Below are 280231 nucleotides of genomic sequence, written 5' to 3'. Positions count from 1 at the left end.
TCTATCTATCCATCGGTCCTCCATCCACCCACCCACCCACCAGGATCCATCCATCCATCCCCATCCAACCCCTCACTCACATCAACCATCACTCTACGCACGCCAGCCAGCCAGCCCACGACCCCGCGAAGCAGCCACCCAGCCAACCCACCCACCAACCCACCAGCCAGCCCCCAGCCAACCAACGCACCACCACCCCACCAACAGCCAGCCCCCAGCCAACACAGCACCCAGCCACAGCCCACGACCCGCGCAGCCACCCAGCCACCCACGCACCCACCAGCCAGCCAACCCACCGAGCAGCCAGCCCACGAGCCCGCGACGCAGCCACCCAGCGAGCCAGCCGCCAGGGAGCAAGCCAGCCAGCCAACGACCCACCGAGCCAGCCAACGACGGCGCGAGCACAGCACGCAGCCAGCAGCCAGCCAACCCACCCAGCGAGCCAAGGCCGGCGAGCCAGCACGGAGCAGCCGAGCCAGCCACACCACCCGCCCAGCCAGCCCACGACCCCGCGACGAAAGCCACCCAGGATCGAGCCAGCGGGCCTGCCACACGCACCCACCCACCACCCAGCCAGCCAGCAGCCCCAGCCAACCAGCAACACCAAGCCAAGCACACCCACGCCCAGCCAGCCCACGACCCGCGACGCAGACACGCGAGAGCCAGCGGCCGGCCAGCCACGCACCACCCACCCACCCAGCATGCCAGCAGCCCCAGCCAACCACGCAACCACCCATCCAGCCACCCACCGACGCAGCAGCCCAAGCCGCGACGCAGCCACCCAGCGATCGATCCAGCCAAGCCAGCCAACGACCGGCCGAGCCATCAAAGACGGCGCGAGCCAGCAGCCAGCCATCCAGCCAGCCACCCACCAGCTAGCCAATACTCGCTGAGCCATCACGGATCCACCGATCCAGCCAGCCACCACCCGCCCATCCAGCCAAGAACCCGCTAAGAGCACATATCATCGATCAATCGGTCCTGCCATCCACTCACCCACCCACCAACCATCCATCCATCATCCCCATCCAACCACTACCCACACATCCAGCCACCCACCATACTCATCCACCACTAGCCCGACTCATCCACCCATCTATCTATCCATCGGTCCTTCCAGCCACTCACCAACCCCACCCACCCATCCATCCATCAGCCCATCCAACCACTCACCCACCATCCATCCACCCCCTACATCCATCCCACTAGCCCTCTACTCATCCACCCATCTATCTAGATCCATCCATCCAACTACCTGCCTATCCATCCAACTACTTCTCTATCCATCACTCATCCATCCATCCATCCATCCACCCACCCATCTATCCAACAACCCCTCTACCCACCACTCATCCATCCATGATCCACCCACTCACCTATCCATCCAACTACCACTCTACCCACCCACTCATCCATCTATCCATCCATCCATCCATCCGTCTATCCACCCACCCATCCAACTACCTCTCTACCAATCCATTTATCCATCTATCCATCCAACATCCATCCGTCCGTCCATTTTTTATCCATCCATTTCTTTCGCCCATCACTTCAGTGTCTACACATGCTGCGTCCTATGCTCTGCTCAACCTCCAGGTCTGTCCTGCTCCCTCCCCTGCCCCCTCTTGTTCTCCTGAGATCCTCAAAGGAATGCTAAGGTTTGCCTCCATGCTTCCCTCCCCCATTGCTTTGCCCACCATCATCACCCTGAGTTTGTTGAATGGATCAGAGCCAGACAAGCTGTTCCCTCCTGTCCCCTGGCTGTGGGCTGTGCTCGGGGTTGGGCGGAGCTCCCTCCAACTGAGCCCTTCTCTGAAGGACCGGTTCTGGGGTTCAGTTTTGGGGCCCACAGCATTCACATCAGCTGAAAAAAATCCCTTCAGGGGGCGGGGGACAGGATTGGATACGTCGGGGAAGTGGGTACCTCGCAGAGGCGCCTTGTCCCAGCTCTGTCCTGCCATGCTGTGTGACCTTAAGCCAGATCCCTCTCTCTGAGCCTCGGTTTCTTTGTCTGTACAATGGGGTCACCATCACACCCCACCTCCAGACTAGATGAGTTCAGCATCTAAAGCACGTAGCACGTAGTAGCTGCTTAATAAGCATTATTATTAAGTTGTTATTTAATAAGTAAATTACAAGTGTTATTTAAGTTATTATATAATAACGATGATAAAAACATTCGTAATACTTACTGTTTATATTGAAGCTCACAGACATAACCACTGCGGACATCGTGGCGTGTGTTCTTCAGACATGTTTCTATGCATAGAAATAGTTCGGGGATCACAGATGGGGTCATATTTAAAACCACTTTCTCCCGGGGCGCCTGGGTGGCGCAGTCGGTTAAGCGTCCGACTTCAGCCAGGTCACGATCTCGCGGTCTATGAGTTCGAGCCCCGCGTCGGGCTCTGGGCTGATGGCTCAGAGCCTGGAGCCTGTTTCCGATTCTGTGTCTCCCTCTCTCTCTGCCCCTCCCCTGTTCATGCTCTGTCTCTCTCTGTCCCAAAAATAAATAAACGTTGAAAAAAAAAATTTTAAAACCACTTTCTCCCAATGAAATAATAACCACAACAATACTCCAAAAGCCCTAGAAAGGAGACGTTTTTATTAGTCCTAATTCACAGAGGAGGGGCCCACGGCGAGAAGAAAGTCTGGAGGAGAACCCAGATGAAGCTGAGCCCAGAGGCTGAGTGGGCAGGCCAGGCGGGGCCGCTGGTGCCAGGGCGAATGGGGTTCCTCCCGGGGCGCCCTGGGCCGGGCTGCACCCCAGGCCGCAGCAACCAGCTCCTTCAAGATGCTAATGAAGGCAAGTGGGAGCTGATTCCCACCTTCAACCCTCCCCTGAGAACAAAATGCGAGGAGAGCCCTCCCTCTCCCCTGCAACACCCCATGCAGGCAAGGTGTCGCAGGAGCGCCTGTGGCCAGAGGGACTCCGTTTCCCCAAGTTGCGTCACTTGCTCTGAGGCTGGGTCCCTGGGGGCTGAGGGTAGGAGCAGGGAGGAGAAGGGGTGAGCTCACCAGGTCGGAGATGGCAGATGCCGACCGTGGGCTGGGTGCCAGACGCTCTCCACGCGCCATTCATTCAATGCTCAAAAAATTTAGTCTTAGATATTTCTTTGTTTGGATTGGTAAAGATGGAACAGGGGTGTACAGGTCAAGAGCAATGCTTGGGTGGCACCTGCCGTGTGCCAGGCTCTATATTCAGCCCCTGCCTGGTGTTAATTCATTCTATCCTCACCTGAACAGCCCTCACCACTCCTGTTTTGTAGGTGGGGACACCGAGGCACAGAGAGGTAAGTGACTTGCCCAAAGTCACACAGCTGGTCAAAGGTAGAGCTGGGCTTTTTACCGTCATGCTTTTCTGCCTCTCGGACTCCGAAAGCAACGCACAGGGTGAACCAAAACAATCCTCCTCCCCTCCCCACCCTGGCCCCAGCCACCCAGCGCCCATCCCCGGAGGCAGCCATTGTTACGGATCCTCTATGTTCCCTTCAAGACCGCGTGTGCACGCACAAGGGCCTGTGTATTTTCCTTCCCTACCTGCTTTCTTCAAGCACGTGTGTGTGTGTGTGCGCGTGTGCGTGCACGCGCGCAGGGGAGGGGCAGAGAGAGGGAGAGAGAGAATCCCAAGCAGCCTCCACGCTGTCCGAGCAGAGCCCGACGCGGGGGCTCGATCCCACGAACCGTGAGATCGTGACCTGAGACGAAACCAAGAGTCGGAGGCTTAACCAAGGAGCCGCCCAGGCGCCCCGAGAGAATCTCTTGTTGGTAAGTGGATTCTTCCTTTTTGGCAACTGCCCGCTGCCCCTCCGAGAGAATCAAGCAGGCTTTTTTTCCTTTATTGGGCTAAAACACACACCGTATAAAAGTCACCACCTTAACCATTTTTAAGGGTGCAGCTCAGTTAAGCACAAGCACACTGTCGTGCAGCCCCACCCCCCCCCCACCCGCCTCCAGAACTTTCCATCTCCCAGAACCGAGACTCTGTCCCCATGAAACGCGGACTCCCCGCCCCCTGCCCCACCCCTGGCTCCCACCGTCCACTCTGTCTCTGTGGACGGGACTCCTCTGGGGACCCCCTGGGCGTCTGGCTTACTTTACTTACAATATTTTTGGGGTTCATCCCCCGCGGTGGCCGGTGGCAGAATTCCCTTCCTTTTTAAGGATGGATAATATTCCAGGCACGGGTGGACCGCGTCGTGTTTGTCCAGTCATCTGTCGATGGACATTTAATGGGCCGTCTCCACCTTCCGGCGACCGGAGATCCCGCCGCTCGGAACAGGCGCGCACAAGTTTTTGTTGGGACGCCTGTCGGCAACGCTTTGGGGGGTACGAAAGCCAGACTGTTGGAGCCGGTCCCCGGGGACGGACAGTTACGTCGTCGGCATTTTCCCTCCTGCTTTCTGCAGACGACACTGTTCCACGCGTCCTTTCCAGCCCCGCGCCTCCGGAAGGCATTCCTTCTCTGAGCGCGTCAGTTTTTCCCGCCCGGAACGTGGGGTTCGTGTTCCTTCTCACCCGGACGACGGTGGGAGAAGTAAATGTGGAGACTGATCAAGGGCTTGGAACGGGGCCAGGTACACAGTAAGTGCTTAATTAGTGTTCGTCCTCCTGGGAAGTTCGGAAGTGCCTAGCCCTTCTGCCCTGCTCCAGAGGGTCCGCTGGCTGGCTGAATGGGGGGGTGGGTTGGTGGCGGGGAGGGGAAATCTAGCGGGGGAAGAGGCTGGCAGTTTGCAGGGGTGGGGGGGGGTGTTTCTCCACGGATCCTTTTACGTCCCGGGCACCTACTGTGCGCCGAGCGCTGTTCTAGGTGCTGGGACACAGCACAGAACAAGATGGCCAGTTGGGGGCTCACTGTCTCGTGGCTCATACCCCACCCCTTTTGACAAACCAACAAACTAAGGCGCAGAGGAAGGCAGGGACTTGCCGAGGTGACACGGGAGAGACGGGTATTAAACAGCAAGATGATCGCTGACTAACGCGGGGATTTTTAGCGACCGGGGGGTTGGAGCTAAGAAGGAAATGAATACGGGCGGGAAACAACCGCGCGTGTTCCCAGGGCGATCAAGGAAGGCTTCTCCGTGGAGGTGACATGTAGGCTGAGGGCTCAGTGATAAGAAGCTGGGAGTCCAGCCAAGACTCTTGGAAACTGTGTCAGGCTGACACAGCACGTGCAAAGGTCCTGGGGCAGGACCATGCCTGGCGTGTTGCAGGAGCAGTGAGGAGGCGTGGGTAGCCGGATCAGAATGAGCAAGGCGGTGGGGGCGGGGGGGGGAGAGGGAAGAGGTGAGGGCAGGGAAGGGAAGGAGTGACTTGACCTTCTGAGTCAAGTTCTGAGGAAACCCTGGCTGCCGTGTGTCGAACAGGCTGACGGGTACAAGTCACTCACTCATTCATCCGTTCATTCGTTCCGCAGTTGTTCACTGAACAAGCCCTTCCTGCAGGTGAGGAAACAATCCGCGAGAGCTGGAACGGCAGATGCGAAGTCACACGGCACGTGGGCGCCACAAGCGGGACCTGAACCCACGCCTGGCAGGCGGACCCAGGTTCAGTTGCCACAAAGCATCGGCTTCCCTCGGCCGCAGGTCTGCGTCTGAGTCGGGGGACCCTCGGGGAAGCGACTCCAAGGCGAATGTCACTGAGACGGCACGTGTGAGCAGGGGACACGAGGGACAATCAGAGCTCCGACGGCAGACCCACGGGCAGCTGTTGGGAGCCCGGGCAAGGACATCCGGCCCACCCCGGGGGGGAACAGCATCGAGGGCGCTTCCGTGGGGGGGCGGCATCGGAGCTGAGGCCTGAAGGTCGAAGAGCCGGCCGGGTACGGAGGGGAAGGAAGAGCGTTTGGGGAGAAGGAACGGCGTATGCAGACGTCTAGAGGTGAGACCAGAGATGGCCCACGTGAGGACACAGAGCGAGTTTGGGGAGTCAGAGCTTAGCACGGAAAGAGGACCAGACAGGGTAGGCGAGCGGAACAGAGAGGAAGAGGCTGTCTCAGGGGCTGGGGGAGCCTCCTAGGCAGTGAAGTCTCGGAGACGATGGCAGCCATAGATGGATCCAGGCAGAGCAGGGCAGCGTAGGCTTTGAGCTCTGAGATGTTCTCTCTGGCTGCTGAGTGGAGACAGTCCAGGCGGCAGGTGGGAGCGGGAGTCAAGGGGCCCGGCTGGGGGGTGGGGGTGGGGGCGGGGAGCTGGAGGAGGCCGCCTCCGCCTTCTGGTCCCCCGGTTGTCCCAACTCTCCCCCGAGCTCCACACGCACTGCTTTCCCAAGTCACCCTGGGTCAGGCTCCCGCGAGGTGCTTCTGAGGGGTCCCCCTCTTCACAGTCCCCCCAAGATCCCTCCAGTCCGTGCCAAGCAGCAGAGGCGGCAAAGTGGTCCCGGCCACCTGCACACATAAACACTGATGATGGGACGGCAGGCCAGGAGCTGGGAGGCGGTCAGGCGTAGACAGGGACAGTCCCCACTCAGGTTGGCAGGGAGCACCCTCCCTGGCTGGCCCAGGGTGGGGGGTGGGAAGCGAGCGGAGGCCAGGTGTGAGCCCCCCCCCCCCACACCCACACACACAGCGGAGTCCAAGGCCCATCTGTCCCTGGGCCCCCCTTTGTTTCATGTGCGCCTGCCACCAGGTGGGGGGCATGACATCGGATGGTGGCCGCCGAGGCTCTGGCAGGTCTGGAGACAGAACCCAGGTGCAAGGTGCAGCCGAGGGTTGTCTGCCAGGCCTGGAGGGCAGAGTTGGAACCAGCCCCGAGCTGGGTCTGGAGATGAAACTGATTTGGTCTCAGACCCTGGGCTGCGGCGAGGGGGGTCTGGGGAGGCCGACGTCAGCCGCAGCCGAGCCCCGTGGTGGGCTGGGCGGGCCGCACGGACCGCTTCGTGCAGTTCCGCACAACAACTCCACGAGGGCCAGACCTCTGTTCTTTCTCTGCAGAGGAGGGAATGCGATCCGGTGACAGGGAAGCAACTTGCCTCAAGTCGGCTCAAGGGAGAAGCCGTCCGGCCAACCCTTGAACCCTGATCTGTCTGAGTCCAGAATCTATCCCGTTGCCCTTTCCAGGAAGGTGTGAAGGCCTTTCGGTGGGCAGAAGTACCCCTTCGCTCCTAGCACGCACACCCCGGTAGGCAATGCAGGTGCCATGACAGGCATCACCAATCAACGACAGACCTCTTTCCCCAGGAGACAGAATCCAGGCATCACTAATGGACTGCCGCATCTCTTTCCACTGCAGAACCGGGACGCAGGCTCAGAACCTTGACGCAGGCTCAGAACCTCTCTCAACACAGCCCCCGAGCAGCAACTTCCCATCAGTGAGCAGGTGTGCAGTTGGAGTTGTGGGGTAAACACAGGCTGACTCCTCTTTCCAGGAAACATTGCTCCTTCGTCTTCCAGACTGACAAATTTTTAGGTCACAAATGCATTCCTTTCCCTGTTTAAAAAAAAAAAAAAATCCCTTCAGTTTTCTTTTCATTACCCCGAGGATGAAATCCAAACTCCCGGTCCTACTTTTGTCCTTACTGTCCTCTGTGCCCACCATGGCATCTCTTAGCTCTTGAGAGAGCTCTCCCGCCCCCAGCCACCCTGGCTAGAGTCTCCCCGACACCTCCAATTCCATCGTGTCGCCGAGCTTTTCATTCCTTGGTAACAATTGTCGTCTTTGTGCTTCGCTTTGCTTGTCCCTCCCGCAAGGCAGGGTGTGGTCGGCAGTGTCTGGGAGGCTCTCTCTAAACTCCCGGAGCAAATAATCCCATTGGCTCAGCCTGGGCCCCTGGTCCAATCTGTTGAGACAGGAGGGTGGGGGTCACACGGTGGACAAGGCTGGGGCAGTGTGTTCCCGGGGCAGCAGGTCAGGGGCAGTCGACGGGTCAGGGGCTGGGCAGACACCCCAGAAAAGGTATTAGAAAAGCAACTGTAGGGGCTCCTGGGTGGCTCAGTCGGTTAAGCGGCCACTTCAGCTCAATTCATGATCTCACAGTTCGTGGGTTCGAGCCCCGCATCGGGCTCTGAGCTGTCAGCACAGAGCCTGGAGCCCGCTTTGGATTCTGTGTCTCCTTCTCTCTCTCTCCTCCTCCCCTGTTCACGCTCTCCTCTCTCTCTCTCTCTCAAAAATAAATAAACACTAAAAAAAATTTTTTTTAATTTTTTTTTTCAACGTTTATTTATTTTTGGGACAGAGAGAGACAGAGCATGAACGGGGGAGGGGCAGAGAGAGAGAGGGAGACACAGAATCGGAAACAGGCTCCAGGCTCTGAGCCATCAGCCCAGAGCCCGAGCGGGGCTCGAACTCACGGACCGCGAGATCGTGACCTGGCTGAAGTCGGACGCTTAACCGACTGCGCCACCCAGGCGCCCCTAAAAAAATTTTTTTTTAATTTCAAAGCAACAATAAGACCATAAGTAGAGCTAATAATAACACCAAGGAATCATAGCGAATATTAAAATTTCAACAGTAAACATCATCCATATGTGGCATATGGGGAAACTGAGGCACAGGGAGGGCGTGGGGACTGCCCAAGCTCACACAGCTAAGCACCCAAGGTTTTCACCAGACGATACACATCCATGCAAGACCGTGGATGGAGACAAGACCCCGTGCATAACTGACGACGGGACGTGAGGGCCCCTTCCGACTGTGGGGGGTCTGTGCCCCTGCCCTTCCGACCTCCTGGAGGGCACCAAGGACAACTCCCTTCCCACAACGTCCCACATCCTCTGCGACCTTCACTCGGTCTCGGCATGGCTCCGCGAACACGTAGGGCTTTGACTCCGCAGCAATTACATTTTCTTTGCGGCCACCTTTCCCCAGCGTCCCTCGGGGGCCTGGCGCCCACAGCTGCGGGTGAAGTTTGCGTGTCGAGGACAGGAAGTGTCTATCTTTATATTCCGGCGTGAACGAGCCTCAGTCTCATGGAAACGGCATTTTTCTTTCTCCTCCTAATAAACAAGAATTTTTTTTTTTTTTCTCCTCTGCCATCACTTGATTCTCGGGTCTGAATTGTCTAAAGGCTTCAAACACTTCCGACTACGTCAACACATTTTAACGTTTTCGTCTCCTGAACGAGGAAAAGCAGGAAACGGGGCAGGGTGGGGTGGGGGGAGGAGTGAGAACAGTTTGATTGCATTAACAGGAGTATGGAGTGTAAAATAGGGAGGTGACTGTGCCACGTTCTCTGCTGGGACCTCACCGGGAGGGGAGGGTGTTCAATTCAGAAAACTCGGATAAACCGGAGGGCGGGTAAGAAGCCGGAGGAACTGGCATAACACGTGTCTTTCAGTTTTTTTCATTCCCAAGTATTTATTGAGGACTCGATGTGTGTCAGGCGGAAGCCCTAGGGGCTGGGGACACAAGTGTGAACAAGCCGATAAAAGCCCCGCCCTCAGACAGATTTACGCAGCTAATTCCACAATTAGCTCTCACACTTGATGATCTAAACACGAACTGTTCCAGGAGGCAGGAAGCCAGGAGGGCCACGTCCGAATTCTCAGCTACCGGGCAAAGGAGGGACAGCCGAGCGCTCGGGAGGAGCATTCCTGGCAGAGGGAACGGCATGTGCGAAGGCCGTGAGTCAGGAAGGAGCTCATGGTGGAGAAGAAGACAGGGCAGAGAGAGGTTGGCTGGGCCTTGTGGGTCCTGGGGACGGGGAGTCGCTCTGTGGAGCCCTAGGATGCTCTTGAGAAGGGTCAGGTTTGGGGCACGGGAGGAATCATCGATTGAAGGGGGAAACATTCATTTGACCAACATTTATTGAGCGCCTGCTGTTTGCCGGGCCCCGAGTTGGCTGCTGGGGCCGCGGGAGCAACCAAGACAGGGAATATCGGCCTGTCTCTAATAGCGAGGAAACTGAGGCTCAGAGAGACGACGTGCTTGTCCGGGGCCACAGAGCTGCCCGGTGGCAAGCGTTGTGACTCCAAAACCTGGGATTCATCTGGTCTCCCATCCTGGTCCTTAGAAGAAAATCAGAAGGGCTGCCTGGAGGAGGAGAGAAAGGGGGGAAGGGGAGGGAGGAGGGGGGGAAGGAAGGAAGGGCGGGGGAAGGAGGGGGACTTTCGGAGCACCCTCCAGGCAGCAAGACAAGGGCCAGGGACAAGGTGTAGACCGGCCAGATTAAAGGAAAATGACTCTTAGCAATGCCCCAAACGAAGGTGGCTTCTCCCATGTAGGGAGTGAGGGTCCCATCGCTAGAGGTGTGTAAGGCCAGCTATGTCAGAGAGGGATTTCCGCTCTGGAAAATCCACTGTCCTCCTCGCACCCCTCGACTTTCCGGGGGCCTGTGGTGCGGGGCGCAGAGGGGGGCCCCACCCGTGACCCCGGGGCCGCCTGGGCTCAGTTCCACTCAGTGTCACCAAGACCCGGTTTCCAAGTCCAGGTCTGCCTGTGGGGACCTGCGCCGGCCCTCAAACCTGTCTGTGTCTCGCCTGTAAAATGGGGTCATACCAGCACAGCCCTCCCGGGGCTGCGAGGGGGCCCCGGGAAGCATCAGGACAGCATCTGGAACAGGTAGTGCTCAGAAAAATGCTATTTTCTGGTGACATCTCTAACTCGGGTCCATCAGCGGGGGGCCGTGGTTGTCACTGGGGCCTTGGCGGGGGTCTGGGACACACTGGGAGTGGCTGGCAGCGTCTGACAGGCCTCTAGGGGCGATGCCACCAGGGTCCCCAGCTCCGCCCTCTGGGACTCCTGCTCAAGTGCTCCGGGATGGAGTAGGCGCCCCTTCACTCAGTCATGGGGGCTCGAACGCCTCAACCTGGGGCATCAGCGGCGGGAGCCAGAGATCGGGGGGCTGTGGGCGCCACCCCCCCCCGGCGGGTACACCCCAGGCCGGGTCCTGGGCAGGCGGCAGCACCTGGGCCCGCGCAGTCCCCTCCACGCTGGTCCCCGGCTCCCGCTCTCCCTCCCCGGCCCCGTCGTCCTCCCCTCAGCAGCCAGAGGGCGCCCGTGAGCAGCTCAGTCAGGGGCCGCCCCCTCTACCCTCAGCCCTCAGGGACGCCCTCCTCTCTGAGGTGAAAGCAAGAGTGAAAGCCCCAAAGCCCTGCGCGGCCTTCCCTGGCCCTCCCTGCCCTCTGTCACTCTGCTACAGCCGCAAGGGCCTCCTCCTCCAGCATGCTTGGCCCTGTCCTACCCCAGGACCTTTGCGTGGCTGTGCCCACAGCCCGGGACGTTCTTCACCCACTGCCTTCAGGCCTCCGTTCACCCATCATAACGAGACCTTTCCCTAACCCCCCTGTTTAAAACCCTTCCCCTTTCCTGCCCCACCCTCCGCCCTAGAACTTCCCACCGTACATTTATCTGCCCGATTTCACGTCTGTCTCTCCTAGTAACACGTCGGCCAGGGGGTGTTGCCTGTTTTGTCCCCTGCTGCGTCCCCAGGGCCTGGCCCACAGTAGGTGCCCCCCAGGAAGCATCTGTCAGATGCACGGACGAATCAGGGAATGAGCTCCGGGGGCCGCGGGGCCCAAAGCCCAGCCCTGCGTCTCCCAAGCGATGCGAGCCTCCGGGCACCGCCGGCCCCTCCGAGCCTCGGTTTGCTCTGCTGTAAAAAGGGCAGAAAACATCAGTTTTACCCCATGAAGACGATTCCTGCTGCTCGGCTGCACGGGAAGCCCACAGCCTCTCCCCCCCCCCTCCCCCAGCCAGGTGCCCGTCAGATGAAACGTCCCTGAGGTCTTGCGTCTGTCACCTGCCCCCCTCCCCTGGGCCACCCGCCCCGGCTCCGGAACGTCCCAATCTTTCAGTTGTGTGTGTGTGTGTGTGTGTGTGTGTGTTCCGAGAAAGTCATGACAAATTGGGGGACAAAGACGGTGGCCATAGGCTGGGGGGGGGGGCAGGCGCCGCACCTGCGACGCTGCAGCGTCTTCGAGTCCCTCGGGTACAGGAAAAGCGCCCCCCTCAAGGGCCCCCCAAGTGCCAGGCACCGGGAGAGGAGCTGCACGGGTAACTGGGACGCAGGCGAGCGGATTTATTTAGCACTTCCCGTTTTATCCTGCGCGACATCGCCGCTGCCAGGACGATCCCACTCGCCGCGTGGTCGGGTGGGAGCTGGGGGGGGCGGGGGGAGGGCCAAGCGCAGCCCCCCCGCGAGACTGCCCACCGCGCGTCACGCCCCCCACTCCCGCCTGGAGCCCGGTTTCCGCTGGGAGGTGAGCCGACGACATCATCACGTCCACCAAGAACCTACTGGGTACCAAGGACCTACTGGGCGCGGGGCACCGCCCCAGGAAGGTCAGCCAAAGGCCAGCCCAGCGACAGGGCCAGCGGCCCTCGCAGGTGGGGCTGACTTGCCCCGGCTGCCCCTCGCTCGCCTTTTGGCAGGAGGCGCCCCTGGGCCCAAGCACAGGCTGAGGACGGACTCACAACCTTCCGGGGCGAAGCCGTCCCCCGAGTGCCCACCCCCCGCTCCGAGAGGCTCGTCTCGTGGGTAGGAGGATGTCACTCTGGCCCATCCCACAGCGGTAAGGGTGACCGGTGCCTCATCCCGTCCACATGCGCCAGCCCGGAGCCTCCCGTCTGTGCCCGGAAGAAAGCCCTCCCCCTTCAAGTGCCTGTCCGGGTGCCCCAGGACTAGCCCCCACCCCACCGCAGCGGCGCCGCAGTCTATTCCCAAGATGCACCTGGGCATGGTATGCAAATGAAGGGAGTTAACCCTTTTCCTACAGAGGGGAGGTCCCACGCAGCAGGTGTTCAGCAAGCCCCGCCTCGTGCTTGGCTCTGTGGGGTGGACGGGTTGATGGGCCCCCTGCCATCCCAGGGCCCCAGCCCGGCTTTCGAAGCGACTTCAGTAAGTGAGTCGTAAGTAAGGCCGAGGGCTGAGGGCTGGAAGGGTCGGGAGGGCGGGAATAGGGGCAGAAAGGGACATAGAGGGCAAGGCTGGCAGGAGGCACAGGCCGGGGTGGGGGGAAAAGCCCGGAGGGAACACCGTCCGGGAAGCAAAGGTCACGGCTTCTGCAGTCAGGCTGGTCTTTGCCCCAGTCCTGTCCCTGAGCCCGTGATGTCCCGGAGCCTCAGTCTCCTTGTCTGCAAAATGGGTCTCAGGAAGGCCCGTACTACCTGGGGCATCGCCAACTTTCAACAAGATAATTCAGCCCGTATTGGCCTTCGGTGTTCCTCAAACAGCAGTCTCTCGGGAGCGCTTGACCACCGGTTACTTCATAATTTCTTTCGACCCACTCGCCTGCTTCTGGGGCCAGGGCTGCGCGCGAGTCCAAACGGAAGGAGCCCACAAAGGCGAGCACGACTAGCAAGTTAAAGGCGCGTAAGGCTGAAGGTGACGGAGACGAGGAAGGAAAAGCCAGCGGCGAAATCAACACACGTCGGAGAAGCCTGGGAGCCCCGGCCTGTGTTCTCCCGCCTTCTCTGCACGGACTCCCAGCCAGCCCAGCGCTCTCCTTCCTGGGAACGGCGGGCAGCAAACGGGAGCAGGCAGGCTTTCGGGGCCACCCGGCACCCACCTAAGACTTTCCCCTGGAAGGAAAATAGAAGCGAACGGCTTCGGAAGTCAGCGATTCTGTGCATTTTGCTGCTCGATGTGAACGCCAAAATCACCCCGTGTGCCCCCCCCTCCCCCGCCCCCGGACATCCAGGTGGCCAAGCTTGGGGCCTGTGGCAAAAGTGGGGGTGGGGGACTCTGGCTTGGCGAGGCTCGCGTCTGGGTCTGGACAGCGAGGCCGGGCGTGTCCCTTGGACCCTGGATACAACGTCCAGCACAGCCCCCCACCGCACCCCCAGTGGAAAACCCAGGAGTGTGTCCCCGAGAACGGGTAAGACAAGAGGCCTGTCTGCACCAGCCGGTAGGACTGTCATCGGGTCCCCAGGGAGGCAGTGTTGACAGGCACAAACGTCGGAAGCCACACCCACGCCCAGCCACGGGACACCCCCCCACCCGGGACACACACACCGCGAGGTGCTGCTCAGCCTTTCAGTACGCTCCTTTACAAACGTTTTCTTCGGAAATGATCATAGCTTCACAAAGAGTTGCGAGAGTAGTACGGAGGCCCCTCACCCAGCTTCTCCCAAGGGTCACATCTCGCAAAATCATGGAACACGGTCACCGTCAGGAAACTGACGTTCTGCAGCCCACCGACCTCGTTCAGATTTCTGAAGTTTCCATGCACTCACACGTAGGCGTGCCTGCGGGCCTCGTTCTTGTGTGTGTGTTTAAAGTTTATTAATTTTGAGAGAGAGGAGTGGGCATTCGACTGAGCAGGGGAGGGGCAGAGAGAGAGAGAGAGAGAGAGAGAGAGAGATCTCAAGCAGGCTCCCAATGTCAGTGCAGAGCCTGAGGCAGGGCTCGACCTCACCAACCGTGAGATCAGGACCCCAGGTGTCCCTGTGTGCGTTATTCTTTACCATTTTATCATACATTCAGCTTTATGCGACCCCAACCCAACTGAGATGCACAACTCTCTGTCACCACAAAGAAACATGCCGCTTTAAGAAACAATTCCGAAGGACCCATCAGTCCTCCTTGTCTAATGTGGATGGTGGTACTGACCTGGGCTTATAACATGCAAATATGCACTCCATATTAAAATAATGGAAAAATAAGCTAAAAGCTTCGATAAAAAGTAGAACATGATAATCAAAGCTCTCCACTTGCATTCGTCACTAGCAAATTATCCTGGAGATGCTTCCCCATGGCTCCGTGCTACCTACCAAATCCTTTTTCGTAGCTGTATACTACTCCCCAGCGGGGTTGGACCTGGTTAAGTCAACCTTGTTCCCTCCTTATGGGTATTTGGATTAAATTATTTCTTTACACTTCTCCAAGTAACTCCCTCTGTCATGGCTCCGTTAACCCCTGCAAAAAGACCAAGTCAGGGTGCTTGTTATACCTGATTTCAAGGCAAAGAAAGTGAGGTTGAAAAAGGAGACACAGGTGGTTTGTTCAAGGTCACACAACGCAGCGGTGGCACAGCCAAGATTTTTTTATGACAATTTATTGAGATATAATTTACCCACCATGCAATTCTCCCATATGAAGTGTATTCATTCAATGAGATCACAAAGATCTCATGGCTAGGGGCGCCTGGGTGGCTCAGTCAGTTAAGCATCTGACTCTTGATTTCGGCTCAGGTCTTGGGCTCATGGTTCATGAGTTTGAGCCCCGAGTCGGGCTCTGTGCTGACAGTGCAGAGCCTGCTTGGGATTCTCTCTGTCACCCTCTCTCTCTCCCTCCCTCAAAAAAAAAAAAAATTAAAAAAAAAAAAAGATCTGTGCCTATGTTTTCACCCAAGAGTTTTAGCTCTCATTTTTAGGTCTACGATCCATTCTGAGTGAATATTTATATATGGTGTGAGGTAGAGGTCCAAATTCACACTTTTGCGTATGGATATGCAGCTTTCCCGGGACCACTTGTTGAAAAGACCATTCTTCCCCTCACTGAATTGACACCCTTGTTGAAAATCAGTTGACCCTAGATGTTTATTCTGAGCTCCCAACTCTTTTTTAAAAAATTTTTTTAATGTTTATTTTTGAGACAGACAGCTAGCACCAGCAGGGGAGGGGCAGAGAGAGGAGACACAGAATCCGAAGCAGGCTCCAGGCTCTGAGCTGTCCGCACAGAGCCGGACGTGGGCTCGAACCATGAACAGTGAGGACCATGACCTGAGCCAAAGTTAGACGCTTAACCGACTGAGCCCCCCAGGCGCCCCACCGAACTCCCAATTCTATTCCGTGGATCTACATGTCTGTTCCTATGCCAGGACCACAGGGTCTCAGTGACTAGCTTTGTAATACCACTGGGAAATTGACAAGCGTGGGCCCCCCACCTGCGTCCTTTCTCAAGATCGGTTATTCTGGGTCCCTTGAATTCCCATGTGAATTTTAGGATCAGATTGTCAAATCCTGCAAAGAATCCAATCGGGATTCTGAAAGGGATGAGATCAAATCTGTAGTTCAATTTGGGGAACGTTGCCATTTCAACAACATTAAGTCTTCCAGCCCAGCCACAAACGAGCCACTTTTCCACGTATTTATCTTTTCTTTAATCCACCCCCGCCCCCCGCCCCCCCAGCGAAACTTTGTTGTTTTTGTAGCGTAAGTTTCTCATCTCTTTTGGTAAATGCGTGCCTTATTCTTTCTGATCAGTTGTAAATGGGATTGGTTTCTTCACCTTGTCTTGTTAGCCCGTGGCCGCTGCGCAGGAAGCACGATGCCTTTTGTATGTACTGATCCTAGATCCCGCAGCCCCAAGGACCTGGTTTACTGGCTCTAATACTCTCTCAGTGGGCTCCTTAAGATTTTCTCTATACAAATGATGTCACGAGCGAACAGAGGTAGGTTTAAGTCTTCCTTTCCAGGCTGGGTGTCTCTGATTTCATTTTCTTGCCTAAGTGCCCACTTACAACTTCCAGGACAAGGCTCAGTAGGAATGGGGAGCACAGACATCCTTGTCTTGTTCTTGATCTTTAGGGAAGAGGTCCAGTCTTGCACCATTAGTATGTTAACGAGAGATGCACTTTGTCCGGTTGACGAAGTGCCCTCCCGCGCCTTGAGCGGTTCCTCAGGAAGAGATGGTGAGTTTTGTCAAATGCCACAGCCAGGATCCGAACCCATGTTCCTCTGGTTCCAGAGCCCTCATGCTTACCTGATGTTCTAAACAAGCGGACCCCCCCCCCAAAGGAGCCCCACGTGGAGCCCAGTAAGGAGCAGGGGAGCAGCAAATGGGGTGTCCCCATAGGCCCCTTTTCTCTTTGGCATTTGAGGTGAATTTGCAAAGGGAGAGCCGCACCATGTTTAATCGGAAGGAATGTCTCATGGTGGTGAAATCGCCACCATTGGGGCAAATCCTGCAGGGGTTTAAGGCCGGGTTCTGCGCAGACAATCCTGAAGTTGGCGTGAGGGGTCCTGTTTATATACAGCAATGGACGGCTGACGGTCCCGTGGTTCCCTTGCCATGGCCTCCATCAAAGCACAGCGGAGCTAATTACCAGGTTCTGGAAGACGCTGGGGCGGAGGCTGGGCTGGCAAGGGAGGAGGCCTTCCCCACCCTCCAGCAGAAGACGCAAATGTGCACTTCCCGAACTTTTCCCCCCGACAAACAATGAGCCACACCCACAGCTGGCCAGGCAAGCCGACCCAAAAGGGACCCAGAACCCTCCAGGCGCCACCTCCCAATCCGTGTTTTCCACTTTGAGGCTTTGAGGCTTAAGCCACGCCCCCGAGGAGAACATTCCCTCTGGGTTCTCTTCCGCTTACGGGAAGGCTTGGTTTGGTGAATCCTTAACAACCTTTCTGACACTCGTCAAACTCCTGGGGCTGCGACGATATCAGACTAGACTGTTCTGTTCTCCTTGTATTAAATTTTTATGGTCACCCGGCTAGCTGTCCTGTTTTTCCCATTTACAAGGGACACGTTTGTCAAGAACCTCTTCTGGGTTAGGCGTGGGGGTGTTTGACATGCTGTAACTCATTGAAGCCTCCCCAAAACCCTAGGAGATGGAGACGATTACTATGCCCCATTTACAGATGGGCAAATGGAGGCACAGCCAACATGCGGACACAGACAAAAACAAGCAAACTGACCAAAAGATAAAATCATTCCAAACTGTAATAATAGGCCGGCACTGCGGTGGAAATGAACTTCAGCAGGACGGTCAGGGAGGGTCTCTCGGAGATTTGAAGGATGAGGGGGATCTGACCCTGGGAAGAGCAAGAGGAAAGGCATCCGAGGCAGAGGGAACAGCCAGTGCAAAGGCCTTTGATGTTTGCAAGGAACAAGGAAGAGAAGCTGTGGGCGGAGTGGAGTGAGCAAGGAGGTGAGGGCAGGGAGGGGACAGGGGCCTGGTCATTCGGTCATTCGGGAGCACGTGTAGGACTGGGGATTGGACCCTGAGTGAGATATTATCTATCTCCTTCCCTGCGCTGTTAACTCTTGGAAGGTCGGAATTTTTTAGCTCGTTTTTTGTTTGCTCCTGTGTCCTCAATGCTTAAGGTGGCATGGCACACAGATCGATGGCCTGAATGGGTGGGTTTCCGGGGCATATGCTGCATCGCATTTTACCCCTTTGCTGTTGACAAAGGAACTCTCAGAGGTAGAGGTGTTGCCCCATTTTACAGATGGGAACAGCGAGGTTGCCCCATTTTGCAGATGGGAACAGCGAGGCTCAGAGGGACTGTTCGAGGTCCCTCCCTCAGAGGTGATAAGGCTGGGACTCGTGCCATATCCAGCTGTCCAGAGCCAGCAGTCTCCTCTCTGTTGCCTTAATGGGGCATGCAAGGCTTGAGCACCTGCTGTGTATAAGGAACCATGCTAAGCGTTTGTGCCACAGACTATCATGTTTGATCCATCAAGATGGGGTTGGGTCTCCATTGCTTGGATGAGGAAACCAAGGCAGATTGTCATGGTTAGGTCAGGGTCATGCAGCTTAGGAAGGAGAACCAACATAGGCGCTGCAAACCTGGCCGCTGCACTGGCCGCCGGGAAACTCCGAGCTTAATTTAGGTTCCTTGTTTAATATTCATTCTCTCCTCTCTCTTCTCCTATTTATGACTTCCGCCTTCTCATTTTGTTCCCGGGGTTAATGCCTTTTGTTTATATCTGCATCTTTGGCCTGGAATGAATGAATCAACGATTTTGGAGGAAGAAAAAAAACCCCAATTCTAAACTTGTGTCCTTTTGTGGGCACAACGCCCTGTCCAAAGACATACGTTGGAGAAATAAAAACGCTTTCAGGGTGTTCAAAAACTTGTCTCTCGTTTGGTGTGTCTTTTTTTTTTTTTTCCCCCTCATCCCATTTTCTAGCACCAACTACAGGCTAGGCAGCACATTATCCACTGTTCATCCTTCCACTGTCTTATGAGCAGGGGCTACTTTGTCCCAGTTCACAGACAGGACACTGAGACCCAAAGGGGCAAACCCATTTCGCAAGTGGGAAAACGGAGGCTCCGGGACTTACACGCAAGTCACGGTCTGAGCTGGGGTTCCTATGGCGCTTCGTTCTGACTCCAGGGCAGCAGGGAATGGCAATTAGGTGGGATGTTTGTAACGCGCTCACCCTGTAGGAAATGCCCCCGCATCCATCCAGCCAATACACAGGGCTCCCTCGGCCCTTTGGAGTCACGTCCTAGTGTGACCAGAATTAAACCACAATGATGGATTAGGGAACGGAGCGTGGGGCGGCTGGTGGCGGCGATCTGGGAGGGCTTTTCCCGGGAGCTGGCGTTTGAGCAGAAATCCTAAGGAGAAGGAAAAGATCTCGGGGGAACGCTCTTCCAGGTGAAGGAACAGCAGGGGCAAGGGCCCCGGTTCAGGAGGGCGCAGGGGGAGGAACCGTAGGGAGCTGGCCGGGGGCTGGAGCACGGACATTCCCGGGCAGGTAGTGGGTGCGAACGTGGATGTGTTCGAACGGTGCCGGGGGAGCCGCAGCGGCATTTAAAGCAGGGCCTGGCAGGCGCCACGCCCTAGATGCCAAGCGTCCAGGGTCTCGGACGCGAGACCGGGCCGGAGGAGTCCCTCGCGCTGACGCCACCGCCCACGCGTCCCGCGTAACCCAGCGCCCCGCGCCCCACGTGCTCTCGCGGACCTTTAAACGCCCCGGGGGCACGTGACCAACCCACGCCGTGTCATTGGCCGGGGGCGTGGCCGCCGCGCGGCTGCGCAGTGACGCGCGCGGGCCGGCCCCGCCCCGCCCCGCCCCCGGCGGCGGCGGCGGCGGCGGCGGCGGCGCGGCGTGGCGGAAGGGATGACGTCACCGGCTGGGGGGCGCGCGATCCGGCGCGAGGGGAGCGCGAGCCGCAGTGAGTGTCCTCGCGCCGCCCGCCCGGCAGCCCGGCCGGCGCGCGCACGCCGGGAGCCGCTGGCGCTCGGGCTCCGCTCGAATCCCATGCAACAGCCAGGATGTGAAGCGGGGCAGAGCCGGGGGAGCCCAGCCCAGCCAGCCTCCAGGTAAAGGGGGAAAGAAACGTGAATTCGAGCGCAGAAAAACCTGCAGCCGCTCCAGTGGGGGGTCTCGGAGGCGGCGGAGTGGGCAGCGCGCCGGCTTTGTGCCGGGAAAGCCTGCACGGCCATTGTGCTCGGAGGATGCTCCGCTGCAGCCGGCTGCACGCCCAGCCGCTGCGCCTGGCTAGCGGCGTCCGAACAATGCCCCCAGGGGCTGGGCCGGGGCGGGTAGGGGCCGCGGGGAGGGCTCTGCGGGCGGGGCTGGGGGGCTTCGCCGCGGCGGGGGAGGGGGCTGGGCTGGAATCGCCCGGACGCGGCGTTGGAAGCTGCCCAGCGCCGCCGGCTGCACCACCCCGGGCTGCGGGCGGGGCAGAGGCGCGGAGGGGGGGACGCGCGTGTGTGCGGAGGGGGAGCTGGCCCCGGCGGCTCCCGGCCAGGCTCCCCGGGGGTCCTGGAGGCAGGGGGCGCTGTGCCGGGGGTGGGGTGGGGGCTCGCGGGCGCCCCGAGTGGAGACCAGCCCGGGACGGGTGGCTCCAGCTGGGAGCGAGGGCGGACCGGCCGGTGCGCCCAGGGCGGCTGCTCTGCCCGGCGCCCTCGCTCTCCAGTCCCCCTCCCCTGGAGACCTCCGACTCAACACCGTCTCACCCTAGCGCCCTCCGGGCCTCGTCGATCCCTGGGGAGGGGGGCCGCCCCTCCGACACCCTGGCCTTGCCCCACCCTTCTGCGGCCCCGCCCCCCTCCCACCCCCAGGCGGGGCGAGGCTCAGCCCCCAGCCCCAGGGACTCTGGCGGACAGACGGACGGGCGCGCGCGCACCGGTCCCCGACTTCTCCGCGGCGCTAGGGGCCCCTTGGGGATCCCGGGAGAGGGGAAGCCGCCCCTGGAGCCAGCAGCCCGGGGGTTTTGCGCGCCCCGGGAGCCCCCTTAGGGGCGGTGGGGGGGGGGAGGGGAGGTGACGTCATCCGGGGGGGCGGAGCCGTCGGAAACCGGGTTAGGGGGGGCTGGGGGGGCGTGCCCCTCAGGAGAGCCCCCCGGAGTTAGGGTGCCGGAGTCCTGGGCGCAGGGGTTTCGGCCAGGTTGCGGCCAAGTTCATGCTACCTTATGGAAATCTCTCCGAAATTTAGGATCCCCCTTAGCACCCCCTAATCGTGGACACTTTCCTCCATGAAAACCCCCTAAATCGGAGAACTCCCCTTCAGCTGTTTTTTTTTTTTTTTTTTCCAGAATTCTCAAATCAGCGAACCCTTCGCAAACTGGGATTTTTTTTTTTTCAGCCACAGTTCCTATCCCCCCTCCCCCCCAAATCTGGAACCTCCTTTTTAGTCACCCTTCCCCTTATTTCAAATTCTTCTGTGGTACCGTACCTGTGCCGCTTTTGAGAATGCCCCTTCATCAAATTTCGTCACCCACTGGGGACCTCATTTCCCAAATTAACAAACCTCCCCAGCGCCTCCAACTGGGGGACACCTCCCCTCCCCTCCTAGACTCAACTGGGATTCCCCATTTCCCCCACCTCAATCCGAGGGAGTCCCCATTCGGAGCATGGGGTCCTTCTATCACTGACCAATCCCCCACCCCCCTGAAAAATTAGCCTGGCCACCCTAGCTAGTGAAGGGGGGTGTCTGAGGTGTCCAGGTTGTGTGTTAACAGTCTAAGCAGCGGGGACAAAGCTGGAGGGTCCCCGAGAGTCCCAAGGACAGGTACCAGCCTGCTCTGGGCCCCAGCGGCCTCGGCCCAGACTTTGGCCGCCTGTGTTCTAGCTTTCCCTCCGTGTCCCCCATCGCTGCTGTTCCTGGGGTGCCGGGGGCAAGGGCCCCTTTTGTTTGGGGCGCCCTGCTTCTCCCTCCGTGCCGCCTTCCGCCGTGAGAAGAGAGAGCCCGTCCGCCGGCCTCTACTCTTGTGCGATACCAGCCGCTGCTGCTGGAGCTTTTATTAATGGCCGAGGGATTCGGTCGATTCTGCCATTTGCATAGCTCCCCTCCCCCTCCCAGGGTCCCTTCCTTTGTGCCCCCCTCCTCCTGCCAATCTCGCCCGCCTTCTGTCCCTCAGCTCTCTTCTTCCTCTGCCAGCTGATACTTTGGGCTGCTGAAGGCAGGCAGCTGGGGCTGGGGGCGGCTGCTCACCGCCCCCGCCCCCCAGAGCCCACCAACTTGGTCCTGGGTCTCCGGGCCGGAGCCCCCTGCCCCCTGCCCCCTGCAGTGCCCTCCGCCCAGCACCTCTGGCTGCCTTGCTGTCTGTGTGTGTCTCCGTTCTTCTCCAGAAAGCATCCTCCTGCCCAATCCCCTGGGCCTGGGGGGGGCACCTTCACCATGACGGTGCACTTCTGCCTGGGGCCTGGGCCCCCCCCCAGCCCCCTGGGGGATGCCACCCGCCATCCTCGATTGCCTTGAGAGTTGGTATAATTGGGCTCAGGCAAACAAATCGTCGCGGGAGACCCGGCCTGCCTGGTGAGCTCATGTGCTTTTCTATTCCTGCCACCCCAGCCGATGACATCGGCCCCCCAGGGGGTGAGCGGGGCTGGTGCTGTCACGCCAGTGGCCTGGCCCACCCGCCACCCCCTGCAGGAGACAGGAGACGGGGACGGACATGCTGGCGTGGCCGGGTATGGCCTTGGAGGACGCTGCCGGGGTGGTGGCTGGGCCCCTGGGGATCCCTCCTCTTCCTGGGTCCCTTCCGGGGGGGGGGGGCGGTGCAGGAGAGGGTCCCTGAGAGCCAGGCACCTGCCTGCTGCCCGCACAAGTCATTGCGCATTGACGTGCTTCTGTCACTGTCCCCTCCAGCGGAGATTCTGAGCGCCTTTCTTGTTTCTCTGCTTCCCAGGGGATTCCGGGCGTCTTCACGAAATGTCCGTGGGTCACAGGTGGAGACTTAAGGCATTTCTCTCCCAACACCGGGACCGTAGCGCTGGACCGGGGGTGTTGGGGAGCAGGTGCAAGGGAGGAGCTCCCTGGACCTCGGGGATATAGCGGTAGCATCTGGGTGGGCATTTCTGGAGCCATCGCTGTCCATCTATTTTCTCCCTGGGTCACCCCGTGAGGAGCTTGGGGGCTGTGCCTGGGGTTCCCAGGCGTGACTCGGGGCATGACTCGGTTTCCCCGCCTGCCTTCTGGGTCAGCACTGGGGAGCGTGTCACAGGTGTTGGGAGCACTGCCCTCACCTCCAGCGGCTGCTTCCTGGAGGCCGGTGCCGGGAGACCTGTGGCTTTGCTGATTACTCCAGCAGCCGTGTGGCCCCACCGATGGTCAGTTAGGTGGCCCGGGAGGGACGAGGGGCAAGGGATGCGTGGGGGACGATGCAGCTCCAAGGCACAGTGTGGCTTTTTCACAGAAGCCCTGCATTCACCTGCTTTCCCGTGACTTTAGTACAGTCACCGCGTGCTTGGTGGGGGGGGGGGGGAGACAGGGGGACATTTAGAGGGTTCGGGATTGGGAGGAAAACCCTAAAAATAAAGGTGGATATTTATAAACCCGGCGGGTTTGGGGGATAATTGACAAAGCTTAATGTTTTCAACTGAGAGCGATCCCCCCCCCCCCCCCCCCGCCGCGGCCCTCCACTGCATTAGTTCCATTTGCGAAGTCATTCGGAGCCCGCGGAAGGTTCTTGAAGTGGAGTGGACTCCGTGGGCGAGTGGCGGTCCGTGGTCCCTCTCCAGAGGTCTCGTGCTTCTGGAGGGAGACTCTCGTGCTGAGATGCCAGGGTCCCCAGCTCTCCCGTGCAGCCAGGCCAGCCTCCCGGCACCCCCTCCACGGGCGGGGCACCCCCTCTCCCAGGATTTGCAAGGAGGAGGCCACCCCTCTCCAGCGAAGGTGGCTCAGACCGCCCTTGCTCCGTCCTTCCCCTCAGCAAACGATTCCCCGGGTCGGGTAATGGGAGACCACCCCAGCTGCCAGCCGGGCAGGGTGGGCCCAGCCTCTGGTGGGGACAAGCAGGGGACGAGAGAGGGCATCGCGGGTCCTGCCTGCACAGGATTCCCGTGCCGATCAGGGCCGTGGGACAGGTGTCGCACCTTTGCCGGCCCCGGGGGAGGATGAGGGTTTCCAGGGCTTTTCACACGTTTGGAAATTTTTTCTTGTCCTCCCCTGGCTTTGGTCGGGCACCAGAGAAACTGCCTGCTCGGCTCGCAGGGTGGGGAGCACGGGGTGCTGGCAGAGGGTTAAGGGTCAAGTGCACGCTACCCGTCACGGGCAGGAGGGACGGCCCCAGAGACAGGGACGCCTAGCTCTGAGCTACACAGGAAGCCCAGACGCCTGGGTCTCATGCCCTGGGGTCCAGGTTGTTACCCCCACCCCCACCCCCACCCGCAAACCCAGCCTCCTCGAAGCCCCACGCCGTCAAGTGTAGTATATGGGTTTTTTGTTGTTTTTTTTTTTTTTAAGGAAAGAAAAGACACTCAAGAAAAAAAAAAAAGGAAAAAAAAAAAAAAGAACCCCGACTGTACCATTATTTCTGTCTCGTCTCTGGCTGATATTTCAGAAGCTGTGGGGGGGGGGGGGTTGTGCGTGGGGAATATGAAAATCAATTGGCTTACAACTTCTGCAAAGGCGAAAATTAACGAGCGGGCGGGCGTGACTCATGGACAGGGCCTCGACTTTCGCACTGCACAATTTTTGTCTCTCCTTTCCCGTACCCTCCTCCGACGAGACGCTGGTCCCCCGCCCCTTCCGGGGGGGGGAGGGCCTGGGCCGGGCCAGAGGTGGGCTTGGGGGTTGGTGGTGCTGTTCCGGGCTCCCACGAATCCCCTTTTCTGTCCCCGGAATCCAGGCCAGAGGGGTTCCGTACCTGAAAATACACCGGGTTTTTGTCTGGCATTGTGTTGCCTTTCACACCCTGGTGTCCTCGGGTGTGTGTGTGTGTGTGTTTGTGTGTGGGTGGGCGGGGGGGGGGGTGGTGTCTCGGAGCTTGGGTTCCTGGATTGTGCCTCCTTCTCCGTTGCCTTCACTGGGGTTGAATCCCCAATGTCGTTTTTTTCAAGGGGCCCATTTTGTCCCCAGCTCCCTGGGTGGTGTTTGCGGCTTTTGAGTTTTATGTGTGTTTGTTTAAATCTTTGCTCTTAGCCTCTCTTAGGAAGGCCGGGAGTCTCCTGTCCCACCGGGGGAACCGAAAATCCCAGCTTTTCCTGCCGGGTTCCCTCCTTCCTCTCTCCCCCCTGCGTGTGGCCTCGCCTCTGCCCCTTCACCTCTCTCCGTACGGGAGCCTCCTCGCTTGCAAAATGAGGTTCTGCCTCTGGCTTCGGGGTCCTGACTTGTGCCCCCGCCCCTGTCCTGCTGGATCTGTGCAGACTTGCAGGTTGGTTGACCTCTCTCTGTTTCTTCCGTCTCTAAAATCGGGACGATCGTAGCCCGCTTCGCGGCGAGCCGGGGACATGAGATGCTTCGGGTAAAGTACCTCCCTCGGGTCTCGGAGGGGACCCTTACTGGCTGTGTGGGTCCTACACCAGGACCCCGTGTGGCACCACGGCCTCGGCCCCAGAGGCCCAGGACCCTTGGACGGAGGCAGGCTGCGTGGAGAGGGGCTGGGAAGATGCTCTATTGTCGTGCTGTCGCATGGGTAGTAATTCAGGGGTTCTGGGGAAGCGAGGTCGACGCGTCTGTGTGTGTATAATTTAATGCCGCTTATAATTAACCCCGTGATCAGCAAATGAGGGGATGTCGGGGGGATGATAATAGCCGCCCCGCCTGATTTGGAGCGGATTCCCGCGCCAGGCCCTTTGCTGAGCAAGCATTATCAGGAGCGTCCTCGTCGCCTTTAACCTCCCCACCGCCCCCCGCCCCCGTTAGTGCAGGTTTCGCGCTCAGAGCCCCGTTTTGCAGAGGGAGGAAACTGAGGCACAGGAACGTCTTTCGCTGGCCTGAGGTCGCACGAGGAGCGACACAGCAAGGAATCTTTGCCGGGGCCAACGGATGCTGGAACCCGAAACCTCAACTCCCGGGGACAGGCGGCTGGCTCTGCCCGGTTGTCAGAGAAGCGATGCGGGTCCACCTGCTGGGGCACCTGGGAGACGTTAGGGCTCCTTCCTCGGAGGGTGAGAGCGCAGACGCGGGACTGGGGCTCCCTGGGGCCCGCATCCCGCTCTGGCTGCGTGACGGGGGCCAGCTACTCGATTCCCGTCTTGCCGTTGTCTCCTCTCTACAGCGGAGGATAATTGGTGCCCGTCGTGCGATGTCGTTGGGGGAACTGGGTGGGTTAATACGGGTAAAGCGACGCGTTGTCACGTGGCCAGACCTGCCCGGCAGGGGCTCCCCAGCAGCCCCTCGATGGGGTCCAGCATGGGAGACATGTCAGGATGACTCAGTCCCTGCAAACTGGGGCGTTCCCCGTCACTGGCTGCCTAATCAAGGCCACCCCACCTCTGCGGCAGGACCGAGGCGCGGGAGGCCCGGCCAGGCAGGCGGGGAGGGCAGGCGGCTGCCTGGGGAGGCTTCATTCATTCTTCATTCATTCATTCACGAGTTCATGCATTTGGCGAGTGGTGGTTCAATGCTGGCCGCCGGAGAGCTCCCGAGCCAGACTCTGGGTTCGAATTCCAGCCCTGAGATCTCCGCGAGGGACGTCGGAACTAAAATCTGCCCCGCAGACCGAAAGCCCTGTGTACCTTCTTTGCCCTTTTTGTTTGGTGTTTAAAGAAAGCAAATTAAATTTAAATTCTGGGGATGCAGCAGTAAACGAGGCAGTCTCGAGGTTCCGTGTTCCTTGGACCCTGCAGTTTACTGGGGGAGACTGAGTACGTAAATAAGCAAGAAAAAGACCTTTAAACGAGCGTGGCCAGAGGTTGCTGGACGTCCCCGAGAGCTTGGGCGTGAATGCCACTCCCGACAGAGACCTGGGAGCTGGGGAACACCGTGTGAAACAGCTGTCCGGCCGAGGCCCAGAGAGGGAGAGGAGCTGGCCCCGGACACACAGCCAGCCACACCTGACTGCAGGGACATCTGACTGTCAGACTCACACCAGTCCGGGGCAGGAAACTGAGGCAGGAAGGCGCGTCAGGCATGTCCTTCTCAAACCCCAGTGCCCATCAGGGCTGGGCAGGTGATGCCTCTGGGTGACGTGCACCCGGCAGGCCCCCCTCCCCCCCCCGCCCCGCTGGCCCCAAACCTCTCCACGGCCTGATCTCCTGGTTCTTCTGAGAAAAACCAGAAATCCCGATTTTACGTGACATTTTGCATCCTTGGACCATTTCTTTCCTTAAAACACCTCCACTTGCCGGTTGTGACCTCGACCCTCGTTTGCTATGCCTCAGCCTCGGTTTCCTGGGAGGCAGTGCGGGGGTCAGAGTCACCGCCACCTGGCTGGGTTGAGAGGCCCGGGCGAGATAACTCGCGGGGGAGGGCTGAGGACCGCCCTCGGGCCAGCGTTCACGCTCGATACACGTTGGCTCTGATTATTTAATATCGTCATGATGATAAACTTGACTTAGATGAAAATGCCGTGCAGAGAGGGAGCCGGCTTGTCCCGTGGGGCAGAGCTGTGAATTATCTTCTGGCCACAGGACCCGGGGCTCACGCTCCTCTATCTTTTCCGGAACATACCTGTCTGGTCTGGGGCCGGGCCATTGGTCACCAGCGTCATTTGCAGGGTTTATCGTTCGTAACCCACGGATCCCGGGCCGTGTCTGGGGACATCTGTGATCGTCAGCAACTGGGGGTGGGGGGCTCCTGGCACCGAGTGCGTGGGGCCAGGGATGCCGCTCAGCCCCCCCCCCCCCCCACAGGGCCCAGACGCCCCCCTGACTGATCTGGCCCTAGCTGTCAATAGCGTTGAGGGTTCAGAAACCGCGATTCATGCCCAAGACCTGTGGCGGCGGGAGAAATGAGGCAGGACAGCCGTTGGCGTGCCCGGACCGCCAGCCTCCTACGCTCACACCCTCGTGCTGGGACTTGATGATGGGGTCCCGCGCACACCTGTCCGGCCCCACTTGCCCAATGATTTTCAGAAGCGGGTAATTGCCCCTGACGTATGGATTCTGGAAAGCGTGGCTGGCTGGGGTTCTGGCTCCGGAACACGGAGGGGCGGCCCCGTCAGGCTCTTTTCTGCCCTGGGAGCCTGGACTCTGCCCTCACCGGAACGGCTCTGGAGGCCTGAACACTCTTGAGTTGGAATCCTCACGCAGTCCCTCCCAGCTGGCTGAGGCGACCCGTGACTCCCTGCACCCTGAGCCTTGACTTCCTCATCCATAAATGGGGGGTGCGTCTTGCCCTGCTGTATCACGGGGATTAAATGGTGTCGTGTTAACATCGCAGCTGGGGACCCGGTTGCACCAATAGGGGCTGTGTGGCTGTGCCCTCCCGCCCCGCGGACCTTCACGAGGATCAGGGCAGGTGCGCACAGAGCCCCCAACCTACGATTTCCCAGGAAAACCACAAGCAGAGGGGAAACTGCCCCAACAGGCGTTGAATCCCTCGTGCAGCCCGCACCCGCACCTGCCTCTCTCCGGCTTTGCTATTGCTCCTTGCATCCTTAGAGTGGCCCTAGAAGGTAGCAGCTGTCGCCCCATCTTGCAGATGGGGAAACTGAGGCATGGGGTGGGATGAGACACTGGAAGGAGTGGAGCCTCTTCTGGGTGGGGGCTGCCTGTCGGGCCGCAGGCAAACAGGGGCGTCACTCCTGTGCAGACCAGGAAGGTCTGCCCTCGGTTTAAGTCTCCTGCCGGTGTCCCCAGCGCCCTCACGTTTGCTTTCCTCGGTTGTCGTTTTATGCTGTCTGTCTGCCCCTTCCGGAACGGGAGCTCTACCAGGGCTCTCCTCGGACCAGCCCGCCTGGCTTTCGGGAGCCACTGCCGTCTCCCACTCATGTCGGCGTGTCCCGTTGCCCAGATTGCGCAGGTCGTGGTGGGGGAGGGCCCTGCGTCAGCAGCTCCCCGGGCAGGGAGGCCAGGAGAGCAGGTCCCCAGGGCGGTGCTGTGTGACTTCCTCCAGTGCTGCCCTCTCTGAGTGTCTGCGTGTCTGAGATGTCTGGCCGCGGAGCAGCCATGGGCGGCTGTTGAGATCCAGGGGTCCTGAGGATCGGTGTCAGGGGCCAGGGAGCCCCGAAACAGTCTGTGAGGTTCTTTATCTTACCTTCCTGGGGAGAAGGTAAGAATCCCAAAGGCCAGGGATCCCCCAAAGTGCCCAGTAGTGGGGCCAGGTGATTTTAAGACTCAGCCAGCCCTGATGTGTGTGCATTTGAGACTCCGCGTGTGTGGCCAGACGGGCAGAGAAGTTGCCACGGAGCCCCCTGGAACAGGCCGGGCTTTCGTTGGGGGACCGTGTTTGGCGTTTTAGAACCCGCGTTCGGGTCTTGGCTGGCCCCGTGAGCAGCGTGTCCCTGGGCTGGGCTTTCTGTTCCTCGTCCATAAGATGGGAGCGAGACGGTCTCTTGGGAGGTGGAAGGGTCCCTGCTGAGCGTGTCCTGGAACGTGCTGGTGCGTGGAGGGTCCCCCGGGGAAGCGGCTCCCGGCATCGTCCGGCACCACGTGGCGATGATTAATGGCTTGTGGGAGCAAATCGGGGGACCTGCACACAGAACTTTGGGGAACAAAAGCCTCGGGGCTGCTGGCAAGCGCTTGGGTCCGCGTCTGGCTTCTCCCAAGGGTGTCAAGTCGTGTCTGGAGCCTCCCCGCCGCACGGCCCAGAGCCGGTGGCCAGCCTGGGGCGGACGAAAGCACCTGTCATGCTGACCCTGTGACTGATGGGGGCACGAGGCTACCCCAGGACCCCCCTGAGCCGCAGTGGGGAAACCCATCGCGCCAGCGTGGCGCGGGCCTCGGAGGCCTTGGGGGGGTCAGTCCTGACCTTGCACGAGGCCCCTGGACTCCCTGGCCAGTGCTCTGCCCGGCACCCCCCAAATTTCAGCCACCCGCCGTCGTAATATGTACCTTTCGCTGCAGCTGCCTGGTCCTCCTGACGACCTGATAGTTTTTTTTAGACCTCTCTCTCTTTAAAGCTTAAAAGAGAAAACTGTGTCTTACTCTCGTGAACGGGAACCTGAAACGTCCTTGACATAAGTAGGTGAAACCTTAAAAATAAATGTGAGAGTAAAACAAAACAAACAAAACAAACAAAACAAAACAAAAAAGCCAAAAAACAAAGCAAGAAAAAAACCCCGACGTTAAATTATCTTGCTGCCGCTGCAGACTTAGAGCAGAGGCCAAGGGTCACTGAGGCGTTAAAGCCGCGTCAGCACCCACCGGAGACTTCACCCCTCGGCGGGCTGGAGGGAGCCCGGGACGGAGCGGCCCCCTTGCTGGTCGTGTCAGTGTTCCCGAATGCGGTGGACCTGTGTGTGTGTGTGGGGGGGTCCCCCCCGGCCGTGCGGGGCGCTTGGGTCCCCTCCCACCTTCCTTCCGACCAAGATGCTTGGACTTCCCCGTGGCATCCAGGGTTTTCTTTCCCAGCGGCCTGGGGAGAAGGTTCCTTCTCCCTGAGTTCAATTAATGAGCCTATTACAAACTATTTATTTTCCCTGACAGTTGTTTACTGGGGAGAAGGAGATGGGTTGGCCCGGCGGCCTCCCCGGGCAGGCAGGAGCCACGATGGCGGACGGCAGGTGCCTCGGGCCCTGGCGTTCAGGGAGCACAGACCGTGGGTTGGGGTCCTGCCTTTGGGGGGCTGTGAAGTGAAGCATCTGAACTTGGGCTCTGGCCGCTGTTGCCCACCTTGGAGTCTTTGGGGAGGCAGACCCAGGGGTGAGTGAAAATCATCCCGGCTTGGAGGCCGTGGAGGCAGCCGGCTGGCCCTGGGACCCCCTCTTCTTCCCCCGGGCTGAATTCTGATGCACCGGTTGGAAACCTGAGAGCTGACCCCCTCGGGCCACACACGTTCGTCCGTCGTCGTGGGGTCTCTCCATATCCCTTCTCCTCCCCTCCTTGGCAGTTGAACTCCTCTATGACTTATCTGGGCACATGGCCACCTGGTGGGAAAAAACCAAACAAATCTCTTCCCAGTACACCTTGCAGCTGGTCTGCGCTACGTGATTCGGATCTGTCCAGTGGGATAAATGAATGGAATTTCCTGGAAATGCCATCAAAGGGCGTAGCACATGCTCCCTTCTTCCCCCCCAACCCCCCACCAGCTGGAATATAGAGGTAGGCATGCAGGCAGCTGTTTTGGCCCAGGAGGCAGGTATGATGGATAAGAATGGAGAAACAAACCGATGAAGGATCCTGGGTCCCAAACATTGTGAGGTGGGCCCCCTGGCCTTTAAAGGCCACCCTGGGAGCTTCCTTTTTTATATAGGAGAGAAATCATGCCTCTCCCGCAGCCCAGCTTGGTCCTAATAGGGGTAGTATGTGAGCCTCCAGACACAGTGCTCTTTTCTCTATCCTTCAGGTCTCCGCTCCCTGTTAAGTGAGGCTTCCGTGCCCTCCCCGTTATTATCTGCACGGCGATCGGTAAAATCATTTGCAAAGCGTGGCCTGTCCTCTGCCGCCCATCTCCCCCCCGTGACCCCCTCTGCTTTGACGGGAGCTCCTTGCCGTATGTATCTTATCATCTGCCTCCCGCTCTGGCCGGGGCTCCTCGGGGGGAGGCGGTTTTTTTGCCCGTCTCCTCCCTGGTGGCCACAGCAGCCGGTGAGCGCACAGTAGGGCTCAGCGCACGGGTGTTGCGTAAACAGGTCTCTGTTCCGGGGGGGGGGGGGCGCGAGAGAGGCAGGCCTGAGGCTTCCCCAGGAGGCCGATGGCCGTGGCCCGAGCTCTCCCCTGTCATCTCCGCCCCCCAGAGTCGGCGGGTTCACTGGCAAGTTGGTCCCAGCAGAGCTCCTGATCTTCCTCCCGCCCCCGCCCCCGCGTTCTCACCTCGCCTCCAGAAATAGCCCCTTTAAAATAGCCGCGTCCTCGGTTCCTCTGCCTGCCCACGGTGGTGACGCCGTGCTGACGGGCCGGCCTCCTTATTGCTGTGGGATTTTAAAAATATGTTGGTGCTCGGTGTTTTTCCTCCCTTTTATGCCTAAGGATGCCCAGCCATCCACAGGGCCGGTGTCCCATCCCTGACACCCGCCCTTTGGGCTGTGTGCTGCGTGGCCCTGGGGACACTCCCTTGAAGCGTATGTGTATGTGTGTGTGTGTGTGTGTGTGTGTGTGTGTGTGTGTGTGTTTTGGAAAGGGGACCTATCGGGGTTTGGTCACAGGGTGGGACCTTTCGGGGCCTTGGTTTTACCTGCCTGTGGAATGGGGGCGTCGGGACTTAGGCAGATGGCCGAATCTCTCTGTGCCTCAGTCTGTCCACCTGGAAACAAGATGCCTGAGGGCGTCCCCTCAGGGCCCGGCCCACAGTGGGTGTTCTGGAGATGTGAGCCAACCTCGCGGTATTCAGTCCCTCTGAAATGACGCCCGCCCGCCACCCCGCGGAGGGGAGGGTGTGGTGTCAATGTGACACCAGCTCTGTACCTGCCACTCCCGGGAACCTTGAGGAAATCACTTCCCCCCTCAGGGACTCAGTTGTCCTCATCCTTTAAATGGGCCCATCCCGCTGGCTCGGCTGTCAGGAGGCAGCTGGGAGGCGCCTCCCCCGCGGTTTCCCTCATCTCCCGGCCGAGTACACAGCCAATGCTCCGGAGACGTCACGGACCTCTTCCTGCCATGTTTATTCTCGTCATTGACTGAGACCGCGTAGACCGTGGTTAGGAACCGGACTCGAGGACCAGATGGCCTGGCTTTGAGGCCCAGCTGCTGCTTTCTTGCTGTGACTTCGCTTCTCCCAGCCTCAGTGTCCTCCTATGTAAAATAGGGGTAGTGGAGACCCCCCTCCTGGGTCCTTGGCGGGGGCGGGGGGGGGGTCCGGTGAGTTAGCAAAGGAGAAACCCTAGGGCAGGGCCGGGCTCAGAGTGAGGGCCATCTCGCGCTTGTAGATAGTACGTTTTTCCACTGAATGTCAGGCGCCTTCCAAGTGCTGGCTGTGCCTGGGAACGGGATGAGGGAGGTAGACGCTCCTCAGTCTGTCTGTCGGTGTGTTTGGCTTCCAGGCCCTGGCTCAGCCTCCGGGCCCTGCCTCCCACCGGGCAGGGATTATGACGCCCGGAGGGACGTGCCCGGCCTGGGCCGCAGGCACCGTGGGGGCCGCCTCTGCATCCTGCCCTGTTCAGCAGGTGTCGGGCTGCCGGCTCAGGAAAGGGCAGGGGGCAGAGTCCGGGGATGGCTCCCGCACGGGGACAGGAAGGGCCCCCCCGCGAGGAGGCGTGGAAGCTTCCGCTGGAGGCTCGGCGGCTGGCTCGGGGCGGCCGCTGCCTCCCTCACACTCTGTCCTCCGGTCACCTGGCCGAGTTTCTGGGACACCTACCGGCCGCTGGGGTCTCTTCGGGACCCAGCAGGGGAGGAAGCACCCCTGGGTGGGACTCACGGTCCGATCAGGAAGACGCTAGGAGCCAAATAAAACTCGTCGTGTTAGGTGGTGATGAGAGAAAGCAAGGAGAAAAGGGGATTTGGGAGTGAGGGATGAGGGTTGTCATTTTAAACGGGGTTGTAGGGACAGCTTCACTGGAGAGGGGACAGTGTGAAAAAGCCCTGATGGAGGTGAGGGGGGAACCAAGTTGATCTGTGGGGGGGAGAATGGTCTGGCAGAGGGCACAGTCTGTGCAAAGGCCCTGGGGCAGGCAGGACCAGGCCTGGGTATTGGAGGAACAGCCAGGGGGCCTGTGCGGCTGGAGCAGAGTGAGCTCTGGGGAGAGCAGGGAGGGGACAGGGCCTTGGGGACCTCAGGGAACACTAGGGCTTTTCCCCCCAGAGAGATGGGAGTCCTGGAGGGCTGTGGGCAGAGGACGGGGGAAACCTGACTCCGCTTCTCACGGGCGCCCTCTGGAGGCGGCCGCCGGGAGGGTGGGCTGGGAGGGGTGACATCTGAGGTGGCTCAGGTGGGAGGGTCCGGCTGCTGGACCAGGTGGAGACGGAGGAGCGGGGACAAGTAGGCAGATTTGGGGCAGAGTCTGAAGGCAGGCTTCGTGGGTTTCATTCTTACGACAGCTCTGTGAGCGACGCTTCTAGCCGTTCGACGGGTGGGAACGCTGAGACCCAGAGAGGTCGGGGCATCTGCCCGGCGTCACACAGCTACGTGTCGCCCGGTGCCGGCTGGCCTTCCCGGCCGACCCTGCCGGGCCCGGCTGGGGTGCAGCTGGTTCCGGAGCCCTTGGCAGCCATCGCCTTTTGCTAATTTATAGATCGGCCACACGCATTTAAAGGCTTGTGTGCGTCTGAGTTCTCTTACCTGAGACGCCGGCCGGGGTCCCTGCCCCGTCCGGTTGTGGGAAAATACTCGGTAAGTGCTGTCAGCTGCGTGAACGCCCTCTGTCAGGCCTGGACTCAAAGTCTGCCCTCACCCCTTACTCAGCTGTGACCTTGCGGCTGTCGCCTGCCCTCTGAATTCTCCTTTCCCGTGGAATCGGACTCTGCCGTTTGTTTTTTCCCACCAGGGATATTTGTTGCGCGCCTGCTCCGTGTGCCGGGCAGTTTCAGGCCGAGGGGCTCTTCCTGCCTTGACCCCCGCAGCCCCCCGAGCGTCGGTTGACGGAGCCCAGGGTTCGGGCCCCGCGAGGGTGGGTAGGAGCCCGCCAAGGGACGGGTGTCGGCCACCCCGGGGCGGTCACCCCGTGGAAGACGCGAGGCCGTGGGGCTTGGAAGCAGAGACCGGCGCTGTGTGCGAACCCCCAGCTGGACAAGTCCAGGGGGGAAGGCGATTCAGAAGAGCCGGGCTCGGGGCCTGAGTCTTGCGTTTCACTGACGCTTCCCCCTCACGTAACAGTGTCCCCCCGTGCCTGGCGCTGGGCCTGGCCGCAGCAGGCGCTCACTCAAGAGGTCACGGGAGGTGTCAGGTTCATGGGTCCATGCTAGGCATTCGAGCCAGCGGGCACGTGATAGGTGCTCAGTAAACAGGCGCCGCCCTCCGTCCCTGATCTCGATGATGCCATGTGGGCGTCACTTCAGGGTGACTGCATTCTGAAAGGCCGGAGGCCCAGAGGTCTGGGTCTTTCTGAAGTCCGACAACAAGTTCTGCTGAGTGGGGATAACCTTCAGGGTTTCTCTCTTCGCCTCGGCTCAGCCTCACAACTGATGAGGCTCCGTTATCAGGTGGACAAGGAGAAAGTCAAATCGAACATGTTATTAAGAAAGCCAGTGAACCGATCGGCTGTTGTAACCGAGAAGGCTGATGTTAGAATAGCCGAGTGCAGGCATGGCTTGATCCAGGTGCTCAAACGAGGGGACTTCTTCTTAGGTGAAAAAAAGCGGAGCCAAGTTGCTCAAGCCACTTGCCTGAGGCCACACAGCCGGGAGGAGACTGAGCCACAGGTCAGACTCCCCTCGCTCTGAACCTAAAGCGCGTGGCTTGGGAAGGTTGTCCCAGCCACTCCGTGTCGCAGATGGGAAACCTGAGGCTCACAGAAGGGAAATGACTTGCAAGGAACAGAGCCTGGGGTTTGAATTCACATTAAAACCCAGGGTCTCAGACCTCCCGTCACGTGGTTCCCCCTAAACCACAGGTTCAGTGGTGGATCGGTCCAGCCGAGGCGGGGAGAGAGAACAGGCTATCCAGGGGCCACGCTGACCTTGGGCCAGCTCTCCCCTCCCCGCCCGCGAGGCGCCCACTCACGTCCCTCCTGCCGGCCACCGCGGATGGTTATGACGCTGTCCTCGCTCTTGATGAACACATCATGGGTGACAGGTGGGGGGTCCCTGCCGACCCTGGCCCCGTGCCAGCCGTGGGCCCCGGCCAGGCCTGCCCAGCTCTGCCACCGGAGGAAATGAGATTGGCAGCCAATTGTTCCCCTCCAAGCCAGGCGCCTCGCTCCCCGATGCCCAGTTTCCCACTCTGCACGGATTGCTCAGGCCTGGTCCCCTCCCCACGGTTGTCCCACTGACTCCTTGGTGCCCCTGCTGTCTCCACCGGGGCACAGCCCTGCCTCGGTCTGCTTCGTCCTCGGGCGTCTTCGTGGCACTTATGGGGCACCTACTGTGTACCGGGTGTTAGGCTTGGCCGCTGGCGGCCTTTGTCACCCCAGACCCCCCTCCGCCACCTCCAGCCTGTGACCTTGAGCGGGTGGCCTGACGCCTCCGTGACTCCGTTTCCTCCTCTGCCCAACGGAGAGAATTAGGCCCGACGTTAACGTGCGAACCATTTCGAGCGACGCCTGGCACACGGCGTGGGGTCTCAAACGTTAGCGAGTACTGTTGCTTGTCTTTAAGTTTGTTTGTTTTGAGAGAGAGCGAGAACGAGCAGGGGAGAGGCGGAGAGAGAGAGAATCCCGGGCAGGCTCCGTGCCGATGCAGCCAGCCCGACGCGGGCTCGAACTCGCGAGCCGTGCGATCATGACCCGAGCTGACGTCGGACCTTAGCCGACCGAGCCGCCAGGCGCCCCCGCCCGCCACTTGCTGTCCCCACTTGTCTGGCGATGAAACGGGCCCCCGTTTCCTCCACTCCCCTCTTTTCCGCACCCCGCCCCGCGGACCCCCTCCTTCACGGCCCCTCCCGCCCTTCGCCACCGATGACCGGTGGGTGCCTCCTCCTTCCGGCCGCGTGCTTCGCCACCGGCGCGGCAGAGACCCGTCCCCGCTGCCCCCGTTGCCACGCCCAGCCTGGTCCCACGCGGGCGTCGGGCGCGACTCTGAGGTTCCGTGCGGACCGCAGCCTGTAGCCTCGGCTGGCCCCTCCCGGTCGGCCGCACGATCCGCCGTGCCTCCCCCTGCACAGCCTGGCGGGACGGAACGGGTGTCCGTCTTCCCTTGCTGCCCCCGCGGAGACACTTGTGCCTCGGGGACGGCGTGGGGCTTGCGACTTTTCTCCCGCGCCCCGAGAAGGGCTTTGGAGTGTTGAGAGCAACAGGAGTGTCTCTCGGGGAATTCACCGGTGGGCGTTGTTGAACACGGTCTGCGTGCTGGGCCCCGATCCACGCGCTGGGAACGGAGGGCAGCAGACGAGAGTTAAAAGCCGGGGTTGAGCGTCTCACTCTTGGCTTCCCGCTCGGGTCACGCACGAGCTCGCCACTTCGGAGTTCGAGCCCCGCCTCGGGCTCTGTGCTGCCTGCGCAGGGCCTGCTGGGACTCTCCGTCTCCCTCTCTCTCTGTCTCTCTTAGAAATAAGTAAATATTAAAAAAAGAAAAAAAATTCTGCTCTCGTGGAGAGTCGCGGGAGAAGGACGAGAACAAAGTTTTTAACTAGGTTCCTGCTGAATGCCTTGCTTGTAAGACAATAAAGCCGCGGGAGGGCAGGCAGATGATGAGTAGGTTATTTTAACTGTGGAATCAAGGCAGGCCTCCCTGAAAGGGTGACGTTTCAGTAAAACCAGCGGGAGATGAGGGAGTGAGCAGTGTGGGGTTCTGGGGGACAATGTTCTGGTTAGGGGGAACAGCCTTTGCAAAGGCCCTGGGACGGGACCAGGCCTGTTCATGGGAGGGAGCAGGTCTTGTGTGGCTGGAGCAGAATGAGCTCAGGGGAGAGAGGGAGGTGGGAGGGCAGGGGGAGACGGGGCAGGGGGCAGGTCGTACAGGGCCTTGTGGACCACCTGGCACATTTGGCCTTTTACCCTGGAAACGCTGCGGGCAGAGGAGGGCAGACGGGACTCAGGGGCTCACGGGCGCCCTCTGGTGGCCGCGGTGGGGGGGGACGGGGTGGGGGTGAAGGTCAGAGAGGGGCAAGGAGGAGTGAGACTGCCTTTGTCCAGGTGAGCGGTGACGGGGGCGAGACCAGATGAGAGGAGGTGTAGGGAAGCAGGGTCTGCAGGGTGGGGTTGAGCGGGATCAAGCTGATTCCTCAGGACAGCGGGGGCAGGCGTGGGGGCCCCTGGCTACCCCCGCCAAAGTTCCCAGAAGGCCGAGGGGCCGCTGCTTCCCGGAGGCGTGGAGCGGGCTTCCTGGAGGAGGCGATAAGGGCTGAGGTTGGAGTGCTGTCAGCACCAAGCTCCAGGGGGCTCGCGGGTCAAAAGTGTTGGAATTTGCTGGAGGCCTCCCGTTGCAGACGACGAAGGGGGCCGAAGGGGGCCGGGTTTGCGGCCCAGAGAGGTTTAGGCGCTTTGCCCACGGGCACGGACCCCACTTGCGGGCCCACGCGCCCTCCTGTCTTGCTCCTCTCCCTTCTCCCTCTCGTTTCCCACCCCCAGGGCTGCCTCTTCAAGTTCTTGGTGGTTTCCAGGCTCCCCCGGGCTCCAGCTTGGCACTCACCTCCCGCCTCCGCGCACCCGGGGCCTGGTGCCAGGCGGCTCGAGGGACGGGGGTCTCGGTGAAGCGCCCTCCTCCCTTTTACACCCAGGGTTTCCTCTGCCCCTGCCCCCGCCCCTCCCCCCCCCCACGCTCCCGCTAATGATGGGCGAGGATTGGGAGGGAGCAAGCGAAATTATATACACACGAACATATAAAAATTAGTTTAGGATCTGGGCCAGAACCACTTGCGCTTGGCCGGGCATTGTGGGTAATTCATCGCCGATTACCATAAAGCCAGAGCTGGCTGACAGGCGGCCGCGGGGCTTTTGTTTTAAGATTCTGATGAATATATCATCCCTCTCCATGCCTGGAGCCCACGGTTTTCCCCCCCCCCCGTGGCTGTGGGACCCCCCCCCCGCCCCGCCCAGACTCCCCACCGTTGAGCGCAGGCCCCCAGGAAGGCTGTCGGGCTGGCCCTTCTCAGGCGCCAGACCATCGTGGCACTGCCTCGGTGATGCTTGGCTTGGCATTTCAATGCCCACCGTCATCGCCTTGTGATGCAGCAGCGTGGCCCTGGGCCCGTTTCCCTTAGTCCTTCCTCCGCTCAACACACATTTATTGGGCTCCGTCTGTTTGCATGGCCCCACGTGGGATGCTTGGGTGACCCAGACGGCTGCTACCGTTTTTGAGAGTCTGGGGCTCCCGGCCGATGAGCAGCAAGCGTTTATCCGCTTAAAGATTCCCCATCTCTTGCCCAGGAGACCAAATTAAAACCACAAGATCCCATTCCTTGTCCATTCGCTTGGCAAAAATGTCTGGGCTGTTGTGATATCCAGAGAGGCGACGGCGGGGTGGGGTGGGGGGGGACCAGACCCTCTGGGCGCCACCAGCAGGAAGACCCATGAAGCACGGCCGCTTTGAAACGTCTCTCATTTTTCATTTATTTTTCTGGACAGAGAACCCGTGCACGTGGGACACACAGTTGAGGGCATACGGAAGAATGCACGGTGGAGACAGTGTCTCCCCCACCTCGCTCCTTCCCTGCAAGCGGCCACCGCGCTCCTTCCGGGACAGGGGTCAGTAGACTCCCTGTAAAGGTCCGGAGGGTAAGCTTTTGAGCTCTGTAGGTTGCAGGTCTCTGCGAAGGCCGCGGGATTCAATAGGGGAGTGAATGGGTGTGGCTGTGTGCCAGTAAAGCTTTATTTATACAAACAGCCCGAGGGCCACGTTTGGCCTGTGGGTTGAAGTTTGCCCCGCCCCCCCCCCCCCCCCCCCCCCCCCGCGCTCCCTGGATCTGTCCAGCGTCAGCCGCGCGCTGATAGAAACGCTCTGTACCTGCGTCCCTAATAAGGCTGCCCCTGGCTGCCAGTGCCCTTGAAAGGGGAGCGTTTGAAACGTGGCTAGCCTACCTGAGGCCTTGAATTTCCCCTTGTATTCCGTTCTCCGCCTGATCTTAGCCAAAAGGCTGAGAAGCGATACATTGTATCCCATTTTAACGTCAACAGCCACCCGCTGCTGGGCATGGATGGCTACCATTTTGGACGGTTATCTAGAGAGATCTGTGAGCACTTAGTGGGCGGGTAGATGTGTATCCCTGTGTTTAACCACATGGTAGCATCTTTTACGGGCCGTTCTGTACCTTGGTGGTGTCTTTCCCCCCCTCCCCCCCACTTAAAAATATAGCATCTTACAAGTAATTTCATAATTGTACATCTGGCTTCCCCATTTCTTTTCACAGCTGTGATACTAATCTCATGATGCGAAGAGATGCTAAACTTGTACATCACTCTTTGCTTCCTTGCCCTGTTACGTATTGAGCCAGTCCCCCGTTGGCGGACTCGGGTTGCTGTTAAGTCTTTTGTTGTGATGTGTCCATCAGATAAGTTCCCAGAGGCGGTGGGCGCAGGCCCAAAGGGAGCGCGCAGCCCCCTTCCACCCCGACCCCCTGGGCGCCAAGAAGGGACGGTGGTCCCTGCGGGGCCTGGGGGCATTGACAACTGATTGATTCGTGAATCGCATTGACCACGGCATTGGGTGAGGTCGAGAGAAAAATGGAGCCAGCCTAAGGGTCCATCAGCAGGGATACAGGGGCGCAGCCCTGTGAGGGGGGGATTCAGCAGGGGACGAGGAAACGGGCGCAGCCCTGTGAGGGGGGATTGCACAGCAGGTGAGCAGAGGGTCTGGGGATGCGTGGGCTCCATAGATACCATGTCACTTGAAAGAGCGCCTGGCAGGGAAATGATACAAACAGGATACAAACAGGATACATAATACAGTTTCACTCGGTTCTCGAGTTACCTCTGCTCCGTGACCTCGTGGCAAAGATACGCAGAGATCGGCACCGAGCAGCAGCAGAGGTGGCTTCTGGGGGCAGAGAAGAGGGACTCTCCCTTCCTCCCTTCCACAAATGTGTCTGCAGTGTGCCAGCTGCTCTGTGTTCCAGGCAGGAAGAATTTTTTAAAAAAAAGCAAATTTCCTGCCCTCTTGCGAGCTAGCCCTCCAGTTGGGGAGGGAGAATAACAAAGCACAGAAGAAGGAAAAAAAAAAAAAAAAAAACCCGCGTCAGATGTCAGGGGCTGGTGTATTGCTCTAGGAAAGAGAAAATTCAGGGAAAGGGGATGGGGAGTGCCAGAATGAGGCAGAATTTTAAGTAAAGGGTCTGGGAATGCCTTGCTTGAACAGAGGTGCTGAGGGAGAGGGAGTCAGAGAGGGTTCAGGAGGAGAGCGTTCCTGGCGGATGGACAGAGGGTGCGAAAGGCCTGGCGGTGAGACCTCCCCAGACCCTCGCTGAGCCCAAGCCGGTGACCTTCTGCGCGCCTGTGCGCCCTCCCATCCCTGCTCCCAGGGAGCACCGCCTGCCCGAGGCAGCCGCTGGGCGATGATTAACGACTAATAATAAAGATACCACGTTGGGAGCCAGTGGTCTGTCCTTACGCCTCCACGTGGCAGCCAGGCCCCTGCCCAAGTGTTAGACGGCTTCCTAGCCCAAGATGGGCTCCGTTGGAGAGGCTGTGAATTCCGGGGCCCTGTGACTGGAGAGGTGCGGCAGGAGAGCAAGGGCTGGGGAGGGGAAACTGAGGCCCGGAGAAGTCGTGGAGAAGTTGGGGAAGCAGCTGGGGTTCAAGTCCCAGCTCCGCCAGTCATCAGTGGGCCCCAGTCCCGTGCCTCAGTTTCCCCACCTGGAGAGTGGGAGGGTCACAGTAGCAGGCTCTGAGGGGGTTCAGCGAGCTGCTTCTTGCACACCCAGCCCAGGAGTGACAGCCAGCGCGCTCGGCGACAATCTGCTGTGTGCCCGGCTCGGTTTCCGAGCGCTCGGCACATCCTAAGTGCTCAGCGAGCATTTCCCCTCCTCCTGGAAGCCTGCCTCCTCCATAGGTGAACTCCCTGAGGTCGGGCAGGGGCCGCCTGGGTCATCCTGTTGCTCAGCCTGGCACATGGGTATCAGGAGGTGCTCTATAAATGCAGGGTGCGTGTGCAAAAGGAGAGTTGTTACGGGAGTGTGCTGATGGTGCATCCCTCAGATGTGTTCATTCTTCAAAGGACATGCCCACCCCGTATCCCGATCATCCCGTCTCTCCGCTGTACCAGTCCCTTCAGTCCCTAGAGCTCCGTGTACCGGCTTCCACCTCAGGGCCTTTGCACATGTCCATAACCTCCCTCTTCCGGAACTTCCTCTTCACTCCCGTCTTTGCATGGCTGCCTTTTGTCCCTGTCCCATCCCTGGAAGAGAACCCCGCAGGTCGTCTGCCGTGACCCCGGACTCAGGATAGCACCTGGTGTAGCAGTGACCGAGACTGGGTCCCACCTTCCCAAGGGAGGTCATTCGAGGGCTGCACCCACCTTGGCCCCAGACACCTCTCTGGCCTGTGCCTCATTTCTGTGATCTTTAAAGGCCCCCGAACCCACAAAAATCAGCCCCAGGCATCAGAACAGCCAGTCCTCTGCACGGGTGGGAAAGCTGAGGCCCAGAGGCCGGTGAGGACTTGTTCAAGACCACAGAGCACTGTGGGGACAGGGCAAGGCGGGGGGGGGGGGGGACCCAGCCACAGGATGGGGCCGTTTGGGGGTGGTCTGTGATGGAGGAGACATCCGGCCTCGCGGAGCTGCACGGACCAGCAGTGACATCCCCTTTCATTTTGCAACAGTTCAAGGAGAAAAGCTCAGTCGGGTGCAGAGTGATCTTTACACCACACACCTGCCAGTCTCTTTATAACCGTGCCGGCTGCTGGCTTTAGCAACAGTATCCAGGGAAAATGGGGAGAACTGGGTACATATTTTCATTGTAACAATTTTTTTCTGGCGACTTTCAAGGCTTGGCAGTTAGCGCCCGGCATTACCGAGTTCCTAAAGTAAATTAGTTTAAGGGAGAGGCATGAGCCAGTTGAGTGAGAGATTTAATGAGGGATTTGGGGATGTGGCAGAAGGAGGGGAGGATTTGGGGGGGGGGGGACACCAGGCACGTCCTCACTGGGGACCTGGCGAGTGCAGAGAGGACACAGCCAGATCAAGAAGCCAACCGCGGCTGGTTTCAGGTGGGAGATGGGGTGCCAGGCAGGACCGGGCCTGGCCTGGGGAGTACTCCTTCTGCCGCCTTCTAGAGCTGAGTCAGCTGCAGAGTGGAGGCTGGCTATGGCTCGCGCAGCGGTGGGCACATTTCTGCCCTCGGGGCTGGAGCGCTCCTTTATGTGGCGGCTGGTTTTGCAAGCAGGCAGAGACCCAGGGTCAGACCGCAGCTTATGGCCCCGGATGGTGGCTTCCGGCCTCTGCCCCGTCGCAAAGCAGCCCCTCCGGGCTTCCCGAGTCGCTTTAAGCCATTCGTGTGTTCAGTCGGTCACTTAGAAGCATTTACGGAGCACCTGCTGTGTGCCAGGCCCTGGGACGCAGCCGTGAGCAGAACCGACACAGCCCCACCCCCCCCTTCCCGCCTCCCCGACTTCAGTCTCCTGCGGGGGCCCCCAGAACTTTCTGTGACTCTAGAAATGTGCTGTATCTGACCCCCCCCCAGCCATGCTGGCAACGTGGCCAGTGTGAACTGAATTTTAAATTTTGCTCAGTTTTATCCGCTTTTAACGTAACGAGCCACGTGGGACAGCGGAGATCTCGATAGTAAACAGGTGATTCTTTCGGATGACGATAAGTTGTCGAAAGAAGAAAAAAAGAATTAGAAGGATGTATGATAACGGTGACAGGGTGGCTGCCTGCGCTGCAGCGATTAGTCAGGGCGTCTCTGAGGAGGTGACGTTTGAGGGAGACCCGAACGGTGAGGAAGAAACGGCCGTGAAAATCCGGGGAAGATGTTCCAGGTGGCATAGACAACATGTGCAAAGGCCCTGGGGCAGGGCGGGCCCGGTGGGTTGGAGGAGCAACCAGGGGGCTGGTGCACCAGGAGGCCGGACCTGACTCGGGTGCTCACGGGCGCCCTGTGGTAGCTGCTTCGGGCAATGAGGGCGGGAGCTGGGGGATCCGGGTGACCGCACCGGTCCAGCCGGGCAGGGCGGGAAGGCTGCATGGAGAAAGATGGACGAAGTCCCAAGACATGTGGGAGGGAAACTTGAAAGGATGGGGCTGCCGTCGGCTGAGAAAGGGAGCAGAGTTGCTGGATCCAGCCACACCTGAAGGCGCGCCTGTTGGATGTGTCCAAAGGGAAAGGAAGCGGGGGGGCCCGGGGGAACCAGCAGGTGACAAAGGCAGCCGGGGAGCCAGGGCGCGCCTGTAGCCGGCAGGCAGACACGGCGCCAGGAGCCTGATGTGAGCGGTGGGCGAGGTGGGCTTCTGGCCTGTCACACTCAGGGCCCCGGGTCATGAGTGGCCATGCCGGTGTGGGAGGGGCCGTGGGGCAAGCTGGTGGAGAGGAGAACAGCGAAAGCTGCCCGACCAGTGTCTCTTCTCACTCAGGAGGCAAAGGACGTGGAGTTTTGGTGACTGCCCCTCAACGAAACTTTGCAGGGACTTTGGCCGCAAATGTGAGGACGTTGGGGCGGCTTGGGGCGGGGCGGGGGAGGGCTGGGGCTGGGGTTCCTGCCCACACGTGCCCAGGGTGCACTTTGCCCACAGCCCTATCAGGACGCGTTTCAAAGGCTTGGGGCCTCCCGGCGGAGTCCTCCTTTGCCGGGGGGAAGTCATCCGCGGGAAATGATGAGGCGCAGCCTCATCTGTGGATGTCCCTGTCTCTTAATGTCGCTTCTAATGGAGATCAGGCGGGGACCAATTCAACTCTGGGGCAACTGGCCGCGTAATACTGATCCCCGCTCGGAAAGGAAGAGTGCCATTTGCACCCGGAGGAGACCTGGAGGCGGCAGTCAACCTCAGGACCTTTGCACTTGCTGTTCCTCCTGCCGGAAACTCCGTTCCCATAGGTGTTTGTACGTCTGATTGGCTTACTTCGTCCCGGCCGCCCGCCCCAGAGGCCCCTGCAGACCTCTCCCGGCTTTCAGGGCCACGCGGTGAATCCTGTTCTCTTTTTGGCCTCTTGCGTAACCGCCCGGCATGATGTTATGGACGGTGTTGGTGGCTCTGTGGGTGTCCCGTCCCCGCCCCCCGGGTCTTCAGCCCAGCACACAGTAGGTGCCCAATAACTGGTTTGTGGACAGAATGAATGAACACGACCACGTGCTGGCGGTGTCTCTACTCCGGGCGAGGGGGTGGTTGTGAGCCAGTCTTATTTTCTTCTTTATGCTGATTTTCCCTAATTTTCTGCTGCACGCGCCTATTTTATAATTAGAAGGAAAGTTATTTTCGAAAAAATTACCCCAAATGTCCCAGCCTGCGGGAGCTGACGTGATCGAGCCCCGCGCTCCTCCCCAAGGACAGCTGCCTCTGGGCGGACTCAGAGGACACGGCAACAACTGCGTGTTCAGGGGGCTCCCAGGGTCGGCCCTCAAGGGCACCGGCCGGGCCACGCGGCCGGGAGGGTCTGCCCGGAGCTGGCTGTCCTAGCCTTCCAGGGGCTTGAATCAGCCCTTGGGAAAAACCGGCCGGCCCTACCTTCACGGTCTGTCCAGAATGTTCCCCCCCCCCCCCCGCCCCCCGACTCTCTGTTTCCACCTGGTTCAGCCCCCTTATCGCTGGTCTGAGCCCCGGCGTCCCCTCGGCCCTGGCCCCCGCCTCCAGTCTGTCCTCCCCGCAGCAGCCACCAGAGGGCGCCTGTGAGCACCTCAGTCCGCCCCTGCCCTCTGCCTACATCCCTCCAGGGCTCACGCCTCCCCTGGGGCAAAAACCCAAGTCCTTCCTGTCTCCCCCCAGGCCCTGCATGACCTTCCCCGTCCTCTCTCAGCCCTCCCCTCCTCTCCCCCTCGCTCACTCTGCTTCAGCTACACGGACCTCCTCACTCCCCTCCCCCATGCCAGCCACGTCCTGCCTCAGGGCCTTTGCACCGGCTGTGCCCCAGCCTGGAGCGCTCCTCCCCAACATCCACGTCTCCTTCATATTCTCTCAGCTCTTTCAGGTCTTAGCTCAGATGTCACCACCTTACCCCCCACGCCCCCTCTTTAATACTACACCCCACCGCCGTGAGTATCCCCACACACTTTTTTTTTTTTTTTTTTTAATCTTTGTAGGACTTACCACCAGCTGACCCACAGCGGTTGTTACCTCTTCTGTTTCCCATCTGTTGCCTGCCCTGGAGTGTCAGCTCCCTAAGGGCAGGGATCTTTGTCAGTCTTCGCCACTGCCGTGTCCCCAGGGCCTCACCTGGGCCTGGTGTTCAGAAATGTTTGTGTCAAAAAAGAACGTGGGGGAAAACGGATCCATCATGAGGACACCATAGAGTGTGGCCTCTGGCGGGGAGAGTAAGGTTGGAGAGGCCTCTCCTGGGCGAGGAGGGTCCTGACTGTTTACGCAAATGTTTGCTGAGTACCTACTGTGTGCCATCAGGCCCCGTGCTGGGCATGTGCTCTGATCAAGGCAGAGGCAGCCCCAGCGCTGCCCTCTGAGGCCCCAGTCTGGCGGGAGAGGTGGACCCGTACCAGGCAGTTGACAGGGGGTGATCAGAGCCACGATGAGGGGTGAATAGGGCACCGTGCAGACATGGGCCCCTCCGCTGGGAGAGGCCAGATACAGGCCTCACTCCTGCCCCAGATCCCCCCACCCTGACCAGGGGGGTGGCTGTGTTCCCAGCCCGCTGCGGTCACCACCATCGCAGGGAAGCAAGAGGTCATCTCCGGGGGGACGTGGGCAGGAGGCCCAGGCGGGGCAGGGCCAGTTGGGGAGGAGGGTGGCAGGTCCTCCGGCATGTTTGTCCCGGGTCACACAGCCTTGGGCGTGCTGACAGCTGGCTTATGTTACAGATGGGGAAACCGAGGCCCGGAGAGGTACGGGTTCTTACTGGAGATCGCGTGGGGAGTCCCTGGATTCAAACCGAGGTCTGCATGAGCCCTGTGCCTGGACAGAGCACCTACTGTGCTCCCGGTTGCATTTCCTGAGGGCCCACTGTGTGCCCAGCTGAACTGGGGGGACTCCACACCCGTGTTCACACAGAGCGCCTCCTGGATGCCCCGCGTGATGCTGGGGTGCCAGATGGCCCACCTCCTAAAGCACCTACTGTGTGCCTCCCAGAGTCCGGGCTCTGGGGGAGAGAAGATGTCAAAGAGTCAGCTTAGTAGGACCTAAGGGGGCAGGTGAACAGTCTGCGGCCGCACACTTCGCAGAGCGCCTACTGTGTGCTCGGTACTTTGGGGACTCCATTTCGGGCCTCCCCAGTGCCAGAGGAGGTGGGGTTAATGTTCCATTTCGCAGAGCGAGGAACTGAGGCACGGAGCGCCAAACGGGCAGATCACCCAGCAGCAATGCCGGGGAGCCGTGGGGGGTGGACCCCTGGCCAAGGCAGCCATAGCTGGGCGTGGAAAGGCCACCAGGGGAGGGGGTTGTCCCTGAACTTGATCGGGGTCTCCCCTGGGCTGCCGGCCTCCTTCTCGCCACTGGGCAGTGAGCTTCTAGAGGGGCTTAACATTTTAGCGATTTGTTCTTTTTGGGCTCCAGGCCTCCTGCAGCATTGTGGGTAAGGGCTCAGCCTCTGGACCCTAACCTTGGTTCGACTCCCTGTTCCTCCCGACCGCGAGCAAGTAACTTTTCTCCCTCTTCTCCGTTTGCAAAGCGGGGTGATGGTGGGGTAACGGGAGCGCGTACGTGTGCGCACGGTATACACTAAGAGCCCAATCAATACACGTTCCTAAAGGAACGGGAAGCATTTTCGCCAGGGATCGGAGCAGATGGGGAAGCCGGCCCCCTGCGGTGGCTCCTGGGTCTCCGCCAGGGTCCCCGGCCCTCCTTGACCGCTTCCCCGAGCGCCCTGGGCCCGCAGGACCTCTGTATGCCCTGCCCCTCGGATGGAGTTTTCAAACCCGCACCGGGCGGCAGCGCAGGCCCGGATTGGCTGCCCGCGTGGGGCTGCCCCTCCTCCCCCCGCCCCCCCTCACCCCCCCCGCCCCCCCGGGGTGTCTGGGACCTGGCTCGGTGGCCCCATCTGTTTCCAATCTGGCCCTGTGCGCACTCTCCGCCCCCCTCCTCAGGGCTGTGGCTGGCGTGGGGGCCTCTGCCTCGGTGTCCCCCGCTCATCCTAGCGGACCCCAGCAGGGGAGGGCGGGGGGAGCTGCTTTCTGCCCGCGCCCCTCCCCCACCCTCGGTGGGGGGGGGGCTCGGAGTGCAGGGGGCGTGGGCCTCTGTCTTCCAGCCCAGACTGGAGGGCATCTTTCTGCCCCTTCCCCGACCTCCTGTGTTTGGCTGTGTTTGGGGAGCCCTCTGCCGCCGCGTCCCGCATCCAGCCCCTTCATCCGTTGCCATGGCCACGATCAGCGCCTGCCAGAGAAGGGGGGGCGGGGTGGGGGCTCCCTCTGGGATCAGGCTTACGAAGCGGGGGGTATCTCGGGCTGTGCCCCTTGGGGCACCGCTTCGTGCGTGTGCACGTTGGGGGAGCGCGGTTACCCCCTCGGAGGCCTCCTCCTGCTGCCCCCCCCCCCCCCCCCCTGATGGTGCTCCCCACTAGTCCCCCCGCCCCACTTCCGGCCGGGGCCCCGCCCTGCTCCGGAGCCCCCTCCCTGGGCCCGCCCCCTGGCCGCCCCGCCTGCAGTCCCCGCCCCCGGGCCGAGCTCGCGGGGCCTTGGCCTCTCCCGAGTCCTCGCTGCGCGCCGCGCTCCGGGCGGACCGAGGGACGGGCGGCAGCGGGCCCAGCCGAGGGGGCCCGGGCCCCGATCTCCGCGCCGAGATCCGCGGGGTGAGTGCGCCCGGATCCCCTTCCGCCTCGAGGCCCGGGCTGCGCTGGGCTTTGTCCCCCTCCTCGCCTCCCCTCCAGGCTCCCGGGAGTGGGGGGGGGGGACCCCCGCGTTCTCCCCCACCTCCGCTCTGCTCGGGCCGGTCCAGCCACCCTCCAGGGACAGCTCAGCCCCCTGCTGCCTGGCGCCCCTCCCCCCGCCCCCAATTCAGGCCAGTCGCTGGGACTTAGGAAAACTCCGGACCGTTATGCTCCGCGGGGTCCCCTCCCCCTCCTGGCCCCCAGCCCGACCTCCTCCCCCACCCTCCTGGGGGCGGAGCCAGGGTCCGGGCGGCCTTCTGCCAGCCCAGGGGCGCCCTGATCCGGGTTCTGCATCCCTCCGCTGGGAACCGGACTGGGGTCCCCCCCAAAAAACTCACAAAGTTTTCCTCTCTTGTCCCTGTACCCTCTCGGGTCTGTAGATCTCAGGTTAATGCTGTACCTTGTTGGGGGCTTTAATGAACTGGGGGGGGTCAGCTCCCACTTTTCCACTTCCTGCCCCTGTCCCTAAGCTCCACGCCTCTGTCCCCCGTCATTGCCCACCAGCCCCATATCTCAGCACCCCCTTTTGTTGCCTCCAGCGTCCTGCTTCCCAGGATTCCTTCTCAGAGCCGTGGGCCACCCAGAGGGTCTTGCTGTGTGACTTTGGGGCTAGGGGTCCCAGCCACCCAAGTCCTGCCCGCCCTGTCCTGAACCTCCTCTCCACCCCTAAGTGTGCAGCAAAACCTTAGAGCAGACGCGAGTAAGTTACAGCTGGAGGCCGTGTCCTTGTCAGCCTCTTCTTCCTGTGATGTCTCCCTCTGGCCTCGGTTTTCCCCTCTGAAATGGACGTGATCACAGGGATGGTGTGGGTAAAGTGCCAAGTGGCCGGGCACGTTCCCAGGGTGCAGACGGGGCTGCCATCTTGGAGGATGACAGACCTGTGATGGGGGACACACATGGTGTGGGGGTAGCCCCGAGGGGGCCCTTGATCCAGGCTGGGACACCCAGGAGGGCTTCCTGGAGGGGGCGGCAGCTCAGTTGAGACCTGAGGATGGGTGTGAACGCTGGAGTTTGATGGGGATTCGGAAGGGTGTGTTGGGTAGTAGGATTGGGAGGTACTCCTACCCCTGTGTGAGCCAGAGGGCAGTGGCTAGGGGCACCAGCCTGGCCCAGCAAGGCGCTGGGCGTGCAACATGATGGGGTCAGCAGTTCTGAAGGCTGAGGATAGGAGTCTGGATTTTAATGGACATCGATGGGAGCCATGGAATGTTTGAGAGCAGAGGAGGGACAGAGTCAGACACAGCCACTCCCAGCCCCAGGACGGTGGGTCAGGGCTGGGCTAAGGAAGGGTCCTGGGATAGGGGGAGGAGTCCGGAGGGGTCAAGATTCAGTCTGGGGTGGGGACATCCGTGGCTGTGCCCTGGAGGGTGAGTCCACGGGTGGGCCAGCTTGGGGAGGGTGTACCGGGTCAGGGTGCCCGTGTTGCAAAAGGCCCAGAGGCCTGAGGCGGACCAGTGCCTCTTGGGGGCTGTGGTAGTCTGTGGGAAGGGGCAGCAGGGTGGGCCCAGCATCACACCTTTAAGGGTGGAGTTGGCAGCCGGGGCACCTCGGAGGTCGACTGAGAGCTGGCCTCTGGCCTGCGATCTTCGCCCAGCCGGGCGGCCTCCGTGCTGTGTGCCCCTCACCTTACAGCCGCCCCTCTCTGAGCTCACTTCCTCATCTGTCAAACAGAAGGACGCACAGGTAGCACGTCAGAGGGCTCAGCACACAGTGGGGACACCCAGCTGGCATTACCCACTCCTCCCTGTGGGGCTGGGCTTGGCTCCCTATCCGCCCCTCCTGTCCACTCCTGGCTGCGGGGGACCCCTGGGGACACAGCACCCAGTGCGTTTTGATGGTTAATCAAAGGCGGCTCCCTTGGCTGGTCTCTCAGCCCATTCTCGGAAGGTGGCAGGGCGGGCCCTCCTCGGCCCCACCCTGAGCCCTCTTCCTGGGTGAGGTGGGGGACACTGAGGCCCCAAGGGGGAGAGGGGCTTGGCTGGACCCGCTTTGAGGCCACCAGTGACTACGGAGGTGTTTGGACCCTCCTTAACGCTTTGGTGACACAGGGATCCAGGAAGCCTGGAACCCCAGGTCCTACCCTCGAGGGTCTCTGAGGCCTCAGAAGAGGGATTCTGGGCGGTCGCAGGAGGGAGGGGGTAGGGGGGCGGGGCAGGTTGTGCGGAGCTGGGGGCTCTTCCCTGGTTTCCAGCCTTACCTGCTGCCCCTGGCCGTGGGCCATGGGCCGTGGAAATCCCCTGGCGGGTGGCTTGTGCCCGTGAGCCCCTCCCAGGCCAGGGTGGACCCTAAGGTGGGGGCAGGGAGAGGCACTGGGGTGTCCTCAAGCCTCAGGGGACAGCCTCGTGCATGTGGCACGGAGCCTGTTTGCTGCCCAGGCCTGGGTCATAATTGCCCCTTTATGCTCCCTGCTCCGCGTGGGTACACGAGGCCGGCTCCGGGATCTCGTGACCCGCACCCTGGTGACCGGCCAGAATGGGTATCTACCCACGCCCTGTTATCTAGGCCTCGGAGCCCCCAGAGGCAGCCCGGAAGCCTGTGCTGGGCCCAGAGAGGATCATCTGCTTTCCTCAGATCACACAGCGGCCAGGGAAGGACACGGTCATGTGTTTAAACGTGGGCTCTGGACCCAAGGTCCCACCCAGGGGCCTGGGGCGAGTCCCCGCGCCTCCGTGAGCCTCAGTTTTCTCATCTGTGAAGGGGGGGGGGGCACCTGCCTCCGACAGGCAGCCCCTGCCACGGAGGCCGCTCTCGCTGATGGCCCGGCGCGGTGGGCGGGGCCCCTCCCAGGGTTCTCCTCCCTCCCTCCCCCCCCCCCCAGAGCCCAGCCTCGTTTGCCATCTGAGTTATTTTCTGCGACTCCCACGGGTGGCTGCTTCCTTGTTAACGGCCACGCCATCTCCAGGAGCTTGGGGTTGCCGCCTTATTCAGCCCCAGTGCACCTGCTTCAGTTTCTTTTTCTCGACAGGGGCAGGATTGGCGGCCCAGGGTGCTTTACCGCAAGAGGGGCAGGGAGGAGGCTCGGTCAGGTGTCAACCCGGCCAGGTCCCTCCCAGCTCAGAGCTGCCAAGGGCTCCTCCGTGCCCTGTGGGTCCAGTCCATACCTACCTCTCTGCCCAAATCTCTCCCCTCCCTCTCCTAGGATCTCCGGGTTCTGTTTCTTGCCCTTCCTCGTGCTGTTCCTTGTGCCGAGACACCCTCCCTGTTCCCATTCGCCCTTTAATTTCCAGCCGAGTGATATTAAATGTGGGCAGCGGGCACAGCACATGCAAAGGCCCTGGGGCAGGACCATGCCCGGCATGTTGGAGGAACAGTAAGGAGGCCCGCATGGCCGGAGCAGAATGAGGGAGGAGGGAAGGACAGGGAGAGGATGGGGCAGGTGGTGCAGGGCCTGGGGAGTCAGGGGAGGCCTGGGGCTTTGGCCCCGGGGGGAGGTGGGAGCCCTGGAAGGGCGTGGGCAGAGGAGAGCAGCATCTGATTCAGGCGCCCTGTGGCTTCGGGGGGAGGAGAGACTGTGGGGGCGTGGGCGGGAGCTGGGTGCATTGGCCCCGGTGGGAGATGATGGGGCTGGACCGGGTGGAGGTGGAGGAAGGGGTGAGACGCGAGCAGAGACCGGCTCGCGTTGGAAGGCAGAACTGATGGGACCTGGTGGTGTTTTTCCTCGACCCCTTGCAGGAGACCCCACCGCCAGCGCCAGGGGCCCGCCTCGTGGCAAGTTCCCCGGGGGGAGGGGGAGAGGGGCACGGGGGCCCGAGGGAGCCTGGAACCTTGTCCCTTCCGTGGGGCGTGTGACGCTCCCCTCCCCGCCTCCCGGCCCCCCTTCCCGCTGTGCCGTCCGGGGGGGGCCCTGGACGCCCCCAGGGCTGCGCCCTTCCTCCACGGGCTGGCGTGGCAGATTCGGAGGCGCCCGTGCCTGGATTAGCCCCGTCCTGCCCAGACGCTGAGAAGGCGTGGGCCCTGCGAGGCCGCGGCTCTGGGAGCCAGGGGGTAATTAGGGGCCGCCCTGTTTTGAAGGCGGCTGCTCCTGGAGCCCCTCCCGGGCACGGGGCCCGTCTGGGACCTCTGCGCCACGCCTGCATTCTGGGGGCGGGCAGGCAGAGGGGGAGAAGGAGGTCGCCCTCCCGGGGGTCCGTGGTGGGCCCAGCAGCCCCGAGTTTGAGCCCCCGCCCCTCCCCCGGGCAGGCTCTCTGTGCGGCCTCAGTTTCCCCAGAGGCTCTCCGAGGGCCCGCCCAGCTGACCCGTGTTGTCTGGGCCGGAGCCCCCCCCCCCCCCCACTCAGGCGTGACCAGCGGTGGGCAGCTGGCTGTGGGCCCTTTTCCCCGCCTGGGCCCCCCCCTTCCTGTTCGGCCCCTCTTGCCCACGGCGGGGGGCACAGGGGACGGGGCTGTGCCCTGGGCTTCTCTTTACCCACCTGCCGTGTGTGTCTGTGGTGAGGCCGCGTGCCTGTCTGCGCGTCCGTCTGGTTGACCGCGGGCACGCGTCTGGGTCCGGGGTGTGCGGGTGCCGCTGGCCCGGATCTGACCCCGCTTTTCACGCGGTTCGTCGGCCCGCCCGCGCCCCTGTGCGTGTGTGTCGTCTGGCTCTGTGCGTCTGAGGTCTGATTCTGTGCCCGTTGCGTGGCCCGCGTGCGGGTGTTGTTTGGCCGACTCCACGCGCGGACCCGTCTCTGTCGCCTGACTGTGCGAACGCACGTGCGTGTCTGGGGTCCGTCTGTGGCCCGTGTGCAGGCGTCCTTCGCCCTGTCTGGTCTGACTGTGTGCAGGGCGGGCCCCCCTGACCCTCCCCCTCCTATCCTGGCTTCCCCACCCCCGACCCCGAGCCACGATCAGGCCACCACCAGCCCGGCCTCCTCCTGGGGCCCCTCTGGGGCCGGGCGAGGCGACCGCAGCTGGGTATTTTGGGAGCCAGAATCACAGGGACTTGCCCCATCATTATGTGGCACCTATCCCTGTGGTCATGGCCCGGACCCGCCCGGGGCACGGCCCGGGGCGGGCGTGGGGCCGACCCGGCCACGGGGGCCTCATCCTTGGGCCCCTCCCTGCCTCTCCCCGGCCCTCTGCCCCGGCTCTGGCCAAAGCGGAGAAGACTGGGGAGGGGGCTTCGTGACCAGGGGCCCTTCCACCCTGGAAGAGCTCAGATCCTCGGAGGAACCGATTCTGAGCGATGCGCGTTCGCGTGTGATTTGCACCCTGGGGTGAAGGTGCGGAGGGCGGCCTTACTCACGTCGGAGGCTGTGGGATGTGAACCGGGCGGCGGGGGTGGGGAGGGGAGCTTCTGGAGGAAGTGACAGCTGAGCTGAGACCCGTCACGCAGCCGTGGGGGGACAGCAGAGGGCACAGCAGGGCCAGGGCTCGCCGGCGGGACCGAGCTCCGTGTGGCTGCGCCGCCGGGAGAGGAAGTCCTAGCAGAAGCAGCTTCCTCTGGGGGCAGCGGGAGCCGCGGAGGCGTTAGAACAGGGCAGGGGGCAGGGGCCGGCAGGTGGGCGGGGGGACGATCTGTCTGGGGGCTGAACGGGGCCGAGGTGGGGCGCCCAGTCGGCCAGCAGCACCAGCTGGGGCCTCGTCTTTCCGGAGGCCCAGCCTGGGCGGGCAGGAGCCGGTGCTCGGAGCGCGCCTGGAAACTGGTGTTCCGTCCTGCCTGGGGGCTCGGCGAGGCTCAGAGGTCCGGGCTCCGTCGGGGCGGGGGGCTCACCTGGGATCAGGACTCAGCCAGTGGCCGGGGGGGGGGGGGCCGTCTCAGGCCGCTGGGACGGCCACGCAAAATCCCACAGGCCCCGTGGCTTACGAACAAGCAGCCCGTGTGTCTCACGGTTCTGGAGGCTGGGAGTTCAAGATCAAGGGTCCTCTGGCCCTGTGCTCACGAGGCAGAGGGGCTGAGGGGGCCCTCTGGGGTCTCTTCTAGGCGCTAGTCCCGTTCCCGAGGGCCCCACCCTTGTGACCGAAGGCCCTGCTTCCTAACACCGTCACACGGAGGGTGGGTTTCAGGGCGGGGATGTGGGGGGACACGCACCATCCTTCTGCCTCCCCAGCGACCCCCGCCCCATTGTCCCGTAACCCTGTCCCCCACCCCCATGACCCTCCTCTCCTCCCTCCGCCACGAAGGCCCCCCGGATTGCCCCTCTCCCCTCTCACGGCGCCTCCGTTGTCTCTGCAGACGCTGTCCCGTCTGACGCTGAGGCCTCTTCGTGAGGGACCGGGGGGGCCGTCGCCCTCCAGGGCGGAGGTCGGAGGTCGCAGGTAGCTGCCCAGCATGGTGCCTGCCTGGGGCCCCGGAGTGGCCTCTGTGGTCGGTCCCGTGGGCCTCCTCGTGGTCCTGCTGGTCGGAGGCTGCACGGCAGAAGGTAAGCGCCTCCTGCGGGGTGTGCGGGCGTCTGAGTGTACACGTTTGCGAGTGGACGCGTGTCCCCGCCTCCTCCCCGGGGCCTCTGTGCTCCACGAAGGAGGCTGCCTGAAGCGCCTACCGGACCCCGGTCCTGGGAGGTTCGGAGGCCAGGGATAACGATGGCATAAACAGCAATACCGGTAACGACGATGCCTCAGCTCTGTGCCGAGCCCGGTGCTAAATACAGACTTGGCCTGCTTAGAGCTGAGCGTGCTGGTTCCATGACCTTCCACAGGTGGAGCCAGGGGAGGCTTCTTGGGAGAGGGGGCATTGGAGCTGGGGCTTTGTGGGTGTGTAGGAGTTCGCTGGCGGAAAGAGCGTTACTGGTGAAGGCGCGAGCACGGAGAAAGGCCTGGAGGTGAAGAAAGGGGCTGGTGTCGCTGGGGGCGGGCGAGGCTTCGGTACTGGCAGTAACGTGGAAAGAATGAGGGTCAGCCCTGGGCCCGACGCTGAGACCTGACCTACCGTCAGGGGCCTAGAGGTATCCGTCAGGGCAGCAAGAAGGAAGCAGGGATCTGAGGTTCGTCTGGGTGCGAATCCTGGCTTTGCCATCACCTGCTGTGTGACCTCGGGCTGGTGACTCAACCTCCCTCAGCCTCCGTTTCCACCTGAATGAGACTCAGACACGTCCGCGTCCCAGCATTCTTGTGGCAAGGACGCACAATAAGGCCCCGTGTGCTGCTTGGCACGTAGTAGGCCCACGGTCCCACGTTACCACGGGCGCGGTAATTATTGCCGCCGGGTGAGCACAGAGACGCGCACGCTTGCCGCGTCTGTTTGTGCTTTTCCTTGTTTTCGTGTTGTTTTTTTAGCAAATGCCGAACGCATTCAGATCAGCCACCGCAGCCTGACGGAATGAACGCTGTTGTCACTGTTCCCGTCGTACAGATGGGGGAACTGAGCCACAGTGACGTTCCGCGACGGCCAGGAGGTGGCCAGGCTGTGTTTTGTGAGAGCCCCGGTTTCCTGACTGTCAACACCACACTCCCCCCCCCCCCCCCCCCCGGACCAGTAGCTTCCAGCCGCGGCCGGGCTGTCATCCATCTGGTCACTTCCCAGGACCTGTGCCTCGCTGGGCTCTGTTCCCGGTGGTGGAACAGCAAGCCGAAGGCGCTAGGTGTTTTAGTATTTCATTCGTTCGTTCGTTCGTTTACTTATTTTTGAGAGAGAGCGAGAAAGATCACGAACGTGGGGGAGGGGCGGAGAAAGAGGGAGACAGAATCCCACGCAGGCTCCCTGCTGTCAGCACGGAGCCCAACGCGGGGCTCGATCCCATGAACCGTTAGGTCACGATCTGAGCTGTAACCAGAGTCGGATGCCCAGTGACCGAGCCACCCAGGGGCCCTCATTCATTTATTTAATGCAGGGTCAGCTGGTTCCCCGGGGCGGGTGTCCCGGGCACTGTCCCGGGGAGGGGGGGGAGGGTATGCAGCATCCCTGGCCCCACCCACTCTCCGCCAGGAGCCCCCCACCCCCAGTTGTGCCCACCACAGGTGACCCCAGGCAAGAATGCCTCGCCCCCAGCTGAGAACTCCGAGTTTTACTTACGCGAGTTGAGTAAATAACGTGGTTACTGCTTTGACATCTTGCCGCGGTGGTTTTTGCCAGCCTTGGGGAAACTGAGGCTGCCAGAGCCAGAGACCCGTTGTGATTGAGGGGGCCACAGAATTTGGGGACTACCCTGGCCTGGGTTCTGTCGTGTGCCCACGGCAGTTCTGTGCTCTCTCTCCTTCGGTGTGTTTCTCATAAGCACCTACTGCGTGCCGAGCACTGGTTTAGACGCGGGACAAAAACGTCCCACCCCTTTCCGGAGCTCATCATCTAGCGAGGGAGAAGCACTGCGTGTGTTGGATGGTGGACATCTGGGGATGTGGGTGTAGAGAGGAAGGGTGGGGGCTGCATTTTAAAGGGATGGGGGAACATCAGGGAAGGAGGTGGCATCTGAGCAGAGACCTAAGGGAGCTGAGAAGCACACCCTGTGGGCATCTGGGGGGGGGGGGAAGTGTCCGAAGCAGAGGGAACAGTACACGCAAAGGCCCTGGGGCAGGACCCAGGAATGTTGGAGGAAGCCCGCGTGGCTGGAGTAGAGTGAGCGAGGGGGAGACAGGGAAGAGGGGAGGGCCTTGGGGCTTCTCCTCCGGGAGAGTGGGAGTCCTGGAGGGCTGCGGGCAGAGGAAGGCGGCACCTGGCTCGGGTGCTCACGGGCGCCCTCTGGTGGCCGCCGCAGGGAGCACAGACGGGGTGAGGGCAGGGCCCAGGTGACTGCGTTGCTCCCAGTGAGCAGGTGGAGAGTGTCACCCAGGTGGGCAGCTGGGGCTGGCTCAGGGGGCGCTCCGTTGGTGGGCCCTGGGTCGTTATTGCCCTGTCACTTGCGGTGTCGCTCCTGCCCGACCCTCAGACCCAGCTCTTCCTCCCGGAGGCGGGTCTGCTTCACAGGCGCTCTGTCCTCTGGGACCCCGCGGGGGGTAGGGGGGGCTACAGGCACCGTGATCTGCGCCGCCAGCTCCAGGGAATGGCCCCGGTCCTCGCGGAGCCACTGAGGGGGGGGGCTCTCAGGCCACAGAGGGCCCACGTGGGCAGCGGGAGCCCCCAGCCGGCTCCGAGAGGAGCGAGTTGTGCCCCAGCAAGGGCTTCTGGTCCTGCGGGGCCTTCCCAGGATGCAGGTTGGAGGGGCCCGGCGGGTGGGGTTTCTGGTACCGGCTTCTGCTCTGCAGAACCCGAGCTGGAAACACAGAACTCGGGCCGGGGCGTTCCACGCAGCCTCCGTGCTGTTCGTATCACCCCCGACCCTCAGGTCTCCTCGTGGGTGACACGGAGACGCCGAGGCGCTCTCGGTCCCGAGGACCCACCTCCCCGTTCGTCGACGGTGCTGTTTCCAGGGGCCCCGGGTGGGGTCCCAGGAGCTCCTCGTCCATCACAAGCTGGGTGACCCCCAGCAGGTCTCCCCCTTTCTGAGCCTTGGTTTTGCCTCTCTGGGTCCCCGGCGAAAGCATCACGCTGGGTGTCCCCTGGCCCGGGACGGACGGCCGCACCCCAGAGTGCCTTTCTTGTGTCGGGGGGGGCCCCTTTGCCAAGAGGAGGAGGGGAGGGTTTGTCCAGACGGGAGACTCCAGGCGTCCACACGAAATGTTGGCGTGGGGGCGCGGCGAGCAGACAGGTCTCTTCCAGGCTGTGTGTCACCCCAGAGCCGCCTGGGGGTAGCCTGGGAGGGCGTCTGCCCTGCAGAGAGGGGGGGGGGGGCTCAGGTCAAGAGCCCCATTTTCTCAAGGGTCACCGGGGAGTGGGGGCGGCCCCGTGCCCACCCTGCCGAGTGGCACGGGACCAGGTATCTTGGCCCAGCGTGGTCAAGGCTGGGAGGGGGGACGCCCAGGCGGCCGTGTGCACAGAGGAGCTCCTGACCCAGCCCGTGGTAATCTGAGAAGGCTCCCCAGGGGAGGTGCTGGCCTAGGGGAGCGTGTCCGGGCTCATCAACGGCTAGCTGGATGCCTCCTGCAGCCCACTTCCGCCCCTCCTTCCAGGGGCTCCCGAGGGAGGATTTCCCCAGAAGTAAGATTCCTGCCCCGGCCACAGTGACTTTCCTCCGTGACGCTGGCTGGGGACACATATGGCCCCAGTCACCGTTCCCGAGGCTTGGAGGAGGGGCGGCCGAGGCCGTCAGAGCCAGGGAGGGGCCGGCCCAGCCCCCGGCTCAGCAAGGAGCAAAACATCTGAATCCGGCCCAGGGCCTGGAGGCGATAGGAGCGTAAGACGCGCGCCTGAGGACAGAAAGACCCCGGGTTCGAACCCGGGTGGTGTCGTCTGGGCCGTGTGACCTCACGGAAGCTTCTTAACCCTGAATCTGCACGAGGTGACGAACAGTCACGGCTTCGTGGGGCTGCACACGGCGGCCAGTTTTCAAGAGATGGCCCCTAAAGTCACACACGGTCACATCAGGGGGAGCAGAGCTTTGAACAAGGGAGGCGAGGCCGCTCGGGCCACTGGGATGGGCACCCCTTGTTCAAAGCCTCGCCTGAGCCGTGGGTGGGAGAAGCCGGGGCCTGTGGGCACCAAGACTGGGCTCCCGAGCCCTCCTTGAGCTGCTTCAGGCTTCCAGGCATCCAGAATTTTCCAGGCGAACCCACGTGGGCCTCTGCTGTTGCCTTTGATCTCGGAGGCTTAGGGACCCAGGATTGCTGTACGTAGCTCGAGGCGGCCTCTTGTCTGCTCCTCCTCGGACCCCAGCCTTTTGCTTCCCTAATATTTTCCTTTTATCAGCTCACCTTTTTATCCAAATCTTGCGTTTTTTTAGAATATACATGTTTTGGGGGAGAGTACAAGCAGGGGAGGGGCAGAGAGAGGGGGACAGAGGATCTGAAGGGGGTTCTGTGCGGACGGCACAGAGCCTGACACGGGGCTCGAACTCACGAACGGTGAGATCGTGACCTGAGCCAAAGTCGGATGCCCAACCGACCGAGCCACCCAGGGGCCCCTCAAAATCTTGTTTCTTAAGAAATCCTTTCTGGGGCGCCTGGGTGGCTCGGTCAGTGAAACGTCCAACTCTTGGTTTCCGTTCAAGTCCTGATCTCACAGTTCATGAGTTCGAGCCCCACATCAGGCTCGGGAGTCTCTGTCCTTCTCTCTGCCCCTCCCGTGTGTATGCACTCTCTCTCTTTCTCTCTCTCTCAGAATAAATAAGTAAACTTAAAAAATCATTTCTATTTGGGGTGTCTGGGTGGCTCAGTGGGTTAAGCATCCAACTTCGGCTCAGGTCATGATCTCACAGTTCGTGGGTTCGAGCCCCACGTCGGGCTCTGTGCAGACAGCTCAGGGCCTGGAACCTGCTTCGGATTCTGTGTCTCCCTCTCTGTCCCTCCCCCACTCATGCCCCGTCCCCCGTTTAAATAGTTGTAAATCTCAAAAAGGTAGCAGGTCGGAAGGGCTTCTCCCACTGTGTCCAGCCGCCTGGTTTCTCTCCTGGGGCGGCCCTCATCTCCACACACGCGCGTGCTCCCTTTCCCCCCGCCCCATTTCTCTTTGGCCCTTTTTATGTTTCTTTTCACGCAAACGGGAACATCCGCTGTCCTTTTTCCCACGCGACAACATCTGTCCCTTGCTGTTCCTTCCCTAGTAGTGAGAGACGCACCCTGGTCCCAGGATACGTTCAGCCGGTCCCCTTTTGCTGGATACGGACGTTGTTTCCCGAGGGACCTTGCCAGCCCGTCCAGCCCCGGAAGCTGTTGGGAAAAGTCTCGGGCGTAACTGAATTCGTTGAACGAGATACATTGTAGCATCACTAGGAGAGGAAATCCATTGTCCCTTTGGGCCACTTGGAGGTTACTGTGAAAAGTCAGTAAGAAAGAAAGTAATGGTGATGTACCTCCACGGACACTGTCACGTGTCCAAGGGGCGGAGCTGAGGCTGTGGGCGGGGTTAAAGACGCAGCAGGGCCCCCCCCCCCCCCCCCCCCCCCCCCGCCTGAGACCTTCTGGAGAGACTGAGTCCGTCAGATCAGTTGTGAGCCAGCCCGTTTCCCGACTCGGCTCGGCCGCCGGCTGGCCGTGCGTCGAAGCAAAGGCCTTGCTTCTCTGTGCCTGAAGTTTTATCGTGTGGGGACCGTGGCGGCCCCGGCACTCAGCGCTGTCCGAGGGTGAAATGTTGCGGAGCTAGCCCCCTGCATACACTAGGCGCCCAGTAAGTGGTCAGCATCTTGGGCCTCAGGAAACCAGACCGCCCTTTCTGAACTTCTGCTCCCAGCGCTGACCCACCTCTTGTTGGGACGGACGCCTCCCAGGGATTGAGAGGCTGGAGCCCCGGGTTGAAGATGCGGGCTCTGACCTCACATCCCTTGGTCACCCGCTGCTACTCTGCTTGGTGCCACACTTTCCCCACCTGTCCCAGGAGGGATCAGACCAGTCACCTCCTTCCAAGTCTTTAGGGCCAAGGACCCTCCAGGGTTTGGCCGGGCGCCACTGGGGGCCTCCAGGTGCCAAGTCTGAGGACCCCAGAGTCTTGGGGGAGGGCTCCCCATCTGCCGTGTCTCGGGCACACGTGGGAGCGTGTGCGGCTGTGGTCTCGGGGGTGGGCGTGGGGAGGGCGTTCGGACTCAGCGTTTCTCTGCCTTCCTCCTTTCCCTCCCCTTCCCCGGGGCCCACGTGGTACTTTGTGGCTGGGTCGGGGATAGAGGGCACGTCTGCGTGGCCCCGTGGGGTCCTGGCCTCCTGCCTGGGCCCGCCACACCCCTCCTCTTCCTGCTCTATCTCCAGAGCCCCCCAGGTTCATCAAAGAACCCAAGGACCAGATCGGCGTGTCGGGGGGCGTGGCCTCCTTCGTGTGTCAGGCCACGGGCGACCCCAAGCCACGGGTGACCTGGAACAAGAAAGGCAAGAAGGTCAATTCACAACGCTTTGAGGTGAGTCTGGGGTGAGGGGAGACAGTCGGGCGGCAGAGCCCCCTCCGCACGCGGGGCGGCCGTAGCTCGGCCACAGACGTCGCAGAAATGTCTCCCAGGGGTCACACGGGCCGCCACCCTCCGTGGCCAGAGCAGCTGTCCCCCCTCCCCGGCCGTGTGTCCCCGCCTGCGGCTCAGGGGTCCTCCCGGCCCCGCGGGCTGTGTGCTGTGTGGCCTCAGGCAAGGCCCCGCCCTCTCTGTCTCGTCTCACGCACAGAATCAGCCGCACTTGTACAAGCGGCACGATTCACGCACCTGTCACACGGACTCCCCTGTGCCGCTCACGCACCCACATGCCCGCACGCCCTCCTGCACGTCCCCGGGCCCAGTCTCTGCCCGTGGCGCATTTGTGCACAGGGTGCCCGTGGAGGACGCAGGCCCAGCCCCCGTCCCGGTCGCCGGCCTCACCTTTCTCCCCTCGCCCGCGGCAGACGATCGAGTTTGACCAGAGTGCGGGGGCCGTGCTGAGGATCCAGCCGCTGCGGACGCCCCGGGATGAGAACGTGTACGAGTGCGTGGCACAGAACTCGGTCGGGGAGGTCACGGTCCACGCGAAGCTCACTGTCCTCCGAGGTACTGGGCTCCCAGGGCGGGGGGGAGGGACAAACCTGAGAGGAAGCATCGAAAGTCTTGCTTTGGATTTGTCTCTTTGGGGCACCGTGATGTCCCTTCCCCAGCCTGTCACACCACCGGGGTCCAGAGCCTGGAGGGAGGGATTTACTGAGCCTTTGCAGGAGAGCCGCGTTAAGGGACTAGCGCTGTCACCGTTCGTCATCTCGATCTTGCCCCTCTGATTACAAGAGCCTGGTCCACCTCGAACTGGTTCACGTCGCAAAGGGAATTCGTCGATCCGTGTCATTAAAATGGCCACGCTGTGGCCGGCTTCAGGTTCAGCTAGATCCAGGAGCTCGTACGGTGTTCTTAGCCCTCACCCTCCCTCTGCCTCTGGGTTTGTCTTCTTCCATATTGACTGTATCCTCGGGAATCCCCCCCATCCGCTCCAGGCTCCGGGGCCACCACCCCAAAGAGAGGACGGGGTGGCCCAGGATGACTGCTCACTGGCCCAGCTTGGGTCGGATGACCGTCCCCGAGGAGCAGATAGCCTGCTTGGCAGAGTTCTCCCTGGAGTCCGGGGTGTGTCTGCCCACACAGGCAGGGTCAGTAAGGGGCGGTTCCCCCAAAGGAATGGACGGGCACAAACAGGTACCCCCCCCCTTCCCATACATTCACACAGATCCTTCGGGAACCCTGCTTTGCTGGGCTGTTTTCTTTTTTTTTTTTTTTTTTTTTTTAATTTTTTTTTTTCAACGTTTATTTATTTTTGGGACAGAGAGAGACAGAGCATGAACGGGGGAGGGGCAGAGAGAGAGGGAGACACAGAATCCGAAACAGGCTCCAGGCTCTGAGCCGTCAGCCCAGAGCCCGACGCGGGGCTCGAACCCACGGACCGCGAGATCGTGACCTGGCTGAAGTCGGACGCTTAACCGACTGCGCCACCCAGGCGCCCCTGCTGGGCTGTTTTCTAAGCCTCGTTTGGGGGGGGCTGAGGGCACCAGAAAATCTCTGTCTCCTTACAAAAAGCCTCCTCCTTCAGACAGCCTCGCCACAGATCCCCCCACCCCCCACCCCAGCCTCTCTCTTCTGCCCGCTCTGTTGCAAGGTGGTTTTAGCCTCTAGCGCTGTGTGGCCCCGGGCAAGTTAATAAACCCCTCTGAGCTGCACTTCCTCACCCCCCAAGTAGGGAAATGACGCTGGCCACAAGGGGTAGCTACGTGAACCAGGAAGGAGCGCTTGGCTGACCAGTTACCGGGCATCCTTCTTCTCACTCTGGTGCTCAGCAGGCGGCTGCCACCAGCCCCTCTGTGCCCCTCGGGTGGGTGGGTCCTGCCTGTCGCCTACAGGGACACCCTGGCCCTCTCCTAGCTTTAAGCGTGAGCCCCAGGCAGCCCTTTGGTGGGAGGTGGCTACCCGGGGTGGCATTCTCTGGCATCACCCAGGGCAGCGGACCCCGGGGGTCAGGGCCACTTTGCGTCAGACCCTGGGGGTCATCTGCACGGAGCCCCTCCCTCAGAAGGCTCTGCCCCCACCGTCTGTTTAACAGGACGCCCCGTACTTTCTTTCGCGTGGGTCCCGAGACCCTGCAGGGGGAGGCCTGGTGGGGGGGGTGGAGGGGGGCGGGGAGTCTGCCCGGCCCGCCCCGCCTCGCCTCTGCCCAATAGATATTCTTGCCCTGACCTTTCCCGGGCACAGACGGAACAGCCTGCCTCCCGCTGTCCCGTGCCAGCCTCCATTGTAAGCGCTCGGAGAGTTAAAAGGACACGCTGTGAATCTATTAACCGCCCAGTCGCTGGGAGTCTGGGAAAGACCCGTCTGCTCTCCCCGCCCCCCATCGAGGCCTCCTTGGCTGCGCTCCGCTCTCCGGCCGCCCGGAGGACGCGGGGCCCGGGCCGGGTGCCCAGCCCCGGGGCCTCTGACCCAGGAGCGCCCGTCCTCCGGGCGTCCCCCACCCGGGCCCCGAGCCGCAGGGTCCCCCGGCTGAGCGGGGAAGGTCTGGGCTCTTGGGCCCGGCTCTCCCCGCCTCCCTCCCCCCACCATCTGATTGTGGACCCCGCTCACGCCTCCCGTGCTGTTGTTTTAATTAAACTCCGAGGAATCGGGCGCAATGTGGTACGCGACGAACATTTTTGTTTAATTAGGAGCTCCTGGTGCCGTCAGACGGCCCAGCCTCCCCCGGCGCCCGCTCGCCTGCCCCCCACCCTGCTGGCTGCCGCCCACACGCACTCACGGGGACCCCCGAGGGCTGCACGCTCGCGGGAAGGGCTCACGTGTGAGCACGCGTGGGGTGTGGATGCTTCCCGGGTGGGCGCACGCCGGCTTTGAGCTCCAGGAATTGAGGCCCGGTGGTCTGGGCCTAAACTTCCCGTGACGCCACCGGGAGGCAGTCAGAACCACCTTTGGGGTTCAGGCCTCAGGCCCAGGAAGAGCAACCCGGGCCTGACCCACCTTGGACAGGGTCCAGCCACCTTCTCAGACTCGAACGGGTCCAGTCTGGGGGGCTGGGACTTCTGCAGCCGGCCCCTCCCAGTTTTCTCGGGGCTTAGCCGGGCCCCAGCCTTGCTGCGTCCTGGCCGTAGGACCCGGGGCGGGTATGTTTCTGGCCGAGCCTCAGTTTCCCCCGCTGTGAAATAGCTCCCATCTCTGAGGAGGGCACAGGAAAATACCTGCACGGCGCCTGGTTACGCAGTGGACGGGACTTGGGACTGGGGCCGTCGGGCCTCCACGCGCGGCTGGACGCGGGCCACCGCTTTCCTTTCCCCCTGGAGAAACGGGACAGTGCTACGCCTGCCTGCCTCTCCCTGGCCCCATCTTGGCTTTCTGTCCCCTGACCGTATGCGCGGGGCTCAGACCTCTCCCCCACGGGGGCGTTTTTCCAACCTGTTCCCCAGCCCCCCAGTCCCGTCCCCCAGAGCACTCACCAGGCCTCTGCTCCTTCTGGGCATTCGTAAGCAAATGCGTGCACATCGTTTCTCTTTCACAAATAGCAGCGACATCCAGGTGGCAGGAAGCGTTCTCTGTAAAACGCCAGAGAGCAAATATCGTTGACTCTGCAGGCCAGACGCTCTCTGTCGCGACGTCTCAGCTCCGCTGCCCCAGCTGGAAAGCCACCGTAGGTGATGGGGACGCAGATGGGCGTGGCCGTGTGCCAATAAAACTTTATTCACAAAAAAACGAGCAAGGGGCCGGATTTGGCCCCCGGGGGCTGTAGTTTTTGATCCTTGGCCTGTACGTCTTTCCCGTTGATCCCTGCGCTCTGAGCAACGCGTCTGAGGCTCCGTAAGGTGACGTCTGCGTATTTCAGCATCGCGTCCCGCGGGGGGCCCAGCCTGTACGGAATGAGTTGACGGATGTTTAGGTTGTCTCCGGCCTTTTGCCGTTGCGAGTAGCTGCATTCCATCTCCGGTGCACGTGCCCCGTGGAAACCGTAGATGCTGAGCTGAGGGTTGGGGGTCTCTGGCGGGTGGCACCAAAGCTCCCCTCCTAGTACGGGCCGTAGCGCCCCCTCTGGGCAGCTTAACGTATTCTCTCCCGGTCCTGGAGGTGGGAGGTCTGAGATCAGGACGGGGCCGCTTCCTCGTGGGGCTGCTCTCCGAGGCGTGCAGACGGCGTCTTCTCCCCGTGTCCCCACGGGGTCGTCCCTCTGCACACCTGTGTCATCACGTCTCCTTGTAAGGATACCATATTGGATTAGGACCCACCCCACTGGCCTCAGTCTAATTTAATCACCCCCGTAGAGACCTGATCTCCAAATAATCACATTCTGGGGTCCCGGGGGTTCGGGGTCCGACGTACAAATTGTGGGTGGCGGGAGGGCTCGTTTCGGCCACAACGGGGCTAATGGCTGTTTCGATTTGCACTGAGGAGCCTGGTCCCTGGGCCTGGGGAGTCCTGTGTCCGTTGTGGATGGCAGGCCAGACCGGAGCTGGAGGTGTTAGAGGTCAGAGCAAAAGGGGCCTGCCTAGAGCCCAGGTGCTGGAGAGGGAGAACCGAGGTGGGACAGCAGGTGGAGGCGGGGGGAGGTCCCCGAGCCACCTCCCTTCCGTGGCGGGACCCCAGCTCGATCAGGCCACAGAGTCCGCTCTGATTTTCAAGCTCGCAGACGAAGGCCGCCTGGCACTCAGCCGGCCCGCCTCATCGCCTCAGCCCACGGCCATGTGCCTGCTGGTCCCTGGACGTTGGGGGCTGAGGGTCTCCAGGGAGAGGGGCATTTTCTCCTGGTGTCCCTCCTGCCCCCTTTAGCGTGGAGAGAAACTAGACCTTGGCCAGGGAACGGGGACATTGACACCTGGAGGCGTGGTGACTTTCCTAGGCTAACGGCAGCTGGGACTGAGCCGTTCACTCATTGATTGGGCGCCTACTGTGTGCCAGGCCCTGCGCTGGGCAGTGGGGACACAGCGGTGACACAGATTCGTCACGATAAATAGAGTCGGTCACTAAGATATTCTGGAGTGAGGGAGGCTCAAAATGGGACAGCCGAGACCAGTGGGGCAGTGGGAGGCGAGGGTCCTGGGTCTCTCCGGAGGGTGGTGAGGACCACAGTGGACGTGTGGCAGGGGAGGGGTGGGGTTTGGTTGATGTTTTTACGTATTTTTAAATGTTTATTTATTTTTGAGAGAGAGGGGGACAGAGCGTGAGCAGGGGAGGGGCAGAGAGAGGGAGACACAGAACCCGAGGCAGGCTCCAGGCTCCGAGCTGTCAGCCCAGAGCCCGACGCGGGGCTCGAACCCACAACCGCGAGATCATGACCTGAGCTGAAACCAAGAGTCAGACACTTAACAAACTGAGTCACCCAGATGCCCGCCGTTTACGTTTTTAAAACTCCCTCTGGATGCTGTAAAGTACCCCCAGGGTCAGCGGTGCTGACATCGGGGCTGGATCATTCTGGGGGGGGGGGGCAGCAGGGGCATCATGCGGTGTCGAGAAACATCCCCGGTCCCCGCCCCAGCTGTGGCGATCAGAATATGCCCAGACGTCCCCAGACTCGCCCCGGGTGAGAAGCTCTGGTCTGGCCTGGTGCCCCCCCCCCCCCCCCCCCCCGCCGTCGTGTGGCACTGATTCACGTCGCACAGGAGGAAACGGGCCACAGGAGCTCCCCCGGCCAGGCAGGGGCCGGACCGAGATCCTGCCGGCGCCCGAGCCCGCCCTGGAGGGCTGGCCGTGCGGCAACTGGGCCCCCGCCCTGTTCTTCCCCTGTCCCCACCCCCAGAGGACCAGCTGCCCCCCGGTTTCCCCAACATCGACATGGGCCCCCAGCTGAAGGTGGTGGAACGGACGCGGACGGCTACGATGCTCTGTGCTGCTAGCGGCAACCCCGACCCCGAGATCACCTGGTTCAAGGACTTCTTGCCCGTGGACCCCAGCGCCAGCAACGGGCGCATAAAGCAGCTGCGGTCAGGTGAGCACAGGCGGCCGGGAGGACGCGGGAGCCACAGAGGGCAGTAGGGGGAGGGCAGCGTCTCCGGGGCCTGAGCCCTGGGGACTGACGGGAGACGGAAAGGCAGCGGTGTGGGGAGCCACGGGGAATGGTGAGGGTGGCCGTCTTCCGTGCCTAGCCACTGGGTACGTCCCGGGGCACGGACCGTCAAGATAATGGCGAGGCACGGGAGGCGGTAGGGGGAGAGCGCCTTCTCTGCCGAAGGCGTAGGCGTGTCCAGTGAGGATAGAACGGGGTCCGGCCGGGCCAGAGTAGAGAGGGGAGATGTCTAAGGCAAGGGCCAGTGAGCAGTTCCAGCGCTGAGGCCGTGAGCCTCTCCGGAGGACGTTGGAGGCCTCAGACAGGTAAGGCAGTGGGGAGCCACAGAGAGCTACAGGCAGAGAGCATCTCCAAGACTGAAGCAGTAAGGAGGGGACGAGACACAGACGGGCGGCCCAGCCTGTGTGTCCCCGCCCCGGCTGGGCCGGAGCCCAGGGCCTCGGCCACCTTGGGATGGCTGGTCCACGGTTGTGCCTCGGCGTGGCACCCGCGTGCCCCATCTGTGAGTCTGTCTGTCTCGGGGGGCGGGGGAGGGGGGGCCGTGTGTGTGTGTCCTGTCCCTCGTCCCCCTGCTTCGTGACGCGTCCACGTGTGCGTGTCTGGGCTCCCCGGCGCAGGCCTGACCGGCTTCTGCCCCCCGCCCCCACCCCCCCACCCCCCCACCCCGAGTGCGGGCCAACACTGAGCACAGGTCCCGCCAGCCGCGCGTGGGCTCGCCCGCGCCCTCCCAGAGCAAGGCTTGCCCCCTGCTTCTTGGCTGCTCGTGCACCCACGTTACCGCCCCTCCCGGGCACGCGCGCGCTGGGTGAGTCCCCGCCTGCACACGTCGAGGCCCCACCCCTAGGCCGCCTGCGTGCAGACGCGAGGTAGGGACGTGCCCGCGGGCGTGCGCTCGCGTGTGTTGCGGTCCACCGTGCTGACACTCGCTGGGGCACACCTCTTTGCTTTCTCTCCCCCTTTCCCCTGAGGAGCCCGCCCTGAGCCACCCTTGCCTGAAGGCCTCCTGGCTGTTCCTACCGCCCCCACTCGCTGCCCGGTGGCCTCCTCCTCCGAGGGGTCCATCTGTTGCTGGCACGTACTAGGTGCTCGGCGAACAGAAGCTGCTTTATTGATCGGAATCAATCTGATTATCAGTCCCCCCTCCCCTCCCGGGCCCGCCCCCACCCCCGCCCCCGGAGAGGATTCAGGCGTCCGCCGAGCGCCCATTAATGTTCCTGTTCTCTTTTCTTGTCCCTCTGTTGTAAACGTTCAGAAACCTTTGGTAAGTCCTATCTCTTCACCGCGTCAACGACTAACGCGCCCTCGTCGTCCCCACCCCTCCCCCGCCCCCTCTCCTCCCCCAGACTAACAGCCACTGTGACAGTAACTGTGACCCGCTCCACGTGGCATGTTTACTAACGACCCTCCCCCCCCTCCCGTCCATCTGTCCGTCCCCCACCGGCCGCCCAGCCCTCCGCAATCAGGCACCAGGGGGTTGCAGAGAGAGGAGCCCAAAAGGAAAAGAGGAAAAACAAAAAAAACCCACAAGGCCACAAGGGGCCGTTCAGACCCCAGATCGGAGGCTAAGGGGAAGATTAAGGGAATCCTAGGGTCAGGGGACTTTTGCACCGCACAGCCCCCCAGCCTTGACACGGCTGGAAAATGATAAAATGACAGAAGTTTTGGGAGCTGGGACACGGGCAGGGGACGGAGGAGGAGTTTTCTAGCCGGGCTGGCACCAGGCACTTCCTTTCCCAACATCCAGCCTGAATCCCCTGAACCAACCATGGGAGTGACTGATGTTGGCCCGGGAAAGTTCCTTCTCCTCTTCCTCAGGGGCAGAAGCAGAGCCACCTTTTCATACTTGCGAGGTCTGTCCTTTCCTTCCGATACAGCGGCCGTGGGCTGCTTGGCCGCCCCGGGAGGTCTCGCTGTTTGGCCTCTGGACCCCCATCAACCCGAGGCTGATTCCCATTTGCTCCCAGGTAGCGAGGAGAAAGGGGCCTCGTCGGGTTGAGGATCTTGTAAGAGATCATCCAGAGGCCTAGGAGGCTGGGGCGCTGGGTTCAAAGCACCCAGCCCACCCTCTGGGCTTCGGTTGGCCCGTCTGTCCATCCGCCCGTGTGCCCGTGCCACGTGGGAGGGGCCGGCGTTCTGTCCCGCGAGCCTCTCTGCCCCGGCCTGGGGTCCCCTTGTTCCTGGGGTTATCAGCTATCCACCAGCAGGAAGGCGGCTGGATCTCTCCCGGGAAGATTTGGCCCAGAATGTAACTCTAGCCCAGGACCGCCGTGTGTGTGTGTGTGTGTGTGTGTGTGTGTGTGTGTGTGTGTGTGTGTCCCGAGTCATGCCTGCCCCCGGCGCCCGGGTGAACAAGCCGATGGCCCTTTCCTCTTTTCCTTTTGGAAGTTGAGGAGGCCGTAGGGCCCTCCCTCTGCCCTCTGTCCCCTTTCGCTGCCCTTCCCTGTCCCCATTACTCAGCCTGTCTGAAATGCCTTCCCTTTGCTCTATTAACGCCCAGCCCTGGGGCACTAACCCCTCTCCCCCTGTCGCTAACAAGATTCCCAAGTCCCCCCTCGCTCCCTGTTCCTCTTGAGAAGGAAAGAAGGAAGGGAGGTCCGTGACCTCCCTGCCTGAGCCCAGAAGGAAGGCAGCCGGCGGGCCGAGGCCGGGCCGTAGACCTCCCTGGGCCGTAGGGACTCCAGCCCTAATACCAGTCTAGAGGGGTTTCTAGACTCAGGAGATTTCCACCTCCTACAGGAAGTCTTCCTGACTGACAAGCCCTCAGATCTAGCTCTGCTCCTAGGAGCCTGGCCTCCACTTCTTGGCAAGGCCTGCAGGGTCCAGAGGCTCAGGGCTGGCTCAGTCCCCCACGCCCCTGGGGGCAGAGTGGACAGGCCTGGCTTGTGGCCCCGCCTGGCCTCCCTGGGGCCCCCCGGCCCCCGAGGACCACCTTCTGAAATTCACCTGACTCTCTCTGCTTCCCTTACAGAAAGCACTCCGATCCGAGGTAAGAGGCTCTTTCCTTACCCCCTCCACCCACTCACGCGCTCTCTCGCTGCCCACCCAGCCCCTCAGGCTCCGCGGGGGGCTGCACCCAGGCCCCTCCCACGTATCTACCCCTCGCCGCCCCGCCCAGTGTCTGTCCAGTCTCTGTGTCTGTGTCGCTGTGTGTGGCTGAGTGTGGCCAACGGAGGCCCCTCCGGCCTCCTGGCTGCAGGGAAGGGCCTGTCTCCTCAGGAAGGGGCCGTGCCTCCCGTGTCCTCCCCCAGAGCTCTGGGGGCCAGTTTCTTATCGCTGCTCTGTACACAGACCTCGTCTGTCTTCAGCCTCAGTCTTCCCTTCTCTAAAACGAGCACGCAGAGGGGGCCTTCTGGCTCCACAGCTCCTTCTGAGCGGAGGGTCCAGCCCGAGGGAGCAGAGAGACCGTCAGGCTCAAAGGCTAAGCCCCCCACCCCACCCCCAAGTGCTGACTAGAACGGACTAGAATGGGCCTGGGTCGGAGCCCTAGGGAAGCGTCAGTGTCTGGTCCTCGCTTTGCCACGAAATGCTGTGTGACCTAGAGTAGGCTCCCTGCCCTCTCTGGGCCTGCACAGTAACCTTCCTGCCTGCCTCCCCAGAGGCTTGAGGTTGGGGGAAAATAGGAAGTGTGAAATGGGAGAAGATTCTGTGTCCACAGCCCCCAAAGAAACTGATCTGGGGTCCTGATTTGTGGGCACACATCATTTCCGTGAGACAACCGCGAACGCAGTTGGGCGGAGGGGTCTTCTGGGGGAGCTTGGACTGGATTGTTGGACTCTTGGTGCCAAGAACGCTGATGCCTGTGATTCAGACACACCCGGAGATAACTCTTTTCACCTTTCACTCATTCTCTCGTGGCCAAGAAGCATTTGGGTCCAGGCCTGTGATTCAGACACACGTAGAGATGTTCACTCAGTTTTGTTTAGTTATGAAAACGGAAACTTTGATCCAGGCCTTTGATTTCAAACATACTTGTGGAAACCTTTGCCTCGTTTTTATTTACTCCTAGGCGTTCAGGTATTTTACTGAGGTCTGCGATTTTAAACGTAAAGATGTTAGGGCAGCTTCATTTACTTGTGACAATGAGCATTTGTTCCAGACTTGGGTTTTCAGATATCCTTGGGGGAAACGTTAGCCTCATTCTCATTTACTCATGGGCACTGTAGTGTTTGATCGAGGCCCGGGCTTTCGTATGTTCCTGGGCAGTTGGCGTTCATTTTTATATATTGACGGGGAGCTAGGTGTTTGATCTGGGCCTGTGGTTTCAAACATAGGGGAAATCAGCCGCATTTTCGTACCCTCATAGGCATCAAGACCTTTAGTTTGGGCCTGTGATGTTCAATATGTTTGAGAATTGGCTGCTTCTTTAAACTTTTATTCACTCACAACCAACAGATTCTTTGATCCTGGCTGGTGGTTTTCGAACACACGTGTGGCGTTGCAGCCTCAGTTGGTGGGCATTAGGTTTTTCATTCAGACCTCTGATTTCAGACACTTGAAAAGTTTCCCGTTTTAGCCCACGCGTACGACGGCCGTGGCCCGGGGACCGTACATGCAAACACACTTGAGGAAGTTCGCTTCATTACCCATCAGCACCAGGGTCCTGAATCCAGGCCTGTGGTTCTGAGATTTATTTGGGGGAATCCAACCGCGGGGAAGATTCAAGCTCCTTTTTAATCAGTTTCAGGGACGGGAGGCTTTTGAGCGAGGCTTTTTGATTTCAAACATACTTGATGTGTGTCAGTCTCAACCTCCTTTCCCTTAGCTGATGCGAGAGGCAACCCAGTCCTAAGCGTCCAGTGCAGCCTTGTCTCTGTTTATGGGCGCCGCAGGCTTTGGGACCTGTCGTTTCAGACACACCGGAGGAACCCAGACCCATGTTCGTTTACTCATGGGCACTGCCTGAACCAGCAGAGCAAGCAGCAGCTTCCCGAATGTGCACGTATCCTGTGGCCGCCCCTTCGGCCCCAGGGTCTTTCTGACGACTGCTGTGGGTTGTGAACGCCAGCTCAGTCTCCCCCACCCTCTGCCTGGAGCGCCTCACGCCGCGCTTTTGCAAACACACCTCCGTGACCCGGACCTCCCCGGCGTCGTAGTTCGAGGCGGCGGTCGCTGCCCCGCGTCCGCCTGCTTTCACAGAAGGGGAGGTTTGCAGGAGAGCGCAGTGTGTTCAGGCTGGTGTTGGGCTAGGCTCGGGGTGGGGGGAGATGAGCCAGGTGAGGCCCCCCCCCTCCGCACCCCCACCCCCCCAGGGTTTCTAGGCTAACTCCTGTCTTTTGTCTGCCTCTCTGACCCAGACAGACCAAGAGACGGGCCGGACGGGGCTCTGGGACGGCCCGCCCAGCCCAGGCCCGGGCCTGCCCTGACTGGCCGGGCTTTCTCCCCTCTCCCCGCAGGGGCCCTGCAGATCGAGAGCAGTGAGGAGACGGACCAAGGCAAATACGAGTGCGTGGCCACCAACAGCGCTGGCGTGCGCTACTCCTCACCCGCCAACCTCTACGTGCGAGGTAGGGAACGCCGTATCCAGGTCGAAGGCAGGGACCCGTCCTGTCCTGTTCCCCTTCCCTCCTTGGGCTCACAGCCTCCGGGCTCCCCTGTTCCCTGCAGACCCGAGCAGGAGGGCCCCCGCCCCCACCGCCACCGCTGTACCCCCTGGTCACGGCAGGACCTCGGGTGAGGGGGGCATCCCTCTCTGGGCCTCAGTTTCCTTACCTGTCAGACGCGGGGGGTGGGGTGGGCAGCGAAACCCCCCCACCCCCGTGCCGGTGACGCACACCCCGTGGGCGGCAGGACCTGGTGGGGAGGCAGGAGGGACCGGGGCAGGGCCGGGGGGTCGGTCTCGGGCCCACGGGGCCAGGGGAGCCTGGAGGCCTCTGCCCCGCCCCGCCCGCCTGCCCGCCCACCCGAGTCGGCTTCTGTGGTGTATCGTGCCTGCCCTCTGCTGTGTGCTTGCTTTGCTTCTCCAGACTCCGTGGCCTCTCGTAGCCCCCCCCCTGCCCCCCCCGCCCCCCCCGCGCCCCCCCCCCCCCCCAGCGCCCTCCATCCGAGAGCCGGGGAGGGGTCTCTGAGGCCCCGCCCCCTCGCCGGTCCCTGCACCTGCGGCCGTCCCAGAGCCTGGTGCCCTTCGTCCCCTAGTTGCCCCGGGGAAGGACGCGTTTCTGCCTGAGCGAGGCCAGGGCCACGGCAGGCACGGCACGCCCCGCCCCCCCCAGCGCCCCGCCCCGCCCCCACCCAAGGAGGCCGCGGGGGGCGTCTGCGCGGACTTCCTCCTGGGCCCCTTGGGGTGCCCTCAGAGGCGCCGGGGTGGGGGGGGGGTGCTCCCCTTGTCCCCGGGGGCCTCTGTCGTCCGCCCCTCCTCTTATCCCCGCGCTGGTTCTCTTCCGTTCTTCCAGAAATTTTAATCCGCTTCCTCCTCCACCGTTTGCCGTCCTCCCTTTCCCGCCTCCCGGTGGCTGTTTCTGATCCGATCCGTGGTTTCTAGAAACAGCCGCTTCTGCCGGCAAACAGGGCCCCCCCCGTTCAAACCCCGGGGGCGGCCCCGATTGGCTCTGCAGGCGTGGCCGCGCCCACACCTCTCCGGGCCTCGGTTTCCCCCGATTGAGGCACCAAGCACCCGGCGTTCTCCAGCCGGGAGGCTGGGTGCTCCCCCCTCCCCTCCCCCCCCCCTTGGTCCCCATTGGGCACAGCCCCCCACTGGCCCCGAAGCAGCTCCTTGGTTATGCACCTGGGGGGTTGCGTCTTGTCCCCGAGGAGGAGGCCGCGCGGGGGGCGGGAGCGGGGGCCGTGGGCGCGAGGGTGGGCAGGGTGACCCACCGACCCACTCTGCCACGGCACCTCTGGTGAGTTGTATGGCGCGTCCACGACTCCAACTGACTGGTCTTCGTCTAACCTGCTTATTTCTCTGCAAACACCTGGGATGGGGGTTTGTAAGTCTGGCAGCGTTTAAGGACAGCGTGGACAACAGGCATGGGGCGGGGTGGGGGGGGGTGGGGGGGGCGGCCTCTAGAGAGGGTGCGACGAGGGAGGGGGACCCCCGCGTCCTCAGCCCCCTGGAGGTGGGGTCCCCAGCATGAGCCTCCGATCTTTTGGGGGTCCAGCCTCCCAATCTCTGCCTGGGTCTCAGACGCTCCCAAATTGAATTAAGAAAAAAAAAAAAAAAGGAAAAAAAGGAAAAGAGAATCGTGGAGGACAAATGTAGATCTTATATGTGGAGCAAAGGAAAAAAGGTCTCATTGCTGTTCGTTTTTATTTTTTAATTTTAATTTTTCTTTTTGGTTTAAAGAAAAAACAACAAACGTGCAGCTTTTAGCCTTGAGAAGTCCTCTTTTTACTCTCTGTATCTCCCCTATTTTTTCTCTCCTCCCCATGTCATTGTGTTCTGCATCAAACCCCCTTTACATCCCTCAGAGCTTCGAGAAGGTTGGTGTGTTTTTTTCTTTTTTACTTTCTTTACCCACATTTTTACATTCCGAACGTGACACGCACACACACGAAACGCACACAGACACGCACCCGCGCGCGCGCACACACAGACACGCACACGGACACACACAGACAAAACGAAAAAGACGGAATAACGAATCGTAAGCGCAAAGCGGACAAAACAAAACAAAACAAAACAAAAAAACCGCCAAGCGAGAGCAAAAACCCAGAAAGACACGAAAATCTCAGCCGCGCCCAGCCCGGCCTAGGGCCGGCCGCACACATGCGATGCTTGCATTGTGGTCGCCTCTATGCATCCGTTGGTAATGTTGTTGCTAAGTTTTTTGCACCCCTCGTCGTCATGGTAACTTGGGCCTGATGCATGCTGGGAGAATGTAAAAATTTCTCTGCATGCCACTCTTGTCGGTTTGGTGAATTCCCAGCGCCTTCTGTTGGAGTGTTTCTCGTCTCCCGTTCTGTTTTCTTTCTCCTTTGGTTTTCTTCGTATTTTCTTTCTTTCCTTTTATTTAAGTATTATTACTATGATTTGGGTTTTGTTTTGTTCTTGGGGGGGAAAAAACCGATCCGTTCGTTTTTTTTTTCCCCCTCCCATCCCCGTTCGCCCCGTCCCCTTCTTCCCCCGAAGCGTTTCGTCTTTGGTTCTGTCTCGTGTTTCCGTGCTATTTGGTTTCGGTTTCTTGGGCTGAGCTGTTCTGTGGTTGTTCCCCAAACGCATTGTGATTTAAAAGCCAGTGTTCCTGTCCCAGCTACCATCCAGGAGGGCGGGTCGGGGTCCCACAGCTGGGATGCTGGGGCAGAAAGTGACCGCCCGGGCTCAAGGGGCACAAGGGAGGTGGCATGATAGACAGATGCTGGGGGTGTGTGAGGAGAGCAGCCCAGCTTGCCTGCCCTCGCTGGACAGCCCCCTTTTACCCAGAGCTGGCGCCCTCAGCCCCACACCGCAGCCATGTTGGAAGGGGGCTTAAGCAGGCACGTTCCCGTCTTTCTGCCTCGGCGTGAGACCACCTCCCCGCTCTCCCAGACAACCCAGAAGGCAGGCCTTTGAAGCACAGCTAAATGGGCAGCCAGCATTTTGAGATCCACGTGGCGGCAGTCCAAATGTGAGGAGTGGCTACCTTAAACTGGAGCGTTCTCCCAAAGCGATGCGCGCTTGGCACGTAGGCAGCGCTCAGAATGGCAGCTGTGTGATGACGTTCCCATCCTGGCTGGGCACGAGTACAAAACTGCCTGTCAGCAAGTGTAGCGTGACCGACTTTGGAAGAAATACTTGGCCGCTTATCCTCCCCCGCCCCTTCAGTGCTATGCCTCCGCCTCCCAGGCGGTGTTGGCCGCTTCCTCCACACCTCCCCCCCCCCCCCCCCAGCTCTGGGCCCAGTCACAGACGTCTTGTCCAGCAACACAGCACGGTCACTTTCTGAGTACCTGAGCATCAGAACTGTGGAATTCTGGAGAACCCCAGGGGAACTTTGGACATAGCCTCTCCCCCTCCCCCTCTGCCTCCCCTGCTCTCCCACTGCCTGCATCTCCCTCTCTCTCTTTCTCTCTCTCTCTTTCTCTCTCTCTCTGTCTCTGCCTCCCCCAGTCTCTCTCACTCCTGCAAACCTGCAGAGATGCACACTCCTGTCTGCTCCCTCCCTAAAGAAAGGCAAGCCCTTGAGAACACTACCCCAGCCCCAAATAAAAACTCGATTTAGATTTCTAGCCCCTGCCCCCCCACCCCCAGCTGCCTACCCAACAACATAAGTGGAGGTTGAGAGAAGAGGCCAGCCTGTTGGGGTCACCGGTTTTTCCCCTCTTGTCCCTCCCCTTCCTTCCCTAAACTCTCACTTACTGTGAAGTCCATGGCCAAGTTGGCCAGAGGACCTCAGATGCAGTGAGAGGAGATTCGTTTCTCCTGTCTCCTTTTTAACCCAGTGCGAGAGCTACCCGGCCGACCCTCAGAGGAGCGGGTCTCCCAGCGCCTCCACCAAAGCTGGGTCCCAGTGAATTCAAACCGAGGGGCGGCAGAGGGTCTTGGGCTCCGGCCAACCTGGATTCAAAGCCTGCCTCTGCCCCTCCCTGACTGTGTAACCTCGGGCCAGTCACCTGATCGCTTGGGGTCCCATTGATCTGAACCAGAAGGATCCTTCCTGCACCGGCTCGCACGGTAGTTGGCAGAAGAGTCCGTTGAGCTAATTAAATGCTCGAGTACGATCTGAGCAAGTCCCTTTCCTTCCTTGGGGACCCCACTTGCCCCACCAGGTACTTACTTCACAGATCCGCTGTTTGGGTAAGACGGCCGTGGTAAACCGCTTTGAAACGACTTGTAGGGCAGAAGTCAGTTCATGTGCTCAGATGTCATTTTTCACTGGTGCTTTTCCTTTTACATTGTTGCCAGTGCAGAGCTAGCTGCAAGGATTCTCTCCCCCCAGGCCTAACTCCCATTCATAGTTAGCCCGCTTCTGCTGACCCTCGGTGGTTCTGGGGGCGGGATGTTCAGACCACGTCCTTCTCCTCTTGAAATGGATCTCTGAAATACAAAGGCCCAAATCCAAACCAAGCCCCCGTCTTTTCTTTTTTTAATACAGCCAGCGTGCCCCTTCCAGAACCCCCCTAGGGAGAGCTGCAGCTTAGGTTTTTGACAAGGCGGCGAGGTGATCAGATGACATTCTCTCTGGCTGTGAATTTTCTTGCTTGTCTCTTTAACATCAGGCTTCAAGGGATCGCTCAGTGGCTAAAGGTGGTGTCTTTAGCACTTGGTTCGTCGAACCCACGGTGCACGGGACCCAGTTAAATGGTGTGCCACCCTCCTGGTGTTGTGAGAGTTTGCGGGGAGAGCCCTCTTGGGGAAGGTCGGCTCACCTTCCGGGCACTCAGGATATCTTTAGGGTTTGGGAGGAAGTCAGATGGGGCTGGGATAATTTAATGACAGGTCTCGAATGCTGAGCTGAGAAACTAGGACTCGATGCCCAGTGCCCGTGGGGGGTCTGGATTGCCCCGATTTCTCCTGTTCTTCAGAACTCTGTGACCCGTCCCCAGGCCTTTGCAGATCAAACCATAGCATGGGATTTTATGGGACAGGTTGTTCTTCAGGTTAAATTTCTGGCACCCAAGCCGTGTCATTGGTGGATATGACGCCTAGGTGTTGTCCTTACCTCCTGGATCTCCCCCCCCCCGGCCCCCCTGAAACAGGAGTAGATACAGATACTGGGTCTGGAAGCCCCCTGAAATCCCCGTATCTCCAGAAAGATTCCCGTTGGGGCGTGTTGTTGAGTTTCCTGGTCCCTGCTGATCACGCCTGGCCGTGCCTCCCCCTACCCTGCCCCCGAGGCCCCTGACCTGACCCCGACAGGACCAGCCCTTCTCATCCCACCCTCATCCCCAGGGGAGAGGAGGCGCCAGGGTGGGGAGGCAGGCTTCCTCTGTTTGGGCTTGGCGGGCGGCAGGGAGGGGGCGTTCCGCAGGAACACTGAGCTCTCGAACCTCTCGCCTGCTGCCTGCCTCACACCCTTTGCATCGCTGTTTCCTCTGTTTTGGCGGTTGGGGGGCGGGGGGGGGGGGAGTGAGGGGAATATTAGATTACACCTTGTCGTCTGGAAAGCCCTGCGTCTCTGGCGGTCGCAGCGAGGGGTGGCAAGGAAGTCATTCAATTGGCAAGATGTCAACCCATTTTCTGCTAGAACCAAACAAAAAAATTAAAAAAAAAAAAAAAAAAAAAGTGGGGACAGAGAGAGAGAGAGAAGGGCACCAAAAAAAGGAAAATCAATGTCTGCAGTACAGCAAAACATCCAGCTAAAAATGCTTAACAACTTGCCGAGGCCGCTGGTCAGCCCGTGGGCCGGGGTCCAGCCAGGTCCCTCCGGGCCTTGCACGCTATCTCGATGGCGGAGGGAGCTGGTGGTGGGAGGGAGGAGGCAGGACTGTGCAAAGGGGGCAGGAGCAGAAAGACGCCCAAGGCAGGCCACGGGGCAGCACCCCCGCTCCCCGGGCCACAGGCTGGGGCTCCACGGAGAGGCTGAGAAACGGCTTTGGACTCGATGAGACTCGGACCCCCCTCCCTTCCCCGGACAGGTGTAATCTAAGCTTCAGTAAACCCGTGGAGGCTGCAAAACTTCTTGGCATCTCTCCCCCCACCCTCCCCACCCGCGCCCTCATTTTGGAGTCTGGAGGAGTAACCCGGTGGCTTCTCTGACCCCAAAATGCCAGGCAGAGCTCTCCCCCCCCCACCCCCCCACCCCCCCTTGGAGCTGCGGCTTGCCGAATCGTTGAGATGTCTGACACTGTTGAGTTCCCTACCTAGTGCTGCAACCAGATCACCTCACTTTTGAGTTTTCCCTCACCCCTCCCCACCCTTTCTCCCCTGAACCCCCCCCACCCCCTTTTGGTTTTTGAGTTTCTGCCTCTTCCTGCCTGGGGGAGGGGTCGTCTCCCGGTTGCTTTGACGGTTTTTGAGTTGTTTTTCCATGTGAATCGGGGTTTGAAGCGCCCCCCCCCCCCCCCAACCCGCCACCCCCCCACCGCCCACCCTCCTGACCCCCTCACCCATGCGGGTCCCCCCCGCTGGGACCCCCGGCTACTCGGTGACGAGAAGAGCTGGAAACGAGAGCCAGCTGGAGCATGCCGAGGACCAAGGCTGGTGTGGTCCCCTTATAACCTGCCTGGACCCTCCATTCAGGTCGGTAATTGGGGGCGGGGGCCCCGCGGGGCCACTCCGTCCTGTGGGCTCTGCACCCACGTTACTTTCTAACCCGCACCTCAAGCTTGCAGCCGGGGGTGGAAAGATGTCGTGGGTGGGTGTCCGCACCAAACTGGGCAGAACACAGTGTCAGCCACCCCGCCCTGGCTGGCTGGGACCCCCCCCCCCCGGGGGGTTCTGAGCCACCTAGTGCCGGTGGGCATGATCCTCCCCAAACTCGTGGCAAACCAGCCCTCTTCCTCCACAGCACACCCTTAGAAGCAGATGAGGTAGATGAGAAAGCACGTGGGCAAAGGTTCTCAGCCGTCAGCCTTCATAGCATCTTGGCAGATCCATTTAACTGATGGCTGCTGGCCATGTTCGGGATCGTGAGCACTGACACGGCTACTGCTGACCAGTGCCCTTCCGCACGGACTGACTTATCACGAACGACGCGTACAGCAGGTCTTTTACATATTGGAGATAGCATGCTTTGTCCGTGCTTTTGAAACAAGTCAGAGGTACCTTCCAAGGCTCCCCACGGGGAGATATTTTAAGATAAGTTCAGATGTGTATGGGGTCTTTGGGGCAAGATATTGAGCCTTACACGGGGATAAATTTGGCTCATATTTAACCTTTAAATCATAAAGCTGGCTCTTCCTCCCTTTGACGTTCTCATAATCCCTTTCAACATGGGCGTCTTACTAATGGCTTCTGGATGTTTATTATGATGGCTGCTGGGTAGCATTCAGCTGGTGGCCACTGGTTACTATTCACGTGATTGGAATATATAGGTGATGAGGTACTTTTGCCCTCTTTGCTGCCCCCCGGAAGGTAAAGACATGAGTTGAAAGAGCCAGGTGCCAAGAAGAGACACCTACCTGGCTGCAAGTCTCACCACTTAGCCATGGTGAGACAAGACCCGCTTTACCTGAGAGGCAGGGTCCAGGCATACCTGGCTTGGAGCTCTGGTCCCACCAGTTCCTTTGCGCCCTCCAGCTAGCCCTGTCACTTCTCTGAGCCTCCAGTCCCTCGTCTCATCTGCCACACAAAGTTGGAAGGGATAAAACGAGATGGGCATTCGATAGAAATTCTGTTTCCTCTTTAACTAATCCATCCCAAACCCTGTTGAGGTGGAGAATCTAGTTGACCTCCCTGCCCCACCCCCCACCCTGGAAGGCCGGAAGGGATCTTCACAGGCCCCTCGCCCAGGCTGAGTACCTTCTGTGTGCTGGGGTACGTCAGTCAACTTCATGGCCTTCTCAGCGTGTCCCCAGTTGCACCCATTTCATGGGTGGAGAAACCGAGGCTCTGGGAGGATGAGGGGCCTTCCCAAGACCACAGGGCTTTTTCACCCACGTCACCGTCTCTCACCTCTGCCCGGAGAGGTTTTCTGGGAGGTTCTGAGGTCGTGAGGGATTGCCTTGCTGTGTGGTCAGCGAGTCTGTGATCAGGGCTGTTCGTTGAGCCCTGACCAGGGCCAGGGTGTCCCCGAGAAGTGGGGCTGGGTTGGTTTGCCCCGAAGGTTCTTTCTCTGCGAGGATCTCACCTCCGTGGCCACCTCGAACCCTCAGCCGGGGCTCCTGGGTGCTGGGCGGGCAGGCCAGACCCTGTGTTCTGCTGGGGGTGGGGGGGCACCTCCCTGGGAAAGCCACAGCCCTCCTCCCTTTCAGACCCCGATTTTCAGCCCCACACTCATTCCATGTGTTTTTGTTTTGTTCTTTTTTTTTTTCTTTTTTCCTTCTTGCTTTCGGGGGTTGTGTTTCCGAGGGGATTTTTTTGTTGTTGTTCGGTTGGGGTTTTTTTTGTTTGTTTTTTTTGAGGGTTTTTTTTTTTTTTTTTCCTTTTTTTCCGCTTTGTTCTTTCATTTGTTTCTCCTGGTTTTGCTTTGGACGTCGATGCCGTTTTCTGTCCTTGATTAATTAGCTCCCCACACTCATCCCCCATCATGTTCTGTTTCCATGACAACGCAGCGTCGGGCATCCCGCTCGTGCCTCGCTGTGGATGCCGGCGGCTGGCCTGGACCGCGTCCGCTGGCTGGCCAGACCCCGTTCTCCCCTGACTCCCCCCCCCCCCCCCCCCCCCAGCCCTGCCAGAAAGCCACCCCCCCATCTCAGCGCCCCGCCCCTCACCCCCAGTCCGTCTGCATGGCCCCTCTGTCTCCCCCCACCCGTCCCCCCCACTCCCCCCCCCCCCAGCGATACCTTCTACGGCCTCCATCCTGTCTCCCACGTGACACTGGACTTTTCGTGGGGCTTCCTTTTCCGAAGGGCTGCCGCTGCTTTGCTCTGCCTCCCACCCCCACGGAGCTCCCGCCTCCTCTTTGCCTCCATCCGGATTCAGGGAGCAAGGGTTGGGACTTCCAGCTCGGAACCCCGGGCTGGAAGAGCGGGAACCGCTTCCCCCCGGAGCCCCCTCCTCTGTTAGGGCAAGTCAGGCCCCTGCCAGCCACCCCCCTGCCGCCGGCAGGTGACATCAGGCGGGGCAGGGTGCCAGACGTCACTTCGTGGCCCCGCGTGGCCTTGTCGAGCCTCCAGTCTGTCATCTCTCTAGTGCGAGACAAGACCCCTTGACCCACCCGAAGCTGGGGACCCACCCGCGTGGCTTGAGGTCCCGAGATTCTTAGCCAGGGACGGCCTCTTCCTGGCTCGAACGATCTGCTGGGGTCAGCCCAAGTCCTTCGGGCTGCAGTTAGTGACACGGCTCCTGGGGAGCAGCCACGCCTTTCTGGAAGTTCAGGCGTCCCGTTAGCATCCGCGCCCTGCCCCCGCCCCCACCCCGAAACCCGTCCAACTTCCGAAAACGGAGCCCCCGAAATGCTTCCTGCCGCCTTCACCGTCCGCGAGGTTGGGACAGAAGGCTGCACCCGCCTCCCCGCTGAGAAAACGCGCAGGAACATGTCCCTGTTTTCTCAACGTTCAAGCTCATTCCCTCGTTTTATTATTATTATTATTATTATTATTATTATTATTAATATCCTATTCTGCCAGGGCTCTGATGTGACAATGTGACATGTCACATTGGGTCACATCCGCTAGAATTAATATGCAGATTGCAGTGGGCCCCCTCCTCCCTCCTCCTCTGTCTCCGCCCCCCTCTCTCTGGGCCTCTCTTCCTGTTCTGTCTCTCCCGTGGCTCCTGTCTCTTGTCTCTGGCACCCACGAATGTGCACCGAAGGCCCCCGAAACCAGGCTTCTTCCTTGCATCACCTCTCTGTCCCTCCTTCTGCCTCTCTCTTTCTCTCCCTCTCTCCCTCTCTCTCTCTCTCTCTCTCTTCCTCTCTCTCTCTGTCCTTCTCTCAACCAACCTATTTTGCATGCTGTTTGTGATTCTGAGAGCTGCATCTATCAATGGAAACTTGTCAGATCCGACAGAAGCTTTTAGAAGGGTTTCTATACCCCAAAACCACAAAAATTTCATTAGAGTTTCTCATCTTTTCCTTGAGGGCCCCCCCCCGGGAAGTGGGCAGGGCCCCCGAGTCACCGGAGGGGACGAGGGTGGGGGGCCGAGGTCCCGGCCCCCTCTGCCTTCCAGCACCGCTGGTTTCCGTGACCTCCCTGCTCCCCGACGTCCTCAGAGCCCCCGCCACCTGCCCCCAGAATCTTCCGAAGCTCCCCGCTTGGGAGAGCGGGTGGAGGGGCTGCTCCCCGAAGCCACGTCTGTCAGCAAAGATGAGAAACAGCTGATAAATTTTTGTGTTCGTAACTGTGCTGTGACCAGCCACTCTGGTCTCTGAAACCCTGTTGCTATGGAATAATGCTTTGTGTCTCTTTTATTATATATCGATATATCTCTCTATATATTGTTTGTGGAGTACCTTCCTTTGAAGTTTTTGGTTTCTTTGTGTTGGAATTTGCTTTTTTAATTTGGTTTTTTTCTTTTCTTTTCATTTGGAAGAAAAAAAAAAACAACTTCAGCTGGGGGGAAGGGAACAGCCTTGTTTATATTTAAATTGTTTTCCGCTTTTTTTTTCCTTTTTTTCTTTCTTTCTTTCTTTCCTTCCTTCTTCCTTTCTTTCTTCCTGCTTTTCTTTCTGTTCCCCTCTGCATCCCGTCTCCCCACCCCCCACCCTGTGCATCTCGCTCCCACCCGCCCGCCGCCCACCCCCAGTCCGCCGCGTGGCCCCGCGATTCTCCATTTTGCCCATGAGCCACGAGATCATGCCAGGCGGCAACGTGAACATCACCTGCGTGGCCGTGGGCTCGCCCATGCCGTACGTCAAGTGGATGCAGGGGGCCGAGGACCTGACGCCCGAAGACGACATGCCCGTGGGGCGGAATGTGCTGGAACTCACAGACGTCAAGGACTCGGCCAACTACACGTGCGTGGCCATGTCCAGCCTGGGCGTCATCGAGGCTGTGGCCCAGATCACAGTGAAATGTAAGTGTGGCCCATGGGGCACAGGGAGGCCGAGGTCATCCCTGGGCCCCGGGCACAGGTCAGGGGTCCAGGTAGAGAGCCTTTGAGTTACCATTCCGGCTTTGGTCATTCGCGGCTGGGAAGGGGACGCTTGTTTTGTGAACAGACGTCTATCGGTTTTCCATTATCCTGGGCCCGGCCCCGCGGACTGAGGCACGGTCTTGTGCCGAGCAGAGAGCCCGACGTGTGACACGCCCAGGTAGCCAGACAGCCACGATACAAGCTGATCAGGACTGTGATGGGGACCGTGTGGCCCTGTTCAGACCCCCCCGAGTCGAGGGTCTCACCACCCCCCCTCCCCCGCCCCCCAGAAAAGTTAGGTCAGAGAAAGATTAAAAGTTGAACAGGAATGAGCCAAAGAAGATGAAGAGTGTTTCTAAGAAAAGCAAACAGCCTGTGCAGACTCAGAGAGCTGGAGCTGGGACGGGGGACCGCGGGGGTCGCCTGATGGCTCAAGTTTGTGATGAGATTCAGAGGAAGGTGCCCCCAAATCGTTTTCTAGCTCTAGAACAGGAGCCAGCAGACTACAGCCTCCGGGCTGAATCTGGCCCTCCCCTTGTTTTTTATAAATAAAGTTTTATTGGCACATGACCATACCCAGTCATCCATGCCTTGTCTGTGGCAGCTCTCCCGCTCCAGCAGCAGAGCTGAGTCGTCTCAACCCGGCCTGCAAAGCTCAAATAGTTACTGTGTGGCCCTTTGGAGGCGGAGTTTGCCAAGCCCTGTCCTAGAGCCATGGAAAACACGAGCATCGGCTAGTTTGTTGGTCATCTTGCTGAGCGAGTGAGCCTCTCCTGGGGCCGGTGTGGTGTAAGAATTTGGGACGAGTGGGAGAGAAAGTCACGATCATCTAGGTGCTAGGAGCGTAGAATCGTGAGCAAAACTCCGGCCTCTGCTAAGCACCGGGCGAGGGTGCCTGTGGCCTGGGTGGTGCGGGAAGCTTTAAGGAACGAGAAACAGCTGGCCGTGTGGCCCCTCTGGGGTTGGAGCATTTCAGGTACAGGGAACAGCAAGTGTGCTGTGGGAACAGACAGCGTGGCTGAGCAGAGTAAACCACGGAGACAGGGCACCAGCAATTTCAAAAGTCAATGTTTTTCTTCAAGGGTAAATTTTTTTTTTTTAAGTCAGCATTTTCAGCTTTACGGGCCACGTGGTCTCTGCTGCAGCCCCCCCCCCCCCCCCAGCCCTGCCCCTGTCGCGCGAAAGGAGCCATCTTGTGATGCGTAGGCGCGGCTGTATTCTAATAAAACTTTATTTATAAGAGCAGCTGCTGGTCCTCGGGCCATGGTTTGCGGAACCCTCCTACAGATGGTGGGAACGGGGGTCACCGGGCCCGGGGGTCGTTGGCGAGGAAGTCAAGGCGCAGCGAGGGCCTTCGGGCTCCGCAGCCAGGGTGCCTGATGTGTGACCGTGCCTGCCACCCACAGCTCTCCCCAAAGCCCCGGGGACGCCTGTGGTGACTGAGAACACAGCCACCAGCATCACCATCACGTGGGACTCCGGCAATCCAGACCCCGTGTCCTACTATGTCATCGAATATAAATCCAAGAGCCAAGACGGGCCGTACCAGATCAAGGAGGACATCACCACGACGCGCTACAGCATCGGGGGCCTGAGCCCCAACTCGGAGTACGAGATCTGGGTGTCGGCCGTCAACTCCATCGGCCAGGGGCCCCCCAGTGAGTCGGTGGTCACCCGCACGGGCGAACAGGCCCCGGCCAGCGCCCCGCGGAACGTGCAGGCCCGCATGCTGAGCGCCACCACCATGATCATCCAATGGGAAGAGCCCGTGGAGCCCAACGGCCTGATCCGGGGCTACCGGATCTATTACACCATGGAGCCTGAGCACCCCGTGGGCAACTGGCAGAAACACAACGTGGATGACAGTCTGCTGACCACCGTGGGCAGCCTGCTGGAGGACGAGACCTACACTGTGCGTGTGCTGGCCTTCACCTCCGTGGGCGACGGGCCCCTCTCGGACCCCATCCAGGTCAAGACGCAGCAGGGAGGTGAGGGGCCTGGGGGAGGCGTGGCCTCCGCGGGGGCGGGGGTGGGGCGGGGACAGCGGGATTAGGGGCCGGGGTCCTGTGTCCCCGCAGCACGCGGCTGGCTGGCTGATGTTGCCCGGAGGCCCGCAGCTGGTGTATCACCGCGCGGGGTGCTTTCGGATATTTTCGCGCTGGCGTCTCAAAGCGGGACGTCGTCCCAGAAAGCCCCCGTTTCTCTCTCCTCTCGGGAAATTGGATTTGGCGAGGCCCCGGGGCTGTGATCGGCCATCCAGACAGGTCCCGGCGGCCGTGTCTGAGTTGGAGAACTGCCGTTCTCCGTTCTCCTCGCAGAGATTGAAACTGTAAAGGGGAATCGCATGAGCTCAAAGGCAGCGGCTGGCGGCCTGCCCGCCCAGGCCACCGGGCAGGGTGGGGGTGGGCCATCCAGGTGTCTGGGGCCCTAGCTGTCCGCGGGTTTCTGGTCCTTTCCTTACGGGCTCAGGTTTCAGGACCTCAAGTCCAGAAAGACCCAACGGCTGTCCAAGTGCAGGGACGGGAGCGTTGGAACTGCCGTTACAGAGCGGACCCAGGACGAGGGGCCGTGTTTCGAAACGTCCCCACGGTTTCTCTGCCATTTAATGTAGGGGAAGCAAAGAGAGCACCGGCGTGATTTGAAAAGGAGGGTTTTTTTGGTTCGGTTTTGTTTTTGTGTTTGAGGTTTTTTCCCCCCACTGGTAGCAGAGAGGGTGGGGAAATTGAAATCGTCAGTTAGGGAGCTCCTGGGAAAATAAGAGAAATAACAGTGGAGAACATTTCAGAAGCATCCAGAACACGATCGAGAGCAGCCTTTCCTTCGGGGCGGTGCTGAGCATCACGGGGCCCTTTTTGGGAGCCTGGGGACACCTGGCGGGTTGGGCACCCTATGGAGTGGACCCTTCCCCAGTCACCCCCACCCCCCCGTTTCCCTCCTCCCCTCTCCCCTCCCTGCAGTGCCCGGCCAGCCCATGAACTTCAGGGCGGAGGCCAAGTCGGAGACGAGCATCGGGCTGTCATGGAGCCCCCCACGGCAGGAGAGCATCATCAAATACGAGCTCCTGTTCCGGGAAGGCGACCACGGCAGAGAGGTACTGGGCACCGGCGGGAGGGGGCCGGGCGGGACGCCCTCGGGTCTCACTGACTCGATGTCTCTCTTCCTCCGCTCTCGCCCCGCCCCCCGCCTCCGTGGATGCCGCTGCGTCCCTCTTCCTCCTCCTTCCCTCTGCCCTACTTTCTGCTCTGCGCTGCTCTCTGATTCATCGATGTCTCTGTTCCTCGGTCTCTGCTCGCCTTGTGTCTCTTTCACAATCTCCGTGTCTCTGTCTCTTTGTCTCCACCCGCCACCGCCCCAGGTGGGGAGGACCTTCGACCCGGCCACAGCGTTCGTGGTGGATGACCTCAAGCCCAACACGGAGTACGCCTTCCGCCTGGCAGCGCGGTCTCCGCAGGGTCTGGGCGCCTTCACCTCCGTGGTGCGACAGCGCACACTCCAGTCCAGTAGGTGTCTCGCGGACCCCGCCCTTCTCTGCGGGGCCCCGCCCCCACCCGCACACGCTGACCTTGGCCGGGACGCCGCAGCGGGTGGGGGGGGCGCCTGGCCTCGCGCGTGCGCCCCCACGCGGCGCCCGCGGTTGCCGCAGGCCCCGCTGTGTCCGTCGCCCTGGGGGACGAGGTTCACCCCTAGGTCGGGGGCCGCTGCCCACTGCACCTCTCTCTCCTCCTCCCGCCCTGCGCTTGGGGCCCCCGGAACGGCCGCACTGTGCTCTGGAGGGCCGTGTGAGGCTGTCCCCGCCCACACCCCGTCGTTCCCGGGGAGCCCGGCGCACAGAGACCAGACGCCTCCCCAGATGGCCCTGCCCCCCAGACCAGGCCCCCCATTGCCAGGGGCAGGAGCAGGAGGGCAGGGGGTGCGGGCTCCAGGAGCTCTTGAGTCCCTGGAGCTCTTTGCCGTGGTCGCCTTTTGGCCAGAACCCTGCAGCCGGCAGCTGGCTCTGGGCCCCGCTGGGGTCCCTGCCTCCGCCCTCCTGGCCTGCTCGGAGCTCAGGGCCTGGACAGGCCCCACATCCCGCTGTCCGTCTGCCTCCCCTTCTCCCTCTGCCCCTCCTCGCGCATCACCCTCGCCCGCCGTGGCCTCCGCCGCCGTGGCCCTCCTCCCCTCCCCTCCCCCTTCTCAGTCAGTCGCAGAGCACCACCCCAGGCCTTGTTCCGGAAGCAGCCTCGGTGTCCAGACCTTCCAGAACCCCCCCCCCTCCCCCGGGTGTGTGCACACAGGGGGTCACGGGTCAGTCGCGGGTGACAGCAGCTTGGGCCTGGGGGTCCGAGCCGCTGCGGACCAGGGGCCTCGGAGACGCGGCACCCCTGCCCCCCCCCCCTCCCCGGCCCCCTTCCCTCCTCCCCCCTCCCGCGTGCCGAGCCGAGAGCTCCGCAGCTCACAGGCGTCTGGGCGTGTTTGTGCGTGAGGCGATCAGTGAGGGTGTCCTGTGGCTTGGGCGGCCACGTGAGAGACCGGCACAGGTGCCACGAAGGTGAGTACGCGCTGGTCTCAAGCAGGTTCACAAAAACGGCCCACCCTGCGTGCCCCCCGGCCTGTGCCCCGCATACCCCAGCAGCTCTGGGCTGCAGAGGGTCCACGGTCCCCCCCACATTTTCCGCCACGCCTGCCCCGGAAATGGGGGCCCGGGAACTACCTCCCACCGGAGCCTGTCTGTGGGTCCGTCACCCCCGCCCCCCCCCAAGACGTCACGCAGGTTGGGCCGGATTGTGAAGGAGGCGGCCTCCGTGGTCGTCAGGAAAGCGGCTTTGGCCCAGCCACGCGAAACTCTGGGGCGGCCCAGGACAGGGAGCGGGGGAGAAGGGGCTCCCCACTTCTCCCCCCGAGGCGGGTGGGGCCCGAGAGAGCTGACAGCAAGACTCAGGGCCAGGCATGTCCCCCCCGGGGACTGCGGGCTTCTTAGGCTGAACTCAAGGGTAGGTGGAGGCCAGACCGCTCAGCCGTGGGTCTCCCCACACCGTCTCACCTTCCCGCCTCGTCGGCGCCAGTCCGGAACCACAGCGTGCCCACACTGGGGGCCTGCTTGCGTCCGGAGACCCACCCAGAGCTCGGTCTGGCCTTGTAGCTCGGCACTCCGCCACTCCCTCCCTCGTAAGAAAGTCTTATAAGTTAGCAGTTGAAGAGCGGAAGGTAGGTAACCAGACTGGGAGTTTTTTCTGGAAGGCGTCTTTCTTTCTTTTATTATGGTTTTTCTCATCATCATCACCATCACCGTTGTTTCTTATTTTGTTATGGTTTTGGTTTTATTTTTCCTCCCCCCCTTTCTCAGCGAATCCATTCCTTCCGGCACATCCCTTGGTTGGTTTTTCCACTCCTGCCTGATTCCCCCAGGCACTTTTGGTTGGGGTGGCTGGTCAAGAAATGGGGGAGAGGGCCCCAAGTATCTGATATCAGAGGAAGGAACCCCGGTATTTCACTTTAAGTGGGCCCGGAGGGTCATTTTAGTTGAAGTAAGCCACTGCAGTGGCATCTGAGACGTCTCGTAGCCTGATGTCTTTGAGGACGTCTCTCATCACTGGGTAGCCCCGCCACAGGGTGTGCACGTCACGAGTACCCTGTAAACACGTGCTCAGTGAACAAATAGGGTTGCCATGATGGTAGGGTTCTATATGCCTTGCCGTGAAGCAAAGCCAGTGACCTCTCTGGGCCTCTCTAGGCAAGGAGAATTCTGGAGTCATGGGCAGTTGAGGTAGGGTGACTCCAGCCGTCCTCAACTGACCTGAGTGGATAAGGACACAGGCTGAGGTCCGAATCCCCGTCCTCAAGTCAAGACAGCCCCCGGGCAACAGCCGAGCCCGGGTTCAAATACCGGCTCTCGCCACATGCCCTTGGGAAGGCAGCCTGCTGGTTTGGGGCGTCAGTTTCCTTATCTGTAAAGCGGGAGGTGATCTGTGAAAGGCACCCCGGGTAGGTGGGGTCTGGCAGCCAGGAGATAAAAAAGTGATTATAGAAAAGCAGGCCGATGGGCTTTGACACCCGTTTCCCCACCTGGAGCATGGCCTGAGACTGGAGGGGTGATCGCTCCAGCCACTTACAGTGTCTTGAGAATTGAATGGCTAATCAGGGGGGCACATTTTGAGCATAAAGGGCTTAGGGTGTGCGGTGTCCAGAAGACGCAAGGACCGTGGGGTCTAACGTCAGTAACAGCCTTAAGCCCAGTCTCGTAGCAGATACGCCACAGGTGGGGACTTAGTGTTATTCCAGAAAGCCTGTAACACACACAGTAGGTGCTTAATATGTGGGAACTATCACTGTTACTTAGCAAAGCCCTTAGCACACTGCCTGGCACACAATAGGTGCTTCATAAGTGCTCTCTTAAACCTAAACACGGATCGGCGTGGCGCGAGGCCCCTAATTGGCAGTCACCAGATGGAAGCTGCTTGTCATTTGCAACAAGCTTACCCTGGTGTCCCCTGCACAGTAGGAACCCCAGACACGGGGCCTGTGATCGTTGTTCCGTGAAGCCCCTGGAGAATGCCTGGCATACAGTAAGTGCTCGATAAGTGGCACTTTCTTCAAAGAGGCTGGCCTTGCTCTGGGCGCATATGCTCAGATAGGAACCGTTGTCAGTCTGACAGGACCTAGCATGGGGTTTGGGGTCCGCAGGTTCTGCTCAAAACGTGAAGTCGTTACCTGCAGAACCTTTGACACTGTGTGCACACAGGAGGTGCTCCAGAAGGAAAAACTGCTCCGATTTATGTATAAGGCCCTTAGCACAGCACTTGGCACACAGTAGGTGCTTAAGAAGTGAGAACTATTCATGTTCTACAAGGCCCGGAATACAGTGCCTTATACATCGTAGGTGTTTAGTAGCTAGGAACTCTTGCTGTGCTTTTCAGTGAAGCCTCCAGCCCAGTGCTTGGCACGTAGTAGGTGCTCATTACGTGGGGACTAGTACTGTTATCCGATGAAGCTCCCAACCCAGTGCCTGGCATGTAGTAGGTGCTCATTATGTGGGGACTAGTACTGTTATCCGATGAAGCCCCCAGCCCGGTGCCTGGCACGTAGTAGGTGCTCATTATGTGGGGACTAGTACTGTTATCTGATGGAGCCCTGAGCCTGGTGCCTGGCGCATAGTAGGTACTCATTACGTGGGGACTAGTACTGTTATCTGATGAAGCTCCCAGCCCGGTGCCTGGCACGTAGTAGGTGCTCATTATGTGGGGACTAATACTGTTATCTGATAAAGTCCCCAGCCCAGTGCCTGGCACATAGTAGGTGCTCATTATGTGGGGACTAGTACTGTTTTCTGATAAAGTCCCCAGCCCGGTGCCTGGCACGTAGTAGGTGCTCATTATGTGGGGACTAATACTGTTATCTGATAAAGCCCCCAGCCCGGTGCCTGGCACGTAGTAGGTGCTCATTATGTGGGGACTAATACTGTTATCTGATAAAGTCCCCAGCCCGGTGCCTGGCACATAGTAGGTGCTCATTATGTGGGGACTAGTACTATTATCTGATGAAGTCCCCAGCCCGGTGCCTGGCACGTAGTAGGTGCTCAGTATGTGGGGACTAGAACTGTTACCTGATAAAGTCCCCAACCCAGTGCCTGGCATGTAGTAGGTACTCATTATGTGGGGACTAGTACTGTTATCTGATGGAGCCCTGAGCCTGGTGCCTGGCACGTAGTAGGTGCTTATTATGTGGGGACTAGTACTGTTATCCGATGAAGCTCCCAGCCTGGTGCCTGGCACGTAGTAGGTGCTCATTATGTGGGGACTAATACTATTATCCAATGAAGCCCCCAGCCCGGTGCCTGGCATGTAATAGGTACTCAGTATGTGGGGACTAGTACTGTTATCTTGATGAAGCCCCCAGCCCGGTGCCTAGCACGTAGTAGGTGCTCATTATGTGGGGACTACTACTGTTTTTCTGATAAAGTCCCCAGCCCGGTGCCTGGCATGTAGTAGGTACTTATTATGTGGGGACTAGTACTGTTACCCGATGAAGCCCCTAGCCCGGTGCCTGGCACATAGTAGGTACTTGTTATGTGGGGACTAGTACTGTTACCTGGTGAAGCCCCCAGCCTGGTGCCTGGCACGTAGTAGGTGCTCAGTATGTGGGGACTAGTACTGTTTTCTGATAAAGTTCCCAGCCCAGTGCCTGGCACGTAGTAGGTGTTCATTATGTGGGAACTAGAACTGTTACCTGATGAAGCCCCCAGCCCGGTGCCTGGCACGTAGTAGGTGCTTAGTATGGGGGACTAGTACTGTTATCTGATGAAGCCCCAGCCCGGTGCCTGGCACGTAGTAGGTGCTCGTTATGTGGGGACTAGTACTGTTTCTGATAAAGTCCCCAGCCCAGTGCCTGGCACGTAGTAGGTGCTCATTATGTGGGGACTAGTACTATTATCTGATGAAGCCCCCAGCCCGATGCCTGGCACGTAGTAGGTGCTCAGTATGTGGGGACTAGAACTGTTACCTGATGAAGCCCCCAGCCCGGTGCCTGGCATGTAGTAGGTGCTCGTTATGTGGGGACTAGTACTGTTTTCTGATAAAGTCCCCAGCCCGGTGCCTGGCACGTAGTAGGTACTCATTATGTGGGGACTAGTACTGTTATCCGATGTAGCCCCCAGCCCGGTGCCTGGCACGTAGTAGGTGCTCAGTATGTGGGGACTAGTACTGTTACCCGATGAAGCCCCCAGCCCGGTGCCTGGCACGTAGTAGGTGCTTAGTATGGGGAACTAGTACTGTTATCTGATGAAGCCCCAGTCCGGTGCCTGGCACGTAGTAGGTGCTCATTATGTGGGGACTAGTACTATTATCTGATGAAGTCCCCAGCCCGGTGCCTGGCACATAGTAGGTGCCCAGTATGTGGGGACTAGAACTGTTACCTGATAAAGTCCCCAACCCAGTGCCTGGCATGTAGTAGGTACTCATTATGTGGGGACTAGTACTGTTATCTGATGGAGCCCTGAGCCTGGTGCCTGGCACGTAGTAGGTGCTTATTATGTGGGGACTAGTACTGTTATCTGATGACTCCCCCAGCCTGGTGCCTGGCACGTAGTAGGTGCTCATTGTGTGGGGGCTAGTACTGTTATCCGATGAAGCCCCCAGCCCGGTGCCTGGCACGTAGTAGGTGCTCATTACGTGGGGACTAGGACTGTTATCTGATGAAGCCCCCAGCCCGGTGCCTGGCACGTAGTAGGTACTCAGTATGTGGGGACTAGTACTGTTTTCTGATAAAGTCCCCAGCCCAGTGCCTGGCATGTAGTAGGTACTCATTATGTGGGGACTAGTACTGTTATCTGATGGAGCCCTGAGCCCAGTGCCTGGCACGTAGTAGGTGCTCAGTATGTGGGGACTAGTACTGTTATCCGATGAAGCCCCCAGCCCGGTGCCTGGCACGTAGTAGGTGCTCATTGTGTGGGGGCTAGTACTGTTATCCGATGAAGCCCCCAGCCCGGTGCCTGGCACGTAGTAGGTGCTCATTACGTGGGGACTAGGACTGTTATCCGATGAAGCCCCCAGCCCGGTGCCTGGCACGTAGTAGGTGCTTATTACGTGGGGACTAGGACTGTTTTCTGATAAAGTCCCCAGCCCAGTGCCTGGCACGTAGTAGGTGCTCAGTATGTGGGGACTAGCACTGTTATCTGATAAAGTCCCCAGCCCGGTGCCTGGCGCATAGTAGGTACTCATTTTGTGGGCAGTAGTACTGTTATAAAGTCCCCAGCCCGGTGCCTGGCACGTAGTAGGTGCTTATTATGTGGGGACTAGTACTGTTATCTGATGACTCCCCCAGCCCGGTGCCTGGCACGTAGTAGGTGCTCATTATGTGGGGACTAGTACTGTTATCTGATGAAGCCCCAGCCCGGTGCCTGGCACGTAGTAGGTGCTCAGTATGTGGGGACTAGTACTGTTTTCTGATAAAGTCCCCAGCCCAGTGCCTGGCACGTAGTAGGTACTCGGTATGTGGGGACTAGTACTGTTATCTGATGAAGCCCCAGCCCGGTGCCTGGCACGTAGTAGGTGCCACATAATGGTCTGTTTTTATGTTTAGAGGGTGGTTAGGATCCCCAGCCCATAGTAGGTGTCGAGTAAATAAGATCTGCCGTTGATCTGTGAAGGACTTCGTGTGGTGCCAGGTACACAGTAGGGGCTCCACGCAGAAGAGTTGTCCTCCGTCACGACCTTGGCATGCAGTAGTTGCCTAATTTGGGCTGTGCTCCCTGTGAGGCCCTGAGCCTGGTGGCAGCACGAGAGGTGTCCAGTTAGCAGGCACTCGTGCTATTACTCTCGAGAGCCCTCGGCATGCTCACTGGCACACAGTAGGTGCTCGAGACGTGGGCGCTGTTTTGTCTGCAGTGAGGCCGAGAGGGCGGTCCTAGTGGAAGCCAGCCCTTGGGTGGCCTCCGGAGCCCCCGACTCAGACCGGTGTCCACCACGTAGGTGTTTTTGCCGTTAACCTACGACGCTCTTTAAAAAAAAAACAAAACCAGCTTTTTTTTAAAAGTTTACTTATTTTGAGAGCTAGAAGCAGGGGGCAGAGAGACACAGAGAATCCCAAGCGGCCTCCGCACGGTCAGCGCAGAGCCTGCCGCGAGGCTCAGACCCACGAACTGTGAGACTGTGACCTGAGCCCAAGTCGAGAATCGGATGCTTAAGCGACTGAGCTACCCAGGTGCCCCAAACCTATGAAGCCCTTCACACTGCCTAGCACACAGTAGGTGCCCAACAGAGGGGACTCGTCCTGCTTTTACACTGACAGTGCTATTCCCCTGGCACGCAGTAGGTGTTCGCTAAGTACATCTACCGTTATCCTGTGACGCCCTTGGCCCGGTGCTTGGCGCAGAGCAGGTGCCCAATAAATAGGTGCTTCTACCGCCATCCCGTGCCGCCCTGGCACCTGCCCCGTGTGTGACGGGTGCTTCGCGACCGGGGCTTTTCTTGCGGGTCTGCGCACACCTAGCCACACACGCGTCCCCCGGGGACTGTGGCCGCCCCCTCCCCAGGGCCGCCTGCGTGCCGGGCGGGTGCAGTGCTGAGCGCAGCGTTCTTGGCCAGCCCTCCCGGCCCCCCCCCTCCCCCCACCCGTCCATCTCACCTTTGGTTGACACCCGCTTCTTTTGGGTTCGACTTCTCTTTGGTTTAGTTCTGTTTTGTTTGTTATCATCTTCTGTTTTATTTTCTCTTTCCCATCTTTTGTTTCCCCGCCCCCCTCCCCCCGCCCATCCCGCCTCCCCTCCCCGCCCCCACGTTCTCCCCCCTCCAATAGAACCGTCAGCCCCCCCTCAAGACGTTAAATGCGTCAGCACGCGCTCCACGGCCATTTTGGTAAGTTGGCGCCCACCGCCGCCGGAAACGCACAACGGGGCCCTGGTGAGCTATAGCGTCCGCTACCGACCGCTGGGCTCAGAGGATCCGCAACCCAAGGAGGTGAACGGCATTCCCCCGACCGCCACTCAGATCCTGCTGGAGGCGCTGGACAAGTGGACGGAGTATCGCATCACGACGGTCGCTCACACAGAGGTGGGACCAGGGCCCGAGAGCTCGCCCGTGGTCATCCGCACCGACGAGGACGGTGAGCACCCACCCCGGCCCACCCCCCTCCGCCTCGGCGCCTTCCGCCTCTGCAGAACCGGGGCTGGCTGGCGGTCGGAAGGTAGAAGCCACAGTGTTGAGGGGGAGACGGGAGAGCGGGAGCCGTCCCAAGGAATGCCGGGCTCCTTGCTCCTGGGCGCGTCCGTCCCAGGCCCTTCCGGGCAGTGTTTTCTCCCCGAGCCCCGTGCCTGGGAAGTGGAGTGTGGCAGCCCTGCGTTTTGGTCCGGTGCTGGAAAAGCCTGGAAGCGGTGCTTGCTCACGGCAAGCTCATGATGCCCCCTGGCCCCGGAAACCTAGCTTTTAGGCTCCGGGGATGAGCCGATAAGATCGGCAGTTCCCTCCCTCGGGCTGAGCCGGCCCCGCGGGCAAGTGGGTCGGCTGTGGCGTGCCGGTGATGCGGCCGGCTCCTGGGGCACGGCCACCGATCTGTAGCCACGGCCGACCCCCGTGGTGCAAACAAACGTTCCTGCCGTGGCCGACCTCTAGCTAGAAAGTTCGGAGCTGCGGGCTGGGGTGAGGCTCCGGGCTGGGGTCCGCCGGTAGAAGCCGGGGCGCGGGGAGACCTGAAGCAAACAGCCAGTCCAGAAAGACGGCAGCTCCTGGGCGTCGGGAGTGCGGCTTGCCTTCCCGGCCCTGGCCTGCCTGAAAGGTGGGGCCCGCAGCCCGCCCACCCACCCCCCCCATCAGGTGGGGAGGGCTCTCGTGTGGGGCTAGCCGCATACTGGTTCGCACGGGAACGGGCAGCCGGACTGCCTGGGTTCGGGCCCCGGCTTGGCCTCTTCCTCACCCTGCGATCGAGGCCCCAGTTCCCATCTGTAAAATGGGAGTAAGAGCCCCTGCCTCGAAGGGTGCTGTTAGGATGGACGAGGCAGTGTGGGTAAAGCCCGGGGAACGGAGCGTGCGGGGCGCGCTCGAGTCGTGTGGCCCTGGGCAGGGGGCTTAGGCTCTGGGGGGGGCCCTCGGCTGCCCACCTGTAAGTGGGGCACTCGCCCTCCCCCGTTGGTGGTGAGCGCTCAGACCATCCCAGCTAACCGGCAGCCACTTGGCTCCCTGGCACGGGGCAGCGGTGCTGCCCGGGGCAGGGCCGGGCGCCCCAGTAACGGCCCTGCCCGCCCCTCCCCTGCCCCCGCCAGTGCCCAGCGCGCCGCCGCGGAAGGTGGAGGCGGAGGCGCTCAACGCCACGGCCATCCGCGTGCTGTGGCGCTCGCCCGCGCCCGGCCGGCAGCACGGCCAGATCCGCGGCTACCAGGTCCACTACGTTCGCATGGAGGGCGCCGAGGCCCGCGGGCCGCCGCGCATCAAGGACGTCATGCTGGCCGATGCCCAGGTGGGCGGGGCGCCGGGGCGGGGCCGGGGCGGGCGGGGCGCCGGGTGGGCGGGGCGGCCCCCAGACCCTGCGTTCCTGCCTTCTCGCTGCTGCTTCTCTCTCTGTCTCTGGCCACCTGCTCACCTACTCCTCTCTCCCCTGCCGCCGCCTCCCACGCTCAGTGGGAGACAGATGACACAGCCGAATATGTAAGTAGCACCCCTGCTCGGCCATTGCAGTGTTCTCCCGCGGGCCGTGCAGTGACGTGACCCCGTCCCCACCTCCCCTCCCCTGCACTTCCCTGGTAAGAGGGTCTTCCTCCCCCTGGGCCCCAGATGCCTACTGGTTACGTCTTGGAGCTGGCAGCCTCGGTTTTGAAGTCAGGCAAATGGGCACAGGAACCCCGCAGGGGTCCCGGACGCAGGGCACAGGACGTGACCCACAGGTTATATATGTCAGCCCTCTTACCTGGAGGGCCCCTAGGACCGGGCTCACACTGTTCCTTCCCCTGCCCGTCCAGCCCGCAGCGCTGCTCCCCGTGGCTCGAGCTGTTCCTGCAGCCCCGACCCACCCCTGCACCCCACAGCCTCCCCGGTTGGACCCAGGCCTGGCAGTTCCGGACTGGGCCTCTCTCCAACCCAGCCTGACCCTTTTATCACCCTTCCCGGCCTTCTCTGACCTCGAAGTTTCTCTCTGTGGCCAAAGTGTCCACACTTGATCGGGGCCCTTGAGTGGCCAGAGGGGCAGTGGGCCCAGGGCAGGAAAGGAGGCCTGCAGTACCCTTTCCACCCCTCCGGGCTTTCTCAGGAGGCCCTGGGCCGGTTGGCATTGCTATGCCTCCTCTCCTCCGTCTGTCTTTCTAGAAGCCCTGACACAGAGGCGCGGGCTCTCAGGAGAGCCCCGAGCCTGATGTTCAATTGATACCCGTCCCACCCCCTAGGGAAGGGAGGGGCGGGGAGTTCCCACCAGGGTTTTGGCCCACCCCCTCCCACGCACCAAGACCCCGGGAGGGGCTGAACGTGCGGCCCAGGGGCAGGAGACCCTCTCTCTGTGCATCCCTGTCCCCCTCCTCGTGCCTCTGACCCGGGGCCACCCCACAGCTCCCTGGCATGCCGGACCGTGTCTGTGGGTGTGCATGCGTGGGGACGTGGGCACGCGTGCAGCTGCCTGAGGGTGGACGCAGATACGTGTGCGGGTCGGAGGGCTCCGACGTTTGCCAGAGAAGCATTTACCGAGCACCTACTGTATGTAGGTCCTGTGTAGCTAGGAGCTGCTGCAGGTGTGGAGGTGACCGAGACCGACCTGAGCCCGCCCCCCTGGGGGTCACAGTCCAGTGCAGGAGAGGGCCGTGAATACACTTGACCCTTGAACAACGCGGGTTTGGACTGTGGAGGCTCACTTTTATGCAGAATTTGGGTTTTTTGTTTTGTTTTTGGGTTACTTTTTTTTCTTTATGAACACACTGCAGCACCATAAATGTATTTTCTTTCCCTCAGATCTCCTGTCTCTTCTTTGACTGCTTTACTCTAAGAATACAGTGTAGAACGGGGCACCTGAGTGGCTCAGTCGGTTAAGCATCCGACTTCAGCTCAGGTCACGATCTCACAGTTTGTGGGTTCGAGCCCCGCGTCGGGCTCTGTGCTCTCAGTGCAGAGCCTGCTTGGGATTCTCTCTCTCTCTCTCTCTCTCTCTCTCTCTCTCCCCCTCTCTCCCTGGCCCTCCCCCGCTTGTACACACTCGCTCTCGCTCAAAATAGATAAACTTTAAAAGAAAAAAACATAACAAGACGCGTGAAATCGAGTATGTTACCTGTAAGCCTTCTACTAGTCAACAGGGGGCTAATCGTAGTCAAGTTTTGGGGGAGTCAGGAGTTGTGTGCAGATTTTTGGCTGTATGGGGCGGGGGGGGGGGGGCTGGTGAGCGCCCCTCCCCCCATGTTGTCCAAGGGTCAACGGTATGCGTCTAGTTACAAGTCTGGCTGGGGCGGGGTATTGGCGGTGATACAGAGGTTTACTCATCAGCTCTCGGGGGCGGGGTGGGGGGGGGGGCAGGCCTGATTTGTAGCTTGTCCCCACTTCTGTGACGTAAATACGGCCCCACCGTGTCACTTTCAGGCTCCCTATGAGACGCGGGTGCCTCATCAACCTGTAGCCCCTCTGCCCCAGGGAGGTGGGAGGAGGGTGGGTGCTCGCAGGCGCCCTCTGGTGGCCGCTGCGGGGCCGGGGGGCCGGGACGTGGGGGCGGCAAGGGTGGGAGCCCCGGGTGACCGCGCCGTCCAGGTGGAAGACGACGGGGTGTCAGGCTGCGTGTGCCCGTTTGAGCACGGACGTGTGACGTGTTGGGGGGTGTGCATGCGCTCGGATGCACGCCTCTGCCCGTGGACCGGGCCCCCCGCCTGCCTTGCTTGACCCCGGCCTGGGGGGGGGGGGGGTGGGCAGGGCTGCTCTCCGCCCCGACTGTGTCGCTGACCCCTCCCCGTCCCTGCCCGCAGGAGATGGTCATCACAAACCTGCAGCCCGAGACCGCCTACTCCATCACGGTAGCCGCCTACACCATGAAAGGCGACGGTGCTCGCAGCAAACCCAAGGTGGTGGTGACCAAGGGAGCAGGTACGAGACCCCTGCACGGGCCCCCCGCCCCCAGACCGTGCCGCGGAGTCCTTGAGCTCGTGCGCTGGGCAGCGGGGACAGAGAGCCAAGGTGCGGGGGCTCCTCGGGAGGGCGTCCGGCCCTGCCACGTCCTCATCCCTGGCTTCCCTGCCCGCTTAGCTCCGGAAAGGTGGGAGCCGTTACCAGGCCTCTGTCCCGTCCGGGCTTCTCCGGGGCTGTTCCTTCTGCCTGGATACCCTTCTCCGGGCCAGCTGCTTGCTCCCCGTCCTTAGGTCTTTGATTCGCCCGCCCCTCCTCGGGAAGCCTTCCCCACCCCGCCCCCCGTGCCACAGCCTCGGTCCAGGGTTCCCTCCGGGCACCCCCAGCACCCCCGTGCTGCCCCCGTCACAGCGGTGATGGCCCCGAGTGGGTTGTGGTTGAAAGTTACCGTGCCCATCGTCCCCGCTGCCCGCGACGCCTCTTCTCCGTGCAGCCCTGCCTCAGTTTCCCCCTCCGGCCCCTCCAGGCCCCTACCACCTGTCCCCGAGGGACTGTTTTTACCCCAGCCAAAGCTGAGGAGGGAGAGGCAGCCGTGTAAGGGGAGAGGGTTCTGGGCGGATGGCACAGCCTGGGCAAAGGTGTGGGGTGGAGAACAAGTTGCTTGTGTCTCGGGAGTGACGGGTCCTGAGGCCTCCCCCACGCGTCCCGCACCCACCCCTTCCCCAGCGACCCTCCCTCTGCCCACATAGCCTGATGTTCCAGGCCCGCGGGACACAACCCCTCCCCACGCTCCTGCCAATCCTTGCCCATGCGGTTCCCTCCGTCTGCCTAGTCTCCGTATCCTTCTGTGTCCAGCACCCTCGTTACCCTTTCCAAGCAGCCTCCCCTGATCGTTTCCTCTTCTCTCAGGGACGTTGCATCACAGAACCCACTACACATGCTGTGGCTGCTCAGAGCACAGTTCCCAAAAGGTCCTGATAAGTCCTGCAGGGAAGAAGCCTGGTTTTATTGAAGATTTTTAAAGTTTATTTGTTTATTTGGAGAGAGACAGAGACAGCGCAAGCGGGAGAGGGACAGAGGGAGGGGGAGAGAGAGAATCCCAAGCGGGGTCCCCGCTGCCAGCTGCGGGAGCCCGACGCGGGGCTCCGACCCACAAACCGTGAGATCATGACCTGAGCTGAAAGCAAGAGTCAGATGCTTAACCTCCTGAGCCAGCCAGGCACCTCAGGGTTGCTTATCTTTGTAGAGCATCTCTACTGCAGGGTTCAGCAGGACCTTGGCACGTTGCTTGCGAGAACCATGGGGCAAGGGCAGGGTCGTGGACGTTGCTTTGTCCCATGGGTGTTAATCCTGTGTCAGCTAGAGGCAAGGGGCAGGTCAGTGAGGCACAAGATGACTGACTTCCTAACGAAAAGATAAGCGTCCGAGGGCCTCTTCTGACACCTGTAGATGTTTTCCCGCATCAGGTCCCCCGAGTGCCCTGCCTCCTCGCCCGCCCTCCCACTCGCCCGGCACAGTGCCGCCGCAGGGCCTTTGCACAGGCTGCTTCCCTTGCCCGGAACACCGTTTCCGCCGCCACCCTCGGCTCCCTCACGTCTTGGCTCCCGAGCGAGGCCCTCCCGAGACCCTCTTCAAAAGCCGGCGGCCCTCTGCCCTTGCTCCCAGGCCGGGATGGCCCTGTGGCCCTGACGCTCGCCCTGTCTCCCCGCAGTGCTGGGCCGCCCCACCCTGTCGGTGCAGCAGACCCCCGAGGGCAGCCTGCTGGCACACTGGGAGCCCCCGGCCGGCACCGCTGAGGACCAGGTGCTGGGCTACCGCCTGCAATTCGGCCGAGAGGACGCCCCCCTGGCCACGCTGGAGTTCCCACCCACTGAGGACCACTACACGGCGCCGGGTGTGCATAAGGGGGCCACCGTACGTGTTCCGGCTGGCGGCCCGCAGCCGAGGAGGCCTGGGCGAGGAGGCGGCCGAGGCCCTGAGCATCCCCGAGGACGCGCCCCGCGGCCACGCCGCAGATTCCTCGTGCGGCCGGCAACGCCTCGGCCGGCACCGTCTGCTCCGATGGCTGCCGCCCGTGCCCGCCGAGCGCAACGGGGCCATCGTCAAAGTACACGTGGCCGTGCGGAGAGCCGGGGCCTTGGGCCCACGCCTAGAGACCGAGCTGCCGGCAGTGGCCGAGCCGGGCGCCGAGAACTTGCTCACGCTGGCAGGGCCTCAAGCCCGACAACGGCTTATGACCTCCAAGTTCGGGCCACACGCGCCAGGGGCCCCGGCCCCTACAGCCCCCCGTCCGTACCGGACGTTCCTTGCGTGACCAGGTAGGCGCGCGGCGATCCCCGCACAGAGCCGGACACGGCCTCGTGCCCCGACCCCCCCAGCCCCCCTCCCTCTCCCCCCGCCCAGGTAAGTGGTCACTTTTCTGCTTCCTCGTGGACGCTCAAGGCGAGTCCGGACCCCGAGGCTCCGGCGTTGGCAAAGGTGGGACCAGCGCCCCCCCCCCCCCCCCCCCCCCCCGCTCCCCCCCTCCCCTCCCCCCTCCGCCCCTCCTTCTCTCTGCAGCCGCGCCGTCTTCCCCGGCAGGGACTTGGGACAGGGCCAGGCAGGGCCAGGCAGGAAGGCCACGGGCACAGGCACAGCGGATGGCAGGGAGCGCCTGGGCCGCCCCACCCCGCCCCGCCCCACCGCCCCGCCCCACCCCACCCCCGCACTCACGGGGCCTCTCCTCTGCTCTCTCCCACTTGGCTGCTGCCCCGCACAGTCTCGCCCAAGAACTTCAAGGTGAAGATGATCATGAAGACGTCGGTCCTGCTCAGCTGGGAGTTTCCTGACAACTATAACTCACCCACACCTTACAAGGTGCTCACCGCCGCCCCCCCCCCCCAGCCCCCACCGGCAACAGGCGGCCCAGGCTAGGGGCTGGGGCTTGGCCAGGGTTGGCCGTCGGTCTTGAGTCGCGGCTTGGACCAGGCTGGGGTTTCAGCTGGACTCGGGGCTGAGTAGTGAGATCAGGCGAGCGCGAGGATTGGGGCTCAGGAGCTGGGCTCGTCTTGGGATCAGGGCTCAGCTGGCATTGAGGGATTGAGGCTCAGTCTGCGATTAGGCTCAGTCTGAGGTTAGGGGTTAACGAGGGTTGGGACTCTGCTAGGATCGAGGCTCAGTCTGGGGTCAGGGCTCAGCTGGGATTGACGATCTGTCTAGCATTGAGTTTTAGCCTGGGGTCGGGGTTCGGTCAGGATTGGGATCAGGGCTCGGTCAGGGCTGGGACTCCGTTGGGATTGAGGGTCTGTCTAGGGTCAGGGTTCGGTCCGGGGTTGAGGCTTCTTCTGGGATCGGTGCTCAGAGTTGGGGTTCAGCTGGGATTATGGCTCAGTCTGGGATCAAGGCTCAGCCAGGGTCAGGGGCTCACCCCAGGCCCCCGCTGAGCTAGCCTTGGCCCACAGATCCAATACAACGGGCTCACACTGGACGTGGATGGCCGTACCACCAAAAAGCTCATCACGCACCTCAAGCCCAACACCTTCTACAACTTTGTGTTGACCAACCGAGGCAGCAGCCTGGGTGGCCTTCAGCAGACAGTCACTGCCTGGACCGCCTTCAACCTGCTCAGTGCCAAGCCCAGCGTGGCCCCCAAGCCCGACTCTGACGGCTTCATCATGGTGTATCTGCCCGACGGCCAGAGCCCCGTGCCTGTCCAGTATGATCCAAACCACCCCAGTGGCCTGAAAGATTCCTCCCACCCCCATTAGCCAGCTTTGTGACCGGGGCCAGGCGCTCGGCCTCTCTGTGCTTTGGTTTCCTCGCGTGTCTATAAAACGCGAGTCGCAGCAGCCCCCATCTCGCCTGGTTGCCCTGGTACCTCTCACGGGCACCGTCGCTAAAGGCGGCCTTGTGTTTTCTCCTCTGCCGTTCCGGATACCAGGAATGAGATCCAACCAGGGTTGAGGGTTCCCAACGGGGAGAGGAGGGCTCTGCTTGGGAAGCAGAGGAGAATTAAGGACTACGGGGACGTTGTGGGCGTGGAAGCTGGGGCTTTGAAGGATGTGTAGGAGTTCGAGAAATAGGACCGGAGTAGGCTTTCGAGGCAGAAGGAACCACCCCTTCTAAAGCCTGGAGGCTTGAGTCAGGACCTAGTCCTGTATGGCTGGGGCTACAGGGGAGTAGCAGGAGGGAAGACGCAGGGAGCAGGGGCCCCCCCATCTGCCTCCAACCAAGGCATCCCTTGGACGCACCCCCGATCCTCCTTCTCCCGACAGGAATTACTTCATTGTGATGGTGCCGTTGCGTAAGTCTCGCGGTGGCCAGTTCCTGGCCCCTCTGGGTAGCCCGGAAGACATGGACCTGGAGGAGGTGAGGGCCCGGGGCCCAGGCCCGTCCTGCCTCTTGTGTGCCCAGGCGCTGCCGGCCGGGCTCTGAGCCACCCGGGCTCTGAGCCACCCGCACCTCTGTTCCCGCAGCTCATCCAGGACATCTCACGGCTGCAGAGGCGCAGCCTGCGGCACTCACGCCAGCTGGAGGCGCCCCGCCCCTACATCGCGGCCCGCTTCTCGGTGCTGCCACCCACCTTCCACCCGGGCGACCAGAAGCAGTACGGCGGCTTTGACAACAGGGGCCTGGAGCCCGGTCACCGATACGTCCTCTTCGTGCTTGCGGTGCTACAGAAGAGCGAGCCGGTGAGTCCCGAGTGGCGCCTGCCTGCGTCCAGCCTCGCCCTCTGAGCGGGCAGGCCCCGAAGTGACCTCAGCCCCCAGGGCGCTGGCCTCCGAGCCGGACCCCCATCCTCCCGGCCTTCTGCGATCCGGGCTGAAGCAGGGCAGGGGGGAAGGGGAGAGAGCAAAGATTGGCAAGGGCCAGGCCGTGGCGGGGGGCGGGGGGGGTCCCCGGGAGCCATCAGAGGCTTTAGAGTAGGGGAGGGAGACAGGTTTGTGTTTGAGGACGACCCACCTGGCCACGAGGCGCGGGACGGGCACTGACGGAGGCCCCTCGCACCCTGTTCCTGCAGACATTTGCGGCCAGCCCCTTCTCAGATCCCTTCCAGCTGGACAACCCGGACCCCCAGCCCATCGTGGACGGCGAGGAGGGCCTCATCTGGGTGATCGGGCCCGTGTTGGCTGTGGTCTTCATCATCTGCATTGTTATCGCCATCTTGCTCTACAAGAAGTGAGCCCCTCGCACTCCCCGCTTGATAGGAGGGAGGGCTTCCTGGAAGAGGAAGGAGGATCCGGAAGGTCCAGGGAAGGGTTCTCTCGTAGGAGAAACAGAAACGAGAAAACTCCGGCCCAGAGAGGTTAAGCCACCTGGTCAAAGTCACACAGGCTGGGGAAGGGCCGGGTTTCACAGCGGGCTCGTGATTCGGTTCCCCTTAAGGTCCACGCTCCGCTCAGCGGGACGATTTGGGGTGGAGGCCGCCTCTGCCTAGTCTCACAAGGACAGTGAGCGCGGTGGCCGCACAGGACACGTCTCAGCTTGGGAAGGGAAGGCTGGGACGTTCCTTTTTGTGGCGGGGACCCGAGCAGGAAGCATTAGCCCCGTTTTCCAGAGGAGACCAAGGCTCTGAGGGGTTAAGCCAGCCACCCAGTGTCCCCGAACCAGCCCTTTTTGGCCAGCATGGCCTCACCTGTCTTCTTTTCCCTCCTCCTCACCCGCGTGTGCTTTTGGGAGCAGCAAACCTGACAGGTAAGGGTTGGCCCCATCCTTAGGAGACGTAGGGCAAGAGCTGAGGAGGAGGAACGGGGTGGCACCGTGCCCGCGGGGCGAGGGGACCCTCGGCTGTGCCGGCAGGCTGCGCGCGGTCCCGGGAACCCCAGTCCCACGTGTGCACCGTCCCTTTCCTCCCGGCTGCGTCGCTCGTTTGCGGCGCCTGTGCTCACACGCGTACGTGTGCGTCTCTGGGCACGCTGGGCACACGCTGGCACGCTCACGGGCTCCTCTGCTTGCCCCCTCGAAGTAAACGCAAGGACTCAGAGCCCCGCACCAAATGCCTACTGAACAACGCTGACCTCGCCCCCCACCACCCCAAGGACCCCGTGGAAATGAGACGCATTAACTTCCAGACCCCAGGTACGTGCCTCCCGCAGGCGCCAGGGTCCTCACCGCCGGGGGCCGTAGCCGAGCAGAGGAGGAAGCAGCCGCCTTGGCGCTCGGCGGCCCCTCCTCTGCCCCTGCTGCGCCCTCCGGCGCAGTTAAGCGCCCGCCGCCCACCTTCCCGCGTGGACCTCAGCTTGGAGATTCCACACACCGGTTCCCGTCACAGCCGAGTGAGGCTTTTCAAAACAAAACGCTGCCTTCAGTTGGTGGTCGGGGTCGTCCCCGGGAGCAGAAAGGACACCTAAAACTCAAACCGACCAAAACCCCCTCGTTTCTTCTCGCAGAAAGGGCCATGCTTCCGTCCCCACTTCCGGTCTCCGGGCCCCTCGGTGGTGGGTGTTCGGGTTTTTCCGTGGCCTTTTCCCATCCTCCCGTGGGATGTCCCCGTGGCGAGATACAGCGATGGTGCCTCCCCCCCCTCCCCCCTGCCCTGCCTGGCTCCTGTGTGCGGCCCCGCCTCCTGCCGGTTCCCTGTAGAGCCACGGGAGCGAGCTAAAGTCGCCTGCCGTGCCTCGGGGAGACTGAACGAACCAGGGTCTTGTCCTCGATCGTCTTTACGTGCAGTGACCCACATACTTTCTCATCTTTTCCCTCTTACTGGGCTCATGCCGGCTGCTTGTCACCACATAAGGGGTTTTTAATTTAACCGATGGCCGCTGTTCTCCTTCTGGGCTCACGGCACGATTACATCCACCATCTACGCGCACCCGGTCTCTGCTTCCTGTCGGCCTCCCGTCTCGTATTAACTGTGCCCGACCAAAAGGAGATTTTAAACATCTGTATTTAACTGATGGCTGCAGTCACTGCTCAGCCTTTTGGCTAAGACAAAGCGTAACTGATGGCTGCAGTCCTCCATAAGGGATCGTGAAGGGTCTCCTGCGGCACCTCTCACGTACCACTTTTCTTCTGTGTCTGGACTGGGTTACATCGGTTTTCCCGTTTCCCTCCAGATGTTAATTTTTAACACACATAATTTAACTGACGGTTGCTGTTCTTAAAGCTCACGGCATGGGCCCATATGTCCTTCCCCTGCCCCCAAGCTCCTCCCTCACCATCCTGCCACTCATCTAAAGTCTCTGCTGACCCTAACGGGCGCCAAGGCCAGGTTGGTCTGGGGGGATGCGTTAAAAGAGCCTAGGGCCTCAGAATCTTCCCGAGGTCACGGCTAAGAGCCAGGACCGGCTGAAGTCCAGTCAGAGGGGGTACACGGCAGCTGCTGCAGGTTCTCGGGTCGGGGCCCGGGCAGCGTGCGTCCCTCGTCGTTTCAGTTTGCTCTGCCCTCTGCGTCTGTTGGCTGGCCATTGTGCGTGCGTCCAGCGGGGGATGGGGGGAGGCGGGGCCCCTGCGTGTTTTCATTTATTTATTGTTTGCTGTTTCTGCAGATTCAGGCCTCAGCAGCCCCCTCAGGGAGCCGGGGTTTCACTTTGAAAGTTAGTTCCTGTGTCTCTCTGTTCTCAGCTTCCTTTCGCGCACCCCCACACCCCCGTTTGTTTTCATCTCTGTCCACCTGTCCTGTGCTGGCTTCTCAAGGGAGTCGGGGGTCTGGTCCGTTGGGCCCGTAGGTTGCTGGTTGTGACTGTGTGTCTGTGGGGGTGGGGGGGTGGGGGTCCTCCGGCGTGACAGGCAGGGGGACCCACTGGGCAAACGGCCCTCGCTCCTTAGATAAGGGCTCTTGGGGAGCGCCCAGGGCAGCAGCTGTACGTAAGCCCGCCTGGCAGTCTTTTACGTCTGTCCCGGCCCGTAGCTCGGCCTGCCGGGCCCCAGGCGGGGAGAGGGGTCGTGCAGACGCAGACACTGGGGAGAAAGAGCCAGGCCCCCGCCCCGTTCCCTCCAGCAACCCCTCCCGCCGAAGGGTCACCATTCCGTGTGCCAGATGAGGAAACGAGCCCCCGGAGGTCAGGGGCTCACCGCACCTGCTCCAAGCAGCTGCGCAGACAGACGGGGACCCCCGAGCGCACACACACACACACACACACACACTGCCCCCTGCTCCCCAGTTCCCCAGCTCTGCCCGGCAGAAGACGTTGTAGCCCAGAAAGGGGTGGCGTCTCCGGCCCCTGCCCTGGGGAACAGTGTCTCCAAAGGCCTGGCCAGCCCCGTCTGTTTCTTCCATTTCTGTGTCACTTGCCCGTTTCTTGCCGTGAGGCTCCGGGAGCTTGAGGTCCTCCAGGGCGACCCTTCCCCAGCCCCTGCGTCCCCAGCTGGGTTGGGAGCACTGAGATGGGTGGACGTCGTCAGCCGGGGTCGTCAGACTCGGCTGGAGCTGCTCCTCGAACACTCCACCTGCAGACGGACCCACGGGCCGGGGGTCCTGGCCCCAGCGCGGGCCGACCTGAGCCCTCCCCTCCCCTCCCCTCCCCTCCCCCGCCACTCCCTCTAACCGCGGCTCGTCCGTCGCAGACTCACACTGTAGAGCCCCCCGCCCCCCGTCCCCCAGGCTGGCTCCCAAGTGACCGGCCCGCACCACGGGGTCTGCTCTCCCCCCAGGCATGCTTAGCCACCCCCCGATCCCCATCGCAGACATGGCGGAGCACACGGACCGCCTCAAGGCCAACGACAGCCTCAAGCTCTCCCAGGAGTATGAGGGGAGCTACCCCCGCCTCCTTCCCCCCCCGCCCCCCACCCCCCCCCGCCCCCCCCACCCCCCCCAGCGCCCATCCTGACGCCCCCCACCTCCCCTTCCCCTGCAGTCCATTGATCCAGGCCAGCAGTTCACATGGGAACATTCCAACCTGGAGGTGAACAAGCCCAAGAACCGCTACGCCAACGTCATCGCATACGACCACTCCCGCGTCATCCTCCAGCCCATCGAAGGTAGCGGCCTGGGCCCCGTCCCGCCCTTGCCCGTTCTGAAGTGTGGACGAGCCAGGACACGGAGGGGGAAACTGAAGCCTGATTCTGGTCATGGCTCCAGCCAGAAGCCACTGGGGTATCTTAGATACGTACTTAACTGATGGCTGCTGTCCGTAATCTGTTTCCACGCGTCCCTCTGTGTCAGTTGTTCTCAATGCCCAGGAAGCATTCACGTGCTGGGGGAGAGGGAGCTAGGAGCGTTTCGAGGGTGGACCAGAGACGCCGCTCAGACCCTGCGATGCACGGAACAGCCCCGCCACAGAGAAAGCTGGCCCCCAGAGGTTGTAGTGCTCAGGTGGAGAAACCACAAAATTCATGCTCCGTGGTTTCTTTGGGGAGAGCTTGGGGCAGTCTAGGAGGACTTCCAGGAAGCGGTAGGCCAGAGAGAACCAGCGTAGGAGACGACAGCACCCCTGTTGATCTCTGGCTTCTCCCCGGGCTGTAGGCATTGTGGGTAGCGATTACATCAATGCCAACTATGTGGACGGCTACCGGAGGCAGAACGCGTACATTGCCACACAGGGGCCGCTGCCCGAGACCTTCGGCGACTTCTGGCGCATGGTGTGGGAACAGCGCTCAGCCACCATCGTCATGATGACGCGGCTAGAGGAGAAATCACGGGTGAGGCTGGACCCTGCGGCCCCCGAGCCCCCGGCCAACCCCCGCCCGTGCTCACCTCCGTTCTCTTGCCTTCCACAGATCAAGTGTGATCAGTACTGGCCCAACCGGGGCACGGAGACATATGGCTTCATCCAGGTCACGCTGCTCGACACCATCGAGCTGGCCACGTTCTGTGTTCGGACCTTCTCTTTGCACAAGGTAGGACCCGGGCTGGGGCTGGGGCTGTGGGAGGGGGTGATCGGGGCGGAAGAGGAAGACTGGAGGCCCCAGCTTCTGCCCTGGGAGCTCCCCGAGAGACACAGAAAACCAGGCATGTCGGCCCAGGCTGACCACGTGGTCTTGTAGCCTGCTTTGTACATGGGGAAACTGTGGCTCAGAGGAGGGCACCTCTCATCTCCAGCCACACCAGAAGGACAAAACCAGCAGAACCCAACTTAGCAATGAACCTGTTGTCTCCTTGCCGTCATTTACGTCCCAGGCCTTCCCTCCCCCCTTGCCCTCTGGCCTCGCGCAGTCTAGGCCTGTGATGGGTGGAAAACAAAGCTAGAAAGTCCCTGCCAGCCGGGGTAGTCAGGACTGGGACAGAGGGAATGTTTAGACATGTATTTAACTGATGGCTGCTGTCAGTTACACGGTTCCGTGTGTCTCTCTATATCATTTGTTCTCAATTGGGACAGTTTGCCATCTGGAGGGCATTTTTTAATTGTTATTATGGGGAGCGGAGGCGCTACTGGTACCCCAACGCTCCCCAGACTCCAGCCAGGTCTTCTGTCAAACCTAAGCACACGTGGTATGTCAGGGCTTGATTTGGGTGCTGAGACACTGCAAGGACCAAGACAGACCAACTCTCTTGCTCTTTCAGAGCTTAAGTCTAGTTGACAAGGCACCGACAATAAATATGTCAAGTAAGAAATCTTAACACGTAGAAGGAGAAAAATAAAGTATCTGTCGGGAGACCTGGAGATGGTGAGGAAGGGAGCCATGAGATCTGGGAAAACCGCATTCCTGGCAGAGGCTCAGCCTGTGCAAAGGTCCTGGGGCAGGATCATGCCTGGCATGATGAACCACCAGTGAGAAGGCCTTATATCATGGCTGTGGCAGAGTGACCGAGGAGGGGAGGGCCGGGAGGGGACCCGGCAGAGAATACAGAGCCTTGGGGAGGACTTGGTCTCTTACCCCAAGGTGGGTGGGAGCCCTGGAGGGTGGTGGGCAGAGGAGGGCCAACCTGATTCAGGTGCTCACAAGTGCTCTCTGGGGGCTATTACGGGGAGGACAGACTAGGGCGGTGAGGATTGGAGCGGCTGGACCAGGGAGTATAGACGGAGGCAGAGGCACCAGTCTGGGCTCATGTGTTGGATCCGGGGCGGGGGGGGGGGGGGGGGGGGCTGGGCCGCTGGGTCAAGGGCCACTCCTCCTCTGAGTTCTGGCCAGAACACCTGGGAGGAGGGAGCTGCCCCCGGCCGAGATCCAGGGGTGGTTTGGGGAGAGAGGCGGGGCGCGAAGCTGGCCGCCTCTGCACGTGCCTCGTGGGCCGCGGTGACAGGCAGTGTCCCCGTGGCCCCCAGAACGGCTCCAGCGAGAAGCGCGAGGTGCGGCAGTTCCAGTTCACGGCGTGGCCGGACCACGGGGTGCCCGAGTACCCGACGCCATTCCTGGCTTTCCTGCGGAGGGTGAAGGCCTGCAACCCGCCAGACGCGGGCCCCGTGGTCGTGCACTGCAGGTACCCCTGCCCGCCCCCCGCCCCCGCCCCCGCCCCCGGCCCTCCCTCGGGGGGCCCCTGACTGCGACGCGTGTCCCCGCAGCGCCGGCGTGGGTCGCACGGGCTGTTTCATCGTCATCGACGCCATGCTGGAGCGGATCAAGCCGGAGAAGACGGTGGACGTGTACGGCCACGTGACCCTCATGCGGTCCCAGCGCAACTATATGGTGCAGACCGAGGACCAGTACAGCTTCATCCACGAGGCCCTGCTGGAGGCTGTGGGCTGCGGCAACACGGAGGTGCCCGCCCGCAGCCTCTACGCCTACATCCAGAAGCTGGCGCAGGTGGAGCCCGGCGAGCACGTCACCGGCATGGAGCTCGAGTTCAAGGTTGGGAGGCGTCCCCGGCGGGGGCGCCAAGATCGGGATCGGGGCTGCCGTTCGCGCTCCGGCTGGGCAAACACACGGCCCTGCCCGGCCCCGGGGGCCGGAGGCCGCCCCGCCGGTGACCCCGGGCCTCCCGGTCTCCGCAGCGGCTGGCCAACTCCAAAGCCCACACGTCCCGCTTCATCAGTGCCAATCTGCCTTGTAACAAGTTCAAGAACCGCCTGGTGAACATCATGCCCTATGAGAGCACGCGGGTCTGCCTGCAGCCTATCCGTGGTGTGGAGGGCTCCGACTACATCAACGCCAGCTTCATCGACGGCTACAGGTACCTCGCCTTCGCCCCGCCCCCAAGGGGCCTCCAGCCTCCCAGGGGAAACGGAGCTGGACACAGGCAGGCGCAGCCGAGGGGGAGGGGCTCTTTAGCTGGGTATTTAACTGATGGCTGCTGTCTGTAACAGGGTTCTTCTCCCTCTGTCCTCTTCCGTCGCTGGTTTTCAACCTGGGCAGGGAAAACCGAGCAGCGCCTGGGGACGTGCTGGTCCTAATGGGAGTGGGTGGAGGCCAGGGATGCTGCTGGACGCCTCGCACTGCCCAGCCCGGGGAGCGACCCAGCCCCAAATGTCAGTGCTGAGGTTGGGACACCCTGGCAACAGGGGTGGGGTGTGGCAGCAGAAGTCCCCGCCTGTTCAGAGGCTGGAGGGTGACAGGAAACAACCTGTGCAGACACCCGGAAGGAGTTTACGGGCACCTGAGGAGGTGGGGGAGGTCGGGGGAGGCCCGGCAGCCTCTGGGAGGTGATGCAACTTCCGAGGCTGACGGTTTCCCCGGGTGCACAACGGGCTCATGGAGGGGACCGAACAACAAGACAGACGGGGAGACGGCCCAGTGACCGGTGGGTCCTGAGTCGCAGGGGCGTGGCAGGGGCGGGCACTGCATCTCACGTGCCCCCCACCCCCACACCGCAGGCAGCAGAAGGCCTACATCGCGACGCAGGGGCCGCTGGCGGAGACCACGGAGGATTTCTGGCGTGCGCTGTGGGAGAACAACTCCACCATCGTGGTGATGCTGACCAAGCTGCGGGAGATGGGCAGGGTGAGCCGGGGGGCGGGGCGGGGCCACGTGGTGGGGCGGGGCCGCTGGCGGGGCGGGGCCACGGGAGCCAGGGCGCGGCGGGGGCGGGGCCGGGGGCGGGGCGAGGGTGGGGCCAGGGAGCAGAGGCGAGGGTGGGGCCCGAGCTGACCACCGCCGCCTTGTCAACAGGAAAAATGTCACCAGTACTGGCCTGCCGAGCGCTCCGCCCGCTACCAGTACTTTGTAGTGGATCCGATGGCGGAATACAACATGCCTCAGTATATCCTGCGGGAGTTCAAGGTCACAGACGCCCGGGTGAGTATGGGGAGGGGTGGCTGGGAGGGCCTGGAACCCCGGGCCGGACTCTGCTCAGCGCCACCTCGTGAGGCGGAGAAGGCTTCCCTAGTTGGGGGTAGAAGCAAAGGCCCGGGGGTAGGAGTAAGCATTGGGGGTTGGGAGGAGGAAGAGCGGGTCGTCGAGCTGAACGATCACTGCTACCACCACAAGGGGGAAGAGAGGGCCGTGTCCCGTGCGGGTCCCACAGTGGAGCGTGTGCCGCGCTGCTGCCTAGGGAACAAGGCCCAAGGGGCCGTGCGAGAGGGAGCGAGCGGGGTGTCCCCTGGAAGCAGCAAGTCTGTGGAGCTCTGTGTCGCAGCGCTGAAAGCAGGGTCGGGGGGACGTGACAGAGGGTGCGGGGACGGGGTGGTCCCACCGCAGTGGGGAGGGGCGACGGAGCGTCACGCAGGTAGGGGTGGGAGGGGGCGGGGATTGGCTGGGACGAAGGGGCGGGTCAGTCGAGACGTTGCCAGCCGGTGGCGAAGCCTGAGGAACGAACAGCGCAGTTGGTCACGGCGCTCGGGGCGGGGCGGGCCCACGGGATTGGCGGGACGCGGGACTGGAGAGTCAGTGGATGGTATTGCTGGATGCGGCGAGGGTGGCAGCCGTGGGTGGTGAAGGATGAAAGCGAAAGGCGACGGCGTGGCGTGGGGCTCCCGCTGGACGGGAGGGGGACAGAGGAGCTCTGGGTGGGGGCTCGTGAGAGGGCAGCACCGGACGAGGGGGCTGCTGGAGGGTGGCGTTGGCCGGTGACGGAAGGCGGGGCCGGAGGCCGGCGCGGGCGGGAAGCCAGCCGTGACCGCTGCCGACCTGAGCGGCGCGGCCGGACCCCCTCCGTTGCAGGACGGCCAGTCCCGGACCGTGCGGCAGTTCCAGTTCACGGACTGGCCGGAACAGGGCGTCCCGAAGTCGGGGGAGGGCTTCATCGACTTCATCGGCCAAGTGCACAAGACCAAGGAACAGTTCGGCCAGGACGGCCCCATCTCTGTCCACTGCAGGTGAGCCGCGGTCCCTCAGGCCCCAGCGCGCCCGTTGCCCGGCTGGGGAAACTGAGGCCTAGCGAGCGCAGCCTCGAGCCCCACCCGGGCGCTCCCGTTGGGGCTGTTTGCGTCCCTGAGGCATCGGGCGGTCACACGGGGTTCGCTTGCGAACAGACCCTGACCGGCTGTGCCCGGCCCCCCCCCCCCCCAACAGCGCCGGCGTGGGCAGGACGGGTGTGTTCATCACGCTCAGCATCGTGCTAGAGCGCATGCGGTACGAGGGCGTGGTGGACATTTTCCAGACGGTGAAGATGCTGCGAACCCAGAGGCCAGCCATGGTGCAGACGGAGGTGAGGGCGGCGGGCGAGGCGACGGGCGGGCCTCAGGTTCCTGTGCTGGGAGATGGGGGCAGTCACCTTCCATCCTGGGTCGTCTGGGAAGGTCCTCGGCACCTGTTTGGGGCCGGAAGGGGATTAGTCGGACCTTTTGACACGAGAGTAGACCGAAGTCCAGAGCCAGGGAGCGGCCCAGGGCGTGGGGCAGCTCCCAAAGTCACAGCACGTTCGTGGCTCAGCCAGGCCCCGACACAGGCCACGGAGCCCGAAGTCCCCCTGCTCCCCAGATGGGGAAAGCGAGGCCCAGAGCTAGAAGGGACTTCCCTGCGACCGCGTCCCTCAGGACCGTCCCGTCGCTCCGGAGACAGGGCTGCAGCGGGACTCCCAGCCCCGAGGGCACTGTTGCAGGGGGGGAGGGCGTGCGGGGACAGCGCCCAGCCTCTGCCACCGTGCAGAGGTGCGACTTGCCCCTGCTGCAGGAGCCGGGCGCCCGCCTTGCTCCCGAGGGCAGCGGGGAGCCCTGGCAGGCTAAGGAGGTGCAGAGGCGCCAACCTGAGCCGCGGTTCCCTCCCTCCCGCAGGACGAGTATCAGTTCTGTTACCAGGCCGCGCTGGAGTACCTCGGAAGCTTTGACCACTATGCAACCTAACGCCATGGTCGCCGCTGGCCCCGTGCCACCGGCCTGGATGCCTCTGCCCCTGCCGGGTGGGCCCCCGGAGACCTGGACCCCCGGCCGCCAGGGCAGGAGCGGGCAGCAGCCACGTTTCCGCTCGGCCTCCAGGAACGATGCGGCCCCCCGCAGCCTCGCCGGCCCGGCCACCGCCTCCGGCTACTGCCACATTCCTCATTTCCTTCCGATTCTGAACCGAGAGATTCCGGGGTGGGGGGGGGTGGGGGGGGGCGGTGAGCAAACAGGGGTTCTCCCCGGAACCGGAGGCGGGCAGGGCGGCGAGCTCGAGCCCTGGTCCTACCCCGCCCCCCCCCCCACCCCCGGAGAGCCCTCCTGCCCTGCAGCCAGGTGTGGGGGGTGGGGGGGTCCCACTGGGCAAGGGGTGCAGGATTCAGCTTTCCTTTCCAACTCAGTGTAACTGTATCCAGTGACATTTCTTTTTTTAAATAGTGTATTTTTTTTTCATTTTTTTTTTTAAAGAAGAAACAAACAGAAAAAAAAAAAAAAAGACTTACCAGTCAACAAATTTAAAAAGAAGAACTTTGCGTATTCCTGTTCCGTTCACAGACAGTCTATTTTTTCACCGTCGAGAACGTTCTCGAGCGACGGCTGTGTTCCCAGGCCTGCGCGTGCGGGGTCGGTCAGCCAGCCCCAGGGCCGCCTGGCTTCCTTCTCCTGCCGTCGGAAGGTGGGCCCCACTTAAGAACAGAAGGCCCTTTTGCTCCTGGTTTCTTCCCTTTTTTTGCATTTTTCTTTTTTGTTCTTTTCTGTCTTCTTTTAATTCTGAAACATATCAAGGACCGTTCTGAGGGTGGGGCAGCGGGGGGGACTCCGGCCCACCAGCGTCAGGTTCAAACCCACCGGGGTGGGTGCTGCCTCCGAGGAGAGGGCAGCGACCCCCCCCACCCCGCCGCCTGAGCCCCAGCTGTCTCCTGCCCTTGTGGAGGGGGGACTGGACAAAACGGGGGGGGGGGGGTCCCACTTCTTCCGGGAGAGAGAGAGACCATGTTCTGCGCGGATCAGGGACCCTTTCCCTCTGGGACTACGGGGTAGAAGACTGGGATTCCCCCCCCACCCCCGAGAAAGTGAGTTTTTCTCTTTGTATAAGAGTGGGTCTGCCGTCGCTTTCAACACTGTTTATTCAAACGGAAGCAGCTGGGTGGTTTTCCCACCTCTGCGTATGTAGATATATCGACTTTGTATTAAAGGAAGATCGTCTGACCCCGGCCGGTGGTGGAGTCTTTGTCCTAACCCCGCCCATCCCGTCCCGTCCCGTCCCTGGGGCAGGCGGGTGCCCGGAGAGCTGGTCTGTACTCCTTCCATCGCGTAAACAGCCTGCTAAAGAATGTGGCCCAGAGAGGTCATGTTGCTCGTCCAAGGTCACACGGTGTCTAAAGGGCCGTACTGGGATCTGAGAACCCAGAACCAGAGGGGCCGGGCCAGCTCTGACAGGGCAGTCATCAGCCCGGTTTACAGATGGGGAAACAGAGGCTCAGAGAGGGACAGGTGCCGCCTACAAGTCACACAGTGGGTTTAAAGCAGAGCTGGGATTCGTGCCCCGCCAAAGGCCACGCCATGCTGCCCTCCCCTGACGGAGCGGAGTCCGTGGAGGGAAGCACGGGGTCGGAGCCACTGTTCTCCCCACGCCATGGGCCACCCAGTGACTGGATCCATACACTGAGCTGGTCAGACGCTGGGGGCTGGAGGGTGTGCCCGAGCCTTCGTCCTCTGGCAGAGGTGCCAGGGGGTGGGTTGAACGATCCCTCCCGTGGTCACAGAGGAGCTCCAGGGACAAGAAAGGGTGGCCTTGGGGCAGGGGCCCAGCCTGGGAAAGGGTAGGGTCACCCGTTTGAGAAACCATCAGATCCAAGAGTCAGAAAGTCTATAAAGTAGCTGGAAATAACGCCATTCACAAGCTCAAACAGATTTATCAGACCCTATATCCCCCACCCCAGGATTCTCAGACACACGCAGAACGTTTCTACAGATCAGCAGTGGAGATCTTCACAAATCCCAAGAAGCAAGTAGTAGATAACCAAATGTTGGCCTCAAGGGGTGTTAGCCTCCCTTGAGAAGGGCTTACGATAAAAAAAACTGTAAAGTAAAAAAACATAAAGCACATTTCTAAGCAAGGCACAGGTTAAGGAAGGAATCGACATGAAACTCACAAAGCTTTTGAAACAGCAATTCGGATAGTAGGTGACATCATGTAACCTGTCAGACGCAGACAGAGGGAGACCCAGAGCAACGTGTACAGCCTGGAACATGTTGAAAACGAGAAAGACCTGAGCCAAGCTTTCGATTCAAATAACTAAAAAAGAAGAAATCTCGGTAAAAAAGAAAGCAAGCTAAAAAGATTTAACTTCTGGACGGTTTCGAGGTTGTTGTTGTTTTTTTTAATGTTTATTTTTTGAGAGAGAGCATGAGCAGGGGAGGAGCAGAGGGCGGGGTGGGGGGGGGGCACGGACAGTGAAGGGAGAAAGATTAGGAAGAAGCAGGACCACGTCAGAGTTCCCGAGCCCTGATGACAAGTAGGGGGGAAGGGATCTTAGTAACAGACTGTGGGACAAGGACGGACGGAACCGTCAGATTCTGACCCAAGCCTGGTCATGCCTGAATCGTTCAGGACTTGACCAAGACTGCTCTGCCCAGAGAATCCTGCCCTCAAAACCCACCCCTCTAAGGAAGCAGCTGTTTTCCTTCTTTGGTCTCCCGAGCCCTCTAAACAGGGTCTACCTTTCCCTCCGAACCGGAAACAGGACAAGGAGGGTCTCCAGGGAAAGATAACCCGTGTGACCCTCAGCGCTGGGGCTCAATCCCTGAGATGCTCATGCTTATTGGTGCTGGTAGCACTGTTCCAAAGGCTCCATGGAAACTGAGGACACGTAAGGAATTGCCTCAAACCCACAGACGTGACCAGAGACAGCATCTCCAGGCGCCTTGGCCCTACAGCAGGACAGCATGACCTCAGCCCCATTCATTGAGCGCTCACTGTATGCTTCGGCTCGTGCCGCATCGTTTAAGCCTTCCAACGATGCGCCGGTGGACAGATGAGGGAACTGAGGCGCAAACAGGTCGGGTCTCTTACCCAAGATCACACTGATAATACGCGGTGGAGCCCGGACGTGAGTTTGCCCGTGTCCCAGAGCCCTCGTGAGGGCGTTCGAGGCATCTGCGTTCCACCTGCCCACGGCCGACCTCACCCCCAGGCAGGAAGGGGCGGAGCCTAGAACAGAGCCCATCACCAAGGACTTGGGGACCAAAGCGCTCCGGGGAGTTCAAAGACCCTAAGTACACCCTTTGTCCTGAACAACGTCACGTTACAACGTTGAAAGCAAAAACACCCATGAGGGGAAATGGATCAAACCACGGCCGTGCAGGAGACTGAACCTAACTCGAAAGGAAAAGACCGAGCTGGCACAACAGGAAGGATCTTGAGGTCAGGAGCGCAGTGGCAAACGCGATCAACTCCACACGTACGACGGGACTTTGTGCCCAACAGACAGAAAAGGCACATTCTGTGCGAACACGGAGAGCCATCACGCAACCGGACCGTGTGTCAGGATAAAGGCGAGCTCCGCATTCAGACCTCACTCGCTACCCACGACGCAACAGAATTAGAAATCCGCGTGGATACGTGGTTCCTCAAGTCCGCACAGATGGAAACGTTGAACAGGAGTTAAGTCGCACGTATACTACAAGATGTTCAGCGCTGGATGACGAGACCATTGCAAATAAAAACCAAAAACGTACTCGGCGATCAATTTTAAGTCTTAAGTGCATTTGTGGGGTGGAGGGAGGTCACTGAATATAAATGAAATAAGCAAGGACGTATTCAGAGGGAAATAGGTAGCCTTGCTATAAATGGGTGAGGAAAATAACAAAATCAACTCGTTAAGATTTCACCTTGATCATCTACAAAAAAAGAGAACAAAAGTCTAGGGAAAATACTAAGAAAATCAGAAATTAATGAGTGGGGAACTACAGGGACGCCTGGGTGGCTCAGTCGGTTGAGCGTCTGACTTCGGCTCAGGTCATGATCTCACAGCTCGTGAGTTCGAGCCCCAGGTCGGGCTCTTTGCTGACAGCTCGGAGCCTGGAGGTGGCTTCGGATTCTGTGTCTCCGTCTCTGCCCATCCCCCCACTCGTGCTCTCTCTCTCTCTCTCTCTCTCTCTCTCAAAAATAAATATTAAAAAGTTAAAGAATCACTCTGAGCAAAACAGGTAGGCTGCAAGAATTTCATTACATTATCAATATGGAACCTTTAAAAAATTTGTTTTAATGTTTATTTATTTTTGAAAGAGAATGTGTGCGAGTGGGAGAGGGGCAGAGAGAGGGGGAGACAGAGGATCCGAAACAGGCTCCCGATGTAGGGTTTGAACTCTTGAACCACAAGATCGTGACCTGAGTCGAAGTCAGATGTTTAACTCCCTAAGCCACCCAGGCCACCCCAACATGGAACATTTTAATTTTCTTAAACCTGGTACATTTTAACACACATAAAGCAAATACGTATTAGGGATAAACACATGCCAGCAAATATATAAAAACTCATCTCTATGGCAACACTACCCAAAGCAATCTACCGATGCAATGCAATCCCTATAAAAATCCCAAAGATGTTTTTTGCAGAAATGACAAACTCAATTCTCAATCTCTTTTGGAATTGCAAAGGATACACCAAAAAATCTTGGCATACAGCAGAATAAAACAGAATAGACAAAACAATCTTGAAATAGAACAATAAAGTTGGAGGACTCACATTTCCTGATTTCAAAACTTACACTAAGCAAAATACTGTGACGCTGGCATAGGGATAGACCTATAAATCAATGGAATGCAGTCGAGAACCCAGAAAACCCATACATCTATGACCAATTGATTTTTAATTTTTTTTTTTTTAGTGTTTATTTATTCTTGAGAGACAGAGAGAGACAGCATGAGCAGGAGAGGGCAGAGAGAGAGAGAGGGAGACCCAGAATATGAAGCAGGCTCCAGGCTCTGAACTGTCAGCCCAGAGCCCAACACGGGGCCTGAACTCACAGACCGCGAGATCATGACCTGAGCCGAAGTCAGATGCTCAACCGACTGAGCCACCCAGGCGCCCCTATGACCAATTGATTTTTGACAAAGGTGTCCAGACCATTCAGTGAACGAACAGTCTTTGACAAATGGTGCTGGGACGATGGGAAATCTACATGCAAAAGAACGATTGGACCCCTACCTCACACCATATCCAAAACTTAACTTAAGATGGCTCAGAGACCTAAATGTAAGAGCTACAACTATGAAGCTCTTAGAAAAACTCATCTATAAACAAATTCAGGGTAGGCATGCCTGGGTGGCTCAGTCAGTTGAGCATCCAATTCTTGATTTGGGCTTAGGTCATGATCCCAGGGTCATGGGATCAAGCCGCGCATTGGGCTCAGGACTGAGTGTGGAGCCTACTTAAGATTCTCTCTCTTTCTCCCTCTGCCCCTCTCCCCTGCTCTCACTCTGTCTTCAAAAAATAAAAATAAATAAATTTTAAACAAATTCAGGGTAAGTGCTCCCTTTGGGCAAGATGAAGGGGAATGCATTCAGCAAAGGGTACGTAGGTACATTCAACTATGTGTAGTGTTTTGCTTTTTAAGTTGGGTATAAAGAACACGCTATTAAATCACTTCTGTGTATGAGGAATTATAAAATAAAAAATATACTATATCCATAGGAAGAGGGAGAAATATTACCCAAAGCATTAGATTTTTACAGATAAACTTCTCTAACTTGATAAATTAATTCGATCACGTTGAAATTTCAGAAGCGAAGTTGGCAAACTTTTTTCTTTGAAGAACCACATATAAATATTTTAGACTTTACAGACTAGAAGTACTCTGTTACAACTAGTCAGCTGGGCTTCCAAGGCACTCAAGCTGTCACAGACAAACCGAATGGCCATGGCTGTGTTCCAATAAAATGTTATTTACAAAAACAGGTGGTGGGCTGGTTTTGGCCCACAGGTCACAATTTGTCAATCCCTAATTTAGAAGCGTGCCCATTGTATTCAGAAACGAGACAACGAATATCCATTATCAGAACAATTATTTCATGCAATACTGGTGACACCAGCCAATGCAATAAGACAAGAACAAGAAATGAGGTACAAGTTTGAAAAAGAAAAAGACAAACTTTTTAATATTGCCAAAGATAGGATTGCCTACCTAGACAACTCAGAAGAATCACCTTAAACTGCGTTAGAGGCAATAAGGAAATCCAATAAAATACCGATTATGAAGCCATCATAAAAAGTCATTGGCGGGGTACCTGGGTGGCTCATTCAGTTGAGCATCCAACTCTTGATTTTGGCTCAGGTGGTGATGTCACAGTTCGTGGGTTCGAGCCCTGCTGTCAGCACAGAGCCTGCTTGGGATTCTCTCCTCTCTCTCTCTGTCCCTCCCCTACTCGTGTTCTCGCTCAAAATACACAAATAAACGTTAAAACGAAAGTCATTGGCTTATTTCTGAAGTCGGGGCAGCTCAACTAAGAACACTTCCAGCCACAGAGAGCTCTGATCCAATTTCTTATCAGCTGCTCGGCACAGTCATTTTTAGACCTTTATGACCACATGCTCACAGCCCAGAAGAAAAGTAATTTTCCACATAAAAGGTCTGCCACACTCCCACACTTGGCATTTGAATCCGACTCTTACTCTCTATGCAAAGTCAGGCAGAATTCACTGGCTCTTCTCTAACCTGTGTGTGTAACCAGTTAGGCTCCTCCCTTTAGTTTGCAAGTACTTGCTTGAAAGACGGGATTTTTTTAAGTCATTGTTTTGTAGCACTAGGATGTGTACGAGTACTACCTTGTATAAGTCAGCTATGGGATAGATGCTTCAGAAAAGAAGAGAGGATTTTAATAATGAAAATAATAATAAAGTTAGTAGGTAAAAAAAAAAAGATGGATGTAAAACAGCTTATTTGCATAGTCTCAAAGTATCTTCACACAAGATGCTTTTTAATTACAAAGGGAAAAGAACTTAACATCGGGGAAGCCTGTCGACCAAGACCTTAACCAAGTGATCAAAGTCAACGCCCCCTAGTGACCAGAACTATCGACACCACACACTGCATGATTCACTGCACTGAGACGGAAGGACCCGGGATCACTTCCATGATATTCTTGTCCCCAAAGGCACCACCTCAGTCGAATCATGAGTGAACACCAGGCAGACTCGAGGTGATGGAGTTGCTACAAAATAACCAACCAGTAGCCTTGACGGTGTCGTGACTGTAAAACATCAAGAAATGAGAACCTATCACAGACCAGAGGAAACTGCGGAAGTGTGACGGCAAAATGCATCTTGTAGTTCTAGGTTGGACTCTGGACCAGAAAAAAGGACACGAGAGGCAAACTGCTTCAATTTGAATAAAGTCGGGGGGCGCCTGGGTGGCTCAGTCAGCTAAGCGTTCAACTTCGGCTCAGGTCATGATCTCGCGGTCCGTGAGTTCGAGCCCCGCGTCGGGCTCTGTGCTGTTGGCACAGAGCCTACTTCGGATCCTCTGTCTCCTCTCTCCCCGCCCCTCCCCTGCTCACTCTCACTGTCAAAAATAAGTGAACATTTTTTAAAAGTTAAAAAAAAATTGAATAAAGTCTGTAGCTTAGTTACTGGCATTGTATCAATGTTAATTTCCTGATTTCACCAATGCACTGGGCCATGAAGAGGCTGAGTGAAGAATACACAAGAACTCTCTATTTTTTTAATTTTTTAAAATGTTTATTTATTTTTGAGAGAGAGAGACAGAGCGTGAGCAGGCAAGGGGCAGAGAGAGAGAGGGAGACCCAGAATCCCAAGCAGGCTCCAGGCTCCGAGCTGTCAGCACAGACCCCGACGTGGGGCTCGAACCCACGACCCGGGAGATCATGACCTCAACCGAAGTCAGACATTTAACCTACTGAGCCACCCAGGCGCCCCGTGGAACTCTCTACTATTTTAGCAATTTACTTGGGAGTGTAAAACTATTCCAAAATAAATAGTTATAATTTTTATTGAATTATAATTGATTTACAATATTAAATTAGCTTCAGATGTACATGATAATGATTCTTTTATACCTTATGAAATAATCACCATGATAGGTCTAATCACCATCTACCACCATGTAAAGTTATTATAGTACTACTGACTCCATTCCTTATCCTGTATGTTATACCCCTGTGACTTATTTATTGTATAACTGGAAGTCTGTACCCCTTGATTATCCTCACGTACTTCACCCATCGCCCCCACCCCTCTCCCCTCTGAGGGACAGAGAGGGCCCCTTTTATTTTTTTTTAGAGTCCCCATATGAGCGACATCACATAGTATTTGTCTCTCTGACCCATTTCACTTAGGATAATACCCCCTTGCTCCATCCATGTTGTCACAAATGTCAAGACTTCATACCCTTTAAAGGCTGAGTCATATTCTGTATAGACACACACCACACCTTCCTTATCCATTCCTTATCACTGGACGCTTAGGCTGCTTCCCTATCTTGGCTGTTGTAAATAATGCTGCAATGACTATAGGGGTGAATGTATCTTTTTGAATTAGTGTTTTTGTTGTCCTCAGATAAACACTGAGAAATGGGATTCCTGGATCATAGGGTAGTTCTTTTTTTTTAATGTTTATTTATTTTTGAGAGAGAGAGCGTGAGCAGGGGGGAGGCAGAGAGAGAGGGAGACACAGAATCCGAAGCAGGCTCCAAGCTCGGAGCCATCAGCACAGAGCCTGATGCGGGGCTTGAACCCATGAACCGTGAGATCGTGACCTGAACCGAAGTCAGATGCTCAACGAACTGAGCCACCCAGGCGCCCCCGCCCACCCCGATCATAGGGTAGTTCTATTTTTAATTTTTTAGGAGCCCCCATACTGCTTTCTATGGAGGCTGCACCAGTTTGCATTCCCACCGACAATGCAAGAGGTTCCCATTTCTCCACATCCACGCCAACACCTGTTGTTTCTTGTGTTGCTGATTTTAGCCACTCTGACAGGTGTGAGGTGGTTTTGTGGTTTGGGTTTGTATTTCCCTGATGATGAGTGATGTTGACCATCTCTCATGTGTCTGTTAGTCCATCTGGGTGTTTTCTTTGGAAAAGTGCCGATTCACGTCTTTTGCCCATTTTTTAATAGGGTCGTTTAGTTTTGTTATTGTTGTTAAGTTGTAGGAGTACTTTATATATTTTGCATATCAAACCCTTATCAGATATATTATTTACAAGTATCTCTCTCCCATGCACTTGGTTGCCTTTTCATTTTGTCAGTGGTTTCTTTTGCTGTGCAGAAGCTTTTTAGTTTAATCGAGTCTTCTCTGTTTTTGCTTTTGTTTCCCTTACCCAAGGAGAAAGATTCAGAAAAATATCGTGAAGACCCATGTCAGAGAGCTTAATGACTCTATTTTCTTCAAGGAGTTTGATGGTTTCAGGTATTACATTCAAGTCTTTAACCCACTTTTGAGTTTATTTTTGCATATGGGGTAAGAACGTGGTCTGGTTTTCCCCGCTCCATTTGTTGAAGAGACTGTCTTTTTCCCCACTGTAGGCTTGTGTCTCCTTTGTTGTAGATTAACTGACCATTTGAGTGCCCACTTAAAAGTCTGAGGTGCCTGGGTGACTCCATCGGTTAAGCGTCCCACTCTTGGTTTCAGCTCAGGTCGTGATCTTGAGGTTTCATGAGTTCAAGCCCCACGTCGGGTTCTGTGCTGACAGTGCACAGACTACTTGGGATTCTCTCTCTCTCCTTCTCTCCCTGCCCCTCCCCCACTCATGCTGTCTCTGCCTCTCTCAAAATAAACTTTAAAAAATTTTGCTTTAAGTTAGGGTAATTCTTTTACGGTCATCGGCTAGTTGTAACAACAGCAGTAGCCGATGAGAAGTTGGAAATAAAAAAGATCCCGGATCATCATGGTGGGTGCCGGGGCCTGGGAGGAGGGGAGACTGGGGTGTCAGTGTTGAGCAGGTTCAGGGTTTCAGATCTGCAAGAACAGAGTTCTGGACGTCTGCAGCGGGGCCGGCTACACAGCAAGGTGAACACACTTGCTGCCCTGAGCTGTGTGCTTAGAAGCGGTTATGATGGTACATTTTACGTTACGTGTATTTTGACACAACAAGAAAAAAGAAAATAATAAGGATCATAAATATATCCACGTCCGGGGCCCTGGGTGGCTCAGTTCGGTTGAGTGTCTGACTCTTGATTTGGGGTCAGGTCCTGATCTCACAGGATCAAGCCCCTGGTCGGCTCCCTGATGAGTGTGGGATTCTCTCTCTGCCCCTTCCCCGCTCGTGTGTGCTTCTGTGTGTGTGTGTGTGTGTGTGTGTGTGTGTGTGTGTGCGCACAGTCTCTCTCAACATAAATAGACATTAAAAAATGTATCCACATCGAAAAGAAAACGCTAGATCTTTTCTCGAGGATACATACGTGATTTTAGATCCCCAGGAAAAGTGAGATCGGGCAGCGACACGGTCGCACTGGGAGGACACCTGTGCTGCGGTATGGCCGTTTCCACGAGGACCACACGCTGTTTGCCGTGGCTCCAGCGGGGAGGTGGAGTCCCTGTCGCCTCCCCCTCAGATCTGGGTGGGCTCGTGACTGTCTGTACCTGCAGGATTCGGGGCGAGTGGTGCCGAGGGATCCCCCAGGTGAGGTCGTGACATGCCATTAGCTTTCGCCTAGTTTACGAGACATTCGCCTGTTGGAAGCTGCTCCTCAGGACACCGTCCCCTGGGTCCCCGCCGTGCCACCAGCAAGCCCCACCCGCACTGAGAGGCCCCACGTGGGTCGTGAGCCAGCCCCACCCGCGCCCAGAGGCCCCGCATATCACACCGTGGAAGGAGCCCGGGCCCACGGGGTCCAGGTGGCCCGCCCGCAGCATCAGGACCCACAATGTGACAAGGTCGTTGGTGCTGACCACGGAAAGGCTGCCGCAACCCAGCCCCGCGCAGAGGGCAAGGAGGAGGCCAGGGCGAATGCTGGGTGCACCCGGACTTTGGTTTTTGCAGTAAGATCTCTGACTTCGTGATGGAAAATGCATTTGCAGGGTGATCATGTGACTACAAATGAATAAAAAAAAAAAAAAGGAAGGAAGGAAAGCCTTTGCCAGCCACGACTGCCTCCTAGAGACTTAGCAGCAGCCCAGAAGAATAAAGATGCCGCGAAATCTTGCCAAGTCCCCCGGGGGCCCCGGCCCTGTCCCCAAAGACGACTCCCGCTTATTGCGTGGTATTGTACTATTTCGCACCGCTCTGATACGCTACTGTAATCACCCATTTTGCAGATGCGAAAACAGAGGCACAGAGGGGTTAAGCAACTCACCAAAGACCACCCAGCCAGAAGAGGGCAGGGCCAGGATTCGAACCCGGGCCTCCTGGCCCCACGGCGCTCAAATATCAAACAAGCCTTGTGTCCGGGGACCGAGGAGAGGGTCAAGAGTGGACAAGACGTGCCAACACCACCACCGCCCCTGGCCTTCATGGGGCGTGTTGCTGAGCGGGGGAAACACCCAGAAATGGAATTTCTATTCTGTTTTGCCAGGTAGAACACAGGGGCCACGGCACACAGACGGGAGGGTGTTCAAGAGGCCTCCCAGAGGGGCGCCCGGGTGGCTCAGACGGCTAAGCGTCTCACCTCGGCTCAGGTCACGACCTCGCGGTTCATGGGTTCGAGCCCCGCGTCGGGCTCTGTGCCGACAGCACGGAACCTGCTTGGGATTTCCTCTCTCTCTTGCCCAACTCACTCTTGCTCTCTCAAAATAAGTAAATCACCTTAAAAAAAAAAAAAAAGATATCAGGCCCGAGGCTCAAGTCCCTAGGTAGGCAAACTTTTATTAATATAATTATTCTCTCTATATATTTTAAATGATCGAACTTTTATTTTTACAGCTGTTTTAGGTTCACCGCAAAGGTGAGCAGGAAGTCCAGATTTCCCACAAGCCCCCGGGGTTCGAACCCACGACCCGGGAGATCATGACCTTGAGTCGCTATCAAGGGTCGGACGCTCAACCGACTGAGCCCCGCCAGCGCCCCCTGGTGAAATCTTAGCAAATTTCAACTCGCCAACAGCATCTAGGGCGTTGACCTGGCTGTATGCTAGATCTCCAGAATATACTCATGCGGGTAACCAAAGGTTTGTATTCTTTCACCAGCGTTTCAGGGGCTCCTCCCTGTCACCCCTGCTCCCCCCCCCCCAAATCCCTGGCAAGCACCATTCTACTCTCTGCTTTTAGGAGTTTGACTTTTTTTAGATTCCACATATAAGTGAGTACCATGCAGTTTTGGTCTTTCTGTGTCTGGCTTATTTCCTGCAACATAATGTCTTCCAGGTCCCTCCATGTGACCCCCAATGACGGGATTTCCCTCTTTCTCGAGGCTGAATAACATTCCGTTGCAGATATATAGATAGCTTCATCCATCCATCCTTCAGTGACACCTAGGTTGTGTCCATAGCTTGGCTGTTGTGAATAACACTGCGATGAACACGGGGACACGGATATTTCTTTGAGATCAATTTCAGGGGCACCTGCGTGGCTCAGTCGGTTAAGGGGCCGACTTCGGCTCGGGTCATGGTCTCGCGGTTTGTGGGTTCGAGCCCCGTGACGGGCTCTGTGCCGACAGCTCGGAGCCTGGAGCCTGCTTCGGATTCTGTGTCTCCCTCTCTCTGCCCCTCCCGCCTCGCGCTCTCTCTGAAAAATGAATAAAGCTTAAATTTTAAAAAATAAGGAAATAAAATTGGGTTATTTGTTTTTTGTTGCTACTGGGTTGTAGGAGTCCCTTATATATTTTGGAGATGACCCCCTTATCAGATGTGTTCTTTGCAAATATTTTCTCTCATTCCGTGTGTTATGACTTCACTCTGTGGCTGGCTTCCTTTGCTGCTCACGATCCTTTTAGTTTGACGTGATCGCTTCTGCCTCTTTTTCCTTTTGTTGTCTGTGTTCTTGGCGTCGTGTTGGGAAAAAAAAAAAAAAAATTGCCCGGCCAATGTCACGAAACTTTTTCCCTGTTCTCTTCTAGTATTTTACGATTTCAGGCATTCACACTTACATCTTTAATCTATTTTGAGTTGATTTTTGTGTGGGGGGTAAGATAAGGATCGGATTCCACTGTTTTGCTCAGGGCTGTCCGGTTTTCCCAAAACCATTTATGGAAGAGACCCTCATTTCCCCACTGTGTGGGCTTAGCACTCCTGTCAAAGCTCCGCTGATCGTAGAAGCGCGGGCCAGTTTCTGGGCTCTCTGGTCTGTTCCACTGACGCGCGTTCCTGTTTTTATGCAACTACCATACTGTTCTGATCACCGTAGCTCTGAGGTATACTTTGAAATCAGCAAGTTTGATGACTATGGCTTTGTTCTCGTTCAACATTCCTGTGGTTATTCAGGGTCTCGTGTGGTTCCATACAGAGTTAAGGATTTGGTTTTTTCTACTTCTGCAAAAGACAAAAAAAAATGCCACCGGCATTTGTATAGAGATCACACTGAGTCTAGAGATCGCTTTGGGTGATGGGGACATTTTGACGATATTCTGTCTTCCAGTCCACAAGCACAGAATGTCTTTCCATTTATCTGTGGCTTTGGCGTCTTTTCCCAGTGCTTTATACTTTTCAGGGGACGGATTTTTCACCCCCTTGGCTACGTTTATTCCTATATTTTATTCTTTCTTTTTTTTTAATGTTTATTTATTTTTGAGAGGGAGCGACAGAGACAGAGTATCAGCAGGGAGAGGGGCAGAGAGAGGGGGAGACACAGAATCCCAAGCAGGCTCCGGGCTCGGAGCTGTCGGCCCAGAGTCCGACGCGGGGCTCGAACCCACGAACTGTGAGATCACCACCTGAGCTGAAGTCGGACGTGTAACCAACTGAGCCACCCAGGCGCCCCTCCTATATTTTATTCTTTCTGATGCCATTGTAAATGGGGCGGTTCCTTAATTTCCTTTTTTGAGTAGTTCACCGTTAGCGTATAGAAATACGACCGCTCTCCGCATACGCGGACAATTTTTCTTCTTTCTTTCCCATCCAGACGCCTTTTCTCTCTTTCTCTTGCCGAACTGCTCCGGCTATGGCTTCCAGGATGATGTCGAGCGGAGACAGCAGGAGTGGCCATTCTTGACCTTGGCGGGAAAGCTTCTAGCTTTTGCACGTTGAGCCTCATGTGAGCTTAAGGTTAAGAGCTACCTGCACACGTGCGGTAACAGCCCTTTACCAGACGGGTCTTTTGCACACACATCCTCCCACACGCCGATTTCCGTGATGATCTGTCACGGACACAGGTGACACTGTGTGTGGCTCTATAAAGTCTCCTTGTGAATCGAAATAAGTGAGTTGCGGCAGACCGGCCGGGAGCTTCCCAGACCACTGAGCGCTGGGGGAACGTCCTGCTGAATGATGATGAACAGCGAGGACCAGCCTTGAAACGAACATTGTCCTTTTTTTAAAAAAAAAAAAAAACACCTCAAAAGCCTTTTTTCTTTTTTTTCCCCCCTGCTCAGCCTGTAACTGCTGAATTCATTAAAATCCAGAAGAAAGGGGAAAGGAAGCGGGTGAATTCTAATTTTCTCTTTGCATTTCAATGAGGACAAAACAATGAGCTGCTGCAGCCCGAGCTGCCCCCCACCCTCCGCAGCCCCCCAGACGGAGAGCCCGCTGGACCCGGGAAGGCGGGAGGCCGCTGCTTTCGGGGCTTTGCTCCCCAGCGCGGCACGGCCTCCCCTCTGCCCGGTCCTTTTAGCAACGGGCTCCGGCTGAATGAGCGTCCTGAATGGCCAACCCTGCTGTCCTGGGACGATTGCATTGGCTTAGCCCCCTCCCTTCCGCCCCGGGAGCCCCCACCGGGGACGCTGCAGTGGCTCTGTGTGGTCACAGGTGACGAGAGCGCGTGGGGGAGCCCGAGCGCTCCAGCACCGCTGGGGAGGGCACCGAACGGGCCGCTTGGGGACCCGGGGCTGTCACGGGACCCCGCGGCTCCGGGCCCGGGTGTCCGCCCAAAGGTTCTGGCAGCCAAAGTGCGGGACCGAAAAGTCCATCTACGCCGAATGCATAAAACACGTGGCCCGTCCACACGCTGGGACACGATTCGGCCGCCAGCAGGAGCGAGGCGCCCACACCCGCTGCCCTGTAGATGGATCCCAAACACACGACGCTCAGGGAGGGAACCAGACAGGAGAGGCCACACCCGTGTGAGTCCGCGTGCGTGAAACGTCCGGAACAGGCTCATCCACGGACGGGAAGGGGGCTTGAGGAAGATTCTTTTCCAGCGGAGCCATCAGATGAGGCCTCGGCCCCGAGCCACAACCTCATGAGTGCCCCTGAGACCCTCCAGCAGGGGACCCACCCAAGCTGCACCGGGAGCCCGGGGCCTAGAGAAACAGTACGATAAATGTGGTTTTCTCCGGCTGGCGAGTTTGGGTATCATTTGTTACACAGCAATAACCGACTGATACAGTGGTCGACCCCGGCGTCAGGTGCATTAAAAAGGGCCCGTCAAATATTTGTGGTTTCGATTACTCCGATCATTGTGGCGGCATGGACGGCCGAGCGCCGTGCACCCGGCTCCAGGGCAGGAGACGTCCCGGCTGGGGGCCCAGACCCCCCCTACACCCCTTCGTCTTCAAACAGCCGGCCGTAACCCCTGCAGCCATCATCGGGGGCCCAACCCCCCCATGCACGACCTCACCTAGCGCTGTTCCACAGAGGCTCTCCCTGCCTGTGCTTTTGGGGTGTCATGATGCCCTCTTTCCGTGAAGGGACTGGTCCTCCCCACCACCCCGTGCCAAGGTGCAGTGATGGGTTTAGGCTGGGTCACCCCCTCTCCACGCACTTTGAAACTAAAGCAAGTAACATGCCGTGGGGGCGGGGGGGGGGGGGAGATAACAGGAAACCATATGACGAACCTCACTGTCCTGTCACTTCCATTTGCCCCTTCGTATCCTGCCGCCAAATTCCATCCCCTGCAAGACAGCTAGAGGCTGTCCTGTCACCTGCGACCGAATTACCCCAGGAGATACAAACCCATGGTGATCACAGAGCTCAGGGACCAGGAGGCAGACCCCAAACAGCCCGACATGTGTGACTGTATTTCATATATATATATATTTTTTTCATATATATATATATATATATATATATATATATATATAAAATCTAAATGTTTAGGATTTTTTAAGAGGGAAGAAAAACTAATTACATCAATGAGGGGAGAGAATCATAAATCACAGCGTTAGGCCAAGAACACAGAGGACTTGGGCCAGGCCCACAAGCCGGCGACAATTTCTTATCTCATTACGGTTTAATTAAGAATTATGTTTGAGCATCTTCTGTTTCATTATCACCGGGCCCAGCTGACTTCTAATCTTTTTTTTTTTTTTACCCGGCGTACAGGAGGGTCTGGTCCAAGATGCACGCTAATGAATTTACAATTCTCTCTTTGGGGAACTTTAATAAAATTAGCCCACGCAGAAGATGAACACAGATATGGTAAACTTCTGGAGGGAACATTTGCTTTCAATTATGGGAGTTCTGGAGTAAAGGGCCAAAGGGCCCCCAGGGGGCCCGTGGTGGCGGCAGGAGAGGGTGCCAGGAGTGCCAAATCCGAACCACACTTCCTTCCCCTGGCAGACAGGAGTTGCCTTGTAAATACTGAGCACCTACTGTATGCCCTGTCCCGGGCGGAGGACCCCAGGTACGGCGCGGCACCTTTTGGGGGAGCGGGCACGGGAGACAAACCCTAAATCATCTACAAGTAACTGTGTAATATGGCCGTGAGAATTTCCCCAAAGGCAAGCACGAGAAGGTGTGGAAATCTGGAACAGGGAGCTCAAGCTGGATGGGGGCATCAGGGGGGCCTTCCTGGAGGAGGTGTCATGCAAGAGACCCAACAGAGGAGTAGAAGTTGGGGGGGGGGTGCGGGGAGAGGGAGTGTAGTGCGGAGCAAGGCCCAAGAGGTGGGAGAAAGGGATGTGGGACTTGGGGACTCACACTAAGGAGACTGTCCCCGGAGCAGGGGGCAGCCCTGGAAGTCGGTGGATACAGTTCACACCCCAGCCACACCCTCCCGCTCATCTGAACGCCCCAAAGGCTAACTGGAAGTCCCCAGCTCTGCTCACGAGATTGGCTCTGGCTGCAGGGGCAAGGTCAGCCCTGTGCGGGGTGAGCCAGGGGTGCTGGAGATATACGGGCCCCCCCAAAGTTCACCTCTCACTCACAAAGATGCCCTTTGGGTGGGACGACTCAGGTTGTGCGCTACGTGGTCGGGGGGGGGGGGGGGGACTTGAGCCCCATTTACCCGCAGGCGGCACCTGCCCTTAAGCGCACTATGCATTGGCCTCCCTTCCTTTCCTGTCTCAATTGTCCACCCCTTCCCAGGGCTTCCTGGGATCACCTCCCACATTAACTACTTGCCCCAAAATCCTTGTTTCAAGGTCTCCTTCTGGGGACCTCAAAGCAGGATACACAGCAAAAGTAACAGTGGCTCAAACAAGATAAGCAAGGCATCCGAAGGTGAGCAATTCTGGCCTGGTTAGCACATTCATAGCCATCAGTGTCCCAGGCTGCTGCTTCTCTCTCTACCTGTCTCAGAGTCACTGCAGAATCCAAAGTGGCTGCCAGAGCCCCAGCCATCTTGCCTGCATTCCAGGAGCAGAGCAGGGGAGGGACAAAATGATGCAGTTTCCATCTGAATCAGCTTCTTTAACAAAACAAAACACCTCCCTAGAAATCCCACAGGAAACCTCTGCTAGGATCTCACTGGCCAGAAGGTAATCATAAGATCTAGTTGCAAAGGAAGCTGGGAAATGTAGTCTTTAAGCTACATGTAATTAAAAGATGCAATGTACCCCGCATGAAACCAGGATTCTGTGACAAGAGAGGGAGAATGGCTTTTGGGCGGGCCTGCCGTAATCTCTGCTGTAACAGCGGGAAGCCATTTGGTCACTCATTCGACAATCATCTATGGAGCACCTACTGTATACCTGGCACTCAACATTCAACAGTGATTAAATCTGAGCAAGTTCCTTACCCTCCTGAAGCTGACAGACTAGCAACTGAGACTTGTGATCAGATTTATGTCTTAAAAGATCCATTCGGGGCGCCTGGGTGGCTCCGTCGGTTAAGCGTCCGACTTCGGCTCAGGTCGTGATCTCACGGTTCGTGGGTTCGAGCCCCGAGTCGGCTCTGTGCTGACAGCTCGGAGCCTGGAGCCTGCTTCGGATTCTGTGTCTCCCTCTCTCTCTCTGCCCCTCCCCTGCTCGTGCTCTGTCTCTCTCAAAACAATAAAAACATTAAAACAATTTTTTTAAGGAAAAAAGGGGATTTACAAGACAATACTGAAAAATGAAAATTAAAGCCATAAGCATAAAGTCCTGTCTGATGGAACTTTCTGCGACGGCGGATGGAAATGCTCTCTGCCCGTGACTTGTGACGCAGTGGCCAGAAGCCGCCATGCAGCGTGGGGCACGTGGGGCGTGACTGGCACGAGGGCCTGGATTTTGAGTTTTACTTCACTTGAATTAATTTGAACTCGAATCGCCACGCGTGGCCAGAGGCTGCTGCGGCTTTAGAACATCTAAACGTTAAAAAGCCCGATATCAGGTGTTTCGGGAGGATGCGGGGCAACAGACATGCACAGATCATCCTGACGGGGACGCGAGAGGCGGTAAAGCCGCTGTGGAAAGCGGTGTGTTTGTTTGTTTGTTAATTTTTAAACATATTTTTGTTTATTTTTGAGAGAGCCAGTGTGCGCAGGGGAGGGGCAGAGAGAGAGGGAGGCACAGAATCCCAAGCAGGCTCCGGGCTCCGAGCCATCAGCACAGATCCCGAGGCGGGGCTCGAACTCACAGACTGTGAGATCCTGACCTGAGCTGAAGTCAGATGCTCAACCGATGGAGCCACCAGGCGTCCCTTGATAAAAATGTTTTTTTTGAGGGTTTTTATGAAACTGACGATGTGCTTATTCACTCCTCCTACATCCTGCGCATAGGAATTCACCCAACGGAAATCAACACGTATGACCACACAGGAAACCGTGTACCAGGACTTACAATGGCCTTATTTCTCACGGCCCCAAAGTGGAAACGACCCAGTTGTCCAGCCACTAGCGACAGAATATACGAACCAAAGCGGTCCATCCGTCAAATGGACACCATCAATTAAACGGAATGAATTACTCACAGAGCAGGGATGTCATCCTTGTCACACGGCTCTCACGGGCGACGATCCAGGTGTCTCGGGCACTTGCTTGCTCCTCCTGGAGAATCCACCCTTACCCCCTCCAGGTTCTAGAAGCTCCTTAGCCTGTGGCCCCTTTCTGCATCTCAAATCACATCTCTCTCTCTCTCTCTCTCTCTCTGCCCACTTTTTCTACCTTTAAGAATCCTGGTGATGACCTCGCACCTACCTGAAGAATCCATGGTAATCAGTCTACTCTAATATCAGCTGACCGGTTGCTGCCAGAAGGGGAAAAGGAGGGGGGGACACAAGAGAAGCTTCTGGGGGCCGGCCTTGCCTGTGTGGTGGTCACAATGCCCTGTGCGCATGTAAATATATATGGGCGTTGCTGGAGATCTATGCTCATTGCCGTATGGGAAGCCTCAGTGTATTGACTTGTGTGTGTGTGTGTGTGTGTTTGGGCTCCACACCCAACGTGGGGCTCGAACTCAGGTCCCCAAGGCCAAGAGCTGCACGACTCAGCCAGCCAGCCGGGCGCCCCACGCCTCGATCATTTTTCCGCAAGATTATGATCTCATGTCAAATAACCACTGAAGGGATGTTCAGCGCCATCAGCCGCCACGGAAACACAAACGACGCCCACGGCGACGCACCGCTTTGCACTCTTAGAAGAGCAAGACCAAAGAGGCGTCACCACCCCAAAGGCTGGGGCAGAGGCGGAAAGACTGGTTCCTGGCGGGGACATCAATGGTACAGCCGCTCAGGAAGCCGGGTCAGCAGTTTCTCCCGACATCAGCCGCGTAGCTGCCGTATGTGGCCCCTGACGGATACGCTTCTGGGCATTTATCCCCCAGACATGAAAACATATGTTCGTGCAAAAAAGCCTGCACCGACACTCGTAACGGCCAAATGCTGCGGCCAAGAGCAAAATGTCCTTTGATGGCTGAATGGTTGGATATGCTGGCAAAGCAAAACCGGGAATATCAGTTGGCCACCACGAGGAGAAAACTCCCCGATACACGCAGCAGCCGGCGGGGTGGCGACAGGGGATCTCGGGGGGGGGGGGGGGGGCGTCGCACGCGGTCTGCCTTCCCGGACACGACATCCACAAAATGACAAAACCCTGGAGGCCAAGAGAAGATTTGGTTTGCCGAGGACAGGGGAGGGGAGGTGGGGTTACTGTTCTGGAGGCTGGAATTTCGAGATCAGGGTCCCGGCACGGTCGGTGGGGGGGGGGGCGGTGAGAGCCCTCCTCCAGCTTTGCAGAGGCCGCCTTCTTGCTGTGCGCTCACATGAGTGCTCCCCGGTCCCCTCACCTCCTTACAAGGGCACTAATCCCATCCTGGGGGCTCCACCCCGTGACCTCATCCAAACCCAACAATCTCCCAAAGGCCTCACCGCCAAATACCATTCTACTGGGCACAGGCCTTGGATACAGGAATGGGGGCGGGGGGGGGGCATGCAAATATCCAGTGCATTGCACACTCCAGGGAGAAAGAAGTCTAAGGCAATCTCCTGACACCGAATCACCAGCCCACGTCTTCTCCTCTTCCAAGGAGGCCCAGGAAAACCCTCCCCCAAGAGTCAAGGATGTGGGGTTTCCAGGACCATCCTGAAGGGAGTTCAAAGATGCTCTGAATACAGAGAAACCCCGCGTCACGCTTTGCTGGTGGGAACGTAAAATGCTACAGCCCCTCTGGGAACCAGCTTGGCAGTTTCTTAAAACACTGAACGCTGACCCTACAACCCGCCAATTTGTTCTCCTGGGCATTTATCCCAGGGAAAGGAAAGCTTGTGTCCGTCACAGCTTGATTCACAACAGGCAAAAGCCAACGGTGGCGAATAGTTACACTGTGGGCCCTGGAGTACTACTCAGCAAGGAAAACAAGCGAACCACCGAGAGGCACAAGCCTCAGATGAATCTGCAAGGGCGTGACTTTGAGCAGAAGAAGCCAATCGCGAAGTGCAGCCTAGCGTACGACTCCCATCACACAGCCGTCTTGAAAGGAGCAAACGACAGAGGCGGACAAGAGGTCAGGGGCTGCAGTGACTATAAAAGAAACGGCAGCAGTTCTGATTCTCCGCATCCAGACTCTGCGCCTGTGATGAATTGCACGGAATCGGACACATTGTAGCCACGTCAATTTTGGACACATTGTAGCCATGTCAATTTCCCCGTGGATTCCCTGCTGACCCTTGGGTGGGAGCTAAGCCGTGGGAAGCAGACGAGGGTCGCCCAGAGTTGCTCTCCGTACGGTCTTTGACTTCCCAGAATTCTAGAATCGGCTCAAATTTAAAAAAAAAAAAAAAAAAAAAAAAAAAAAAAAAAAGAGAGAGAGAGAGAGGCTGAAGTCCACTGAGCCTGACGCTGACCAGTCCTGCCTGCGGGACTTGGCGTGGGCCGGTCCTCCCGAGCCCTTTCTGGATGTCGCCCCCCGTCCACAAGGACATCTCCCTCCCCTTGGGAATGCTCGAAGATGCTCAGCCGACCCGGGCGCCCTCCAACACCGACCGATGGGGAGCTGGGCACCAGACACGGATGTCCCTGGCAGGAAGCTCACCAGCGCAATCAGGGAGTAGGAAGTCTTCCTAGAGCAGGCAACATTCAAACTGAGAGCCCAGGGCCCTGGTGTCCGTGGGCAGAGAGAGAAGAAACACCCAGGCCTGGAGGAGGTAGGGGTGGGCACCCCCAGGCCGGTGGGCCTGGAGGATAAAAGCGGGGAATCAGGGGCACCTGGCTGCTTGGTGGGTTAAGTGGCGGTGTGGGCTCGGGTCGTGATCTCACAGTTCGTGGGCTCGAGCCCCGTGTCAGGCTCTGTGTTGACAGCTCAGCGTCTGCTTGGGATTCTCTCTCCCTCTCTGCCCCTCCCCCGCTCACGCTGTTTCTCTCAAAGTAAATAAATAAACTTAAAAAAAACAAACAAACCGAAAAGCGGAGAATCAGGAAGCAAAGCCACTGAGACGGCCACATAGGCCATAGCTGACTTGGCTCCCTCAGGAGAACAGCAACTAACGATTTGGGGGACCAGACAGCAGCGAGAAAATTCTAGAACGCAGGGGTGAGGCCAAGCAGAGGGACGGAGGGAGCCGGCGCAGCCCCGCTCCAGGGGTCTCTCCTGAAGCCGCCTCTGCTCGGGTGGGCTGGGGGGGGGGGGCGGGCAGCGAGGGGGTGCCAGGAAGTCCAGGGCGGGCACCGGGCTCCCCCAGCGTTGGGGGGCGCTCCTTGGGAACTCCCGCTCTGGTCTCGCACCGCGGGGTGTGCAGGGGAGTGTCTGGGGCTTGACCCCTGGCAACAAGCTTGTGCCCGGGGAGGGACGGGGTCGGGGGGGGGGGGGGGGAGGGGTGTGTCGCGCCAGCCGGGGCCCGCGTGGTGCCACCGAGTTGCTACCTGCTCCCGCGTGCCAGACCAGCAGGAGTCCCCACCAGCAGCTTGCTCCCCTCCGAGGCGGCCGCCAGGTAGCAATCTGAGCCGGGCCTTCCGTGGGGGAGGACCCCACGGCCCCGGAGCCTGGCCCGAGCCCAGGCGCGCACACTTGAGCCCACCTGCCACCGGGCCAGGGAGCCTGACCGGGAGCACCTGGGAGGCTGCTCGCGCAGACCGCCCCTCCCCCCACGGGAGCCGCTGCAAAGCCCCCAGTCCCACCCGAAGGGGGAGCCCGACCGCGGCGGTGCCCGTCCCGCCGCCGGAAGCCAGCCGGCGGTCCCCTCCGGCCGGCAGCACCCCCTCCGACCCCGCGGCTCAGGCCGGGGCTCCCCCCCCCCGCCCCAAGAGAGCCCCCATCAGACCACAGGTGGATGTCTCAGCAGCAAACCCTCAGGCCGGGAGGGCACCGGGCGGCCCCGTTCAAAGTATCGCGAGAAAGGGGCACCTGGCGGGCTCGGTCGATTAAGCGGCGGCTCAGGTCACGATCTCGCGCTCCGAGAGTTCGAGCCCCGCGTCGGGCTCTGTGCCGACGGCTCGGAGCCTGGAGCCTGTTTCGGATTCTGCGTCTCCCCCTCTCTCTGCCCCTCCCCTGCTCATGTTCTCTTTCTCTCTCTCTGTCTCTCTCTCAAAAAATGGGGTGTTATGATTTTAGGGTACTTTATGGATGCTTCATGGTAACCACAAAGGAAAAACCGATAGTAATTTTGCAAAAGAACAGGACGAAGCCGTCTAAGACACACCGATACCCAACACATCAAAACGCGCCAAGCAGCAAAGGAGATCAGATCTACAAAACAGCCAGGAAGCAGTGGACAAAGGGACAGCGGTGCGTCCTTACCTATCAATAGTTACCGTAAGTGTAGACGCACCAAAGGCAGAAAATCAAGGGGCGAAGGTCTCAGGGACCAGATGCCCACCGCCTTTGTAAGCGGTGCCCATAATGGTTTGAACTTTATCCTGGGGGCAATGGGGAGCCACGGAAGGTGATTGAGCAGCCGAGGGGCTCTGCCAGCTCTGCGATTTAGACGGCCCCCTGTGGCTCTCCGCTGAGGGCATCCTCTTAACCCCCAGTTCAAGGTCCCGCTGAACCCCTGCTGCCTTCCAGCTCTGGGCTCCCCACCCCGCCTTGCAACACGGTGCCTTCCTACCTGTCGCCATTTCTCCCCAGACAACTTGTTCTCGTCCTCCAAAGCCCGGCTCCGGCAGCGGCTTCCTCCAAGCAGCGTTCTGGGGGCCCCACTCCAGTCCCCTTGGCACCCCCGGCCCCATAGGGCGAGGGAGGTGAGGTTCCGACTGTATCTCCTCCCGGGCTGGGGGCTCCCTAAAAGCCAAGCCTGAAGCCCCGGTTTCCACCAGCACAGGAAGGGCAGAGGGGACACCATTAAATACCTATCGTATGGTTAAATGGCCCAAAGTTTGAACCTTATCAGCACCGGGGGAAGAAATTAAAAGAAAATTGTATATATGTGGATTTAAAAAGTGTTGAGAAAGGCTCCCTGGTGAAGTCGCGAGAGGCTCGTGCCCGAGTGACTGTGTTTGTGCGGATTTCCTGGTTTCCGTGAGGCACGACGTCTGTAAAATACAATTACTGGGGGTTCTCTGTACGAGTGATTTGCAATTTCTTGGGAGTCCTCAGCGAGGTCAAGGCCAAAGGTAACAATAATTATTAATAGCAGTGGAAGCCGGTCGGGGGCCTGGCTGGGCCGTCTGGTGTCTGGGCAGCTCTGGGCAGCCTGACTCGGGGACACCCGGGCCCCACCGGCCAAGGACGGGCAGGTGCCCCCAGACGCCCACCTCGCCCTCGCCCAGCTCCCAGGCTCCCCAGTGCAGGATCCGAGGGCACAGGACTCCAGATGAAGGAGCTCAGACACCTTTTAATTCACGGCCCAAACGGCATGAGGACATTATTAGTTTTCTTAAGATTTGATTCAATTAATTAGTTCCCAAATATCAGCCTATCCAGGCACGCAAAGGCAAACAGAGATAAATCCCAGCCCAGCCTTGCTTCATCTTTTAAAGGCAATTAACTCTTAGTTATTAGCTTTTAATTAGGGAGTAATAATGGCCTCATTAATACGCTTTATTATACTTGTCACCAGGCAGCTGTTCCGAACAGATTCCATTATCAGATGGTCACGGCACTGACTCCGGCCGAGGCAAGAGTTCGAGAGCGGCCCGCGGTCCGTTCTTCTGTCCCATCGCGATGGCCCTTCAGGAGATAACACAGGGGTCTCCTGACCTGTCCCTGCAACGCACCCTGGGCCAATCCTACCTTTCCTGGCTCAGCATCCCCCTAGTGCTCCCTAGCGATCTTCCAGAAAACACCAACCCCTCCGTGAGCCGTTGCTTACCTGCCTCCGGCCACCCTGGTGGCCATTAGCGCCCCTGCCGCACCCCCGACCCCATGCATCGTTCCTTCTCTGCTCTACGATCCGGTGCGAGGACGGTCACCGCAACATTCTTTAGCATTCCAGCACCCCACGCTGGAAACTGCCCTGAGTGTCCCCAGGCGGGAGAAGTTTCCGTGAGAGCGAACCCCAAGGGCAAAGTCTCATAAAACGTCCACAAATACGCGCAGGTGTGAGGGAGTTCGCAGACACTTCACGCGTGATTGCCAGATGTCGCCAACCGGTGAGCGTTCCACGTGGACCGTGGCCCAGCCACGGGGCGGGATGCTACGTAGCGATGCAAAAGGAATGCGCGTGGGCAACTCGCCACAGCCTCGGTGAATCTCAAATGCATGGAGCTGAGGGAGGGAGAGCAGACACAAATGCCTGTGTTCTGCCCGGTTCCGTTTACAGAAAGTTCTAGAAGAGGCAACCCCAGTCTACGGGGACAGAGAACAGATCAGTGGTTGCCTCTGAGCATGGAGGGCTGCCGGGGGAATATTCTGGAAGGAGGGAAATATTTTTTTTTTTCAGTTCATTTATTTGGGGAGGGACAGGGCGAGTGGGGGAGGGGCAGAGAGAGAGGGAGGGAGAGAGAATCCCAAGCAGGCTCCCGGCCATCAGCACAGAGCCCGACGTGGGGCTCGAACCCACAGACCTCGAGATCACGACCTGAGCCGAAACCAAAAGTAGGACTTTGAACCCCCCCCCAGGCGCCCCGAATTCAGGTGGTAGTTATTTATTTCAGGGGGCAGGGGTATGTTATTTGCCAACCCTATGGAGCTTTATAACTTCGTGTACGTTAATGGAATATCAATTACGGCTAAATAAAAACATTTATAATATTAGATGGATACTAACATGTGGGGCATGAATATTTAATGATATGGAAAACGTCCACGCCGTCAGGTTAAGTGAAAAAGGAGGTTCACGAAAACAGCTACGAGCAAATGACTTCCCGGGCGCACGAACCACAGATCTCCGCCGTGGACTGCCTTGCGTGTCCTCCCTCCCCAAGTTCATACCTTCAATCCTGCCGCAGGGGTGATGGGGTGGGAAGGAGGGACCTTCGGGGGCAACTAGGTCATAAGCGTGCGGCCCCCGTGAAGGGGGTCAATGCTTTTATAAAAGAGACCCCGGGGGGCTCCCGCAGTCCTGCTGCTTGGTAAGGACACAGCGAGAGACAGGGGACTATGGACCAGGAAGCAGCTCTCGCCAGACGCAGAACCTCGATCTTGGACTTAGAGCCTCCAGAACTGTGAGAGACACACGGGCACTGTTTGTAAGCCGCCCGGTCTGTGGTAGTCGGTCCCTGGAGCCCTAACGGAATGAGGTAGACCCCCAGTCCCCACCTCCTGCAATTGTCATCAGGTTACAACTTGCATCGCAGCCGAAGGGGCCGAAAATGTGGGCTCCGGGCCCAGGTATCCGGGATGCAAACCCCAGCCCTGCCCCTTGCTTGCTGTGTGACCTTGGGCGAGTCACTTCACCTCTCTGTGCTTCCACATCCTCGTCTGTATAAAATGAGAATGTGCTCGTAAGGTTGTCGCAAAGATCACGGAAGAAAAGCCACACAAAGGACCTTGCTGAATGGTAAGTCTTCCAAGAGTGATTGTCGACTGCTAACCTAGTCAGCCTGTAATACTGGCCACAGGCCAGGCCCCGAGCTGCCCTCTGCGATGTCTCACCATGGGGGTGAAGACACGACGACCATCTATCCAAAGCTGGAATGGGAACACAGAGAGGAAGGGCTTCCTTCTGGCCCAGGGTCAGGAGAACCGTCCTTGGAGAAGGAACATTCAGGTCGGGCCTGATGCACCTGAGTGGCCGAGGTGGGCTGAGGAGTTAGGACGCAGAAGCCACGTTATTCCGAGTGCGGGCTCCGGGTTGGTGGGTTGCTTCCGAGGGAGACGTGACAAGACGACTTTGCAAAATTGAACCGGGGGGTCTAGCTCACATTTCCCAAGAATCTCGTGAGATTTTCCCTGAAAGACTATGCCTGCGCCTCAACGGCATCATTGGCCAGTACATGCGGGCAAGTACCTTTCATTGCTTTTTTGGCTCTTTGTCCCTCACGGTCCTTGGAGTAGCCTTTCTCACGGGTAGTTCCGTGTCATGCTACTCGTAAAAATGTGCAAAGGGTATGCCTCAGCTGTCCCCTTCCTGGGTCTGCACCCAGCAGAAATGCTTGCACCTGTTGGAGAAGGTTCTCAGCACTATTCATGACGCCCTAAATAGAAACAACCCAGATGCCCAGCAACTGTAGAATTGGATAGATGCATCATGGTTTATTCATACGCTAGAACATGCAAAACCCGCAGATTTTCATGCAAAATTAACAAGGAAACACTGCATCCCGATAGACACAATACGAATGAATCTCACAGATACGGTTTTGGGTAGAAGAGGCCAGCCACAAAGAGAATGATATCCTGCGAGATTCCAGATCTATATAAAATCCAAAACGGGCAAAGCGCATCTGGGGCGATGAATAGGGATGGGACGCGGGCACCCTCTTGGGGCGCAGTGACCCGGAGGGCCTCGTGGGGGAGCTTCCTGGGGGCAGTGGGCGTGTTCCGCTTCTAGATCTGGGGGCTGATCACACAGCTGTCCCAACTGTCGAAATTCACCAGGTCATTATTCACTTACATGTACGTATCTGTATGTTACGTAAAAGCTTAAAAAAAAACAACAACGAATCAGTGGCTCGAAAGTGGTTCATCGAGGTGTAAAAAGATGCGCTAACAATCCTAAGGTAAATACCGCGACCTGGAAATACGCCGCGAGCGTGAGCAGTGCCCTCCGGTGACAGCCAGGAGGCGCCACTGGCTACACAAAGACAGGGTGGGGGAGGGGGACACTCGTCAGCGACAAGTTCCGCGCGGTCAACGGCCTGTGCGGGCGACTTTCCTCCTCGTGGGGACACAGTGAGGAAGGAAATGATGAGCGCGATGGCCGTGGCCCCGTCTTCCGCTGAGCGACAAAGACCCCGCGCTTTGCCCGCTGGAGGATTTGCGCTCCTCCGCGTGTCTGGAAGACGACTTGGGAGAGAACGTTTCCTTGTGGCGGCGGGTGCGCCAGCCACTTCCACGGCTGCCGACATTCAGAGGCGGGGCGTGGGGCGGGTTGGGCCCCTCGGGTGTCCCGGGGGCCATCCCTTTGGGGCCGACAACCCCACCCCCGGGAACAAGTCGGGGCTCTTTGGGAGACTGAGCTGTTGGAAAATCGGCTCCCTCACCAGCCATCTGACCCTCAGTGATACCCGAGGGTTTTCTTTTCTGGTTGGGGGCACAGACGGGTGATCTATCAGGGCGTATGTTTTATTTTATTTTTATTTAAAATTTTGTTAACATTTATTTATTTTTGAGAGACAGAAACAGAGCGTGAGCGGGGGAGGGGCAGAGAGAGGGGGAGACAGAATCCGAAGCAGGCCCCGGGCTCCCAGCTGTCAGCACAGAGCCTGATGAGGGGCTCGAACCCACAAACCCTGAGATCATGACCTGAGCCGGAGTTGGACATTTAACCGAATGAGCCACTCTGGTGCCCCAGGGCGTGGGTTTTCAAACCGTGTCTGGTGTCCTTTGGCTCAGGTCACGATCTGACGGTTCCTGAGTTCGAGCCCCACATTGGGCTCCGTGGAGCTCTCTCTCTCCTCTCTCTGTCTCTGTCTCTCTCTGCCCCTCCCTGGCTCGGGCTCACTCTCAAAAACAAATAAACATTAAAAAAATAAAAAATAAAGTGAGATGGTGTCCAAATGCTCAGCAGACCCAAATGGGGGATTCTCTGCAAGTCAGCGGGACCAAAGTCGGGGTGCGGGGTGCATGGCTGCCCCCCCCTCGTGGGAAGGTTCACCGGCCCAGCCTGCGGGGGGAGAGCAAGAAAGGTGTTGGACGGGCCGTCCCTGCATTTTCCGGGTCCTGGTTGGAGCCGGTGCCCAGTACCAGTCACTTGCCACCACGGTCACCGCACACTAATTATGGGCTTGGGTTTTGTAATTTCACGGAATCAAATGAGAAGAGAGTCGCCCTGGGTGTGGCCCCCGACCCAGGGCTCGGCGAGTGACGCTGAGCTGGACGGATACAGCGTGGAGAGGGATTGCACATCAAATCAACCCTCTCGGTGATGGGAACGGTCACTGGGGACTTTTTGAAATAATACGTTTCAAGACAGGTCTGACAAAAAGCTTTTTAATCGTGTGAAAGGATGCTCGGCCTGACTCATCGGGAGGGGAAGGGACGTGGAGGCATGGTCAGATGCCACTTTCCACCTATCCCGTCGACAAAGACCACGGCCGGGGCACAGCTTCCGTCCGGAGGGCTGGGAGGTGGCATCCTCCCACATCACACGGCGGGGCGCATGGGGATGAGGGGGTCACCTGGCTGAAGGAATTAAAAGTAATTTCACAGATGCTTCCAGCCAGCGATCCCCACCCCGCTCTTTTTTTTTTTTTTTTATAATGTTTATTATTTTTGAGAGAGAGAGAGAGAGAGACAGAGACAAGCAGGGAAGGGGCAGAGAGAGAGGGAGACACAGAATCCGAAGCAGGCTCTGGGCTCTGAGCCATCAGCACAGAGCCTGATGCAGGGCTGGAACTCACGGACCGCAAGATCATGACCTGAGCTGAAGTCGGACACCCAACTGGCTGAGCCACCCAGGCACCCCCAAATGTTTACTTAATTTTGAAAGAGAGAGAGAGAGACAGAGAGAGTATGAGTGGGGGAGGGGCAGAGAGAGAGAGAGAGAGAGACGCAGAATCGGAAGTAGGCTCCGGGTTCTGAGCCGTCAGCACAGAGCCCGACGCGGGGCTCGAACTCACGGACCGCGAGATCATGACCTGAGCCATGACCTGACCCGAAGTCAGACGCCCAACCGACTGAGCCACCCAGGCGCCCCCCCCCACCCCCCACCCCCCACTCTTTTTAAAGGAATGCATTCAAGAGAGGAGACACGCAAACGTGGCCTGGCTGTAGCATGGTCCCTAACTGGGAAAAACTGGAAACAATCGTAGTGTCCAACCACAGGGGACTGATTTATTGAAATCACAGTCCACCCCTGTAAGGGAGTATTGCTTTTCACCAACGAACAGGGGAATTCTGTGTCTGAGACTGGGGACCGCCCCCCACCCCCCGCCCCCGAGCCAGGCATTCGCTCCCCTGCTCCACCCGCACGGCCCCTTTTCGGGGTCAGCGGGGACCTCCAAGGTGCCAACCCCCAACAACTCTTCTCTGCTTCCGCCTGGTCCTCGCCGTCATCCCCAGCCGGGAACAGCGCAGTCCCCGCCTCCCTGGTCCCAGGCTCCCGCCCCCGCCCCCACAGTCCGTCCTCCCCGCAGCGGCCACCAGAGGGTGCCCGTGAGCACCTGAGTCAGGTCCCGCCCACAGCCCTCCAGGGCTCCCACCTCCCTGGGGTAGAAGCCTAAAGCCTGGGGCGCCTGGGTGGCTCCGTCAGTTGGGCATCCAACTCCTGATTTTGGCTCAGGTCATGATCTCACGGTTCGTGAGTTCGAGCCTTGCGTTGGGGTCTGTGCTGATGGCGCGGGGCCTGCTTGGGATTCCCTCTCTCCTCCTCTCTGCCCCTCCCCTGCTTGTGCTCGCCCTCTTTCTCTCTCTCTCTCTCTCAAAAACAAACAAAATTTTTTTTTTAAATTTACGCATGTGTTCAACCCTCCGTATTTACACAAAATAGCTCCAGGATGGCTAGGCCGTGGGGACATGGCTTTTTCTAACTAGAGTGTCCTAGTGTCACGAGGTAATTTTGGTTTGGGCCTCGCCGTATCCAGTCAAAACACTAGTTTCAAAGCCCCATTTGTAGCCCAGCTGGCTTCCTGTGGTTTTTCCATTTGGGGATTCCCACCACATCCTGCGTGATCCTTTTCATCAGCTACCACCTGTGTGACATCGGACGGTGACAGGAGAGTCACAGCTCTTCTGAAGGGCGTGCCCCGAGAGGTCGCCCCTCACCCGGCTAGTCTCTCCCTTCCCTCATCTCTTGAGACCCTTTCCCGATGGCCCCTGTAGGGAACCAGCCCCCGAGGCTGTCTGGAGCCCATCCACCCACACCGGGACTCAAAGATACGGCCGCCAGGCCCTGGGGCCAGCATGGTGGCTGCAAAGGGGACCAAGACCCTGTCCTTACACGCATGGGGCCCACAGTCAAGTAGGGGACAGTCATGAGACCAGGCAGGGGTCACTCGGTCTGTGGGGGGGAAAGGACACCGGAACGGCTTGACCGGGGCCCCCCAGATGCATGCCCACGCCCCACTTTCCGGTGCCTCTGACCTCGTTTGGAAAAAGTGTCCTCGCAGATGTGGTTAAGGGTCTTGAGACGAGGACAGCATCGTGGGTTATGCAGGTGGGCCCTGAAGCCCAGGCTGACGGTCACAGGCCGATGCGATTTGGGGACAACAGAGCCGAAGTGTCCAGGGGCCAGTAGGGGCCACTGAGACGGGCCGGTGCCACAGAAATTACTTTCAAATACACTACATCCCATGCACACCTTGGGTGCTGTGTTTCTTTATTATTATTTTTTATTTTTTAAAGATTATTTAGAGAGAGAGTGCGCATGCGCGCGCGCGGGGTCAAGGGCAGGATGAGAGGGAGAGGGAGACTTCCCGAGCAGGTTCCGCGTCGTCAGCACAGAAGCCTGGCGCGGGGCTTGAACCCACAAACCGCGAGATCATGGCCGGAGCGGAAGTCAAGGGCCAGACGCCTGACTGACGCACTGAGCGGATGGGCCTTCGGTCAAAGTCTCTCTTTCCACTTCCGGAGGGGGTGGGGTGCGAACGGTGCAGGCGGCCTAACTGGGAGCCTTTGAGAGACAAGACGGGCCTGGGGCCCGAGGGCTGGCCCCGCGGGAGAACCAGGGGACATGCAGGCACAGCGGGGGCGTGGGGACCGCGGCCTCCCGCTCACCCGAGGTTTGGGGTGAGCGCGTTGCTCTGCGTAAGGGGCCGATACCGATACCGAGCGTCTGTCTTTGCAGGCAGGGTGGGCTCGGCCTCTGGAGGACAAAAGCCACCGGAGGTAACAACTAACCGAATGGGCGTGGCCGTGTGCCAATAAAACTTTATTTACAAAAGACAAAAACGAGCGGAAGGCCAGACTGGGCTCGAGGGCCATGGGTGTCCCAGGACTATATACTCACACGCCGGGCACCTGTCCCCAGTCTTTCTGATAGGCTGTCCCTTGAGGGCTCAGATCGTTTTTTTTTTTTTTAACATTTTTATTTTTTGAGAGACAGACCCGGAGCGGGGGGAGGGCACAGAGAGAGGGAGACGAAGAATTGGAAGCAGGCTGTCGGCACAGAGCCCTATGCAGGGCTTGAACCCACAGACGTGAGATCACGACCTGAGCGGAAGTCGGACGCTCAACCAACCGAGCCACCCAGGCGCCCCAAGAGGGCTCAGATCCCTGAAACGTCACCTCCCAGACATCTGCTCGGAGAGGTCTCTGTGGCCACCAGCCGACCCTCTGTATTGGTGCCCACCCCCCCTCCCCCATTCCTGAGCCCTAAACTCCAGAGAACCAGCAACTGTCTTTCTCTTCTCCTCGGGCTTCTCTCCAGGGCCCGGCCCAGCACCCGGGGCCCGGGCACCAGGCACCCCCACCGGCTGGGCACGGCCGCTCACCTGAGGGGTGCAAACGGCGGGCCCTCTGCAGCCAGACCGCCTGGGTCCGCGGCCCCCTCCTCGGGGGTGAGGACAGACAGTGGCCGCCAGGCCCTGGGGAGGCTCAGAGGCCCCTGGAACAGGTGGGGAAACGGAGTCCTGGTTGGGGGCAGGGGCTCCCCGAAAAGGAGGATCCGAGAAGTGGGGTGAAGGTGGCGGTGGCAGGTGATTTTATCAAAGGAACTCGCTGTCCAGGACGCCACCACCTCGCGAGGACGCCCTTTGCCGGGGAGGAAAAACCGAGCACCCCGTTTGGGGTCCCCCACGTCGCTGGCGGTTCGTCCCCAGTCCTGCACCAGCTCCTGGGGGGGGGGGGGGGTCTAGTCCCAGGTCCCCGTCTCGAGTGTCCCGTAAACATGTCACCTGCACGCCGGTCTCTCCCAAGGGCCCCCCTCCCCGCTCCCAGGCCCGTGTGTCCAGCTTCCCGTAAGTCCAAGCTGCTCTCCCTGCCCCTGGCCTGCCTCACCCCAGCCTGTGGCCAAACCACCTTCCAGATGCTCAGCGAGTCCCGTCAGCCCCGGTCCCCAGGCTCCTGGCCTCATCCACCCCCGCAGCCCGGCCTCCACAGAGCGGCCACCAGAGGGCGCCCATGAGCACCAGAGTCAGGTCCCGCCTCCTCTGCCCGCAGCCCTCTAGGGTCCCACCTCCCTGGGGTCAAAGCCCAGGTCCTCCCGAGGCCCACAAGGCTGTGCACGACCTGCCCCGTCCCCTCCCTGTCCTCCCGCCCCGCCCCACCCCACCTCGCTCACTCTGCCCCAGCCACCCAGGCCCCCTCACCGCTCCTCCGATATGCCAGGCCAGGTCCTGCCCCGGGGCCTTTGCACGGACCATGCCCTCTGGCTCTCTATCCTCCTTCAAGACTCCCCGGGCGAACGTAACACCCTTTCCCCTGCTCTTTCTACCTCACCGGATGAGCCATACTTACCGGCTGCCTCGCCCAGTCCTGTTGGCTCCACCAAGGCGGGGGTCCGACCTGCTGCCTTGGTGCCCCCCCCCCCCCCAGGACCTGTTGGATTCGTGGCACATTCACAAAGCCTGGGGGCCCAGCCTCATGCCAGGCCTGGGAGACCCCACAGTGTGGCACCCTCCTCGGCTCAGACGTCACTGGAACCGGGTCGTGGTCACGAGGGCAGTGGGAGAAGGTGGCCACTGGCCCCAGACAAACAAGGGGTCAAAGACAGAATCTTTTTGTTTTTTTAAACCTTTCTTTAAGTTTATTTTTGAGAGAGAGCGTGAGTGGGACAAGGGCAGAGAGAGAGGGAGACAGAATCCGAAGCAGGCTCCAGAGCCCAGTGCGGGGCTCGGTCTCATGAACTGTGAGATCATGACCTGAGCTGAGCCACCCAGGCGCCCCCAGAGTTGTCCTTCGGGCGGGGGGGTGGGGGGGGACCTGCTGCCTCAGCCACCGCTGCCACCAGCCTGACTGTGAGTGGAGCCCGACAGACTCTAGGAAGGGGTGTGGGGGGACGCAAGCCGCGGCCAGACGTCGGCGCGGAAGAACCACCCTCCATCAGGAAGCCCGGAGCGGGAGCGAGGGGCCAGGCCGCCCCCCCACCCTCCTGGGGGCCCGCCCCCCACCCCGAAATGAAGACACCGCCACGCCAGGGAGCTCTGTTTCGCAGTGCTCACGAGCCTTTAATTCATTACGAACCTAGAGGCAGGGGAAATTAGGCAAAAATACAGCGCATCCTTAATCTTGGGTGGGAGCAAAATCAGGGCGGGTGGCTTTGTTTTTCGTTTTTGTACACAGACACGGGTATACGTTGGTGGGGAAATGTGCGTTTCCCCTTCGCCGAGCCGCGGCCTGTCTGCACGTCGCCCCAGACCCAGACCCAGACCCAGACCCAGACCCAGACCCAGACCCAGACCCAGACCCAGACCCAGAGAGACCCTGCCTGGGTCTGGCCCACCCCTCCGCCCGAGGGCCAGCCCCCTTCCTCCTGTTCCCTTTACAATATAAATAGCATTTTCAAACTACATATGAACACAGTGCCGGCGCCCCGCGGGGCTGCCGCATGCAGAGGGGGACCCCCACATCCGGCGGGCTCCCCGCGGCACCTCCCGCCCCCGCTCCCTCCAGGGCACCTGCCCCCCGCCCCCACCAACGAAACGCAAGGTTCTCGGCTCATTTACATCTTTTCTGTTCTCCTTATATAGCTCTTTCTGGCTGGGCAACCAGCAGAACTCTTTTTAATTTTTTTTTTTTTTTTTTACACGAGCAGATTCTGCCGGCAATCCCTGGGCAGGATGGCAGGGGCCGCCGCGGTGGGCGAGGCTGCCCGGGGGCAGGTGGGCGGGGGCCCAAAGCCCCTCACAAGCACGCCTCCGAAATCCCGGTTCCTCCGTGCTGACATCAGCGTCCCCCAGACGCACAGACCCACGTCTCCCAAGCAAGACGCGGATGCCATTGGCCCCTCGGGGTCCAAGGCAGGCACCCCTGCGCCGGTGGGGCAGCGGCCAGGGCCTGGGGCCACGGGGAACCGCTGGACTTGGGCCACAGGGTGGGGGGGGGGGGGGCGGGGGGGAGAGCTGGCTGGTTTCACATCCTCCCTCCCCGGACAGCCACGGATGTCACCCACGCTTGTCGGTGAACAGACGCCCGGCCACGCACACGGCCGGGAGGGGGACGCTCTGGGGACACAGAGCCTTTTGCAAACAGCGGAGGCCCCCGGCCGGCCGGCAGTGCAGTCACGAGGGGAAGAAGCAGGAGAGGGAACAAACCAGGAGAGAGCGTGTTTATTTCGTGAAGGCGCGCGTGGACCGGAAAGGGGCTCTGCGACCCCCGCAGCTGGTGGTCGCCCCCAGAGGGAGCAGGCAGGGCCGGCCGCCCAGACCTTCGCCAAGTCCCGGAGAGAGGAGGGACGGGCCGACGCCTGTCACCCTGTCACCGGCACCCTGCCTGGCCTCCCGGGTGCCACCGGGCCCCCCCGCATGCAGGGCACCTCCCTGCCGCTGGTGCGCAGACAAGCGAGGTTTTAAAACAATGACCAACAAACCAACAAGCCAACAAAAAACCCGAGATGCTTTTATCTCCCTCAGCGTATCTTGGTTCTGGAAAAAAAAGAACGTTTGTGTTTTGTTTTGTTTCGTGTTTAAAGCCACAAATCTAGAAAACAACTTCGGGGATTTTTTTTCCTTTTCTTTTCCTTTTTTTCCTCGTGTTTTTTTAAACAACAGGTATTTCTAGAAAGAGCCTCACAAAGGTCACGTATGTACAGAAGTCACAACCTCCAAGGCTGCTCAGGAGGCAGGCAAAGCAGTAGCACCTTTTCGAGAAGAGCTTACATGGTTTACGAATCTGAGTCGTGGGGGTGGCGCGAGTCCCCGGCCGGCCCCCCCAGAGCCCGCGTGGCCCTGCTCCCTGAGTCCGGGGGCCGCATGCCGGCGTCCTGCTGGCTCCTGTCGCCGCAGAGCGGGGGCGGCCGCGCAGAGGTAGCCTCTCGGGGGCCGGGGAGGCGAGGACAGGAATTCACAGCAAGCAAACGCCAGGGCCGGCCGCCGCCTGCCTTGCTGGGCCGAGGGGTCGCCGGGCGGCCGGCTGTCCTAGAAGGGGGCCCCGGGCCGGCACTGCGCCCGCAAGAGGCTCTCCATGAACGCTAGGTAGTCCGGGTTCCGTCCTGAGTCCTCGGGGGCGCGTGGGGTGCCCACTCGCGGGCGCTTGGCGGCCTTCACCTCCTCTCCCGAGAAGGTGTTCTCCTGAGGTGCCCCCGTGCTGAGCGACTGCGGGAGACCAGACGGCACGGGGGTTAGCGTGGCAGCGGGGCGCCCCCAAATCCGTCTGTGGGAGCCTGACCCCTACGGTGACGGTATCGGGAGGAGGCCGTGTGAATGGGATCGGGGCCCTTAAACAAAGAGGCCCACGGGAGCTCTCCCTCTCCCTCCTGCCACCAGAAGGGAGGCGTCTGTGACCCAGAGGCCGCTGTCCCCAGCCACCAAATCTGAGCCCACAAGTTGGCCTCAGGACCGTGACAGACGACGTCTGTGGTTGAAAATCCCAAGATGCCTCGTCACAGCAGCCCCCCGGGGGGCTCCGCGCGGGCACCCGGCTGAAGCACATGCCCGCGGCCTCCAGGCACGGTCCCTCAACCAGTGACCTTCTGGGAGTGACACCGGCCTCCAGGGACGGCTGCCCAGCGTTCCTGCCTCTGCGTGAGCCCCTGATCCCGTGTGCGAGCCATCCAGGCCCCCCTAGTCACGGGCCCCGGGGAGCGGGCGCCCAGAGCCTGGGCTGTCCTCCCAGAGGGTGCCTGGGTGGCCGGGCTCCGTCTGGGCCCCCTGCGCTTCCCGGAGGGATCCTGGGGTCAGGTCGGCCTTGCGACCCAAACCAGCTCTTACTTTGAGCTCATTCACCGATGGCCACAGGCCCCTGCCCGTCAAAACCTTGCCTTTGCATTCAAGACAGGAGAAACACAAATGCCAAGGGCCCAGGAGAAAAAGCCCTGTCACCATCCCTCGCCTCTGGGACTCATTGTTCCCTTTGAAAAGGGATGAGCTTTGGAGAAGCTCTGAGCTCAGGTTTTGTGTTCAGGCGGCCTGCGGCCTGCGCACCGAGCACAATGCCTCCCCCCCCCCCCCCCATTCGCCTCCTCCTGGCTGGGCTGTTCCAGCCCTGCGACTAAGGACGAGGGGGAGGTCAAGGCCATTTAGACAGGCTGCTTCCACAAGGACCACTAACGGCTTCCAGGGGGCCGCGTCCCCACCCTGTTCTGCCACTTACCAGCCGCGACCGGACCCTCTTGGGGAGCTCCTCGTCCAGGGTGAAGATGTCCCCGCGCTTCACCATCAGCTGGGACCCATCCTCGAACTCCACCTGCAAAGGGAGCCGGTTCTCAGCGGCGGCCCCGCTGGCCAGCCCTGCCCTGGCGGCCCCCCCGCCCCCACTCATCAAGTAGGAGCACCCAGAGAGGGAGGGGTGAGGGGTGTGCCACGGAGAGATCCAGGTGCTGGCGGAACATGGCACATGGGTGATTTTCTTCTAAGATTTCAAGCCGCTGAATAACTTCCCTTCCACAATCACGGAAAGAAACTCACAACCACCGCGATTAAAAAAAAGTGCGGGGCGTGGAACTGTATGCTAAAAAGTGCTTAAAACAGTAAATTTTATGTCTGTATGGCGTACCACACACGCGGAGTCAGAAAGACAACTTGGGGGGAAAATACCGGACAAGTGGAGACCCCTCCCCACTTAAAGGCCTAAGAAGCCCTGAGCGTTTATGTCCCCAGCGGGAGCTGGCCACGGCCCATCCGTGGCTCCGTCCCTGCCCCGGCGAAGCAGGGGCCGGCTCACCTGATAGACGTGGCTGGTCACGGAGGAAATGAACCTGGCCTTGTACATGTTGCCATCCGCCCACCGAAGCTCAACAAACTCGCCCTCGGGTGGGGGTCCCAGCCGGACACAGTCCCTACTCTGCAAGGGAGGAAGGGGGCGGCAAGTGGGGCTTCAGCGCCTCCCACGCCGCCCACTGTCATCTGCCCTGGCCCTCGAGTGTGTGCACAGGAGGGGAGTGGCGTTCCGGGCCTGAACTCTCCCAGCGAGTGCGTGAGCACAGGCGACTCTAGAACTGACTGCTTCCCGCTCAGCGTCTGCACAACCCGGGTGTGGGGGGCCGGGCCCCGGTGCCAGGCTGAGACCGGGTCGAGCAATGTTCCCCGTTGACTCAAGCCAACCCGGTGGTTCCCCCTCCCATTCATGTGGGAGGCCGGGCCCCGGCGCCAGGCTGAGACCGGGTCGAGCAACGTTCCCCGTTGACTCACGCCAACCCGGTGGTTCCCCCTCCCATTCCCCCACTTTCAAGGGCATACGAAAGCCTTGTCAAGGCTGAGAGAGTTAATTCCTGAAGACTGTGGTCTGCAGGTGTTGGCAGTAATGCTACCTCCCTTTTTCTACCCCGAGTCAGATAGACACAAACATGGGAACTGTGTTTTGCTAGCAATCTATCAACAAGGTCTTGTGACCCGTTCAGAAAGTTCACAAGGTATACAGAACTAAATGTTTTGGCTGGCAGTGATCATGTGAAACCTGTTTATTCTTAGAATGACCTGATCCATAAGAGTCTTATATTATAAAAGATTGTGTACAGCAACAATAAAGCCATCACTTGGGCCATCAGCCCAGGGGACCCTCCTGTTCCCAAACTTTTTCTTCTTTCTTTTTTCTTACATTCCCCTACCCTCAGGACCCTGACCTCGGTGATTGTCGCGCACGGGTCGCGACACCCGGGGAGCCCTCCTGCGGTGGTGGGGCCAGGGGAGCACCGCAGGGGCCGAGCCGACTTCCCGAGGACAGCCCCGCCCCCCCCACGCCCTCCCCCCTCCCCGGGCTTCCCGAGGACAGCCCCGCTCACGGTAATGCTCTCCGGGTACAGGTTGTCGCTGTAGGACCCATCGTCAAAGTTGACTTCGTAGAAGGTCTGCGTGCTGGTGCCGATGACCCGGCAGCGGTAATAGAGCCCGTTGCGGTTCTTGGTGATGACCATCTGGCCCAAGGACACGGCCCTCAGGAACTGGACCTGGGGGCGGCGGGGACAGGGCCGCGTCAGCGCGCAGGCGGCCGGCCGGGGGGGCGGGAGGGGGCGGGCGGGGCACTCACGGTGTGGCCCCCTGACTTGTGCTTGAAGCAGGTGATGGACACAACGTAGGGCCAGTCGTCAGGCTCCATGAGGACCCCGGCGGCGTGGGCGCAGGTCACGTGGAAGGAGGTGGAACAGTGCTCACAGGAGCACTGGATGCAGGCTCCTGACACCTTCTTCATCCGCTTCCGGCAGTACACGCATTTCTGGGGGGACACAGGCCGAGGACATGGGGCTAGGAGGCCCTTTCCGGGACCCCCGGGGCTGTCTCCCGGGAGCGACCCCCCCCAGCCCCAGGGCAGGAACTCAGCAGCCCCCGGGGGCTGGCGTTTGTTGGGGGAAGCACTGTGGGAAAAGCCCGCAGAACTCTGCATGGCCAGGGGTCTTGACCGTGGTGGAGAGCCCCCCAGACCCAGCCAGTGGCTTCCTCCAGAAGCACTTGTAGATTCTCCTCCACCCACCGTCTCTGCACAGCTGCCTGGGACAGGCACTGAACAGCCACGCACGGGCACGTCCCTCGGCCGGAGCAGGAGCGAGGCGCCCACCCCCACCGCCCCGCGGACGGACCCTGAACACATGACGCGCAGGGAGGGAAGCAGACACGAGAGGCCACGCGGGATATGAGGCCACGCGAGCGGAACGTCCACAACAGGCTCATCCACGGACGGGAAGGGGGCTCGTGGGGGCCGGGGGCTGGGTGGGTTGACAGCTGATGGGGACGGGTTTCTTTCTGGGGAGGTGGAATGTTCTGGAACCACATCATGGTGATGATTGCCTCAATCCACGAACGCACTAAAAGTCACTCAACTGTACTTTAAAAAGGGGAATTTTACCTTAATTTTGAATATAAGGCACTGTGGAGCCGCCCCCTCCTCCACCCGGAGGCTCTTCCCCAGGAGGGTCCGCCCCGCAGGCCGGCCCTGCCCCCTCCCCGCCCCGAGGGCGGCCACTGTGAGCATTTCCTACACTTACTAAGTGGGCCTTTATCGCTCTGTAAACCGTGTTCAAAGGCCAGATAAGCCGCGCAGCACAGGGCACAGCAGGAGCACGCCCACCGCCGATCGATGGCAATGAGATCTCATTATTAAACTGTCAATACCTAATCCCGCCAGCCCGCGGGGCCGGGCGCACAACCACAGGCGGGGGCGCGTTAACCCTCCAGGACTGGGCCTCCTCTGCAGGGGTGGAAGGCGCAGGGAGCCAGGCCCCCACCCGCCGGCGGAGGCCCAGGAGGACCCAACAGCTGGGCTGGCACAGCACAACCCATTTCAGCCCGCGGGTGGCGGGGCCCTCATCCTGAGCTCCCGCGTCGCAGACAATGCAGGCCAGGCCCCCACCGCACTATTTGTCGGAGCCTCCGGTGCTGGGCGTCTGGGTCTCCCTGGGTGGAGGCTGTACGGAGGGGGTGCAGGGAGGGCGGACATCGTGCAGAGCGGTGGTCTGGGGCAGCCGGGGTCACCGATGGGCGTGACGCTGGCCGTGGAGGCTGCTCTTGCCTGCAGACGCCCCCCATCGCCCCGTACCAAGTCCTCTGTGCTCAACCTGCCCCTCACGCCCACCCGTCAACCTGCTCTGGCAAAGGCCCACCCTCCCTCCAGCACCGCCAGACGTCAGCGCCTCCCCTCAAAGCAGGGGTGACGAGAGGGCAGAGCCGGCTCAAACCGCCTGCCCCCCACCAGCCACGCCTGTACCACCCCCATAGCTGATCACAAGCTGACTCGCTTGGAGTCTCCACCGGACCGCGAAGTCCCTCCAGGTCCCATCCCAGCCTGGTGACGGGGGTGAGCATGGGCGCAAACCTGGCTAGCCCGGGAGGTGGTCTGGGCTCAGGGCCCCGTAGGCATGGGGCCCGCCCCCACGAGCCAGGGCAGCCCCAGTGCCCGGGGCCAGAGGCCAGGTAGTCATAGGGACAGCCAGATGGACAGATGACCAGGAGTGACCATCCCCGAGCCCGCGGCCAGCACGTGGCCCTGGGAAGGCGGGCGGGTGGCTGGACAAGCAGGAGTTAACTTCCGGCTTCCTCACGAGGCTCCATTAGGCAGTACAAGTGAGCCTCATGTAGAAGGATTTTTAATTCATCGTTACAAGTACTGGTAATGAAGAGGCTGCAAGCTGGAAATGTCAGATGATCCATAAAGCGTCTGGGAGGGAGGATCTATCACGGGCGCCAAGCACGGCACCGTCACGTCCCTGAATAATGAAGCCTTTTACGCCCGCCGTCCCAGAGGAGCCCCCTGCGGCCACCCGGCCCTTTCCTGATCACCTGTCGGGACTCGGGTGGGGGCAGTGCTGGCTCCGTGACCAAGGCCCCCGCCCTCCCACACGGGCTCCCTCCTGCTGCCCCGTCAACCCGGCCGGGTGGCCCCACAGGACCCCCCGACAGGCCCAGAGCCCGCTTCCTCTGCCTTCTGCCCCCCTGCAGCCCGGGGGTGGGCAACACGGGTCCCCGGCGAAGCCGCCCGCGAACTCACGGCCACGACGAGCCTGACGGCGGGAGCTTACGCACAGTCAGGCCCCGTGAACGCTCACCACACAGAAGGCCACGGGCGGCCCAGCCGACGGAGGGGAAAGCTGAGGTACAGAGAGGTCAGCGACCTGTCTAGTCACAGGGCTGGCCGGTGGCCTGCTCATCGTCCCGCTCCGTCCGCTGCCCCACAGGCTCCCCCAGGGGCGACCGTCCTCATCGGTGCGCAGAGGAGGTGTGAGCCCCTCGAGGCCACAGTCCCCTGGAGGACAGCGGAGGATGGCGATGGCGTGCTCCTTGCAGGGAAAGCGCGATCCGCGTCAAGAGGGGCCTAGTTACGGGATTCCTGCAACTCGGTAGCGAAAAAGCAATCCGATTCAAAAATGAGCAAAGGACCCGAATAGGTATTTTTCCAAAGCGGACGTCCGGCTGGCCAACAGGTACGTGCAAAGGCGCTCCACATCACTCGTCGTCAGGGAGACAAATCAAAACCACGAGATCCCAGCTCACGCCTGTTACAACGGCTCCTACCGAACGGGTAAGTGTAGGCGCGCAGGCGAAGGGAGCCCTCGTGCGCTGCTGGTGGGAACGCAAACTGGGGCAGCTGCCGTGGAAAACAGTATGGAGGCTCCTCAAAAAATTAAAAGTAGGGGATGCTGGGCGGCTCAGTGTCTTAAGCGTCCGACTTCGGCTCAGGTCAGGATCTCACGGTTCGTGAGTTCAAGTCCCGCCTCGGGCTCTGTGCCAACAGCTCAGAGCGTGGAACCCGCTTCAGAGTCTGTCTCCCTCTTTCTCTGCCCCTCCCGCACACTCTCTCAAAAATAAGTAAACATTAAAAAAATATAACTAAGAAAAATTTTTTTTTCATTAAAAATAGAACCGCCAGGGGTGCCTGGCCGGCTCAGTCAGTAGAGCATCTGACTCCCTGTGTGGGGTTGTTGTGTTTGAGCCCCACGCTGGGTGTAGAGATTACTTACAACATTAAAAAAAAAAAAAAAAATAGAGCCACCATACGATCCTGTAAATTCCACTACAGGGGTATTTACCCAAAGGCAACGAACACATGATTTCAGAGGGGTATCTGCACCCCCGTGTTCAGGGCCATGGCCGTGACCCAGAAACAGCCCAGGTGCCCATTAATGGACGATGGACTGCGGGGATGTGACGTAGCCACAGAGAGAGGCAAATCCTGCCACGTGCAGCCACACAGACAGACCCGGAGAACACTGTGCTCAGTGACAGAAAGCGGACACAGGACACGTCCTGCGTGACCCCACTCGCAAACTCTGACAGGCAGACAGCAGAGCGGTGGTGGCGGGGGTAGGGGAGGGGGCGTGTACGTTCGGTGCGTGAAGCTCAGTCCTGCAGGACGAGGGAGCCGTCCGCACCGCCGGACCGTGCACTGGACAGTCTGTCAGGAGCGCAGACCCCGAGGGAAGGAATCGGAGGAGACGGGGGGCAGGCTGTGCGGCGCCCCCTTGTGCAGGACGGCAAGCACAGGGCAGCAAGATTGTGCAGAGACCGCGTCTCTGCACACAGACCGCAAGCCAGGGGCCTGCTGCGCCTTTAAGAGCAGACAGGTTTGGCCAAGCTGCAATGGGGCGTCTGCGCCCACAGGGCCAGGACCCCAGGGGACGTACCAGCTTCCACCGCTGCTCGGGGATGGCGCTGATGTCCACAGGGTGGCGCTCCATCACGTTCAGGAAGCGCACTTCGGGGACCGCGATGGCACAGATCACGTGGATCCACCTGGTTGCGGGGAGACTGGGGTCAGGGCGCACAGGCGATCCGCCCCTGCTGGCACGACCAACGCCCACCCCTGCGCCCCGCGTGGCCGCCGGCCGGTTGGGGCTTACAGGATCTTCAGGGGCAGTCTGGGCGCGCTCGGTCCTCCTGGCCCCCCACCCCCAGGGGGAGCCCCTCGCCACCCACCTGCGGTCGGTGGTCATCTGCAGGGCTCCGCCCCGGAGGTTACAAAGGCAGCACTCCTGCGGGAACCAGACAGCCCGGTGGTGAGGTGGTGAGGGGGCAGGGCCACCACCTCCCCGCCCTGGGGCCGGTCCCACCCCTGCCCGAAGTCCTGACGTTTCCAACTGGCTAGGCCGCCCAAGGTCACCCTGGGGATCGGCCGGGGCCGGGTCCCACAGGCCTGGCGGCTTTCAGAGCACCACCCAGCCGCGGGGGTGAGTTACCGCAGTCCAGGCGTGGGCCGTGCACCGGGAACACGTCCAGCCCTCGTTGACCAGCTCGGGGCGGATGCCGTAGCAACCTGCAAACAAGCGAGGGTGGGGGGACCGCTGAGCCGGGTGGCATCTGTCGCCAGGACGCACGCCGCAGCTGATGGGGCCTTCTGGAATTCGGCAGCGGCATTTAGGGCAATTGCTCTCCCCACCCTCCCTCCTGAATCCAGGCCACTGCGCACAGCGGGACGGTCTAGAAATGGCTTGTTTGAAACAAGTAGGGGGAAGGAGAGCGGGGCCCCCTGCTGGGGCTGCTCAGCCGAGAGAGCAGCCCTCGCTGTCTCCAGTCGCATCTAAAAGGCCCAGGCTCTGCAGGCCAGGGGAGGCTGGGAAGCCTGAAAAGTGACCAAGCAGTTGTACGCAACGCAAAGTGGGCCTCGCGGATGCCAGAGTCCTGACAGCAGAGCGGGGCAGGCCGGGCCCTGTGTTCAGGCAAAATCACTACTCAGGAAGCAGAAGTTGGGAGGCTCTGGGTTACCCAGATGGTTCGCTTAGGACCTTGGCCCCGGTTTAGAAACGGGCAGACAGCAGGGGCGGGGGCGGAGGGGGGTGGAGTCAACAGGTCACGCCCCAGAGCGAGGGCTCTTCTGCTCTACCCCCAGGGTCGCCATCCGGCAGTACCAGGGGACCTCAGCCACCAGGCCACAGAACTGTAGTCTTCTGCTGTGTCCCCACAGAGGCTCTGAGGGACAGCAAAGTGTCCCTCCTGGAGGAAGAGGGGGCCCCACCTCCCTCCAGTGCCTGGTCTCAGGGGGTTATGCTGGGCCTTCTGCCTCCCAGGCTTGTCCCGGAAGCTAGACTCGGGCCCCTCCAGAGGGCGGGCTCAGCCTGGGCCTATGCTCCTAGCAGGAGACAAAACGAGCTCTGGGCAGGACTCCGCAGGGCAGGCCCTGAAATGAAACAGCTCCGGAAAAGCTTTCTTCCCTTGCCGGGAGCTCGGGCTCGCGTTTGCTGCCCCTAACACCGGAGAAAGGGGCACACAGCCATTTTCTTGTCTCGGGCTGAGTCGGGCCCTCAGGGTTCGGGAGGGGGGCCGGTCACCGACGGCAGGGACAGATCAGATCCCCCAGACCATCTCTAGATCTCAGGCCTCAGTGGAACCGTCCGAACTGGCCAGGGGGGAGGCCGCCCCGTGACGCCAGGTCCTGTGGAAGGCCCGAGACGGCAGCCCAGAGGGCGGGGGCCCGCTGGCTCCGCAGACCTAACTGGGTGGGGAGGGGGGGACCCAAGCCACAGGCGCCACAGCTGCCCTCCCACGGGCCGCCGTCCGGGCCCAGGACTCACTGGCGTGAACCTGCAGGCAGCACTTGGCGCAGGCGATCAGCAGGCTGGTCCCGTCGTCGCCGATGTAGGAGTTGGCGGGAAGGGGCTCCGTGTTCTCACCGCCGGATGTGAAGCACATCTCGGGGATCAACGGCCGTGTCTTCTGGCCACTTTTGGAAGGGGGAGCCACCGAGGGACCCTCCCCGAGAGAGGCCTGGGGAGCCTCCTTCTCGGTCTGTAGGGACTGCAGGAATAGGTCGCCGCCTTCAGCGGGGAGCCCGCGTGGGGCAGCACACCGGGCCAGGCGCCGTGGCCCTCCCCGACTCTGCCCCGTGCCCGCGCCTCTCGGGGCCTCGTCCTCCAGACACCCCGCGGGCTGTCCCCCGGAAGCTGCCCTGTCCCCCACCCCTCCCAGCCCTCAACCCTGAGGCGAGAGCCCTCAAGAGGTCCTCCTCAAACACAGTGAGTCCCTGTCCTGCCACCCTCACTCCCCACCCCAGCTGCCCCTCGACTCCTCTACTCCAACCACGCCAGCCCCCGGACTCTGCCTCCAACACCATCCTGCCCCAGGGCCTTTGCGAGCGCCATTCCTGCTGCCAGGAACCTTCAGGTTTCCGCTCACTTACGCTTGGAAGCCTAGCCCCCCCGCAAGACCAGTGGCCTCCAGCCCTTCACGCCTGCTCTGTCTGTCCACACGGCCCTGTGACTGTGAACCTCTGTGAGGTGTTCCCCCTACTTCTGACATGTGTCCCGTAAAGGCTGTAGCCCAGATCCCGTCCCACGAACAGACTGTTATGAAAACACCCTGTCTGTGGCACCCCGGCCCAGCAGCCCCCAGCCGGTCTCAGGAGTAGCAGGACTCTGCACTGCTCCTGACCTGGGAGGGAGGAGCCCCGCTGGAGGCACAGTGCCTGGCACAGGCTTTCCTCACCCTCGTGAGACAAGCTAGCCCCGGCCCCCATCTACAAGGGCTCCGACCGGAACCGTGGGCGCAGTGAATGTTAGCTACTGGACTGCAGAGTTCCCAGCGCCCCGACAACCAGCGGCGCTAAGAGGGACGCGCCTGGAGAAGTTGTCTATGTCAAGTTGTGCAAACACTGAATCTGTGTAGAAACAGCGCCCCGGGCAGCGCTGGGCCGCAGGGCCCTTAAGACAAGTGCGCTGCCCTGGGCCCGGGGCCCAGAGCTCGGGTGGCCTGGCTGACTCAAGGGAAGCGCTGGGTGCTAGGCCAGGAGCCAGGGACCCAAAGTCAACTCACACCGGGTCCCACCCTCCAGGGACTCCCAGTCCAGGGGCCGATGAACACAGAGAGTGGGAGCCAGGGCGGGTGAGCCTGGGGTGCGGGGTGCCCGGGGACAGCAGGTGCAGGAGGGCTTAGGAAAGAGGAAGCAGCTGAGCAGACTCAGGGATGAACAGAAATCTGTCCGGCAAGGCAGGGGGCCGGAGACCTTGGGGGTCAGCTGTGCGCACGGCAGGGGACAGGTGTCACGGCAGAGGAAGGCCGTGCGCGCCCCGTGCAGAGGCTGGTGGAGCTTCCGGCCAGGGAGCCCGTGGCTAGAGTGGCCTCCAGAACGTGCGCCAGGGCCTCAGGCAGGGCTCCCGCCAGGGCCGTCGAGGGAGGAAAGAGCTGGAAGGCAGGTCAGGGTGTGGGGGAGGGGCCACGGGGAGAAACAGCGGTGAAGCAGCAAACGGGGCAGGGCCTGGTGGCCGATGGCTGGGAAACACAGGACAGAGCGGGACCCAGCCAGGAGTGAGTGTAGGACAGGAGCGTCGGGCTCAGTGGAGACCGCCTGGGGCTCCTCACAGTCCTGCTGGGTGACACGGGGTGTCCTGCCTCCCGGCCTCTCGGCTCAGAGGCCCGACCGGTCAGGGCCCAGCTCCGTGCCGCCCCTGGCCCCTGAGGGACAGCTGAGGCCGGCCACCTGCCGATGGCCACCTGCACGACCCCCTGCCAGGCCCCGCCCCCTCCACCGGCTGCCCCGTTTTTGCGCCATCGGTCAGTCACTCTCTGGTAAAGCTCAGAGGCCGGGCTCTCCCCTTCTCCCCGCAGCCCTTCCAAGGGCTTCACGCGGCCCCAAATGCCAACAGCTTCTGCCGGTCACTCGGCGGCTGTCCCGCGCCCCCCTGGGCTGCCCGCCGGGCGGCTCCAAACTGCTCCCACAGCAAGCAGCCCCTTGGTCTCCACCCCCCCCCCCCCCCGAGCTCCCTCACCTGGGTGTAAGGGTAGAAGAGAGTGCAGATGGCGCAGTAGGGCTCGGTCAGGGCGGCCGCCGCATTGAACTTCCTCTCGGCCTGGAAACCGGCAGCCTTGTTCTTCCACTGCAGGGAGAGCAAAGACCTCAAGGCCTCGGGGCCACTCATGTCCTCCTCCCCGGAGAAAGGGAAGGCTTCTAGAGGAAAACAGGAGGGCGGGAGGGGACGGAGAGAAACCTGGGCATGGCTGGAGGCCCAGAGGAACCCGTCCCCACCCTGCGGGCGCTTCGCTGCGGGGAGCCCCGGGGGTGACCGGCCCCCACTTCCGCGGCCTTGGCGGGTCTGGCGCGGACTCCCCGAGCTCCGCTGCGCCGAGAGAGGCACGCGGGGGGGACCGAGGAAGAGCGGCGTCACTCCCCCGCTCCGGTGACCCCGTGTCACTACCAAGACAGAGGCTGCCAACAGCCGTCCCTCCCACCTCGCCTGTCACCTGTCATGCCTGCTCTCGCTAGCAGCCAGCCATGCCCCAATTCCCCGCCCCCCACGGCCCACCGCCTCGCTTCCTGGGGACCCAGGGCTGAGCCCCCCAATGCTCCACAGGAGCCCTCCCCGAGAAGCGGGTGCTCATTCCCCAGGCCCCAAACCTCACAGCAGCTGGGCCGGCAAGGCATGGTGGGAAGAGAACGCAGACAGGAGTCTGGAGGCCTGGGCCTGGGCCTCGAGCCTCGAGCCTCAATGAGAGTGAAGAGGAGGTCAGCGCAGACCCCCAAGATGCACTTGTGGGTCTCCTACGGCCCAGGGCGGGGGGTGGGGGGGGCTGGGCCTGACTCACGGGCCAAGACTGCTCTGCCTGGGGACACGGAGACCCCAAGCAGGCACAGGCACCCCACCGGTGACGAGAGCTGCTGGCCTCCTTCTGTCGCCAAAGAGCCCAGGCCCAGACGGTCTCACAAGAAAGCGCCAGAGGGGCTGGTGGGGGAGGCCTTGGAGGCACTTTCTGGAAAGGTGACGCTACAGTCTTTCGGACAGTAAGGCCACGTCTGGCCCCCCTGTGAGCTTCCCTTGCCCTTGGGGGCCCTGGCCCTGCCGTCCCAGGTACTTCCAGAGCCCCTCCTCCCCACGGCCCTCAGATCAGATGGGGAAACGGAAGGAGCCGCCCAGACGACCGGGCACAAATTCCACATAAAGAAAGGCCGACACTGAGGATGAAAACCTGGCTTAGCGGGATTTCTGCCGGAGGCCTCAACCCTGGCTCTTGGCTCTTGGCTCCCCAGGTTTGTTCCAATCTCCCTACAGTGGCCTGGCCACAGGACAGGTCACGGTGCGACTCTGGGGACAGCTGCCGCCCCCGCTCCCCCCCCCCCCCCGGACGTAGGCGTGGCACTGCTCCTACGGGCACAGCCCTGTGATCGCCTAACGGCAGAGTCATTTCTCAACCCCCGACACGGGGGGGGGGGGGGGGGGGGGTGCGGCCGGCGCGGTGCTCGCTTGCTGGCCTGCTCTGCAAATGTTCTAGAAGCCTACTCTGTACCAGGCATCCGAGCAGACCCTGAGCCCTGAGCCCCTGAGAGGGAGAGGCACGGTCCTTGCCCACCTGGGGGCCGCACAGGGGCTACGGGAGCGGGGGCAGGGGCGGGGGCAGCCCCCCCCAGGCCTGGGGGAAGGAACCTCTGGCAGGAACAGCACCTGCTCGGCTCTGACGAGAGCAGGTGCGCGGCAGGTAAAACCACAGGCAAAACGCGCCACATCAGCAGTAACCCAGCCTCGGCATTCCCAGCACCCGCCACGGGCTCAGCACCACGGGCACGCTCCGTAGGCACTGGCTCCGTGCGCCTTCCCGGCAGAATGCCCCACGGGGCCGGCAGCCCTCAGTTTACAGATGGGGAGACTGAGTTATAGAAACGTTAAGTGTGGGCTGTGGTTGGAGCCCCAGGACCTGCGCCCTGCCCCTCCCAGGCCACGTTGTGCGTTTCAGGCCCTGGGCCCGGCACAAAGCGTGCACCCCAAGGTGGGAAACAGCGAACGGGGGTGGCGGCAAGGCCTTGGGGTGGTCGGGCCGGACTGTGGGGAGCACTGCAGGAGGAGCGGGGGCTACTCAGTCCAATATTCCGTGCAGGGGTGGGGGTCTGGGGGCCCGACCTCGGTCGGTGGTGGGGCAGGCAGCGGAGGGAGGCCAGGGCACGGGCCACCGGGGGAACAGGCGCCCTCGCTCACCCTCGTCACTCGAGGCCTCCTGCTTGACCACGGTCAGCGGGGAGCGGGTGGGTGGCTTGCCCAGGGGGTGGCGTCTGCTTTTCTTGATTTCCATCTTCAATTTGGAAAATGTGGACGGTGCCTGGAATGCAGAACAAGAAGCATCTGGGGAGGGCATGGCTCTGACACCCCGAGCAGAGCCCGGCCTCCCAGGGCAGAGGGGACGGCCTGGCTTCCGCAGCAGGCCGGAGTCCCCAGCGGTGGGATCAAGGCCCCAGGAAGGGCTGGCCGGGAGCTACTGTGGTTCCTCTGGGATGCACCGAGGGGGCTGGTTCAGGCGAGCAGGGCCGTGGTGGGAGCACCGGGCAGGTGGGAGCCCCAGGGACCTCCGCGGACACCCCCCTACCTGCACCTCGCCGGCTCTGCTATCCTCCTCGGGACCCGTCAGCTCCATGGGGGCCGCCTGTTCCTTCCAGGTGGGGCCCCTCTGGGCAAAGTGCTCAAAGGCCTGCTGGCAGGACACGCGGCCCTTGTCACACAGCGTGCTGGGCCGCGGCACCACATACAGCATGGGGATGATGGGGCGTGGCTTCACCTCTGGCTCCTCGCCAGGTGCCTCGGGGGGCACGACGTTGAGAGGCGGTGGGGGGGGGTTCTCCTCGGCTGGTGCGGGGCCCGGGGCCAGCGCTGGGGACTCCAGCAGGGGTGGCAGCCTGGGTGCCTCCTCGGCGGGGAACTGGGCAGGTGGGGGCGGCGGCAGCTGGGGCAAGAGGGCGTGGTGGGAGTGCAGGGGACCATAGCTCTTTTTCTTCCTGTCGCTCTTGGCCTTGGCTGGCCGCAGCTTGCCCCTTCCGTCTTCTGCGGGGAAAGAGGAAAAGACAGGTCGGTGCCGAGGCCAGCAGCCACACACCCTCCTGCGAGCCCCCCAGAGAAGAGCCACATTGTGGTTCGGACTCCTGCAAAGCCGGGGCGGGGGGGACTGCTCCAAATGTCACCAAGGAGCGGGACGGGCGCAAGGCGGTACCCAGGTTTTGTAGATTTCTACACATAAAGCCTACGTCCTGTGGAATTTGTTTTAAAGCGAAACCTCAAACCCCAAACCGTGAAAAGTGGTCGCTTGAGCAGAACTGGAGAGCCTGCTGGGCCTGGAGCGCCACCCCCGAGGGCCGGTGCTGGGGGATCTCCGGCAGGTGGCAGGGCGGGAGGCAGGCCAGGGGTGTCTTCGGCGGTGTTTTAACTGGGGGCCAGCACATCAGAGAAAACTGAATGGATGAGCAAATGTCTGGTGGAATCACGGTCCCCAAAGATGCCCGCGTCCTGCGAATGTGGAGCCTGACGTGGCGGGAGGCTGCGGAGTTAACGATCGTAGGACAGGAGAAGGTTTGGATGGGCCCAGCGTACTAACGGGGATCCTTAGAAGCCCAGGATCTTTCCCAGCTGTGGCCGGAGGCAGAGGGACCCGCGGAAGAAGGGTCAAAGACACCCTGGCCCGCTGGCTTTGATGATGGAGGAGGGGCCCCAGGCCAAAGATGCGGTGCCTCCAGAAACGGGGAGAGGCAAGGAACAAACACACTCTCCCCCGGAGACCCGGGCAGGGGCCAGCTCTGCCTTGTTTCAGCCCCGTGCGACCCGGGCCAGCTGCTGCCCTCCCGGTGCCAGAACACACGTGTGAGTCTGAGGTCACAGTCACGAAAGCCACAGGGAACTCTGTAGGTCGTGACCCCCGTGAGGCCTGCCGTGCTCAGGACGAGGCATCGGGGACCCCTGCCCTCAAGGACACAACCAGCCTGGTGGCCCACTGGAGCACGGAGCCCACAGCACAGTGAGCCCTGGAACCCCCGGGCCTTGCCTGCCCCAGTGGAGAATGGGCACACGAGCCCAGGCCCTCGTCTGCATGTCCCAGGTCCCCAGGGGCAAGATGTCACATGAGCAGTGACGGCAGAGGCTGCCTGGTCTGCCTAGGCCCGAGGGCCTCCTGGGGAACCCGGGAGGAGCTGGTTGCCCTGCTGAGGGTACTCGTGAGGCCGGGGGTACCTACGGTCTGGGTCTCCCTGAACCGGCCCCGGGGAAAATAAGGATACACCGGGGGCCAGGGTTCCCTCCCTCTCCAAGAAAGCAGCCACCAAGGTGAAGCACCTGCGTTCTGGTTTGCAACAGGGCCCCGTTTCACCTCTTGCCGCAGAAACCCATCTACGTGACCTTGAAAGAGGTGAGGCTCCCAAGGGGAGGGTATTTCACGTCACCCTCGACCTGTGCCGACCCAGGAAGCCGGCAAGCATGGGCGTCCCATCCTGCAGACAGCCAGCCCCAACCGCTGGGACGGAGCCAAACTGCCGACTCGCCCCCCCCACCCCGCAACACCCCACGGCCTCTGGGAGCAGTGGAGGCTCCAGGCCAGGCCCCCTCCCCTCTCCTCCCCTCTCCTCCCCACTGCTCCCCATCTGCAGGCCACGGCCCAGCCCTGGCCGCAGGGATGGCCCGAGGCCTGAGCACTCCAAGGGCCCATGGGACTCCTCCCCCTCCCTGTGCCGCCGCCCCCCCTGCAGGAGCCCCGACCGCTCCCGAGGCCCCCCTCCTGCCTGCGCCTCATGAATAGTTATCTGGGTGAGGAAAGCACATAATAGACGTTCTCTGCTCTGCAGACAAAACCATTTCTCCCCTACAGACGCGGGGCTTGGATGGCTACGAAAGGTCGTCCGTGGAGGTGGGAGAAGCGTCTGGGGTGGAGGCTGGGGGGGAACGTGGAGGTGCAGGGAGAGGAGGTGGAGAGACAGTGTGGGAGGGAAGAGGCTCGAGGTGGGGAAGAGACGTCGGGGGGCGGGGGAGAGGCGTGGGGGGCAAGCCACGTGGCTGGGGTGGGGGGAGCCCGAGGAGGGAGAGACGTGGGGAAGCCGTGGCAGGGGTGGGGAGACGCAGAGGAGGGGACGTGCCGGGGGCAGGGACACACCTGGCGGGAGAGACGTCGGGGGGGGGGGGTGACCCAGGGCCCCAGGGGCGAGCGGCGAGGCAGGTCGGGGCTGCACGCGGCCCTGCTGCTTCTGCTGATCTACAGAAAGGGCGACGAGGCTGTCCTCCTTGTGGAAGACGCACTTTCTAATAAACGGCTCTGTTCTCTAAGGAAGCGCGACACTCCCACCCTGACGGTGCAAACCTACCGAACGGAACCCCAGCTGGAGGACAGTGGGACCCACTTACTGTCTCTTTACTGTCAAGCAAGAGGCCCTACTGTCCAAGAAGAACACGCCGGGCCTCTTCCCATCTTGCGGGCTCTAGGAAACCGAGGGGGGACACACCCAGGGGACCGTTAGGGGACGAGCCAGTGGCCAGGAAGGACACATGGGTGCTCAGGGCTCTGTCCTTGCCGGGGGGACCGCCGCAGGGTCTCCCCCTGGGGACCCCATCAAGCCCCTCACCTGCCTGGGCCTGAGGGAACCCTGACACGGAGCAGGGGACGGTCACACGGGCGGGGCTGAGGGTCCCGGCCAGGGATCTCCCCCGCATGTGAGCCTGTCCCCTCCTCCCTCGAGAATGGCAGGGACTGCCCCCCACTACCACCCCAAGCTGAGGACGTCCCAGCACCTCACGGGCCACGGTAAGTCACAGCCAAGAACCCCCCACCTTCAGATCTGAAAGGCCTGCCTGGTTGGGGAGCTCACGGCTGGGGCACCGAAGTTCCCCCAGCGGAGCGCGCCCGAGTTCCAGGCGGGTCCGGGGCCCTAAGCTCAGCAGCGCTGCCTGCTGCCCGAGGAAGGGGGGTGGGGCACCACCAGGGCGGCGCTCCCAGGCTGCTGCCAGCTTTAGGGACCACCCCCAGGCCTGGGAGGGCTGGTCCGGTCCCCAGGCTCCACCCTCGCACACCTGTGGCACAGACACCTGGCTGGACGTGCTGGGGGCGGGTGTCCTGTGGGAAGGACACGTGTCCAAGTGCAACTCACGGCCCCTCAGAAACGGGCCTCCGCTCACTGCCGGGCGCGGCTGCCTTTGCCGTCCTGCCCCGGCGCCAATCGCACACGGTCGGGCCACCCCGGCACCTGCTGCTTCCACGACCGTGGGCCAGCCCTGCCCCCTCCCCGAGCCCCTGGGCCGTGAGGCCCTGGGAGGCCAGGCCCCGGGGTCCAGAGCCAGCCTGGCCCTCGGGGTGGGGTCCCTCGCGGCACGCCGTACCCGGGAGGAGGGACAGCTCGATGGTGGGACGGGCGCTGCCCCCGCTGTGAGAAGGCACAGCGGCCATTCGAACTAGCCACAGGCGGGGCGAGCTCCCCTGAGATGACCATGACCCTCCGGGAGGAGGGAGCCCCTGATGGCCCGGCCAACCGGGGCGGACACGGGCTGCCTTCCTACCTCGCTCGTGCTCGGGACCCCCGGGTCCAGGCCCCACGGGGCAAGGCTCTTCCTGCACCGCCTGTCCCGGCCCCTCCCAGCCCTGAGGAGGCTTCCTCCCGGGGACACTGAGTCCCGCCCGTCCTGCGTGCGCAGGGCCCCCTCCTCTCCTGCCCTCCGCCTCCCCCGGGACGCGGTGTGTGAGTGACAGCGTTCACTGTTCTCCCTCCGCAAACCCAAAGCAAAATGCCCCACTGCTGGCGAACAGCACGATCCCCAGCACTTACGGCTCGTGGGGACGTTAAGCTTGGATGTTAAAGGAAGTCTGGAAAGCACTTTAAGATCTTCCACTCGTTCCGACGACGTGCGTTTGCCATCACCCCTGACTGTGAGCACTTGTTTATTCAACGCGTTCAGAGTTTTCTGCTCCAAGGGCTCGGGGGACGCCTCACAGGACGCCTCTGACTGAGGCACAGGGCTCTCGGCCGTGGCGGCCACATCCGGCACCCCAGAGGGACGGCTTCCTCTCCAAAGCGGCCACCGCCTACCAGATCCTCCCTCCTCCCGGCCCTGGCAGGGAGCACGGATGGTGCATCTGGAATTGGGAGGCGGGGAGGTGAGCAAACACCACCCCCCCCTTCCTGGGGTCCACGCACCCCGGGAAGCTGGTGGGGTCCCAGGGAAGGAGTGGGGAAGAGGCAGCAAACGCTGGAAGGAGGCTGCACGGCCCTTCTACGTGGCCCCCGGTTGGGCTGGGGGTTCCACGAGTTACCCCCAGAGGACCCCAGAGCCCCTGCTTTAGGCAGCAGCCGTCTCGGAACAGGAAAGCCGGGGAAGAGCCGGAGACTCACGGGGAAAGCGGACTTGACGGGGCATCTCTTGGCATCTCAAGACCGAGGGAGGCCAGGCCCCAGGTGTCACCGGGATGGGACTGGGCAGGAGCGGCCGAGAGCCAGTGAGACCCCAGGCGGTGGGAGTGGGTGGGATACGTAATCCCCAGGTTAGGACAAAGATCTGTCTGAAATTAACTAAATGAAGAAGACAGTCCTTATCCCCTTGCTAAGCAGTTGGGGAAACCGTCTCAAGTCGCAGGTGCGTGAGTGAGTACATCTGTCCCCCGCCAAGGCCCCCCATCCAGCCTCAGGCCAACGGCCCCTCGCGTCTGCTCCGGAGGGAGGAGACGGACCAGCGGACGTGGAGGCAGCTTTGACTCTTCCCAGGAGGCCCCACTGGAACCCTGGTCTCTCCTGACCCTCTGAACTGCTCGGCCAAGGAGCCCCCCATCCAGCCCCAGCTGGACCCGGGAAAGCCATCTCCACTCAGGCAAAAAGCCACTTCAAGCTAAAACCCAGTTCCTTACCACCAAACCCCACAGGCAGCTCGTCCCCACGCACTGGCATCTGGCAGGGTGTCTCTCGTTCAACCCCCGACGGCCCTGACGGTGAGTGAGGACCCAGGACCCAGGCACACCAAGGGGACAGCTGGAGGCAGAGCGAGGGCGGGCCCGGGGCCCCGAATCCCCGCCTCCGTCTCCTCCCACCCACGTGCTCTGCCCAGAACACACCCCGCCCCAGGGCGCAACCCTGGGAGGACGGCCCACACCGCCTGCCCAGGCCCAGACTGCAGAGCGCGGCCCGCCCAGCTGGGGACAGACCACTGACTGCTCCGGCCCTTGCCAGCCCCGCCAGGGACACCCCACCCAGTCTCCCAACTCCTCGGGCGGAACCCCAAACCGGCCGTATTCCTGGCTCCCCTCTCACTCTCCCTGCAGACCCACGGCCCCCAGGGTCAGATGCGAACCCCAGAGTCCAAGTCTGAGAAATCTTCCTCTGCCCAACACGGCCCAGCCTCCGGCCACTGGCCACCGGCCACCTCTCACGGGACGGGTACTCAGTCACGAGCGTTTGTTCGGTCGCAGCGCACGTGTGACAGGGGTGCAGGGCCTAGAGGACCCCCTGCTCGTGATACCCATGTACCCCGGGGGCCCACCGGCAGGGAGCCCCTTGGGGCAGCCAGGTGCTCTGTTTCCCCGCTGGCTTCAGGCTCGCTTTCTTCCCGTTATGGGCTAAACCGGCTCCCGCGTTCCCGCTGTGAGGTCCTAGCCCTGGCTGGCCCCGGAACGTCAGAACGCGGCCTTACTTGGAACCGTCACTGCAGATGGTGCGAGATGAGGTGCGTCAGGGGGGACCCTGATCCCACAACACCAGTCTCCTCCAAGAGGGGGAAGCGTGGACAGAGACGCGCCCACAGAGACAGAGACGGGGAGAAGGGCAGGAGGACCAGAAGGCGGCGGCCACCGGCCACGGGGCGGGGCCCGGAACAGACTCTCCCTCACAGCCTCAGAAGGAGCTGGCTCTGCCCACACCTCGAACTTGGACTTCTGGCTTCCGGGGTGCTTCGTCCCGGCAGCGTCGGCCGGCTCACGTTCTCCGTGCACAACGCGCCATCCGGCTCGGCGTGTTCTCCGAACTTGAATTAAACGGGACGCAGTGGGTGACACCCGAGCGACGTCCGAGACTTGCTCCTGGGGCCAGGAGCGGTGGCCTTCCCTTCTGCCACCTGCACGGCCGAGGGGGTGTCCTCGCTCCCGTCCCGTCCGATCGGGCAGCCTGACCTCTGCCGGCCCCTCTCCCTCCGTCTGTACTTGGGGAGCACCCGGAAACACTGCGGGGACCCTGAAGGGGCCGCGAGAGCCTGCGTGGCATTTGGAGGAAACCGTGTCGTCGCATCGGGGAGCTCTCCGGACGCACGTCGCTGCGGTCACGTGGAGGTTCTTCTGGTTTTTTAAGCAGTCTCTGACTTTTCGGTAAAGGTCTCGTATTTGCCGCTAGGTTTCCTCCAAGGAGCCAACGCGAGGTGGCTGCTGTCATCCCAAGCAGCGTCTTCTGGAGAATCACCTCTCTCCGGCTCACCCGAAGCCTGGCCAGCCCTACGGCTCAGCCGCCGACCCGCTTCTGTGCGGGCGACCGTGCCCACACCGACAGCGGCGAAGTCGTCCTCCTCTCTAGTCGGGACGCCTGTCCTCGCCCCGCCCCGCCCCGCCCTTCTGGGCCGTCTAGACCCCCCCCCGCCCCCCGCCTTGACCATGAACCTCGAAAGCTGTGCCAGGATGTGTGAGATGCTCCAGCATGGCCTCACTGGACAAACTCCAGTCACACAGGTGCTCTCCAACCGGAGCCCTGACCACCAGCCTGTGTGCGCACGGGGGGTGCGGGGCTGCCGTGGCCTGTCTGCCGAGCGGCCCCTCGTCCAGGCCCCAGGCTGCGCCCCAGGGCAGCCCCCTTGGATGTCACGTCATCTCTGACACGAGCCACGCGGCATCCCGGCGAGCGTACGAGACGGGCCGAACGGCCAGCCACCAGGAGGGACACCGCCTGTCCGAGGTGTGCCCCCCCCCCCACCCAGGGGGGTCCGCCATCCAGCCCGGCCCGGCCCTTCCTTTGTACCCAGGGAGCACCTGCGATGGGCGCACAGGTGGGCAGTGAAAGCCGTCAGCAGGCGAACGGAAACGGCCACAAAGCAGCAGCACTGACCACAGCGGGGTGGGGGACCTTTAAAGCGCTCACATGTCACCACTCCACGCCGAAAGGGCCTCAGACGGTGTACGGGGCACGTTTCTGGGACCCCTCCCGAGCACAGCCCCGGGTGCACCCTCACGTCGGAAGCCAGCCGGCCGGGCGAGGGTCCGAACCTGCTGCGCACACGCACGCGTGTCTGGCCGCAAACAGCAAGCTGCCCTCTGACTTGAGGGACAGAGAACACGTCCGTCACGGGCCGAGTGCCTGTGTCCCCCCGGCTGGTGCCCAGGGACGGCATCCGGAGGTGCTGGGGTGATGAGGTCGGGCCCTCGCAAATCGAACCGAGGCTGGAGAGCCCCCCTGAGTGTACGTTTCTGTGAGACCCCCCCCCCTCCCGCCACTGCTGCCTGGGCAACTGAAACGGACCCTCCAGAGCAGGGACTCTGCAGGCACAGCGGATGCTGGCTTTTCCACCAGCCGAGGCTCAGGAAGGAGACCCTCGGCTACAACTGACCTTCTGCGGCCTCGGCCTCCCGGCCCTGCGGTGGCGTCGGCTGGGGCTCCTCCTCTTCCTCCTCGGGGTCGGCCTCCTGTGAGGTCTCCTCCTTCAAGCTGCCAGCCTCCTCCAGGAGGGCGGCCCCGGCGGCCCCCTCCCCTGGGGACTTGGGGTCTTCCGGCTTGGGCTTCTTGGGCTGGCTCCGTTTCCGGTGGGACCTGGGGAGGGACAGTCATCAGCCAGAAGGCCAAGTGACAGGGAGGAGCCCCGTCTGAGCTGCCCCACCACCCAGCTGGCAGAATGGAGCCCCGGACGGCATCCCAGGGGCCGTCACGGGGCCAGCAGAGCTGGCTCAGGGGCAGGTGGGGGGACAGGCCCGGGGGGCCGTGTGGGGCAGAGCGGGTGCTGATGACGGGAAGGGGGGGTGGTGGGGGGCCGGGGCAGGGGAGGTGGAGGGGGACAGGCCTGGGGACCACGTGGGGCGGAGCGGGTGCTGATGACCGGGAGGGGGGATGGCGGGGGCTGGGGCAGAGCCGCTGTGAGGGGGGGCGGAGGCAGGGTGGCGGGTGGAGATGCCTGCACACAGGGACAGGTGCACTTACGGCGGCCCCGGCCTCCTGGTCTGCTCTTTCTTCCTTTCTAGACTGGCCTTTCTGTCCTCCTCAGTCTTTCTCCAGTGTCTGTTTTCTTTCAGACTAATTTGTCTAGAACGTAAACGTCAGGGAGTTTTTCTCTAGCACCTGTGCTGACTCCCCGGACGCCTCATCTAAGGGCCTGGCTTCGGGCACCAGCCGTCCCCGTCCCCCTGCTCTGTGTCCCTCACTTGAAGGAGCTGCAGAGGCCCCTGCTCGCCTGTCCCCAGCCGGCCTCCGGGGCAGGGCCCAGCCTCGCTCGGGGACGCAGCTCTCTGGGGGCGGCCCTCGGCCCCGAGTGAGAAGTCGCCTGAGGCTTAGCTCTGGCTTCTCAGTGCAAACCAGACAGAATCGGTTATAAAGGAAAAGAAGACCGTGACCAGGGTGGGTGGGCCACCACGTCAGAGGCCAGGGCCTCCCTGTCCGGCTCTGGGGACTTTGCAAGGAGGGGAGGGAAGTGGCTTTTAGGCTGACACCAAGGTGTGTGACGGGCCCAGGAGCAGAGGCAGAGGCTGGGGCGTGGAGGAGCCCACGCTGGGCGGGTCACCGGCATCCTGCAGGGGTTGAGGGGACGGCCCTACGGGGTCTCAGACTCAAGGCCTCATCGCCTCCGAGCCTTTCTTCCCCCTCAGTGTCCGCAATGCCGACGGGAAGCTATGGCTGCGGCTTCCCGTCCCCCAGGGGCTCTCGGTCTGGCCCCAGTGAGGTCGGTTTGGACACGGGGTCCTATTGGGGGGGGGGGTCCCTGTAGCGGTCACACCTCCAAGGATCAAGAGGTCACCCAGCAAAGCAGGGCTACCTGACTGGGGCCGGGAGGGGGCCTGGGGAAGCCTTGAGGGCTCCCGATGCCAGGATCCCCACCTCCCACCCAGGGGGTGCCCACCACCGCCCTGCTGTCCCAGGACACGGGCTCCTGACAGCTGCCTCGCCACCTCGCCCCGCGCCTGCGGCCGGGGGGGGGGGCCTCTCCTGACTGTCCCCTAATGCTGACTGCCCTGGTCCTTCCCACTGCTCGGCTGCCTCGCTCGAGAGCCCCAGGCGATGCCAGGCTGACAGGCCCCGGGTGATGTTCGCACGTGAGCCACTCCGATGACCAAAGGCGGGGAGCAGGGAGCATTCCGGGGGAGGGAGCGTCATGGCGGAGGCATGGCATCACACACATCATGGCGTGCACGGGGCGCTGCGGGGGGTGCGGGGTGGGGTGGGCGGGAGGACACGCGGGCAAGGAGCCAGGCAGGAGGGGGCGCGGGAGCCAGGGGGCCGGGGGCGGGGGGGAGAACGCACTCTACCACCACAGAGCCCCTGGGACCTTCGGGCGGAGCGACTCTGGGAGAGGCGGGCCCAAGCCCCGGGACAGCAGCACGGCCCAGCTGGCTCTTGTCACCAGCTGCCACCGGAGGAGGGGCTTCTCTCCAGGCCTGAGGACGCCGCAGGGCAGGGGGCCCACAGGCGAACCCCCACGCTGGCCCCAGGCAGCAGCCAGCAGGAGGGTGTCAACTCACCTGGCCTCGGTTTCCTGCAGCTGCCTGGCTCCTCGGCTCCCCTCCTACCCACCCCCCACCGGACCCCGGAACCAGAGGCCACTCCCGATGCCGCCGGCCACTCCCAGGGCGGACCGGGGGGTGGGGGGGGGTGGTCCTGTCTGTGCCAGGGAGCCTAGACCTTCCTGGGCCCCCAGAGCTTCCTGGACTCAGAGCCCTGGGCGCCCCCAGCCCCCCAAGCACCACTGGGCCTTGGCTAGTGTGGAGACCCCCAGGACGGGTGGCACCAGGCAGACGGGCAGAGGCAGAAGGCCACCCTCTGCGGCGGACTAGGAAAAGCGAGCTGAAGGTCAGCGTGCAAAGACAGCCCCGCTTTGTGAAAACGTCAGCTGGGAGAACTGGTGGCAGCCGGGCGGAGCCACCGGGCACTTCCGAGTCACGCAGTGCGGCCGTCGCAGCGCCCCCCGGGCCAGATCCCCAGATGGGCCGCCTTCCCTGCTTCTAGTGGTTTCTCCCCTACCGCTGCCCGCACGGCCACGCTGCCTGCCAGCAGTCACGCGGGGTGTGGCCATCCTGCCGCCATGTGCCACGTGGTGGAAAGCCTTCCTTCCGTCTTTCTGACTCTGTAGACGGCGTCCATCCACGAGCGACGCAGCTGCCTGCCGTGTATTCTTTGCTCGCCCCTCCTAGAGTCGGTCATCGGCCCGTCTCAGATGCTCGGCTTTCCAGGCGACCCCCAAGCTCCTGGTGTGGCCTCTGACGCGGGGTGTCCCACACTCCTCGGTGACACCTGGGGGCCTGTCCCCTTGAGACTGCCTGGGTGGGATCCAGGTCCCTCGATCTGACGAGCTTCTTGGTTGATGCCCTCGTTTCGTTGGAGTGTATCCTCCAGGAGCTTCCTCAGTAAGGAAGGGAAATTGAGGCTTTAGAGACCTAGAAAGATCTTTATCCCCTCGCATACTGAGTAGGTAATTTTGCTAGGTTTTGTTTTGTTTTGTTTTGTTTTTTGAGAGAAAGCGCGAGTAGGGGAGGGGCAGAGAGAGAATCCCAAGCAGGCTCCTCGCTGGCAGCGCAGCGCCCGACGTGGGGCTTGAACTCACGAACCGCGACATCAGGACCTGGGCCGATATCAAGAGTTGGACACTCAACCCACCGAGCCACCCGGGCGCCCCGGCTGGGTACGTACTTTCCGGTTGGAAATTGCTTCCCTTCCGATTTCTGAAGGCCTTGTTCCTTCGTGTGTTGGCTCATAGCATCATGGGTGCAAAGTCCAATGTCTTTAGGTCTCTTGTTCTTTACGTGGGCCTGGCTGTTCCTTCCAGAAGCTTCTGGGATCTTCTCTTTACCCAGAGCTGTGAAGCTGCATAGTGACGTGTGCACAGTGTGGGTCATTCTCGTCCTCTTTGCCCGACTTGGAACTCTGCGAACGCAACGCTTGGGTGCCAGGCAATGTTCTTTTCTCTCTGCCCAAAGCTCCTGGCAGAGGCCGGAGCTGCTCAGGGAGCCTCTGCTGTCCGAAGCCCCCTGTCCTCTGCTCGACCCCTCGGCTCCGGGAGACTCCTCAAGCCGACTCCCGGCTCACCTCTCCGTCCGCCCGCCTGGAGCCAGGTCTTCCTGAGCTGCGGGCTCCTCCTTGCCTGCAGTCGCGCCCGGGAGGGTCAGGTGGCTGGCGGCTCACCGCTCTTGTCTCTCACTGGAGAGGCCGACTCGCACTCCACCTTCTGCCGAATCTCAACCCGAGCCCCGCGACGCCTCGCACTCGGCCTCCAGCCCACCGGAGTCCCCGGCGTCTCTCCCCGGCCTTTCCAGAGAGCGCCACGAAGGCGGGCCCGCTTGCCCACCCTTTCCTTCCTGCCAAAGTCTGTGGGCACTGCTCAGCAGCCGCCCTCCCTCTGCCGCTCTCGGCCACTCCTCTGGGCTCCCGGCGGTGGTTTCAGGAGAGGGTGGAGGAGGACACGAATTTACCGGCCAGGCCCGACTGGGCGTCCCTGACGTGGGTTCCTACGAACTGATTACTGGGGCCGAGTTCAAATACCTACACTAATATTTTCAATACGGAAGCAGGTTCTTGGGATCGCTGATGGCAGGAGAGGCGGGGTGGGGGGCTCCTCTTGGACCCCCGCCCGTGCAGCAGGCCGGGGGAAGGGCTCCTGGTCTGGTCAACAGAGGGGCCCAGAGCACCCAAGGCGCCAGCTCTCACAGGACCGGCCGCCGCCCAGGGTCTCTACCTCCACAGAGGACCCTCAGGCCACGGCAAGGCCCCCGGGGCCAGCACGGCTGCTGCGTCTGGGCACAGGGGGCTGCGAGCTCTGTGCCCAAGGTCCTTCTCCCCACCGCCTGGCCCCAAGACACTCTCCCCCTTTCCCTCCAGCACTCCGCGCCCCCAGAGACAGGCAGGCCTGCGGCACCTAAAGGATCTCACCTTCAAGAAACTAACCGCGCTGTGGGGAAGGTGCATATCACACGCCTCCCGGAACGCATGGTTGGTGCAGAGCGCTTCTGGAAGCACTCGTCAGAAGTAACAAGGGGCCGAGAGGAAAAGGCAGCGTGTGCACCCGCAGGGGGACCGCTCGTTCGGAACGGGAGGAGGAAGAACACGGAGACGCCGGCCTGGGCTCAGCGCCAGGCTCCACGGGGGCCTGAGGCGCCCGGGCAAGGGTCCTCCCGGTGCTCAGGGACCGGGGGAGGGGGCCTTCCAGCAAGGAGTAGGGAGGTCACGGTTCGTGGCGGGGTGAACTCACACGACCAGAGTTTGGCGTGGAAGATTAACCCACAGGAGGGCGACAAGAGAGGCCCACATCACTCTCCCGGAGAGGCCAACACCTGGCTTCTGCCCGGAGACGACATCTGGGGTGCGGTGTGGGGGTGCTACCCGGAAGGCCGAAGCCCTAGGGGGCGGCGGCCCGGCTGAGCCGGTCTGAGCAAGGACCGCGTGGGCACTCGCGGGATGGAGGGGGCAGCGGGCAGGAGAGGGGCCCCAGATGGTGTCTGGGGGCACCTGTGGTTGTCACAACCGGGGGTGCTGCTGGGTCGGGGGTGCTCCTTAACCTCAGGATGTGTCCTCCCCAGAGACTGACCTGGCCCCCAGAGTCCCCAGTGTTAAGGAGAGGGGCTCCGGTGTGAGGACAGGGCTGGCATCGCCCCTGGCTTGGGCCGGAGGGTGTTCAGGGGGTGCCATCCCAGCCGGGGCTCAGGGGGGCCGGCACAGCTGGTCGGGGCAGGGCACCAGTGGCCGGGATAGAGTCACACGGGACTCTAAGTGTCACTGAACTCGGGCCGAGCACAGCGGCGTCCAGCTTGGCCTTGGGTCCCCAGTCAGCCTTTCTGGAGAACAGCCCCCTCAACCCGTGACTTTGAAGAAAGAGAAGGGAATCAGCTGTGTTTTCCATGTTTAAAGGCTTTAAAGACAGCTATATCCTTGGGATCACGACTGATCTGTTACTCAGTCTCCCTGCAGGAGTAAAACAGCTCCCCCGGTCCGGTCGGCAGCGAGGAAGGGAGAGGCGCAAGGCAGGAACACTCCAGAAAGGAACAGTGTGGGCACGACACGACACGGGGGCCGACAAGGGGGCCAGGAGGGTGAGGCGGCGGCCGAGGCAGCGGGGCTGCAGGGCGCTTCCTCTGGCACGGAAGGTTCTGGGCTGGCAGCCCGTGGTCCCTCGTCCCAGGCAGGCTCTTCCGACAGCCTCTGATGCCACTGCGTTCCTGGCCGCGCTGCCTCTTTGCCGGCAATCCGCTCTGTTGACCAATTAGCCGGAGCCACAATCAATCAGCCATTATGCAAATGCGCGTCTGGCCTGGGGGGCGGCCTCAGCCAGGAGCTGCTCTTGGCAAAGAACGCAGAGAGTGGGGAGAGGCTGACGCAGGAAATCAAAAGGACGGACGACAAAAGAAATCGGAAAAGGGAGACTCACCTTCACAAGGGCTGTCAGGAGCTGCCGGAACATTCTCAGAGAGAGGGGCCCCGGGGTGGGGGAGACACGCAGGGAGGCTGAGTCTGCCCAAGATTCGCGGTTTCACAGACGGACACGTGGACACAAGGACAGCCCGGTCGGGGGCAGGTTGTGGACCGGCACGGCCACCCGGCCAGGATGGTTTTCCCCAGAAATAGTTCCCAGGACGTCCCCACAGTGTGTGGGAGTGCCAGCGACGGGGCTCCCCCAAGGAAGGATGTGGCCCAGCCTCCCAAGCCCTCAGCGGCCAGGCCCCAGGGAGACACAGTCCGCTGCCAGCCAGGTCAAGATCAAGCCAGAAGGGACCAAGTGGCTGCACTGGAAAAGCCTTGCTCGAGGCACAGATCCGCCAGCCTCCTAGTTTGGTGCCGCTGAGGGTGAAGGAAGTTCAGAGCACAGTGATATGATACTTTGTGGCAGGTGAAAATGATACGAAATTCCAACCTCAGCGTCCGTCGATAAAGCTTTCCCCGGACACACCAGGCTCGCTTGTGTATCGAGTGTCTATCGTCTACAGCGGCTTTCGTGGAGTCGAGTGGCCCCGAGAGACCGGCGGGCCCTTCACCGCGAGGTCCCGGCTCACAGCCGGGGCCCAGCAAGCATTTGCTGACTGGTCCGCGGGCACCAAGAAGGAATCCGGCGGAAGGCTGTGAGCACTCAGACCCGGGGAGCCCGGGTGCTCCCACAGAAAGCAAACGGACCGACGTTCTGGGCACCAGGCCGCTGCCGGGCCCTGCGGCTGGCTGTCTCTGGTTCCTGGCACCACGCCGATTTCCACCTCAGCCCAGACCTGCCCCCCGCGCCCCTACGGCCTCGGCGACACACCAGGAGGGCGCTGTCGTCTTGTCCTGTCCTCCCCCACCCGATGCCAGGCAACGGGCCGGGCAGCGACTACCCTGTCCTGGAAGGGTCCACGCGGTAGAGGGGGGCCCTCTGAGCCCAAAAGGGGTGCAAAGAACTCTGCAGTCACTGCTGTCATCGCGAATCCAAACAGCACGTTTTGGCAAGTGCCAGATGAGCACCCACAGACGCAAAAAGCCCAGCCACGCTAGCTGCCGAGAAGGGACACGCGCAGCGCCCATGCGCAGAAGCAGGGCTCTCGCGCCCAGGATTGTCAGGAGAGTGACAGACCGCACGCGTCCTCCCAGAGAGGAAACTGTGCGGCCCAAGGGCCAAAGGCCTGGCCTCCCGGGAGCTGGAGAACGAGGGGTTGGAGGGAACCTGAGACCCTGACCACACTGACGCCACCTGCCCCAAGGCCCATCGCCTGTGTTTGGGGGAAGTGGAGGCCAGAGAAACACCTGGAGAAGAAACAGGAGGAGGGCAAGAGGGGGGTTGGAAGGAAAAGGAAAGGAGGGAGGAGGTGGGGGAGAAAGGGGGAGATGGGGAAGAGGGGGAGAGGAGGGGAGAGGGGAGGGGGGAAGAGGAGGGGAGAGGAGGGAGTGAGGGGAGGGAGGACGGGAGAGGGGAGGGAGGAGGGGAAGAGGAGGAGGGGGGAGGGAAGAGGGGGAGGCGAGGACGAGGGGAGGGGAGGAAGGGAGGAGGGGAGGAGGGAGGGAGGAGGGGAGGAGGGAGGGAGGAGGGGGGAGGGGGGGGAGGGGAGGAAGGGAGGAGGGGAGGAGGCGGGGAGGAGGGGAAGAGAGAGGGAGGAGGGGAGGAGGCGGGGAGGAGGGGAAGAGAGAGGGAGGAGGGGAGGAGGCGGGGAGGAGGGGAGGAGGGAGGAGGGGAAGAGAGAGGGAGGAGGGGAGGAGGGAGGGAGGAGGGGAGAAGGAGGGGAGGAGGGAGGGAGGAGGGGAGGAGGCGGGGAGGAGGGGAGGAGGCGGGGAGGGGGGGAGGAGGGAGGGAGGAGGGGAGGAGGGAGGGAGGAGGGAGGGAGGAGGGGGGGGGAGGGAGGGAGGGGGGGGGGGGAGAGAGGAAGGAGGGGGGGAAGAGAGAGAGGGGGGAGGGGGATGGCGGGGCGGGCGCTTGGGGATGACGAGGAGGGAGGGAGGAGGGGGGAGGGAGGGAGGAGGGGGGAGGGGAGGGGAGGAAGGGAGGGAGGGAGGAGGGGAGGAGGGAGGGAGGAGGGGGGAGAAGGGAGGGAGGAGGGGAAGAGGGAGGGAGGAGGGGAGGAGGGAGGGAGGAGGGGAGGAGGGAGGGAGGAGGCGGGGAGGAGGGGAGGGAGGATGGGAGAGGGAGGAGGGAGGGAAGAGGAGGAGGAGGAGGGAAGAGGGGAGGCGAGGAAGAGGGGAGGGGGGGAAGGGAGGAGGGGGAGGGGAGGAAGGGAGGAGGGAGAAGGGAGGGAGGAGGGGAGGAGGGAGGAGAGAGGGAGGAGGGGAGGCGGGGAGGAGGCGGGGAGGAGGGGAAGAGAGAGGGAGGAGGGGAGGAGGCGGGGAGGAGGGGAAAAGAGAGGGAGGAGGGGAGGAGGGAGGGAGGAGGGGGAGGAGGGAGGGAGGAGGGGGGAGGAGAGAGGGAGGAGGGGGGGAGGAGGGGAGGAGGGAGGGAGGAGGGGAGGAGGGAGGGAGGAGGGGAGGAGGCGAGGAGGAGGGAGGGAGGGAGGGAGGAGGGAGGGAGGACGGGGGAGGGGAGGGGAAGGGAGGAAGGGAGGGAGGGAGGAGGGGAGGAGGGAGGTCAGGGACAGCCTGCGGCCAGCAGCCCGGTAAAGAGTGAGAGTGGGAGTCACTTACGGTCATCACCAGAGCCAGGCAGGTGCAGCGGCTCGGGCCGCCGGGTGACTCACCTGCGCAGGAGCTTGGCCTTGAGTGAGGCCCGGGAGGCGCTCCAGGTGCTCAGCTCGGGGCTGCTCAGGGCTGTGGGCCGGGTGTGGTCCAGCACCGTGAGGTCCTTGCCTTGCTTCCACAGCTCGTACCGCTCCGGCTGCAGGATGCGCACGAAGACGTCCATGGAGATCTTGACCATGTCCTTCCGGCACGTGCACTGTTGGGGGGCGGGGAGGGGAGACCCGCTGAGCCCGTGGCCAGCGAGCTGAACAAAGGCGGGGTGACAACGGCCTGGGCCCTCTCCTCTCTGGAACTGCTACCTTCAGACACAAAACGGTACCTTCCTGTCCCGGGCGGAAGCCGTGCCCTCCAGTGCGAGCCCCTGGCCCGCCCCCGTGGGGTCACAGCCACCGCCCAGCACATGGTCCAGGGACAGGACAGCAGACCCTTTGTGGGGGCCTCGGGGTCAGCAGGCGTAGAGACGCAGCTAAGGAGCCCGAGGCCACGGGGGTCCACTTTCCGGCCGCCCAGGTGTCGGCTTTAAGCAAAATCTCCCTCCTGTCGGACACACGAGCCCCCAAGTGGGTAAAAATGCACAGGAAATGCTTCCTGACAGCAGCAACTCCAAAGGTAAGGAGGAAGAGGGAAGAGCTGTCAGCCCCAAAAGGCCGAGAGCGAAAAAGGAAACGCAAGTGGTTCCGAGCAGGTACAGGGTGCCCAAGGACGCACACAGGCCGGTCCCGATCCCTGCCTCGTGGGTTCGGGGAGAGGAAGCCAGGACCCGGAGGCTCAGCAGCCGGCCCCCGGGGGGCGAGAACTCGGACACAGAGCACCGGCTGACGAAGGGGGCTGGCACGGTGTGCCGGGCGGCCTGGAGGAACGCTGCCTGGGCCGGAGGGTCCTTTGTGTCTGGGAGCTTCGAGCGCTGGGGCAAACGAGTGTGGCAAAGACAGGCTGAAATGGCGTCCCTTTTGCCCCCTCGTCTGCTGTCTAGACCCGTCCCTCTTGGGCCCTGAACGACTCCCACGGGCCACAAATGTTCCTGGAGCCTCTCTCTCCTCCAGGTCACAGCATAAGCCCCGGGGCTGGGCACCGCGCGGGAGGCACGCAGGTGTCCCGGGGACACTTAACACCTCGGGGAGTCATTGGCCAGAAAAGCCAGCCGAAGATTCTGGAAGCTGGGCTCTGCCCAGTGAGCCAATGACCCTCCTCAGTCAGCAGAGGAGGAACCCAGGCAGCCCTGGTCTCCTACTTACCTGCGGGATGAGACCGAGATGGGGCTGGAAAATCATCCTACTGCCACAAGGGAGAGAAACGGAGGGGACACTGGCCTAGGGCAGAGCTGGCAGAGGGCCAGGCAGTGAGCATCTTCAGCTTTGTGGACTGCCCCGTCTCCGCCACAACCTCTCAACTCTGCTGCTGGAGCTCAGGAGCATCACAGATGAGCACGTAAGTGAACAGAGGTGGCTTCACACCAATAAAACTTGATTTAGGAAAACAGGCGAAGGGCCGGGTGTGGCACAGGCCCTGGTGTGCGGCCCGCTGGTCTAGACTCTGGAAGATGAACCAGCCCCCGCAGCAGGCAGCCTAGGGCACCTCGGGGGGAGTGGGGGGGGGGACGTGACCCTGGGGTGCTGCACTTGCAGCCACCCTCCGGGGACATACGTGCCCAGGGACACCTGCACGTCCACCGCAGCCCCTGTGGCTCGGACTCTGAACTCCTGCCCCTTTCTGCCTCCCTGTCAAATGAACGGGCTTAGGAGAAGCCCGTTTCCGAAACCGTGGCTTAAAACCTATTTCCATTTTAAACACACATCTCGCCCTCCCTTTACAACCGTGTCGCCATCACCGCCGCTTTCTCAACGGAAACGACGGTGAGAAGGAAGAGAGCTAACTGCCTCCCCTTCCAAGGGTCCTCGATCTGCCCCGGAAGCAGGGAATGTGGAGGACCCCCGATCTGAGGCGGGCGCCGTGGGGCTGGAGGAGGGGCTTCGGGAAACTTCCAGAGGAATCTCCTGCGGACCCAGGCCCCACCCCCCACTCCTCCCGGGGCTGGAACCGGGAGCTCGGACTCGGGGACAGCGATAACCTCGCCACGCTGAGCAGGAGGGACCATTTGTGGACAAGCGATTCCCAGCAAACGCAATTCATTTAATGAAAAATTGTGCAGGAGAGAAGGGCTGGCGGTATAATTTGGCTTCACAGTGGCGGGAGCACAGATGGTGCCCGTGTTTCAGATTCCTGGCCCGGCCGCAGCCTCCCCAGAGTCACCATCAACAGCAGCTTAAGGGATTTGTATCGAGTGGCTTTGCAATCGCTTCTCCTTAAGTAATTAGAAAAAGCACCTGTGTGCAGCACGGAGGGGGACACGCGGATGTGCTCCACGGAGCACTGCCTGGCGGCCTGGAGTCCGGCCCGCTTCTGGCCACGGTGGGGCTGGTCACCGGCGGGGGCGGAGAGCGGAGCAGACGGGCATCCGGGGAGCAAGCAGCGGGACCCAGGGAGGGGATGACAGCCGCTGGGATTCAGGACACGGCCACGTCACCTCCACGGCGGAACAGCCGGGCTCGGGGGCAGGTGCCACGGACCCACGGGCTCCCGTCGGCCCACCACACAGGGAGACAAGGCTGCTGAGGCCAACGAAGGGACCTCAGCTCTTCCTCACAAGCGACTTCCTGGGGCTGAACGTGCCAGCCCCCCAACGGCCCCCGTGGGACCATCACACACCGCTGTTTCGCTGTGGCCAGCGGGGAGCACGCGCAGAGGCTCGGCGTTGCCGGGGTGACCCGGGAGGGGGCTGGGGCAGGAGCTTCGGGCAGCCTCTGAGCAGGGCCCGGGGCGGGAGGCCCGGAGCAAACGGCCCTATTCGTTTTCGTTCTCCCCCTCCGGCCCCCATCCCTCCCCCAAACCCTCTGGGACACGCGTTTTCAAGGATCTGCTGGAGTCACTCAAGCAGACGGTCTCTGCTGCTCTCGCATCAGCTCCCCAAGTTAGCGGCCCCCCGTCGGCGCCGGCGACAGAGAGAGCGTGCTTGCTGTCACACGGCTGTCACGGGCTGGCCGTGTCGTTAGTTTCCGATGAGAAATGGGGCGCCGATGCGGGGGAGGAGGTCTGAGGGGCCCCCTCCGGGTCCGAGCCCCCCGCCCCAGGGCCTCCCGTACCACGGTCAGGGCCCACAGCCCGCAGCCCCCAGAACCGGGCGTGGAGGGGCTCTGCGCGGAGCGGGGCTCAGTCACTAGCACGCTGAGTGGCACCTGTCCTGCCCTAATCAGCCAAGGCAGGGTGGCTGGGGATTGCATCAGTGCCAGGCAGGGCCATCTGGGATCCGAGGAGGAAGCGAAGGCAAGAGGCGGGAACTGGGGTGGGGGAGGCGGGGAGAGGCTCACTGTGGCACGGGGTCCCCCCCGCTGCCAGCCTCCACCAACGGTCTGTTCCCAGACAGCTGCCTGACCTGCAGGTCCCCACCCTGGACCTGCCTGCCTTGGGGTCGGCCTCCCGTCCACGCACAGGCAGCCGCGCCTCGCCCCGATCCTGGGCTCCCTGCCCCGCACTGGGCCCGGCACCCGTGGCTTCGGCCTGTGCCCTCATACCCTCCATCGGCCCGCGGGCAGCCAAGAGGCACAGTGTGGGCTGGGGCAGGGTGGACACCGCCCATTCCCGCGGGCGGAACCTGGTTCCCTGACGACGCCTCACATCGAGAGGGGCCCGACAGCCTGCCTTCCAGAGCCGGGTTGTAGCTAATTCACGCGGTACGTGCGGTGGCCCTCCCGCAACGCAGGCAAAACGCGTGCTGCGAAACGACAGCAGAGGAGAGACAGTGCCCCCCCCCCCCTCGCAAAACCAGAACCCCTCCCAGGACAGGCCTGCCCAGCCTGCCCCGACCAAGGCCAGGCTGGTGGGGACAACAGCCGCCAGCCCCGCCCCCTACCCCCGAGGGATCTCACCCAAGGAAGTGAGAAATCCAGACAGAGCCGGGCTCGACTCCAGAACTGTAAGCAGGCTAGTCAACAGTCCTGGGCAACGAGGTAGGTCCACCCGTCGGGCCAGGACACCATTTAAGTGGCAGAACCATCCTCAGGAGAGATCCGTCATCTCAAGAGTTACGCTACGCGCAATCCCAAGTACACTGAAGCCACCATCACGACCAAAAATCTTCAGAACAAGCCAAGGACGTTCGTCAAACACCTACCGGGGCCCTTTCAACCGTGGGGCCCAACGACCCGCCGACCAAGCTGCTTAGTTTCCTAAATCTCTTTATCGGGCAGGTGTGTCCCTTAAGTCGAGGGTGGGCAAACGCAGCCCCCCACCTGTGCGTGAATAAAGTTTTCCTGGCACGCGGCCGCGGCCACGGCTGTGCAGGCGCTCCGACGGCAGGGTGGGGCCGTCCCACACAGACCTTGTGGGGCCCTTTACAGAAAGCGTGCCGTCCCTTGATGTAGGGGGCAGGGCGACCTTTATAGGTAGCCTGAGGCCGAAGGACCCGCGGGGGAGCCACCACAGACTCCGTGCTATGGACGGAGTTGTGTCCCCGCCGCCCCCGCCCCAAGTTCCCGTGTTGAAGCCCCAACCCCTAACGCGACTGCCAGCAGAGACGGGGACGTCAGCAGGTAACTACAGTGAAACGGAGTCCCCTACTCCCCGCCCCGTCCTGTCCCCACCTCCTCCACGCGAGGGTCCGGCGAGAAGGCAGCCGTCCACAATCTGCCAGACGGCTCTCACCCGAGCCCAGCCCCGCTGGTCCCTGGTCTCAGACGTCCAGTCTCCCCAAGTGTGGGGAACCCGTTCCCACTGTTTATAACCTCCCCCCCGCCCCGCCCACGGTACTTCATTACAGCAGCTCGAGCTGACCAAGACGGACGTCCTCGTGAGGACTTACTGCGGTCCTGGTCTTCATACCGAGGACAGCAGGCTGCACACCCCCTTCCATCTGCTTCCGGAATCCAGCTCTCGCCGGGTGCCAGGAAGCGCCCGGAGCCTGGTGCGCACAGGCCTGGCCTCAGGCTCCGTCTTCTCTGGGCCCCCTGCCCTCCATATCTGCCGCCCGAGCTGGCCATTCACCAGGGAAACATACCCGCCAGAGCCCGAAAGGGCCTCGGAGGGCCTGGCAGGACCCGCCCCGTGCTGTCCGGGGGCTCTGAGTCCCCTCCTAGTACAGACAAACGGCAGAAAATGAGAGGCAGAGAGCCGTCGGGGCGGGTCTCTCTCCTCTCCTCTGGGGTGGTGGGCGTGCGGGTGGGGTTTTGTTCCCGAATCAGTCCCAAGGTGCCACACCTACCAGCAGAGACATCACACGAGGCCCAAGTCGCGGGAGTGGCTTCCCCAAGGGACTCCCGTCACCCCAGGGCTGGCGGCAAGCCGCCTGCCCCCTTCAGAACAGCTGACCCGGTGTGGACCTGTGCTTTACGGGCCTTTAACTTCCTAAGGCTTTAGGATGTTTAAAAAGAGAGGCACCAAGGTTCGAATCTGCAACGCAAGCCATCAGAAGAACCCAGAGCAAAAGGGTCTCAGACTCGCAGCTCAGAGAGAGCCCCGTCTCCTGCGTGCGGACTACTGTGTGCTCTGAGCTACAGGGACGAAGTGGTCAGGTGCCGCCGCACGCTGGTACCTGCCCTCAGCAGCTCTGGCTACGATGGGGCGGGGATAAAAACGCGTGAGGAGGCAGGTGCACAGAGGGCACAGCAGGGCCCCATCCACCCTCCCTGGTCGCTGGGAGCACTCACCTACTGTGCCCTCTCCTCGTCCGGCCCCTCCACATAAGCACCCTGGGGGAGGGCCAGGCCGCGATGCCTCTGCGCCCACCCGGGAACTGAGTCTCACGGACATCTCGCCAAGGTCCCCGAGAGCACCGGTGGGGGAGGGGAGAGGGTGGGGGGAGAGGAGAGAGAGAAGGCAGGAGGGCTGGGGGCAGCAGGAGCCCAGCCAGCGCCCCAGCTGGTCCCCAGACACAGTGCCCCCCAACATGGAGCCTTCTGTCCCATAAGCACAGGCCTCTGTCACCCCCAGGGGATGACTTCTGTCACAGAAGGCCGGGGATCTTGAGAGCACCAGCCAGAGGCTCAACAAGAAGCACTCTTGTCACTTCCAGATGACAAATGACAAGAGTCATGACCGTGGAGTTTAGGGGCCCCGGGCCTAATCTGAGCACCGAGCCGGGAGCAGGGAGGCTGTCACCCCAGGCTGGAAGCCTGACACATCAAACAGCCTGACGTTCCCGCGTAGGTCTCCCAGGATCTGCTGCGGGGTCCGAGGAAAATGAGAAAACAGGACAGGGAGGAGGTCTGCCGCCACTTATCAGAGCAGGGGCCACAAGCGGGGACAAACAGGCTTCTTCTCCCCAGAGCGTGACAAAATAGAAACTGGCATATCGTCAGGCTCAGCGCGGGTGGCCCTCGGGGCCCAGCAGCACTCGGCTCGGGCTGTGTGGGCCGGGGAGGACAGGGGACAGGCCCCTGGCACTCAGGGCACGTGGCGGCAGGGACTCCCAGAACCACCACCAACACGAGACCCTGATGATAACCGAGCTCTACAACCTTGACGCCGGGTCTCCCTCTCTGGGCCGTAAAGCGGAGTAAACTCAACCTTTTCACGGGAACGAACGTTAACGCCCGACACGACTTAGAGGATCTCATGACGTGGCCCTCCCGACGGCCTTCGCCAGAGCGCACAGAATGCTGCCCAGCCACGTGGGAGGGCGGGCTCAGGTCTGAGTCAGCAGGCGGCCAGCGACCCGTGGCTCCTCTGGGACTGGGCGCCACACAGGCCCCCCAACCCCCCCCCCCCCCGCTCCCCACCACCGCCAAGGACACAGCCGGCTAGGGAGCGCGCTGGAGTGTGTGCGGCCGGGTGCAGGGTCTCCTCCGCAAGCATTTTGCCAACTGTAGAGAAAGCGTCAGCCCGCAGGCCCAGAAGTACACCCCTACATCTTCCTCGGGAGGCTGGCGCCACGTCTGGGCCACAGAGACGGGGAGGGGGCAGAATGTCATTACAGCAAACCCTTCTGGGGGGAGGCCGGCCGCGCGCCGCAGGGGTGTCAGATGAGCTGACACATGCAGGGCCCCCGGCCCGGGCTGGCAGGGCAGTCGGCGCATTTCCGCTCCTGGAGCGAGACCCCCGCCTACTCCTCCCGCCCCTCCCCGCGCCGCTCATCTGGCAGGAGCCGGCCGCCCAACTGTTTCTCTGCATCTGAGTCCCACCATCCGAGGACTCACGCTTTCCCAGCCACACCGATCCCGTGCAGAATGACTGAAAGCAAGCAAACCGCTGTGCTTTTGGAAACTGCAACAATAAAAACACCAAAAGCGAGACCTTCCTCGGACGCCGTTTTTGCAAAAGGAGAGCTCTCTCCTGTGCCGACTCCACCGGCGGCCCCGCAGCCTGTCCTCAGTGACCTCAAAGCCACTGTGGCTCCTGGCCTGCGGGAGCCCCGGGGTCCGCACCCCCCTCCACCTCTAAGCCTGGGCCACGCGTTGCCGGTCTCCGTGGGCCGGGCTCCAGACGCGACCTCCCAACGCTGCTTCCGAGGGCTCCACCGGGAGCAAACACACAAAACTCGTGCGCGGAGCTCGACCGCTCCCGACGGACACGGGGCCCTGAATGCCTGCAATCGGACCGGGGACCTGCCGTGTCCAGGTTGTTTCCAATCTTCTCCATACTTAGGAATCCCCATATACTGGGGTGTCTGGGGGGCTCCGTCGGTTAAGCGTCCGACTTTAGCTCAGGTCGTGACGTCACGGCTCTTGAGTTTGAGCCCCGTGTCAGGCTCTGGGCTGACTCCGGAGCCTGGAGTCTGCTTAGGATTCTCTACCCCTCGCCTGCTCTGTCTCTGTCTCTCTCTCTCTCAAAAATAAGTAAACGCTAAAAAACCCCAGAATCGGCCCCTTAAAAAAAGAAAGAATCCCCCGCGTACTAAACTAATGGGATTACAGCGTGAGTGACCGTGAAGTTCACTTCCCTCAGCTGACTCTGCTAACGGAAACCACCTCCGTGTTTCTGGAGGACGGGATGTGATCCCACTCTTCTCGTCCGGCTCTCCTTACCCCACGTGTGCGCAAGTCCACGTTCTTTAAGAGGCGGATTCTGACTGATTTTTAATGTGTCTTTATTTTTGAGACACAGAGAGACAGAGAACGAGCAGGGGAGGGGCAGAGAAAGAGAGGAAGACACAGAATCCAAAGCGGGCTCCAGGCTCCGAGCTGTCAGCACAGAGCCCGACGCGGGGCTCGAACCCACGGACCACGAGATCACGACCTGAGCCGAAGTTGGACGCCCGACGGACGGAGCCACCCAGGCGCCCCGATGCAGATTCTGATTTAAACCAACTGCTCAGCACGCCCCTCCTGGCCCTCCCACCACAGAACGTTTTGGCTTGTCCCCAGGTAGCAGGGAGGTCACGGAAGTAAAGAGGGTCACCTGCGGGATGGACGCCCGACAACACGTGAGACCAAAGTCACCACCACACTAATACGGGAATGTCCGTTTCGCAGAGGAGGGGAAATGGGGGCTGAGGCTGCCACGGCCAGGGCACGAGGCCAGCAGGCGCCCAGGTCCTCTGAGGACCTCCCCGCTGAGCGGAAGTCGGGCGGGGGAGGGCCTGGGGGGGGGGGCACTTGGCGAAGGCTCACAGGGCTGCACGAGCTCCATTCGGACCCGAGCGTCCCGCCCCAGGCCGACAGGGCTGGTAGCCTCAGGGGAGGGCCTGCATTATGACCCCAGCTCCTCTGGCCCCCCAGCTGCCCCATTCGCTCCCAGCATCCCTGGCCCGCCTCACGCTCTGATCTGTGCTGGGCCCCCCGTGGCACGGCCGCGGCCACAGAAAAGGTGGACACGTCACGGCAGGGCCGCCAGCAATCAGAAGAACGCCGGGCACCCTTGTTGGAGGCTCCAGCGGTGGGTGGTCTGGGCCGGGGCTGCCCCAGGACACCCGGGCGGCCCTGGAAATGACCGGAGTGCGCGAGACAGTAACGAGGCCAGGCTGCCTCGGGGCCCGCCGAGTCCCGTTTGCCGCGTTTCCCCCAATTTAAATAGCACTGAGCTTTAATCGGAGGCCACCTCTTCTGAAAAATTGAACAGACATTAGAGTCCACTCGTGTGAAAGAGCCAAACGGGACAGAGAGGACGCGCTGCCGGCCTAGAGGGGAAAATTATTAAACACGGTTCGATGAAATCATCGACCCAAACAGCATGTGTGCACGGGGACCCTCGCACTTTCCCGCCACAGGAGCAGGAGCGGCACCAGCTCCCGGGCCTCCTGACGTCAGGAACTGGGGCGGAGCTTCGCCAGGGCCCGGCGGGCGGGTCAGCAGCCAACGGCCACAGACAGACCAGCGGCCCGCGCGGTCCCTGGCGCGCACGAGGACGGGCACCCTCGGAAGCAGCAAACCCCAGGTGGTGAGGCCGGGCCAGCGAGGGCCGTCTTCCGGCCGACGGCTCCCCGTCCCTGCAGAGCCGGGTGCCCGAACCCGCACGCCGCCTCCGCCCTCTGCCCTCTGCCCGGCCAGGCGAGGGCCAGGCACGCTCCTTCCAGAGCACTCGGGCTACTAGGCACTTGGGCCCACAAAGCGTTAAACGCCCACCGACGGGGGCAGAAACCCAGCCACGGAGCCCACATCTGCTCGCGATGGCTCACAGACGCCGCGGCCCCCTGTTTCTGATGTAATTACCAGCGCTGCAGCGAGAGACATAACAAACCAGTTCATTAGGAAATCCACTGGAAGCTCTCAGAAGCGCTTCATAAACAAAACAATTAGGTGCACGGCTCCCGGGGCTCCCCTCGGTCCTCGACCGGGGGCTGCTTCTCGCACGCCCCACGGCCAGCCGGGCCGGCAAGGTCGCTGGCCTTGGACCCAGCACAACGCGGCCCCGGCGAGGCCGGGGCTCCAGTGGCACACCTCCTCCCCTTTCTCTATAAAGGAAACCCCACCTGTCACTGTCCTCTCTGGGGCCCACATGGGTGACCTTGGCCCACCAGGACGGCCCGGAGAGTCTTCCTGTCTGTCTGCAGCCCGGGGCCTCCCGTCTCCCATTCCAGCGTGCTAACGCCAACAACCAACTCGGTGATACTAACAGACTGGGCGCTCAGTGCCAGGCATGCTTCCCCAGAACACTCCCACCACACTGACAAAGGCCACGGAGGACGCCATATGCGGTCGAATCCGAAACGAGACGACCGAGAGGCCTGGGGGCGTTCTCGAGCTACCGCGCGACTCTAACACCCAGAACTTCTGCACCGGGAAGACGAGAGAGTGACAGGAAGCCCCGGGGAAAGAGCGAGGGAAAAACGTATCTCACACAGCACTTTTCCGCGAGCCCCGCGCACCTGCCTGTCTGGGGCCATAAATCACAGGGGCAGCGAGGCGCAGAAGGGCAGGTGCCCGGCCCCACCTCCAGCCCGGGCGGGTCGCGGCTGCCCGATCCGGCCCTCTTCCTCACGCCCCCGCCCTCACCCCGGCCCTGCCTCCTGCCACCTCCCCTCGGGCTCCTGGATAATCGCTGCGGCAGACCGCATGCTCCCCACACAGAAGGCACCCGATCCACGCAAGGTGGGTCACGGCTGACGGTAACGCAGACAAAGGCGTCCCCGGCCGGGGCTTCAGAAGAGGCCCCTCCCCCTGTACGCAGTGCATGTGGGGGGCCGGGGGGCCCTCTCCCCTCTTCCACACTCCACAGAAGCCGCTCCCCCGCTAGATGCTTCTGGGGGGAGCCGACAGTTCCCGGGGAAGCTGAGCTCTCGGCAGGCGGGTGGCCCAGACAGCTGGCGGAAACCCAGGCTCCCGGCCGTTCAAAACGGGTTCTAAATCTCTCTCGCTCTGTTTCATCTGAAGTCAACTTGTGCACCTGCCTCGTGGGGCGGTCTGCGATGCCAGCACCACCTCAGAGGGGGAGAGAGCCCCTTGCCAGGCCTCACCCAGTGCCGCCCACCGCGGGGGCAGTCGGGGCTGCGCTCAGCTAATCCAACGTGGCGTGCGGCCCCGTGGGGCTAATTCGAGCTCAGGCCTAGAAGGGCTGGTGCGGGCGCGTTTATCTTCTCCGAGTGAAGCTGGCGCACCCCTCTGATCTCCCCCGACAGCAATCCCACTACAAAGCCTGCCCATCTGAGCACATGCCCAGGGAATTCCGTCCTTAGAAACGGAGCACAGGCCTCGGGAGGCGACTCTGCCGCCCCTGCCGAGCCCCGGACCCCAGCCAGGAGGAGGCCACCAGCCTGTAGAGACACCCTCGGGTGGGGAGGGGGTCCCTCAACAGGCGCACGCCTCCAAGCGGGGGGAGGGAGACGGGAAGGGAGCGGGTGTTCTGGGCCCGGCCCTCTTGCTGCCGTGACCTTGGCAAAGTCACTTCACCTCTCTGGTCCTCGCGAGGTCGCGAGGTTCAGAGTCACCTTGAGGCAGGGTGGTGCCATCGGTAAAGCTGGAGATGGAAACAGAAAAGAAGAGAGACAGAAGGAAAGGGGAGACAGTGCTACCTCCGAGGAGGGGTCCGGCTGAGGAAGGGCAGGGCTCAAAACAGACGCGACAAGGGCTGCGTGTGACCCGGGAAGGGTGGGGGTGGGGGTGGGGTGGGGGACAGGCCCCACACTCGCTCCGCGTGCAGGCCCCGTAGTGTCCTGGGGTCCCGGGGGCCCCCCGCCCACCTGTCACCCTCTCCCTGTAGGTGCAGCTCCCTCCGGGACCCTCAGCACAGCAGCGCTCAGGATGCTGAGTCTGGCACGTACCTCTCCCCGCTCCCCTTGTTTCGGATCTGGCAGGGGAGAGAGGAAGCTGGGGCTCGAGCGACCCAGTTGGGTGTCTAATTCCCGTTTACGAAACAAACCAAGAGAACCACCGGGAACATGACGACAAACAGCCCAACCTTTCCCCTCCAGCGGCTGCAGGGCATTTACGGAGGAAGCACCCAGGAAAGGCAAGACCACTCCCCCCCTCCCCTGGAAAGCTAGGCTTGTTTTCCCAAAAAAAAAAGAGTTGTAAAAAGAAAAAAGAAAAGAAAAGAAAAGAAAGGAAAGGAAAGGAAAGGAAGAAAGGAAGAAAGGAAGAAAGGAAGAAAAGGAAAGAAAGAAAGAAAGAAAGAAAGAAAGAAAGAAAGAAAGAAAGAAAGAGGAAGGAAGGAAGGAACACGTTGAGAGCGTACGTTTTCGAGGGACCCGAACTCCACCACGTCGAGCTAACATCTAGCAGCGTTCGGGCAACCCCCGCCCCCACCCCGCCCATCCATCCATAGAGCGGGGTTACGAATGTTTCCCTCAAAGTGCCCGGCCCCGTCCTTCCGCCTCGCCGGGGCGGGTGGAGCGGGCAGGAAGTCCCCCCAGCCCTGTCCCTGTCATCGCTGCTCCCTCCTCGGAGTCCCGGCCCTGACCCTTAGGGACTCAGCGGTCTCCGCTCGCCCTGGCCCCCCCAGCTGCGTTCTCCTTGATTACACAAAACCCTGGCCGCTCGCTGCTGGCAGTGCAGTGGGTGGGGGCCAGCCCCCTCTACCCTCCGGCCCAGAAGGAGCCCCGTCCTGCGCCCGTGAGACCGGAAGCCAGGGAAGTGAGGGGCCTCGGTGACGGGGCCGCGCGATCCACAAACCGGCAGGAGGGTGGGACACAGAGGCAGGCGGCGTCTTCCTGCCCGTCCCCCCCACAGCGCGGGCCCGGGAGGGTCCCGGCAGCCCTCGCGGCTCTCCTCCTGGAGGCCGATGGGTGGGAAACGTTAGCGCCGGCCAAGCGGCTCAGGAAGGAAGACCACGGAGGACGGCAGACACCGAAACACCACGTCGACTCGAAGCTGGACCTTGGCCGCGAGGCCCGGGGGAGCTCCCTCCTAGAGCTCTCTGGCAAGAGGCTGCAAAGCCTGGGCTTCCTCTGGGGTTTTCCCGCCCGGAGGAACCTGGGAGCCCGTCTGGCCCGCGGGGGCCGACCAGCACCCGAGGCCTGGGCCTCCTGCTCTGCCACAGGAGGTCCGGTCAGTGACGCTCTTCCGGAGGGCATCTCCCCGGCCCATCCAGAAGCTCTCGAGGCAGCCGCCGCGGTGCTGGGTGTGGAGCTCAGGGTGGGGAGGCCAGCCTGCTTGAGAGGGGAGCCCCTCTGACGCCAGAGACCCTGGGGGCTGGGAAAGGGCGCAGGAGGCAACGGGTCAGCCCTGACCGGCAGGAGCCGGCGCTGGCAGGAAAGGCTAGGGCCCGCCCGCACCATCGATCCTCGAGACCAGGGACAGCTCACTCCTCTTCAACGACCGGGAGGCGACGGCCTTCAGTTCTGCAGGCCAGGTGGTCTCGGTCACAACTGCCCAACTCCGCCGTCACAGACGGAAGCAGCCAGAGACAGCGTGTCAACGAATGGGCGTGGCTGGGTGCCAATAAAACTTTATTTATAAACCGGAAATCTGGGTTTCATCGAACTGGTGTGCTGTATATTCTTCTTGTGACTTTTTTGGGGTTTGTTGTTTTTTTTTTTTTTTTTTTTGCACGACTCTCTAGAAAAATGTAAAAACCGTTCTCAGGTTGCAGACCACGCAAAAACAGCCTGCCAAATTTGGCCTGTGGGCCCGGGTTTGCAGACCCCTCTTCTAGAAGGAGAAAGCACATGAATTCCTGACACTGACAGAGGCCAGCCAAGCCCGAGAGCTGGAGGGAGCCTGGGAGAAGAGGAACAACCTGAGAACCGAGTGAAAAGTCTCTAAAATCTGGAAAATGGGAACGCTTCTCCCTGGGGTCTGAGGAAGGTGTTGGAAGGAACTGGCCCAAGCCGAGATGGGGGTGGGCAGCTCAGGCCGGCAGGGAGAAGCCCTGGCTGAGGAAAATCGTGCTAGAACCCTCCCCCAGCCCCACGCTCCATTCCCTAAAGTGCGGCCAAGGACATAGCAGGTCCCCGAGAACCATCTGACCCGAACAACCTCCCTGCCCCTCCCAGGTCCTGCCTCGGACGTGCCTCGGCGGTCATCCGTACGGCCAGCCACCTCTCCTGCCTGGACTGGACTCTTTACGGGGCCGCGAGGCTTGCAGGAGGCCGAAACTGCCGCCCCCGTCCCCTGGCCGGGAGCTGACGTCCCGGACCGCAGGGCCTGCCGCGCCACGGCCAACGGCCGCTCCCGGCGGAACCCCCCCACCCCGCCGCCTTCCCGCCACAGGACCGGGCAGCTGGGGTGGCCCCGCGAGGGAGCCCGGCACGGGGCCCGGCCGCCCGCCCGAACCCCGGCTTGCGCGGAGCACCGCGCTCCACTTGTTCGGTAATTTCACGCTACGCCGCCCGGCAATGTAAGCGTGGAGGCCCAATCTAAGACGGCACTTCCCAAATGTCACTTGTTTGTGAACGCACGGCTGAACCCAAGATTGCTTTTAATATCCGGGCAGTCCCTGCCGGCCCCACTGCGGCTTCGGCCCTGACAGCACCTCCAGGACAAGCCTGCGATCTCGTCCAGACCTTACGACTCAGTCGCGGCTCACGCCGCGGCAGGGGCTCTGCGCACGGGCCCCTGGATTTCTCCGAGCTTCCTCTCACCACCCACAGCGGCCTGCGGTCGTCCACGCAGAACCACACCCCCACCCGGGATGTTCGATGGCTCCTTTACACGTCTCCTCTTTGAGCGAAGCCAGTGTCTCTGCCAGAGACACCCTCCCCCGCCGCTAAAAATCCTGACACTTAAACCCCCAGAGCGCCTCTCCAGCCTCCTTCCAACAAAGCCCGCGTCCTTTTCTAAACCGCACTCTAACAGCGGAGCCAGAGACACGGGTGGTGAGAAGAATAAAGGTTAGCCAGTTCGTCGAGGCCCGAGCTGCCCGCCAGAAACAGAACGCCAGCCACCTGTGCGATCTTCGTGTGTCTGGTCTCCACGGTCAAACGGTAAAAAGGAACAGGTGACGTTCACTTTAACATTTCGTTTCACCCAATCTACCTAAAAACACAGCCTACATAAGCAGCACTACCAAGTACTTGGGCAACATTTCACGCCCCTTATTACGCAGAACCTCGGACAGCGTGCGTGTTACACTCTCAGCTCGCGGCCACGACACCCACACGCAGCCAGCCGCCACGCACTCATCACCACCGGGTCCCCACTTCTGGATCTGGTGGGAAACGCACCGTCTGCCCTGGTCCCGGGCCCTGACTCGGAAGCAGCCAAAAGCAATTCCTCGGGGGAGCCCCCAGCCTCCCACTTGGGAGCCTGGCGGGAGGCACCCCATTTTCACGCCGCATTGGCCTCGCCGGAGGGGGCTCTCCTGTGCCGGGTGCCCCCAGCACTAGGGAGCCATGAGTAACCGGGTCCGTCTGCAGTGGGCAGAGGCCTGAGGGGCCAAAACCCTGGGCCAAAGCCTGAGCCCAGCCTGACGGGAAGACTGCCATCTTGTGCTGAGGCCGGGACAGGGGCCTCGGGCCTCAGTGGCAGTCCTGGGAAGAAGGCCCTTGGTCCAAGCAGCCGTGCGCCCACCACTAGCCCCTCCTTGCTGCCTCCTAGGCTCCAACCCCTCACTAACTAGGGGTCTGGACTAGGGGTCTGGGACGTGTACATCCTGTCGCCAGGCCCCCAGGGCCGTCTCAGGCTCCAGAGGGAGCCAAGGGAGCGAGTGGAGGGAGGGAGGCAGGTAGACACGAGCCCACCTGTGCCCAGCAGCTCCCAGGAACCTGCCACCCTTCGAGCTGTCAATGAAAACCACACAGACGGGTACGTGTGGAGCCAAGGGCATTTGGGAACAAGAACTCAGTTCAGATGTCAAATCTGTCGGCCAGTAACCGTCCCTCTTACAACAGAGCAGGAAATTCCCGGGAGGAGAATCAGAGCAGTGTTCCTGTCCCCCGGTGACCTCCATGCACAGCCCAGACCACCAGGAAGTCCTCGGGCCCAGACAGTAAAGTCTGCCAGGAGGGAAAGCCCTCGGCCACAGGTCCCAGGCTCCAGGCAGACACCCGCCCACCTGCCCCCTGCCGCCTCCCTGTCCGTTCCAGGCGAGGAACGTGCTGGGGAGGAGTTCCCGGGGGATCCCGGAAACAGACCTGGATGGAGAGGCCAGGCCCCCGCCGAGTAGAAACAGAGGCTGCAGGGGCCCCGGTCCGAGGGGGCAGGCTGAGGGGGGCCGACCGCCACGGGGGCCCTGTCGCGGGGCCTGCGGGCACTTACCTGAGTGGCCACCTTGCCATAATCGATCCACCGCAGGGTGGCGAAGTTCGTAGATTCCGCGCAGTTGAACCCGTGATTGAACCCGGCGTGGTAGCCGTAGGGGAACGTGATCATGAACTCCCCGGCCTCCTGCGTGATCTGAGGGGGGAAAGGGACCGGTGAGTGGGGAGCCAGCAGCTGAGGGGCGAGGCCAAGTCAGGAATGGCATTCGCTGCTCGGCTCACCTACCAGAAGCAACGCTGGCCCAGGCCAGGCTGGTGGCCAAGGCCACCAGGAGCCACCGCCAAGTACAGCAGGGGCACGTGGGATCAAGACTTCCCAGCGAGCGCCAGGGAGCCCCGACGTCGGGAGCGAGTGGAGGTCTGCCCGGGGGAGGGTAGCCCCACTGCACGGGCCCCAGCCGATCTCCCACACGGTTTATACAGCAGGCATGGCCGTGGCCAGGAGGAGAGCTCTGCCGTGGCCCGCCGCGCACCGGAGCCCAGGGTGGCGTACCCCAAGGTGACAGGCGCTCTGTTTTTTGCGGGGCGGACGCCTGGGGGGCTCAGTCGGTTGAGTGTCCGACTCTCGGTTTCAGCTCAGGTCATGATCTCAAGGTCCGCGGGATCGAGCCCCGTGCTGGGCTCTGTGCTGACAGCGTGGAGCCTGCCTGGGATTCTTCCTCCCTCCCTCTCTCTCTGCCCCTCCCCCACTAGCACTCTCTCTCAAAATAAATAAAGAGTCTTAAAAAAAAAAAAGACACCCTCTAGACACACGGGGCTATTCAATGCTATGCCTCTGGGCGCTCTCGGCTGCAGGGAGGGAAGGGGTCTCCTGGTCTGGAGGTAGGTGGCCGTGTCCCGTCTGCCGTCCACGTTCTGATACAGCATCGGGGGCTGGTGAGGATGTGGAGACAGCATTGGCCGCAGCCGCAGAACCCTTCGGGCACAGGACAGGGCGTGCTCAAAGTACAGGGTCTTTCTAGCCCTTGTGAGGAAAAAACATCCAGCTGCATGCATAAAAACATTCCTGGAAAATGACCCGAGCCTTCTGGCCGTCATAAGACAGGGTCCGTCCCTCATATCCCGGGAGGTGGCTCCTTCCCAGTGAGAAACATGTTATATAACACGTTATAAGCTGTAAGGACACAACGTCGAGGTCGGAACTCTGTCACATGAGCTGACGTTTCTAGACTATTCAAATGGTCTGATCCGATCTCTCAAACAGACCCCAAACCAAGGAGCTGGGTGTGAGTGATGGGGGAGAGGGCCCACAATGAGCCCAGACAGGCTTCTGGAACCTCCACTCTCAGGCCTGGAGGAAAGAGGTGGGGGCTGCAGCCGCACCCCTGGCCCCACTCCGTGAGCACTATTCTCTCTCACTGTCCCGGAACACAACAGGCGGGGCTGGTGGCCCAATCCACGGATGTGGAAACCGAGGCTGGCGGCGAGGGAGTGACAATGTAGAGTCCGAGTGGTTACAGGTCGTCTGGAGTTCTGAGTAACCAGCGCCCCACACAGGAACGGACCACACCGGGCAGCCCCCTGCCGCCCGCGATCCCCAACCTGGGAGATGTGCCTCTGTTACCGGGGGGTACGTCTCTTTCTAGGGTTTCATTCAACGGCCTCGCTCGGACTGCGCTCCTGTGTCTGATTCTGTCCTCGGTGCGTCTTCGGGGCCCTCGGACCCCTCCCGGTCCCCAAGGGTATTCCGTCGTGTGGCCGCGTCGCTGTCTGCTCATCGGCTCCCCTTGCTGGGCTGTTTCTGGTGCAGGGCTCTGGCGAGTACGGCTGCAGGGGGCGCTGTGCTCCAGGCTGCGCACACGGACGGACGGACGGACAGACGTGTGCTTGTGTTCCTGCGGGGTCTCCGGGGGGCAGGAGGTGGAGGTTCCCAGGCAGCTGCCCGGCGGGTTTTCTGCAGCGGCCGCCCGTTCTGCGTCCCTGCTGCTGGTGGTGGGAGTGTGGATTTTCGCCGCGCCTGCGGGTGGGCCGCAGCATCTCCCGGCTTCGGTCGCCTCTCCCCGAGGTGGACGGGTGCGTCTGTCCCCTTCTGCAAAGTGTCTCCTTCTGCCCCCACTTACCCGGCTGTTCATCTTTCTACTGTGGCTTTGGAGGAGTGCTCAAGCTTGCTAATCTTTATTTATTCCTCCAGAGAGATGAATAGTAAAACTTGCTGGATTCGTTTAAGTAGCCCATAAGAAGTCGAACCCTGAGGGGGTGGGGGCAGGCGGGAGATGGGGGGCGGGAGACTTCCAGAAGCCAACCACAGCGTCAAAAATCAATCAAAGCCGACACAGCCTGGAGAAAAGCCAGTCCTTAAGAACACGAAGATATTTTTCTTTTCAAGTAATGAATTGCACCAATCAAGGGAAGTCAGTGTGCATTAAGTTATATTTTTAAATTCCTGTCCAAGTGACAGGCGTGTGGGGGATGGAGCGCACACACGGCGGGAGACGGGGGCGGAGAGAGAACACCCAGGGTCCCCAGGGCCCCAGCAACCCCCGTCCACAGCAAGGATTCTCTGGGCTGGCTCCTGTCACAGGATCGCATGAAACGGGTTGCAAATAAAATCATAATGTAGAATTTTTTTTTTTCTTTTAGAATGTGATTACTGATTTCCTTATCATTTTTGAGCTGACCTTGGACGGCACCATCCCCCTCTTCCTCCAAGCGTCCTCGCCTGCTCTCCTCCCTCCCTCCGGCAGGAGGCATGGGGCCTGGCACAGGCTGGGAGCCCCATGGTGGGGGGGGGGGCGCTCACTGCAGGGTCCCTGGGAGGCGGGGCTCTGGGAGCCCGGTGCGGGCAGGTGCCTCGGGCAGACTTTAGAGCCCGCTCTCCCTGCCGACCCCTCCACGGACCAAGGCCCAGAACAGATGCGCTCCGCGAGGATGGCAAGGAAATTATGTTCCTGTCACCCAACTCTACATCCTGGTGGCTTCATCTCGAGCCCGCAGTGTCTGTCCTCCATGTCACAGCCGTCAACGTTATCCCGACGATAAATTAGAAGGCACTTGGGATGATGGATGCAAGCCGTGAAGGGAATGCCAGCCCCAGACGCCAGTCATGGAGAAAGCCTGAATTCAGCTGCTTCCTCGAGCTCTCGCAGAATAAATGAGGAAGTCCGTGGCAGATTACAGAAATACACACTTTTAATTATTAAAAAGCTCTGCTATTGATCTGCTTTTTCTTCCAGAAGTAAATACCATTACGAAGATTTATAAGCGGAGGGCGGGAGGCCCTCCCCCCCAGGGCTGCCAGGAATTCAGATGAGGACCCAGACGGGGCCTTCATCTGGAGCCCGACGCCGCTCCCTGCTGGCCCGGCCGCGGCCTTCGCCCCGCAGGCCCCGCAGACGGCCGGGCAGGGGTGAGGGGAGCGGGCTCTCTGAGGCCAGCGGCCCCGCCTTCCGTACACAAAGTGCGGTGCCCACGTGGGCAGCGACGCGGGAGACGGGAGGGTGCCCCCGCCAGCCCACCCCTCCGACCGGCGTCTCCCTCTAGGAAGCGGCGCCCGGGAGGACGTTCTCCACAGACCGCGGGAAAGCACACCCTTCTCACTTCCGCCAGCAAGGCTGTGTCTGCTCTCCTGGCAGCCGGGGCGCTGGAACCAGGAGGGGAGGAGCGGAAGGCACGGAAGCCCTGTGTCTCTCACGGCAGAACGTCCCGCTGTCTGATGGACGAGCCCGACAGCGACAGCGAATCCCCGACCTGAGCACCACGGCTGCAGGCGGTTTGACTGAAATGTCAGAAGCGATTTCCGACTCGCTGACGCTCGCGGCAAGAATGCAGCGCGAGGGTCCCGATCGCGCAACTTGCCCCCGCGCCTGACAAACGCTCTCGTAGGGAGGCCTTCAGGAATCAGACCCTCGGGAGCCTCTTCCTCTCCGGCTGGCCCTCGGTGCCCAGCCCAGAGGCTGCCCGGAAGGTTGCAGGCACGTCCCCCTCGGGGAGCCGGGCCTGGCCGATCCTGTCCGATCCCGTCCACGAGGCCTGTCTGTGGGGAAGCGCCCCACCCCCGGGCAGAGCCCCGGACAAAGGCCCAGCCTCCCCCTTCCCCCACCCCTCCCCCGCAGGGTCCCCGCCAGCCACCCAGATTCCCCAGCCTCAGGCCTCAAGCATCACAGGCTTTCCCGGACGAGCGGAGCGGCCCCTGGAGCAGTAAATTGAATGAGTTCACAGTCTTCGTGCTGCGGGAGAGCCAGATAGATCATTTCCAAACAGGTATTCCTTCTCTCAAAGGATGGCTGCAGCGGGCCACGGGGTGGGGCCAGAGATCGGGGCCAAGTCGGGGCGTCTGGGGGCGCGGAGAGGCCTGCCCGGTTCTCCGGGGGCTTCCTGGGAAGCTGGCAGGAGCCGCCCCTCCCCTGCCACCCTGACCCTGCGGGGCCCTGCTGGCAGCTGCCAGCCCCACCAGACAAGGGACTGGGTCTGCGAGGGGCTGGGAGGCAAGGCGAGGCCCCACTCGACTCCCCCGTCTTCTATCCTCACCCCCCACCACAGCCCAGCCCAGCCAACCCACTCTCCTCTGGCTTGCCAGGGCTCTAGAACCTTCCTGAGGGGTGAGAAGCCAGTTTCCCGGGACGTTGGTGGTTCCCTGGGCCGCAGCCCCAGCAGCCCCAGCAGCAGCTACGTACCCGGCTGAACGGGATCCCGTACTTCTTGAGGATGATGGGCGAGATGAGGGTCATCTTGTGCCGCAGGAAGGCGTCACAGCCCTGGGAGCTCCCGGGGAAGAACCCTAGAGCAGAAAAGATGGGCGTCAGCCTGACGGGTGGCGCTGGGAAGGCCTCTCTGTGGGCGGCGCCTTCCCCCAATCAGGCATGGGGTGTGGTGCCCCCCGGCTCCGAGGGAAGGAAACGCACAGGACCTCGTCGCAAAGCCACGTGCTCTGCTGGTGGCCGGGAAGGCAGCCCCTCAGACCCCCAGTCAGCGAGCCCAGAGCCCAGGATGGGCCAGCTGTGCAACACAGTGCGCCCCAAGTCACAGATGGGGTGTGGGCCTCCCCCCTGAGCACCCCGCAAATAAAACCCGTGCCGCATCACACGGGCGCAGTCGCTCAGCCAGTGCGTTGGTGTAGCCGGGGAGATGGGACGCGGGAAGGACGCGCTCACACCGGAAGTCACGGGCCGTGCCCCCCACACAAGCAAGTCACCGACAAAGAGGAAGGAAGGCCTCAGCGCGGGCACGGACTCTGCCTGGGCTCTTCGCACACACGGTCCCCACAGCAAGCAAGGAGACAGAGGCTCCAGCTGCCGACTGGCCCTCTGAGGCCCTCAGTCTGGCGGGAAAAGGGCCGAACAACCCGACCCGGCCTGCGGCTGCGTCCACCCCTGACCGTCTGTGACACACGAGGGGGTCTGAGTTCCCGCCCGGGGACGCTTTCTGTCTCCCCGAATGCCACACGACCGGTTTAAAACAACGTGTGCAGGGGCGCCTGGGCGGCTCCGTCGGTTAACCACCCGACGACTCTTGGTTTCCGCTCAGGCCACCATCTTCCGGTTTAGTAGTTTGAGCCCCGCGTCAGGCTCCGTGCCGACAGCGCAAAGCCTGCTGGGGACTCTCTCTCTCTCCTTCTCTCTCGGCCCCTCCAACCCCTTCTCAAAATAAATAAACTTAAGAACACATAAAGCGACGTTTGTAAACGTACAGAAGTCAGACCGTCAGTTCTAGTTGCTCGGAAACCGTGTTTAACACAGTTCGGAGACCTTTCCAAGTCACCAGTGGGCCCAAATCAATGACACGTAGGTCCAGCAGTTAAAGAAAAGCCGGCCCCGGGATCCCACGCAAAGGTCCTGGGCCTCTCACCCAAACCACGACCGAGAGACGGCACAGTCTCGGTGAGGTGCAGGACGGGTTCTCAAGGTCCCGCTCCCTCCAGGACTGTCCCCCAGGCACAGCCGGCCCGCCCAGGGATCCTGCCGGGAGCCGACCCAGACCTCGGGCCCCCGGCCTCCAGGCCAGCGCACGTCCCCATGGGTCGCCGAAGAGGGCACACTCCCACGTGCGTGCGTGCTGTGAGCCAGCGCTCGGCCCCACCCCCACCACCCACACACACCTGCTGGGGCAGGAGGGCTTCCAAGTGACAGAGTCACGGTGTCGGGGGTGGGGGGTGGGGCGCCCGCCAGCCAGGACACGACTGCCAGGTTCTGGAAAGTGCGAGGGATTACTGAATCCAGCAACTTTTCTCTGTGCTAAAAGCGTTTCAATTAGAGTTATGGCCCCTGCCGCCCGGCCCGCGGCCTCTCTGCAGTTCTTTTTAATGCACAGTTTAAGTGGCTCTCATTAAAGCTCTAATAAAGGCGCACATTTTAAGTGATTAGCACCAATAACGCGCCAACACATTAATGCTCTCTCCGTGGGCTCCACGACTCTCCCAGCGAGCCCATTTGGAGCTCGGCTATTCATTTTCCATATTCATCGCAAACTCATTTCATCCATCTCAATAATGGAGCCTGTGACGTGCGCCCCCAAAAAAGTTTGGAAGGGACACCGAGGAGGGCAGTGACTCACTTGCCCTAGAACCTCTCCCGCCCTCCCTCTGCGGAGGGGCGCAGGGGAAGCGCGAAGCCAGCCCTCCCCCAGGCCAGACCAGTCCACACCGGTCACAAAGCAACGTGGGGAGGCTCCCAGGGGCCTCCGGCTCCTGGCCGACCTGTCCCAGCCACTGTGCCTCCCGCACGCCCCGAGACAGGTTCCCGGGCAGCAGGGCCCCGGCGCGAGAAGGACGTGGGGAGCCGGCCGGGCTCCAGGGAGAGTGGCCGTGGTCCCACGGGATCCCGTGTCTAGCTTTTCTGGGGGGCGTTCAGATCACCCAAAACTTGTCTAGTGGAAAAGAAACAGAGAGGAAGAAGGGGCTGGGCACGACTGCAGAACCCAGTGGAAAACCGGGCCGGGCTGTGGTCACCGGAGGCCGCCCGTGCGGATCGCTCCGTGGCGGCCTCTTCCGTGGCTGTGTAGGTGTGGGAGGCCCCACGGTGGCCCCCCGAGATGTCTACGTCCTGCTCCCCAGTACCCGTGACTGTGTTGCCTTCCGCGTGGCAGGGGCTCCACAGAAGGGATTACGTGCAGGAGCCCAGGATGGGGGTGACCCCCGGGTCACCACAGGGCCTCCACGGGAGGGAGGCAGAGGGAGGCCCTGACCGCGGAGGGGAGAGCACGCGACCACAGACAGGGACACAGGCTGACGCCGGCGTCTCTGGAGGCAGGAGCCCGGGCAGCCCAAGCCTGAGACCCGGGTCAGACAGACCCCTGAGCCCCAAACGTGAGGGAGTAACTGTGTGCGTTTAACTGGGGCTGTTTTAGAGCAATTCCAGGTTCACAGCAAAGCTGAGAGAATTGTGCTGCTTGGAGCCACTGACTCGGGAGTGATTTGTCACGACAGCAACGGCAGAGGAAAGTAAGAAAGACGTTTCTCGACTTGTATTTTCCAATTAGTGTTTGTGTTTCCAACTTATGTTTAAAACAGTGCGCGGGGAAAGCATTTCCATTTGGGCGTCACCTGAGATGTTAAGAAGGAAGAGAAACCGCTCTTTGCCAGGGCGGTAACTGGCATTTCTAGGGTGACAAGCGTGTTCCCGACAGCAGGCTCCAGCCCGGGAAGGCCGGGTCCGGGTCTCCAACGGAAACGTGAGCCTGGCTGCACGCTCGGCCGCGGGGCCGGCCTCACTCCCGGGACAAGCCTCCCTATGTCCTCGTCCTCGGGGGAAACTGTGCAGCAGGCGTTTGCTGAACAGACGTGCGGCTCCGGGTGCGGCCAGCTCTCAGAAGTTCTCGGAAACAGCGACCGTTTCCGTCTCCCAAGCCAAACGGGGCAGGGGAAGAGGGTGGCGGGCACTCTCTGAGGGAGGCAAGAGGAGGGGTCAAAGGACCCAGCAGGAAGTTGGGGAGGCTGTGCCAATGCTGAGCGATGGCTTCTGGAAGATTCCCCTGGCTGCCAGGGGAGGGCGGGCAGGCTGCTGCCACAGCCACCCAGAGGGACGGCCCCGCACTGTCCCGAGGGGGCTCCTGAACCACAGGGCCATCACCCCACCCGCCCCGACTACCGGGTGCTGCCTGCCGGCGAGGCCCAGACGCTTTGGGCCAACGGGGTCTGTTAACGTCCTCGGAGGCACTCAGGGCCACCCGACGTCAGAACAGAGCAGGGCGCCGTGACGGGGAGCAGCGAGAAACCTCACCAGCCCCTTTGTCGCAGTGGCCGGGGGCCTCAGCGTCACCCAGCCCGGTGTCTGGCTGGTCTCCAAGGATCCCGTGTCCCGAGGGCCTGCCTTTACCCCGAGGCGTCAGTGCCCTCTCTCTGGACACAGCTGGGGACTCACCGTGACAAATCCCGTCCCCCCAGGAGACCCCCTCGGGCCCAGGCCAGCACACGCAGGCGGACACCCTCACGGTCACCATGCGGCTGCGGGGCACAGGGCAGGGGCTCCTAACTGGACGTCTCACTTTCCAGACTGAACACAGACCCGAAGGCCCAGAGGAGGGCGCGATGTAGTACCAGGCGCCAGGGGGGGACGAAAGACCACGGCCGCCCTCCCTGGCCCGCGGGAGCCTGCAGTCACGTCCCGCAGCTCCGTGCTAACACGCGGGGAAAGAGCGCTCCGAGCGATGGCATCTGTGCGTCACTCACAGAGCGACAAACCCCAGCGCAGGGTCTGTGGTCACGAGAGGGAAAGGGAATGGAAAACCAGACAGGGACACCTTATAGCACGCCAGCCCCCCCAGAGATGGACACTCACACAAGGAGCACGACCCGAGACGCTGGGGCCAGCCCCCACCCCCGCCCCACCCCCGCCCTCGGCCCAGGTCCCCGCCCGCGGGGGCAGACACCTACCGATGGCCAGCCGCTCCAGGCGCTTGCCGTGCTCCGGCGGGATGGCGTACCTACGAGAGAAGGGAGGCACGTCAGAGGCGAGGTCACGGGCCACCGCGCGTTTGAGGGACCTGGGGCTGCGGCCACGGCCTCGGGGAGACATGCGGGCCGTGCACAGAGCAGAACTGGGTGCGGTGAGAAGGGTGAAGAGCAGCAGGGAGGGTGCCGGGGGAGGGACCCGCACAGAAGTGAGGAGGGGTGGGGCGGGAGGGCCCCTCCACGGCGGTGACGGCACCCGCCCCACGCCGGCACTGGTCAGAGCCACCAAAGCCTCCACGAGGCTCAGAGCGCGGAACACGAGAAAGCAAGCAGGGGGCCTGAGGGGGGAGCAGGACGGTCCCCAGCCTCCCTCCATCGCCTCCCTGCCTCCCGCTTCCCCAGCCCCGGGACCAGGAGCCGACGGGGAAGGCGCTTCAGGAACGAGACTCCGTTTGTCACCACTTGTAAGTTTTAGCTTCACACGTTCTACGTTTGAAAGATTGCTGAGCCCCCGTCATAAACAAGAAAGACGTGAGGTGCAAGTTTGCCAACAGACGAAACGAGAGTGACACCCGCTAATGCTGTGTGCGGAGGCTGGCGCGGGGGGCCCGCCTGGGACCCGTTCCCGGCAGGCAGGGGCCACTGGGGGGGGGGGGCCCCCGGCGGGGGTGCGAGGAGCCCGCCCCAGCTGACACAGCACCCTGGCCACCCCGGCAAGACGAAAAGCTCCGCGTTCAACAGAGGCAGGCAGAACCGGGACGTCGGTCCTTCGCGCCACAAAAGTGCTGAGCACAGGCCGTCTGTCCCGCAGAGGAGGAGGTGGGGAGCACGAGTCCCCAGGACAGTGGCGACCCCGCCCCCAGGGGTCACGGGGCCACGTCTGGGGACATCCGTGGTTGTCACACTGGGGGGGGGGGGCTCCTAGCATTGAGCGTGGGGGGGGCCAGGGATCCCACTCAGCGCGCCCAGTGCCCGGGACGCCCTGGGGACAACAACCCGCCCCGTGTCCACAGTGCCGAGGGGAGAGTCGCTGCGTCCGCACGCCTCACGTTCTAGAACGAGTCGGATGTGGGGGGCGCAGGGCACGGCACGCCCTCCACCTGCACAGTGGGGGACGCAGGATGGGAACAGCACAGGACACAGAAGCCGGCCCGGACTCCGTGGCGGGCTAAGTCCACTCCGGCCGAGACATTTATTATTGCTTTTTAACAAAATAAAAGGGGATGGGGGTAGGAGATAACGCCGTCTCTGATCCGACGGACAAAAATAATCAATTTCTGGGCACGGCGCACGGCCCTTGCGGAGACAGCACAGGACCTGCAATTCTGCTGCTGCTGCTGGAGAACTTTCCACGGTCTGGACAAAGATGAGGTGACTCTTTTTTAAACAGCCTCGTATCACGTACATAAAGATGATAAAAGTTAATCCCAATCCAAAGCACCTTTGTGGGATTAACGTCCCCCCCAAACAAGGAAATGAAACATTCCAGTCCTTCTGGGAACTTGCCGGAGGACGGGAGGAACTAATTTATGACTCCAAGGCTGTGATGATTAATGCAATATCCCCAGTCTACAATGCTGCTTTCACTTAATTACCGCCTGTAATTGGGAGTTGTAAAGATAAGATTAATTGAATCTGGTGGATGTTAAAAGTTTAATACATTGGAACGTGGCTCCTCTGTTATCGGAAAGTACAGACCGCAAGACGCTGGGCTGAGCACTGAGAAGCGCAGCCCCTGGAGGGATTAGAAAGGACTGGCGGACGGGAAGCCGACAGCCTCGGGGACTTCTGGACTCCAGTGGCCAAGCGAGGGCTGCCCTCCCGCCGCCTGGAACAACGCACGACAGCCTCAGCATGCTGAGAAGGCCCGGCGCCAGCGACGCGCGCCCCCCGCGCGCCCTCAGGGGCTCGGCAAGACGCAAGCCTCAGACTTTGAGGGGAGATGAGCAGAACTGGGGTGTGGGTGCTTTACGACACACGGCTCTGAGCGAGGGGCAGGTGCGCGTCTGTTGAAACACACTGGGGCCTTCCGACGGCCGGGAGAATCCCGGCACTGTGGGCGGCAGGGTCCCCCGGAGCCCTCTCTCCTTGCCAGCGCCCCGGGGAGCCCTCCACGGTGGGGGCCCAGGTGAGCTGGCTACAGACCTGGCCTCCCAACAGCAAAGGTCACGTGTCCCCGGAGGGAAGCCCCCGGGCCCCACGGGGCCCCCAGAGCAGAGCCGTGTCACCCTCGTCACGGCCACGTGTGGGGGCCTCGCTGCCCCTCGGCCCGGCTCTGGGAGGGAAAGGAGGAGGGAAGAAACAGCTATTTGGGTTGAGCGTGTTTGTTCGCTAACCCCCGAGGCAGGAGCATCTGTCTGGCCATTAGCGAGCGAGTTCTCGGGGCCATAAAACAGAGTCGGTTTTATTGGTCACCAACATGGGGGCAATTTGTCTCGCTCCCCAGGACCTCCGTCCCCATCACAAGGTCAAACTTCACGGCCAACAGCAATCCACTCTGCCGGCCTGCAAGCCCAGTGGCCAGTCTCTGGACGCGGCGGCCCGTCGCCCGGTGGCAAAGCGTTCCTGCACGGTGTCCTCAGACAGACAGCCTCCCCGGGCCCAGTCCAGTCCGGGTGGCCCGCTGTAGGGCCCGGAGGGTGCGAGGCCCAGGGGCACACCTGTCATGGTGGAAGAATCTGGAGAAGCCGGGATCAAACATGGGGGCAGAGCAATCCCCAGAACCCAGTGAGGTGGGAGGGGGCGAGCCGACTGGGGCCCGGCGAGCAGAACCAGACACGGGGAGTGCGGGGGCCAGGGGAGCCCCGGTGAAGGCCACAGGAGGTACGGTGGCCCGCGTGGGGTCGCTCGGGCGCCTCTGGCCGCAGCCCCCGTTTGCCTGGGACGGTCCGGCAGCTGCCGTGGGCCTGTCTGAGGGGGGCGTTGGCCGAGCCTCGGGCCCACAGTGAGTCCTGCACCTGAGGTCGGCCAGGCAGGCATCTGGAACTTTCTCCACAGTGTCCCACGGGGTGTTTTTCTCTCCGTGTTTCCCCAGCCCTACCCCCTCCACACACTCTCTCTGCTCTGGAACCTTCCCCACAAAGTCCTCCCGGACAACACTAAACCGGAAAGTCATGGAAACGTCGGTGCTGTCGGAGCGGTATCCCTGGCAACCACCCCAGGTGACCCTGCGGCAGGACTCGACAGGCTCCATAACTCCAGGCTTAATGCCGCAGAATTACCGAGAAGGCCGAATTCAGGCCTCGTTTGCCAGACGCCCTTTTCGGAGAGGCAGCCGTCTGCAAACATCAGGGGCTTCGGTGGGAAGAGAAGACATTTCTAGACTAGGAAAAAGGCACGCGGGAGAGACCAGGGCGCCGGGAACCGGGCCCCCAGGTGAGGAGGGAAGATGCGAGACGTGCAACGGTTGAAAGGCCATTACAGTCCCGCCGTTTCACGGTTCAAACAACCGACCAAACAGAAGGAACACACTTCAGGCACGATGGTGAGGGGCCAGCCCGACGTCCAGAGAGCGAGTTTCAGAAGGAAGCGATGCCCGGGTCCGAGGAGGGGCGGGATGGGTCACTCTGGGAAGGCGGGCGTCCCCCAGCCTTCCCGGGGTTTCCTGGTCCTCCGTTTACCCTTTGAGGTGCTTGTGGACAACGCACCCCCGTCAATCACGGCCGCCCCAAAAGGCCAAGCTGAAACCCACAAACCTGCCCACGGGGCTGGGTCCAGGGCGGCGAGCAGTCACATCCAGGACCCACAGCCTGGTGTTGGGGAGGATCTGACCTGTCTACAGGGGGGTCAGGAACACGCGTGCTGGAGAGCGGCACCGCGCGGCTCAGTGCTCTTGTTCTGACGCTGAGGCCAGAGGACAGGATGTCTTGCCAGCCCCACTGAGGCCAGGCCGGGTCCAAGGCGGGACACCGCACGGCCCCAGACGTCAGGAGGCTTCTGCCGGCACAGGTCACGACAGACTCCGTGGGCCTGATAAGGACACTCCAGGGCTTGTGACACTGGGCAGGTCGGGGGTGCTGGGGCGGGCAGAGGCCTCCGCCTGGCAGCCAGGCAGCTCTCGGGGCCAGACAGAGCTGGGCAATTAAAAGGCGATGTGTCCTCCGCGGGCAGGCCCGCCGGCCGGCCCAGGGACAGGCTGCTTCCATTTGACTGACTCACCGGCCCGGGAACGTCTTCCTGTCCGCCGCGGAGGATGCTATTAATAGTGTCATTTTCTTGGTGTTTTGTTTATTCCCCTGGAATGGCTTGATGGATGTGAATAATTATCAGACTATAAAAGCCAGCAAATGTGCTATTTTCTATCGCTCTAAATCATCAAACAAATAAAGTGTGAAACAGCATTTTTGAATATAATTTTCCCCTCTAATGGCTTAGAATTATTATCAAGAACAATGAAAATAAATAAGCAAATGCCTTGTGAGTTAAAAATTAAACGAGCGTGTCACGAAGAGGAACACAGACTGTCTTGGAGAGCGGGGACCTGTTCGGGAGCCATTAGTTACGATGAGGACGAGTAGCAGGGCTCTGGGCCGTGCAGGCCCCTCCGGCCAGAGAGGCGAGCGCCTGCGCCCGCCCGCCAGCCACCCCTCGTCTCCTCGAACGTGCCGGCTGCCCCAGGCCGCGGGGGCTGTTACAGGTGGACAGGGGTCCCTTGCCAGGAGGGCAGCATTTCCATGGTAATGAGGCAACTCCCAGCATGCTCTCCTGCAAGGATAAAAGGCTCACTGGGCCCGAGGCTCTCAAGTCCCCGGCCGCCCTTCCCTCCAGGTCCCTCAGCACCTGCTGGGGGCCCCGTGCTGCCCGCAGCCGTCTGGCTCTGGAGTCAGGACATGCGACGCCGTGATGCTTTCTTTCTTCCCCAAGACTCTGGTGACTCTGCCGGTGACGAGCGCCCAGCCTGACAGCTTCCACTGCGCGAGGCTCCCGGCAATTAGGTGCCGTGACGAGAAAGCTCATCTCCCCACCCTCCTCCCTCGCTGTTGAAGAACGTGTGCCCAGAGCAGGGGTCCAGCCAGGAGCCCTTTGGAAATGTCAGCTCGGCCTGACGCGTGTTGGAGGGTGAGGAAGTTAATTTCACAGTGTGTGCACAAGGCCTGGGGAGACAGGCCCCTGGCCGTTTAACATGCCATAATTACGGAAACAGAAACAAGAAGGCAGGGGCCACTAGAAGTGCTGAGACCGCGTGTCAAGTCGGAGGCCACCTGGCACGAGCAAGCCGTCCACACAAGCCCCGGAGGCCACGGCGGCTCCAAATGCCAGCAGCCCTGCTAGAGCCCCACGTGCTGGGCGTGTGGAAAGGCCATCGTTACTGCCATCCTCACACACAAAGGCCCGTCTTGGCCCACAGCCCGCGTCCTCTCTGGCCACGCGTTGGCCGGGCAGTTCCAGCATACCGCCCTGCACTCTGGGCGGGCCGAGCAGAACGACCCGGTCACAGAACGGGCTTCCCCACAAGCCTCCCGGCCGATGGGGCACCGTCTTTGAGCTGGTTAGTGGAGCAGGAAGGCCCAGAGAAACAGTCATGGTGGTCACCCCTCCTCTGACGTCCAAGCGCATCAGGTGACTTCTGTGTCTAGTATGTCACGTGTGGCACGTAAGTTATGCCTCGATACAGCTATTAACAATGCCCCAGCCCTGTGGACATGGGAGTGGTGAGTCCCAGTCCCTGCCCCAGTTTCTGGGCTCAGGACCACAGATGCATTTGGCTCTTCAGGGTCTTCTGGGCCCAGAAACAAAGCATCCAACAGGGTAAGATGAGCCCATCTCAGAGGAACCAGAAGCCTACAGATACCACCTCTGGAAAAAGCACCAGGCCCTGACAGCTTTACTGAGAGCCTCACAAAACTTCCACACTAAAGGGCCAGTGCCCACCTACACTTACGGTTACCAAGCAGACAGGAAGTTCAGATGGCACGTAACTCCTCCTATGAATCCAGCATATTTTCGAAAGAAAAAATGAATGGGGAATGCAGTCACCGACACACGACAAAGACACACAGGAAAATGATAGGCCGGTGTCACATAGCTGCCAAGTCCTAGGTAAAATATTAGAAAATCAGACACAGAAGTGTCTTATGAGATTAACCCTTTACCCCAAGGCTTGCAAAAACAGCCCAACAAATAAAAATCTACATAAAATTCCAAAACATTCAGTATTAAAGCTCTTAGCCAGCTAGGATTAAGAGGGACCTCCCCATGGTCACAGTGCACGATGAGGCAGGAGAGGCATTCCAGAAAGGGCAAGTTGTCCATTCCCACAGCAGACGCCAGCCGATGCCGTAGGTCAAGAAAAAGACACAAGGACAGTAAACGGAAGGGAAGAGACAAACTCTTCTCTCTGAGACAACACGGTCTTCTCCTTGGGAGAGCGGAGAGCAGCTGGTGAACGACGGAGTGAGGCGGTCCAGCCAGGGAGCAGAATGAACGCTCAGCGTGAGGACAGCCAGCCGTCCTCCGCACCAGAAAGGCATTCGCGGCACGTCGTGAAACACACCAGGTACACCCTGCCCCTTGTCTGTGGTCCCGAGGCAGGAGCTCCCCGCCACGGAGGAGGTTGAACGCAAACCCAGGTGAGTGCTCACTACTGACGGACTCGCAGAGTCTGACCCAGGGGAGCCGACGCGCATCTCTGCGAAGCTGGCGCTGCGGGGTAATGGGACCGCTCGCAGCCTCCGTCCGGGGCAGGAGAGCCACAAACACCCATCAGGACGCTCCCTCACCGCGAGCTAGTCCCTCAGTAAACGAGGTAAGAGACCACGCTGTGGTCTGACAGCACCGACTGACTTCGCGACACAAGCGTGGCGGGGTCGCTACGCCGGGTGGGAGCAAGGTGGCCTTATCGTGATGGTTGGAACGTGAAAACAGCATTAATGATAGTCACGCCAGGGGCACCCACCCGGGAGGCTCAGTCAGCTAAGCGTCCGACTCCTGGTTTCGGCTCAGGTCACGATCTCACGGTTCGTGGGATCGAGCCCCACGTCGGGCTCTGTGCCGACAGCGTGGAGCCTGCGTGGATTCGCTCTCTCCCTCTGTCTGCTCCTCCCCTCCCCTGCTCACTCGCTCCCTCTCTCGCACGCTCTCTCTCTCTCTCTCTCTCAAAATAAATAAATTAATTAAAAAAAAAAACAGTCACGCCAGATGGCAGGGGTCACCCCACACATCAGTCTAGAGAAATAAAAGACGTTAGGAAAAGCACTCGGCACGGGGCGCCTGGGGGGCTCAGTCGGTGGAGCGTCCGACTTCGGCTCAGGTCATGATCTCACAGTCTGTGGGTTCGAGCCCCGCGTCGGGCTCTGTGCTGACAGCTCACAGCCTGGAGCCTGTTTCCAATCCTGTGTCTCCCTCTCTCTCTGCCCCTCCCCCAGTCTCACTTCGTCTCACTCTGTCTCTCAAAAATAAATAAATATTTAAAAAAATTAAAAAAAAAAAAAAAAAAAGCACTCGGCAGACAGACTTGCCCTTAAAACAGGCGGAAGAGGGGCGCCTGGGTGGCGCAGTCGGTTGGGCGTCCGACTTCAGCCAGGTCACGATCTCGCGGTCCGTGAGTTCGAGCCCCGCGTCAGGCTCTGGGCTGACGGCTCAGAGCCTGGAGCCTGTTTCTGATTCTGTGTCTCCCTCTCTCTCTGCCCCTCCCCTGTTCATGCTCTGTCTCTCTCTGTCCCAAAAAAAAATAAACGTGAAAAAAAAAAATTAAAAAAAAAACCAAAAAAAAAAAACAGGCGGAAGACGTGCAAAGGGCCTTTAGGGACGGATAGCCTGGGGTCCCCGTGCCTGCTAGGATGGGAGGGAGAAGCCCTGGTAGCGGCCCAGGCTACCTGGACGGGGACACTGGTTGCAGGGGGCTGACGCAGGGACGGAGGGGCACGAGGACCCTGTCCCGGACACTCAGGACAGAAAGGGTACACGTGCAAGTCCCTGAGCAGCCCCTGAGCGGGGGCTCTGGGCCCGGGGGGGGCTCCCGTGCAGCCCCAGCTGGTCTCCGCTGCACCGGGGAGCTCAGCCCGGACTGCACAGCCCCTCCCTGAGCGAGCGGCTGGAACTGTCCCATCTCGACTTCCAAGGAGCCTCGTTCGGCAGCGAGGCAGCCTCCCTCATTTGTCCTGGCGCTGCAGCCCCTTTGTAGGACGAGCACAAACACATGCCGGGGAGATAGGATCAGCAGAGGACCAGGGTGGCTTGTTCCCAGGAAAGAACCTCATTGAGTCACGGTGGGTTTATCTTTAATGGATCGTTTTACGGGACAAAAGGCGATGGAATTCGGTACCTGGTGCGAGCAGTGTCAAGGATTTCAAATAATGACGTTTTTATTGAGACGCACGCAGGAGACAGAGAAAACAGGGCGTCTCCGATGGGATGCCCGCGGCGCCGATGCGGGAGACAAGCGTGTGCTGCAGGCGGGAGGGCTCGCCGAGGCCTCTCCCGGGGCCGTGGGCCCCCAGATGCTCCCAGCCCACCCCGGGGGAGCCAGGGAAGCCGAGACCCCGGCCGGCTCACACACGGCCAGCCCGCGTTAACCAGGGAACCGACTTCCGAGGCGAGTGGTGTCGAGCCTGCCGTTAAATGCTGAAGTGGAGGCATCTGATCCCAAGCCCCGGTTCGTTTTAGACCCGGGAATTATTTTTGTCGTATGGCGGGACTGAAACTGCCAGGGCACGTGCGTGTTTTTGATGTTTTAAAGGGGGTGGGGGCTTCTCAGGTGAGGCTCTGAACGGCAGGCCGGAGAGTGGAGCCCAGAAGGGAGACTGAGGTGCGGGGACGCGGGGCCAACGCAGAGCACCCCCGGCTCCCCCTCGGAGCACCGCTCTGAACGTCCGCTCGTAAAGCGAGCCGAGCCGGAGGTGGCCTCCCGCTGCACCCACACCCACGGCCCCCAAACTCCTCCGGCCGGAGGCGCGTCGGCAGTGGGGAGGCCCCCCAACGCGCTGGTGTTTGCACACGGGCGGTTTGAAGCGAGGGAACAAGGACAGGACGCGGAGGGACGCGGCCGAGGGGAATGAGGCCGATGTCGGCCGCCCTGGCCCCGTACCGGCACGAGACCAGGACACGGCGACAAGCTGGGTCGGACCTGGGAAGGTGGCTGGAGTCTGGCTCTCTCCACAGGCCGCGAGCAGCCGGGACATCATCAACGCGGGGAGGCTGAGGTCTGTCGAAGTGATTTCCGACGCCCTGGACGTGTGTGCCTTCGTCAAACACACACCCGCAGACGGCGGGGCCCCTGGCGACCGCAGGACGGGCCACAGGGGGCCCTGAGCTCCCCACCTCCTGCTGCCGTGCCGGGAAGGGGGAGCACGCTCCTAGCCGGAGTTTTGAGCAAAGTTGACAAAGACTCTCTCTTTGCCCGCAGATTTGCAGGAATCTCCCTTTCAGAGGAGCTGAAATCTGCCCACTGCAACCCTGCTGGCATGATAGAAATTTGCCATGGAAACCAGCCCTGTGTGAAGACCCCGAACCTCTGATGGCTCGTCTAGCTAACAGGCGGGGAAAGCGAATCCTGGCCAGGAAGGCCGTCCCCCCTCCCGCCCCCGGTGGCAGGAGGGGACCCCGCCCACAGCCACAGGCTCAGTACACTGCGGGGTGGGAGGCGCTCAGCGGACGACAGTTTGAAGAGAAGAACCGACGGTTTCCTGGAGTGGTGGGCAGAGAGGGGACTCACCTGGCGCTCCGGCCCGGGAGCCGGAACTCGGGCCGCCTACGGCAGAAACCCCGCCTCCCTCAGCACAAGCCTGCCGCTGCTGTTTGCGACTCTGAACAAAAGACTCTGAAGTGAGTGAAGGCCCATCTGCTCCTGCCAGACCAAGCCAGTGGGGACGTGGGACAGGCCAGCGACGTCTGGGCCCTCGAGCGGCCGGCAGACAGAAGACGGGGACACCCAGCGGGGACACCTGCCGGCCCAAAGCCCCCACGTCGCGGCTTGGGCCCGCCCCCCAGCTGATGCATCCTCTGGGCCAGAGGAACCTTGCTGGGATGTGGCTGCCTGGACGAACCCTCTCGCCCGCCTGCCCTCCAGCCCCACGCCCCTGGCCCGGCCGTCCGCCCGCCCTCCAGCAGGGCCCTCTCCACGGGCTGCCGGGCTGCGTCTCTTCCTACAGGCCTCAGCCCTCAGTCCTGCGGACTTCCTGCCACCACCACGCCTGGCCCTGCTCTGGGGGCTTGGGGCCACGCCATCAGCTCCTGTCCTGACGGGTGGCGTCGATCCCGGGTTCATGCTGGACCCAGAGCGGGCACTCGGTGAGGACGTGAACTGACTCATCTAGCCCTCTCCTTTCCCCGCCGTCCTCCCCCAGACCACCCCCCTCCCCCGCCGGACAGGGACCTGAACGATGTTTCTCAGGCTTCCCGGCCGAAAGTGCAGCCACGTGACCAGGCGCCAGCCAGTGAGACGGGAGAAGCCGTGGTATCCTGTGGCCACCCATCGTCGTTTCTGGAATACACCCCCCACACCCTCACGCCCCACCCGGACAGCTGCGTGACCTCTGTGGAAGCCACGCCGTCGGCCAGCCTGGGTCCCCGCCATCCTGTCTCCGTCTCCCACGGGAACCTGACAGGTTCCGCTTCGGCTCAGGTTGATTCAGTGACAGTGCTGGGGATTCCGTCAGAGTCCTTCCCCTCCCACACCTTCAGGTCCAGGCCACCTTTGCCACCCGGGACACACCCTGTCCCCAAGGCCGAGCGACCGCCCGGTCACCTGCTCCCAGAACCCGCCACCACTCCCGATTCTCAGGGAGACGCTCTGAGGGGCGAGGGGAGCAGCGGTGAGGAAAGGGGGCTCGACCACAGCCCCTCCATCTGGGAGCTCCGCAGCTCTGAGCTGGGGCCCGGCCAGCCTGGGCCTCACCCGCGAGGAGGGCAGCTCAGGGCTGCAGCGAGACGGGCAGGCTCTCGGAGCGCAGCCTGGCACACGGGAAGCATCGCCACGGCCACTGCTGTCGGGATGTCTCAGGACGTCCTCGTGTGCAGTCACGGACACCGTGCCCAGGCATCAGATAACAACACTAACGCGGCGGGTGCAGCTGGCCAGGGCGGAAACAGCCCCAACGCCCGTCGACAGTGAACCGATGGACGGACAGACAGGTGGAGGCGGAGTCCCACAGCAGATAAAAACGAATAAGCCACCGGTTCACGTAACGGGGGTGTCTTCCTCACAAACCCCGAGCACAAACACAAGGACAAATAGGTCCATCTGTGTGGAGTTCAAATCCAGCCAACACCCGGCACGCTGCCCGGGGCCACAGACACACGTAGGGAAAGGACCCGTCAGGTCAGGAGGAGGACAGTCCTGAGGGCAGTCATCCGCTCTGGGTGGGGAGGGGGCTGCAAAGGGTGGGGTAGGGGGTGGGCAGTGGGGGGGGAGGTTACACAGGGGCAGGCCGCACAGTCATTCGGTACACGGCACGTAAATACGCATCTTCGGGTCGCATACACATTTTGCACGCTTTTGTACTGCGTTATATTTCACAACAAATTCTTCATAGCAGACGCGATTCTCAGATGCCCCTAAGTCTTCTGCCCCCTGCTTGCAATTAATTGCCCTTGGTCCTAGTGTGCCAGATTTTTGCTGTTCTAATTAAGGTCCCACGTCAGGACACCCTAAAACAGGGAAATTACCTCGGGTGGGCCTGACCTAAGCAGGTGAGCCCTCACAAGGGGCAGGGCCCTTCTTCAAGAGAGGATCCCATGCTAGCCTGAAGATGGGGGCCGGGGGTGGGGAGGGGACACATGGCAAGTTCTGAGTGACCTCTAGATGCCGACAGCCCAGAGCTAGCAGCCGGCAAGGACTCCAGCCTCTGTGACCTTGAACCGAGGACCCAGCTGGCCCACAGAACCTACAGAACCGTGAGCAAATCAGTGCAGGCCATGAGCAACAGAAAACCAAAGCCACCTCGACTTGAGGGAAGGAGGGAAAAGAGAGATGAAAACCCCCCGACAGGAGTGTGCCAAGATGCTCACGTCCGTCCACTGCGTGCACGGAGCACGAGGCTGTTCCGCTCACTCTTCCCTTTTTTTTTTTTAATTGTTTTTTAACGTTTATTTATTTCTTAGAGACAGAGGGAGACAGAGCATGGGCAGGGGAGGATCACAGAGAGAGGGAGACACAGAATCCCAAGCAGGCTCCAGACTCCAAGCCGTCAGCACAGAGCCTGACGCGGGGCTCGAACTCACTGGCGGCGAGATCACGACCCGAGCTGAAGTCTGCCGCCCCACCAACTGAGCCACCCAGGCGCCCCCGCATTCCCTTTTCCGATATTGGAAACTTCCTCCTTCCCTGCGTCCCTCCTTCCTTCCTTCCAAGAGTACACTTCAGATAGGACATCATGGGAACAGGAAAGGGAGGGCACTTACACTGGAGACACTGGATAGCCCACCTCAGCCAGGGGACCAAGGCCAACACCGCGGTGACCGCACGCACCCCCGGGGTGGTGTCAGGGGGAGGGCGCTTCACTCGGGGGGTCCTCCTCCCTAAACCCATCACCCCAGTCTCACTACGAGAAAAGCCGCAGACACACCCAAGGAAGGGCCTTCTAGAAAACCCTGCCCGGGGCCTCCTCGAAACTGTCACAGGGCATCAAAACCGAGGGAAGTCGGAGAAGCCTCCACAGCCCAGAGGAGCCCAAGGAGACGGCCGAGTCCACGTCACGTGGGCGCCTGGGACGCTTAGGACCTAAGCGTGGGCTTTGCTTATGAAGAACGGATCAACGTTGGTCCATTAACCGTGACCAATGCTCCAGCCTGACGGGAGGTCCCAGCGGGGGAACAGCGCGGGGCGGGGGGAGCGCTTGGACTTTCTCCTCGGTGTCTCCATAAAACCGGAACGGTTCTAAAAGCTGGTCTTTTTCTAACAAAATATGCTACCGAAAGAGGAAACAGGCAGAGAGCGCCCCGCAGTGGCACGTTCGCCCAGGGGCGGGGGCTCCGACACGGGGCCTCCCGCCGCCCCCACCAGGGGCCCCATTCCGCAATGTCGCCCGCTGCCCAGGGGCTCGCGGCGATGCGTCAGGCCGTCCGCGGAACCGGCAGAGCCCCCGCTGGCTCTCACCGGCCTTTCGAGGAGAGCGTGTGGCGAGATTTTTCCTTCGCGGAAGGCCGACCCTCCTCTGCTTCGCGCGACGTTAAAATCGCCGCGCGATCCCTGCGCAACGCCGACTGTGCCCGTCCCCGCCGGCGGGCCGCGAGACGCAGGGGCCGGGCCACGGGCGTGGGTCCCGCTGCAGGCCGAGCGCAGCCCCCGGGAGGGCGCCCCGAAACGCGCCGGGCCTCCCGCGACCCCTGGTCCAGCCCGAGCGACAGAGCGACACGCTGTCAGGTGCTGCCGGAGCCGCGACAGGCCGTGAGGCTTCAGGGCGAGTGAGGCTGCGAGGAGGAAGCGAGTCGGACAAACGCCGCGCCGTGGGAGTCGCAGTGCGCTGCGCCACGCCGGGCAAACTCCTCCAGAAGCGCCCCCGGTACCCGCTGTGGTCGTCAACAGCGGGCTCCCGTCCTCGCAGCCTGACGCCACCCGGCGCCCCGGCTTGAGACGCACGGCTCTCCGCGGCCTCAGGGGTCAACGTGCCAACGCCGAGATCAGCTCTCGGTTTTAGGTTCGCCGCACACCCGGGCGAACAGAAAGCCTGGGCCGGCGGCGTCGCGACCGAAAGCGTGGTTCTGACCGAGCTGGGCCGAGGGCTCCCTAAAGCCGGGGCGGGGACCCAGGCGGGGCCTAACACGGCTCTCCTCCCACAAGCTCTCCCTCGCACAGGCCCTCCTGGTCATGGGGCCAAACCACCGGTCCCAACGCCGTGCCGGCGGCCTGATGATGCCAGGCTCCAGCCGAGAACCCCTCCCCGTGGCTGTTGAGGTGGCCCTTAGCGACCTCCTGGGGCGCCAGGTCCTCAGGCCACACGCACACACATCTGCACGCCCTAGGGTGACCGGACACGGCAGGCTGCCCACTGGGGGGGGGGGGGGGGGGGGAGGGTCCGGGAGGCGGGACTTTTGGCTCTGAAGCCCAGCACACGCACGTGCATCGTGCAAGGACACAGAGGGCACACAGCTCAGGCACAAACGGAACGAAGGGCGATCAGTGCCGTTGCCCTGGTCGTGGTCACCGTTCAAGGAGGAGCTTCCGGAAGGGGGACCAAGAAGGCTCTCCCCGCCTGCCCAAGGCCCCGTGCCTCCAACAGGGAAGCCGAGGGCCGCGGCAAGCCCAGCGAGAGGCAGCAGAGGTTCTGACCCAGAACCCACGGGCCGGGAAGACGGGCCTCAGTTGGTCCCACTCAGCACTCTCGGGGCCTCACTCGGCCACCTGGGACAGCAGCCACGTTCCGGCAGAAGGGGGCCCCGTCGTGAAACTTCCCCAGTGGCCTGTTTGGGGCAAGGCCGTGTGGGCCACGGACGGACTCCGGCTGCAGGCCCGGGCCGCGCCGCATCAGATTTAGGCATGCTGGGGGGGCAGCCGCTCCCCACCCCGGCATGCTGACGCGCTCAGGGACCCGCCCGCCACCTCGTCTGTTACCTTTTCATCAACGGGGCTCTGACGCCTCCAGCCTCGGTGCGGATCTGCTCTCGGGGGACCTTCCTGCTCTAAAACCCTCCTTCCGTGGCTGTTTCTGTCACTCTCACACACGCGGGACCCGGGGCTAGGGAAAGAGGAGCCTGGCGGGCTCCCCAGCTGCTAACAAGGCACAGACAGAGCTGCCTTCCTTCCGGCATCCTGGTGGCTCTTTTCCATCCAGCCCCCCCCCCCCCCCCCCCCCGCACCGGGTCACACCGAGCTGCCCGTGGGGGGAGGGGGGAGGGGCTACGTCCCCAGATGCCCAAATGGGGGTTTGGCCCGGGGTGAGGGAGGGGGGATGGAGAGCATCTATTTCACTTCTGCTACGCGTCCGGGTGACAGGACACAGCATTGGGAAGCTGAGTTATTAAAACCAATCTGTGAAGCCGTCAGGCTCCTACCAATTTCCATCCACGTTGGCGGCAGGCCGAGCCCTCCCGGCCACCACGGAGCCTCTCGCGGGCCAGAGCCAGGCGGCTGGGAGGAGTTACTCCTGTTGCCGAATGAGGGCTGCGCCTGAGTCAGGGAACGGGGACCCCCGGTCCCCACTGAGCCAGGCTCTCAGAAGCCATGAAGTCTCTAAGGCCCCTCCAGGCGCCCCCCCGCACCCAGGGGCCAGCACTCTCCACCATCGGCCACCAAGGCTGCTGCCCACGGCGTCTTCCCGAGGCTCCGTCAACCACCACACGCCCCCAACTTCCCAGTCCCGCTCCCTGGGGACCAGGCAGGGGGCGCACTGGCCGGGCACCGTGGTCCAGCAGCGCCACCTGCAGCCAGGTCCGGGGACAGCCGGGAGGGAGGCAGGGAGGCACACAGCCAGAGGGCAAGGGAGCAGCCCAGCGGCCCCCTTCCCCCAAGAGCCTTGCCCCGCCTCCCTGGGCAACAGAGCCACCAACCTGGGACCCCGCACCTCCGCCCCGCCTCTCACCCAAGCTGCAGCCACAGAGCAGGTAACGTGGAAGCCAACCCGCACCCGCACCCGCGCCCACAACGCCCTCCCCCCCCTTGTGCCCTCTCGTGCAGGGAGCACGTGTCCTCAAACACACACACGTGCACACACTCACGCACGAACGCGCACGCGGGCAGCCACAGCCGTGCCCGCTGGGACCCAAGCTTCCCCGTGGCAGAAGGAGAGCTGCCCAGTCCCTCTCCTGAGAAACCTCCCTGAGGGAAAATACCAGAGGAAAACTAGGGGCAGCTGCTCAACAGGAAAAATTCTCAGCGCGCCCGGTGCCCCGCTCTCTCGGGCTTCTGAAAGGTCAGAGAAGAAGGGGAGTTCTGGCCCCGCCCCCCCCACTCCTCCCCACACGCTACTTAGAAGGATCCGCTAGCTCGTGGCACCCGCACCCGGGGCCATGCGTGAGCCAGCGGGGCTCCGTGCCCTTTGCGGGAGCACAATCCGAGGGACCCTCTCCCCAGCCCCCGGGGCAGGGAGGCCGCACGGGCGCGCATACACGTGCACGAGAGAACGCGTGTGCACACAGCACGTGCGTGTGCAGACGTGCGTGAACGCGACACGCGTGCGGCTCTGAGGACGCGTGCTCCCCGCCGGGGCGCGTGAGGACGACCCAAAAGACCGCATCCCAGGCAAAGAGAGCAGGAGGGAGGCGCTGGGGAAGCAGCTGGGAAACTGCGGCAGCGCCCCGCGCGCTCGGGGGAGGCTGCTGAGTCACAGGCCTGAAGGCCACGGTCGGTCGGGGCCCAAACACTGGGGCCAACGCTAGCTGTCCCCGCCCAGGGGCCCTGAGTAGGCCTCTGGCAGGCACATCCTCCACCTACTCCCCCCCCCACCCCACCCCGCCCCACCGGCGCAGGGGAGCGGCGGGAGGCAGTGCTGTCGGAAAGGCTATGCCCTGCGCGGGCCTGCATCTGCGAAACAGAAACGGGCCAGCTGGGTGTATCACAGGGCCCCTCCCGCAAGCCGACGAGCCTCGGGACCCACAGGGGCCAGATCATTCGGGGAATGGCTACGGGGGCCCATCTGGTGCAGGGGCCCCGGGACAGGCCCTGGGACGTCACCTCCAGCTAAACGGCCACCAGGGGCTCCGGGAAGGCCCAGGTCCAGAGCAGGCGTCGGGCTCCCCTCTCTGGACACCGAGCCCCCGGGCCGCCCCACCCCCCGGGCACGGGCCGCGCCACCCGAATCGGAGCCGAATGGCCCAGCCGTCCCCCGCGGGCTCGTGCCCACCCCTTCTGGCCTCACTGACTGACCGGGCCCCGGGGAGGCCGGCGGGCAGGAGGGGGTTGCAAGTGCCGGGTCTATTTAAATCCCATCTCAAAGGGGGTTTTGAAGCACTCGAACGCGGCGGATGTTCTCAGCCCTCTGCCTGACGGCACTACCTAATGCCGGCCTCTTGAAGCAATTCCGTGCTTTTACCGACACCAGGCTGTTCCCGCCGCTGTGACACACAAATCACTACCAAAGTAGCAACAGACCCAGAAAGGCCTCATAAGACGCCGTAAACCTGAGGACGGCGACACTTACAAGAGATGCCACCGGAATACTCAGAAACGGTTGCAATTAAGCTGCTGCTGACGCGAGCGGGGCGGCTCAATCAGGGAGACAGGTGCTTGGGAGCCACGTGTCAGGGAGCAGCCCCCGCCCCCCACTCCCCACCACCCTCGTGCTCCGGGCAGGGGCGCCGCCCTCCTGGGGGCCGATGAGCTCCGTGACCACCAGCCCGGGGACCAGAGGCACGGCGCCCACCCCCCGGGCTGGTGTCTGGGGTGGCCTAGAGGAATCTCGCCCGGAAGACCGGTTCCCACGGGGGCCGCGCCGCACTCCCAAGAGGCTAAGGGGCCACCGTGGCCCCAACACCGAGCCCCCTCTCTGTGCCAGGCTCCGACTGGGGGCTGGGGACCCAGAGGAGACTGAGGGCCCTGCCCTCACGGGATCCCCCATCTGGCAGGGAGATGCACCGGCAGACGTAGCTGGTATGAGCGTGGGGCGCCCTGCCGGCATCTGGGGCCGGCACCCTGGTCTTGGGGGGAGGGCGGGAAGGCTGCCAGCATGGTGACTGAGCAGAGCTGCCCCGGCTGGGGGAGCAGGGGGCTTGGCAGAGGACGGGGCGCGGGAGCCGGCTCCCACACGGCCCGCCAGCCACCCCTAGTCAGCACGAGGGACCTCCACGTGCAATCTATCCCCCTTCAGGACCAGAACCAAGACCAAGGTCAAGCTTCCTTCCGGAACATTCTTTCCCTGAGATAAACTCCTGCTGTGCCCAATGCCTGCCTCGCCGACTGCTGCCTAGGGCTGTCAGGACTGGGTTGTGGCGAAGGGGTGGAAACGGGGCGGGGAGGGGCTGGGGGGGTGGACGGCAGGGGATGGAATGCTGGGCTGTGGCCTGGAGAACACCAAGCCGCTAGAGACAGGGGGCGAGCGTGCAGGGCCGGGTGTCCGTCAGTCCTGCCTGTCAGCTGCCCATCGGCCGGGGGCTGCTACCCTCCATGTTCCAGGGCCGGCTCCCACCCACCGACAGCTCGCGGAGCCCCCTCGTCTCCCTCGAAGCCAGCCCCCGCCTCTCGAGACTGGCCCGGCCCAGCCGCCTCCCTGGGCTCCCCCGGCCACTTCCCAAGTCAACCGCCCTGTGACCCGCGCTGCCCACCCCACGCTTCGCCCCACGTCAGGCAAGGCCACCCCATCCTCAGGCAGGGCCACGGCTCAGCGCTCAACCTGCCTCTGGCCAGCTCGTGCCAGGACTCAGCAGTGGCTCCTTTTATTGGTTCTGTTCTGGGCTTTAAGGGCTTTTTTCTCCCTTTCTGATCCCTCTCGCTAGTAGCCCCGGGCCAAAACCCAGGCGTCTGCTGGGGGGTGCTGAGCATTCCCACTGCCCACCCCGCAGTCCTCGCTCTCCTCCTGCTGCTGGTCCCAGGGGGCCTCTGGAGCGCTCAGGGCCGGGGTCCGGGAGTCCATAAAAAGGATGAAAGAACCTGGGAAATTTCCACGGCGGGAAGCGGCAGCCAGTGCGGAAGCGTGGGGGCGCCATCTAGTGGCGCTTGGGGGAGCCACGCGGGGTCAGGACCGAGACGCCCCCCTCCACCCGCCCCCGCAGCACCAGGAACCATCGTGTCAGCGAGCCGGGCCGCGACACACGCACACTCATACGCCACAAATACACGACCGCACACTTACACGTACACACGCTCACACACGGAACTCATGCACACGCACGTACACACCCATGCTCACGAACACGTATGCTCGTGTACCTTCACACACAAACACGTACGTACAAACACACTGATACACCTTCACGTACACGTACGCACGCTCACAAACACCACTCGCACATCCTCACACTCACATGCGAACACACACACGTACACGCGCACACAGCCCCAGCCTGTGGATCTGTACGGGGAGCCAGAAGGCTGCTCGTCTGCACTCAGCCTGCCACGGCCCACGCGGAGGACGCCGGCTGCCGGGCAGAGGCTCTGGGGAAGGAGCACCTCACGCCCCACGCCGCGGTGGGGGCAGAGGGCAGCCCCTCTCCACAGGGGGGCCTGGGCCGGGGCCTCCACGGGGGGTGGGGGGGGAAGGAGACGAGGTAACCCCCTGGGCAGCCCAGGGGTGACGCCGCCCTCCAGGAAATGCCTCCACTAACACGCTCAGGACCACGCGGGGTGTGAGATCCAGGCCTTTGTGAAATGGACATCACCAACCCCACCCATCTCTCTGCAAGTTTTCCCTGAAAGGTAAACGCCTCCCAACTAGAGGCTGCAATGCTCAACAGCGGATTCGAAGCCACGGAATGCCACAGACATAAATGGATCGAAAACAAGAAGCCCGTGGAGTCATAACAGGATCCCAGCAAATCCCCGAGGTAACACAATGCAGCACGAGGCACAGGTCAGAGGGCCCGTGGCCCGCAGGACGGCGGCCCCGAAGATGTCCACGCCTTAATCACCACAACTGCACGCACGTCGCCTCACACAGGACAGGGACGCGGCAGACGGGATTAAGTCGAGGCCCCAGAGGCGGGGGTGACCCTGAGTTCCCAGGGGGCCAGCGTCCTCACGAGTCCTCACGGGACGGAGGCAGAGGCTCAGAGGCAGACAGACGGGCAGACCCCACGCTGCTGGCCGTGAGGACAGAGGAGGGGCTGCGGGGCCGGGGATCGGTGCCACCTGAAGCCGGCAAAGGCGGGAGACGGGCCTCCCTGGGGCACGGGGGTGGGAACCGCCCTGCCCACGCCTGGGTGTAGCCCGGTGAGACCAGGGTCATACTCCCGGCCTCCAAAAGTGTCAGAGAACACACGTGTGTCGTGATAAGCTCCTAGCGGTCATCGGTTAGAGCCGCCCCGGGAAACTCACACAGAGCCCAGGCCACGTTCAGCCCTAACGCTTCCTCATCCTTCCCTGTCGGGGCAGGAGCCCACGGCCGGACAGCACGGCCGGGGTTCCACCGTGCCAGCATCAGAGGTCAGGAGAGGGTGGTCACACGGCCAACACCTGGACCGGGAGGCCTGGCTTCCCCCCTGGGGCCTCCTGCCGGAGTCTGAGCCTTCTGCTCAGAGCGCCTGCGCCCACCCGCCTTGGCAAGGGCTCTGGGGCGTCCCTGACACTTAAAAGGACCGGGGGTGGCCTCCCCCCATGCCTCTGGGCACAGGCCCAGCCGCTCAGGGCTCAGCTGTCAGCTGGGACACCAAGTTAAGGGGTACCTCGGCCAGGGTCTGCCTGGGTCCCCAGCCAGGCTGTGCACCCCCCCTCCCACCCCTTCCGTCTCCACACACAAAAGCACTCGGCTGAGCTCCGGAGTGCCACGCTCTGCTCCCGGGGGGGGGGGGGCTCCCCCCCCTCCGCCCCCAGCTCCCTCTGAGCTGTGATGATTACTGTAACAGAATAACAGAACCTTCTGAGACAGCTGGGAAGAGGCAGGGAGGTGCAAAGCCCGGCTCAGAAATCTCTGCTGGAAACAGCAGTGAACAAAGACAGCCTTGCACAGAAGGCGGCTCCGGCTGTCCTGCAGCAGAGGCTGTGGGTGCGAAGGGGGCGCTCGGCTCGGAGATTCCGGAACACGGGTCGCGCTGGATATTCGGCCCAGCCTGCAGGGCCCGCGGCCCACAGAGTGGCCCGCGGGGCGCACGCCCACACCAGCCCGGCAAACCAGTGGGTGCACCGCGCCCCTGACCGCAGGGGGCCTGGAGCCGCTGTGGGGAGGCCAGGGGAGGCTCAGTGCTCACAGCCGCCCACCCCAGGCCCGCGGCCCCAGGGACAGCCCCCGGCACAGCAGACACTTCGCGGATGCCGCCCCCATGGTCTCCACGGGTAGCAAACCACAGGCTCTGGGGAGGGGGGGGGGGGCAGGAAGCTCGTCTCTGGGGACACACATCCCCTCGTCACCGACCGAGACTGCCCCTGGAGCCAACAGGGCCAGACGCCCCTCAGCTTCCGCCTGCCCGGCCACGGGCCCAGCCGTGTCCCCGAGGGGTCGTCCAAAGGCACCCCCGCCCCGTGTGCCCCGGACGAGCCGATCCGCAGCCCCTCCCGCGGCCCCGGCCGCCACGGACGCTCACCAGGACTTGGGCTCCCCGAAGTGCAGGTAGTTGATGCTGTAAAGGTCCATGTCCTCCGTGTGCCAGGCGAAGGTGGTCTTCCACATGCCGAAGTACAGGTAGGGGGTGTTGACGCCCTCGATGATGGTGCCGCACTCGCGCTCCACCATGTCCAGGATGGTCCGCAGGCTTCCGATGTTCCACTGGGCCACGTCCTGCGGGCGACCCGCGCGCGGTTGAGCGTGCGGTCGGCGGCCAGCCACCCCCGGGCCCCGGCCACCCCCAGACGCCAGCGGCAGCACAGGGAGGCTACGGCGTGGCCCCGCAGAGGGCCCGAGCGCCAGCGGCCGGCCCTGAACCCCCAGGGTGTGCAACCCCCCTGAGACACCGGCCCCAGGCCAGGCAGTCAGGCAGGACTTTCTCCGGATTCCACACTGAGCTGTGCGTTAATCATGGGAGGCGACGGGGCGCCTGAGCAGCTCAGTCGGTTGAGCGTCCGACTTCAGCTCAGGTCATGATCTCACGGTTTGTGGGTTCGAGCCCCACATCGGGCTCTGTGCTGACAGCTCAGAGCCCGGAGCCTGCTTCGGATTCTGTGTCTGCCTCTCTCTATGCCCCTTCCTGCACTCTGTCTGTGTGTCTCTCTCTCTCAAAAATAAACAAACATTAAAAATATTAAAAAAAAAAAATCATGGGAGGTGAAAGCCGTGCTGAGAATAGATACTTCTCCAAAGAAGACATCCAAATTGTGAACACACACGTGAAAAAACACTCCATGTCACTCATCAGGGAAATACAATCAAAACCACAATGAGATACCACCTCACACCTGTCAAAATGGCTAAAATCAACAACTCAGGCAACAACAGATGCTGGCGAGGATGCGGAGAGAGAGGCTCTCTTTTGCATTGTTGGTGGCAATGCAAGCTGGTGCAGCCACTCTGGAAACCAGTCTGGAGGTTCCTCAAAAAACTGAAAATAGAACTACCCTACGACCCAGCAATCGCACTTCTAGGCATTTACCCACGGGATACAAGGGTGCTGTTTTGAAGGGACACGTGCTCCCCGTGTTTATAAACATCGACAACAGCCAAACAAAGAGCCCAAATGTCCATCAATGGACGAATGGACAAAGAAGACGTGGCACACACACACGCACACACACACAGAATGGAATACTACTCAGCAATCAAAAAGAATGAATTCTTGCCATTTGCGACAATGTGGATGCAACCAGAGAGTATTATGCTAAGTAAAATTAGAGAAACATAAATATCATATGACCTCACTCATATAAGGAGTACAAGATACCAAACAGATAAACCTAAGGCAAGGGAAGCAAAAATAGTACTAAAACAGGGAGGGGGACAGAACAGAAGAGACTCTTAAATATACAGAACTGAGGGCTGCTGGAGGGGTCGTGGGCAGGGGGATGGGCTAAACGGACGAGGGGCGTTAAGGAAGACGCTTGTTGGCGTGAGCACTGGGTGTTGCGCTATATGCTAAGTAACTTGGACGTAAATGTAAAAAATAATAATGATAATTTTTTTTAAATGTGTGTGTGCCCCACAGGGCCCCTGGGATCCCCGTCCTCCGGCCCTCACCACACCCAAGGGCGCACGCAACTCTGCCCTCAGGCCTGGCCACGTGGCCTCACAAGCTTGCCAATGCTTTGGGGTCCGGGCCAAGTGGATGAGCTCAGGGTCCCAGGGAGAGGGACCCTCCTTGTCCAGGACTCCCTTGCCACAGGACCAGCCACTGGATGTGGGAAACCGAGGTCCAAGAAGGGGGAACCAGGACCAGGAGCAAGCTCGGTCCCTGACCTCCCAGGGCGAGGGCCTCTCCCTCAGGTTCCCAGGGGTGAGCTCACTTCAAGCCTGACACGCCCTTGGTGCCCAGCTTGGGAGAGCAGACCCACCCACGCTGCACACCCACGCTGCACGCCCTCTAGCTGGAAGGCCAGCGGGCCACAGGTCAGACAGGCTCCCCAAGGTGGGCAGACTGCTGGGACCCACCCAACAGTCACACCTCTTGGGAACCACAAGTCACGGCCTGTCCTGATGGGTTCGGGGACGGGGGGGGTCCTGGCCCTTCTCAGGAGGGGGCTTTACTCCCACCCACGCCAGCTGGGACCCCAGCCCAGATCTCAGGGGGCACCCCCAGCTGCCGTCACGAGAAGCACGGCTGAGCGGATAAAGTGTGTTCCAGCAAGAAGGGACCTTCACAGTGACGATCTGGGGCGGGGGGCAGACATGGCAGCTGAGGGGCCACCCAGGGCAGAACCCCAGGGCAGAGCACACCCAGGGGAGAGTCAGGCTCAGGAGCTTGGACATCAACCCCAGTAGATCCTTCCCAGGGTTACCGGAGGTCCCATAAGTGTTAATAAACTGTCCCCTAGAAAAGGGTGGGTCCCACTCAAACCCCTGCGTGCTGAACAGTAGCACCTCTGCAGGGCCTCTGCACCACGTCTCCACCAATGCCTGGTCTACACCCCTGGACGGGCAAGGCCAGCATCAGGTCCGAGGGCTGAGGAGCCAGCAGAGGCCCCTCCGTTGCCCCAGGCACCCCCAGGGTCCTCCCAGCCCAGCACGGGGGCTGGAACATCCCCAGGTTTCCCGGATGATGGAGCACTAGGAATTCAAGAGGAAAACCACGAGAGTAACTGGGGATTAGGAGGCCCCTGGCAGAAGGAAGGAAATGCTCTGTGTGGCCTCCGGAAGACCACTTTGTGATGGGGCTGCCTTGGTCCAGCTGCAGGGACAGGGCGAATGATCAGGGCAGGAGGGGCTGATGATTTTGTAGGAAAGATTCTGCAAATCAGAACGCGCCTGGATTCCTTCTTTCCTCCCCCCGCCCCCCACCCTCAAAGACTTGGCATGTGGACGCGCGCGGAGCCCGGACAGAAAGCCCAGCTGAGCTTGCCGGGGCGTCTTAGTGCCCACGTTTCAAGATCGGGGCCCATGCGTGCGCCTCTCCCTCCACGGTTCAGCAGGACACGGTGTCCGTCACGCCCCCGGAGCGTCTCGGGGGCCCCGGTACTCACGTCATCGTACAGGGAGCCGCTGATGTCGGCCCCGTAGATGGGGGAGACGAAGGTGAGGTTCTTCCAGTACTTGCGCTCCAGATCGTCGAAGTCCTGGTGCCGCGGGGTGCAATACCTGTGGGAGGAGCAGCACCCTGAACGTGGCCGTGGGGCCCCCCCCCCCATCCCCGGGGCATGGAGAACACGGGCGCGGCCCCATGGCCGCCGGGAGGCTGAGCGCGTAAGGGATGGGGCTGCCCCGCCTGGGACGCCCCCCGCTCGTCCCGCCCCGTCAGCCACCCGGGACAGCAGGGATCCTCAACTCTGCAATCACGAGAGGCCAGGCCGGGAGGCTGGCGCTGTGTGGGGGCCGCAGGAGGAGGCGGCCGCCGCCCTGCCCTCGAGGGGCGCTTGGGCCGGGGAGCAGAGAGACCGCCCTCGGAAACGGAAACGCACAAAGCGCGCAGGGAGCGAGGGAGGGGACGCAGTGCAGGTGTGCGTGCGTGTGCCGTGGACGCCACAAGTGCAGGGCCGGGGCCACGGAGGCCCCTCAAGGTGTGTGGCTCCCCCTCGGAGGCCGGGCGTCGGGGGCCCGTCCCCACAGCGGCCTCAGCCCCAGCCGCGTACTTCTCGCTGTTGGCCAGGCGGCGGTACTCCCCGACCGTCATGGCCTTCTTCTGGATGTTGTACTGTGTGAAGAGGCCCGACTGGCCCGTCACCACCTGCTGGATGGGGGCCGGGATGACCACGTCGTCGATGTCATCGTACGTCTGCCTCGGCTTCCACTCCTTTGGGGGGATGATCTGCAAGACGGAGAGGGGCGACTCAGCGGCACCTCGGACGCAGGGCCCTGCCCCGGAGACCAGCAGCGGCCCCCTGGGGGCGTGTCCGGGCCACACGCCTCAGGGCACCCAGAACCTTTTACGCGCTTCATCAAACTCCCAGCTGGTCTGTGCGGGGCCGCGGGCACCACTGCCCCGGCCTCCCGACACTGCCCGTCAGGCCCCCTGCAGCTCAGGACCGGCCGGGCCAGGACCCCGGAAGACACAAGGAGACTGGAGAGAGGCGACAAGGCCCACGTGCAAAGACACAGAAGAGTGAGTGAGGCACCGAAGGCAGGAGGGTGACGATGACACAAATCCGGGGGGACGAGACCTGGGAGGGCCGCCTCAGGAAAAGCACGCGCACTGCAGCTCTGGGCCAAGCCCTCGCCGCCCCTCTCCAGGAGGGACACGAGGGCTGCGGGAAGTGTCGCCCCAGGCGGAAGGGGGGCCAGGTCTGTGCTGAACTTGCTCCTGGCCCTCCTCCTACCCCTCCTGGGCCGGGCGAGGCCTCCGGGCCGGGCAGGGGCCTCCTGGGTGCCAGGCGCACTTCTGTGAAGACCCCTGTCCTGGGCAGGTGTTTGTAAATGACAAATCTCCTTCCCAGGCACCCAGCGGGCCACCCAACAGCTCTGGGAAAAGAACTAAACCAACCTGCCTTCAGTGCGCCAGCCAAGACCTCTGGGGAGGCCCGAGCCTCACCCAGCTGAGGGCCGGGGAGGACCATCGCCACACCGATGCTGAGTTTGCGGACGGCTTCCAGAACGGCTGCAGTTCATTCACCATCCCCAAGGACTCCCCTATACACATCGGTGTTAGAAAACGTTTTGCTTGGCAACGAAAAGACTCACTCTCCAGTCACCTATTAACAGCAGAAAGGCTCACCTCCACCGTCCGCACTGCTGGAGTTATTGACAGACCAAGAGTAAATAACAACAGCCATTAGAAGAAGGCCATGGGTCCCGCCCAGGGGGATCCTGCCCCCAAGTGACATTGGGCGATTTCTGGGGACACCCATGGCCGTCACGACCTCCTGGTGTGGATGCGGGGTGCTGCTTAGGCCCCGAAAGTGCCCAGGACGCCCCCAGAGGGAATGACCCACCTCGAGGTCAGCAGTGCCCAAGCTGGGAACCCTGATTTTCATTAAATGGGGACACGGCTGCTCAGTCGAGGCCTTTTCTGGGAGACGTCCCCCCTCCTACTCTGTGCCCAGAGTTGCGGTAAGTGCCCCGGGTGCCCATGTCTGGTGTGAGGCCTCATGACAACGGGGTGTGGGGCTCAGTCTGCCAGCCCATGGTTTTCTTAGATTTCAAGTGAAAAATCAGACGAGTCAGGTGATAACGAGTAGCTAACACGCTGGAGGCTGGAAATGCCACAAATACAAACGAAAGGGCCTGTGGTTCGGGCACCCGAGACGCTCTCCCGGAGAACGGGTCCTGGGACGAAGGGCTGTGAGCCTGAGTGGCTCTTGAACCATGGAGGTTGTGCCCCCTCTTATAAAGAAGCCTGGACTTACTTCCTCCTGCGGGAAAAGGGCCCTGGATCTGGTCCAAAATGTGTTCACCGAGGGGAACTGGGGAGTCTACCCACTCAGTTCCTTTGGAGGAAGCCGGTCCGTCAATTAAGGCTCTAAAATGAACCAAACGCGGGGCGCCTGGGTGGCTCAGAAGGTTAGGGGTCCAACTTTGGCTCAGGTCACGATCTCGCGGTTCGTGGGTTCGGGCCCTGCGTCGGGCTCTGTGCTGACAGCTCGGAGCCTGGAGCCTGCTTCCGATTCTGTGTCTCCCGCTCTCTCTCTGCCCCCCACCCCCACTTGTGCTCTGTCTCTCTCTACCAAAAATAAATAAATGTACAAAAAAAATTAAAATGAACCAAATGCATCACTCCCAAATTTTCGACTGCCGTGGAAAACATCAGGAAACCAGAGAGGGATGCTTCGGGCCCTCATGAGCTACACTGGCCTGGCCACACACTAAGAAGGTTCTGGAAAAGGCATGTGACGGAGCGGGCCCAACGTGCTGTGGCCTGACGTCCTCAAATCTCTGTGAGACCAGGGTCTGAAAGGACGCTCCCGGGTGCACAACGGCTCACAGGTATCGTGTGCCAAAACGGGAGCACCCTGGCTCCTCCCCTCGGTGCCTGGCGGGCCAGCGGACGGACCCCTCCTCGAAGCTCCTGAGGCCGAGCCACAGCCGAGGCCGAGAGGGACAGAAAGGCCACGCTCCCCAGATGAACGAGGCAGTGCCAGGGTGGCTCAGGGTGTCTGGGCAGCTGGGGCAGAAGGCGCATGGCGGGGGGAGCCCCCATAAGAGGAAACGAAATGAGGGGCCAGCCTCTGTCCCGACCCCTCGTGTTCCCAGAGCCATTTTGCAGGCTGCGGGCCTGGGTGGAGGAGCCACCGGACCGTAGGGACAGTCCCCAGGGGTGCACCCGAGCGCGGAAGCCCCTGCCCCCTCCCACAGGACCCGACACCATGCCCCACCCTCATGCCCCGCCCTGGTCCCCCTGCCCCGCGCTCCCCAAGGAGCCCAGGGAGGCCCTGCGCTGGCCTGAGAGGGCAGGGGCCCAGCTGGGCACTGGCCCCAGAGCACAGAGCAGCCAGGGAACGTGACAGGGGCACCCTGACAGTCCCAGAGCCTCTTCTGGTCCTGGGCCCGGGGCTCCAGCTGTATCTACTGAACGTACACCCCCAGCCCATTCCCCCAGGCCCTACAGAGCCTTGCGGGAGAGACAGATACAGCTCTGATGAAACGGAAACGTCCCGGCACCCCACACGGACAACAAAGAAGGGCGGTCAAGGCCGATGCGACCAGGGCGAGGGGACACGGGCATCAGCAGAACGCTCTCAGGCCAGGAGGACACCAGGTCCCTTCTCCAAAGAGGCCAGCAGCCAACTGGGGTGCCCGGGGGGCTCAGTCGGCTAAGCACCCGACTCTTGATTTCAGCTCACGTCATGATCTCACGGGTCGTGAGTTCGAGCCCCACGTCGGGCTCTGCGCTGACCGTGTGAGCCTGCTTGGGATTCTCTCTTTATCTCTCTGACCCTCCCTGGATCACACTCTATCTCAAAAATAAAATAAACGGACAGTAAAAAACAACAACAACAACAACAACAAAAAGCCAGCAGCCCTGAGAGCCTAGGTAGGGCCCCCCTGTGAAAAGAAGCAGGGGTTGCCCAAGGACGCCTCCCTGTCCCCGCCTGTCCCCACGGAGTGGCAGGGAGGCCCCCGAGGGACTCGAGGCCCTGGCACGCGGTCCCTGGCAGGCAGGCAGGCAGCAGGGGCGCGTGTGCACGTGTGGAGGGCGCGACTCTGCCGCCGTCTCTCAGGACGTGCCCGGGTCCGCCCCACGCTGCCCTCACCTCCCCGCACGCGTAGGTGACCACCCGTCAGAGAAAGCAGCAAACAAACTCCCTGAAAGGAGCATGGAACACAGAATGCAGAGGGAAAACAGACTCGAGAAACACCTGCCTCGCGACACATCCGGTCCCGACAGTTTCCTTCCGTCTAAATCAGCAAAAACGGACTCCACCGGTACGTGGGCTTACCACAGGGTCCCGGGGTACCAGGGCACAGAGGGGAAGCTCAGGGGCCGAGGAGTCAAGAGCGAAGGAAGGCAGAGGCGCAGACACGGTCCACACAGCGGACGCAGAGCCCGCAGCCGCCACAGCACCAGGCACAGAAAGCTCAGGAAGCATCCAGGCCAGGGGGCCAGCCAGGAGAGCGGAGCCCGAGACAGTGAGGCAGAAGGAACAAGCAGGGATGACAGCCGCAGAGGCCTGACGGGGCTCCGGGCAGAGCCGTGCCGGACGGCACCTCGCCACGCCTCCCAGCACGAGGGACTCCTTGAACCAGAAGGGCTGCCGTCCCGGGAAAGCACAGGTAGGCCAAGGACAGGGGCAAGGCGGAGGAGGCCCACGCCCACCGCCCGGGGCCCCCGCGACAGGGCGCCTCGATGGGGCAGAGCAGGCGAGAAACCGTCCCCTGACGGTGGCCCGCTGGGCAGAAGGCCCCCGGAACCTGCGAGAACCCAGGACCCAGGGTTCCCGGCTGAAGGAGGCTACAGGGAGAAGCGAAGCTAACGGGACAGCAGGGGCTCGGTCCCCAACGCGGAGGAAACGCCGTGTCCACACCGTCTCGCGTACGATGAACAAAATCAAGAAGGAGGGTGGGAAGGAGACGCGGCGAGCCCGCTGCCCTCCGCGCGTCCTCAGGCTGAGATCAAAGGCGCGACCCTCACCACAAGAGGGACCGACACTCGCAACAAAGCCACCCAGAACCAGGCAGGGGCGGGAAGGGGAAGGCATCACTCTCCTCGCCGCGGCCAGGGGGCAGCACACCCTGGGCCAAATCCCGCCCGCCGCCTGCTTTCGCACAGCCTGAGAATCAAGAATGCTGACCGTTTCTTGTTGGGGTTTCTTCGCTTTTAAGTGGAAAAAATAACAAAAGAAGATTTCAGGACAAGTGAAAACTCCACGGCCTTCCCGTTTCAGTGCCCCCAAGTACCGTTTTTACTGGCTCGTGGCCACGCCTCTCGGTTTACAGGTTCCCAAGGCGAAAGAGCCGGGTGATGGGACAGAGACTGCCCCCCCACACAAGGCTGCCCCACCGCCTGGCTCTCTGCGGAGAAGGTTTACAGACCCCTGGGTTGCAAGAACAGAGAAGCAGGTGTCCTAGATGGAGAGGCAGTCGTACGGGCAGCGATGAGAACTCCAGGCAGACAGGTTACAAATCCTCCAAACTACCGGGTGACACGAACACAAAGAAACCATGGTTTTTATGGTAAAAACACAACGCAGACCGTCCTCGTGTGTTTGCTGTCACGCACGGCACGCCCACACACATACGTGCGCGCAGGTGTGACCTGCGCGGAACGGGACGCGGCGCCCGGCGCCAGCTCTCGTCACCCGCCCACAGCCAAGCGCCACCACCCCCAGGGCTCGTCCCCGCCACCGGGTCCCACAGGGACAGGGGCTGTGGAACTCATTTATGACGCCGGGCCCACAGGAAGAACTCCGTAACGTCGGCTGAAAATGAGGTCAGAGCGGCCCCGCGAACCCACGAATGGGTGCCCGCCGCCCCCGGACACGGTCACGCCAGACCCGGGGCCGCGGGGCACACACGGGGCCGAGGCTGGCGGAAAGTGGCGCCGGGCCCAGGGCATCACCCACCTTGGCCAGGCCCGCCCGGTGGGCTCCCTGGGACTCGATGTAGGCCACGTATTTGTTGAAGTCCTTAAATTCTTCCATGGTCGGGCGGAACGTCATGATTTTGCAGCTCGGGTTCTGGGCCCCGTGATCCTCAGACCCCATGGCTGCAGCTGAGGGACCGTCACACCTGCGAGGGAAGGACAAGAGAGCGTGAGCGTGTCAGTGCCGCCACCGTTCCCAACACGCTAAAGATACCGCGGCCCCGGGAAGACAAAGGCAGGGCCCGCGCAGCGAGGCCAGGGCCAGAGAGGAGCCTGGGAACAGACTCCATCTCCACACTGGCACAAAAAATCAAAATGACTTCAACTAATTAAAAACAGAGGCGCCCTAGTTCTCAAAGCCAACGCACCACTGGCGGCCAGAGCACTAATTTCAGAGCAAGGGCCCCGAGAAAGCAAGGCTGCCCTTCCGGGGGATTTTGGATCCAGGTTCGCCAGCATCAGCTTCGAATCGACGCGTCTACCTCGGAGCCGATACCCACGCCCGCGGCAGCCCGCGGCAGAGGCCCTCGGAGGTGAGTGAGGCCGTGTGTGGCTGTGCCCTTCGCGGTGTGCACCCCCGAGCCAGCAGGAGAACCCCTCCCCCGGGCGGCCCCACTGTGAGCGGCGCACGGAACACTCGAGCGTTCCAGGGGTTAAGGGGACCCAGCGAGGCAGTCGGTGGCCCATCCCAAGCAGGGAGGGGCTTGGTGACAGACTCTGGGGAACGGTCCCTATTGTCAGATTAAGTTCTCCAAACTTGAGGGACAAAGACCAGCCTCCCTCCAGGGTCTGAGAAAGGTCGGAACCCAAGTGCACACAGACCTGAGAACTTGGAAAGCAATTAGCCAGACCCCCCACGTAAGGGGGGCAATGAGAAAGAGGGGCAGGAAGCCCGCCGGTCCTGGAAGGACGCGACGCAGCCTCCCCAAAGGCACTCCCCTCCGCAGGCACTAGAGGGCAGCACGAGCCCAGGAATCTCTGCTCGGCCATCGGAACCGGCTGGGTAGGTTCTGGAGCCCTGAGCACCCCTTCCAGGCCCCTGAGGGTCCTGTCACGTGGCGGGGGGGGGGGGGTGAGGGGGAGGTCATCACTGTCGCCCCGTGTGCATAGCAAGGTCCAAAGCTTTTCCCTGAGGGGCGGCCACAAAGCTGAAGTGTGCATGGCAGGCCACAGACACCCGTGACAATAGGGGACAGCCGTCCTGGGTGGGATCACAGGGAACCACCATGAAAACGTGGCTGTATAAAGGGAGAGGGGTTGGGGCGCCTGGGTGGCGCAGTCGGTTAAGCGTCCGACTTCAGCCAGGTCACGATCTCGCGGTCTGTGAGTTCGAGCCCCGCGTCGGGCTCTGGGCTGATGGCTCAGAGCTTGGAGCCTGTTTCCGATTCTGTGTCTCCCTCTCTCTCTGCCCCTCCCCCGTTCATGCTCTGTCTCTCTCTGTCCCACAAATAAATAAACGTTGAAAAAAAAAAAAAATAAAGGGAGAGGGGTTGTCACCAACCTTCCTCCAGGGCAGCTATAGGCCTCCGGCCACAGCCGGGCTGCCCGCCCAGGAGACCGCCCCCTGGAGCCCTGACCAGCCCCATCCTGGGGACTGAGCAGCACGGGACTGAGCAGCACGCAACCCCAACCCAGCCCAGTCGCCTGCAGCCAGGGCCTGGGACCCGAATCCCCACCCAACCCCCCGCCCTCTCCCCTCCAGCCCAGAGGCCACGGTGCAGGGCTCGCTTACGCTTAGGACTTCTGTTGCTGCACAGAAGCATAGGGTGTGTCTGTCCTGTGGAAGCCCGTGACCCTGGGGGTGGGGGCAGGGGTTGGGGAGACCCTGACCGGACCCTCTTGGAGCATCGGCACGGACTGAGCTGTGCAGGGAGCCGCAGAACGGGAGAATGAGGAGACCGCCCTGTGGGGGGACCTCACCCGAGACACCAGCTCTAACACCACGACGACAGGCTGCAGCTGAGGCTCATGGGCCTTTGTCTGCCCTCAGCCCACAGGCCACCCCCCACCCTGCCGCCCCCCACCCATCTCCCACCACCCTGCCACCCCCTCACCCCACACCCTGCCACCCCCACCGCGTGGCACGGTGAGTCCCTGGGGATCCCGCTGACCACCCAGCTTGTACGGATAAGCAGCCCCGCCCCCCGCTGGACACGACCACCCGGCCACGGCCGCGGGTCCTGAGCCCCCAGCCCGCCGTGGACAGGGCCCAGGCTGGCTGCCAGCGGGCACATTAGCACCCAACAGTCCCCAGCCCTGCCGTTCGTGACGGACGTGGGTGACCCATCCGCTCCACACACTAAACTCGTTTTTCGTCGTTCACCGAGGCCACACGCAGGTAGGTGGCAGGGCCCGGGTTCCCACACCGGACAGCTCCCGCTGGTGGCTTGGCTGGTGCTGGCCGGCAGCTCCTCTTCCTGCCGGGCCAGCTCACGTGTGGCCTGCGGGGGTGGGCGCACCGGTCACCACCAGCTGTGTCCCCTCCAGCGGAGGCCGCCTCCGGCCCCGTCCGCCAGCCGGCACCGACGGTGGGAGAGGACACCGGGCGGTACGCCCGCCATCCCGCCGCGACCGGCCTGCCCCGGGCAGAGCAGGGGCTGCCTCGGGTCCTGCCCGCACGAGCTCCCTCGCGCTTCGGAAATCACGACGCGGAGATGAGCTTCCCGTCCGGGAGGCGGAAAAAGCAGATGACAAGACGGCAGGCGGGTTTTCGGCATGCCCTACTCCAACCACCACCGTCCTCTCGATTCAGCCCGGCGGTGGATTCTGTGTGATTTTTCTTCTGTCTTATTTGTGCCTTTCAAAATGAAGGTTTTGAGTAGGTAAATATAAGGAGGAAAATTAAAACGGTCTCTAATCCCAACACTCCATACCCTTGACACGTTCTTTGAAGGCAGGCAAATAAAAATCATACGTGTACGTACTTACGAAACAGAAAAGGAATCTCACCGAACAGCGGCCCTGGGCCAACCTTCCAGTTTATTGGAAACATGGGCCGGAGGGGAGGGGGAAGGACCACCCTGAGGGAACTTGCAGAACGGTCCAGAAAGAGCGGTGGACTCTTTACAAGTCGGCGCCAAGCCGAAAAGCAGACACGCTGACAATGAAATACTAAAAAGACACAGCCCAGTAAAAAAGTGCACAAAGGACATCTCTTCAAAGAAAATACACGCACAGCCAACGATCCCATGAAACGCGGCTCAGCATGATTAGCCATCAGGGAAACGTAAACCAAAACCACAGCGAGACATGCTACACCCCCACCAGGACGGCCGTGAGAAAAAGGACGGACGATAACAAGTGTTGGCAAGGGGGTGGACAAGGCAGAACTCCGACACGCGGCTGGTGGGAACGGAAAGCGGGGCAGCCGCCATGGAAAAGTCCGGCGGTTCCTCAACAAGCGACACGTAGAATTTCCCAGGTGACCCAGCAATTCTGCTCGTAGACGTATGCCCAGGGGACGGGAAAACGTGTGTCCACGCAAAAACTCATACACCCGTGTTCAGAGCAGCGTTACTCACAATGGCCAGAGGGTGGAAACCACACAAGTGCCCGCTGACCGTTGCACAGATACGCACAACGTGTCCCCCGCGCACAGCACGTCCCTCGGCCGCGAGCAGGAGCGACGCGCCGACACCCAGTGCTCCGCGGACGGACCCCGAACACACGACGCTCAGGGAGGGAACCGGACATGAGAGGCCATGCGGGGTGTGAGTCCACGTGCGTGAAACTTCCAGAACAGGCTCCTCCACGAACAGGGAGCAGATTAATGGGTTTCGGGGGCCCATGGAGGGGGTGGGGTGACTGTCGATGGGGATGGGGCTTCTTTTCTGGGGCGATGGAATGTTCTGGAATTATTGTGGCGTGCTGATGGTCACACAACTCTGAATACGGTAGAAACCATGGAACTGTATGCTCTAAGTGGGTGCGCTTTATGTGTGAATTACGGCTCAATAATTGGCTGTTACTACCCCCCACTAAAAATAAAGTAGAGGTGAGCGGAGGGTGGCAAGAAGGAAAGGGGAGGAAAGTTCTGCCCTTGGAGAAACCACTGCAACGGGCTCAGAGACGTCGGCGTGCCGTGACGGGGGAGGCAGGCTTCGGGAAGACGTCCGGGGACCAGTGCGGAAATCCGGACAAGGACTGGATGTCAGGGAACAGCGGTTCGTCTGGGGGTGCGGTCATGATGCCGGTGACACTTCAAGACGCTTTGTTAAAATCAAACGGGCGTGGCAAGCGCGACCGCTCGCTGCCCGCCGGGCCCTTCTCACGCTGTTTCCCGTCAGGGCTCACACACCTGCCTTGCTGGCCTGGGCCGCGGCCGGGCACGCCCCTCGATGGGGACCCCCTTGTCCCGGTCTCCCGTGCCGGGACGCAGAGGGCCGTTCCTCTGGGGGACACGGGGCAGGGAGGGGATCTGACTTTCAGCCGTCTTCGGATTTGCTTCCCTTCCATCCTCACAAAACCACACAAAACTTCTCATGCTCATCAGCTCCAAAGGCACGAAGCTGGCATGTTTCCACTCACTCCGTACGGCCCTCACGGACGCGGCCCGGGGCCACCCGCCTGCCGCTGGGGCCCGGGAGCCGGGCATCCTCCTTGGCCGACCGGGGAACGGGTGGTTTTAGGCCCTGGAGCTGGAAGTGGCCGAGTTGGGGACAGACAGACAACAGCACAGACTGGTGAGCGAGGACTCTGAAGACAAAGCCAGCGTGTGACAGGACAGCACCGGCAGGCGGGGGTCTGTTTGGCCAAAACCGAATGTCCAATTCGATCAGGGTGCAAATCACACGGAGGTCAGGGGCGAGAGAAAATTCCAGGCAGAGGGAAGAATCTTGGCGATGGCAGGGAAAAGGTGAGTGGACGGCGAGCCGGGAGGGCCACGTGGTGGGGCGCGTGCTATGTTAGGTTGACCGGGAAGCCCCTGGGAGTTTAGGGCAGGGGCACTAAGGGGTTAAGGACCCCATTAACATCCTGAGAAACATCCTCTCTGGCCGTAGGAAATGGACTACAGCCAAGGCCGGCCTCGTGGGCTCAAGACCCGGGCAGTCACCCCTGGCTCAGGTTTAACACTCGGCCGTTGCCCACTTGAAATTATTCCATTTTACCTTTTTTTAAAGTTTACTTATTGAAAGAGAGAGAGAGAGAGAGGGAGCAGGGCAGGGTCAGAGAGAGAGAGGAAGAGAGAGAATCCCAAGCCGGCCCTGCCACCATCAGCCCGATGTGGGGCTCAAACTCATGAACGGTGAGATGGTGACCTGAGCTGAGATCAAGCGTCAGATGCTTAACTGACTGAGCCACCCAAGTGCCCGAAATTCTTCCATTTTAGACCGAGAGGCCTAAGGGTCTCACTGCGTCCTGGGCCCGACAGGCACTACAGTCAGGCCCGGCTGCAGGGGGCCAAAGCATGGAAGCCAGCAGACAAGGCAGAGCCAGGGACAACAGCAGAGTCGAGGGGGCTGGAGGATTTCAAGGGCAGAGGCAAGGGTGGGGAAGGAGGAACCAAGGGCAGGGAAGACCACTGGCCCGGCCGGCAGAAGGTGGGGGGGGGAGGCAGGTGGGAGAGGTTTGGGTAAGATTGTGGTGGGCAGCAGAATGCCCCCCAGACGGCCACGTCCTAGTCCCCGGGACCAGGACTGTGTCCCCTTCCACCACAAAAGGGACACTACAGAGCCTGACCTGGGGATGATTCTGGATCCTCATGAGAGAAGAGACAATGCAGGGGCAGAGGCTGCATGGATCCAAAGGGCCCGCGCCAGGGAAGGCACCCAGTCCTCTGAAGCTGAACAAGATCAAGAAAACCACTTCCGGGGGGGGGGGGGCAGTGGGTATCTGGGTGGCGCAGTCGGTTAAGCGGCCGACTTCGGCTCAGGTCACGATCTCGCGGTCCGTGAGTTCGAGCCCCGCGTCGGGCCCTGTGCCGACAGCTCGGAGCCTGGAGCCTGTTTCCGATTCTGTGTCTCCCTCCCCGTCTGCCCCTCCCCTGCTCACACTCTGTCTCTCCCTCTCTCTCTCAAAAATAACTAATCTTAAAAAAAATTAAAGTTTATAGCAGCGCTTTCAACAATAGCCAGATTATGCAAAGAGCCTAAATGTCCATCAACTGACGAACGGATAAAGAAGATGTGGTTTGCAGATACAACGGAATACTACTTGGCAATGAGAAAGAATGAAATCCTGCCATTTGCAGCAACGTGGATGGAACCGGAGGGTATTATGCTGAGTGAGATAAGTCGGTCCGGAAAGGACAGATACCATATGTTTTCACTCCTATGTGGATCTTGAGAAACTTGACAGAAGACCATGGGGGAGGGGAGGGGAGGGGAGGGGAGGGGAAAAAATAGGTACAAACAGAGAGGGAGGGAGGCAAACCGTAAGAGACTCTTAAAAATTTTTTTTTCAACGTTTATTTATTTTTTGAGGGACAGAGAGAGACAGAGCATGAACGGGGGAGGGGCAGAGAGAGAGGGAGACACAGAATCGGAAACAGGCTCCAGGCTCCGAGCCATCAGCCCAGAGCCCGACGCGGGGCTCGAACTCACGGACCGCGAGATCGTGACCTGGCTGAAGTCGGACGCTTAACCGACTGTGCCACCCAGGCGCCCCTTAAGAGACTTAAATTCAGAGAACCGAGGGTTGATGGGGTTGGGGGGAAGGAGAGGGTGGGTGGTGGGCATGGAGGAGGGCACCTGTTGGGATGAGCCCTGGGTGTTGCTGTATGGAAACCAATTTGACAGCAAGTATTTTCGTTAAAAAAAAGAAAAAAAAAAAGAATCGTTCCCTTAAAAATTAATTAATTAATTAATTAAAGTACGTTAAAATAAGTTTTTAAAAAACAGGAAAGAAAATCTCTTCTGCTCCAACGTCTCCAGAAGGAGCCACCTGCCGACGCCTTGATTTCTGCCTGTGAGACTCACCCAGAAGTGTGGCCTCCCAGGCGTGGGAGAGAATCAGAATCAAGTCACCGCGAATCCCTCAGGATTTCCACTCGTGTGACACCCCCACCCCCCGTGAGGCTCCCTCGGCTGTGGGAGCCACGGCCGCCTCACAGGAGGGACACCCTGGAACCCCCGTCCCCTCCGCCCATCCAAGCACAGCCCGACTTCTGGCCGCACGCTCAGCAGGCAGGGGGCGCCCGCCTCCCGTCCCGGCGGGGGGCCCCCCCAGACCCGAGCCAGGCCCCGCCACCCGTGCAGAGGGCGACACCGTGAAGCCAGAGCCAGCTGGGCTGTGCACCGGGTTTTTTTCCCTAACAGGGAAGGCGGCCCCGAGCCTCCCGGTGGGTTCCCTGGCTGCGACCCGCCTGACCTCTCACAGAAAGGAGAGTGTCCTCACCGCGAGGCCCAGAGCAGAGAGGCACATATGCCGACCATCGCGGGGACACACGCTCCCATGGGCGAATTCCGAGTACGTGAAGTTTATCTCCGTCAAGTTATTAACGTCTTTCAAGTCATTTGCTCGGGACCCCGCATGCCGCGGGCCTTCCTGGCCTGATGCCCTCCCGGCCACCCGGGACCAACGATCGCAGTACGTAAGGGCAGCGCCCGGCTGTCGGGGCAACCCCAGGTAGCTCCTCCCCACACCCGGAAGAGGAACAAGCATCGTCAGCCCAGGGATGTGTCGCAAGAGGGCGACGTTGGGCAGGGCTGCCCGCTGCCTGTTTGGGTCGGGGCCATTCTCTGAGTCACGGTCACCTGGGCCCGGGGAAGGCCTGGCACCCCACCCGGGGGTCTTTCAACGCAGGGACTCGTGAGCTGTGGGGGGAGACACCGGCCGACCCCGAGGAGTCCTCGGCCACCACGGGCCCTACACGGCCTGGCGCCCTCGTCCGCCCGCAACCCCCACCCCCCCTGCCCCAGCTGCCACCTGGTCAGGAGCAGAAGAAGGCTGTCCCCACATCTGGAATCCAGCCCCAGGACAGAAGCCCCCTGGATCCTGATAGAGGGGCGCACTGAGCCCCGGAAGCCTCCCCGCAGAGTGGGGACAAACACGTGAGGGGTGGGGCCCCCACAGCCAGTGAGCAATCCGCAAACCGGAACCAGAGGGGAGAGGATTGCTCCAGGACGCAGCCTCAGGTTTTCTGACTGAAGGGCTCAGAGACTGACCCTAACGGGTTATGAGGTCGGATGGCAGACGTTTTCCAGGATGTGGATGGGGGGAATCTGCACCTCTGAGGTTGTGATATGTAACATGCCTGAAAGTATGTCCTCTGAGCAAATGTGACCTTACGATGAAGGTTAACTGTGAGGAAATATAACCTTGAGAAATACTTAACTACCCTTGTCTTGGGAAGCAGCTGGGGCTCCATGAACATGATGTCTGAAAGTTCCCTGGGAACCCCAGTCCTTCTCGGGGAGGCCCATCCCCTGCCCCAAAGGGGCCTCTCTCCCCCCAACCCCTCACCCTCTACCTGCCCCTGCCAGGCTCCGGGCCAGGAGGTCTGGCCATCGGATGAAACGCCCAGTGACCCCCAGCCAGCCTGCCCCCACCTCGGCACGGCTCCTGCTGGCAGAGGACAGCTCCCGAAAGGGGGCGACGGCAGTCAGGCCCTGGAGCGCGATCGCTCCCCAGGAGGGGCCTCTGCGTCACCAGGACTCGAGGGGGAACCTACCGCAGAGGTGACACAAGAGCCCCCTCAACCCCCCTCATCTGGTCCCCCGTGTGGGCCCGGTGCTGTGTCACTGTGTCCCACAAGCGGCTGCAGAGAGGGCCAGGTGCCTGTGCGTGTGGTCAGGGTCCGGCAAGGAAGAGAGACTAGAAAGTCCTCCACATCCTCCTCCTCCTCCTCGGGGAGCGTCAACTAGGCCCCAGGTTCTCCGCGAGGCACGGGCACGATCCCTGACCTCACAGAGCCCGCAAGCTGGGGACCCGGCCGACCCCCGTGTCACAGAACCCTCACCCTGCCTGCCCTCGGGCCCACGGCACCACACGTCGGGAGGGCTCTACATGCGGGCCTCCAGGCAGTAGGAGAGCACTGGCCGGCGGGAGCACGGGGCCCAGGAGGACGGCTGACCAGGGCGGACAGCGGGCAGAAGTGCTGGGCACAGCCCGGGACGACACGGACTCCACAGAGGATGCCAGACTCGATCGGCCTTGGTGCCACGGAACCGGCCCGTCCGAGGCGGCCACGGAGACAAAAGGGGACCGAGCAGGCAGAGCGCCTCCCAGAGGCAGGACGCCAGGAGGCCGGGGCGTCCCCTCTGGAGTTCCCTGCCTTTTCCGGCTTCCAGGGGCAGCGCATCCCTGGCCGGCGGCCCGTCCTCCACCCTCACAGCCAGCGGCACGGGGTCCGCCCACGGCTCTGCCTCCGGCCCTCCGGCCCCCCTCGTACAACGACCCTGGTGTTGGCACCGGGACCCCAGATAATCCAGTAACATCTCCCATCTCGGGGGCCTTCAGGTAACCCCGTCTGCCAAGCAAGTCCCTCTTACCACGCGGGGGAGCACACACACTGCCAGGCTCCCGCGAGCGGGCCGCGTGCGCCTTCGGGAGGCACTACTCAGGCCGCTCAGGTGCCGTGTGAAAAGTCCGTCGTGCAAAGAAAGAAACAGTCCCCGCGTCCCTCCAACCTGGGCGCTTTCTGCTGTGGGGCACATCTCGGGAAGACCAGCACATCCGCCTACGTTCACCCAGACAGGAGCACAGCTTCTAGAACGTCGGAAACGGGACCGGGCTACCAACGGTGGTCCGCAGGCCCTGTTGTCGCCGAACCTAAGCAGACGTGGACAGCGGCCCGGGGCCACGGAGCAGAAAGAGCCACCCTTACGCTGCAGGGTTAAGATCCCCAGGGACAGCCAGCGGCGGGGGCCGTGCAGGCGACCCCCGCCGACAACCTCGGCCTGCAAGTTCACGGTGGGGCTAGCGGGCCCGGGTATGGTGGCGGCTGTCCCAAGAGGAGCTCTTGCGCACGGCTGCGGGGGGGGGGGGGGGGGGGATGGGAAGTGGCACGGCCACTGTGGAATGCAGCGTGGCAGTAACTGAAAAGGTGACGCAAGGGCTGGGACCACGTGACCCAGCAACCCCACGCCCGGTGTCCACCCAAGAAAAACAAAACACACGTCAGCACAGAAACCTGTAGTGAACGTTCACCGCAGCATCGTTCGTAACACCCCCAAAGGGGAAAAAACCAAAATACCCATCGACTGATGAACAGCTACACCCGGTGTGTCCCCCACGCGTGGGAACGCGATCAGCCAGGAGCCGGAGCGAGGCGCCCCCCCCCCCCCCCCCCGCCGCCCCAAGGACGGACCCCGGACACGTGACGCTCAGGGAGGGAACCAGACCCGAGAGGCCAAGCGGGGTGTGAGTCCGCGTGGGTGAGACGTCCAGAACGGGCCCATCCAGGGACAGGAAAGGGACTCGTGGGGGCCAGGGGAGGGGGAGGGACAGTGACTGCTTCACGCACGGGTTTACATTATAGGAGGGGTTTCTTTCTGGGGGGATACAACGCCCTAGAATCAGATGGTTGCCTAGCTCTGCATACATACTAAAAAATCACTGTACTGGGGCGCCTGGGTGGCTCAGGCGGTTAAGTGTCTGACTTCTGCTCAGGTCATGATCTCAGGCCTCAAGGGTTCGAGCCCCGCGTCAGGCTCTGTGCTGACGGCTCAGAGCCTGGAGCCTGCTTCGGATGCTGAGTCGCCCCTTCTCTCAGCCACTCCCCCACTTGTGCTCTCTCTCAAAAATAAGTAACATTTAAAAATATATAATAAAATTTAAAAATTTAAATAAAAATCACCGTATCGTACACTTTAAAGGGTGACTGTTACGGTATGTGAATTCTGTCTCCCTGAGGACGAATTTTTGCAAAGCCCAAGGTAGCCTGCTGGGGACCTGCCAGACCACAGGGAACTGGTCTGCTTTCTCTCAAGGATTCTAATCTCCCTGAACGCCCCAGGCCTTTTGGAAGAAGGAACCAGGAGTCTAAATTCACGTCTCCCCCTCCGCCAGGGAACCTTTTCAGTCGTGGCGCTCAGTTTCTTCAGCTACAAAATGGGCTGATCGAGGGAGAGGGCAGGTCAGGATGACCGCAGCGAGGGACCACTAAAGGTTAATCTAACCGCACGGAACGAGGTACGCACACAGAACATGCCACACTGATCTGGGTACAAAGAGATGGCCACGTTTTGGAGATCTGGCCGTCTTCCGACAAAGCACAAGCTTTAAGAGTAAAAGCAATGCCTTCGGAGACACAGAGCAGATCGTTTCCGAACCCGTGCACGAAGGCCTAGCCCATCCGGCCCCGGCAAGCGACAAACTGACCCAGACCAAGGCCGACACACCTTTTCTGTACAGGATCACACTGTGAATATTCCCACCTACATTCTCGAGCTCGACTCTCCATTCTCGAGCTCGAGCTGACAGAGGCGATCTGTCCAGGCACGCCGCACTCTGTGTGCCGATAAAACTTTACTTGCAAAAACAGGCAGAGGGCCAGATCGGTCCACCGACCAGTTAGCTGACCCCACCCCCAGATGCCTGAAGTCCACCCCTTAAGCAACAAAACCTTTTCTTCACCTCTCCTACGGGGGACCTGAGTTCCACTGCCCACCTCCCTGATTTCCTAAATCACGACAGAGCAGAAAAAGCCACACTCCAGACCACGCTTGGCCCAATTAGCTACACGGCCTGGGAGCCCAACACTGAACACGAGGTAGCCATTCTCGGGGCACCAGGGAAAGCCACCGTGGGATGGCCAGGAGCACACAGGACTGTTCGCCCCACACTGGCCAACCCCCTGCCGCCGGTCACCCCTCACAGGCCACACCCGCTCTGTAGATGTGAGCCGGGAGATGATGAGGTTGTTCAATCTCTTACGAGCCCACCATTGGCCCACCATCTGAGGCTACCTCTTTAAAACCCTCTGTCCCGGGTTTATTAGAAAAGTACAGGAGGAGGCAGAATGCCCGGAGTGAACACCCGCAGCAGCTGGGCAATGCGATTCTTTTCAAGGTATTTTATCGTATTGTATTCGTAATTTTTTAATGTTTATTTATTTGTTGAGAGAGGGGGAGGAGAGAGACAGACAGACAGACAGTGTGAGTGGGGGAGGGGCAGAGAGAGAGGGAGACACAGACTCGGAAGCAGGCTCCAGGCTCCGAGCTGTCGGCACAGAGCCCGACGTGGGGCTCGAACCCACAAACGGCGAGATCGTGACCTGTGTCGAAGTTGGACACTTAATCGACGGAGTCACCTAGGTATACAACAGCCCAAAAGATATCTTAAAGGGGCACCTGGGTAGCTCTGTCGTTAGGCATCTGACTATTGATTTCGGTTCAGCTCATGAGCTCACAGTTTGTGGGATCGAGCCCCATGTCAGGCTCTGTGCTGACAGTGAGGAGCCCGCTTGGGATTCTCTCTCTCCCTCTGTCTCTCGCACATGTAGGTATGTGCACACTCTCTCTCAAAATAAATAAAGAAACGTTTTTTTCTAAAAACGGCATTTTAAGGGGCACCTGGGTGGCTCAGTCAGTTAGGCACCCGACTCTCGATTTCAGCTCAGGGCGTGATCTTGCGGTTGGGGAGTTTGAGCCCCACGTCGGGCTCTGCACGGACAGCACAGATTCTCTCTCTCCTTTTCTCTCTGTCCTTCCCCCCTCCTCTCTCCCTCTCTCTCAAAAATAAATAAACATTAAAAAAAAAGTATTTTAAAGTAATTCTCCATTTTTAGAGCCCCCCCCCCCCGACACTTCTCCACTGTGACTGGTCACCATTTCCTGCAGGGCGTGGTTTGGGGTGAACGTGCCCCTGGATGAGCCAGGTCCTGATCCACACGACGCAGATGGGGCAGCTCAAGCGGGGCAATGCCCGCGTCCCCCGAAATGCGCCATGGCGAGGCGCGGCACTGTCGCTCGGACGCCGAAGGACGGGAGCGCAAACGTGAGCGCAAACGTGAGGAGGAGCGGCCAGCAGAGCCACCCCGAGGGTTCTGGGCTCCTCTGTGCAAAGGCTCCCGGGCCCCGGACACCCCTGAACTCAGGGCCAAACAGCAGCCGCCTTCTCCCAGCGTGCGTGCAGGCCTGACGGGCTGCCCCGGGGGGAGCCGCGGCCTTCAGTGCCTCGCTCTCCTGTGGCCACCTGGGCCTAGGGCCCGAGCACTTACTTCAAAGTCCCGGTCGTACTGGAGAGCCAAGGCCGCGGAGGACAGGTGCCCCGTAGCTGGCAGGGGTTTCTATCAGGTCCCGGCAAGGGTGATGGTTCCTACGGTGCACAAAATAAAAGCACGATGAACGGATCGCATGCTTAAATCTCAATTCCAGACTCTACCTCTAACAGCTGCATGTAGCCCAAGGATACTGCCTTTACCCAGACATTTCCAAATCCTTGCCAATTTGCAAGAACAGTAAAATCATAGCTGTAAGCACTTTCCCCACTGAAGTCCTGCAACAACTGCCCGTTTTAGGCTCAGCCCCTAAAAATCAGTAGCTGACGAAGTGAGGGCTCCATGAGACAATCAAATTAAACCAAAGGAGCTTCTGCAAACCTTAAGATTCAGGTAGCTCCTCAGAGGTTTATAAGAAGTTCTGCCTCCTCCAAAGCCCCCCAGTCAGAAAGGCACCCCTCCAAGGAGGAGAGTCACAGGGACAACACGTATGTCTGGCGACCAGTGATGACACCCCCGGCAGGCGGAGAGCACAGGCAGAGGACAGAGCAGGGGCTGTACGGGGCCAAGACCCTCGGAGGGCAGGGTCCGAGCCAGTGAATGCACCGCTGGGCACAGAGACACCCCAACACTATTGAGTGGACACAGGACAAGACGCCCAACCTTCGGGGTAGCCCCGGCACCTTGGACAACCCGGGCTATCAGCTCTCCCGGATGCTCCCACGTTTTCTCTTATTTTTGTCGGGTTTTTTAAATTCCTGAGCACGACCCCATTAAACAGATCACATGGTCTCTTCCCAGGTCAGACCCCTGGGTTGAAAGCGTCAAGCTGTGGGACTGCCCGACCTCGGGCTGCGCCCCTCTTCTGGGCAAGGTAAATAAACTCCCGAGGCCTCCCCGGCCTGCGCCTGCGCCCCGCGCAGCTGCCTCCCCCTCCACAGCCCCGCTAGCACCTGCCAACCTGCCGGAGGCAAGGCTCAGGGCTGAGGACCCCTCCCTGGAGGTGTGGCTGGCAGAGCGCAGCCCCCAGGATGACCACGCCCTCAAGCCCTCATCCCTGCAACCTGAGGCCCCGCTCCCTTCCGCAGCAGAGGGGACTCTGCAGGTTAAGGACCTTCAGGCCGGGAAGATGACCCTGGGTCACGGGCGGGGCAGGAGGGTCAGAGAAGGCGACACGACAACAGGAGCAGAGGCCGCACCGTCACCCTGGGAAGGAGGAAGGTGGTGCCCCTCGAAGCCGCACAGGCAAACAACGGACTCCCGCCGGAGCCACCGGACGGAGCCGGCCCTGCCCACGCCTCGGCGGCAGCCCCGTGACACCCGTGCCCGCGTCCCGGCCTCCCGATCGGGGGCATCGGTGTGCGCGGTTTTCAGTCACGAAGCGTGGTTCCCCGTTACAGCGGCACAGGGACACTCACACGGTGGCTTCTGTGTGCATTTCCCGCATTTCAGGGGCGTGGAGAGATCTCTTCACTTCCACTGACCGAGCGGACTCTAGGCCGCGAGCTGCTGGCCTCGGGCTTTTTTGCTCCTGTGTCAAGGGGATCACGTGTCTCCCTCCTCGCTCGTGACGGTCTCTGCACGGGCTGTTCCCAAGCTGGGCATGGGCCACACCCACCAGCACGTGGTCTGAAAGGCAGAGACCACCAACCGGGGCCCGTGGTTCTCAGCTGGACAGACCCAGCGCTGCCGGGCCACCAAGACCATGGGTCCTACTACCCTCCTGCTCCGGGGGACAACGGCACTGACCCCCGAGCTGGGAGGCCGGGGTCGGGCCCCAGTTCTGTGGCCACAGCCCAAAGACAGCCTCTGTCCACCCTGACCCATGTCCACAGTGACCAAGGGGCCAGGCCCACCCACCTCCACTGCTCCTTCAGGGGCCGCGTCCCCTACCCCCCCCCCCCCCCCCCCCCACGGCTGGCCAGCAGCCACCCTGGAGGTGCTGGGATGCCAGAGCCTGGCCTCAGGGCCCTGAAGCGTGGGCTGGGCACAGTGACAGCCTCCCAAACAGGACAGCATGGGAACAGGGAAGGGAGTGAGCTTACAGTGGAGACACTGGACGGCCCACCTCAGCCGGGGGACCATGGCCAACACCGTGGTGACAGCATGCACCCCCAGGGTGGTGTCAGAGGGAGGGCGCTTCACTCAGGGGGTCCTCCTCCCTAAACCCATCGCCCCAGTCTCACTATGAGAAAAGCCGCAGACGCACCCAAGGAAGGGCCTTCTAGAAAACCCCTGCCCGGGCCTCTCGAAACTGTCACGGAGCATGGAGCTGAACAGAGTGCGGACTTTACTTACTAAGAATGTATCAACATTGGTTCATTAACTGCAACAAATGCTCCAGCCTGAGAGGAGGTCCCAGTGGGGAGACCGCGTGGGGTGCGGGGAGCACTCTCAATTTCTCTGTCCCAGCAAGATGCTTTTAAAAAATAAAGTCTAAGTAACGTTTTTAAAGAAAAACAAAACAGAAAGGCCCGGGCCAGGCAGGCTGGGTTTGATGCTTCCTGTTGCCCAGGCTGGCCCGGCCCAGCCGCTGACCTCACTGTGGGCCCCGGGAAATCTGGGGCGCTAAGAATAGAACCCGGGAGGGGAGTCCGGTTGCAACAAGGTAAGAGCCTGCAGTGGCGACCTGAGACATCAGACATCGCTGTCCCTAAAAGGCACCGTCTGACCATCCCTCCTTTAAAAAGGCACAATCTGACCACTGGAAGAGGCTGTTACTCTGACCGCGGGCACGCAGAGGCTGAAGCAGCAGGCTGGGTGGTGTTCGCTTCACCCACCCCCACCCCCCCCCACCCCCCCCCCCCCCCCGCAAAGGGCAGGCAGGCGGGGCCAGGAAGCAGCAGCAGGAAACAGGAAAAGCCAGCTGCACCTCAAGGCTGAGGCATTAGGGACTGCCACCACCTGGTGGCCTCTCTGGGGAACCCCCCGCTTGGCTGGGTAAGGAACCCCGGAGTCCCCTGGTCCTACCAGCTCTCAGCTGTCCGGGGCTGACCCTCAGGGTAGGTCTGGAGGGCTGGCCCACACCAGACCACACTGCCCATTCGTGCCCTGGAGCTGGGCCCGGGTTTTGGGAGGCAGAGCGCTGACTGGGCAGCCTCCGGGCCAGATGGGAAGGGAGCCCTCACCTACTCATTCAGCTACCTGGCCAGGAGGACCGGACGCCCAACTCTGCCTGCTCGTCCACGGCCACGAGCCCCAGGTGGCCCTCAAAAGGGGCCTGGCACCCCCTGCTCTCCACCCAAGCCTACAGGGGCTATTCGTGCCCCTCACAAGACAGGGAGACCCCCAAAGCCTCAGAAGGTCCACCGACCTGAACACACTATCGTCAGATCAGTATGAACTCCGGCTTTCTGAACAACGTACGTATACAGACAGATGGACGCAGAAATAAACACAGGCGCGCACGGAGGCATGCGTGGGTTCGGATTCCCATTTCCGAGCTCTGTCGACTGACAGGAGAGGCCCCGACACCCAGCTCACCGTTCTCAAATACCATTCTCCAACGTGGAGAGGTGTCCTATTCCGGGGCTGAGGCAGGAAATGTACAAGGTGAGCCGAGAGAGCATCTCCAGCACCTCGGAGGAGCAGGAAGGAAGCAACCCTCCCTAGAGGGCGTGGTCACGAAGGAAGGACACAGGACCCCAGTCGAGGAGCGCCCAATGGCCAAAGCCAAGGGCAACTGAGGCGACAGAATGGTGACGGTGCCGGACTACAACGCGCAGGACAGAATAAATGCTCCTCAATGTTCACTGGCGCAAAATTCAAAACATACCGCAAATGAGGCAGAAGGGGCCGCCCTCTTCCGCAAGAGAATTCCAATTCACAGATGGGGGAGCAGCCGGAGTAATACGAAGTCACAGTAAAAACCAGCGCAGGGAGACGCCCAACAGGTGCCGCCACGGACGGGCACAGGTGTGAGAGGACACAAGGCATCTGCACGGTCTCAAAGTCCCGAAGGGAAAAGCAGCACCCTTCCCTGCAGACTCCCGGGGGGCGGCACCACCGTAACCGTGGGATGGGGGCTGACGTCACCCACCGGCAAAGAGACACAGCGGCTGGCGGCACAGAGAACGCAGCCTGTCCCACACCGCGTCACCTGCATCCGAACCCCAGAGAACACCGGGCACGAGGCAAGTTGAGGGACGTCCCGCAGGATCCCCGACCAGCGTTCTCCAAAAGCATCGAGGTCACAAGAGATCAGCAAAGACGGAAACGGTCCCAGCCCCGAAGGGCCAGAGGTGTGACGGCTCAACGCGATACAGGGTCCCGGGTGGGGCTCTGGGGCAGAACGGGGACACGCGTGTGACAGCTGGCGGAATCCAAATAAAGGCCGTGGTTTGGTAAATACCCTTGCTCTGCGCTGCCTGCTTCGTGTGGGTTATTCTGCAGTTATGTTCCATGCTAGCAGCGGGGAGGTGGCTGAAAAGTACCCGAGAACTCTGGATGCTGTCTTTGTAACATTTCAATCCGTCTAAAATTGTTTCCAAATAAAAACTCAAAAAAAAAAAAAAAAAAAAACCAACCTTTACCTCTGTCCTCTGAAGCTCGCTGCACAGCAGGTTTGAGCTGGAAGAAGAGAGTGGCTGTAAAAAGATCCAGACCGATAAGCGAAGAAAAGCAAGCTGACACCACACCGCAAGCTAGTTTCAGGACCCACGGAAGACCCAGGCTGCCGAACCCAAGTTTCAGCTCCTTCCTGTCTGCAAGAGGCCAGGAAGCGACACGTCTCATCGATCTTCCCATACTGGCCAAAGACCCTCTTACTCACAGCCTCGCACCAAACCCTCCATATCCTGAAGGACACTGAAACCCAACCGTGGACGTCGTGATGGCTCAGTCAGGGACGTGGCGGGTGCCCAGGCTGTGTGGATCCTGACGAAGAAGGGTCTGGTCTCGTTACGTGGAGACGTAAGAACCACATTACCTTCCTTACTGCCCACCCCCAGCAGCAGACACAACTCAGGATGACAAAACTTACAGTAAACTAGACAGTGTGGCACCAGCACGAGGACGGACACAGAGATCGACACAAGAGATCGACAGTCCAGAAATAAATCCACACTTGTGTCTTAATTGTTTATTTCTTGTGCGAAAGAGAGAGAGCACTCGAGCATGAGCAGGGGAGGGGCAGAGAGAGAGGGGGACAGAGGATCCAAAGCAGGCTCCGGGCGGTCAGCCCAGAGCCCGATGGGGGCTTGATCTCATAAACCGCGAGGTCGTGACCTGAGCCGTCGAGAGGCGGACACTCAACCGACTGAGGCACCCAGCCGCCCCCGGAAATAAATCTGCACTTGTAAAGCGAGCTGATTTTCCAGGAGCTGCAAAGACCATTCGAAGGGGAAAGAACACTCTTTTCAACAACTGGACACCCGTGCGAGAAAGAATGAAGGTGAACCCCTACCTCACACCACATGCAAAACTCACCTCAAAATCGATCCTAGGTCGAAACGCAAGAGCTCAATCTATAAAACGCTTAGAAGACGACACATGAATTAACCTTTGTGACCACGGATTAGGCAATGGTTTCTAGAGGCAACACCAACACCACAGCCACAGAGCAAGGGAGGAAAAAGGAGGCCAAAACCCCAGAGAAAGTGGTAACAGGGCAGTCGGGGCCTGTTCCTGAAATGATGACACTTTTCACACTCTGTCCTCCGTTTTCACGAACTTTCTCCCTGGAGAGCATGGTGGTGTCGTGGGGACAACCACAGGCTCCAGAGGCCTGGGTCAAGCTCCAGTCATGTGAGCTGGGGCAAGTTCCTAACTGGGCCTCAGTTTCCTCATCTGTAAAGTGGGGTCACCATGTTAATGCCCTACTCATGCAGTTGTGGGGGCTTAAATAAGGCAACCGACATAAGCACTTAAAGGAGTCCCCGGCACACTGTAAGCCCTCTACAAATGGCACTTGTTACGGGCTCACTCAGCCTGGGGCACCTGGGTGGCTCAGTCGTTTTTCAGCGTCAACTTCAGCTCAGGTCATAATCTCATGATTTGTGGGTTCGAGCTCCACATTGGGCTTTCTGCTGTCAGTGCTGGATCTCTGCCCCCACTTCTCTCTGCCCCTTCCCTGCTTGTGCTCTCTCTCTCAAAAATAAACATTTTTACAAAACAGTATTTATTTCCAAAAAAACAAAAAGCATCCAACTCTTGATTTCGGCTCAGGGCATGATCTCGCTGTCTGGGGTTCGAGCCCCGAGTCAGGCTCTGTGCTGACAATCAGGCTCGAGCCTGCTTGGGACTCTCTCTCTCCCTCTCTCTCTGCCCCTCTCCCATGCGCTCTCGCTCTCTCTCAAAATAAACTTTAAAAAAAGGAAAACAGAGGCTCCCTCGGGGAAAGCGGGCAGATCTGATGACACGTGGGGTGGCAAGACACCCTCACCGACCTGTGCTCCCGGTGGCCGCGCGGGGGGTCTCTGAAGGGGAACCTGGCCACACCTCTTTTTTAGAAAACGCCCACCTCCTACCAACCAGCTGCCTTTACATTCAGGACACACGGCCTCCCCGTCCGCCCAGACGCCTCTACAGGACCCTCCTCTGCAGGGTCTGGAGCATGAAAGGCGGCCAACACCTTGGCACCTGGGGGGGGGGGGGGGGGGTGCTAAATACAGACTTCTGAGGGAGCGCCAGGGCCTGGGAAGCTTCTGGCCTGGTGCCCCGAGCTGTGAGATGCCTGGAGGTGATCGGCCCTGTTCTGCGGGACCCACGGCACGCACTTCACATGTTGGAAAGGAGCGAGCGTGCTCGTACGTGTCTTTCTCAACGGTGACCTCCTCTGGCGGCTAGGGGCCACAGATCAGGGAGGGAGACAAGAGTAACATCTCGAAGCACTGGGTAAGGATGGACTTTCAATCAACGGTGCTGGGTCAACTGGGCAGCCCTTTAGGAAAAGGCAGTCAGACAGTACATCCCAATGGATGAGGGGTCTGCATGAAAAGCAGGTGATCACACGAGTGCTGGAAAAAAACACGCGGAGTCCCCCTCCAACTCAGCACCGAAAAGCCTTTCCAATTAGGACTCCAAATCCAGACACGATAGAAAAAGAAAGATCCATAAACTCTACTATATCAAAAATTAGGGGCGCCTGGGTGGCGCAGTCGGTTAAGCGTCTGACTTCAGCCAGGTCACGATCTCGCGGTCCGGGAGTTCGAGCCCCGCGTCAGGCTCTGGGCTGATGGCTCAGACCCTGGAGCCTGTTTCCAATTCTGTGTCTCCCTCTCTCTCTGCCCCTCCCCCGTTCATGCTCTGTCTCTCTCTGTCCCCAAAATAAATAAACGTAGAAAAAAAAAATTAAAAAAAAAAATTATTTCAAAACACACATACTGCTTCAGGGCAAATAAATAAAAACAAAAAACCCCCCATTAAAAGGTCAAAACGCGTGCTCTCTCTGTGCCCCTAACCCACTCACATTTCGTCTCTGTCTCTCTCAAAAATAAATAAACATTAAAAAAAAATTTTTTTTTTTTTTTTTTTTATTAAAAAGGGGCACCTGAGGGACTCAGTAAATTAAGCGTCCAACTTTGGCTCAGGTCATGATCTCACGGTCTGTGAGTTCGAGCCCGTGTCGGGCTCTGTGCTGACAGCTCGGAGCCTGGAGCCTGTTTCAGATTCTGTGTCTCCCTCTCTCTCTGCCCCTCCCCCGCTCATGCTCTGTCTCGCTCTCTCAAAAATAAATAATAATTAAAAAAAATTTTTTTAGGGGCGCCTGGGTGGCGCAGTCGGTTAAGCGTCCGACTTCGGCCAGGTCACGATCTCGCGGTCCGTGAGTTCGAGCCCCGCGTCAGGCTCTGGGCTGATGGCTCGGAGCCTGGAGCCTGTTTCCGATTCTGTGTCTCCCTCTCTCTCTGCCCCTCCCCCGTTCATGCTCTGTCTCTCTCTGTCTCAAAAATAAATAAACGTTACAAAAAATATTTAACTCGGGGCGAGAATATTTAACTGGGTGGCTCAGTCGGTTAAGCGTCCGACTTCGGCCAGGTCACGATCTCGCGGTCCGTGAGTTCGAGCCCCGCGTCAGGCTCTGGGCTGATGGCTCGGAGCCTGGAGCCTGTTTCCGATTCTGTGTCTCCCTCTCTCTGCCCCTCCCCCGTTCATGCTCTGTCTCTCTCTGTCCCAAAAATAAATAAACGTTGAAAAAAAAAAATTTTTTTTAATAAAAAAATAAAAAGTCAAAATGCAACTGGTGAAACTCAGAACAAATATTTATAAAAATACCACAAAGGGCTCGTGGCTAACCTCCCTAATGTATGTGAGAGTTTTACAAGGGAGGAAAAGCAAGAAATCCCATTTAAAAAGGGGTGGAAAAAAAAAATTTAAAAAAAAAAAAAAAAAGGCGCCTGGGTGGCGCAGTCGGTTAAGCGTCCGACTTCAGCCAGGTCACGATCTCACGGTCCGTGAGTTCGAGCCCCGCGTCAGGCTCTGGGCTGATGGCTCAGAGCCTGGAGCCTGTTTCTGATTCTGTGTCTCCCTCTCTCTCTGCCCCTCCCCCGTTCATGCTCTGTCTCTCGCTGTCCCAAAAATAAATAAACGTTGAAAAAAAAAAAAATTTTAAAAAGGGGTGGAGGGGCGCCTGGGTGGCGCAGTCGGTTAAGCGTCCGACTTCAGCCAGGTCACGATCTCGCGGTCCGTGAGTTCAAGCCCCGCGTCGGGCTCTGGGCTGATGGCTCGGAGCCTGGAGCCTGTTTCCGATTCTGTGTCTCCCTCTCTCTCTGCCCCTCGCCCGTTCAGGCTCTGTCTCTCTCTGTCCCAAAAAATAAATAAACGTTGAAAAAAAAATTTTTTTTTTAAATAAAATAAAATAAAATAAAAAGGGGTGGAAAAGGTACACCTGGGTGGCTCAGCTGGTCGAGCATCCGACTTCGGCTCAGACGTGATCTCACAGTTTACGAGTTCGAGACTCGTGTCGGGCTCTGTGCTGACAGCTCGGAGCCCGGAGCCTGCTTCGGATTCTGTGTCTCCCTCTCTCTCTGCCCCTCCCCCACTCGTGCTCTGTCTCCCTCTGTCTCAGAAATGAACAAACATTAAAAATAAATAAATAAAAATTTAAAACATTTTAAAAGGGGGTTAAAAGTATGAGCAGGCAGTTCACAGAAAAGATGTAAAAATGGTCTCTGACATATTAAATACTGTTCAGCCTCCCTCATCGTTCCCGAAATGCTAATTAAAACCACACGGCACATCCTGCTGGTAAGGCTGGGGGGACCAGACCTGTCATCCCACAGGGCCGATGGGAGTAAACCCATACTACCCTCTGGAAGCGAACTGGGCAGAAGCTGACGAAACACATCTACGCTTCACTTCTGGCTCAGCGATCTCGCTGCTAGAAATTCACCCCGAAGATGCTCTCCCACGAATACAAAAGCACCTATATGCCAGGGCTTTCGCTGCAGCGCCGTTTACAACTGTAAGACACTGGAAACAACCTAAACGCCCAGACACAGGGGAGGCTGAAATAAGTGTGCCGCGCCCCACGGTGGACACCACGCGGCTGTGCGCAGAAGAGGACGTCGCCATGGCCAGGTGAAGAGGCTTCCAGGATACGCCCTTCAGTGAAAAGCGCAGAGTTCAAGTTTACTGTGCCACACTTAACGTGAAAAAGGTGGGGATAGGAGACGACACACACGTCTGCTCTTTTGAGGGGCAGTGGAAGGATAAGCCAGAGACGACTGAGATCATTCCCTGCAAGGAGGGGTGGCATCTGTCTCCAGACGTCTTTCTGCACAGTCCTGCTAACGTCCCGCCTCCTGGATGAATGAATGAGTGAATGAATGAATGAAATCAACAAGAGTTGGGGACGGGGAGGAATTCTCTAACAAATACTACAAATAAACACAAGCCAGATTTCAGGTAAATAATAGAACCACAGTAAAGAAAAAAGGAAGACTAACCCAGGCCACTTTTAAACACAATTTTGGGGGCGCCTGGGTGGTTCAGTCAGTTAAACGTCCAACTATTGGTTTCAGCTCAGGTCACGATCTCGCGGTTCGTGGGTTCGAGCCCCGCGTCGGGCTCTGTGCCGACAGCTCGGAGCCTGGAGCCTGCTTCAGATTCTGTGTCTCCCTCTCTCTCTGCCCCTCCCTAGCTTGCACTATGTCTGTCTGTCTGTCTCTCTCAAAAATAAACAAACATTAAAAAAAAAAATTTAAGGGGCGCCCGGGTGGCTCAGTGGGTTAAGTGTCCGACTTCAGCTCAGGTCATAATCTCGCGGTTTGTGGGTTCGTGCCCCGCGTCAGGCTCTGTGCTGACGGTGCAGAGCCTGCTTGGGATTTTCTCTCTCTCCCTCTCTCTCTCTGACCCTCCCCACTCGTGCTCTCTCTCTCCCTCTCAAAATAAACAAACATTTTCAAAAAACCACAATTTTGCAACCATATGCCTTGGAAATAAAAGATCCAACGAATTATTAACTTCTACTCCACAGGCTTCTCTTACAGCTGGTGATGAGGCCGAGTTCTTGCTGACAGAGAGGGGGTTATAACGTAGGAACGCAGAAGACAGCAAGGAGCCTGTGTGGGGGGGGGGGCACTGGGCCTGGAAATCTCAACGTGAACCCCCGGGCACCGGCGTGGATATGTGCGTATGCCAGAAGTAGAAACGTGTGTGTGTGTGTGATATACACATACGTATCATCGGAATGCCAATACACGCACACGGGTAATCATTCCCAGCTTTGGCCAACGAGAGGGCCGAGAAGCACAGACACCCCATTGACAATGAGCACAGGAAACACCCAGATCTTGGTTTCCGAACGGCACCGTCCACAAGAAGAACAAGGCTCCGTGGAGAAGTGGTCGACCCCAGAGGAGGGGCAGGGAGAGCACAGGACGGGCCTGGGACACCCACTGTGTCCCAAAGTTAGGAAGCACGCACGGAACGGCGAGGACATGCCAAGGGACACAACGAGCCACCTCGAGCGGCTCTTCCTCTGGATAAATTTGGGACCGCTGGGGCAACCAAACACATAATGACGGCACCGGATCTCAACCTACTGAATCGGGTAAGAATCCATGAGCCCACACGGATATAAACAAACAAACGGGGAAGAAGAGACAGCTTGTCCTTACGGCGGAAAACCAATCAGCGAATGCAAAAGGAACGATGGAATCAATCCTCCTTTGGCCAGAGTCAACAAGGGCCACTAAGACCGACAGTGGACGCTGGAGGAGTGAGAGGCGTCCACGTGGTCTCAGACTATCTCCCCGCGAGAAACTTACCAAGTGCGAATTGGAAAAGTAGTAACTTTAGGACAGAGATCCCTCCTTACCCCAGAGATGGAGGTGAGTATCACCAGACATGGAACACACTGACCCCAGGGGCCTCCGGATACAACGTACAAAGAAGGACAGAAGGTCACTTGTGGGATGTTCCTGCCAAAAGTACGTAACGGGGAGGAAGCGTCAGACAAACCCACATTGAGGGACATCCCACAGGATAACCAGCCTGTCTTCTCCCAAAGGTCAAAGTCATGAACTCCAAACACACTCAGGAACGGTTCCAGGTTAAAGGAAACAAAACCAGTCTGACAACTGAACACGGTGTGGGATCCCAGACTCTCTCTTGAGAATTTCGAGAATTAATTTCCTGATTTTGACAAGTTGTCGGGAAGACAGATTGTCTTGTCTGGAAGAACTGAACACGGAAGTATTTCGAGGTAAAGGGGCATCTCTCTGAAACAGCTCAGGGAAAGTGCAGAGGGAGAGGGAGAGGGGGGGAGGGAGGGAGGGAGGGAGGGAGAGAGAGAGAGAGAGAGAGAGAGAGAGAGAGAGAGAGAGAGAGGAGGAACAGAGCAGACGAGTGAAACGTTCACACTCGGGAGAAACGCATCCCGGAATTCTTTGTGTTATTCTTGCAACTTTTCCGTAAATCTGAAAATCTGCCTCTAAAAACGTTCACAGCAAAAATTAAAGAGGAAGCACCCGGGTTGGAAAAGTAACCACAGGCGGGAGTGCTTGGGCAGGAGGCCTGGAGCTGGGAGAGCCGCGGACTCGGCTGCAGGCACCTGCTTCGCGCGTCAGGAGCAAACACGGGGTCTGCCAGCCCACCTACGTCTCCACTCGGCTCCACGGGGTCCGGGAAGCAGCGCGGACAAAGGCCACCTGTCCGCCTGGCCCACGGCCACGGGCAAGGGGCTGGAGCCACACAGAGAGAGGGCCGGATGCCAGCTTCCTCGGGGACCCCCGAGCAAGCTCCCTGCACAGCCAGAGAGGCCCAGCAGAGGCTCGGAACACCAGCCCTTTCTTTATTCACACGCAGAGGTCTCAGGTGTTCCGTAAGTCACCACGTAAAACCATAATCATTAACCAAACAATCTTCCTAGGTCTCCACAAACGTGCCCTGTGACTGTGCGTGGGCAGCGGGTGGGGCCGGGGCTGGGCCACGCGCAGGTACACGAGTCATGTGCCCAGAGAGGCCCTGCTCCTCCCTTCCGGCCCCGGTGAGTCTGGACAGGTTCGCTGGCCTCCCCGAGCCCCACCCTCCTTCTGGAGTCCGCTCTGGGCCGTCCCTCGGAGCCCACGGTGGGGTGAGATGACAGCAGGGGGGGAAGGGCCGACGCAGAGGGCACAGTTAACCCCGGTGCCGGCACGGCTCTAAACGCCCGGCACGTCTGACCGGCCCCGACCCTGGGAAGCGGGTACTGCGACCGCAGCCCATTTCACGGAGGAGGAAACTGAGGCACGGGGAGGCGGAGTGACTTGTCTGAGGCCACGCCGCAAGCACAAGGGGGGCCGAGCCCACCAATAGGGAGACACGTGAAAGCCCCGGCGCTCCCCTGCCCCGTAGCCTCCAGACTGCGGGCCTTCGTGAACGTCCCAAGAGTCCAAGGAGGGAGACGCTGGCCAACGTTTTTATAATCTTAGTGAGGGGCGGGGGGAGGGGGAGACCTCTCCAAGCAGGTCACAAGACCAGACACAGGAAAAGACAAATCTGGCAATAAACTTGCAAAGATTCTATGTACCAACACATCAAAAATAAAGCTGAAAGATAAATGGGAAGCTGAGAAAAAAAAAACAAAAAAAAAATGTGTGACACAAAAGGGTGCTAACAGCCCTAATGCAGGAAAGGTTATTATAAGATGCTTTTCTCAACCGGAGGCGATCCTGCCCCCAGACGACATCTGGCGACATCTGTGGCTGCCACACTGGGGGGCTCCTGGCATCCAGCGGGTGGGGCCAGGAATGCTGCTCAGACCCCACGGTGCCCGGGACACCCCCTCCCCACCCCACCCGAGAATGGCCCGGTTCAAAGATATCAAACGGTTTGAGAACTCCCGTTGCGAGTCAAGAAAAAACACAAGCGCGCCAGTTTAACAGGTGGGCAGCGGCTACGAACCGGTAATTCAAAAAAGAGGCGACTGGGAGGTGACAGATGACAAGGACAGACGGAAGCTGGGGCTGCCGTCCGTACGACGAGAACCTCCAGCCACCGTGGGAGCACCGACCCCGACCGCCTTCCCGGGGACAAACGAGCAACCCACCTCAAGATATAAAAGGCGTCCACGCTCCAAGCGCCCGCACTCACAAGCCCACCTCGAAGAACCAGCAGCCAGGACGCTCACTGCAGTGACGCTTAAAGAGAAAAGAATCCACGGAATCCAAGGAGAAAAGCACACACGCCCCAACAAAAACGAAGGCGCGTGCGGTCAGGGGAACGGAAAGACACAGTCCACCGGACACGGCAATGACCCGGAGAGCCGGGGCCAAGATCCAGGGTGGTAGGGTCCGGGGCAATTCGTAACCCACCCAGACTTGTGCCTCCAGTGGGAATACTTGCGCTGACCTTTGTAAGACCAAAGCGTACTTGGAGCCCACGTGCAGAGCTGTGCCTGGGACCCAGAGGACCCCGCCCTCCAGCAGCTCAACTGGCTGGTCCATCCAGGGAGACAAGAGCCAAGTCCTGGGAGTAAGCCTTCAGCCAAACCATTAGAGCGCCCGCTCTACCTAATTCACATTTAAAGTACCGCGAGCCTGGGGCGCCCGGGTGGCTCAGTCACGGAAGTGTCCCGCTTCGGCTCAGGTCATGATCTCGCGGTTTGTGAGTTCGAGCCCCGCGTCGGGCTCTCTGCTGCCGGCACAGAGCCTGCGTCAGCTTCTCCGTCCCCTCTCTCTCTGCGCCTCCCCTGCTCGCGCACGCTCACTCTCTCTCCCAAAAATACACATTCTGTCGATTTAATTTTTGTGTAAGTTTCTTTCTTTTGAGAGAGGCAGAGAGAGAGAGAGCAGGGGACGAGCCTTGAGAAGGGGGAGAGAGAGCATCCCAGGCAGGCTCCGCAGCGGCAGCGCAGAGCCTGATACGGGGCTCGAACCCCCAAACCATAAGAGCGTGCTCTGAGGCCACACCAAGAGCCGGAGGCCTAACCGACTGAGCCCCCCAGGGGCCTCGGAATTACGCGCTTTCAAAGGGTGAGCGGACGGCCCGGGAATTCTACTTCATAAAGGTACAGTGTAAAAAACCCAGCACCCTGGAAAATGAACACATCAGAGCTCGCCCACCACTTCGGAGCCCCGCCTGAATGTATCCAGAACGCTGGGACCGCCCGTGTCACCTGCCGCAGACCGGTCTCCAGGTTCACCGCCGGGCCCGCCTTACACCCAAGACCGGCCTGCCTGCCTGCCTGCCTTCGAGTGGGAGTGACGCGTGACCCAGATCTGGAACCCTGGGACAGCATCAGAGCCACCAACCAGTCAGCTTAGACGGGGCAACGGAGAAGAGGCCAAAACCACAGAGAGGGTGATGACGCAGCGTCGGGGCCTCCCAAGCCCGGGCCGGAGGGGGCAGGACCTCGCGGACACTTTCCCGTGCGACGGTCCCGCGAGGGCTCTGTCACGCTCGTCTCACCGAGGGCGAGGAGGAACGGACGAACGACGGACACCACGCGGGCAGACGGACGGGCACAGGAGCGCCCCTGAGCCCCCCAGGCTCTTTCACGGACCGAGTGAGCTTAATCCTAAGGAAGCTCAGTGCGAAAGAAATCAGCATCGATTTGCTTCAAATCCTACCGGGAATTCTGATAAGATGTATCTGAGAAGAGCGACAGCCAACACTGGAACATACTTCAAAACGTAAAGTGAGAACAACCGTTCTGGGCATTAAAACATCACACTGGAAAACATTCACTTCACGCCAAAGAAGGCAGTAAAGGAGAGGAACCAAAGACGAGACAGAAAACAAAAGGAAAGTAACAGACGGAACTCCAACCACATCAATAATGACATTAAACGTGGGTGGATTAGGGGCGCCCGGCGGGCTCAGTCAGGAGGGCGTGTGGCTCTTAATCTCGGGGTTGTGAACTCAAGCCCCACGTTGGGCGGGGAGCCTACTTTAAAAACAGATAGAGGGGACGCCTGGGTGGCTCAGCCAGTCGAACGTCTGACAAGGTAGGCTCAGGTCATGTCGCGGTTCGGGAGATCGAGCCCTGCATCAGGCTCTGTGCTGAGAACAAGAAGCCTGCTGGGGATTCTCTCTCTCCCTCTCTCTCTGCCCCTCCCCTGCTCACGCTTTCTCTCTCTCTCTCTCAAAATAAATAAACTTAAAAAAAAAGATAGTTCTAAAAAAAGACGACAGAGAGATGAATGAACGAACGAACGAACGAACGTGGACGGATTAAACAGTTCCAATAAACAGACACCGTCCTACGGTCAGGAACGAGACAGGGATGTCCACTCTCATCACTGTGATTCAACGCAGCACTAGAGGCCCAAGCCTCAGCAATCAGACAACAAAAAGAGATAAGACACATCCAAATCAGCAAGGAAGAAGTCAAACTCGCGCTAGCTGCAGATGACACGACGCTCTATAGAAAACCTGGAAGACTCCACCAAAAAACTGCCAGAAGTGATCCATGAGTTCAGCAAGGTCACAGGATGCAAAATCAACGTACAGAAATCTGTTGCATTTCTATACACCGATGCTGAAGCAGCAGGAACGGGAATTGAGCGATAAATCCCATTTACGGCTGTACCAAAAACCGTAAGATATGTAGGAGGAAACCCAACCGACCAACCAACCAACAGGTAAAAGACCTGTGCTCTGAAAACTGTAAAACACTGAGGAAAGAAACTGAAGACGACGCAACAGAAATGGAAAGACATCCCATGCTCATGGGTTGGAAGAATAAATACCGTTAACATGTCAATACTACCCAAAGCCATCTAGGCATTCACCGCGAGCCCTATCAAAATACCACCGGCGTTCTTCACAGAGCTAGAATAAACAATCCTAGAATTTATACGGGACCACAAAAGACCCCGAATAGCCAAAGCAACCTTGACAGAGCAAAGCAAAGCTGGAGGCATCACCTGAGTACAGAACTGTAGTGATCAAAACAGTATGGTCCTGGCATGAAACAATGGATCAGCGGAACAGAACAGAGAACCCAGAGATAGACCCACAAACACATGGCCGACTAATCTTCGACAAAGCAGAAAAGAACAGCCAATGGAAAAAAGACAGTCTCTTCAACAAATGGTGTGGGGAAAACTGGACAGCAACACGCAGAAGAATGAACCTGGACCACTTTCTTACGGCACACACAAAAATAAATTCAAAATGGGTAAAAGACCTAAGTGTGAGACAGGAAACCATAAAGATCCTAGGAGAAAAGAGGCAAAAATCTCTTTGACTTTGGCCGCAGCAACTTCTTACTCAACACGTCTCCAGAGGCAAGGGAAACCAAAGCAAAAATGAACTATTTGGGGCCTCGTCGAGATAAAAAGGCGTCTTCACAGCAAAGGGAACAATCAGCAAAACTAAAAGGCAACGGACAGAATGGGAGAAGGTATTTGCAAATGACATATGAGATAAAGGGTTAGTATCCAAAATCTATAACGAATTTATTAAACTCAACACCCAAACAATGAAACCAAACTAAAAAACGGGCAGAAAGCATGAACAGACACTTCTCCGAAGAAAGACATCCAGATGGCGAACAGACACCTTAAAAAAGTGCTCAACGTCACTCATCATCAGGGAAATACCAATCAAAACCACAGTGAGATACCACCTCACGCCTGTCAGAATGGCTAACATCAAAAACACAAGAGGGACGCCTGGGTGGCTCAGTCAGTTAAGCGTCCGACTTCGGCTCAGGTCCTGATGTCACGGTCCGTGAGTTCGAGCCCCGCGTCGGGCTCTGTGCTGACCGCTCAGAGCCTGGACCCTGCTTCAGATTCTGTGTCTCCTTCTATCTCTGCCCCTCCCACGCTCACGCTCTGTCTCGCTCTCTCACTAATAAAGAACGTTTTAAAAAAATAACAAACAGGGGCGCCTGGGTGGCGCAGTCGGTTAAGCGTCCGACTTCAGCCAGGTCACGATCTCGCGGTCCCTGAGTTCGAGCCCCGCGTCAGGCTCTGGGCTGATGGCTCAGAGCCTGGAGCCTGCTTCCCATTCTGTGTCTCCCTCTCTCTCTGCCCCTGCCCCGTTCATGCTCTGTCTCTCTCTGTCCCAAAAATGAATAAACGTTGAAAAAAAATATATTAAAAAAAAATAATAATAAACACAAGAAACAACAGGTATTGGCGAAGATGCAGAGAAAGGGGAGCCCTCGTGCACTGTTGGTGGGAACGCAAACTGGTGCAGCCACTTCGGAAAACAGTGTGGAGGTGCCTCAAAAAGTTAAAAATAGAACCACCCCACGACCCAGCAATTGCAATACTAGGTATTTACCCAAAGAAAACAAAAATGCTAACTCAAAGGGGCACGTGCACCCCGATGTTTGTCGCAGCACTAGCTACGACACCCAAACTACGGAAACAGCCCAAGTATCTGTCAACTGATGAACGGACGAACGTGTGGGACATACACGCAATGGAATATTACTGGGTCATAAAAAAATCATAAAATCTGGCAACAACATTGGAGCTAGAGTGGATTATGCTAAGGGAGATAGGTCAGAGAAAGACAAATACCACATGATCTCACCCATATGTGGAACTTAAGAAACAAAACAAATGAGCAAAGGGGGCAAAAAAAAAAAAAAAAGAGAGCGGCAAACCAACACAGACTCTTAACGATAGAGAACAAGCTGCCGGTCACGGGGGGGGGGGGGGGGGGGGGGGGGGGGGGGGGGGGGGGGGGATGGGCTCCCAGATTATGGGGATTAAGGGGCGCATCTGTTGTGATGAACCCCAGGTGGTGGTTGGTGTATGGAAGGGTCGAATCACTAAATTCTGAGCCTAAAACCGATATTACACTGGATGCTAACTAACTGGGATTTAAATTAAAACTTAAAAAAAAAAAAAAAAAAACAAGACCCAACTAGATGCTGTCTATAGAAGACGCTCTTTAGATGCGAAGATGCTTGTAGGTTGCACGTAAGAGGATGCAAAATAAAATAGCAACTATAAGGAAACCGGACTGGCTGCCCTCATATCCCCCAAAACAGGCTTTAAAACAAAAATGTTAGAGAGGAACGTTTTATAACAAGATAACAATTACAAACTCACATGCATCTACTAATAAGACCCAAAGTACACGAAGCGAAAACTGATGGAAAAAAAGGGAGAAACGGAAAATTCAATTAACAGTAGTTGGAGACAGCAATACCCCACTATCAACGATGGATACAACCACCAGGCAGAAACAACAAAGAAAGAAAACCCTTGGGCGACGCTCCGAACCAACAGACGTGTGGAGAGAGCCCCACCTAAGAGCAGTAAAACAGACTTTCTTCTCAGTACATGGGGATCATCCTCCAGGACAGACCACATGTTGGGCTATAAAACAAGCCTCATTAAATTAACAGGAATTTCAAACCATACAAAGTAGGTTCTCTGACCACAAGAAAAATTAGAAATCCGTAACGGAAGGAAATTTGGGGATTTACAAATATGTGGAAATTTAAAAGCATACTTTTTTTGAAGCCTGTTTATTTAAAAAAAATTTTTTTTAATGTTTATTTTTGAGAGAAAGAGACACAGATCATGAGCAGAGGAGAGGCAGAGAGGGGGAGAAGACACAGAATCCCAAGCAGGCTCCAGGCACAGAGCCTGGCGTGGGGCTCGAACCCATGAACCGTGAGATCATGACCTGACCCGAAGTCGGATGCTTAACTGACTGAGCCACCCGGGTGCCCCAAGTTTATTTATTTAAGAGAGACAAGAGAGAGCATGAATGGGGGGGGCGGGGGGTGAGGGGTGGGGTGGGGCAGAGCGGGAGACAGAATCTTAAGCAGGCTCTGAGCTGTCAGCACAGATCCCGACATGGGGCTTGAACTCCCAGACTGAGACATCATGACCTGATCCAAAGTCAGATGCTTAACCGACTGAGCCACCCAGGCGCCCCTAAAAATCATACCGTGAAATAACCAATGGGTAAGAAAATATCACAGGCGAAACTAGAAAAACACTTTGAGGTTAATGAAAATTAAGTCACGATAAACCAAAACTTACAGGATGCAGCGAAGCAATACTTAGAGGGACTTCACAGCTGCCTATGTTGAAAGAAGACAGCTCGCAAATCAATAATCTAAACTTCTACCCGAAGGCACTGGAGAGAGAGCAAACTAAATCCAAAGCAATCAACAAGAAGGAAATAATAAAGACCAGAGCAGAAATTAACAGAATAAAAGAAAACCAACCAAAGCAAGAGTCGTTTCCATGAAAAGATCAACAAAATTAATAAGCCCCTAGGTAGACCGATCAAAGAAAAAAAGGGAGGAAAGATTCAGACTGCTAAAATCAGGAATGCAAGACACTACCATATGCACCTTATAGAAATACAGAGGATTATAAAACGACGCAAGGATACCGAGCAATAGAAAGCAAAGAGCGACGGATACGGGCGACAAACTAGATGGAGGGACTACATGTGAACGAAGCCAATCCCCAAAGGCTACGCGTGGTGTCTGATTCCATAACATCCTCAAAATGACTAGATTATAGAGAACAGAGTGGTTGCGGGGACCTGGGGGCGGGAGCGGCCGGTCACCCTGAGGGGGAAGCACAAGGAAACTCGCCCGTGTTGACGGGACAGCTGCGTATCTCGAGTGCGAGGGGGGGGTGACACAAACCCACGCGGGCGACGTCACAAAAACACACCAGCAGGTGAGCGCAAGGATTCCCGGGAAGGCCGGCGATGCTCTGTGCCAATGTCAATCTCCCAGCCTTGATGGGGGACTGCGGTTACGTAAGACGTCACCACTGGGGGAAGACGGGTGAGGAGCACACGGGACCTGACCTCTTTGTACTATTTCTGCAACTTCTTGGGAGTCTGCAATTCTCGGACGATACGCAGTTTAAAAAGGTAACGTGGGGGATATTTCACCGTGGAGGTGAGGAAGGGTAGACCGTCATGCGGCCTGATGCTTTGGGGGCTGGGTGATGGGTACACACAGGGTCTTCACCCTACCCTGTCTCCCTCTGCGTGTGCTCCAACTCTCCACAATAAAAAGCTTACAGAGAATGAATAAGCGGAACCATCCAGACTTACAAACACCCTTCAAACGTTCCCATCAAGACCGCAGGCCCTCTGGTCTCCTACGCACCCCGCGACAACGGCCAGAGAGGCGACCAGGGCCGCCCCGGTGTCTTGCCATCACAGACCCTGACGAGACAGGGGGCGGTCCGAGTGCCACCTGCGATGATGACAGCATTCCAAACAGCATCTGAGATTTGCCTAAAAGCACAATCTCTAAAACTGAGCCCTGCCCGGCGCCAGGAGCTTGCTTCCCACACAGAATTTCTCCTGCAGCTGCCGCGAAGTCCCGCGGGGAGCGACCCCCCCCCCCCCAAGGAAAGCTGAACGGCTGAGATCGGGGACTCCTGCAAATCCTCAGGCGACCAGATTTCGAAGCCCTCACTTCCGTGAAAACGATCGGCTCCGACTCTGTAAACGAGAACGTTTAAGAGGGAGAACAACCGGGGCGCCCGGGTGGCTCGGCGGGTCAAGCGACCGTGTGGGCTCAGGTCAGGATCTCACGGCTTGTGAGCCCGAGCCCCGTGCTGGGCTCCGCACAGACAGCACGGAGCCCGCTTGGGATTCTCTCTCCCTGTCTCTCTGCCCGTCCCCCCCCCCCCAATAAATACACAAACAAACAAACAAAAATAAGGAGAAGAGTAAAGGCAAGGAAGACCGGCTGACACAACCAACAGGGTGAGCTCACCTGGCCCCACCTTGCCCGGCCGTCCTGGGAGAAGCAAGAACGAGCATCCCCCAGTACCTTCCACACTGGGCCCAGCATCCAGAGACAGGCCCCCTCGCGGAGAACCGTGCCAATCGCCCACGTTCCAACTTCTCCAATCACGACAACGCTCTCAGGTTGGCAACCTAGCATCGTTGGAAGCATGCAAGGAAGAGGGGGCTCAGAGAGGTTGAGCAACTTGCCCCAGGTCACAGAGCTGGGAGGAGTGGTGGGGCCCGGGTTTGAAACCAGCCGTTCCAACCTGGGAGTCAGCACGGGCTCGTCGTTCCCACACATACAATCCCCGAAGTCCAGTCCTGCTGGCCCCCAGCCCAGACCACCTTCTTCTGAGCCACCGTCATGACCGGCCTGGATGACAGCCGAAGACAGCCCCCAGTTTGTACTCCCACCACCAAAGGGGTCTCTGCAAACACATAAATCTCTTATTTCATCATCACCTCCCCAGGCTTCTCCCTGCCTGGAACGGGGTCCGGCTCACCGCAGCCTAAGCGACAGAGCCACTCGCTCTGGCCTCTGCGAACCCCAGCCTTACTGGTCTCCCGCCAGCTCATCACGTTCCAGCTACACGGGATGCCTCCCAATCCTCAAACGTGCCAAGCTCATCTCCGCCTCAGGGCCTTTGCACGTACTATTTGTTCTTCCACTTGGAACTTCCTGTTCCAGGTGTCCTCGTGGTTGGCACCTCCTCGTCACTCAGATCTCTGCCCAAGGGTCATCTCCTGGGAGAGGATTCCTGTCCACCCCTTGTTTTCCCGGTCACAGGGCTCCCTCACTTCAGCACCCAGGGGCTACTTAGCACCTCGCCTGGCACCTTAAGCTTGGAGATGTCTAATGATGGGCTCCCAGGCCAGCAGGGCTGTGGTGAGACTCTGTTTTCTTCCACAAAGTGGGGGCTGGTGGAGTCTGCTGGTCGTAAACCCCGAAGTTCCCACTTGGCGGCCAGGGATAAGAGTCCCTGTGCCAAGCATTTTTTTTTTTTTTTTTTTGAATGATTATTTTTGAGAGAGAGAACACTAGCTGGGGGGAGAGACAGAGAGGGCAGAGAGAGAATCCCAAGCAGGCCCTGTGCCATCAGCGCGGAGCCCGATGTGGGACTCAAACCCACGACTGCGAGATCACGCCCTGAGCCGAAACCAAGAGCTGGACGCTTAACCGACTGAGCCACCCAGGCGCCCCCAAGCGCTTATTAACGGACATCGCCCCGGTTGCGGCTTGCCGTCCCCTGGTGAGGGGAGCACGCGAGGCTGCCGAGGCCCAGAGAGGCTGTGCTGTTCGCCCCAGGTCAGTGGCAGAGCAGATTTGGGAGCTGGGGTCCCACTCTCAGTGCTGGCTCCACACTCGAACCAAGTCGTGAGGACGAGCTGCTGATCTCCCCGAAAATCCCCCAGAGAGGTCTTCCCGAGTCCCTGTACGTGGAGGCAGCTCCGGGAGCCCTGCCCGGCCCCCCAGAGAGGTCTTCCCGAGTCCCTGTACGTGGAGGCAGCTCCGGGAGCCCTGCCCGGCCCCCCAGAGAGGTCTTCCCGAGTCCCTGTACGTGGAGGCAGCTCCGGGAGCCCTGCCCGGCCCCCCACCCCCACCCCTGTCCAGGCCAGCCTCACCGGAGGGCCAAGCAAGGGAGTGTGTGCACCTCAGGGCGCAAGGCCAGCATTTAAGGCACCGATCAGAGCCGGGAGCCTTTGATATCTCGGGGCTGTTCCGCATCCGGGGTGGAAATCCCAAACGCAGACACACGGAGGCAAAGAGCGGAGGGTTCTGCCGGTGTCCAGAGAACCCCCGGCAGGCCCCACTGGCGCTCTCGCCGGCGAGGGGGAGCGCGGGGCTCTATCAGGCCCGGTTCACCAGAGCAGCCCAGGGGCCTGGGGCAGCCCCGTCCTCTCTGGAGCGCCCACTCTGACCTCCCGTCTCCCCGGCGCCGGGGGGCCAGGCCCCCGCCCCATCCTGACCACGCTGAGCTCCAGGCCTCCCGGGCAATCAGGCTGTGTGACAGGACCCCTGCCTGCCGGTCACAGGGCCACGTGGCCAGTCCCCAACCAGGGATCCTTGCCTCCCCAGCTACCGCATCGGCCCTCAGGGCAAGGAGCACGTCCCATCGCCCCCAAGCCGACCGCTGGACCCCAGGAGCACACAGACGGACCCTCGCCAAGTCCACACTGACTGAACACACGTGAGATGCTCACAGGAACGCAGAAGGCCTTTCCTGGTTTGGTTTCGTCTCACCGGCACTGCCGATTTTTATACCGTGAGGGTAAGTTACGTTGGTAATGAAGACCCGTCCAGGAGGCTCGTGAGGGAAGCAGCCATCGTGACTTGGCTGACCCCAGAGCCTCCAGACCTTCTTCTGGCTGAAGGCCAAGTTAATTAACACGCAGAGAGCTGGGACTTCAAGGAGCAGGTGCTGGAACCCCGAGGCGGCAGCTCCCGGAAGCGGGTGTCACAGCGGCCGCACCAAGGACGCCTGAGCCAGGGCGGCCGAGGGGCACAATACCCAACGCAGGGCTTTTCACACTCAGAGCTGGTCTGCAAAAGCCACAGGCTCACCCCGAACCCGCCCGCAGGCCCGAGCGGCACCAGCCGGCCCAGGACACCGGTTCTCCAGGCGGGCGGCTCCAAGTTCACAAAACCCCAGGTTCACCGGAGGAGAAAACCCAATGAGGCATGTGGAACAGGCCATGGGACTCCGAGTTCTGGCCTGGCTGACTCGGGTCCAGCCTCCCCGGGGAACAGCGCCCATGCTTCCTGGCCCGTAAATCCCTGGCCAAACCCTCCCACCTGCCCCATTCAAATAAAGAAGCTCCAGAGGGAGGAAAAGCAAACCGATTTTCAAGGTGCCTTCGAATAACCTCGATTGTTTCTTAACTTCTTTCCCAGCACAAATACAGAACAGAGGTGTAAAAACCACGGGCTATTCTGCAATGGAAAGTGGTTTTAGAAACCGCTGTAACGGGGGCGTCTGGGGGACTCAGTCGGTTAAGCGTCCGACTTCGGCTCAGGTCATGACCTCGCGATTCACGAGTTCGAGCCCTGTGTCGGGCTCTGTGCTGACAGCTCGGAGCCGGGAGCCGGCTTCAGATTCTGTGTCTCCCTCTCTCTCTGCCCCTCCCCACTCCTGCTCACACTCTGTCTCTGTCTCAAAAATAAACACACTTTTGGGGCGCCTGGGTGGCGCAGTCGGTTAAGCGTCCGACTTCAGCCAGGTCACGATCTCGCGGTCCGTGAGTTCGAGCCTCGCGTCAGGCTCTGGGCTGATGGCTCGGAGCCTGGAGCCCGTTTCCGATTCTGTGTCTCCCTCTCTCTCTGCCCCTCCCCACTCCTGCTCACACTCTGTCTCTGTCTCAAAAATAAACACACTTTTAAAAAAAGAAACTTCTGTTCCAACACCTTGATTCACGGCAAGGAAAGACAGCAGCAGAAGCCCAGACAAAAACTGTCACTGAAGGCTCACCCTGGACCAGGTGTGCCTGAAATCGGGACATTTGGGGCCGTCCTCGGCACCGTGGGACACTGGGCAGCATCCCGGATGTCAAGAGCACCCCCACTCACGATGACCACGGAAGTCACCAGGTGCCACCCAGCGGCCCCTGGGGTGGGAACTATTTCCCTAACGGATTTTCACGTATTGACTGCGCGCATCTCAGCTCCCTGGAAGCGGAGACTTTCCCTGTCATCCCCGTTTTGGAGATAAGGGCAGAGACGGAGAACAGAGGTAGGAGCTCAGGTGCGTGGGGAACAAGCCTCCAGCCGTCCGTCCCCCTCGGCCATCCTGCCTTGAGACCTCGGGCCATTTAAGACCGGCTGCAGCTGGGGAAGGCTATTTCCAAGCCATACTCGTACACGCGTCTCTCTCCCGGGTTTTCCCACGGCCAAAGAAGCACTCCAAGTTCCTGCAACTCCTTCCCGGAAACGTCTCGAGCTCTAAGTTCACAGCCCCCCAGCATGGCCAGCATCCATGCCGCAAATGCACAGCCCCGGGCTTAGCCTCCAGGACTCATCAGCCTTCACAGCTGGTACGAGGTTCGACGCTCCCATCAAAGATGAAACGTATTGCAAGGTGCACGGGTGGGATCGGGACCCCAGCCCTGGAGCCCAACACCCCAGAGGGAGGGGCAGCACCGCAGGCGGGGACTTCAGCTTTTTCCACTTCCCCACAGCACCCCAATACAGGGCCCTCCGGGGGAGAGCCCCTGCCCTCCCCGAGGCAGGCTGTCCTGACCTCCTCCTCCTCCAAATGCTGGCTTGAATCCTACCTCCGTGAAAGGCTCAGGACCTCCCCTGGACTCTCCCCCAAGGGCTCTCCCTTGGCCGCACCCCGCCTGCAGTGGGTCAACGCCCTCCCCTCTCGCCCCTCGGTGGCCAGAGCTGGTTTGTGTTGGATCTGTCTCGTGTCTCCAGCTAGAGGCGGATAGCTCCAGAAATTCTGATGGCCCAGGAAGGGGGACAGAAACGGGAGGCGGATGGAAGGGGCCAGTCTCCGCTAAACGCCAGGCACCCCCACGGCCGGCTCAGCCCATCCAGGGCCTGGGGTCCCTCCCCAAGGACCGGCCTGGGGGTGGGGGGGACAGCATGGAGTGTGAAATACACAAAGCATGTTGGAGACTCAGTACCAACAAAACAAAAACCAAAGGAGCATAAGACAACTCGGGGACTGTTTTGATAGCGATTACAGGCTGAAACGTTAACATTCGGGGGACGTCAGGTTCAGCAGAAATACATTAATCAAATTAATTTCATCTGCTTTTTTTACCTTCGACTGTGGCTACGAGAAAAACTCCAGTGACACAAGGGGCTTGCTTTGCGTCTTTACCTGCCGGCACTCCCTTAGGAAAGGCGTCTGCGTCCTTGTTTCCTGCTAAGGGTGTTGTAGCCTCAGCTCCCACATTTAGGTCACCGGTCCTTTCCGAGTTAGTTTCTGTATACGGCATGAGGCGGGGGACCAACTGTGTCACCAGGCACTCGGTTAGCGTCCACGCGTGGACCCGTGGGGCGTCTTCCCACGAGCACCGCACTCGGGACACCCCGGCTCATCCGTATCCTCTGCCAGAGGGACGGAAAGTCACCCACACACGGGCACGTGTCCTGTGCCCACAGGGAAGACGCCGGCCGAGCACACGGGGGAAGGCGGGGGGAGGCGGGGCTGTCGGCACACCCCTCGTGGCCCTCAGCCCTCCCTGATCTGCCCAGATGCATCTCTGACTCACCGGGTATGGGGGTGCCACTACCCCTCGGGGGCAAGGGGGCATCCGCTTACCTCTTTAACCACGCGGGGTAGGGGACACCTGGGCAGGAGCCGTGGCCCGCGTGCGACTCCATAGCTGGTGGGCTTCATGGGGCTCTGTGAGGGCTGCGGGGACGCTCCAAACCCAGTGACTGCCGTCTAAGAGACAACTCCCAACCCCGGCAGGGCTGGGGCCAGGCAGTCCGGGAAAGGGAAGCGGCCCAAGGAGGCAGCTCACTTTTAAAAGGCGCTGGCCGGGGGCACCTGGGTGGCTCAGTCGGTTGAGCGCCCGACTTCGGCTCAGGTCATGATCTCACAGTTGGTGGGTTCGAGCCCCGCGTCGGGCCCTGTGCTGACAGCTCAGAGCCTGGGGTCTGCTTCGGATTCTGTGTCTCCCCCTCTCTCTGCCCCTCCCCAGCCTGTGCTCTATCTCAAAAATAAGTAAATAAACCTTTAAAAAATAAATAAAGGAAGCTCTCCAAGAGGCCCACTCAGGCCCTGGACGACGCGCGGCCAACCGCATCAGCAGGAACCAGGACGCCCGTTCCTGACTCAGGCCATGGAGGGTTCCAGGCAGGGAGGTCCCAGACCTACCGACCAGGAGGTGATCCCACAGAACACAGGATACGGACAAGCCAGGGTGGTGGGGGCCAGGGCCACATGGCTCCGTGCGGCAGACGCAGGGAGGCCCTGCTCTGCACACAGAGCTCCCGCAGGGGACCCCCTGGGCCGGCCTGGGCTGGAGGAAGAGGGCAGACAGGTGAAGACTCATCACGGAGGACAGGAGTCTGGAACCGTGCACGCAAAGGGTGGCCTGAGCACCTCCTCCGGGTGAGCTGGGTCAGCACGCCTGATGTTCTAGAACTCTCTCATCCTCCAGACCTATCCCCAGACCCACAGGCCAAGTCTCCCCACACAGATGCTCAGTGAGAGAACCAGACACAAAAGGTCACATTTTGTATGATTCCATTTATGTAAAACGCTCAGAACGGACACATCCACGGACAGGATGGGGGTTTGTGGCTGCCCAGGGGGTGGGAGGCAGGGGGGAGTGACTATTTAATAGACACCGTGTTTCCTTTAGAGATGATAATAATGTTCTGGAATTTGCTGGTTGTGATGGCCGCGCGGCTCTATAAATGCTCTAAAGCCAATGAATTGTCCGCTGAAAAGGGAGAATGTTACGGTATGTGACTATCTCCACAAAAATATACTTAAGGGGCACCTGGCTGGCTCGGTTGGTAAAACACGCAACTCTTGGTCTTGGGGTCGTGAGTTTGAGCCCCACATTGGGCACGGAGTCTACCTGAAATACATATATATGTATTCATTATGTATATCGTAGATATTTTTAAAAAGCACCACAGGGCAGGAGTACTTTACGAGGGGCTGCTCTACAAATTCAGGGTCTGGGCATCACACCAGAGCCAGTTGCTGGGGAGCTGTCCCCTGGCCCTCCTTGGTGACCTGAACGGCTCTGGTCTTAGACTCTAAGATCCCTGAGGGCAGAGCTGACCGCCCCCCCTTTCTCTTAGCCCCTCGGAACTTCGGGCAAACACACCCGAGAGGTTCAGGCTTCCCTGCCTCCCCCGTGCTCTTCTCCCTACAGGCCCGCCAGGCCACGGCCCCCAGCGCCCCCCCGTTCCTTGCCTGCCGGCTCGCCGTCACCCACGAGGACAAGGCTCAGCTCACGTGGTGACTCTTCTGTCACCTCCCTGGCCACCACCCAAGCCAGCAGACGCTGCCCCTGCCCCGTGCCTCCACTGGCCCGGTTTGCATGTTATCTTGGCAGCCCCGGCCCCCCGGCCCCCCGGCCCCTCTGCCTTCCGCCGCGCGCCACGACCCCTGTGGGCAGGAGACGCCGCTCATCCGGCCGCCACGAACACCCGGCCGGGCACAAGCGGGGTTGACGATACTGTCACACTCAACAGACACCGGCAGACACCCTCAGATGGAGCCTGGGCCCCCGTGGCCGGGTTTCCACCGCAAAGCCGCGGCCTGGCCGGGACTGAACGCGAGCCACTGGTCAGCAGGCCAGGAGCCACGGGTGAGAAGCTCTGTGACTCTCGGTTTCGTACCTTCGCCTCGAGGTCGGCAGACCGCACGGCTTAGGCATTTGCAGAGGCCGCGGGACGCGTCACCGAAGCCACCATGCCCTCTCTGCCTGTGACCGTCGGCTTCGACCCGACAGCGCCCAGCGGCCGCAGCTCTCTCAGTGGCGGGCGAGCTCCATCCGTCCGTCCGTCCGTCCAAGCACCCACGCTCCCTTCTCTGGGGCCCAGCGAGAGGCGCTCCCTGCGCGGAGTGGCCGGTTTCCCAGTGAACGACACTGCCAGGCCGGGGGGGGGGGGGGTGCTGCCTGTGGTCCAAGCAGGACACGGCAGACGGGAGCGGCCGAGACTGCTCTGTGGCTTCCACACGCGGCCGCCCAGGAAGGCAGCGAGAACGGGACGCCTTCTTTTCCAGAAGGGGTCAGCTGAACTAGCCTCTCCTGACTCCCTACTCTTCCTCGGGGAGGAGGACTTGGAATAACGCGGCGAATCAAGAGTTTAAATTCCAGGGGCTTTACTCACACGCAAGCGAGACACGAGCAATCCTCTCAACTCGTGACCAAGATAATCAGATCCATGCAGCCCGCCGACCTGAGATAGGAAGCCCACTGTGCCGAGGGCCGACGCTGATAGATGGGATTTTGACCGAAACAGGGGCGGGGGGGGGGGGGGGGGGGAGGGGGTGGACAGCGGGTATCTGATTCGAAGGGGCCAGCGGCAAAATGATGGAATCTTCCGGTCAGGCCGCCCGGCCAGGGTCGCGCTCATTCGGGTGCCCAAGTGGGGACCACACCAGCCGGCTCCCGGGCCGCCGTCCGGGCTGCGCAGAAACGCCGGGGCGTGCGGCCCATCTCCAACCCCGCTTAGGGGCCGGGAATCCCGGGCCCACCCCTGTCGTCACACCGTCACGGCGCCTGCTGGTGGCCGCAGGCTGGCGCTCGGTCAAACGGGGCCTCGGGGATCCAGCCCCTGGCTTCTTCCGCACAAAGCACATCTCCAGATGCACCGCCAGCTCGTCTCACACGCATCGTCTCTCTCCGCGTCCTCTCCCTGGAGCCCGGAGCGAGCGGCCACGAAGCCACAAAGGCGGGCCCAAATCCGCCCCTACCTGCCCGGAAGGTACCACCATCTGGGGCGAGAGTCTGGACCGCCCCGCCCAGAGATCCCCTCTTCGCCACTCGCCGTACAGGCCCATCTGAGAGATCCAACTGGGATCACGGGCCGGCAACCAGGGCCAAATCCTACGTTAGTCCTTGTTCTGCTCTGTACCTGGGGACCCACCGGGGGGCTTGCTTTCTGACTACTCGCTCTTTGTCCACCGAGCAAAAGCACTCGAGGCCGCCACCCCCTGGAGTCCCAGCCCAGAGCCGCAGGACAGCTTTGCGCTCCTCTGCTGCTAAAAGGCACGGCCGGCCGGCCGTGGGGCCAAGGCGGCTTCTACACACCCTGTCCGGCAATGCCCTCACTTTCCCCCAGCGCCCTCGCATTCACCAGAACCGCCGACGCAGGGCAAGGAAAGAGGGGACGGAACGAAAGAAGGGAGAAACGGAGAGGCAGAGGGAAAAGAAAGAAAAAAAAAAAAAGACAGGCAACTTTGGAAAGCCAAGAAGCTCTGAGTAACCCTCTCTAGATTGTTTACTTCCGTCAACTAAAGAAGGCATGACTGTAAATTAACGGTACGCTCTCTTGACAAGTCAGAACGGTCCTGGGAAGTTACCAGATCTGAGATGCCGAAGACGTCCTTGGCTCGGGAATCACACGTCAGCCGCTCTGCACACCCAGCAGCCGTGGTCGAAGAGAAAGGCAGGACAAATGCTGCCAGGCGCAGTCCCGCGCCCGACACGTGCCATCTGGCAGCCACCTGGCTGTCCAGGAACCCCACAAAGCTCAGCGTCCACACCCGTGAAAGCCACCTCTTCAGCGAGTGTCCGTGGAGACCCTGCGGCTGGTGACGATGAAAGCCACCTCCCAGAATGCCTGGGTGGCTCAGCCGGCTACGCAGCCAACGTCGTCTCAGGTCACGATCTCACAGTTCGTGAGTTCGAGCCCCCATCGGGCCCTCCGCCGCCAGCACGGAGCCTGCTTCGGATCCTGTGTCCCCTTCTCTCTGCCTCTCCCCGACTTGGGCTCTCTCTCAAAAATAAATAAAAACTTTAAAAAACAAAACCATAAGGCGCCCAGGTGGCTCGGTCGGCTGAGCGTCCGACTTCGGCCCGGGTCATGATCTCACGGTTCGTGGGTTCGAGCCCCGCGTCAGGCTCTGTGCTGACAGCTCAGGGCCTGGAGCCTGCTTCGGATTTTGTGTCTCCCTCTCTCTCTCTCTCTCTCTGCCCTCCCCCGCTCCCTCTCTATCTCTCTCTCCTTCTCAAAAATAAACAATCAAAAATTTTTTAAATAGGGGCGCCTGGGTGGCGCAGTCGGTTAAGCGTCCGACTTCAGCCAGGTCACGATCTCGCGGTCCGTGAGTTCGAGCCCCGCGTCGGGCTCTGGGCTGATGGCTCAGAGCCTGGAGCCTGTTTCCGATTCTGTGTCTCCCTCTCTCTCTGCCCCTCCCCCGTTCATGCTCTGTCTCTCTCTGTCCCAAAAATAAATAAACGTTGAAAAAAAAAAAAATTTAAAAAAAAATTTTTTTAAATAAAAATTAAAATAAATAAAAAACAAAAAACAAAAACACAAAACCACCTCCCAGGACTCCACCGCCCCTTCCGACGCAGGCGCTGGTGGGTAAAGAGAATGGGTCAGATGCTTACAAAACAAAGTGATTGAGAAACGCGTCTTCCTTTTAAACCCTCAGCTTCTGCTAGACCGAAACAAACTCCTTAGGCCGAGAGGACTCCTTCCCAATCTTCTGAGAATATTTCTTCCCAATTTTCCGGGGTACAGTACAAAAGGGGGGAGCATGAGAAGGTCAGGCATCACAAATAGCAAAGTATTTGCCCCTGTTCACAGCTACTTTTTTTT

The 280231-nt window shown here is 60.6% G+C and overlaps 2 protein-coding genes and 1 long non-coding RNA gene across 3 annotated transcripts; 2 read left to right on the top strand and 1 right to left on the bottom strand.

Annotated features, from left to right (window-relative positions):
• Nucleotides 1-54403: 54403 nt before the first annotated feature.
• On the top strand, nucleotides 54404-115372 carry PTPRS (protein tyrosine phosphatase receptor type S). Its single transcript, XM_032595658.1, is given in 42 exon segments — nucleotides 54404-54590; nucleotides 60874-61019; nucleotides 61490-61631; nucleotides 66823-67011; nucleotides 68342-68350; nucleotides 70058-70075; nucleotides 72483-72593; nucleotides 74494-74505; nucleotides 83294-83563; nucleotides 85030-85611; nucleotides 86581-86714; nucleotides 86979-87123; nucleotides 94892-95197; nucleotides 96351-96544; nucleotides 96706-96732; nucleotides 99015-99132; nucleotides 100823-101025; nucleotides 101027-101119; nucleotides 101121-101160; nucleotides 101163-101323; nucleotides 101326-101399; nucleotides 101401-101429; nucleotides 101870-101967; nucleotides 102552-102805; nucleotides 103365-103458; nucleotides 103566-103781; nucleotides 104111-104268; nucleotides 104773-104784; nucleotides 105056-105168; nucleotides 106578-106625; nucleotides 107683-107780; nucleotides 107886-108009; nucleotides 108494-108669; nucleotides 108748-108867; nucleotides 110235-110389; nucleotides 110472-110757; nucleotides 110901-111079; nucleotides 111720-111846; nucleotides 112015-112140; nucleotides 113005-113159; nucleotides 113356-113491; nucleotides 114057-115372. Coding segments are annotated over 42 exon segments (5838 nt in total). The 5' UTR covers nucleotides 54404-54499; the 3' UTR covers nucleotides 114126-115372.
• Nucleotides 115373-148402: 33030 nt separating this feature from the next.
• Nucleotides 148403-279005, bottom strand: KDM4B (lysine demethylase 4B). The gene is given in 24 exon segments (XM_030292681.1): nucleotides 148403-150512; nucleotides 151510-151602; nucleotides 152080-152199; nucleotides 153137-153354; nucleotides 153357-153567; nucleotides 157466-157574; nucleotides 157758-157813; nucleotides 158018-158094; nucleotides 159350-159572; nucleotides 161540-161718; nucleotides 163736-163856; nucleotides 164121-164572; nucleotides 172067-172266; nucleotides 172651-172752; nucleotides 180834-181030; nucleotides 196896-197033; nucleotides 201511-201614; nucleotides 205704-205753; nucleotides 226764-226957; nucleotides 229786-229900; nucleotides 230392-230567; nucleotides 235756-235921; nucleotides 248878-248975; nucleotides 278988-279005. Coding segments are annotated over 22 exon segments (3453 nt in total). The 5' UTR covers nucleotides 235897-235921; nucleotides 248878-248975; nucleotides 278988-279005; the 3' UTR covers nucleotides 148403-150335.
• On the top strand, nucleotides 243207-249009 carry LOC115499278. The gene is made up of 3 exons (XR_003964099.1): nucleotides 243207-246091; nucleotides 246726-247727; nucleotides 248498-249009. It is a non-coding gene; the product is annotated as an uncharacterized LOC115499278 (long non-coding RNA).
• Nucleotides 279006-280231: the final 1226 nt, after the last annotated feature.

This window comes from Lynx canadensis, chromosome A2, assembly GCF_007474595.2.
Source record: "Lynx canadensis isolate LIC74 chromosome A2, mLynCan4.pri.v2, whole genome shotgun sequence".
In the NCBI taxonomy this organism is placed as follows: Eukaryota; Metazoa; Chordata; class Mammalia; order Carnivora; family Felidae; genus Lynx; species Lynx canadensis.
Note: the sequence above shows the minus strand (reverse complement) of the source record. Positions and strands in the feature narration are given on the sequence as shown.